General features: G+C 36.9%; 9 protein-coding genes, 4 non-coding genes and 2 pseudogenes across 26 annotated transcripts; 7 read left to right on the top strand and 8 right to left on the bottom strand.

Annotated features, from left to right (window-relative positions):
• Positions 1-36,506: 36,506 nt before the first annotated feature.
• LOC131949621 (glutathione S-transferase 1-like) lies at positions 36,507-37,124 on the bottom strand. Its single transcript, XM_059311466.1, has one exon. The coding sequence runs from the start codon at positions 37,122-37,124 to the stop codon at positions 36,507-36,509; it is 618 nt and encodes a 205-aa protein (XP_059167449.1).
• A 28,204-nt stretch (positions 37,125-65,328) lies between these two features.
• On the bottom strand, positions 65,329-65,425 carry LOC131949634 (uncharacterized; annotated as a pseudogene).
• Positions 65,426-98,237: 32,812 nt separating this feature from the next.
• On the top strand, positions 98,238-98,309 carry Trnah-gug (transfer RNA histidin (anticodon GUG)). Its single transcript has one exon. It is a non-coding gene; the product is annotated as a tRNA-His (tRNA).
• Positions 98,310-122,879: 24,570 nt separating this feature from the next.
• Positions 122,880-124,243, bottom strand: LOC131949630 (methionine aminopeptidase 2-like; annotated as a pseudogene).
• A 2,290-nt stretch (positions 124,244-126,533) lies between these two features.
• LOC131949629 (sodium-dependent phosphate transport protein 2B-like) lies at positions 126,534-157,896 on the bottom strand. Of its 2 annotated transcripts, none has more exons than XM_059311482.1 (11): positions 157,730-157,896; positions 142,179-142,259; positions 136,779-136,917; positions 136,246-136,374; positions 134,984-135,127; positions 133,767-133,958; positions 132,353-132,471; positions 131,525-131,710; positions 130,893-131,052; positions 129,892-130,071; positions 126,534-128,412 (listed from the first exon to the last, which is right to left on the bottom strand). In XM_059311482.1, the coding sequence occupies exons 2-11, from the start codon at positions 142,248-142,250 to the stop codon at positions 127,529-127,531; spliced, it is 2,205 nt and encodes a 734-aa protein (XP_059167465.1). In that variant the 5' UTR covers positions 142,251-142,259; positions 157,730-157,896; the 3' UTR covers positions 126,534-127,528. The 2 variants fall into 2 exon arrangements, with proteins under 2 accessions (XP_059167465.1, XP_059167466.1); XM_059311483.1 differs by lacking the exon at positions 157,730-157,896 and adding an exon at positions 142,698-142,781.
• On the top strand, positions 131,810-131,882 carry Trnar-ucu (transfer RNA arginine (anticodon UCU)). The gene has a single exon. It is a non-coding gene; the product is annotated as a tRNA-Arg (tRNA).
• On the top strand, positions 136,411-136,483 carry Trnar-ucu (transfer RNA arginine (anticodon UCU)). Its single transcript has one exon. It is a non-coding gene; the product is annotated as a tRNA-Arg (tRNA).
• Trnas-cga (transfer RNA serine (anticodon CGA)) lies at positions 150,715-150,796 on the top strand. Its single transcript has one exon. It is a non-coding gene; the product is annotated as a tRNA-Ser (tRNA).
• A 6,012-nt stretch (positions 157,897-163,908) lies between the features above and the next one.
• On the bottom strand, positions 163,909-173,894 carry LOC131949612 (5'-3' exonuclease PLD3-like). The gene is made up of 10 exons (XM_059311458.1): positions 173,695-173,894; positions 172,686-172,869; positions 171,923-172,028; positions 170,937-171,070; positions 170,711-170,779; positions 169,273-169,410; positions 168,054-168,193; positions 166,248-166,416; positions 165,268-165,367; positions 163,909-164,438 (listed from the first exon to the last, which is right to left on the bottom strand). The coding sequence occupies exons 1-10, from the start codon at positions 173,820-173,822 to the stop codon at positions 164,275-164,277; spliced, it is 1,332 nt and encodes a 443-aa protein (XP_059167441.1). The 5' UTR covers positions 173,823-173,894; the 3' UTR covers positions 163,909-164,274.
• A 1,321-nt stretch (positions 173,895-175,215) lies between these two features.
• On the bottom strand, positions 175,216-188,778 carry LOC131949623 (5'-3' exonuclease PLD3). 4 transcript variants are annotated; one of them, XM_059311469.1, is made up of 11 exons: positions 188,676-188,778; positions 186,585-186,719; positions 185,530-185,713; positions 184,947-185,052; positions 182,740-182,873; positions 181,904-181,972; positions 179,301-179,429; positions 178,639-178,778; positions 177,543-177,711; positions 176,588-176,690; positions 175,216-175,949 (listed from the first exon to the last, which is right to left on the bottom strand). In XM_059311469.1, the coding sequence occupies exons 2-11, from the start codon at positions 186,710-186,712 to the stop codon at positions 175,786-175,788; spliced, it is 1,326 nt and encodes a 441-aa protein (XP_059167452.1). In that variant the 5' UTR covers positions 186,713-186,719; positions 188,676-188,778; the 3' UTR covers positions 175,216-175,785. The 4 variants fall into 4 exon arrangements, with proteins under 4 accessions (XP_059167452.1, XP_059167451.1, XP_059167450.1 ...); XM_059311468.1 differs by having other exon boundaries at positions 188,694-188,769; XM_059311467.1 differs by having other exon boundaries at positions 188,688-188,765.
• Positions 188,779-188,856: 78 nt separating this feature from the next.
• LOC131949627 (uncharacterized) lies at positions 188,857-190,869 on the top strand. Its single transcript, XM_059311476.1, has 4 exons — positions 188,857-189,208; positions 190,164-190,348; positions 190,612-190,676; positions 190,802-190,869. Exons 1-4 carry the CDS (start codon positions 189,032-189,034, stop codon positions 190,864-190,866), a joined length of 492 nt encoding a protein of 163 aa, XP_059167459.1. The 5' UTR covers positions 188,857-189,031; the 3' UTR covers positions 190,867-190,869.
• Positions 190,870-190,950: 81 nt separating this feature from the next.
• LOC131949624 (BRISC and BRCA1-A complex member 2) lies at positions 190,951-200,474 on the bottom strand. Of its 5 annotated transcripts, none has more exons than XM_059311475.1 (12): positions 200,441-200,474; positions 198,150-198,292; positions 197,198-197,280; positions 196,320-196,417; positions 195,960-196,142; positions 195,435-195,509; positions 194,728-194,828; positions 194,328-194,427; positions 193,633-193,703; positions 192,928-193,010; positions 192,566-192,716; positions 190,951-192,331 (listed from the first exon to the last, which is right to left on the bottom strand). In XM_059311475.1, the coding sequence occupies exons 2-12, from the start codon at positions 198,284-198,286 to the stop codon at positions 192,268-192,270; spliced, it is 1,146 nt and encodes a 381-aa protein (XP_059167458.1). In that variant the 5' UTR covers positions 198,287-198,292; positions 200,441-200,474; the 3' UTR covers positions 190,951-192,267. The 5 variants fall into 5 exon arrangements, with proteins under 5 accessions (XP_059167458.1, XP_059167455.1, XP_059167454.1 ...); XM_059311472.1 differs by lacking the exon at positions 200,441-200,474 and adding an exon at positions 200,292-200,428 and having other exon boundaries at positions 190,951-192,317; XM_059311471.1 differs by lacking the exon at positions 200,441-200,474 and adding an exon at positions 200,292-200,424.
• Positions 200,475-200,564: 90 nt separating this feature from the next.
• Positions 200,565-211,322, top strand: LOC131949611 (centrosomal protein kizuna). The gene is made up of 17 exons (XM_059311457.1): positions 200,565-200,667; positions 200,774-200,852; positions 201,335-201,397; positions 202,196-202,358; positions 202,574-202,702; positions 203,100-203,427; positions 203,534-203,758; positions 204,719-204,863; positions 205,313-205,453; positions 206,510-206,674; positions 207,296-207,443; positions 207,801-207,936; positions 208,346-208,444; positions 209,088-209,214; positions 209,941-210,060; positions 210,683-210,714; positions 211,119-211,322. Exons 2-17 carry the CDS (start codon positions 200,788-200,790, stop codon positions 211,217-211,219), a joined length of 2,187 nt encoding a protein of 728 aa, XP_059167440.1. The 5' UTR covers positions 200,565-200,667; positions 200,774-200,787; the 3' UTR covers positions 211,220-211,322.
• A 678-nt stretch (positions 211,323-212,000) lies between these two features.
• On the bottom strand, positions 212,001-229,576 carry LOC131949628 (two pore calcium channel protein 1). 4 transcript variants are annotated; one of them, XM_059311481.1, is made up of 20 exons: positions 229,555-229,576; positions 227,716-228,096; positions 227,276-227,358; positions 226,788-226,908; positions 225,948-226,076; positions 225,396-225,518; positions 224,815-224,933; positions 224,310-224,411; positions 223,425-223,551; positions 222,297-222,498; positions 221,845-221,989; positions 221,000-221,164; positions 220,360-220,424; positions 219,672-219,753; positions 218,772-218,841; positions 218,319-218,541; positions 215,204-215,294; positions 214,858-214,974; positions 214,150-214,328; positions 212,001-213,654 (listed from the first exon to the last, which is right to left on the bottom strand). In XM_059311481.1, exons 2-20 carry the CDS (start codon positions 227,923-227,925, stop codon positions 213,518-213,520), a joined length of 2,490 nt encoding a protein of 829 aa, XP_059167464.1. In that variant the 5' UTR covers positions 227,926-228,096; positions 229,555-229,576; the 3' UTR covers positions 212,001-213,517. The 4 variants fall into 4 exon arrangements, with proteins under 4 accessions (XP_059167464.1, XP_059167461.1, XP_059167463.1 ...); XM_059311478.1 differs by lacking the exon at positions 229,555-229,576 and adding an exon at positions 229,371-229,520; XM_059311480.1 differs by lacking the exon at positions 229,555-229,576 and adding an exon at positions 228,991-229,149 and having other exon boundaries at positions 227,716-228,088.
• An 85-nt stretch (positions 229,577-229,661) lies between these two features.
• LOC131949631 (ribosome-releasing factor 2, mitochondrial-like) lies at positions 229,662-240,721 on the top strand. Of its 3 annotated transcripts, none has more exons than XM_059311486.1 (11): positions 229,662-229,696; positions 231,144-231,605; positions 232,080-232,208; positions 232,616-232,696; positions 232,956-233,761; positions 234,968-235,091; positions 235,624-235,799; positions 236,157-236,313; positions 236,438-236,632; positions 238,115-238,281; positions 239,678-240,721. In XM_059311486.1, exons 2-11 carry the CDS (start codon positions 231,368-231,370, stop codon positions 239,951-239,953), a joined length of 2,349 nt encoding a protein of 782 aa, XP_059167469.1. In that variant the 5' UTR covers positions 229,662-229,696; positions 231,144-231,367; the 3' UTR covers positions 239,954-240,721. The 3 variants fall into 3 exon arrangements, with proteins under 3 accessions (XP_059167469.1, XP_059167468.1, XP_059167467.1); XM_059311485.1 differs by lacking the exon at positions 229,662-229,696 and adding an exon at positions 229,729-229,825; XM_059311484.1 differs by lacking the exon at positions 229,662-229,696 and adding an exon at positions 230,050-230,116.
• The last annotated feature ends 44,037 nt before the right edge of the window (positions 240,722-284,758 follow it).

Raw genomic sequence — 284,758 nt, forward strand, 5'->3', positions numbered from 1 at the left:
TGTAGTTATTAACCTTTACCCCCACTTAAATACCCAACTAACAATACTAATTATAACCCCAACTAACACATTTTCAGCAATTAAGGTCTCTTATTGTTGACTACAAATTGCTAAAGTTTTCTTTTGTCGCTACTTAACCTTTTCTCGATAACTAACATGTTTGTTCTAATATTTTAACTAATTTTCACTTATTTCAACTTACTTTGTTGGCTACAAATTGCTAAGGTTTTCTTTTGTCGCCACTTAACCTATTTTCGATAACTAACATGTTTTCTAAGACTTTAACTAATTTAAAACTCATTCATTTCATGTGATATCTCGGTAAATTTAAGCTTAACGGCGTGGTCATAGTAGGGGAGACAACCAAATAAATACTGCACATGTTTAGGTAACTTGAGTTGCGTACCCTTTTCTACAACTCACTAATTTAACTAAATCACAAGTAAGGGAGATAACTTATTTAATATTACAGATTCTAAGGAAATAGAGTTATTTACCTTGATATCACTTTCGTTTACTAATGCTATAAATATGTTGCAATGTTATTTAATTTCATCACATACACCTTATTTACATGTTTAATTAACTTCTAATTTTATTTGAATTGATACTTGTTCAAATTTTGAATACTGTTAATAAATTAAACAAACAAAACTATAAAAAAAAAAAAAAAAAAAAATGATAACCCTATTAAGTAAAGAAGACTGTTGGCAGATGATAGGTACAAATGCAAAGTGTGAATGTTTTTAATTACCTAATGTATATAATAATTGTAATTCATGTATATATCTTGTATAAATGACAGCTTTCTCTTCTTCCCTCTTTAGGAAACCTATACCAACTTTCGAAGCCAATTTCGACATTACGGAATTCTACCAAACTCTTATTATCATATCCAAATTTCATACATTTCATGAATTTTCACCTTTTCAGAACTAGCAAGATCTCATGCTCCTGGAAACCAACCTCTCGATCCCCCCTTTTCCTTCCAATTTTTATCATTATATACTTGTACATAATATGTAAATAACAGAATGAATGACTAAGTACGAAAATTTTAGATTAGTTAAAACTTTGTAAATCTGCGACAGTCTTCAAAGTCGAATGATGAAGTAGAATAATCAGCCAGTGCCACCACACATTGGCTGGGCAAGCTGAAAATGCAAATCTACAAACTGAGACTTAAAAAAAAAAAAAAAAAAAAAAAAAAAAAAAAAAAAAAAAAAAAAAAAAAAAAAAAAAAAGTGTGTGTTCTTATAATTATCCAGCGTTTGCACACCTTATTTTAGTTAGTCTAGCTCTTATGCTATTTTATTTTCTCCATTTGATTATTATATATGCAATTGATGTTCATGTCTTTGATGCTGTGTAAAATCTATCAAATAAATAATTATTACTGATTTAAAGGTTTAAAACAATTGAATTAATAAAACAAAAAAAAAATAAAAAGGAAAAAAAAACTAATTGAGGACTGTATAGATATAGATGTTTGAAAGGGAAGAGTGTTTGCTTTTACGTGTCTCATTGTAATAACATAACCTTTCCGATTGCTTAAAATTTGTGTCATTTTAATTCTCTGTAATCCCAAATTCATTTCAGCTCTACTTTAAAAAAAACAAATTCCCCCTCCCCCCCCCCCGTCCCCTCAGCCCACCACGCCGAGAAAAAAATCCCTTGAATCATCATTTAATTTTAATTACACATTCGCGTTTTCAGTTTCAGGTTGGTTTTTAATTTTTAATTTTTTTTTATATTTAGACGTTTTGTATTACATCTATGTATATGTAAGCCATCTTAAATGAATGAAAGCAGGCTACAAGTAAGAAAGAAATATTACTATTGTAATATATTGTAATATATTGTATAACTATTTCGTTTTCATTTGATGTTCGAAATTATGTAAGAATTTGATGTTGATGTACTTGTTTTAAATTGCAAATAAAAGTATTTTAAAAAAAAATAAAAAAAAATTCATGTTGATTCCTCCCTCATTGCCAAGGGTCAATTTTATGTCATGGAAAGTTTTGGAATGATAGATCAGTATGTGTACTGCAGAGACACTTCCCCCACGGTCGTTTCTATTTCTGTCCATGGGTGGACTTTTGTGAACTTTTGACTCCTCAGCTACGGACTGAGCACAGTAAACTAAGCAGTCAAGAGAAACCTAGTTTGAACACCTTATTTTAATCTAGTTCTTATGCCATTTTATTTTTTCCCTTTGATTATTATATATGCAATTGATGTTCATTGTTCATGTCTTTGATGCTGTGTAAAATCTATCAAATATATTATTATTACTGATTTAAATGTTTAAAACAATTGAATTAATTAAAAAAAAAATCTACCCCCTCCTCTCTCCCCCTCTATCCACTTTACCCTCAGACATGATAACTCCACAATCCCTTTAACTTTTCCAACGACCCCACCACCAACCGCAACATCAATATCCAGAACTTATTTAAAGTTCTAAATCTTGTCTCTTTCCCCTCATCTTTCATACTGCAACCTTTTGAAAACTCAATTTGACCACTACAACACCCTTTCAACTAGTCAACTTAAGTTGTTTCCCTACATAGAAAATGCTTCACTGTCCCATTGACCCTTTCTGAAAAATTTCCTTTCCTCTCCCCACCCAGACTTCTGACACTTTCATTTGACCTCCACCCCCATTACTGTCATCCTTTGCAATTTTTTTTTATAATCAAATACATGACATCATGTAAATATTCATTATGTACATTTGCAAAACCTTTCGTTTTCATTTGATGTTCAAAATTATGTTAAAAAATTTGATGTTGATGTACTTGTGTTAATTGCAAATAAAAGTATTAAAAAAAAAAAAAAAAAAAAAAATTCATGTGAGTATCACCCAAACAAACCACTTGTATATGGTCTTAACTAACCACAAAACATGTCACATGATCAATGTGGGTAATAAAATTTTACATCCTTGACAAACAGTCAGCCACAACATTATCAGTTCCCTTAATATGGGAAATTTCCAGATTAAAGTTTTGGAAATATAAACACCAAAAAAAAAAAAAAAAAAAAAAATTATCCAGCCCTACCCACCCCATCCCAAACACTGACACAAAATGTCACGCAACATCGCTCCTGATGTCTAGCCTACTGTACCCAACCAAACCTACCCCCCTTCAACCCATGCCGCTATGACCCCGCCCACCCCACACATACAGTGCAACATTCGAACAGTATAACACAGTTGAAATTTTCTTGTAATGGTATCATTGTATAAACAATTATGTCAGGTTCCTTTTCTTCATACAACAGTTGTATATATACGTATCACCTTTATTTATTCATTCTTTATTACTTAGTTTATTGTACAAGAAGGGATGAAATCCATGTAAACCAATTTAGTTTTTTGGAATAACCTCCCATATGTAACACCTTGACTCACTTTTAATAGCAAAATGTTCCAAACCAGCCTCTGTCCAATTGTTGAACCAAAATGCTTTAAACCCAATATATTTTATATACTTATTCACCAAATTAGCAATTTGTTTACTATTCCCTGAACATTAATGTAACCACCTTGTAAATACCCACCAAACGTTGGGGGATGACACTATATTTGTTTTAAAATTGAAAATAAAAGTAATAAATAAATATATATATATATATATATATATATATATATATATATTTATATATATATATATATATATATATTTATATATATATATATATCTGCGTATTTACTAAAGTCTCACTTTATATGTTAGCGCAGGGTCGGCAACTTGCGGATCGCGAGCCGCATGCGGCCTTTGATGTCATGGTGCGGCTCTCCAGTTCCATGCACAATGATTAATAATTATTTAGTTTCATTTACAAAACTCATAAAAATATTATACTGTAAAGAAAAACAACTTTAATATGATTAAAAAAACTCATCAGAGAACAGTGAGAATAGGTAAGGTAGAAAGTATACGGACAGCCGCTTAGGCACCAGGCCCAGCCCCACAGCCGCTGTAGCCAGCACTCAACTTTTTCACAGGAAACCCAATCACACGTAGATTTATTTATAGTAGATTTATTTATATACACACAAAAACTCAAATAACTTCCTTTGTCTACACTACAACACAATATACTCCCACACCTAATTCTCCCACACAAAATTGTCCCGCACTAAATTCTCCCACTCAACTCCCCCTCACTAGATTCCATCACACACTCCCCCCCATTCCACATGGAATAAACGCTGACACAGAATATTAGTGTTAGTCACGAGAGTACACCATGGTGTAACAGTTAACAGCGGTTTGCCCCTCGTTTTTTGTTTGAGTCAAAATATCTCACGCGTGGAACTTTTTTTGTTAAGGGAGAAAACAAATATTGAGTTATTTTCAAGGGAGGTAATTATGAAATTAAATGATAATATGAAATGGAAAAAAAATAATATATTTTTAAGCAAAAACAAGTAAACAAACATTAGTATAAATTATAAAAAATTAAAATATAAAAAAGGTATTTAAAATCTTTGGTGATTAATAACAAAATGTTAACTACAACTCCTAGTAATTGTTAGTTGTTAATCGAATAATTAGAAGTTACTTATATCAACCAGCTTTAATATTAATACCGAGAAAACTCTTCAAGTATTGTTTCGTGCTCATTTGACGTTCATGGTTCATGTCTTTGATGCTGTGTAAAATCTATCAAATATAATATCATTACTGATTTAAATGTTTAAAACTATTGAATTAATAAAAAATAAAAACAATCTACCCCCTCCTCTCTCCCCCTCTACCCTCAGACATGATAACCCCACAATCCCTTTAACTGTTCCAACGACCCCACCACACACCGCAACATCAATATCCAGAACTTATTTAAAGTTCTAAATATTGTCTCTTTCCCCTCATCTTTCACACTGCAACCTTTTGAAAACTCAATGCGACCACTACAAAACCCTTTCAACTAGTCAACTTAAGTTGTTTCCCTACATAGAAAATGCTTCACTGTCCCATTGACCCTCTCTGAAAAAATTCCTTTCCTCTCCCCACCCAGACTTCTGACACTTTCATTTGACCTTCACCCCTTTTACTGTCATCCTTTGCAATTTTTTTATAATCAAATACATGACATCATGTAAATATTCATTATGTACATTTGCAAAAACCTTTCGTTTTCATTTGGTGTTCAAAATTATGTTAAAAAATTTGATGTTGATGTACTTGTTTTAATTGCAAATAAAAGTATTATGTACTAATGTAAATGTAATCTGTGTAAAACAACACATTTTGTGTGTGTGACTACTCTACTGGTTATTCATATTTCTTTGGTATTTACTATGTTTATTGTACAGAATGGGATGAAATCCATGCAAACTAAAAAAAAAAAATACAAATTATCAGTTTTTAAAGAGCCACTAACAAAATTTTTTTTTCCAATATTTTGCTATTTGATAAGGATTAGGTAAATGCAATTGACTTTGATTTGAAATAAATAGCACTAACTATGAACTTATTATTTCATTTAAAAAGAAAAAAAATTTCGCACAAAAACTGTTTTAGCTAGATCTGCTATGATAAAAGTAGAAATCAAATAATATAACTATAGGACTATCCCAATCCACTTTAGAAGCCAATAACTTTTTGTTTCTTTCTTTACGGACACCACTGGTTCAGTAGGTATTTTTCATAGCCAGGCAGGCCTCAGCACGGCAAGCTCCGACTAACTGGCTTTGATATCGGTTTGATTACTGTATCGGTCGCTTCTGTCTTTCGGTTCTCATAAGGCTTATCTTTCACCCCACGCGAACCCAGAGTCCAGTACCTTATAGCTCAACCGTAGGAAACTAATAACTGACATACTTCGTCACTCAGGTAAAATTAATTCATACTGACAGGTAGAGGAATACATTCTGAATAAAATAACATTCCCCATGTAACGACAATTGAAAAAGGCGGCCCTTGGGCAGTGGCAGGCATGGAATGGTGGCCATGATGCTGCTTACAGTAGGGCTGTGGGGTTGGGCCTGGTGCCAAGGCGGCTGTCAGCTGTCCATTTACTTTCTACCTCACCTATTTTCACTGTTCTCTGATGACTTTTTAAATCCTATTTAAAGTTGTTTTTCTTTACAGTATAATAGTTTTAAGAGTTTTGTAAATGAAACTAAATAATTATTAATCATCGTACATGGAACTAGAGAGCCGCACCATGGCATCGGAGGAGCCGCATGCGGCTCGCGAGCCGTGACGAGCCGAAGGTTGCCGACTCTGCCTTAACACAGGGGTCGGCAACCTGCGGCTCGCGAGCCGCATGCGGCTCTTTTGATATCAAGATGCGGCTCTCCAGCTCCTTGAACAAATACTAATAATCTTAATAAAAAAATAAAATATTTCAAATAAAAAAAATTTTAGTGGCTCTTTAAAACCAGGGAAATTTTCAAAATTGTAATTTTTGGCTCTTCCGCTTCAAAAGGTTGCCGACCCCTGTCGTAAGGCATGCGGCTCTTTTGATGTCAAGTTGCGGCTATTAAGCTCCATGCACAAATATTAAAAATTAATTTACTTTATTTTCAAAACTCAAAGTAGTATTAGTCTGCAACAGTCGGTAATGAACGATATAATAATAAATATAAACAATAAACACTATATTCTATTAGAATATTTAGATACTCCCTATTTCAATGTACCTACACGTTTTCTTTTTTTCCCTTGTTAATCCCTAGCTCGGATTAATCATCGATTGTCGTATTGTAGGGTGCTTCTAAAGATATGCGCTTAGTGCTCGCGAGATAGCCCTGTGCACCCTGCAGAGACACATGATGCGCCTGATTCGATTTAGTGAGCGACTATAGCAACTCATTGTATCCATAGCCTATCGGGCTGTTTAAAATGAACGTATTGTTGCCCATCGTGTCTATAGTGTATAGCGTTTTATAAAAAAAAAAAAACGTAGGCGCCATAGTGCTCGCAGGTGAGCACGGGACGCTTCGGGTCGCGCAATGGACGAGGCGCCGGCGGTTGTGCTTGTTGCAGTTTTGCCGCTGAATATAGTAGTACCCCTTACCCGCTATGCAGGACGCCCGATTAACGGATGCCAAGTACTAACATAGCCGCTCTGGAACTCAGGACAAAAAAATGCACCACCCGGGCGCCGCCCATTAGAAATTTTTTTTCGCAGAAATTTTTTCAGGAGTATTTTCATTTACTCCCCAAAGTTTCATGGCACTCGGATAAACTTTTTCTGATTGTATCCGACTTTTTTTTTACAGTATATAGAGAAAAATCGAAATTTCCCGGGGCACCTCGCTTGCGAAATTTAAAAAGATGATTTTTTTGCACAAACCTCCCCTGGAGTGTTTTAATCAACTCCTTTAAGTTCCATGACGATCGGAGGAAGAGCGACAATCCAAAATCGACTTCTATTTTTTATATGCCGTATATAGAGGAAAAACAAGCCGCGCCATGCCTGGGCGCCACGCCTGCCAATTTGAAATTTTTTTTCGCAGAAACCTCTCCAGGAAAATTTGTAACAACTTCCCAAAGTTTCATGGCGATCGGATGAATGATGTAGTAAAGCGTAAAAGAAAAATTGACACACATTATATGTATATATATATATATATATATATATATATATATATATATATATATATATATATATATATATATATATATATATATATATATATACATATATATATATATATATATATATATATATATATATATATATATATATATATATATATATATATATATATATACCTAATATTGAAATTAAAATGTTGGCGGCTCTTTAAAAACTTGAAATTCGTGTAAATTGTAACTTTTGGCTCTTCAGTCACAAAAGGTTGCCGACCCCTGCCTTAACATATTAAGTGAGACTTAAGTAATGCAGACATACATGAACACGCACTAACGCAGACAAATAATCGCTTAATAAATCTTCTTGGTATTAATATTATAGATGGTTGATACTAGTCTTTACTAATTACAGTATTAACATCTAACAATTACTAGGAGTTATAATTAACATCTTGTTATTAATTACCAAACGTATTAGATATTTTTCTTTAAGTATAATTTTTCATAATTAATTTTAACGTTTGTTTACTTGTTTTTGTTTCAATGTATATTACTATTTTTTTTCTTTTCTTTATATTGTTTAATTTTATAATTACCTCCCTTAAAAAAAAAAATATGTTTGCTTTTTTCCCCTGACAAAAAAAGTTCTACGCACGAGATATTATGACAGAAACAGAAGACGACAGCAAACCGCTGTGAAGTGTGTGACACCTTGGGTGTGATGGTTTTGAGGTGCAGGTTCCTGGAGGTGTCTATTGTGTCTGTTAGAGCGTATTTCCTACGCCATTGAATTCTGTTGTATAATGGGGTTGAGAGTTTTGCACTAACTTTTTGTAAATGTTTTGTGTTTTTTTGTGAACAAGTTTTTCGCTGTTTTTTAATATTTGTAAGCATTCTGTGTAAAAGGGACTGTGTTTTCCTCCTATGTATTGTGGAGTTGTATTATTGATTTTTGTAAGTTTGTTGAGCTGAATGTCTATATAGTAGTGAGCTAGAGGGTGAAAGTTTGGTTGGCTAATTATTCTGCTAATGTGTGTTAGTCTGAATGTATTAATTTTGGTCTGTATATCGTGCAGGTTTATTCCTCCATGAAGTTAATTTTGTGCTAGCGTGTTGTGGCTAATGTTTGTAATTGTGGTCTGAAATATGTACTCTCTAATGATTTTATTCAGATGTTTAATTGTTGGTTTTGGGATTGTTTTAACCGTGGCTATATACAGTGTTTCTTCCAGACTTTTTTCTCAGGGGGAGGGGGGCACTTGAAATTTTGGGAATGGAGCGGTAGACTTTCTTCCGGGGGGGGGGGGGCGGACACTGTTAAATGTATATATTTTCTATATAAATTCCATTTCGTTCTGGGTGGGGGCGGTGGGCTTTTTTCGGGGGGGGGGGGGGGGGAGGGGCGGTGCGGGGCTCATTAGCAAAATTGGGTGTGGGCTGATGGGTTGGCGGATGATGTGTCCACGTAGATTGGCATGACCGTTTGCTTGAATTACCACCTGCATGACTGTACTTGGTGTTGGTTGAGTCAAGAAAAGATCAGGACTTTCTTCTGCAGGCAATTCAATTGTGAGGGTTGTTGACTTCGCTGAATCTGGGGGGGGGGTATGATCGGGGATTTCATTGGGCTCATCTCCGGGTCTCTCGACTTAGGGGGAGCGGGAATGGGCGCGGCCCCATTTTTGATTTTGGTGATGGCTGCGTAGTACATGGCGGTAGGGACTCATGGGTAAGGGATTGGGGTCTTTAGTAAAGGGCGAAGGATTTGTTCAGCTTTATAAATGAACTCAAAAGTATGTTTGTCGTGGACTTTTTTTTTTTAAAACAAGTACATTAACATCAGCAAATTTTACATAGTTGAGTTTATACATATACAAAATAAAACGATAGTTTTTAAGTCCATTTTTGACAGGTCTTTTACTATAGGAGGGGTACATTTGCAACAACATCAGCATATTTTACATTTTTCTAAATGTTCTTAAAAAAAAAAACATATCAAGATGAATTTACAAATGTATACACCTTTTATACTAAATTTTATCATCTAATGAAACCATTTTGTCCGGATGAGCGTATTAATAATAAGTATGTACATGGTTATCATATTTGTTTTATATATGTTGTTATACACAATTTTAAGGGATAATCAGTAAAAGGGGTTAAAGTAAAATGATAGTGTTGGAATCCGGATGAGGAGGGATTGACAAAACTTGTTTAAGTGGTGAGTACAGCGTGTCATATTTGAAGAGTTGTCCTTCTCGCTGTTTATGTTCTGTCGTCTGCATATATGTAAGAAATGGATCTGTCTGGGTTGAGTATGTAGAATATTTGATTGTGGCAGGGGTCGTTGTCGGGGTTCTGGTCGTTGAGGTGTTTTTCTATGTCGTATTTGGTGTATAGACTTGTTAGGCAGTATCCACACTGGAAGACAGCGGTGCCTGGGTGTTTTAGTACGTGGTGCTTTATTGCTCCTCTGCTTTTGATCAGATTGTTGCAATGCGGGCATTTACTCGTATCAGGATGGGAAGTTTTTGAATGTGTTTTACACTCGCTGGCAGTACTGAAACTGTGAAAGCAATAACCGCAGCTCTTGTCTTTTCCAGGAGTTAAAGGTTTGGGAATTTGATTTGGTTCAGTGGTAGTTTCTTGTTGCGGCTGGGTTTCTAAGGTGTTTGTCAGGCGATCGAAGATTTGATTCGCGAGTTTTTTTGTTAATTTTCCTTGTTCTGTGGGGCTGATTTCATTTTTTCTTTTCATTGACGTGGTGTTATCTATTTCTGAATCTGGGCTTTGTGTTGCATCAGTGTTTTTGATTTTTGTTGACGTAATTGGTGACTTCGGTGCAGACGTACTTGGGATCGCTTTTTGGTTCGACAGGTTCGGGGTTACCAATGTTAGCTACGGTGTGGGTGGTGCTCTGGGTGGTTCTGTTAAAATTGTCTGTGAGGATGGTTGTTGAGTTGGTTCCTGTATTGTTGACAGATGAACATTGGGTGTTGACTTTGGTGTTGATGATTGGCAGAATATTGGTGTTAGTTCCGAGAGTGCACCAAGTTGTAACACAGTACACAGCGGTGTGCTGTCGTTTTCTGTTTCTATCAAATTATCTCGCGCGTAGAACTTTTTTGTCAGGGGAAATAACAATAAATATTTTTTTAATGGGAAGTAATTATAAAATTAAACGATAAAAAGAAAAGGAAAATGTATTAATATACATTGAAACAGAAACAAGTAAACAAACGTTAAAATTAATTATAAAAAATTAAATTACAAGAAAAATATCTAAATAATGTGGGGATTAATAACAAAATGTTAATTACAACTCCAAGTAATTGTTAGATGTTTATCCTATAATTAGTAAACACTAGTATCAACCAGTTATAATATTAATACCAAGAAGATTTAAAAAGCGCTAGTATAACCATTTGTTTTTTTTTCCAACAAATCCAACTCATCTCGCAACAAAAGCAGCCGAACCAACAAGTTGAACCAGCCGCAAAACCCAACGACCAACCTACATCACAGGACACAGCAACACCTGCACCACAACCCTCGACACCAAGCAACCTACAAGAACCTCCAACATCGGTGGCAACAAACGTAACCTCAGAAATGGAAACCAGCTCGTCAAAGAAAAGAAAAAAACCAAACCAGCCCCACTGAACTAGGGAAAACAACTAAAGAAAAAAAACACGCAAAGCAAACCAAAAACCCCCTCACATGCAGCTACTGCCTTAACTCGCACCAAACACTCGAGGAACTAATGTGTCACGAAGCTACAGAACACCGGGAATTCAAGCAATGCCCCCACTGCAACGATGGAATAATCCACGATGTTATTTCTAAACACTACATAGAAAAGCATAAAGAATCTATCTTCAGATGTGCGTTCTGTGATGAAATCCTCCCAACACACAGCATCTACTACCACATGTCAGCACACCATTTAGACATCATGGATGAGGAACAAAAAAACCGATTAAGGGAAAACCTAAAAGAAGTCTCTGAAGGTAAAATAAATAAAACAAAACAATAGGGAAACTATAAGACACTGCTACACTAGTATTGTTAAACGTTTTGTATTAGTCACAATTAAATTGGCATATTATGCATTAATGTAATACTATGTATTACATCCCTTTTAACATGCAACCTATCCACTTGTGGAAGGAAGAATATTAAATTAAAAAAAAAAAAAAAAAAAAATACTTCGCTCTGTCCTGAAGATAATACGGACACCACGCAAACAACCAGCTGGCCTGTGTCAACACCCGTAACAGATACATATTCAAATGAAACTGTAAATGTTCTTAAAAGTGGGAGAAAAACCGGAGATGTGTCACAAAAGGAGAGACCTGTACCTGTAAGTACACTCCCAAAAAAAATTACGCTTTCGGAGACCGCACCTGGGCGGCAATCCAAAAACACGCTACGTGTGTTGATAAAAGGAAAAAAAGAACGTCGAATCCACGAATTCATATTAGAGGACCTATTTACGTGTAAACTGAATGTAAATCGTTCTCAAATTCTTAATGTCTACAACTTGGGGAAACCAAGCGAATGATTTATCTCTTTCAAATCTGATGAAATTTACAACTCTCTACATTTGGCAGTGATATGCGAACATTCGGATTATTGTAGCAGCATTTTGCTGATGCATGTGTACAAAAACGGTCAGAGGGGTAACCCAAAATGGTTACCCCCTACCATTACCCAGAATATGATCAACAAAATTATGATTGAAATATCAGAACCAGACACAATAGTTTCAGCTCTTAAGATCGGGAAAAGTGATAAGTGGGCAGTCGATTTCTGCCCAAACGCTCCTTTAAAGGATTTACCCCATTACATTGATCTTGAGATCGGTGGGGAAACTTACACCATGTTACTACAACTTAACGGTAGGAGATCTATATGCCCCCTATGTGGCACAACCAAACACGGACCGGCCGCCTGTCGAAGCTCGTATGTAAGTGAAAGGGACAATATATCCATAGATAATGATGGGAACTTTTTCGACAATGTTTAGTATTATAGCTTGAAAAGTGTACTCTTACTTTTGTAATTTAGCGCTTGTGAAAGGTCGTTAATATATAGGTTATAAAACATGCTTTTTCCCTACTATTTAGTCTTAGATGAAGAAATAACCAAAGCATCGTTATACAAATGACGCAATCCGTCACATTGTCACATGATCCGAGGTCGATTAAACCACACCCAGAAGGACAACTCCCCCACCCCCACTAATCTAAACACCCCCACTTAACTTATTCACAGTAAACGTAGATATACAAGTACATTAACATCAAATTTTTTAACATAATTTTGAACACCAAATGAAAACGAAAGGTTTTGCAAATGTACATAATGAATATTTACATGCGGTCATGTATTTGAATATAAAAAATTGCAAAGGATAACAGTATACTAGTCTCAGTTGTAGATTTGCATTTTCAGCTTGCCCAGCCAATGTGTGGTGGCACTGGCTGATTATTCTACTTCATCATCCGACTTTGAAGACTGTCGCAGATTTACAAAGTTTTAACTATTCTGAAATTTTCGTACTTAGTCATTCATTCTGTTATTTACATATTATGTACAAAAATATAATGATAGTAATTGGAAAGAAAAGAGGGGAGGGAGAAGTTGGTTTCCAGGAGCATGAGGTCTTGCTAGTTCTGAAAAGGTGAAAATTTATGAATTATATGAAATTTGGATATGATAATAAGCGTGGAGGACTTTGGTAAAAATTCCGTAATGTCGAAATTGGCTTCAAAAGTTGGTATGAGTTTCCTAAAGAGGGAGAGGAGAAAGCTGTCATTTATTCAAGATATATACATGAATTACAATTATTATATACATTGGGTAGTTAAAATCATTCACACTTTGCATTTGTACCTATCATCTGCAAACAGTCTTCTTTGCTTTTTCTTTTTATTGTTTTTTTTTTTTTTTTTTTTTTTTTTGTAGTTTTATTTGTTTAATTTATTAACAGTATTCAAAATTTGGAAAAGTATCAATTCAAATAAAATTAGAAGTTAATTAAACATGTAAATAAAGTGTAGGTGATGAAATTAAATAACATTGCAACGTATTTATAGCATTAGTAAACGAAAGTGATATCAAGGTAAATGACTCCATTTCCTTAGAACCTGTAGTATTAAATAATTTATCTCCTTTACTTTTGATTTAGATAAATTAGTGAGTTGTAGAAAAGGGTACGCAACTCAAGTTACCTAACATGTACAGTATTTATTTGGTTGTCTCCCCTACTAAGACCACGCCGCTATGCTTAATAAAATTTACCGAGATATCACATGAAATGAATAAGTTTTAAATTAGTTAAAGTATTAGAAAACATGTTAGTTATCGAAAATAGGTTAAGTAGCGACAAAAGAAATCCTTGGCAATTTGTAGTCAACAAAGTAAGTTGAAATAAGTGGAAATTAGTCAAAATATTAGAAAAACATGTTAGTTATCGAAAAAAGGTTAAGTAGCGACAAAAGAAAACTTTGGCCATTTGTAGTCAACAATAAAAGACCCTAATTGCTGAAAATGTGTTAGTTGGGGTTATAATTAGTACGAGCCGGCCCGCGGCATAACATACGCCGCTATTTAATTGTTTCTAATTTTCAATAATTCATAATTTGTGAATTCGACAGTACCAACGCTGACACTGAAAATATTTCTTTAAAACACTATAAGTAGCTCGTTAAGGACCATAACCCCCCCCCCTTCCTTCCCTCCCCCCTCCTCCTCCCCCCCCCCCTACGTTTAAAATCGTTGGCTCTGCTTGTAAACATTTAGAGTGAACACAGCTCACTAAAACCATGTAAGGGTGGGGAGGTAGGGAGAGCGTTTGCAGCTTGTTAACACGTTTTTATTAACTCAGCTTCGCGTGTGTTTGTTGTTAAAATTGACATCGAAAATTAACCCACTTCTGATTGCTCAATAGATCTGAAATTTGGCATGTAGGCTACTTTCGCCTAACAATTTCAGATGCAATCATAAAAACTAGCAATTAGAGACGGTAATTAGCTTAATTTAATTACGCCCCAAGGACCATAAAATTGAGGACATGATTTCTAAAGATACCGACAAGACTGGAGGCTTATAGACACAGTTACTTCGGCCCCAATCGATGTGAGCGCGCTGGCCGTGATCGTATAGTGGTTAGTACTTCGCGTTGTGGCCGCGACAACCCAGGTTCGAATCCTGGTCGCTCAAGATTTTTTTAGTCCGTGTATTTATAAACACTTAGTCAATTCATACTTAATCAAGTCATTAGATAAAGTAGAAAATAAACTATATAAAAAACTTTTTTAAAAACCACGTTTTTCATGTGTAGCAACGGACTAAAAAGGAGAAAATAAAATACTTAAAAAAAACTTTTTAAAAAACCACGTTTTTCTTGTGGACTAAAAAGTAGAAAATAACTATTTACATACATTTGATGACAAAAAACGTGGGTCGGGCAGATGGGTCGGGAAATTTGATGGTGAACGTACCCACGTTTTTTGTCATCAAATGTATGTAAATAGTTATTTTCTACTTTTTAGTCCACAAGAAAAACGTGGTTTTTTAAAAAGTTTTTTTTAAGTATTTTATTTTCTAACGGCTCGAAGAAGAGAATTATATATATAGATTGTTAGTTGGGTGTATAAGTGAGGATAAATGTTAATAACTACATGCAGATTAAATAACTCAATGTAAACTTGTTTAATTCCCCTGTAGATGGAGAAATAGTGAAAAACCAATTAGATGTGTGTGGGTTTCCCCGTTTCAGAGAGAAAGTAACTGACTGTGTGTACAAGTAAGAGACAAAAGGGAGAAAACATAATTAAAATAAAATGTGAACATAATCGATAAAAGCTATTGACAAATCATTTCCTGTGTCCCCGACTCAAACCTAAACATTAAAGGAATGAGATTAGTGTAGAAAGGGGGCAGATACTTAGGTTGTAATTATGTTACCGAGTCTTTTGGTAACTACTGCTCGAAATATGGCATCTATGTCCGTGTCGCTGTACGTCTTTGATTCAAATTTACTTTTGTTTCTCGTGGTCCATACTGTCTGTCTAAAAATAGCTGTAGCGGTAATTTTATTGTCATTGTCTATTTTATTGTTTGATTTCTGTATGTAATTTAGGGTGATTGCTTTGTTTAAGGTATCTGTATTGGGGGTTTCTAGGATTTATCCTAGGGTTTGTCTGGCTTTTAGTAAGGTTGGGCATTCTAGGTATAAGTGTTTTTCTGTTTCTTGCTTAGGTTGTTTACATATTTGACAGGTTATTTTAGTGTTTGTGTTTGCTTTGGTGTTTCTGGAAATGGGTGTAGTGTTGTAAATGAGCCTGTATCCTATTTCTTTTTCTTTGTGAGTGTTATTTCTGTTGTGCAGGTTTCTGAAGGTGTCACTAATGTCTACTGCGTTGAATTCTTTGGCCCATTTAATTCTATTCTGCAGGGGTTGAAGTTGTCGCTCGACTAAAGTACTGTAGGTTTTCTTGGTTTTCTCCCCTATTATATGTTTGTTGTATTTGAATAGTTTTAAAACCTCTTTGTAGAAGCTGCCTATTTCTATTCCTCCATAGTGTGGTGTCGTATTACTTGTCTTTAGAATCGTGTTGATTCTGTGACCAATGTAATACTGCGCTAAGGGGTGATAGTGTGGTTCAATTCTGATTCTATCTAGATGTTTGATTCTGAAGGCGTTAATTTTTGTGTTAATGTCGTGCAGGCCTATTCCTCCATTTAATTTGTTCTGTATTAGTGTTTGGTGGTTATTGTTCCTAAAGCACGGGTTCCCAACCTGGGGGTCGCGACCCCCCTGGGGGTCGCGAAGGGCTCTCTGGGGGGTCGCCAACTGGTATACTAAACTTTAGTAATTTGAAACAAAACATAAATATTTAGAAGAATGTTTGAAATTCGGCTTTCCTAACATCACTGGAAAGCTGAATAGAGAAGAAGCAAAGCGTACTGTACAACGTTTTTCTCATTCACTAGTTTATGAAATCTTCAAAACTAAAACGTCATTTGAGACGAGTCATTCGAAACACACCAAAAAAGATATGGAGTTCTTTCGTCGGTATGAAGCTAGTTGCAAACGTCAGAGACTTGATCGAACAGGAAGTTTTCACCAAGGAAACACAGCATTAATTCAAGCATCACATGAAGTCGCGACAGATAATGCAAAGCAAAAAAAAAAAAAAAAACACAATAGGAGAAAATCTCATCAAACGCTGCATGTTGAAGATGGTGAAGTTAATTCTTACATGTCAGCAGATGTTAAATAACACATTTTTATTGAAATTAAGCTTTCACCATTGTTTGCTTTTCAAGTTGATAAATCAACAGACGTGAGTTCGTGTTCGCAGTTGCTGGTCTTTGTCTATAGTCATTCAGATGATAGAATAGAAGAGTTGCTCTTTTGTGAAGATAGCATGGAGACAATAAATACGTTTTTTTAAATTGGATGATTAAAATGGGTTAAAACGGCTGTGAGGGTTTGTACGGATGGTGCACCATCTATGTTTAGGTCAAAATCGAACTTTCAGAAAGCAGAAAAGATTTAGCTCCCTAACCTCTGCCCTCACCAATCGCCATCAAGACTCCATTGCTAGTATAAGTGGTAAATTATATAAAATCTGGAGCCTTCAAAGAACTGAGCAAAGACCTGAATAAAGATCACGAGGTTCTGCTCTTCTACACTACAGTGCGCTGGCTATCAAACGAATTGTTGTGAATCGTCTTTTTGAATTGAAATCTGAAATCAAATTGTTCTTGGAAATGCAAAGGAAACCAGACCTTTTGGTATACTTAAAACGACATAGAGTGATTGGAGAGAGTATCATACCTAGTAGATGTGTTCGAACATCAACATAAGCATAACCTGAAGCTTCAGGGAAAATGAACGAATATTATCACTTTCCATGATTATCTCGGGGCAATTTTATCAAAGCTGTAAAATCGGCGAAGAAAATAAATCTTGGAAATATTGTAAATTTGAGAAACTGCAGTGTGGTAGATGAATCTAATTGTGAGATAATTAAAATTTTGAAAGAAGAAATTTCTGGGCATCTTGAATCAAGTGAAAACGAACTGCAGCGCTATTTCTCTGAGCTGAAAAAAAAAGAATCTGCATTGACGCATTATCCATTCTCTTCTTCCCTCGATGTTGCCAGCATTCACGACGAATTACACGATGAATTCTATGATTTGCAGAATGATTCCGCGTAAGATAAAAAACTGCACACTCAATTTTGGTGTAGTATTCACCATTCATACTCAAACGTAAAATTGATTGACTTTTCGAGAATAGATTTTTAACACTATTTTTCGATTAAAAACAAAATTAAGATAATGATAATGACATAGGTTGGCGTTAACAAAAAAAATGCTTTAAAAAAAATAACCACGAATGTTTAGTGAATAGTATGCAATTTTACTCATGGTATTAAAACAGTTATCAAGAGTAGTTTATATTGAAAGTCTACTAGAAAATGTTATTTTAGTGCTTATTAATTTCCATACTAATTTCAGCTTTTTAATTCTATGAGGGTCGCGGGTCACTTAATTTTTATAAAAGGGGGTCGCCACTCGAAAAAGGTTGGGAACCACTGTCCTAAAGGATAACAGTATAGAGTATTTATGAATCGAAGGACTTCCATAGGATAAATATAATTTTCAAATTTTCTTGTTATTAATATTACAGCGGGTTGATTCTTGTGAATTGCAGTTGTTAAATTAATACCTAAAAATTGCTAGTAGCTGCTATTAAAACTTTGCAATAAATCATCAATATTTTAATATCTATTTGAAATAAATAAAATATTTATAATTAATGCTAATGTTTGTTTACTTGTTGTTGTTTCCAATTGTTAACTTTTTTTCTTCAATTCTTATACTGTTTAATTTTATAATTATTTCCCTTGGAAACAACTAATTGTTGGTTTTTTTTCCCCTAGCAAAACTTTATCGCGAGATATTTTGACTCAAACAAAAGACGAGATCAAACCGCTGTGAACTGTGTTACACCTTGGTGCACTCTTGGGACTAACACTAATATTCTGTGTCAATGTGAGGTGGGAGGGGGGGGGGGGGATTTTATGGAATCTAGTATGGGGGTGTTGAATGTTTGGGTGATTTTGGTGGAGACTATTTTGTATCGAGTTTAGATTTGGGAGATTTTGGGAGATTTTTAGTTTTGGGAGAATTTAGTGCGGGACAATTAAGTATACGTGCCAACTGGTTACGCGCCATACGATACTGCATCACGATACGATACTGCATCACGATACGATACTGCACTGCGTTACGATATTGTATCACGATACGATACTGCACCACGATACGATACTGTATCACGATACGATACTACATTTTCTACTGGTGAAATGGGAAAGTCAGGATCGTTTAAATTTAAAGGAATCCAGGTTGAATTCAGTTCACAGACAGTGTGCTGTCTTCATAGGTCGCGAGAAAAAACAGAAAGACAGATATTGTCTTCGTGCAAGCTGCTGTCCTCAATGTATGTCCTGTTATCTAACTGTTGTCCTTTGTGACTGCTGAGCTAAACTTATGTCCTTAATGTGTGTCCTACTAACTAGCTGCTGTCCTCAATGCATGTCCTGTTACCTAACTGTTGTCCTCAATTCATGTCCTGTTATCTAACTGTTGTCCTTTGTGACTGCTGAGCTAAACGAATGTCCTTAATGTGTGTCCTACTAGCTAGCTGCTGTCCTCAATGCATGTCCTGTTATCTAACTGTTGTAGTTTGTGACTGCTGAGCTAAGATTATGTCCTTTTTATGTCCTTAATTTGTGTCCTACTAAATAGCTGCTGTCCTCAATTCATGTCCTACTATTTGACTGCTGAGCTAAGCTTATGTCCTTTTTATGTCCTCTATTTCTATCCTACTAACTAGCTTTTGTCCTCAATTCATGTCCTACTATTTGACTGTTGTGCAAAGTTTATGTCCTTTTTGATGTCCTCGATATGTCTTACTAACTAGCTAATGTCCTCAATTCATGTCCTACTATATGACACCAGAACTAAATGTATGTCCCACTGATGTCCTGAAATAATGTCCTGCCATCTAACTGATGTCCTCAACCACTGTACTACAATGTAACTGCTGTTCATTATAGTTATTGCTTTAAGAAGGGGAGGCGCCGGTGAAAACATTTTTAAAACTCGTTAGATATTAATTATTTCTCTATAGCTTTTTTAATGTACATCTACATATGCGTTTCCTTTAAAAAAAATGATGGGAAAATCTTGGTAACTATGACAACGGCGGTCATCTTGACATATTAACCTATTCTTAGGATTTCCAGCATTTATAAAGTAGTATATCTTAAGCCCATAAAAAATGCATTCACAATCTTCTACCATATTTTGGGGCACTCAGCTAAAATATTTAAATGCAGATTTTAAAACTAATTTATTATGAATTTTCAAATTTTGGGTTCTGGTAAAAACACTAAATTTTGTGGAATTTGGGGTGTTAAATTTAGTATTTTGAACGGACCAATAGTGTACCTTTAAAAAGCTGTACAGAAAAAAGTTTTTTGATATCTAGTATTAAAAAGATTTTTTTAACCGGAGCCTACCCCCTTAATTCCATGTCTCTAATGAAGTCCTCCTACTCCGTGTAATTGCTGTCCGTCCACAGATGATACAATCAAGTAAAACGAGAATAAACTTTCTGACGGAAACTTGACAACACATTTGTCCACTTATAAACTTAAACAATGGCTTTATGTATTTCAGTATAGACGTTTTTTCTATAATCTTAGAAATGATTGAATCAAACTTTGAGTAATTTTTTTTTAATATTTCATGTCAAAATATTTCGTTTAAAAATGAAAATTCGGAGCTTAGACGCATTTTCCAGTGTTAAATTTCAATGGAATAAAAAACGTGTCTTATCGTTCAAACATACTTTAAATCAATAGGATGAAGAAAAATATTATTCAGCTAGGTCGGGTGGCTTATATTTTATTTGGAGCTTTTTTTGACGATGGGTTGAAATCAAAGTGAGAGAAAAATCTACTTGTATTGTCTACATAATAAACTGGACTGAATAATATCGAGAATTATGTCATTTTTTTTTACCCTAGTTGATTTTTAAATGACTTAACTAATGAATGGAGATTTTTGTGACGTCACCGCTCTGTGTTTGGAATAGGTGAGTAAATATGACGTCATCGCGTTGTGTTTAGAATAGGTGAGTAAATATGACGTCATCGCAACAGTTTTTAACCGGTCGAGCCTACATGACATTCATCAACACAAACATCATCAGCATTTCCCGTTCGTGGCCGATATGTCCAGCCGCCTTTGCTTCCCTAAAGTTGATACCCAACAGAGTTTGGTAGACTCAGGGACATTCTTGAACCTGGATTCGAATTCGATCAGGTTTCGAACTCGAGACTCTTGGGTTTACAGATTAACAGTCTAGCTCTCTACCGCTCTGCCACGCCCTCTCATACACGAAATTCGTCACCTATTAACTAAAAACCCTACTCCAACCAAACTTAGTTTTTATCACGTCACGTACAGTGGATTTCTTCAAGTTTTTCTAAGTTTGGATTTTTTAATATCAACTTTTTCTACACTGCGTGGGAAGAAATCCAACAAATTATTTACATGTAAATATATACAACATCACTCCACGAAACATCCTCATTATTTACTTCTTGGTATAAACTAGTTACCGAGTTCTAAAAGCAAAGTTAAGCTCCCTCAAATTTTAAAACGTCGATTTTAAAGACGTGTAAAGACGCCAGCCTCGTCCCTCTGTGTTTAATGTTTCCAGATCAAGTCTTCAATATCTGGAATTACAACGTCACTTTCTCCCATTTAGAAAAGCCCACTTAGCCTATTCCGTGGCGTGATGACAAGGGGCTTTTGGACATAATTTCTCCATCAGGTAGAAAACAGCCACGGGGCGTTTGTCGGATTCGGTTTTAATAGTTTGCCCTCGGTTTGACTTAATTAGGGCGCAGTGTAGTGGACGAGTTCTCGATTTGTGGGGAATTTGTCTGCCCTTGTGGCGGTAGAGTTGTCGGCCTTTATTGTGAGAAAATTGTCGCCCCTTGTTTCTGGTTTATAGCAAAGCTGTTTTCATTCTTGGTTTATAACTCAATTGTGTTTTGTGTGAATAAGCCGCAAAAGCTGAATTTTTTTTTGTTTCGTTTGTTTTTCAAAAAAAAAAAAAAAAAAAAAAAAAAAAAAGCTTTGGTGTTTTAAAGTTTTGGGATTAAAGTTGTCAAAGCGACATTCTTAAAAAGTTACTTTTTAAAAATATCTGTGGATTTATTTTTTCATTGTTGTTTGATGACGAAGATTTTGTCGAAATCATTTGTCACCTTTTTGCTCTCAAGGAGTCACGTGTCAATAACTGTTTATTACAAATTTGTCAGAACTAAAAAAATACATTTTTACAAAAAGCGGTTATATTTTTTTAACGAAACAAAAACGTATCGTATTTTAAAAAGCAAAGAAATTTGGGATTTAAAAAAAAGATAAGTACGAGACTGTATAGCTTTACAATTATAATCTGACCCATTTTAGAATCTTGAATAAAAATCACTTAACAAGTAAGTTAAGAATGGCGTACCACGAAAGACGGCAAGTTAAGCATGTAGATCAATGATCAGTCCGATGCCTCAAAACTCTGTATTACACAAGATTTCATTTACCCCTAAAGTACTTTACCCCTGAACTACGCTTAACCCCAACTTCCCTTTACTCATAAATTCCGTTTACCCATAAACTCTACGACCACCCTGATCCTCATTACAAGTAGATGGCGGAATGCTGGGTAACTATTTTAAGCTGATTTATTTGCTCATGTATTCAATTTCTGCTTTTCCATTTAAGGCCATCTTTTTGACAGGGATAATTTTTTTCAAAAAATATTCACATCAACAACTCCTGGTGTGCGGACCTTTGACCACAGGTGCTTTGACCATAGGCCTTTGACCATAGGTGGTTTGACAACAGGTGTTTTCTCGGCAGAGGGTCTTTGATCACAAGTGGTTTGTCAACGGTTGTTTGATCACGAGCGCTGTGTCCGCCTTTGACCATAGGTTGTTCGTCCAATGCTGGCGTTTAATAAAACAGGCGCTTTGTCCATAAATTGTAAGGATTAACTTTAAAAGTTGTGTAATTATATTTTAAATTGCGGCAGGATGTAATAATATGTTAATTCAGCATGTAAAGACAAGGCATCTAAACCATACAAATATTACTTCTTTGACTATACTGTTGGCATGTTTTTTACTTTCTCGTATATACGTAGTATAGAGAAAGTATTGTAATCGTGCAAAAAAAAAAAAATCGAGATTTTTACAAATCTCGACGTTTTACACCTCACTGATACGGAAAAACATAATTTTGCAATCTTGTCCGTATGTCTGTGTGTGTGTGTGTCTGTCTGTCTGTCTGTCTGTCCGTGTGTAAACACGATAACTTGAGTACCGTTACAGCTAGGTTGATGAAATTTCATATATAAGTATTTTATCAAAATCGTAGATCCGTATCAACCTTTGAGCGATTTCCGATAACCGGAAGTGGTACTTTTCCTACTTTGAATTTTTCAAAAGCCTATAACTTGAGTACTATTTCAGATAGATAAATGAAATTTCACATGTAAGTAAAAGATCTAATTCTCTACCTTCTGTTAAATTTTGAGTAATTTCCGTTGACTGGAAGTAGTAATTTACGCTACTTCCGATTTCTCAAAAAACTAATGTAAATTTTTAAAGTACTAATAATATTGCGCACTATTATACGCGTTTTTATTCGGCGTTTGCTTGGTGCGCAATGTTTTTTTTATGAGATTCTATTCTATTTTTAAAAGTTTAAGTATTTAAAATGGATTAAAAATCATAACTATATCCCCAGTTACCACCCCCTGTTGTTTTATATAAGAATATTCGAGAAAGTTTAGGGGAGATCACTACCGGTTTATTTATCCTTCGTTATCCTTTATATTTATGTATTTTCAAATAGGCCTATATCTACATTATTTATTTCTGAAGCTTGTTATATGTCATTTTATTTGTGTTCCATTTATATTTAAAATAAATTTATGAGGCCTAGCACCAGTCTATGTGGAGACTAAAACATCGTTCTTGAAATTTTTTAGTACATATTAATTTCTATTAATGGAGTCTCGTGAAACATGTATAAAATCGTATTAATTGTATCATAAATTTAAATCAAATAACAATTAATAATTTTTATTTTAAAATCTATATATTATGGTTAACCCCCCTCTGTGGTCAAAGCACCTAGGACCACTTGGTGTAGGAATAGCATTTTATATGTCATCAATAAGCAACAAGTCTTTTTTGCAGCTTAATGCTTCTTCATTAGCAAATAATTAATGGGTAAAGATAATTACCTCAACACAGCAAGAGATGATCGTCACGAAATACATAAAGTTTACGAGCGTGGTTGGCGTTTAAATTTTAAATAATTTGTCGGTGGTTCACTTTACAACACTGAACAGGTTAAACAAACAGAGTTGGTCATTTCACAGTTTGTCTGACTGAGTTGGTCATTTAACAGTTTGTCTGAGTTGGTCATTTAACAATTAGTCTGAGTTGGTCATTTAACAGTTTGTCAATGCTTCAAACACAATAAAACAAGTCGGATTGAATAGTTGTGTATGGGTTGTTTACTTTTACCTATTTGAACCGCATCCCATACTTATTTTTCCAATGCTTCTAATACATGTTACTAAGTGTTGATTTTAACATTGGAGGTGGGTGGGTGTATTTAAGGGTGGTGGGTGGGTGGGGGGGGGGGGGGGGGGGGGTAGCGTAGAAGAGGTGAGGTTTAGTTAGATGGTGAAGTAAGTGGCATGATGTAGTTACCGTAAAATGACTTTACCGTAAAATTAATGAAGTTTCCGTAAAATAAATAGAAAATACCGTAAAATGAATGTAGTTACCGTAAAATGAATGTAGTTATCGTAAAAATGAATGTTAACGTACACTGAATGTGTTTACCGTAAATGAAATGTAGGCACAGTAAATTTACAAACCCCAAGTGTAAGACAAAATTTGACCTACGATTACAATTTTATTGCAACAATTCACGATTGTTTTTTTTTTAAATTATTTAGCAATTTTTAAATCAGCCAATCAGAGCGTTGAATTAGACAATATTCACTCACAACAAAACTTAACCAACCAATCAGGATGGATTTTTTTTTTAAATTACCAATCAGATGCAGGGACAACCTAATTTACCAACTTTCATTCTGCCTGATGTTGATTGTATTAAAGTTCTAGCTTTAGGATTTTCTTAACCAAAAGGTCGACAACAAAATGTATTTTTAGAATATTACGTAAATTCAAAATGGATTTCGCTTATATTCATTTAAGTAGGAAAGGCTAGGACAATGCAACAAGGTACTCACGCGTGAATGGAAATAAACGCACATCTTCTCTACCAACACATGAGCGACACAAATTTACTGCCACATATCTAAGTTGGACCATGCTAGGAAATAAATATATTTAAAATGCCTATCCTAATTTGGTAAATAAAAGTAAATTTATACTGAAATATAAAAAGTGTGAACATTCTACGCACGAGTGCCGTGATTTCCTCAACGTTTCATTGAATGGAGATCTAACAAGTGTAAAAAAAAAATCTTTTCATGAAATCATGATTTATTCATCTATTTTAAAGGATTAGCTTCCGTCTCCGGAAGATTAATTTGATATGAAATTATATTAAAAATATAGTTGCCTTGTAACTGTAAGTAAGTAGTAAAGTACCCTTTCAAACCTGACGGTCTCTGTTGTAGGTGAATTAGAGTTATCTTATTTCATTGACCTCGGCGTAGAAAAGATAGTATGGTCGGCATTATGCCTAGCTGCCTTTACTTTTCCTCAAAGATATTCAGGTAACAGTCATAGCTGGGTGGACTCAGAGACGTTATATGTACACTAACACGGGATTTGAACTCGAGACTTTCGGGTTAGTCGTATGCTCTTTCATCCGACCAATACCTTATCTCTCAAGATGCATTTATCTTTACCTTTTGAAAGAAACCGCTCAAATATACATGGAAAATGGCTACGTTATAATATTGGACAACAAATCGAATTACTGAATAACTGATTAACTGACAGATATATATTGTGATTACACTAAAATCTAGTACACAATAAAATAGACTACATTATCGCGATATAAAAACGGGACTGGACGACTTCTCTATATGCACTCTATGTGAAGATTAAAAAACAGATTCAAAATCGAACCAGCATCAATTCCAAATAGCTCAAAGTTAATCTCATTTGTTCTTGTGTTCAGAAGATCTACTATGAACTTGCATTTCTTTAGAATTGCTAAAATCTCTCCGTGAACTCATCTTTCATTTTGTTTAATGTTGTTTTTATTACGACATTTTTTTTTTCAAATTTTTCGAAATAAAGTAATTTACCGCTCTCTGTGTCTGAATTTTTTTTTCGAAACAAACTTCTTCAAGCAAGGCATATGCTGGGGTTTGCTTTCTTTGCAGTTTTACATTTAGCTCGTTTAGTTTCTTTGTGATATCCATCTATGAAGTCGAATGTTTCAATTTGGGATAGACAAGTTAATAGGAAGTACATTAAAATAGGGAGTTACTGAATATTCTAATAGAATAGCGAGTGCTTATTGTTTATTATTATATCGTTCATTACCGAGTGTTGAAGAACAATATTTTTATGAGTTTTGAAAATAAAATAAAATAATTATAAACATTTGTGGATGGCGTTGAAGAGCCACATCTCGACACCAAGGGAGCCGCATGCGGATCGCGAGCCGCAGGTTGCCGACCGCTGGGTTATGTTATTACAACGCCACACATCAACGCAAACATTCTTCCCTTTCAACCATCTATATCTATACAGTCCTCAAACAGTTTTTCTTTTTTTTTAACTGTTTTTTTTTTCTTTCTCTTTTTTTGGCCTCAGACATGTAATTTACAGCGTCAGTTGTGTGTGTTCGCTTTAGTATTACAGTTTTCATCATCGGCTTGTGAGGACTGATACAGATTCACAAATAGTATTATTTCCTTCTTACTTGTAGCCTACTTTGATTCATTTAAGATAGTTTACTTATAGATAGATCTAATACAAAACGTCTAAATATAAAAAAAAAAAATAATAAAAAAAATAAAAGTCAACCTGAAAATGCAAAGGCGACTGCGCTAACTTAGTTTTCTTGGTATTAATAGTACAGCTGGTAGATACTTTTGACAACTTATTGTTGAATTAGCAACTAACAATTACTAGGAGTTGTGATTAAAATTTTGTTATTAATCACTAAAAGTTTTAAATACTTTCCTTGTAATTTAATTTTTTTATAATTAATACTGACGTTTGTTTACTTGTTTTTGTTTCATTATATATTAATTCTTTTTCTTTTCTTTTTATCGTTTAATTATATAATTACCTCCCTTTAAAAAAACATTGTTTGTTATTTCCCCTGACAAAAAGTTCTACGCGCGAGATATTTTGACAGAAACAGAAGACGACAGCAAACCGCTGTGAACTGTGTTACACCTTGGTGCACTCTCGAGACTAACACTAATAATCTGTGGGTATTTCACCCCCACTTCACCCCACCCCCGCCTCTCCCTAATTCTTCAGCAGGTCTTAACACACAAAAATTACCAATCGCTCTCTAGAGGGTATCGCACGGGCACACGGATTAGCGCGGCGTGAGTATACCCCAGTAGCACGTGCATCAATCATTGACCAGCCGGGTGAGAAACACAATCAGCGCGGTGGTAACAAGGTCGGTAACCGGATCTGTTTGACACGTGGTAAGATAGCCGGACCCGGTAGCGGAATACTTAGCCGGACCTGTTAGCCGGAACACTTAGTCGGAACACTTGGTGAATCGGATCACGGAGCTAACCGGAACACTTAGTTAGCCGCACCACTAGGTTAGCCGGAACACTAGGTTAGCAGGAACACTAGGTTAGCCGGAACACTAGGTTAGCCGGAACACTTAGTAAACCTAATAACGGACATAGCCTGTTCACTTATTTTACCGGACCACTAAGTTAGTCGGAATACTGTGTTAGCCGGACCCGTAAGCCGGACCAAGAATTTAGCCGGACGACAGATTTTTAGCCGGAATACTGAGCTAGCCGGACCAATGAGTTAGCCAGATCAATAAGTTAACCGGAACTCTATCGGACCAATGAATTAGCCGGGCCCGTAAGTAAGATCACTGATTTAGCCGGACCGCTGCGTTGGCCGGAATACTGAGTTAGCCGGACCGCTAAGCTAACCGCGCCACTAATTTAACCGGACCCTTGAAAACTAGACCATAATTAGCCCACTAGTAAACCGGACCACGGAACGAAATAACTTTTCTCTTAGCAGCCGTCACGTGATACCCGTCTCGCAGCATCAATCATGCATGTGTTCATAAGCCGTGGGCGCCATGTTTCTTGTCGTGACGTCACAAATCATGGAGGTAACCTCTGATCAAAATCCCCCCCCCCCCCCTACCCGAACAAGAGAGTAGAGATGGCTTACAGTAATGTTATATAGGGATTATGGCCGAGCCTGAGGGAATGATCTGTTTTAGCTGTCTCTTGTAGCTTTCTATAATTCATGATATTGTGGTTCTGTCAATAAAACAGCAACATGGGATCTATAAATAGCCTGATCTAGATCGTGTACAGTGAAAGAATCGACATACTTTAATGCTGTTTGTTTCTTTGTTTTTAGAAATATTAGAGGGGGGGGGGAGGGATTTGCATATATAGATTTGTCGTTATCTCTTCTTAATCTTAATATTTGTTCTTAAATGTAACACTCAATAGTTGAACACACTAGACGAACTGCATTCGTGTATAATTGAGTAAGATTGTATTACTGTAGTAAGTAAGGAACTACTAGAAACTTAGCAAAGTTTAAGATTTCAATAAAATTACCTTTCCATTCAGGAAGTATTTTTATCAACTAACCAAAGTTTCACGGCGACTAGATGAAAGGTGCAGCCATACACAAAGGGCACACACACACAGACACAGACACACACAGACACACACACAGACACACACACACACACAAACCCACATACTTTAATTTTTATGTGTATAGACGACTCGACCGGAAACCCCGTTTTTGCTAATTAAGTCGAGATGTCTGACGAAGTCTAATTTAGCTAATTAATTAGCTACTCGACATTAGACAATTATGGTCGCGATCCATACAATTTACTCCCGTCAAGTCAGTCGTTGGTAGAGCTCTTGATCCAAAGTCAACTAGTTTTTGACCAGATTTTTGTCGCGTGGTGTCCTAGGTCACCTAAGTGATGACATGTCACACAATATGATGACATGTCACACAATATGATGACGTTTTTCACACGAGTCTCGCGTGCACGGAATCACGTGATAATCTCGCGGTTTATTTGTCTGACGTCACGTAATGGAACTCACTTAGATCAACTAATATAGGAAAACATTCAAACTTAATTTGAATTTAGTGTGAACATATTTAATGTGATTTTCACAAATGTTTTTACTTTCTTCTTCGGTTGTTTACATGCTGTAAAACCCGACTAACAAAATAGACTCGTAGGCAGGGGCGGAACTACAGTGCCGCCAGACCCCGCAATGCGGGGTGGCCCAGGCCGTTTAGGGGCCCAAAGCCGACCGTAATCAATTTTTTTATAGTTAAAAAAAATAATTTTCTACATTAGTGGTGTTCTACAGTAGCTAACAAACGCTGTTTCGTTTTAATTAAAAATAAAACATTTTCGAATTTCGAACAAGGCTGTATTGAGTATTCCATGAACGTATTTGATATACATATTATTATATATATATATATATATATATATATATATATATATATATATATATATATATATATATATATATATATATATATATATATATATATGGGGCCCAAAAATATTTTTTGCGGGGTGGCCCTTTTTTTCTAGTTCCGCCACTGCCCGTAGGCCTAAGTATTAGCGATATCGATACTACCTTTCTCCGCTTTTGTATTCCATTATATTTGTATTATATTATTAGGCCATTAGGCCTATTTAAAATATAAAAAAATATATATCTAAGCTGTCTTAAACATTATAAGCCAAAGGTGGATATTATTAATTGAACAGTGGTTGATTAAATTCACCAAGTAGACTGTGCGGGATCCAAAATGTTATTATGATAAGAAATATTAGCTAAAAACACAACATTTTACGAGTGTGTTCATTCTATTGTAACAAGCTGAATGTGTACACTGATAGTCTTCATTTATTTCAAATCCCATTAGTTTATCTTGCTAAAGAATAAAACATACCCTTGTAAACAAAGGTATATATTTATTTGTTTGATACCCACACACACAAATATAACTAATGTATAAGGAGATTGGGGGGGGGGGGGGGGGGTGAGAATTTCTGAGTTAAAGACCTTTGACTCGGTTGCGAATTAAGTTGCTTCTTTTGGCATGTTAGTGTGATTGATTTTTTCGAATACTACATCTAAAAATGAAGTTCAAAATATGTAAAGTATGGTTGATAAGTTAGCTATGTAGACCTAGGGTACGTTTTGCTTTTCTAAACGTGGTACGGAATTGAATCTGCCCTTCATCGTCCACAAATAAAGTCCCTCTTTTTTGCACACATTCCCTTCCCCCATCCACAGCTTATCCTCATTGTTGTCAGACGTTTTTTTCCAGACCCCGTATCCCCAAGATTTGTTAAATGTTATCACAACTGGACAGTGTGGTCTAGTATGTAGTACGCCCGCTAACTAAACTCATAGATCGGTACACGGCCTGGTATCGGAGAAAACATCAAAAGCAGATAAAGTTAATGAAGGTGACAACGAGTCAGCACCCGCCAACCCGTTTTAGCGCTTGTAAAAGCTCGTTAACATAAAGGGTATAAGACATGTTTTTCCTGTTACTATTTAGTTTTAGATATAGGGCTAACTAAAGCACCGTTATACAAGTAATGTAATAAGTAACACGAGCCGACCCGCGGCGTATCATATACCGCTATTTATTTGTTTTATTTTCTACTTTTCAGTAATTCATAATTTGTGAATTCGTCACTACCCGCCCCCGTGAAAGCAGCTGTCAGAGACAACAGTTTACAGTCTACAATAAAAAAGATAAAGCAGAACTTGTTATTACCTCCTCTTAGTTTCAGAAATAAAATGACCCGCCTCAACGAATGTAAACATTTAGCGTGAACCACACCTCACCAGACTGGTAGATGTGGTAGCTATATGTCTAGAGAGCGGGGGAGTAACGGCGTGCGTTTACGTGGTGTCTCGCATGGTCCACAAGAAGAGAATCTATATATATCATTCTCTTCTGGGGGACGTTAGAAAACAAGCAGCAAGCGCGCCTTGCAGTCCCCTCTCTTCCTCTCTATCGCTACCACCCCCCTCACATGGCCTGGTGAGCTTTGGTTCACACTAAATGTTTACAGTCGTAGAGCCGAGTTTGGTGACGGCTATTAGGGGCAGATAATTTAGTTTGAAACTATTTTAAATTTAGAGGAGGTAACTAAGAGGAGGCAGCTTACACGGTGGGTGGGGGGGGGGGGGAAAGGGGGGGGGGGGTTAGTGTTTTAAAGCAAATATTTTCAGTGGCAGCATTGGTACTGTTGAATTCACAAATTATGAATTACTGAAAAGTAGAAAAAACAACAACTAAATTCATTGAGGAGTGGTGTCTACAAGTTATGTATCCCAGAGTGTTGGAGTAGTGTCTAGGGGGTTCTGACATTAATTGAATGTAGACAAATGTAGGTTTGTCATACATCCTTTGTCTCTTTAGTGTAATAGGTATAGTGTGGGTAGTGTTACGGTCTGTTTATCTATCGGTTGGTATTGAGCTTAGGGATGGGAGAAGGGGGAAGGGGTTGCGGACAAAGGGAAGGGGAAGGGTGAATAGTGATAAAAATAACTCACCTAGCCCCTTAATCAATCAAAATTATTGTCTGAAATCTGCCAAAATAAAGCATTTTAATAAATTTTTATTACAATTTATTAAAACAGTTTTCTAAAACGCGAAATGACGTCTAAATTCGTTTTCTAACATTTCTTTTTTATAATGCAAAAGTGTGACGTCGCACCATCTGAACCCCCTCCCCTCCCCCCCCCCCCCCCCTCATCACACATCGTCACAAAATTACCGAATCCCCTCTGCCCCTTACGAGTGTGACTTCATTTATGGACGACCCCCAGTGAAATCTGACATTAAGCGTAAATACAATTGGTTTCTTTTTCAAAGTGTGAAGAGAGTTATCTACTCACCGATCCATTACAAAACCTGCGATTTTTGTTGGTAAAAAGCTCCCCACCCCCTCCCCTCTCCACCGTCTTGGACAAAGTTGGTAAAGCGCATTATAATCGTCACTTTTTGTTAATGTTACATAATCGTAAAATACGCCTTAGGACAATGGCTTTCTACTCTCTAATCAAGTATAAATTTCTCCGATTTTAGTCTTTGAAAAAGCGCCCCCCTCCCCCATTAGGAAAAGCTGGAAAGTGTTTTTTTCCGGTTACTGTTTCTAAAGGGTATATGTTTTATAGTTAAACTATCAGGTAGAGAAGAATTAAATCAGCGCGAATAGGCTTTTAGCAATTACATTTCTTAACTTAGACTGTTTATACTTCAAAACTGCAACTTAAAATGAGCTTTTAAATTTTTTTCTACCGCTTTTGGCGCCCCCATAGGGTGGGCGCCCGGAGGGGGGGGGGGCGCCCTCTACGCCCACCCCCCCTTGTCTACGCTTCTGACCCAAAGTAAACCCCATCACACCCACCGTAGATGTATGTATACATATACACACACACACACAAATATTTACCTTGCCTACACTACAACACCACACAATCATTTCTACCACACTAAATTCTCCCACATTAAATTCCTCCACACTAAATTCTCCCGCACTAAGTTCTCCAACACTAAATTCTCCCCCACTAAATTCTCCCTCAATAAATTCTCCAAAACTAAAAATCTTCCAAATCTAAACACGATACAAAAATAGTTTCCAACAAAATCACCCAAACATTCAACTCCCCCTTACTAGATTCCATCACTAAATTTACGCACACTAAATTCTCCCAGTCTAAATTTTCCCACACTAAATTCTCCCACACTAAATTCTCCGACACTAAATTTTCCCACACTAAATACTCCCACACTAAACTCTCCCACACTAAAAATCTCCCAAATCTAAACTCGATACAAAAATAGTCTCCACCAAAATCACCCAAACATTCAACTCCCCCTTACTAGATTACATCAAACACTCCTCCCCCCCCCCCCCCAGAATATTAGTGTTAGTCCCGAGAGTGCACCAAGGTGTAACACAGTTCACAGCGGTTTGTTCTCGTCTTTAAAGTTTGAGTCAAAATATCACGCGCGTGGAACTTTTCTGTTAGGGGAGAAAATAAACATTGTTTTTCTTTAAAGGGAAGTAATTATAAAATTAAACGATAAATGGATATGGAAATAACTATAATATATTTTAAAGCAAAAACAAGTTTATAAACGTAAGTATAATTTAAAGAAAATTAAATTACAAAAAAATGTTTTAAAACATTGGATGATTAATAACCAAATGTTAATTACCACACCTATTAATTAGTAGTTGTTAATCGAATAATTAGAAGTTACTTATATCAACCATCTTTATTATTAATACCAAGAAAATCCCCTTATATTCGCTCCGTTGAAATTGAAAACACCTAGACTAGTTGAGGGATCTTTGTTGGTCAAAAATATTTTTTGTCAAAACGAAATCCGGACTTAATCTAGTGCAGGGGTCGGCAACCTGCGGCTCGCGAGCCGCATGCGGCTCTCTTGATGTCAAGATGTGGCTCTTCAGCTCCATGCACAAATGTTAATAAATATTATTTTAAAAATTTTTTAAAACTCATAAAAAAATTAGTCTGCAACACTCGGTAAAGAACGATATAATAATACATATAACCAGTGGATAAACACTTGCTATTCTATTAAAATATTTAGTTACTCCCTATTTCAGTATACTTCCTTGTTTTCTAAAATTGATTTCTTGTGTATCTAAATGAAAAAAATGCCTGCGCTTGGATCATATTTATCGGTTTAACTACACTACCGCCCAGTACGCTATTGGGCGTGCTATATAAAAGCCTTGAGTGTACGATAATTACTCAACGGAATATTACTGTTAATCACTCTCCGCTTAAGTGTCGGAAACGGAAGTTCGAATTTCGTGTGCCGAATTCATTATTGTAGGGTGCTTATTAAAACTAACATAGGCGTGTAGTACTCGCGGGATGGCCTGGACGCCAAATTGCACCCTGCAGGGACACCGGAGGACGCGCCTGATTCGAATAAATGAGCGACTTTAGCAACCTAGTGTATCCATAGCCTATCGCGCTGTTTCAAATGAACGTAGCCGCCATGTTCCTCACGGGCACGCCAGGTGTCAATCCGCAATCGTAGAATCGCGCCCTGCCGGGGAGCCAACCGAATTGGCCTTTTTTTTCGCAGATACCTCTCAAGAACTTCCTTAAGTTTTATGAAAGGCGCAATCAGTGGCGTCGCTAGGTCGGGTGTCACCCATTGCGGAAACTCAGGGTGTCACCCCCCCCCCCACTTTTTGGGGATCGTCATTATGTAATTAAAATACTTTTTCTTTCTAATTAACCATTTCTTGAACTGGCAAAAAATATTTATTCTACATATCTGCATTTTTTTTGTCTGGGTGTCACCCCCCTATATGGTGTCACCCACGGCCCCTGCCTTGCGACGCTTCTGGGTGTAATAATAAATATAAAACAGACACATACACACATGCTATATATATATATATATATATATATATATATATATATATATATATATATATATATATATATATATATATATATACCTAATACTAATCAAAAATCATAATATTGATTTCAATAAAATTAAATTCCCATTCAGGAAGTATTTTTATCAACTAACCAAAGTTTCACGGCGACTAGATGAAAGGTGTAGCCATACACAAAGGGCACACACAAACAGACACACACACATAGGCAAACACTCAGACACACACAAAAATCAACATACTTTCATTTTATTGTATTTAGCCGACGCGACCAAAAACCCTATTTTGCTAATTAAGTCGAGATGTCTGACGAAGTCTAATTTACCTAATTGACTAGTTACTCGACATTAGACAATTCTCGTCCAGAACCATACAGTTCACTTCCGTTCGCGCATGCGCCAAGATGGCCGTGAGTCGTTGGTAAAGCTCTTCATTCAAAGTCAACAAGTTTTTGACCAGATTTTTGTCGCGTGGTGTCCTAGGTCACCTGCGTGATGACGTGTCACACAATATGATGACGTGTCACGCAATATGATGACGTTTCTCACACGAAGATCGTGTGCACGGAATCACGTGAGAATCTCGCGTTTGATTTGTCTGACGTCACGTAACGGAACTTATAAGGTACCGAAAGAAATTTCGCTCGTACACACACACACACAATTATTTAATCTTCATGACCGGCGAGTGTGTTTTCGATATACCTGCATATTATAGCATTTCTATTTATGCCTTGCTTGTTCAAACCTCAAATCATTGTTTTGTGTCGTATGGGTGGCATTTCCGTTTTTAAAAAAAATCAAATGGTTTGTTTTATTTATCAGGATAAATGGACTTGTACAGCACAGTTTAAGAAGAGAAACTTGAGAAGTTTTTTTCAATTGTTTTAAACTTTAAACATTTAAATCAGTAATAGTAATTTGATGGTTTTACACAGCATCAAAGACACGAACATCAATTGCATATATAGTAATCAAATGGAGAAAATTAAATGGAATTAGTTTTTTTTATCTTTTTTTTTCTTTATTTTTTTGCCTCAGACATGTAATTCACAGCGTCAGTTGTGTGTGTTCGCTTTCGTATTACAGTTTTCATCATCGGCTTGTGAGGACTGATACAGATTTACAATAGTAATTTTTTTTTTTACTTGTACCTTACTTTCTTTCATTTAAAATGGTTTACTTATACATAGATCTAATACAAAACGGGAAAAAAAAAAGTACCGCCCCCCCCCCCCTCCAAACGAAATTAAATTTATATAATTGATATAGAAAATATATACTTTTAATAGTGTCCACCCCCCCCCCCCCACCCCGAAGAAAGTCTACCGCCCCCCCCGAAAATTTCAAGTGCCCCCCCCCCCGGAGAAAAAAGTCTGGAAGAAACACTTTCCTCGGCGTGGTGGGTGAGGGGGGGGGACGGGGTGGAATTTGGGTTTTTAAGTAGAGCTGAAATTTATTTGTGATTACAGTGAATTAAAATGAAACGAATTTTAAGCAACCGGAAAAGTTATGTTATTACAACATGACACATCAAAGCAAACATTCTTCCCTTTCAAACATCTATGAGACTTCAGTGATTTTTTCTTTTTTTTCTCTACAAGATATTTATTTACATTTTACATTAATTTAAAGTTACATCAAATATGGATTGCTATTATTTACATAGACAGCCAATGTCAAGTTTGATTCAATAAACTTACTTCCATTAGCTGAATTTCACAACAATAAACCAATTAAGTGAATGAAATCAAATGTTGTATAAAATATTTATGCTACAATATACAATTGGAAAGTTTGTCAAATGTGATATTTTCAAATATTACCGCTGTGGAAATTTTCATTTTAAACATTATTAGCATCTTTAGACAGTTAAATTTAGTACAGATTTTTAAAATTGTATTTTTTTTTATCTTAATTAAAAAAGATTACTTCTGTCAATTACATACAATTGTTTTAATAATGTGGCAAAATGTTAAGATGCCGATATTGTTGTTTTTTGTGTTACAAAGCCTTAATTTTTTATAATGGACAGGTAATTTAAAAATCTTGAGGTTTCTATTCTGTATTAAAAATCAGTCTTCTTTCTGTTTGCCAAATATGTATTTACATTAGCATTACTTTCAATTTTCTTAACTAACCCATCCACTAATGGATGTTTAGAAGTGCTGAGTACTCCTCTGTCTATCGTCACAGAGATTATATCATAGATGAAGAAGTCTGCAAGAGTTAACGTTGTACCAACAAAATATCCTGTTCCAGATTCTTTCAAAAGTTTTTCAAAAAAGTCTAAGTACTTGGGCACTTCTACTTCCTTGAGCTCTTTCTCAAGCTCACTCTTTTTAGCTTCATCTTTGTGAAACAAAGCTGTCATTGCTACTGTTTGAAAGTCACCTCCCAGCTGAATTACTTGATCCACTTTTAACCCATCAAGATAACTTTTAGGATAAAATCCTGCTTCCTTGGCAATGTAAGCTGCTATTGCAAGGCTCTGTCGAAACATTTTGCCATCTATATTTAATACCGGTAGTTGCCCAAAAGGCGTTTTTGACTTCTCGGCGGGCCATCTCTGAAAAATGTATCTGATGTCCTCGTTCTTGACGTCTGCTGCTGCCAGCATTAACCGTGTCACCTCAGCACGACCTCTGCCATCGAAGTAGATAAGCTTGATACTTTCTAGTGTCATTTTGATTTATATCAACCCTATTCGAGATAGTCAATTTGCGATCAGACACCAGCCATCTTAAGAAAAAGGCTTCACGCATATAAAAATAAACAAGTTACATTTATCATTTTAAGCTATGCTTAACGAATTTTCTTGGTATTAATATTAAAGATGGTTGATATAAGTGATTTCTAAATATTCGATTAATAACTAACAATTACCAGGAGTTGTAATTAACATTTTGTTATTAATCACCAAAGGTTTTGAATATTTTTTTTTGTAGTTTAATTTTCTATCATTTACACTAACGTTTGTTTACTTGTTTCTGCTTTAAATATATATTATTATTTTTATTATATTAATTATTAATATATTATTATTTTTTTTTCATTTCTTTCTATCGTTTAATTTTAAAATTACCTCCCTTTAAAAATACAATGTTTGTTTTCTCCCCTAACAAAAAAGTTCCACGCGGGAGATATTTTGACTCAAACAAAAGACGAGAGCAAACCGTAGTGAACTGTGTTACACATTGGTGTACTCTTGTGACTAACACTAATATTCCGTGTCAGTTTTTCACAAAAATGCGTCCACTAATCCCAGCACACACAAAACGCGTCCACTAATCCCACTACACACACAATGCGTCCACTAATCCCACCTTACACAACATGCGTCCACTAATCCCACCACACACAAAATGCGTCCACTAATCCCACCTCACACAAAATGCGTCCACTAATCCCACCACACACAACATGCGTCCACTAATCCCACCACACAAAATACGTCCACTTATCCCACCACACACAACATGCGTCCAGTAATCCCACCACACACAAAATACGTCCACTAATCCCACCACACACAAAATGCGTCCAGTAATCCCACCACACACAAAATACGTCCACTAATACCACCACACACAACATGCGTCCACAAATCCAACCACACACAACATGCGTCCACTAATCCCAGCACACACAACATGCGTCGACTAATCCCACCACACATAGAATGCGTCCACTAATCCCACCACACACAAAATGCATCCACTAATCCCACAACACACAACATGCGTCCACTAATCCCACCCACCACACACAACATGCGTCGACTAATCCCACCACACACAACATACGTCCACTAATCCCACCACACACAACATGCGTCCACTAATCCCACCACACTAAATTCTCACACACTAAATACTCCACACTATATTCTCCCACACTTAATTCTCCCACACTAAATTCTCCCACACTAAATTATCCCACATTAAATTCTCCCACACTAAACTCTCCCACACCAACAATCTCCCAAATCTAAAGTCGATAAAAAATAGTCTCCACCAAAATCACCAAAACATTCAACTCCCCCATATTAGATTCCATCACACACCTCCCCCCCCCCCCCCCCACCCCACAAGGAACTAAAGACTGGCACAGAATATTAGTGTTAGTCACGAGAGTGCACCAAGGTGTAACACACTTCAAAGCGGTTTGATCTCGTCTTGTGTTTGAGTCAAAATACCTCGCGCGTTGAACTATTTTGTTAGGGGAGAAAACAAAGATTGTTTTTCTTTAAAGGGAGGTAATTATAAAATTAAACGATGAAAAGAAATGTATAAAACAAAAATATATTTTAAGCAAAATCAAGTAAACAAATATTAGTATTAATTGTAGAAAATTAAACTAAAAAAAAGTATTTAAAACCATGGATAATTAATAACAAAATGTTAATTACAACACCTATTAATTGATAGTTGTTAATCGAATAACTAGAAGTTACTTATATCGACCAGCTTTAATATTTATACGAAGAAAATTCCTTACAATTGTTCCGATCGAATCTCGTGAGGCTTCGTTGTATTTATATAAAGCACTACAGCCTTACAGCAACAAACAACCAATCATAAACACAATTCCTCACACCAATAACCGCAACTTTTCCATATACACTGACAATCCAGCAACCATCCCCCACTACATACAAATAAACTACAAAAACAAATCACTCAACATTCTAATAGCCATCAAAGACAGAAAGCAAGCCTGCCAAACCTGCGCATCTACATCGCATTGGACCAATCAATGCCATGTCCTCAACCCAGAGACAATGCACAGGAATCAACCATCAACACAAACAGCGGCACCACCTACTCCACAACCTCCCATGCCAAGCAGCCACCAAAATTCTCCCATCAAGGACATACCATCAAACCCCAAAACACCGCCCAAAAAACAGCCACCAGCACAAAAACCAGCGCCACTCGCCCAGACAGCACCAATACCTAGCAGCCAACAAGCAAACACAGCCATCGAACCAACAACCCCAAGGACAAACACAACGGATCCAACAACCATCAAATCAACTACATCAAAAATACTCTTACCAGATTTTGCATCACCACTCGCGCTGAGCCAGAACACTTTTACGTTCACAACGACGCCAAACTCTACCAACCCCAATCAAAATGTAAATATGAGTGACAGCACAAGCTCAAAAAGGAAAAAGAAAGTTAGCCCCACAGAAGAAAAGAAAATAACAAAAAGTAAAAAATTATTTCATGACTTCAAACACTGCAGGTTCTGCTTAGAACAATGTAGATCATCCAGGGAAAGGGAAAAGCACGTACGAGAAATCCACTACAGATGCTTACAGTGTGGTCTTTGTGCAGACAAAGGGTACTACCCAGACATATACACAAACTTTGCAGAAAACCATCAAGAAGAAACGATGTATGACTGTAGAGATTGTAACTTATCCCTCCCACTAGAGAGCATGAGGGCACATACAAGTGTACACCATAAGAAAAAATAGGTATCTTAGACGTTTTGTAAACGCTTATGTATGAATGCAATGCCATGTATTGAACTATTTTAATATTTCATGTATGTACATAACCATGCAACCTACTCTTGCTGCCCCCTGTGCGAACAGGGTGGACAGTAAGTGAGGAAATCTATTAAACCTTTAAAAAAAAAAAAAAAAAAAAAATAAAAAAAATTATATAAAATTATTCCCCCTTTTAAAAGTTTCTTCAAGACGTCACAGACAAACCAACCAAAATCAACTCACAGCACAACCCCCTCCCCCCCACAACCCCTCCCCCCTATACTATAAACGGTTGACGGACGAAGCCTAGCGGACCTTGACACACCAAGCTAGAAAAGTACTGAAACGTTACGATAAGGGAGGACAAACGAAGGACATAGCACAGTGGACGTGACAAAACTCAACAGTAGGCTAGACAGACCCGGGCAAACGTGAACGACGGCGACCGACCTGTACTAGTGACTTACAGAGGACATGACCTTAGGAACCACGCGGTAACTGTTAGAAGACTGGTCAAAGGGACAGAACAATTAAATTACACACATTAGACAATAGGAAAAGTTACACCCCTTAGTTTCCTCTGCAAGTAATCAACGCATTAGATATAAATCCTCACCCAACCAAACACCTCAACCAACATAGCCTTCTCCCCCCCCCCCCCCCCCCCCCCCCACACCACCACGTCTCCTGTGGAGAAATTATCTTCTAATTAAGCAAACTAATTTTGTTGAAATCTCTTTTCAGCACAAGAAGCTCTCTGGCATACTGGAACTCCGGTCTTTGATGTTGTTATCATTTAAAAGTTTAAAATCTAAGAGGTTTATTAAAAATGTAATAATGTTCCCAATTGAATCCTAGTATACAACATTGGAAAGAACATGCTGTCCTATTTTATTCATTTTAATGATTATGTTGAGGTTAACCTCGCCCTTCTAAAGAAACTATCCTTCGAAGGGGTAAACTTATCTTGCTGTGGTCCTTTTCAGGGCAAGAAGCTTTCAGCATACCGGAACCCAGGCGTTGACTATGTTTACATTTTAAAATTAAAAGGTCTAATAAAAATGTAATAAGTTTCCTAAATTTTCTCTAGCGGATAGCACTGGGAATTGTGGTGTCCCATCTTTAGTTAGTGTAGCACGATTTATGCTTTGGTTGTTTTGTTCTTTTTTTGCAAATCAAATAAAACAATTTAACAAAAAAAAAAAAAAAAAAAAAAAAAAGGGAGGAGGACTGTTGTAGGTACTAGGAGTAAATGAGTAGAGTGAGTGCTATCTTTTACAATATATATAATAACCAATAACTAATGCCCTACACATCTACATTTTATGTTCTATTTCAGGGAAACCCCTTACGACACTGAAATCCAATCGCTTACGGAGACTTCCTATTGTATTCCCCTTTTTTTGTTGCTCCCTCACTGATTGTTTTATGGGCCACAAACCAACCCCTTTTTCTTCTGTTTTCAGGTTGTACTACCCCCCCCACACCCCCCCCCCCCCCCAATCACTAAAACACTTTCAGTTGCAAGACGTACTGGTACTAAATTGTATATATTTGTATATTTATATGTACATTTAGGTATGAATGGCAATAAGATAGATGGAAATTGTAAACTTACAACAGCCCTCGTATGTCAAATGATGAAAATGTAATAGAACAGCGGAAGCCTTAGGGACAACGCAAAGGCTCGCTGAGAAGGAATTACAAATCTGAGACACAAAAGAAAAAATATTTCTGTTACCAAAGGTAGTTGTACTTTGGTAACAGATATAAATTCAAGACTTTACTCAACTGATAGAAGCATTACTTAATCTTCAGTTTTCTTGGTATTAATATTACAGCTGGTTGATACTATTGGCAACTTATTATTTGATTAGCAACTAACAATTACTGGGATTTGTGATTAACAATTTGTTATTAATCACCAAAAGTTCTAAATACTTTCCTTGTAATTTAATTTTTTATAATTAATACTAACGTTTGTTTACTTGTTTTTTTTTTTTTTTTCAATATGTATTAATTCTTTTTTCTTTTCTTTTTATGGTTTAATTATATAATTACCTCCTTTTAGAGAAAACATTGTTATTTCCCCTGACAAAAAAGTTCTACGCGCGTGATACTTTGACAGAAACAGGAGATGACAGCAAACCGCTGAGAATTGTGTTACACCTTGGTGCACTCTCGGGACTAACACTATTAATATGTGGGCATTTCACCCCCACTCCCACCCCCGCCTCTCCTTAATTCTTCAGCAGGTCTTGAGTACACCCCAGTAGCACGTGCATCAATCATTGACCAGCCGGGTGAGAAACACAATCAGCGCTGTGGTAACAAGGTCGGTAACCGGATCTGCTTGACACGTGGTAAGATAGCCGGACCCGGTAGTCGGAACACTTAGCCGGACCTGTTAGCCGGAACACTTAGTTAGCCGGAACATTTAGTGAACCGGATCACGGGGCTAGCCGGACCACTGAGTTAGCCGGACCAACGATTTAACCGGACCACATAGTTAGTTGGAATACTGGATTAGCCGGACCCATAAGCCGGACCACTGGGATAGCCAGAATACTAAATTAGCCGGACCACTAAGGTAGCCGGAACACCAAGTAAACAGAAGCATTGAGATAGTCGGTTCACTTATTTTGCCGGACCGCTGAGTTAGCCGGACCACTAAGGTAGCCGGAACACCGAGTAAACCGAAGCATTGAGATAGTCGGTTCACTTATTTTGCCGGATCACTGACTTAGCCGGACCACTGAGTTAGCCGGACCACTGAGTTAGCCGGAACACCAAGTAAACCGAATCATGGAGAAAGCCGGTTCACTGTTATTTTTCCGGATCACTGAGTTAACCGGACCACTGAGTTTGCCTGACCACTAATGTAGCCGGACAACTGGGATAGCCGGAGTACTAAGTTAGCCGGACGACTGAGTTAGCCGGATTAATAAGTTAACTAGAACACTGAGTATCGGACCACTGATTTAACCGGACCCGTAAGCCAGATCACTGATTTTTGCCGGACCACTGATTTTGCCAGACCACTGCGTTAGCCGGAATACTGACTTAGCTGGATCGCTAAGCTAACGGCGCCACTGATTTAACCGGAACCTTGAAAACTAGACCATGATTAGCCCACTAGTAATCCGGGCCACGGATTGAAATATCTGTTCTCTTAGCATGCGGAGTCGTTGTCGTCTGAAGTTTCGGTTCTTGTAGGCTCGATGACTAGATGATGGTTGCCATCCTCGTCCACATGTATGTTGTCTCGATTGCGTACAAATTGGCTTTTGCAAGCCGAGGGTCCGTAAAGAGTGGTATTACACAGTCTGCAGACCGTTTTCCTTCCGTTTAGTTGAAGTAGTAGTTGGTGGATTTCTCCACCGATTTCCACATCCAGATAGTGGGGGAGATCTTCCAGAGGAGCGTTGGGGTGGAAATCGATGGCCCACTTGTCACCTTTCCCCATTCGGAGAGTTGTGACGTTCGTGTCAGCTACGGCCAGTGTTCTCACGATCTGGTTGATTGTGTTTTCGGTGATTGTAGGGGGCATTCATTTTAGATGGCCCCTTGTCCGTTCTTTTCTGCGTAGAGTAGAAGCAGGCTCTTGCAATAATCGGAATGTTCGAGGAGCTCGTACATATATAAATAAATATATATTTTTTAAAAAGTTTAATAGTCTTCCTTCCACACAGTTCACTCCTGTATAGCCAGGAGCTAGCTGTGTGGATAGGTTGCATGAACATGATAAAATAGATACAATACATAGCATTGCATAAAATGAAAAATGTACAATGTAATTTTCTTGATTTTCCTTCTGTTTTCTTGGTTCCATTTTTCCATGTTCCTTGATTTCATTTTCCCATGTTCTTCTGATTTCTTGTTTTTCATTTCCGGATTCTTAACATATAACATAGAGTACAGGACAATGCATGATCGCTTCTCGTAGTTCTTGGCCTTTGTTCTTGCGCGTATAACTATCTTGATTAGGTTGTGGTTGAATCTTGGTTGGTAGAAGTAGTTCGAGATTATCATTGAGGGATGTTCCGTTGTTGAAGGGATGAGTTTGGTGTCGTGGCGTTGATGGTAGAGTTGAATCGATTAGGTATGATGCGTTGGTGAAAGGGCGAGTCTCGTGTGTTGTCGTTGATAGTAGAGTTGTTCGATGGAGTGGAGCTTGGAGAGAGTAGTTGAGTTGGGGGGTCCTTTTGTTGAGAGAGATCGTTCGACGTAAGTTGCTTTGGATTATTGTTCATTGTGGTTTTGAAGAAAAGTGAAGTTGAGTCGTAGTCGAGTAATTGAGGTGGGCGAAGTGGCATTGAAGAGTGAAGTTTTCCTGATATTGCTGAGTCGAGGGTTGTAGATGTGAAGAATTTGAGCTTGGTCAAATAGTTGAAATAGGCAAAGCGAAGCTGTTGACGAGTGCATATTTTAGGAAGGTTGAGTAGTTGATTTGCTGGGATTTGACGGAAGCCTCCCACCTAAGATTTCTCATAGGTTTGTGTCGTCAGAGTGGTAGTTGTGTTAGCGAAACTTTTTTTTTTTTTTTTTTTTTTTTTTTTTAAGTCTCAGTGTTGTAGATTTTACTTTCAGCGAGCCCAGCCAATGAGTGGTGGCAGTAGCTGATTTTTACTACGTTCATCATGCGACATAAGAAGACTGGTGCAGATTTACAATATAAACTATTCCTGAAACTTTCATTCTCAAAATTTTTTACATGTTATTTACAGAATAAAATATGTATTTTATATGGAGGGGGGGGGGGGGGGTTATTTCTTGGGTCAAAGCAATTTGCTATTTCTGAAAATTAAAGTTATAATTGGGGCAATATTTGGCTATAATAAATAACAGTGCTGAGTTATGGTAAACTTTATATTTAACAAAATTTGGCTTCGAAGGTTGGTCTAGGCTTCCTAAAGGGGGGGGGGGGGGGGTACAAATAGTTATATATGAAGTATACAGGAAAACATGATATGTTATGTACAATAGGTAGTTGCTATTTCTAAATAATAAAGTTGAAAAGGGGACAATATTTGTCTATGATAAATAAAAGTGATGAGTTGTAGTAAACTTTATATTAACAACATTGGCTTCAGAGGTTTGTCTAGGCTTCCTAAAAGAGGGGAGAAGTACCTAAAAGAGGGGAGAAGTACACATAGTTATGTCTGAAGTATACAAAAAAAACATGATATATTATGTACAATAGGTAGTCATTTGCATTCACACTTTCCATTTGTGCCTATTATCTGCAAACAGTCTTCATTTTTTTTTTTTTTTTTTTTTAATCAAAATTTTAAAATAATTAAACTTCAAAACAAACTTATTAATTAATTTGAGTAGGTAATGTACAGAGATGATCGTTAAATCAAATATGTTGAACGTATTTGAATTACATAAAAGGACAAATTTATAAGAGGGGAGCGGTGGTGGGTCAGTGAGGGGGGGGGGGGGGGTGGGTGGTGGGTGGGGGTTGGTTGGGTAAGGCGACCTAGATAGCGTGATCGTTTTTGCTACGCTGAGTAAACAAAAATCGTTCACTGGGAAGTTTGGTTGGGGGTGGGGGGAGGGGGTTGGTTGGCTGTGGCAGGCCAGGCGCTGGGAGCGTTGTTGCGTGAAATGAACGCTGTGGTGTTACATTTATAGCGTCATGTTGCGTGACATGACTGCTACAAGGGGAGATAAAATCTCCCAGTCTCACGATAAGAGTGTAAAACTAGTAACATCTTACTTAAACTTTCACAGTGAAACATTACCAGTGGGGTGGATTTCCATGTATGGCAAAGTAAAAGGGTAGTATAGTTACAAAGATTTCAAGTAACAGATTTTTACTCTTGCTAAGTGGTTGGGGTAAAGAGGGGTTGCAAAGATTATTTATAAGTAAAGTAACCAATAATTTATTCAAGGGTAGGTTTGAGTGAGGGGAGGGGGAAGTTGGTTGGGTGTGGCGGGCCATGTACTGGGAGCGGTGTTGCGTGACCTAACGGCTGTGGTATCATATTTATAGTGTGTGTGTTCGTGTGTTTTCCCTGTCAAGTCGTCTGTTAAAAATCAAGTCCAAAGTCTGTCTGTTAAACTCTGTCTCGTTGTATTTTGCCCTATTTCTGCAGTTCCAAATTATTTGTCTGTATATTGCTACTGTTCTTATTTTTTTTCCAGTATAGTCCCATCTTGTTGTTTTGGTACTTTGTTAAGCGTTATTCCTATATCAACATTGAAGGTCTCGTTCTTATTTCTTATTTTGGTTTCTAACGTTTTCTTCATGGTCTGGATGGTTGGGCAGTCTAGGTAGATGTGTGTTTCTGTTTCTGGAGTGTCTTGTTTGTATAGATAACATAGGGATTTTTGTTTGCGTGTCGCTAGTGGTGTGTTAGTCTTGTTTTGGTGTCCGTGTCTCAGTGGTGTTGTGTTGTAAATCAGTCTGTATGTTATTTCCCTTTCCTTAGGTGTTATTGTTTTGAAATGAAGGTTTTTAAAAGTGTCCGTCGTGTCTGTTAAAGCGAATGTCCTGCACCAGGATATTCTATTGTAAAGAGGGGTGGCAAGCTTCTGTACTAATTTCCTATAAATCTGTTGAGATTTCTTTTTTAAAAGGTTTTCGTTAGTTTTAAAGATTTGTATACATTCTGTATAGAAGTTGTTTAATTTTTGTCCTATGAAATGTGGGGAGTTATTGTTAATTTTGATATGTTTATTTAGATTAATCCCTATGTAATAATGTGCTAATGGGTGGTGTTGTGGTTCGCTAATTATTCTGTTTACATGTGTTAGCCTGAATGTGTTTATTTTAGTTTGTATGTCGTGTAGATTTATTCCCCCGTGTATTTTGCTTTGGACTAGTGTGTTGTGACTGATGTTGCCTATAGTGTGTTGGAAGATATATCTCCTAATGAGCTTGTTTATTTCTTTGATTGTTGGTTTTGGGACTGTTTGGGCTGTGGCGATGTATGTTATTTGGGGTATAATGTATCTGTTTGTGATTGCGGCTCTTGTAAAAATTGTTGTCGTGCTGTACTTGTAGAAGTCTATAGTTTTCTTAATTTTGTTTATAATTTCTTTCCATCTTTTGTTATTTTCCAGCGAGGGATTGTTCTGGTGTGTTATGCCGTATATGTGTAATTCGTTTTTAGCTGTCATGTTTAGTGGATATGTTTGTCTGTTTTTCCAACGTCCTAGTCCCATAATTTCTGTCTTGTCTAAGTTAATTTTTGTTCCACTAGCCTGTCCATAGTCAATGAATTTTCCTACCACTAATTTTATTGAGTTTTCCGTCTGCAAAGTAAAGGCGGTGTCGTCGGCATATGCTAATATCTTTTTATTCGTCAAGTTCGGTATGTCTATTCCTTTAATGTCTGCGTCCCGTCTGATATTTTCTAATAAAGGTTCTAGGGTTAAAATATATAATATGGGTGATAGGGGGCATCCTTGTCTAACTGATTTGTCTATACTGAACGGTCTGGTTATGTTACTGTTTATAAGGAGGTGGCTTTTAGCATTTGTGTAAATTATTTTGATCCAAGTGTTGAAATAACTGCCTAAATTATATGTCTTGAGTGCTTTGTGTAGGTATTTATGTGAGACTCTGTCAAATGCTTTTTCTTGGTCTAATGTTAAAATGCAGGCTTGTGTGTTTTTCTCGTGTGTGTATTGTATAATGTCCCTAATTAGATGGTTGTGGTTCTGTATGTTTCTGCCTGTGACGCTGCATTGTTGGTCTGTATGTATTAGTTTTGGTAGGTGTGGTTCTAATTTGGCTACGAGTGCTTTGGTTAGTATTTTGTTGTCTGTATTTAGGAGTGATATGGGTCTATAATTTTTGGTTAGTTTAGGGTCTGTTTTTGGTTTATGGATGAGTGTTATGTATGATGTATTAAAGTTTTCGTGGCATTGTTCTAGCATATATATTTCTTTGAATGTATCTAGTAGGAGGGGGCTTAAGTCTGCTATGAAAGTTTTGTAGAATTCACTTGTCAGGCCGTCGGGTCCGGGGGATTTATTGTCGTTAAGTTTTTGAATGGCTTTCCTGATGTCGTCTAAGTTAAAGGGCGTATCTATTATGTTTTTGTCGTTGTCGTCTAGTGGTTTGATGTAGCTTGGGTATTCGTCTTGTTTCTCGTTGTGTGTCGCTTCTCGTTTGTAAAGTCGTGCGTAATAGTCTATAAATAAGGATTGTATCTTTTCAGGGTCTGTCGTTTCTTGGTTGTTTTCGTCCACAATTTGTTTGATTTGTTTGGATCTTTGTATGCTTTGTTCTAGTATGAGTGTGTGGTGTGTAGGGTTTTCTGATCCTATCCTGTCTATTTTGCTTCTTATTTGTGCTCCTCTGTATTTGTATTCTTGTATTTCTGTCAATTGGTTTTCTAGTGTGTCGATGTCTTCCCTACTGCCATTTGTTTTCTTAAGTGTTTTTAGTTGGTCTTCTATTCTTTTTTCCCTATCTTGTCTGATTATGTTGATGCTTTTGGCTATTTGTATAGTTGTTTGTTTGATATCTGCTTTGAAGTCTTCCCAATGTTGTATTTTATCTATCCTAGGCGCTGATTGTATGTAAAATTGGATAGTGTCTTTGATTCTAGATCTGTATCTTTCGTCCAAGAGTAGTGAGTTATTTAGTTTCCACGGTGTGTTTCTTTTGAGTTTTGGTTCGAAGTTGTTTAGTGTTGTTATTACTGCACTGTGGTCGCTAAATTTTAGGGTGTGTGTAAGGTGTTCCACTCTGTTTATTTTCATGTCCTGTGGGGCATATATCCTGTCTAGCCTAGCTAGGTTACCTTGTGATTTGTTACCGCGGGTGAATTGTAGTGAGTGGGGGTATAATGTTCTGAACGTGTCCACTAGGTTGAAGTGTGTTGTAATGTTTTGGATCAGTTTTACCTGAGGTCTGTCTCGTTCTATACGACTATTTTTCTTTTCCGTCGTTCCAGATATGTCTATCGTTCTTTCAACACAATTAAAGTCTCCTAATAGTATGATTTTATGTTGTTTATACCTTGTTGTCAGCAGTTTATTTAGGTCATTATAATAGTTTGTGTTTCGTTTTTCCGTCTGTCCGTGTACGTTAACTATTGCTAGTGTCCCTGTTTGTCCTTGTACAGTCGCTATTAGCAGTTTTCCGTTTATGTCGTTATACGTGTCTTTTACCTTGTAATGGTTGGAGGTGTTGAATATGGATGTGCCGCTGCCTGTTGTAAGCTTACTTAGGCTGTGATATGCTTGGGTGAGTCCTAGGCTACGTGTGAATCTGTCCGCTGTGTGTTTGTCCTTGAAGTTAGTTTCTTGTATTGCTATAAAGTCTGGTGTGTACGTGTGTATTAATTGCCTTAGGTACTTATCTTTATGTCTGATGCCTTGGATGTTGAGGGTGATGATTGTGAGGCTATCTATGTTGTCTCCCATACATGGCCTGCCTTGGTCGATTTGGGGCTTGGGGGGCTGATGAATTCCCCTGGTGGTCTCTTGTTTGTCCTGTCCGGTTTGTTGGCTAAGACGCCAGCGTATGTAGTGGTTGGGCTAGCTATTTGCTCAATCATGTCTGTTCGTTCTGCTTTGTTAATTCTGCTGTTGTTCTTGGCTCGTTGATGTCTGTATGCTGTCTTCTTTTTCCTATTTACAGTGTGCCATTCATTCTGTTGTTCCTCTTGGTCGCCTGCTTCCCATCGGGTCGTAGTCTCGTCATCTGTCGTCGATAGTTCTTCGTCTTCTCGGTCCACTATGTATTGTCCCTCCCTGTCCAGGTGTATGTTGTCTCTTTCCCTGATGTACTGGTTTCTGCATGCCATTGGCCCGTGCCTGGTTGTTTTGCACAGAGGACACACCGTCCTCCGTCCCTCGAGCTGGAGCAACAAGGTGTGTTTCTCCTCTCCTGCCTCAACTTCGATGTAGTGGGGCAGCTCTTCTGTGGGTACCATAGGGCAGAAGTCCACGGCCCACTTATCGCTTTTCCCGATCTGCACTGCTGTTTTGGATTCATTGGGCATTGCAAGGTTGTCAAGGATGGTGTTAACTGTTTCTTTGGTAAATGTTGGGGGTACCCATTTCAGTACTCCTCTCTGTCCGTTTCTCTCTACATCGAGCAGCAGTATGCTCGAGCAGATGCTGCTGTTCTTAGCGATCTCCCTCATGTGGAGGCTTTTAAAAAGTTCCTCCGACAGAATGGTGACAAACCATTCATTGGGCTTTCCGAGGTTGTACAGTTTTTGTATCTGGCGCTGTGGGATTCCTAGTTCTTGCATTATAATGTCTTCTAGAATGATTTCATCAAATTTTGATGTTTTCTTCCCTTTGATAACTAGTCTTAGGGTATTCTTTAAGTGAGTACCGATAGGTCCTCCGATCAAGGTAATGCGTTTAATTAGTGAAGTTTCTGTACTTACAATTGCTTTTGTATTTTCCTTCGCCAAGGTCAAAATTTTTTCCACTTGAGGGGATATTCCAAGACCACCTTTGCCTCGACCAGACATATTGAATTTTTTTTCTTTGTTGATGAACGAGTGTTCGAAAAACGCCGTCTGCAGAGAAACTCGCTCCTTATATACGGTCCTGGGCTCGAGACAACTGGTATCTCAACTGGATGATAGTCAGTTTAAGTTTTGTTTTCTATGAGACTTGTTCAGTAGCAGAAATAAAAATACGAGCTGGCAAACGCCCTAGTCAACTAATGATAAAAAATCTTCTTGATATTTATATTACTGCTCGTTGATACTAGTGTCAACTAATTATTGGATTAACCATTAACATTTACTAGGAGCTGTAATTAACATTTTGTTATTAATCACCAAATGTTTTAAGTAATTGTCTTGTAGTTTAATTTTCTATAATTAATGTTAACGTTTGTTTACTTGTTTTTGTTTCAGTTTATATTAATACTTTTTTCTTTTCTTTTTATTGTTTAATTTTATAATTACCTCCCTTTAAACAAAAACATCGTTTGTTATTTCCTCTGACAAAAAATGTCTACGCGCGAGAGGTTTTGACAGAAACAGAAGACGACAGCAAACCACTGTAAAGTGTGTGACACCTTGGGTGTGATGGTTTTGAGGTGTAGGTTCCTAAAGGTGTCTGTTGTGTCTGTTAGAGCGTATTTCCACGCCATTGAATTCTGTTGTATAATGGGGTTGAGAGTTTTTGCACTAACTTTTTGTAAATATTTTGTGATTTTTCGTGTACAAGTTTTTCGTTATTTTATATATTTGTAAGCATTCTGCGTAAAAGGGACTGTGTTTTCCTCCTATGTAATGTGGAGTTGTATTATTGATTTGTGTAAGTTTGTTGAGCTGAATGCCTATATGGTGGCAGGACAAATGATCTCAGGACAAATGATCTCAGACAAAATATCTCAGACAAAATATCTCACGGACAAATGATCTCAGGACAAATGATCTCAAGGACAAATGATTTCACGGACAAAGGATACCAGGACAGAATATATCAGGACAAATGATACCATGGACAAATGATCTCAGACAAAATATCTCAGACAAAATATCTCACAGCAAAATTTTAATAGTGTGTGGGATGATTTTAGTTATTTTTTTTTTTATTGACGGTCATATGTTTTGTTTATTTTATTTAATGTTGTTTATAGGCCCATATAATAATTGTAAGAATTGTTTGTCGCATCATTTTGTCATATTCTATTTAACTTTTAAAAATTAAGATTACTAACATAGTATGCGAAGATTAAAGAAATTGTGCTATAGATAGCGTAGGTGAGCTTGCCAAACATGAGTTAATCCTACCATGTCAGGTGGACGAAACTATATCAAAGGGAATGAAATAGCAATAAGGTCACACCTTCGTATCAAGGTGGCCGCACGCTTTAATTGCAGAGACATGCCTTTAGGGAAAGGCAACCGTCCTCCATGGACAATACAACTAGTCAATAGTTATGAGTCGGTCACATATCCTTATTTAAACGACAGCGGTCATCGCGGAGTCAAGTTCGCCATTGTGTGTATGCAAGCAAAGCAGTATTAGTAGTGGCCTACATCGCAGAAAGGAACTTAGTTTCTAGTGAATTTATGTCGAGCAAGAGTTCACACAATAGTACGTAATCACATAATATTAGAGGTGTGATCACAGCCATACTCTTGTGTAGTAATCAGTAAACGCAAATAAACAAAACGAGGCTGTCAACGTTCGATGTACTATGAACAGAGTATCTAAGGAATTTTCTGGGTATAAATATTAAAGCTGGTTGATATAAGTGACATCTAGTTATTCGATTAACAACTACCAATTACTAGGTGTTATAATTAACATTTTATTATTAATCATCAAATTTTTAAAATATTTTTGTTGTAATTTAATTTTTTTATAATTTATGCTTACGTTTGTTTACTTGTTTTTGCTTCAAAATATATTATTATTTTTTTCATTTCTTTTTATCACTTAATATTATAATTATCCCCCTTTAAACAAAAACAATGTTTTCTCCCCTAACAAAATAGTTCCACGCGTGAGATATTTTGACGAGATCAAACCGCTGTGAACTGTGTTACACCATGGTGCACTCTCGGGACTAACATTAATATTCTGTGTCAGTCTTTAGTTCCATGAGGGGTTGGGGGGAGGAGTTGTGTGATGGAATCTAATATGGGGGAGTTACATGTTTTGGTAATTTTAGTGGAGACTATTTTTTAACGAGTTTAGATTTGAGAGATTGTTGGTGTGGGAGAGTTTAGTTTGCGAGAATATAGTGTGGGAGAATTTAGTGTGGGAGAATATAGTGTGGGAGAATTTAGTGTGGAAGAATATAGTGTGGGAGAATATAGTGTAGGAGAATATAGTGTGGGAGAATTTAGTGTGGGAGAATTTAGTGTGGGATAATATAGTGTAGGAGAATTTAGTTTGGGATAATTTAGTGTGGGAGAATTTAGTGTGGTGTGATTAGTGGACGCAATTTGTGTGTGGTGGGATTAGTGGACGCATTTTGTGTGTGGTGGGATAAGTGGAAGCATTTTGTGTGTGGTGGGATAAGTGGAAGCATTTTGTGTGTGGTGGGATTAGTGGACGCATTTTGTGTGTGGTGGGATTAGTGGACGCATTTTGTGTGTGGTGGGATAAGTGGAAGCATTTTGTGTGTGGTGGGATTAGTGGAAACATTTCAGATTTCCTTCACATAGTTTTATTTAATACGTTACGTATAGTGTATTGCCAATTCAAAGTATAATAACGCGAAATTTGCGTTTAATTTTTGTAAAAAAAATAAACCGGGAGTGATCTACCCAAAAATTACTCGAATATTCTTATATAACTTGGAATATAGACATGATTTTTAATTACTTAAACTTTTAAAAATAGAATAGAATCTCATAGAAAAAAGAATTGCGCACCAAGCGAACGCCAAAAGAAAATGTGCATAATAGTGCGCAATATTATTAGTACACACAGACATACGGACAAGATTGCAAAATTATTATTTTCCGTATCAGTGAGGTGTAAAACGTCGAGATTTGTAAAAATCTCGATTTTTTTTGTGCACGTTTACAAGACTTTCTCTATACTTCGTACATACGAGAAAGTAAAAATAATCAAATTACAGGCTAAAATCTAGTTATTTCCCTTTAATGTATTAGTTTGTCTCCCTTTCTGTTCCATGTTATTATTCGTAGGAACGACGCCCATCACTTGACCTCATTTCTAGGAAAATGTCTTTAATTAGAAAAAAAAACACATTATTTTTTTTTTCCGTCTGTTCACACCGTATTGGCTTTTAGCGTGCTCTCGCTTCGTGTTACGTTTGACTTACTACATCACTTTAAAGTGGTTTTCCCCAGAGGCGTAGCGAGAAGGGGGGGGGGGGGGGGGGGGGCGGGGGGACATATGTTCCGGGCGCCGACCTTAGGGGGGGGGGGGGACGCCAAATCGAAAGTTTGAGGAGGGGGGGGTGCAAATGAAAAGTTCGAGAGGGGGTGCTAATCAAAAGTGTGTACCCGGGCGCCGGTAAGGGTCGCTAAGCCTCTGGTTTTCCTTAAATATGTTTTTTTTACGTGATCTTATTTTAGGTTACGTTTATCTTATTTTAAGTCGTTCAGTGACACTGACATGACATTTTCTTAACGTGATCCGATGTTAAATACTACGACGTCACTTTAAAGTTAATGTGGCGTATATACAAGGTGCGGCGTGAGACTACATTTAACCATATGTATAACTGACGTGATCCTTAAGTGGTTATCAAGTGATAAGAAATGGCCAAAAAAAATTGGCCATTGTCCTCTTTTCTATAACCTGCATCATAAAAAAGCTATAATTTAATGTATTGATATCGCACTAATTGAGACACCTTGAAAGTTGTGGTCCCTGGTTGTTTGCCCGTGTGCTGGTTCCCCATCAGTGGAGTCACGACACCTGGTGACGCCTTGTTCTGTAACTCTGTGTGTCACCCCCCCCCCCCCCCCCACATATATATATATATATATATACCTGTCTTGGAACGAGAGTATTTAAAGTAAACACAGTCATTTTATGACCATCCCATCCCGTATATTGTCAGCTGATTCTGAAAGACGTAATGCAAGTTATAATAAATCGTTTAAAGTTGACTTGTAAAGGAAGATTTTTTTTTTCTTTCTAATTCTGTAAAGTGAAATCTTTCGTTTGGTGTCATTCTATTGGATTTTTTCTACTCCCCCACTATATCTCCTCCCCCCCCCCCCCCTTTGAATGGGTACGCAACCACCCGCCCCGGTATGACTCTACTTATTTCCTTATTGATTCCAACTACCATTGACAATCAAGTCACTGAATAAACTGTAAAAAAAAAAACTGTCGATAGCAATCTAGCTTTTTCACAGAACAAAAAACCTCAGCAGGATATATTTTTTATTGTCCTGCATAGCTGATAGTGCTTATTGCGTCTTTTTGTGAGGAAAAAAGCAAAATGTTCTTTTGACTTCAGTCAGTAAGAGGGAAAAAAAGGCTTGTTGCTTAGTTTATTTACTGGCAGACGAAACAAGCACTATCTGCTTAACCAAACCGGAACTGTATTCGTGAACGCAGAGTTGTTTATTTATTTTATAATTATTTCCCTTGTCAACAACTAATTGTTGGTTTTTTCCCCTAGCAAAAAATTTATCGCGAGATATTTTGACTCAAACAAAAGACGAGATCAAACCGCTGTGAACTGTGTTACACCTTGGTGCACTCTTGGGACTAACACTAATATTCTGTGTCAATGTGAGGTGGGAGGGGGGGGGAGGATTTTATGGAATCTAGTATGGGGGTGTTGAATGTTTGGGTGATTTTGGTGGAGACTATTTTGTATCGAGTTTAGATTTGGGAGATTTTTAGTTTGTGTGAGAATTTAGCGCGGGACAATTAAGTATACGTGCTAACTGGTTATGCGCCATACGATACTCCGTCATGATACGATACTGTATCACGATTCGAGGCTGTACCATGATACGTTTATGCACCACGGTACGATACTGCATCACGATACGATACTGCACCACGATACGATACTGCACCACGATACGTTACTGCATCACGATACGATACTGTCTCACGATACGATACTGCACCACGATACGATACTACATTACCTACTGACATACAAGCACTAAACATTTCAGCCCGCTGGTGAAATGGGAAAGTCAGGATCGTTTAAATTTAAAGGAACAAAAGTTGAATTCTGTTCACAGACAGTACGTTGTCTTCATTGGTTGCGAGAAAAACAGAAAGTCAAATAGATATTGTCTTCGTGCTAAATGCTGTCCTCAATGCATGTCCTGTTATCTAACTGCTGTAGTTTGTGACTGCTGAGCTAAGATTATGTCCTTTTTTATGTCCTTAATTTGTGTCCTACTAACTAGCTGCTGTCCTCAATGCATGTCCTGTTATCTAACTGTTGTAGTTTGTGACTGCTGAGCTAAGATTATGTCCTTTTTTATGTCCTTAATTTGTGTCCTACTAACAAGCTGCTGTCCTCAATGCATGTTCTGTTATCTAACTGTTGTCCTTTGTGACTGCTGAGCTAAGCGTATGTCCTTTTTATGTCCTTAATTTGTGTCCTACTAACTCGCTTTTGTCCTCAATTCATGTCCTACTATTTGACTGCTGAGCTAAGTTTATTTCCATTTTGATGTCCTCAATATGTCTTACTAACTAGCTAATGTCCTCAATTCATGTCCTACTATTTGACACCAGATCTAAATTTATGTCCCACTGATGTCCTAAAATAATGTCCTGTCAACTAACTGATGTCCTCAACCAATAAATAATATTTTTGGGGAAAGTAAAGGCAGCTGGGTATATCGCCGACCATTTTATCCTTTGTATGCCGAGGTCAATGAAATAAGAGAACTCTACTTCACCTGCAACAGAGACCGTCAGGATCGAAATACGTACATACAGTTACAAGGCAACTGTATGATTTTTAAATATAATTTGATATCAAAGACGGAAGCTAATCCCAATAGATGAATAAATCATGATTTCATCAACAGATATGTTTTTGTATTTCTGTCACGTGTTAAATATCCACTCGACGAAACGGCAACGAAAATACGACCTCCATGTCTAGAATGTTCACACTTTTTATTTCATAATAAATTTACTTTTATTTACCAAATTAGGATAGTGATTTTTAGATTAATTTTTTTCCTAGCATGGTCCAACTAAGAAAATAATGCATAAATTTGTGTCGCTCATGTGTTGGTAGAGAAGAAAACCGTTATTTCAATTCGTGCGTGAGTAGCTTGTTGCATTGCCCAAACCTTTCCTGCTCATATAAATGAAGGCGAAGTCCGTTTGAATTCACTTAATATTCTAAAAATACATTTTGTTGTCAACCTTTTGTTTAACAAAAATCTCGAGCTAGATCTTTAATACAATCAATATTGGGCAGAAGTAAAGTTTGTAAATTAGGTTTTCCCTGAATCTGATTGGTTGGTGTTCCCGTACATTTAAAAAAGAATCCATCCTGATTGGTTGGTTAAGTTTTGTTGTGAGTAAATATAGTCTTATTCAGCTGTCTGATTAGCTGATTTAAAAATTTAAAATTTTATTTAAAAAAAAAAAAAACAATCGTGAAGTGTTGCAATCAAATTGTAATCGTAGGTCAAATTTTGTCCTCCATTTGGGGTTTGTAAATTTACTGTGTCTATATTTCATTTACGGTAAATAAATTCAGTTTACGTTTCAAACATTAATTTTACGGTAACTTCATTATGCCACCTACGTCACGATCTAACCACCAGTCACCTCTTCCACACAACTCCTCCACCCCCACCCCCACACCCTTAAACATCCCCCCCCCCCCCCACGTCCCACATTTAATGTTCAAATGAACACTTAGTAACATGTATTAAAAGCATTGGAAAAAATAAGTATTGGGGTGTTCAAATAGGGAAAAGTTAACAACCCGTATACAACTGTTCAATCCGACTTGTTTTTTTGTATTTGAAGCATTGATAAACTGTGAAATGACCAACTCAATTCATACTACGTGTTTTGTCTTGTATTTGAACAATGACAAACCGTAAAATGACCAACTCAGCCCGAAATACTCTAAAATGACCAACTCAGTTCAACAAACTGTTAAATGACCAACTCATTTCGTTCAACTTGTTCAGTCTTGTAAATTGAACCACCGACAAATGGTTAAAAATTTAAACGCCTCCCACTACTCGAAAACTTTATGTATATCGTGACAATCATCTCTTGCTGTGTTGTGGTAATTATCTTTACCCGTTAATTACTTGCTAATGAAGAAACATTAAGCTGGAAAAAGACGTGTTGCTGATTGATGACATAACCAATGCTATTCATACTCCACGGATTGCTATAATGCTAGAGTTAATATAATAAAAAAATGTGTATATTATAAAGCTTTATATTATACTTTTTATATGTTATAAATCATATAGCGAAGGCTTGTTTATATATTTTTTTAAAATTTATCCCTGCCAAACAAGATATTCTTTAAATGGACAAACATAAATTTAATACATGAGCAAATAACTCAGCTTAAAATTGGTACCCAACATTTCGCCATGTACTTGTAGTGAGGATCAGCATGGTCGCGGTGTTTAGGGGTAAAGGGAAGTTAGGGCTAAGCGTAGTTTAGGGGTAAAGTACTTTAAGGGTAAACAAAATCTCTTGTTATTACTGTTATACAGAATTTTGACGCTCTACATGCTTAACTTGCCATCTTTCGTGGTACGCCGTTCTTAAACTTACTTCTTAAGTGATTTTTATTCAAGATTCTAAAAGTGGTCAGATTATAATTGTAAAGCCATACAGTCTCGTACTTAATTTTTTTTTTATCTCAAATTTCTTTGCTTTTTAAAATACGATACGTTTTTGTTTCATAAAAAAAAAAAATTTAAAAAAGTAAAAAAAAAAAATTATAAACTTTTTTTATTAAAATGTCATTTCTTTTTTTTAGTTCTGACAAATTTGTAATAAACAGTTATTGACACGTGACTCTAAGACCTGAGAGCAAAAAGGTGACAAACGATTTCGACAAAATCTTCGTCATCAAACAATAACGGAAAAAATACAACCACGGATATTTTTAAAAAATAACCTTCCAAGAATGTCGCTGACAACTTTAATCCCAAAACTTTAAAAATGAAGCTTTTTTTTTTGAAAAACAAACGAAAAAAAACAACCTCAAAGTCAGCTTTCGCGGCTTTCTAAACAAAAAAAAAATTGAGTTATACACCAAGAATGAAAACAGCTTTGCTATAAACCAGGGGTCTCCAAACTACGGCCCGCGGGCCGGATGCGGCCCGCGAGGTCATTTTATCCGGCCCGCGACGATCTTTTTGTCCACTGAATAAATGTTTGCTGGAGCTGGCTGAGGAACTTTGACCAGAAAATTCAAAACTATTTGAAAATGTGGCTTCGTGTTGCATATATTGGTGAAAACATAGTGACTGTTATAACTGGGATTAGCATATGATAGAAAACTGGAATAGAATATCGTTTAAATCATAATAGTATTTATGTCCACACTATTATATTGTTTAATTGTAGATTAGATAGATCATAATAGCTGTATTAGGAATAGCCCTTAGTGTATTTGATTGAACGTCCCCTTACTAGATACAAGTCTGAATAGCCTGTAGTTGTCCCAGTCGTAAAAAGTTCGAGTTAATGCATGCACAGGTCAGGCGCCCCGCCCCTCGCGGGACTGCTGGGGTTAGGTAGGGGTTGGGTTACCTTAGGGTGAAGTTGGGGCCGCGTGAATGAATTAAGTTAGTTGAATGCTAGACTTGTTATCGTGTGGAAGTGTGTGTCTTGTGCTCCGTGGCAGAACTCTGTGCTAGTTTCTTTCGTGTATTAAAAGTCTTAATATCGTTCGTGTGTTGGGGTTATTAAATCAGGGCTTAAACTGTTACCTCAACCCTCACTGCAGTCATCACCACCATCAAAACAAAGCACACAGATGACTTCATAACAGTGACCTCCAGCTGCAGTTTCAGTAGCGGTTTTCTTACTTGGATTCATAGGCAGAAGAATTGAGACTGTTTCAAAGCCCATTTGAAGCAAATGTGGCCAGTTGCAAAGATTAACTGCAGATGGAGGTCATTGAAGTGCAAGAAAATGACTTCCTTAGAGACACGTTCAAAGAAGGTCAGATGGGTTTTCATACGTTTTTGCACAAGGAAGACTGTCCTAACATTAAAACTTTTACATCAAAGTACCTTTCAAATTTTCGAACAACATACCTGGGTGGGGGGGGGGGGGGGTGGACACTTGAAATGTGTATATATTTCTATATAAATTATATTTCGTTGGGGGGGAGGGGGCAGTAGACGTTCTTCGGGGGGGGGGGGGCTCCACGACCCTGAAGAGATGCCTTAAAGAAACTCTGGCCCCCGAACTGATATTTGATAGTTAATGCGGCCCTCGGGCTAAAAAGTTTGGAGACCCCTGCTATAAACTATAGATAAAAAGCCAACCTTTCGATAACCGTAGCACTGGAGTCGACAACCTTTAGAAACGGAAGAGCCAAAAGTTACAATTTACAAATTATCCCAGTTTTTAAATAGCCACTAACATTATTTTTTTCAATATTTTGGTATTTGATAAGGATTAGGTAAATACATTTGACTTTGATTTGAAATAAATATCGCTAAATATGAACTTATTATTTCATATAAAAACAAACAAATGTTTCGCAAAAAAAACTTTGTAGCTAGATCTGCTATGATAAAAATTAGAAATCACATAATATAACTATAGGACTATCCCAACAGTGGCGGAACTAGAAAAAAGGGCCACCCCGCAAAAAAAATTCTGGGCCCCCCATATATATATATATATATATATATATATATATATATATATATATATATATATATATATTTATATATACATATATATATATATATATATATATATATATATATATATATATATACATATATATATATATATATATACATATATATATATATATATATATATATATATATATATATATATATATATATATATATATATATATATATATATATATATATATATATATATATATATATATATATATATATATACACAGAATACAAACACTGGATAGTCAATTCTGGCCTGATCGGGTTTTGAAAAAAAAAATTCAATTTAAACAAATTACAACATGTCATCATTGTCATGTGTGTGAGTGCATTAGTCTGTTTTGAATGTTTGTGTTTATTGAATATGTTTGCTGTATACTGCCTAATCGCTAGTCTTTAGCCGGTCAAAAGAATATAAAGCGTGAAAGCTTTGTATGTGTAATGGTTTCTCATGTTATGTTTATGTTTATGTTTTTTTTTGTATTTGTATTATTTGTTTTAAATATATTTCCTTTTTATGCTATGTCAATCTTTAGTATGTAATTTTTTTTTAAAAGTAATTAAGAGAAGTAATTGTTTTTTAAATTTGTTTAGTACAAATATAAAAGGAGCTTATGAGCACCCCTGTTTAAAAAAGGGAAATAAGTCATGGAAGTTTATTGAACGTTTGCCTATCTTTCACACTACAGCTCAGGCATATTTTTTTTTACACAACAGCTACTGTATAACATCACTATTGTAGTAGATCCGTTTGTTATTTACAAAAGCTTTTAACGTCAAGTCAAAAATGCAAGAAAATTAATTTTTTTAACTATAAAAAATTTATTATGGTCGACAATGGGCCCCTAAATGGCGTGCCCCCCCCCCCCCCCCGGGGTCTGGCGGCACTGTAGTTCCGCCCCTATATCCCAATCCACTTTCTTTCTTTACGGACACCACTGGTTCAGTAGGTATCTTTCATAGCCAGGCAGGCCTCAGCACGGCAAACTACGACTAACTGGTTTGGATATCGGTTTGATTACTGTATCGGTCGCTTCTGTCTTTCGGTTCTCACAAGGCTTATCTTTCACCCCACACGAACCCAGAGTCCAGTACCTTATAGCTCAACCGTAGGAAACTAATAACTAACATATTTCGTCACTCAGGTAAAATTAATGCATACTGACAGGTAGAGGAATGCATTCTGAATAAAATAACATTCCCCATGTAGAGACAATCGAAAAAGGCGACCCTTGGGCAGTGGCAAGCAAGGAATGTTCTCCACGGGGCTGGCTACAGCGCGGCTGTGGGGTTGGGCCTGGTGCCCAAGCGGCTGCCCTTATACCTTCAACCTCACCTGTTCTCACTGTTCTCTGATGAGTTTTTTTAATCCTATTTAAAGTTATTTTTCTTTACAGTATACTATTTTTATGAGTTTTGAAAATGAAACTATACAATTATTAATCATTGTGCATGGAACTGGAGAGCCGCACCATGACAGCGCTAACATATTAAGTGAGACTTCAGTAAATCAGATATAAGAGCACGCAGTGGCATAGGAAAAGCCGAACATCGTTTACTAATCTTCTTGGTATTAATATTATAGAAGGTTGATACTAGTGTTTACCTATTATAGTATTAACATCTAAAAATTACTAGGAAATGTAATTAACATCTTGTTATTAATCATCAAATTTGTTAGATATTTTTCTTTTAATTTATGTTTTATAAATAATTTTAACTTTTGTTTACTTGTTTTTGTTTAAATATATATTATTTTTTTTTTCTTTTCTTTTTATCGTTTAATTTTATAATTACCTCCTTTTATAAAAATTGATGTTTGTAATTTCCCCTGACAAAAAAGTTCTACGCGCGAGAAATTTTGACAGAAAAAGAAGACGACAGCAAACCGCTGTGAACTGTGTTACACCTTGGTGCACTCTCGGGACTAACACTTATATTCTGTGTCAATGTTTAGTTTCACGTGGGGTGGGGAGGGGGGAAGTGTGTGATCGAATCTAGTATGGGGGAATTGAATGTTTGGGCGATTTTGGTGGAGACTATTTTTGTATCGTGTTTAGATTTGGGAGATTGTTGGTGTGGGCGAGTTAAGTGTGGGAAATTTTGTGTGGGAGCATTGAGTGTGGGAGAATTTAGTGTGGGAGAATGTAGTGTGCGAGGAGTTAGTGTCAGAAAATTTACTGTGGGATAATTAAATGTGGGAGAATTTAGTGGAGAATTTGGTGCGGCGGATTTAATGTGGAAGAATTCATTGTGGGAGAATTTAGTGCGGGAAAATTTAGTTTGGAAGAATTTAGTGTGAGATAATTTAGTGTGGAAGAATTTATTGTAGGATAATTTAGTGTGGGATATTCATTGTGGGAGAATTTAGTGCGGGATAATTTAGTGTCGGAGAATTCTGTTGAACTGTAGTGTAGGTAAGGCAAATGATTTGCATTGGTGTGTTTACAATTATATCTAATGTTGGTGTGAGGGGTTTTTTTTGTGGGTATGTTAGTTGAGTGGGGGTGTTTGGCATCAGTAGGTGTGTGTTTGTTTTTGCGGGGGGGGGGGGGAGATCGGGATTAATGGACGCATGTTGTGTGTATGTGGGGCTAGTAGACGCATTTTGTGTGTGGTGGGATTAGTGGACGTATGTTGTGTGTGGTGGGATTAGTGGACGCATTTTGTGTGTGGGTGGGATTAGTGGACGCATTTTGTGTGTGGGTGGGATTAGTGGACGCATTTTGCGTGTGGTGGGATAAGTGGACGCATGTTGTGTGTGGGTGGGATTAGTGGACGTATGTTGTGTGTGGTGGGATTAGTGGACGCATTTTGTGTGTGGGTGGGATTATTGGACGCATTTTGCGTGTGGTGGGATTAGTGGACGCATTTTGTGTGTGGGTGGGATTAGTGGACGCATGTTGTGTGTGGTGGGATTAGTAAACGCATGTTTTGTGTGTGGTGGGATTATTGGACGTATGTTGTGTGTGGTTGGATTTGGGGGTGCATTTTATGTGTGGTGGAATTATTGGACGCATTTTGTGTGTGGTGGGATTAGGGGGCGCATTTTGTGTGTGGGTGGATTAGTGGACGCATGTTGTGTGTGGGTGGGATTAGTTGACGCATGTTGTGTGTGTTCGGATTAGTGGACGCATGTTGTGTGTGTGGTGGGATTAGTGGACGCATGTTGTGTGTGGTGGGATTAGTGGACGCATGTTGTGTGTGGGTGGGATTAGTGGACGTATGTTGTGTGTGGTGGGATTAGTGGACGCATGTTATATGTGGTGGGATTAGTGGACGCATGTTGTGTGTGGGTGGTCGGGATTAATTCAGGTGTGGGGATCAGAGTTCCTTCTAAGATCCCCCCCCACCTTCGCCTAACATGAACGAAATATAATTTATATAGAAAGTATATACTTTTACCAGTTACCCCTCCCCCCCCCTCCCCACCCACCCCGAGAGAAAAAGTCTGAAATAAACACAGTATGATTGACTCTGTTATATTACACAAGAGGAAAAAGAAAGCGCATTTCTTCTGTCCAAACATCCAGTGTACATTTCTTCTGTCCAGACATCCAGTGTACATTTCTTCTGTCCAGACATCCAGTGTACATTTCTTCAATCTTTCTCGTGGGTCAGAGTTGTTGTCCTTCAGGGTGTGGTCTATAATTAACCTTCGGATCATGTGACTTATTACGTAGCTTGTGTAACGGTGCTTTTGTTAGCCCTATATCTAAGACTAAATAGTAAGGGGAAAAACATGTATAAAACCCTTTATGTTAACGAGCTTCTACAAGCGCTAAAACGGGGTGGTGGGTGCTGACTCGTTGTCACCTTCATTAACTTTAGCTGCTTTTGATGTTTTCTCCGGTTCTGAGCTGTCCTCTTTCTTCCTCTTGGTTGTTGATGTTTCCACGATTGTTTGTTGTTGATGTTTCCACGATTGTTTGTGGTTGATGTTTCCACGATTGTTTGTTGTTGATGTTTCCACGATTGTTTGTGGTTGATGTTTCCACAATTGTTTGTTGTTGATGTTTCCACGATTGTTTGCTGTGGTGAGATTTGAGGACTGGATGTTTCTTTCTCTGGTGTCGAGATCTGGGTGGTGACGGCATACATGCTTGTTACTGGCTGTTGTGCTGCTTCGCCATGGTCAGTTGTTGGCGTCTTCAAGACCGTTGATTCAGATGTTGGTGTCTTCAAGACCGTTGATTCTGATGTTGGCGTCTTCAAGACCGTTGATTCTGATGTGTCAAATGTTGGCGTCTTCAAGACCGTTGATTCAGATGTGTCCATGACTGGGCTTTGGGGCACGGAATGGACTGGCTGTATTGCGATCCCTGTTGTAATCGGCGTTGTTGATTTTACAGTTGATCGATGTGCTGGTTTTAGGGTTGTCGGCTGCGTTGTTTTTGCTGGAGCTGTTGATTGTGCTGTTGGGTTTTCCTGCAGTGGTGTGTCTGAAGGCGTTTGTTGGCAATGGTTCGTCCAGTGTAGGGTGGGGGAACAGATTTGACACGCTTGTCTTCTCCCGGCGATAGAGATTAGGATAGTGAGTGATTATTTTTTGTAGTTTATTCGGGTGTAGTGTGGGATAGTAAGTGGGTTGTCGGTGTAGACAGAGAGGCTGCGATTATTAGTGTGTTAGATTGTGTTTATGGATGGCTCTTTGTCACTATATGGGCCTAGTGCTTGTATGAGTGTAGCGTGGTTGAGTGTAGGGAGTGCCCATCTAATGGTCCCGTTAATTTTGTCGTTTACATGAAGTGAGAACTGCAGGGTATATGGACCGTGTGTTCTGCATGTGTTGTGCATTGTGGTGACGTCAGGGGCTTGTGAGAAGAAGTACTAGGTGTCAGCTCAGCCATAATTGAGTAAAAGAATTTGATGATTGCTGATGAACTGTCTTATTATATAGCCTCGAAGGTTTGGTTGGCCTCTTGGGGTAATGAGTGCTTTCACGGTGGGTGTTTCAACTGGATGGGGGTCTGGGCATTCTTCCTGTGGTAGACAGGATGTTGCGGTTGTTGACTTAGCTGCAGTGGGAGCAACACGAGCCGTGGTCAGGATTTGTCGTGGACTTAGCAAATTTAAGAACAGATACTTTTTTTTTTTTTTATTTATTTTCTTTACCAAAAATCAGTTTAATATCGTAGTGACTCAATGAGCCACATATCAGATATTAAGCTGATAAGAACAGATACTTTTTTTTTAGATACTTTTTTTATTATACATATAATACAAGTTACGTTTGTAATACACAATGTCTAAAAGTTATAGTTACTTAACAACAGCATATCTGCTTAAGTTTCCTAATACAAAACGTCTAAAGTTTTCTTTTAAGGTTTTATGAAGGGCGATCTTTTGACTTCCGGATGATGCTCTCTCGTGTGTACTTTCATCCCCTTGAGAGGGAGGCATGTTTTGCAAATGTGGCAGGTATACGTGAGTTCATACGGATGACATCTCCTATAGTGCTGGGTTATATTCGAGTGTATGATCTTGTTGTCGCACAAGTGACACACCAAGAGCTCCTTGTGTGTCGAGGACTCGTGTTTTTCAGAGTCTGCAGGTGTTTTAAACTTCTGGGTGCAAAACCTGCATCTGTTGTTGCTGTGATCCAGTTTATAGTATTTTAGGTTTTTTTTTGTTCCTGATTTACTTCCGTTGGGCTGTGTTTCCTTTTTGTGCTGTCGCTCAATTCTGAGTCTGGGCTGGAGATATTGATAGTGGAGTTTGGTTTTGCTTCAAATGTGAATGTGCCTTTGTTCACCTTGGATGGTGACACAAAGTCTGGTATGTGGATTGTTAATGCTTTTGGTTTGCCGTTTGGTGATTTTATTATACTCTTATTTGAGGTTGTTGGCTTGCTTGCTATTTTGGGCGGGCTGGCTGCTTCCGTGAGTGATGTTTCCGCTTCCATTGGTTTTGGTAGCTGTGGTGCCTGGGCGGCTGTCAGCTGCCCGTATACTTTCTACTTCACCTATTCTCACTGTTCTCTGGTGAGTTTTTTAATCCTATTTAAAGTTGTTTTTCTTTACAGTATAATATTTTATGAGTTTTGTTAAGAAACTATAAAATTATTAATCATTGTACATGGAACTGGAGAGCCGCACCATGACATTAAAGGAGCCGCAAGTTACCGACCCCTGCGCTAACATATTATGTGAGACTTAAGTAAATACGCAGATATAAGCACACTCAGCGGAAAAGATTATCGATCGTAACATAGTATATCTTCTTGGTATTAATATTATAGCTGGTTGATACTAGTGTTTACAAATTATTGGATTAACAACTAATAATTACTAGGAGTTGTAATTAAGAGTTTGTTATTAATCACCAAATTTTTTAGTAATTTTTCTTGTCATTTAATTTTTTATAATTAATTTTAACATTTGTTTACTTGTTTCGGTTTCAATAAATATTAAAACTTTTTTCTTTTCATTTTATCGTTTAATTTTATGATTATCTCCCTTTAAAAATGTATTGATTGTTATTTCCCCTGACAAAAAAAGTTCTACGCGCGAGATAATTTGACAGAAACAGAAGACGACAGAAAACCGCTGTGAACTGTGTTACAACTTGGTGCACTCTAGGGACTAGCACTAATATTCTGTGTCAATGTTTAGTTTCACGTGGGGTGGGGGGGGGGGGGAGTGTGTGATGGAATCTAGTAAGGGGGAGTTTTGTATCGAGTTTAGATTTGGGAGATTTTTAGTTTTGGAGAATTTATTGTGGGAGAATTTAGTTGGTGATAATTTAAAGTGGGAGATTTTAGTGTGGAAGAATTTAGTGTGGGAGAATATAGTGTGGGAGAATTTAGTGAGGGGGAATTTAGTGTGGGGGAATTTAGTGTGGGAAAATGATTATGTCAATGTGGTGTTGTAGTGTAGGCAAAGGAAATGAATTGAGTGTTTGTGTGTATCTATACATATAATTCTTTTCATGGAGACCATAGAAAACACCAAGCAGCTTGGCCACCACCGCCATCCCCAAACTGTCAGGTGAGCTGTGGTTCACCCCGAATGTTTACAATCGTAAAGCCGGGTTAGTGAAGGCTATTAGGGGAAGATAATTTAGTATAAAACAATTCAAAACGAAGGGGAAGTAACAATTTCTGATTGACCTTTTCTTTGCCTGTAAACGGCAGCTTTCACTGGGCGGGAGAGGTAGTCACTGTGTATATAATTGTGTAACAAAGCTAGAATTTCGATTAACTTATCAATTTAGGTTTTAAAAAAGTAAAGTTAAACTTTAAAACACGACCTGTCAATTGGATAGATGGAGAAGAGTTCACTTGTTTATGAGACGACGACATAAACGACTTGGTTATGTTGTTTTTACTGTCCCGAAACTTCAGTAAGGTACGCGACATTTTAATTAAAAATATTTATGTAGATATTAATTTGAATATTAAATTTGAATATTTAATCGTTGTTCTATAGTTAAATGTGAGGGTGTGGCCTAATTAGGGAAAAGTGTGTGTGGGATGAAAGTACATTATATTGTCGCTTGTATTTTCATTTGACGGTTATACAGGGTGTCTGGTTATATCTCAATCCACTGACATTCTTTAAAAAAAAATCAAGGCTATAAATGCAGCCGCCAATTTAAAGATATTAAATTTTAACTCAATGTTTCAGGCTTAATTTTTTATTTTTATTTTATTGCAAATCTCGCTTATTCTCGTGATTTAATCGAGAAAGCTTTTATTAAATGCTATAATACTAGCAATAAATAAGAACGCTTTAATTAGAAGATATAATACTAGCAATAAATATTATGAAAGCCTTATTAGACGCTATAATACTAACAATAAACAAGAGCGTTTTTATAAGACCCTATAATACTATCAATATATAAGATAGTTTTTATATAGTTTTTATATATAATTCTCTAGGTCGCCAAACCATGCGGGACACCACTTACGCACATCAACTCTCTAGTCCTCCTCCCTCCCCCTTTTTCGCTCTCCAGGCATGCGCAACAGTGTGTATCCACCCACCCCAATAGGACAGGGGTCGGTAACCTGCGGCTCGCAAGCCGCATGCGGCTCTTTTAATGTCAATATACGGCTCTCCAGTTCCATAATAATTATATTATTTTATTTTCAAAAATGGAAAAACAATTATACTGTAAAAGTAAAACAATTTAAACCAAGTAAAAAACAATGATAATAGGTGGAGCAGTGTATATGGACAGACCCACACCTGTGATGTGGCCAGCCCCGTGGCAATGGTTTTTCCACTATGCTTTCCACTACCGAAGTGCACATAAAAATGTTTGTGGCTCTTTAAAAATCTGGAAATTTTGTAGATTGTAACTTGTGGCTCTTATGTCTCAAAAGGTTGCCGACTCCTGCAATAGGACAACGTGTCTTTCAGGAAGTCTTCACCCATCACTAAATAGCGGAGTATGCTACGTCGAGAGTCGACTCCTTTCCTATAAAATACATAGTACTAGTAGTTTGGTGCTTTTATTTTATCTTTTAAAAATATTTCTTAATGTAGGATCAGTTGCTATAGAGTATAGAGTGAGAGTTGATGGTAGGCGAGGGTAAGCGTGTGTCAGCGGCCTGTCCAGCTGAGTTCTTTTCGCTTCGGTTGGTGTGGTTGGTGTGGTTGGTGTGGTTGGTGTGGTTGGTGTGGCTGGTGTGGTTGGTGTGGTTGGTGTGGTTGGTGTGGTTGGTGTGGTTGGTGTGGTTGGTGTGGTTGGTGTGGTTGGTGTGGCTGGTGTGGTTGCTGTGGTTGCTGTGGTTGCTGTGGTTACTGTGGTTGCTGTGGTTGCTGTGGTTGCTGTGGTTGGTGTGGTTGGTGTGGTTGATGTGGTTGATGTGGTTGATGTGGTTGCTGTGTTGTTGGGTTCTGAATCATAAACAGTTGGGTGTTGACATTAAGAGTAGCGAACTGAAAGACATCTATTAAATGGGTCATCAACCTTTTGAGACGAGAGAGCCAAAAGTTACAACTTACACAATTTCTCAATCTTTAAAGAGCCAAAACATTTTTATTTCAATATTATGATACTAGCCATCGGTACCCGTTTCACGTAAATTATAGGCCTATATATTTTAAAATGTACTTGTATGAGAAAAATGATGAAATAGTTATTGGTCAAAACGCAATGTGCTTTACTACACGCTGAACGATATTAGCGACCAAGCAAAAATAATAACTAATTAATAAAAATCCGACACATTTGACATAACACGGGCACACGCTGATTAAGTGACTTAAATGATTCCGTTAAAAATCTGGCTATTCAATAGTCGTTACGTTGTTTTTAAGTAATTTGTATTAGTTTGACCGATAAAACTGTATTTATTTCATAGCGTACGTCCATAGATCTAGATCTAAATCAAATTTGAATGAAGTAGTTCCTTTCTTTATAGTCTAAAATCGGAAGATTCACTATAAAAAAAGAAAAAAGGTTTACTTGGTGTGTCTCGATCGCGCACCATCTGCGTGGTGTTAAGTACACTATCATCTCAGCTATTTATGCACCTTATATAAGACGGAGAATGAAAGAGGTATATATGAAAAAAAAACTTAACTTACGTGAATATGCCAATTCTATTAAATTAATTTTTGTAACCCAAATTAGCCAGTTCCATAGCTAAACAAACAAAGATTTCTATAACACAATTAAGGCCTAAAATAGTTTGAAAGATAATTATATTTTTGGAATAGATTCTGGAGAAGATAGAGTCTAAATCTTGATCTTAGCGACTTAGCGTCTACGTCTAGTTTTTGCGTAGATTAAGATCTAGTCTAGAACCATGTGTCTCCACTTCCGTAGTTCATTAGCAAACTTTGGTGTGGGCTGATGAGTTGGCGGATGATGTGTCCACGTAGATTAGCACGCCCATTTGCTTGAATGACTACCTGCATGACTGCACTTGGTGTTGGTTGAGTCGAGAAAAGATCAGGGCTTTCTTCATCATGCAGTTCAATTATGAGGGTTGTTGATTGATCGGTTGACTTCGCTGTATCTGAAAGGGATTGGCCCCGTGGTTTCATTAAGCCACCTGAACCGTAGTCCGGGTGGCTCCTCCTCCGGTCTCTCGACCTAGGGGGAACATCCAAGGGCCCAACCTCTTTGCTGGCGGTGACAATTTTTTCAAATATCGTCTTTGAGGATGAAATTGGTGAAAATGAGTTGAGATGTATGTATGTTTGTTTGTAATCGAGGATTACAAAGAAATGTTTAGAGCTTCACGCAAATAATTTTTTTTTTAAATGCTTTTATTTTCAATAAAACAATTGACAAAATATTTAACCATCACAGGGGTTAAATTAATAATAATAAATTACATTTTAGATGATTAATATATGAGAAAAAAGGATGTATGACATAAAAATAAAAGGAGCGTGTCGTATTTGACAATCTCAAGGTTTGTACAATGACATATGTGAATACAAGAGCAAATAAACCTAGAAAAACCAAACAGAAAAACCCACACAGATACTGTTTCGTACTGACGGAACGTCTCGGTGTATCGGTGGGGTTGTTGATACGTGACATTGCTGCTAAAAGGGGAGGTAGCTTTCCCAGTCTCATATGGAGAGAATAATATGGAAAAATGAACAAACAAAAAAAAACTGTCTAATATCTTATTTACCATACAGAGGAGATCAGTTAGTGGTAATATATTACACGAATGAAAGACATATGTTTGAAATATAAAGCTTGTAGTATTTGACAGTCTCAGAGTTGGTGTATTAACACATATAAAAAAGGAAATGTTTTACATCTTTATGGTGATATATCTTGCTGCTAGCAGTAAGAGGATTGTCCTGTATGGATACGCCAATGATAGTACACTTTCACTGCTTTCAAAAGCCAAGGTTTAACAACATGCTATATTCTGTCTCAAAATTACATGGATGAACAACTTTACCATAAAATAAAAAAAACAACAACAGTGCAGTAATGGGGCGGGGCGAGATGGGTGTGAGTTGGTTGGGTAAGGCAGGCCAGGCAGCGCGATCATTGTTGCGTGACATGACTGCTAGAAGGGGAGATAAGTCTTCAAATTTTTTGTGATACAGTGTTAGGTGTATCCAGCATTGGTGACAAGGGGGGGGGGGGGTGGGGGTGGGGGGGAGGGGGAATCTCGTATGCATTGCTTTTTTTTTTTGGGGGGGGGGTGATACACGCTTGAACAACAGATATTTAAAACTGTATGACAGTGTAAAAAAAAGGCAATTACAAAAGTTTTCAAATAAAATTCCTTAACAGCCACAATATGTCTAAGAGTTGCATGAATAAACTAGATTTAAGGGAAGAACATTGATGAGGCGGGGAGGTGGAGGTGAAGGTAAAGGTTGGTTGGGTAAAATGGGCCAGGCAGCGAGATCATTGTTGCGTGACATGACTGCTGAGGGTAAGGGGCGGGTCGCTATGGTTGACGGGACAATGAGTGTGTGAGTTTAAGGCGAGCCAGGCGTAAGAGACTGTGTTGTGTGTGAACTGACTACTGGGGTGTTACTATTTATAGTTTGTGTGTTGATGTGCTATATTTGTCCAGTCGTCTGCTAAAAATTAAATCTAAAATCTGTCCCGTAAACTGTGAATTTTCGAATTTAGCTCTGTTTCTACTAGTCCAAATGGTTTGTCTATAAATGGCTACAGTCCTTGCTTTGTCTTCTAAGTCTGTCCTGTCTTTTTGCTTAGGTAGTTTGTTTAGCGTTATGGCTATATAAACATTATATGGGTCTTTTTTACTAGTTATTTTGGCCCTAAGGTTGTTTTTCATTATCTGTATAGTAGGGCAGTCTAAAAGGATGGTGTGATTCTGTTTCTGTTGTATTTTGTCTGCATAAGGGGCAGTAGGCGGTCTGATTTCGGCCTAAATGTGTTGTGTTTAAATGAGTCTATATGTTATTTCCCTAACTTTACGTGTAATGCTTTTCAGGTGTAGGTTCCGAAGGGTGTCTGTTGTATCTGTTATGGCAAATTTGGAGCACCATTTAATTAGGTTAAAAGGGAGAGTTGAAGTAAAAAAAAAATGAGCAGACATGGTATCTTCCAGTAGAATCAGCAATCGCAACATAAAACTTCCTGGTATAAATACTACAGCTGGTTGATACTAGTTACATTTTATTATTGGATTAACATTAAAAAATACTGGGAGTAATAATTAACATTGTGTGATAAATCACCACATGTTTTAAATAAGTTTTTAAATTTATTTTTCTATAATTAATACCGAAGTCAGTTTACTTGTTTTTGTTTCAAAATTTATTACTACATTTTTCACTTCCTTTTATCTTTCAATTTTATAATTACCTCCCTTGAAAAAAAAAACGTTGTTTGTTTTCTCCCCTGACAAAAAAGTCCCACGAGCGAGTTACTTTCCAACAAACAAAAGACGACAGCAAACCGCTGTGAACTGTGTTACACTAGGTAGTCCAAACTGGCGAAAAAGTGCGTTTTAGGGTCAGTTTTTGCGGTTTTAAAAAAAAAATAAAAAAATTCACTACTTCTAGTTGTCCTATAAGAATAAAAATTATATGTCAATAAATTTTAAGTCTTTATCTGTCGTAATCTGGTATTTTTATATATCTGTAACACATGTTTGAATGTGTTTTATATTTGTTTGAAAAGTATCAGTACGTCAACAAATTTCACCGTTTTTCGAGTACCGATCGACCCCACACTGTTTTATTTGGTTGCGGCTTCGCGACGAAGCATCGTCGTAGAAACATAATCTTAATGTCATTTTAAAGATCGAATTCTATGCTATCGTTTGATGTATAAATTGAAATAATAACTAGTTTATTTCATTTAAAAAATACAGATTTTAAACTTTAAATGACGATATATTCACGGAAACAAACTAATTCTGTTTCAATTTTTACACCGATGTAAAGTTCAATTTTAAACTACTTTGTGTTGTAAATTCAAGTATTTCTGATTTACCGTCGCGAAGCCGTACCCTCAATAAACATATAACCCTCGAGTCGACGTTCAGCCCCGAGTGAGTTGCTCGCCGAACGGTTTTAAAGGTTGACGACCGATGATGCTAAACGGATTTTACCCTTGCTAGAGCCTTCAAACCAGTGGCGTAGCGAGGTCGGGTGTCACCCGGTGCGGCACTTAATGGTGTCACCCCCCCAGAGGCATATAGACCCTTCCCAGGGACAAACTTTCAAATTTTTTTTCGATTTGCACCCCCCCCCCCCCTCAAACTTTCTATTTGCACCCCCCCCCCCGAGTTTTCGATTTGCACCCCCCCCCCTCAAACTTTCGATTTGCACCCCCCCCTCGAGTTTTTCTCTATATATTTTGCTATTTTTTGCCTTGGTGTCACCCCCCTAAATGGTGTCACCCGGTGCGGTCCGCACCCCCCGCCCCCCCCTCGCTACGCCCCTGCTTCAAACAAGTTGTAAGTACCATTTTTAAAGTTCCATTTCCATTTTAATAAATGAATTTTAAGTTTGAATGTCAGTTTGGTTTAATTAGTACACGTTATTAATGTAAATTTGAACTCTACTAGTCCACGGTTTTAGCGTGTGAACTACGCTTGTACACAGGGTGTGTTTAGACGTGAAGCTATTTAATTCAGGACATCCTAGGGACTTAAAATATGGATGCACTTAACTATTAGATGCTAGTGTTTACTAATTCTTTAAAATCTATCGAACGGGATTAATGATAGGGTCGTATTACTACAGTTTATTTGGACTATCACGTCAAAGTTATGAATCGACAAATTCAAAATGGCCACCAGACAATCCTGGTAACTATGTGGACGAACTCAATTATTTACAGGGAACGAAGGTTAAATACTTATAAAATATTAATGAAACACAAAAGAAATGTATAATTATAATAACTATACATTTTAATAGTAATAATAATAATAATAGTAATAGTAATAGTAATAATAATAATAATAATAAAGATGTCAAATTCCTTTTATGTGTAATATAAAAATTTGAGAATATTCCATGTTACAAACAGAACAGAATGCCGGGTTACAGTTTTTGCTTTTGGATTACCTAAAAGGGGAGATGACTCCTCCAGTCTCACATGTTAAATTATTAGGAACAACAGGCTTAGTGATTTACATTTTAGATGCCTAGCATTCATAAAGGGTGATGAGTATATATACAAAGGATGTGTACAATAAATAGGATTGTCACTACTGGCAGCCTTAATGTAAGAATGCAGTTACAGAAAGCAGTAATATTATGCCCAAGTATCATCAATAATATTATTTATATTAAGGTTTGTAAATATTCCATGTTTCAAACAAAAGAGTATGGGGTTACAGTTATTAGTTTTGGGTTACCTAAAAGGGAAGATGACTCTTCCAGTCTCACATAACCGAGAGATTTTATTTACTACTAGATCTAGGTCTATTATTTGGATCTAGATTCTAGATTAGATCTAGAATCTAGATTCTAGAGCTAGATTTCTAGAATCTAGTAAAATCTGACTACTAGTCTACTACTAAGGTTAAAATGATAATAATGGAGAGATTTTACATCACTGAGACTTGCTGAAAATGGAAAACCATACATTTTGGGGCAGATTAATATCAAAGCTGAGACAAAGGACTTCTAGTGCCTTCTACAGTTTTGAGCCCAATACTCAAAGCCAACACTCAAGATCTAACCAAAGATTTTTGCAGAGAACAAAATCAACACCAGTTTGTGAAACTGGAGAAACTAATTATCCAAAATATCGATCCACTAATGAAAGCTTCATACCAAAATGTCTTACAGGGATAAATGTTCAGAATGTACTGATTGGTCATGGCTCAATTGAGAATTTTTCTCTTAACTGTTGGCTTGAAAATAATCTCCATAGGTTTGGGAGATTAACAGATGAACCAGAACATGATACAGTAAATGATTCACTTAACAATCCACTGCCACCAGACTCATTCATATCATCAGTTCGAGCCATTGTGATGAGCAATCAAATAAACACTTTAAACCAAGCACTATCTAGCAGCAGTGAGAGCATTATCTCTTCACTGGCTTCCAGCACAATATCAGATGTGACAAACTTTTACCACAATTTAAATCTATCAGGTTATGCTTTTGATCCTGAAGCAATACCTCAAGACCCTCCTCCCTATTCTGAACTCTCTGATGATCCTCCACCACCTTATACAGATTCTTCTTTCACTGCGATAAATGATAGAAGCCAATCAAATCAGTTACATAGTGCAAGTTTTCAGGTTTTTGCCGATGATGCATGCTTGTATTGACTGTTTTGTCTGCTCACACTTTTTAAAACTCTAATATTAAGTAAAACATTAAAATTCTGTGATAAGGAGTAAAAAAATTGGAGTATTTAAATGTTCTTTCAGTTATACAACTTTATGCTTGCATATTGTTGATAGCTTAATGTGTTTGGGATCTGATTATATTCAAAGCATAATCATATTATAAATGAATCTTTTTGTAAGTAACTATTAAATTCAAATTATTAAAATTGGTAACTGAAGGGTTTACATATCAATTATCACATACCTAAAGAGTACCAGAAATACCCCCCCCCCTCTTAATTCCTTTAGGACATTTTAAAGGCCTACATGCAGAGAAATTTTTAAATCTTAAATTATATACCTCAATATACTGGTGACCATGCAGATGTGCCTTATTTTTAATCTTGCAATTTTTACTTAAAATTAAAATGTATCAAATTACTGTCTATAATTGCATATGCTGTTGAAAAATGGTACATTTCCTGTAAATGTTTCTTTTTTTGTAATATTTCCTTAATTAAGACAGTCTTCCAATATGTATTTGATTGTGAATTGTTAAATAACTGTTTATACTGTTTGTGACTTTAATATTTCATAAGCACACTAAAATTTTTATATTTTGTGATAAAATAATAAAGACTGGATTTATTTCAATAGTTTAATTGACAAAATTAAACAGTATATAACAGTTAAAAAAAAAAAAAAAAAAAAAAAAAAAAAAAAAAAAAAAAAAAAAAAAAAAAAAAAAAAAAAAACGAATATTGGGAAAACATTCATAAAGAGTGATGAGTATATAAAAGGAAATTGTATACAATAATAGTATTGTCACTACTGGCAGAATCAATGTAAAATAAATCGGGATTGATCTCCCCTAAACTTTCTTGAATATTCTTATATAACTCGGAATATAGACATGATTTTTAATTACTTAATCTTTTAAAAATAGAATAGAATCTCGTAGAAAAAAAAGAGTTGCACGCCAAGCGAACGCCAACACAAAATGTGCATAATAGTGCGGAATATTATTAGTGCTTTATAAATTTATATGCGTTTTTGAGAAATTGGAAATGGCGTAAATTACTACTTCCGGTCAACGGAAATTACTCAAAATTTGACAGAAGGTAGAGAATTAGATGTTATACTAACATGTGAAATTTCATTTATATATCTGAAATAGTACTCAAGTTATAGGCTTTTGAAAAATTCAAAGTAGAAAAAGTACCTTTTCCGGTTATCGGAAATCGCTCAAAAGTTGATCAGGATCTAAAATTTTGATAACATACTTATATATGAAATTTCATCAACCTAGCTGTAACGGTACTCAAAATCGTGTTTACACACACACACACACACACACACACACACACACACACACACACACACACACACACACACACAGACAGACAGACACACACATAGACATACGGACAAGATTGCAAAATTATGTTTTTCCGTATCAGTGAGGTGTAAAACGTCGAGATTTTTTTTTTTGCACGATTACAAGGTTTTCTCTATACTTCGTATATACGAGAAAGTAAAAAGGGAACTTTTTTTAAAATTTACAATACAGTGGTATGTGTATTGATATTCATTTTACTCGTTACAAGATACACATTTGAAACTAATAAAAACATAGGAAGTGTATCACTGCGCATGTCTAAACACTACTCCATCCAGGAGCACCGTGCCATTTCTATTGTATTAGGTTACATTATTATTAATGCAAAAGAAAATTAATTGTAATCGCGTCGTATTTCTGTCAAACAGTAATTTCTTAGACAAGTTTTACCAGTGTAATATAAATCCAGCTTTAGATGACTGATTGCTTTTCCTAACCAAGATACCTTATAGTAGAAAACATCACAGACGCCGGTAGATAGCAAAACTATGTTAGTAGATAGCAAAACTACGTTAGCAGCTAGCTGAACTACGTTGGTAGCTAGCAAAACTATGCTAGTAGATAGCAAAACTACTTTAGTAGCCAGCAATACGCTGGTAGCTAGCTCAGTTATGTGGGTTGCTAGCTAATTTATGTGGGTAGCCAGCTAATTTATGTGAGTAGCCAGCTAATTTATATGGGTAGCCAGCTAATTTATGTGAGTAGCCAGCTAATTTATGTTGGTAGCTACCTAATGTATGTGGGTAGCCAGCTAATTTATATGGGTAGCCAGCTAATTTATGTTGGTAGCTACCTAATGTATGTGGGTAGCCAGCTAAGTTATGTGGATGGCTAGCTAAGTTACAATGGTAGCCAGCTAAGTTATGTGGATGGCTAGCTAAGTTACAATGGTAGCCAGCTAAGTTATGTGGATGGCTAGCTAATTTACAATGGTAGCCAGCTAAGTTATGTGGATGGCTAGCTAAGTTACAATGGTAGCCAGCTAAGTTACGTTGGTAGCCAGCAAGGCTACATTGGTAGCCAGTAACCCTAGCAAGTCGTTTGCTTTGTTGTGGTGTGCTGGCCTCCACTAATTGCTGGAGATGTTTTTTCGCGTGACGGCCTTAGAACGCTGGCGAAGGAGGGTCGGGTAATTTAAAGCAACCGTAATGGGATCGAGTGTGGGGGGGGGGGGGGGGGGGGGTGTCATCACGTAAATAAAAATATTTCAAAAAAACCAACATAGGTCAAAAGTATACATGATTAGTTTTCTCGGTATTAATAATAAAGTTGGTTGATATAAGTAATTTCTAATTATTCGCATAACATCTAACAATTACTAGGAATTTTAATAAAAAATTTGTTATTAATCAACAAAGGTTTTAAAACACTTTTTTTTTGTATTTTAATTTTCTATAATTTACACTAATATTTGTTAACTTGTTCTTGCTTAAAATTATATTATTATTTATTCCATTTCTTTATATCATTTAATTTTATAATTATCTCCCTTGAAAAGAACTCAATATTTGTTTTCTCCCTTAACAAAAAAGTTCCACGCGCGAGATATTTTAACTCAAACAAAAGACGAGAGCAAACTGCTGTGAACTGTGTTACACCTTGGTGCACTCTCGGGACTAATACTAATATTCTGGGGGGGGGGGGGGGAGTGGGGGAGGAATTGTGTGATGGAATCTAGTAAGTGAGAATTGAATGTTTGAGTGATTTTGGTAGAGACTATTTTTCTATCTAGTTTAGCTTTGGGAGATTTTTAGTGTGGGAGAGTTTAGTGTGGGAAAATTTAGTGTGGGTGAATTTTGTGTGCGAGAATTTAGTGTGTGGGAATTTAGCGTGGGGGAGTTTAGTGTGGGATAATTTAGTGTTGGAGAATTGAGTGTGGGAGAATTTTGTGTGGAAGAATTAGGTGTGTGAGAAATGAGTATATTGTGTTGTAGTGTAGACAAAGGAAATTATTTGAGTGTTTGTGTGTATATAAATAAATCTACGTGTGATTGGGTTTACAGTGGGTAAGTTGAGTGGGGGTGTTTAGATTAGTGGGGGTGGAGGGGGGGGGGAGTTGTCCTTTTGGGTGTGGTTTAATCGACCTCCGGATCATGTGACAATGTGACGGATTGCGTCATTTGTATAACGGTGCTTTATTTATTTATTTATCTAAGACTAAATAGTAGGGAAAAAACACGTCAAATACCCTATACATAAACGAGCTTTCACAAGCGCTAAATTACAAAAGTAAGAGTATACTTTTTAAGCTATAATACTAAACACAAAGCTTTCTACTGCTAGTCCGAATGTCTTGAGTTCCGGGCTCAGTTCTGTTGGGCTCCGTGAGTTCACCCAGCGCTGATGGGTACCTGGCGCACCTTAGGTAACTAAGGCGGATAGGCTTGGTGCTGACCACATTATCTCCCTGTATGTCGAGGTCATTGAAACACGATTTTTAATTTATCTGCCATTTGTGTATTGAGCACGAAGTTGAAAAGATTATGAAGATAAGTTAAATAAAAAGCGGTGGTCGATTTTAAAATCGTTCTTGGGTCAGTCGTTTCTTGGTTGTTTTCGTCCATTATTTATTTGATTTCTTTTGATCTTTGTATGCTTTGTTCTAGTATGAGGGTGTGGTGTGTTTGGTTTTCCGAGCCTATCTGCTCTATTTTGCTTCTGATTTGTGTCGCTCTATTTTTATATTCTTGTATTTTTGAAAGTTCCGTTTCTGTTAAGTCTATTTAATTTTGTTCTTTGTTATTTTTTTCCCTTAAGCATACTTAGTTGTTTTTTTCTAGTTTAGTTTTTTCTAGTTTTTTTTCTATGTGGGCCCTAACGCTATTAATGCTAAATGCATATTGAATAGATACCCGCTTAATGTCTTGTTTTAAATCTTCCCAATGTTGGATTTTGTTACATTTTGGTGATGACTGTGTGTAAAATTGTATTATGTATTTTATAGTTTTGATGTAGCGCCCGTCTAGTAATAGTGAATTATTGAGTTTCCAGTATGTGTTATGTTTTTGTTTGCTTTGTGGTTGTTCGTTGTTTAAAGTTGTCAGAACTGCTGTATGGTCGCTAAACTGTAGTGTTTAGAATAGGTGTTCTACTTTGTTGATTTTCATGTTCACTGGGGCGTAAATTCTGTCTAGACGGAATCTATTCCCAAAAGTGCTACTTCCGTGGGTGGTTTGTATGGTGTGTGGAATTGTGCTCTCTATGTGTCGACTAGTTTGAAATATGTTTTAATGTTGTTGATTGAGTCGGCGTATTCAGTTTAGATTATTTTTATTTTGTGTTTAATAGTGGTCCTCTCTTGCTGCTTCCCCAATCGAGCAAGGGTAGGCAGCAAGAGCAGTTTTACATGACATTGTATACATATAGTTTCATCGTTATGAGCTTTGTAGTAGGACCAAAATATGTCAGTATGCACTTTTTTATCTTTGCAGATGGTGCATTGTTTGAATTTTGTGTGTACTGTGTCCTCATGTTTTCCCGCTTCTTTAGGTGATCTGAATTGGGGGGGGTGCAGAAATTACATGGCGTGTGATCGTAGGTTAAATCTGAGCGTTTTTGTTCTTTGGTTATTTTTTCTTGTTCTGTGGGGCTGAGCTAACTTTTTGTTGATAAGGTGGTATCTATCTCTGAGTTTGAGGTTCTGGTTGAAGTTGGTACAACTCTGAGACGGTACGCGAATAAAAAAATTAACGGAGCAAAAACTGCCTTGAAATCAATTATATATCCATTTTCTAGGTATTAATATTAAAACTGGTTGATATAAGTGACTTCTAATTATTCGATTAACATTTAAAAATTACTAGGTGTTGTGAATAACATTTTCTTAATAATTACCATAGGTTTTAATTTTTTTTTTTTGTAATTAAATTTTCTATAATTTATACTAACGTTTGTTTACTTGTTTTTGCTCTCAAACATATTATTATTTTTTTCCTCTTCATTTTATCGTTAAAATTTATAATTACCGCCCTTTAAAAAAAACAATGTTTGTTTTCTCCCCTAACAAAATAGTTCCACGAGCGAGATGTTTAGACTAAAACAAAAGACGAAAGCAAACCGCTGTGAACTGTGTTACACCTTGGTGCACTCTCGGGACTAACATTAATATTCTGTGTCAGTCTTTAGTTCCAATGTGGGGTGGGGTGGGGGGGGGGGGAGTGTGTGATGGAAACTAATATAGGGGAGTTGAATGTTTGTGTGATTTTGGTGGATAATTAGTGTGGGATAATTTTGTGTGGGAAAATTTTGTGTAGGAGCATTTAACATGCGATAATTCAGTGTGAGAAAATTTAATGTGGGAGAATTTAGTGTGCGAGAATTTAGTGTGAGAAAATTTAGTGCGGGAGAATTTAATGTGAGAGAATTTAGTTTGAAGGAATTTAGTGTAAGATAATTTAGTGTGGGAAAATTAAATGTGGGAGAATTTAGTGAAGAATTTAGTGCGGAGGAATTTAGTGTGGGAGAATTCATTCTGGGAGAATTTAGTGCGGGAGAATTTGGTGTGGAAGAATTTACTTACTTAATCATCATAACTCCCTGTGGAGTATAGGGTAGCAACAAATCTCCGCCATTCCACTCTGTCTTGGGCGAGCCACTTTAATTCATGCCAGGTCTTGCCAGTAGCCTGTACTTCTTCTTTGATCCCTCTCCGCCATGTTTCCAGTGGTCTTCCTCTATTTCGCTTTCCAGGCGGGTTCCATTTCAGCGCCATGTTGGGGAGTCTTCTTTTACTCATACGTAGGACATGGCCCAGCCATCTCCATCTCCTCGTTCTAACTTCTGAAACAATGTCGTTTAATCCTGTCCTTCGCCATATTTCCTTGTTCGGGACTTTGTCGTCCCACTTTATTCTGAGAATACGTTGGAGGGATCTTCTTTCAAAGCCGCTGAGTCGGCTCTCTCCTTTCTTGTTTAGTTTCCATGACTCTGCAGCATAGAGGAGTACAGAACGTACATTAGACTTGTAGATCCTTATTTTAGTTCTCTGCTGCAGTGAGGATGATTTCCAGAAGAATTTAATGAGCGATAATTTAGTGTCGGAGAATTTAGTTTGGCAGAATTTAGTGTCGGCGAAATCATTGTGTTGCGTTGTGGTGTATGCAAGGCAAATGATTTGCATTGGTGTGTTTACAATTATATCTACTGTTGGTGTGAGGGGGTTTACTGTGGATATGTTAGCTGAGTGAGGGTTTTAGGTAACAGTAGGGTTGGGTTTGGTTTGGGGGGAAAGGGGGATTAATGGACGCATGTTGTGTGTAGGGTGGGATTAGTGGACGCATTTTGTGTGAGTGTGGGATTAGTGGACGCATTTTGGGAGAAGGGAAAGCAGCAAGAGAGGAACAATAAATTAAATATATAAAAAAAAAAAAAAGTCATCTGCTTCTCTTTTGGCTAAGATCAAAGTGTAGTATCTGTTATGGATCTACACGGTTCTTAGTCATTTGGTTGGTCAGCCCTTTTTAGGGCTGGCTACCGGGGTCGAGAGGCGGTCAAACCTACTACTCTAACTCACGCAAATCTCGCCAACGACCGCTGTGCGGTTGCTCCCACACATCCCTCGAAGTGCACATGCCCTCGAGATGAGTCACCCAGTACTTGTATTGGGTGGCTTCAATATACGAGCGGAAGAATTTAGTGAGCGAAATGATTGTGTTGTGTTGTAGTGTTGGCAAGGGAAATAATTTGCATTGGTGTGTGTACAATTATATCTACTGTTGGTGTGAATGGGTTTACTGTGGGTATGTTAGTTGAGTTGAGGGTGTTAGGTATCAGTAGGGGTGTGTTTGTTTTGTATTGGGGGAGGGGGGAATAGTGGACGCATGTTGTGTGTGTGGGTGGGATTAGTGGACGCATTTTGTGTGTGGTGGGATAAGAGGGCGCATTTTGTGTGTGGTGGGATTAGTGGACGCATTTTGTGTGTGGTGGGATTAGTGGACGCATTTTGTGTGTGGTGGGATTAGTGGACGCATGTTGTGTGTTGGGGTACCCCCTACACTTGACAATGCTACACTCAAACAAGCACTATGCCTATTCAGTAACAAAGAGCCACCCATAAACACAATCCCACACACTAATTATCGTACACCCTCTGTCTACACTGATAAACCCTCAACCATCCCTCACTACATCACAATAAACTACAGAAACAAATCACTCACTATCCTAATCTCTATCGCAGGGAGAAGACAAGCTTGTCAAATCTGTTCCCCCACCCTACACTGGACGAACCATCGCCAACAAACGCCTTCAGACACACCACTGTCTAATTTTTAATTGAATCAGTTGTCGATCGAAACTTTTTTTCTCGATAATTTTTGGTTGATTTTTTGTTTTGGGGATACGGAATAGTTGGAAGTGTAATGGATGATTGAGGATTAGAAATGATTGGGCTGTAAAGGTCAAGGAAGCGTGACGGTTAAAATAGCGTGAAGATCAAGGGAAACACAAGAAATCAAGATAAATCGCATGCAAAGATCAATATAATTAAAGTTTAAAAATAAAATAAATAAACGATAAGGTTAACGGGCTTAAACGTAACTACCTTTAGTTAGTTGGGTGGTGGAGGGGGGGGGGAGGTGTTACTTTTATTAAAATCGTTTTTTTTTCTACATTTTACAAATCTCAGTTTTAATTAAATACACATTAACATACTTTACATTCACGTCAAAAGAATAAGTCATGCCAACATCACATTAGATGTTTTAATGAGGTTATTATTTAATTGATCAAAAACTAAAGTCAATTAGTTCATCAGATAAGTTCTCCAACATTTCTTATATATATATATATATATATATATATATATATATATATATATATATATATATATATATATATATATATCTTCGCCCTTACAAACATAGCCCACGTGACAACGCCCAACACAAAACACCCACCACACTACACCCACCACACAACACCCACCACACAACACCCACCACACCAACTCCGCTATGATCAAATCACCCATCTTCCTCTTACCAAAACAATGCGAAACAAAAAAAATAAAACCACTAGTAAATACTTCACCGACCGTTTCCGCCATTGCGGAACGATACTTTTTATCTATGCGGGCTTCTTAGATGAGAGATTCTGGCTGTAAAGGATAAAAAGTACCGGCGATTTATCCGGAAAACGCATTAATATTTTATCCCGCGCGTGTATGCGTACTGATCATGCGGATTGAGAAAACATTTTTTTGGCGATTCGCTTCGTTTTCGCGTTTCAACTGAATTTTATGGAGCAGATTCATGAGCCTAGTAAAAATCTTATAATTTATTCAGTATGTTAAACGATATGAAAGGTATTTTTACATTGAAGTCGGTCGTTCGGTGGGTTACTTTAAATTGAAACATATAAAAATAATTAGAAGAAATGTTCATAGCTGATGATACTAAATTATTTCACGTCTTAGCCTCGTATGTACTTTACATGTCTATCTAAAGAGTTGCAGAAACAGTTTTTTTATTAAAATTATTAGTTTTTTTATTTCAAACGCTTCGCTAACAAGGATATAACTCCTATTACTTGTGCTGTTTATTATATGCTAGACTGCTAGCTAGAAGGTCTCAAGTTCGGATCTCATTTCCGACTGTCCCTGAGTCCACCCAGCTCTAATGCGTACCCAGCTCATGTTAGAGAAAGTAAAGCCGGCTAGTCATAATGCTGACAACACCACCCCTTCATTGACCGTCTTCAAGACACATATGAACCCTACTTCATCCACCCAACGGATCATCAGGTTTGAAAGGTAAACATTACTTTTAAATTTAATTAAACGAACTCTAACTATAAATATATCAAGCGTATTTTGATCTTTATCAATTAATCAGTTGGCCAATTAATTCCAAATTAAAATTTATATTTACAGGCCAAGTTGAAGAAAGTACGTATTTTGATTAATTAACGGATTAATTTATATTTGAAAAAAATATAACGATTAATAATTAATAACTGTAAACTTTCTATGAAAACGAAATCTATACAAAACGGTATAAATATTTCATTGATATCAAATAATTAATATTTCAAATTTAAAAAAACCAGGTGAAAAAAATAATTTAACATAAAAATATCATAGAAAGCTAAACGAAAATATGAAATTATTTTTAACGTTCTATTCACATAAATCAAAACTTAATGTAAAAAGGTGGCCGCTGAGATATTTATGCTATTCGGAGTCCTACTTGACCGAGTAGAATTTTTTATTTACATAAAAATAAAACTATGTGGAGTTTAAAATCTAGAAGTTTCGATGAGAAAAGTCTAGGCGGATTTGTCAAGATGACCAGGATTTCGTCGTTAACTTGACAGACAAAGGCCGTCCCCTGGGGGTATACATCAAAGACAACGCCATTAAAGTTTTAGCCAAAGTCTTTCGAAAGGGAAAAATTAACGCGGAGTTTGACACGAATTAAAAATATTTAAATTTGGCTCTCTTGTAATTTTGTCAATAAAACAATAGGACACTGAACTTGACGATTTGTGGATTTCGTCATTAAAACAACTCAGGAAACTTGACGATTCCTTAATTTAAGCACCAAAACAACTCAGGAAACTTGACGATTCCTTAATTTAAGCACCAAAACAACTCAGGAAACTTGACGATTCCTTAATTTAAGCACCAAAACAACTCAGAAAACTTGACAATTCCTTAATTTTGGCACTAATACAACTCAGGAAACTTGACGATTCCTTAATTTTGGCACTAATACAACTCAGAAAACTTGACAATTCCTTAATTTAAGCACCAAAACAACTCAGGAAACTTGACGATTCCTTAATTTTGGCACTAAAACAACTCAGAAAACTTGACAATTCCTTAATTTAGGCACTAAAACAACCCAGGAAACTTGACGATTCCTTAATTTTAGCACAAAAACAACTCAGAAAACGACGATTCCTTAATTTTGGCACTAAAACAACTCATCACAGGAATCTTGACGGTTTCTTAATCTCAGCACTAAAACAACTCAGATCAGGAAATTTGAGCGGTTTATTTATCTCGTCAATAAAACAACTCAAGAAACGTGACGATGTCTTAATCTTGTCATTAAATCAACTCAAAACTCTGTAGGCCTACTTTGTGTGTGTAAATGTTGTTGACGGACGGCATTAACAGTACCATAGGTTGTTGCAAATAACTTTAAGTGTGTAAAGCTGACTGCTAGCCCGAAAGTCTCAAGTTCGAATCCCGGTTAAAGGCAGCAGAATTTCCCTGAGTCCACCCAGCTCTAATAGGTAGCCTACCTAACTCATGTTAGTGAAAAAAATGCTGCTGGGCATAGTGCTGATTACACTCTGAAACAGATGAACTCTACTTCATCTGGCCCATGCGTCTTGGGCTCGAACGGAAAAAAGATGATGATAAATAAAACTGTTTTTGTTTAATATTTTACTTTAAATATATCCACTAAAGTGCATGCATAAATTGTCTGGCCAATTAATTACCAACTGCCGGAAGTCATTATCCGTCAGAGCTGCGTGGCCACAGGGGACTAGCACGGGATTCGAACTCTGACCGCTTGCTATCTATAATTGATAAATATAGATCTGTTTTTGACACAAATAGTAACCTGATATCAGGATTTCGCGCTAGTATAAAAAAACATTATAGAATAATATGGTTTTGTTGTTTTAGTTAGGGTTTTGGTATAATATCCAAATGTTGTTTAAAAGTGTGAAAAAAGGGGGTATGAGGATGGGGCGGACAAATGAGGTAAGCCCAACCATTTGTTGCCAAACTCAAGTTTAAAATCAGCTCACTAGACTTCACAACGTGCTGTATTGTACAGACAAAATGGTCTGATATTGATAAAAATAAAACATCACATGGCAATATATAGCGCAAAATCTACCCTAAATCTATCTAGAATCTAACCTAAATTAATCTAGAATCTACCCTAAATCAATCTAGAATCTACCCTAAATCAATCTAGAAACTACCCTAAATCAATCTAGAATCTACCCTAAATCAATCTAGAATCTACCCTAAATCAATCTAGAATATACCCTAAATCAATCTAGAAACTACCCTAAATCAATCTAGAATCTACCCTAAATCAATCTAGAAACTACCCTCATTCCATCATGAAACACCCGTCAAGTAGAACTTGTAAATAAAAATGTCTTTCTTACTTCAACAGCTGTGATAAATTTAGGCATACACAGCGAGGCTTTCTAAAGGCATCATCTCCAACTTTTTTTAATATCGTAAAATAATTTTAATTTGTTATCTTAAACAGTGATGAAAATTTACGTTCGATGTTTAATAAAATGCACACACAATTTTAAAACAAGTAGGCCGACACACGACGATTAATTTCATAAAACATAATTTAAAATTGCAAACATTTAATATTTATCGAATCAATTAACTTAAAGTTTGTTAGATGATTCAATGAAAATAATATTACTCCAATTATACGAAACATACGTATAATTATTATGAAATAAACAAACTACATCTAATCGATTTCACGGCGTATATGTGAAATCCATTCTTTAATGAAAATTAAATTAAAACAAATAATTACGATGGTTTCAGAAAGATTTCAAAAGTGACCATCTATTTGTAAAAACTCATCTTCATTATAATGTCCGTTTCGTGCCCAATACACATAGGGTAGATGAAGTAGAGTTCGTGTTTCAATGACCTCGACATACAGGGAGATAATGTGGTCAGTACTAAGCCGATCCGCCTTAGTTACCTAAGGTGCGCCAGGTACCCTTCAGAGCTGGGTGAACTCACGGAGCCCAACAGAACTGAGCCCGGAACTCGAGGCATTCGGACTAGCAGTAGAAAGCTTTGTGTTTAGTATTATAGCTTAGAAAGTGTACACTTACTTTTGTAATTTAGCGCTTGTGAAAGCTCGTTAATATATAGGGTATTTGACGTGTTTTCCCCCTACTATTTAGTCTTAGATGAAGAAATAAATAAAGCACCGGTATACAAAATCATTAAAATATGACGATTCTTTCCATGTACATGATCTAGATCTGGCTATTTATAGATCCCATGTTGCTGTTTTATTGACAGAACCACAATATCATGAATTATAGAAAGCTACAAGAGACAGCTGAAACAGATCATTCCCTCAGGCTCGGCCAAAATCCCTATATAACATTACTGTAAGCCATCTCTACTCTCTTGTTCGGGTGGGGAGGTGGGGGGGGGGGGATTTTGATCAGAGGTTACCTACTGTGTGACGTCACGACCAAGAAACATGGCGCCCACGGCTTATGAACACATGCATGATTGATGCTGGGAGACGGGCATCACGTGACAGCTGCTAAGAGAAAAGTTCTTTCGTTCCGTGGTCCGGTTTACTAGTGGGCTAATTATGGTCTAGTTTTCAAGGTCCCGGTTAAATCAGTGGCGCGGTTAACTTAGCGGTCCGGCTAAGTCAGTATTCCGGCCAACGCAGAGGTCCGGCAAAATCAGTGATCTGGCTTACGGGCCCGGCTAATTCAGTGGTCCGATAGAGTTCCGGTTAACTTATTCAATTGGCTAACTCCGTGGTCCGGCTAACTCAGTGGTCCGGTAAAATAAGTGAACCGGCTAGGTCCGTGATTAGGTTTACTAAGTGTTCCGGCTAACTCAGTGTTCCGGCTAGCTCCATGATCCGGTTTACTAAGTGTTCTGGCTAACAGGTTCGGCTAAGTGATCCACTACCGGGTCCGGCTATCTTACCACGTGTCAAACAGATCCGGTTACCGATCTTGTTACCACGGCGCTGATTGTGTTTCTCACCCAGCTGGTCAATGATTGATGCACGTGCTACTGGGGTGTACTCACGCCACGCTGATCCGTGTGCCCGTGCGAATGTCCTCTAGAGAGCGTTTGGTGTTTTTGTGGGTGTTAAGACCTGCTGAAGAATTAGGGAGAGGCGGGGGTGGGTTGAAGTGGGGATGAAATGCCCACAGATTAGTGGTGTTGGTCCCGAGAGTGCACCAAGGTGTAACACAGTTCACAGCGGTTTGTGTCGTCTTCTGTTTCTGTCAAAGTATCTCGAGCGTAGAAATTTTTAATAGGGGAAATAACGAACAATAATTTAATTAAGGGGAGGTAATTATATAATTATACTATAGAAAGAAAAGAAAAAAGAATGAATACATATTGAAACAAAAACAAGTAAACAAACGTTAGTATTAATTATAAAAAAATAAATTACAAGGAAATTATTTAAAACTTTTGGTGATTAGTAACAAAATGCTAATCACAACTCCTAGTAGTTGTTTTTTGCTAATCCAATAATAAGTAGTCAATAGTATCAATCAGCTGTACTATTAATACCAAGAAAACAACTGTGCAGCGATAAGTGTAACAGTAAATTTGAGTATTTATGTCTGTTTCCCAGTACTTGTATTGGGCGGCTTCAAATGTACGAGTGGACAGGAGTCGGCAACCCGCGGCTCGCCGTATGCGGCCCCTTGATGTCAAAATGCGGCTCTCCAACTCTTTGTACAAATATTAACAACGAGCCGACCCCCTGCGTATCATACGCCGCTATTTAGTTGTTTTTTAACACGTTTTTCTTAACTCAGCTTCGCATTTATTTGTTTGTTTGTTTGTTTGGTTGTTTGGATGTTTGTTGTTAAAATTGACATCGAAAATTAGCTCACTTCTGATTGCTCTAGAGATCTGAAATTTGGAATGCAGGCTATTTTCGCCTAACAATTTCAGATGCAATCATAAAAACTAGCAATTAGAGACCTAAATTAGCTTAATTAAATTACGCCCCAATGACCATAAAATTGAGGACATGATTTCTAAAGATACCGACAAGACTGGAGGCCTATTGACACAGTTACTTCGGCCCCAATCGATGTGAGCGCTGGTCGTGATCGTATAGTGGTTAGTACTTCGCGTTGTGGCCGCGACAACCCAGGTTCGAATCCTGGTCACGGCATTTGATGACAAAAAACGTGGGTACGTTCACCATCAAATTTCCAAAATTCGTGTCATCAAATGTCATCGCCTAACAATTTCAGATGCAATCATAAAAAACTAGCAATTAGAGACCTAAAATAGCTTAATTAAATTACGCCCCTTCTCTGTTTAAAGCGTATCGCTCAAGATTTTTAGTCCGTGTATTTAAAAACACTTAGTCAAATCATACTTAATCAAGTCATTAGATAAAGTAGAAAATAAACTATATAAAAAACTTTTTAAAAACAAGTTTTTCATGTGTAGCAACGGACTAAAAAGGAGAAAATAAAATACTTAAAAAAAACTTTTTAAAAAACCACGTTTTTCTTGTGGACTAAAAAGTAGAAAATAAATTTTGTGCTTCCTCGAGCTGTGCAGGTTCTTGTGATTACTGCTCATACATTTGATGACAAAAAACGTGGGTCGGGCAGATGGGTCGGGAAATTTGATGGTGAACGTACCCATATTTTTCATATTTGTCAAGTTTTACAAAACGTCTAATATATGTTATACGAGAAAAATGGCCCGTTGAGAAAGGATACACCGGGCGCTAGGTTGATAGTGCTGTCTCTTTTCTCTAAACTAAAACCAACCCACCCCCCCACACACACACACCACCCCCCACCCCCCACCCCACACCCACCCCACACACCAGCCCCCCCCCCCCCACCCCACCCACCGCCACCCACCCCCACCCCACCCCCACCCCCCAAAAAACATGTCTACCGTCCCATTCAACGAAATATAATTATATACTTTTTCCAGTGTCCGCCCCTCCCCGAAAATTTTACCCCCGCCCCCGAAAATTTCAAATACCCCCACCGCTCTCCGGGGAGGAAAAAGTCTGAAAGAAACACTGGTGTCGCGCTTAGCCACTACGCGAAGAATTGCATTAAAGAAATTGCGAGAAAACCACTTTTTAGATTAGACACATTAATTAGGCGGTAATTTTATTATAGAGTATCGATGAGGAAACCACCGCCCCACCCACCCCCCCACTCACACCTCCCCCCCACCCCCCCCCCCCCACTCCCCACCCCCCACCCCCCCCCCCCCCCACTCCCAAAAAAAACATGTCTACCGTCCCATTCAACGAAATATAATTATATACTTTTTCCAGTGTCCGCCCCCCCTCCCCAAAAATTCTAACCCCGCCCTCGAAAATTTCAATTACCCCCACCCCTCTCCGGGGAGGAAAAAGTCTGAAAGAAACACTGGTGTCGCGCTTAGCCACTACCCGAAGAATTGCATTAAAGAAATTGCAAGAAAACCACTTTTTAGATTAGACACATTAATTAGGCGGTAATTTTATTATAGAATATCGATGAAGAAATTTCTTTTGAGTTGGGGAGGGGGGGGGGGCTCAGACGTTCTTACGCGGGGGGTGGGGCTTCGCCCCTACCCGAAGAATTGTATGCAAGAAACTCTTCACGCAAACCATTAAGATTAGACAACATTTCCTTTTTACAAGCTTTTATTTAACTCACTTCCTCTGTCTGTCGACAGTCTGTCGTCAGTCTAGACGGAAACGCAGGAGTGAAAATTCGGACAGTTCTACTTGACCGATACGATTCACAGTTGGCACGTGGGTCAAGACATGAAGACAATGCAATCTGAATCTAAATTTGACTTAATTGGATGCCTAATTAATTTTTTATGAATTAATTAAAATTTGGACCGAATTAGTAGGCATGTCTAGCCAACCACACCACACGCGTCATCAATAGCTGCGCCATCACGACCACGTAATGGCTGCGTTCAAAAACCATTGCGCGCCTACTGAACGTGATATTCAGTAGGCGCGCAATGGTTTTTAGTCATGTAACTCTATTGTAGATAAAACATGTAAAGTACTGAAAAAAAATTCATAAAAAACGTTTTAATAACAAGCTTTTATGTAATGATGCACTAAAAAGTAGAAAATAAATTATAGACTACTATTTAAATAACTATAAAGAAAAGCGTGGGTGTCTTCCTTAACATTAGTAAAGGTATCCAATAGATACTAAAGTGACCCACGCTTTTCTTTATAGTTATTTAAATAGTAGTCTATAATTTATTTTCTACTTTTTAGTGCATCATTACATAAAAGCTTGTTATTAAAACGTTTTTTATGAATTTTTTTATTCAATGTTAACGCGAAAATCAATGACGTCATATAACTGTGAGCACTCTCTGGGTTTGAGATTATTTTCTACTCTGTGCTAAATGTGTCGACGTCATACTTCGTTTTTCGAATTACTGTGCATGTTTTTAAATTGCTTGTCTTTTCTCTAGAGCGTTCTTGTCAGACAGATAGATAGATAGATAGATAGAGAGACAGCGAAACTATTATTATAGACGAGAAAAATGGCCCGTTGAGGAAGGATACACCGGGCGCTAGGTTGATAGTGCTGTCTCTTTTCTCTAAACTAAAACCAACCCACCCCCCCCACACACACCACCCCCCACCCCCACCCCTCCCACCCCCACCCACCCCACACACCACCCCCCCCACCCCCACCCACCCCCACCCCACCCCCCACCCCCACCCCCCAAAAAAACATGTCTACCGTCCCATTCAACGAAATATAATTATATACTTTTTCCAGTGTCCGCCCCCTCCCCGAAAATTCTACCCCCGCCCCCGAAAATTTCAAGTACCCCCACCCCTCTCCGGGGAGGAAAAAGTCTGAAAGAAACACTGGTGTCGCGCTTAGCCACTACGCGAAGAATTGCATTAAAGAAATTGCGAGAAAACCACTTTTTAGATTAGACACATTAATTAGGCGGTAATTTTATTATAGAGTATCGATGAGGAAACCACCCCACCCCACCCCCCCACACACACACACCACCCCCCCCCCCTCCCACCCCCTACCCCCCACCCCCCACTCCCAAAAAAATCATGTCTACCGTCCCATTCAACGAAATAATTATATACTTTTTCCAGTGTCCGCCCCCCTTCCCGAAAATTCTACCCCCGCCCCCGAAAATTTCAATTACCCCCACCCCTCTCCGGGGAGGAAAAAGTCTGAAAGAAACACTGGTGTCGCGCTTAGCCACTACCCGAAGAATTGCATTAAAGAAATTGCAAGAAAACCACTTTTTAGATTAGACACATTAATTAGGCGGTAATTTTATTATAGAGTATCGATGAAGAAATTTCTTTTGAGTTGGGGGGGGGGGGGGAGGGGCTCAGACGTTCTTACGCGTGGGTTGGGGCTTCGCCCCTACCCGAAGAATTGTATGCAAGAAACTCTTCACGCAAACCACTTAGATTAGACAACATTTCCTCTTTATTCAATGTTTACGCCAGAATCAATGACGTCATTATATTACTGTGAGATTATTTTCAACTCTATGCTAAATGTGTCGACGTCATACTTCGTTTTTCGAATTACTATGCATGTTTTTAAATTGCTTGTCTTTTCTCTAGAGCGTTCTTGTCAGACAGATAGATAGATAGATAGATAGATAGATAGATAGATAGATAGATAGATAGATAGATAGATAGATAGATAGATAGATAGATAGATAGATAGATAGATAGATAGATAGATAGATAGATAGATAGATAGATAGATAGATAGATAGATAGATAGATAGATAGATAGATAGATAGATAGATAGATAGATAGATAGATAGATAGATAGATAGATAGATAGATAGATAGATAGATAGATAGATAGATAGATAGATAGATAGATAGATAGATAGATAGATAGATAGATAGATAGATAGATAGATAGATAGATAGATAGATAGATAGATAGACAGACAGCGAAACTATTATTATAGATTCAATATTCCTAGATTAATCATGACAAGTTTTACACTAAACAAAACGTCTAATATTGTCTCTATTTAAGACATCGGGTGATGGTACGCCATGTGCGACTTCATGCCCTCTTCGGGGAGGTACACTTCGCATTCGCTACAGTGAAGGATGTGTTGGTTCCCTGAACGGTATTTCCGCTTCCATCGGTTCTGGGGGCTGCGGTGAAGTTGTTACTGGTTCTTGTGTTGCTGGTAGTTGTACACTGGGGGTGTTTGCACTCGTTTGTTGGTCCGTCTGATTAGTGGGCGCTGTTGGCTGTTGCAGTGGAGGTGTAGCTTTAGGTGGTACTGTTATAGTTGTCGGTGAGGATGGTTGTTGTTCCCACTCTTGATCTCTCTGGTGGCATTGACTTGTCCAATGTTGTGTTGAACCACATGATTGGCAGGCTTGTCGTCTTCCAGGTATGGACACAAGGATGTTGATGGACTTGTTCTTATAGTTAAACTTGATGTAATGTGGTATAGTAGCCGGAGTGTCGGAGAAAATGGTGAAGCTGCGGTTATCTGTGTATGGGATATTGTTTACTGTTGGTTCTTTTTTGCTTATTATTCTGAGAGCCTTTAGCAGGGCGTCGTTCTCTAGGCCTGGTGGGACCCACCTAAGTGTGCCATTGATTCTGTCTTTGTGATAGATTGAAAAATGCAGTGTGTAGGGCCCATACTGTTTGCTTCTATTATCCATCGTCGCTACGTTAAAAGCGTCTGATGATAAGAACCACGTGTCACTTCGGCCGTAATTCATCAGCAGAATCTGTTGTGGGCTAATCAATTTTCGGATAATGTGCCCTCGAAGATTTGGATGACCATTCGTTTGAATTATGACTTGCATGGTTGTGTTTGGTATTGGTTGGCTGGGGAACAGATCTGGGCTCTCTTCTTCGGGCATCTCGATTGTTAGGGTAGTTGAGTTCGTTGTAGTTGAAAAGGGTTGGGCCCAGGATTTCATTAAACCACCCGAACCGTAGTCCGGGTGGCTCCTCCCCAAGTCTCTCGACCCAGGGGGAACATCCAAGGGCGCAACCCCTTTGTTGACGTTGATAATAGCTGCATAGGTCATTCTTTTGGGAGATGACATGAATGGCAGTCGACTATATATATATATATATATCTAATATATAAAGCTCAATTCTGTACGCCTCGGTAAAACCTCATTGGCTATGGTACCTTTTTTTTTTTTTTTTTTGTGTTTAATAAAATTCCTTCCTTACTGTCTACCCTGTTTGCACAGGGAGGCAGCAAGAGAAGGTTGCATGATTATACATATTATACAGGTTGCATTACTAATACAAAACGTCTAAAATTATCTTGAGCCGTTTAAGTTGTTAAAAGTGTTTTTTTGGTTTTGTATCTTGGGCGTTCGGATGAAGGTTTTTTGTGTGCTCCTGTATTCCCTCTAATGGGAGGGTTACTGTGCATATGTTACAATCGTACATTTGTATGCTGGAGTGGTTTTCTTCGAAGTGTTGAAGTATGTCCGAGTATGGTTGTTTGTATCCACAAAGTTTGCACAGCTTGAATCGTTCGTGTTTTAAGTTTTCGTGCTTCTCCAGATCATATTCTGATTCGAAGCGTTTAGTGCAGAATTTACACTGTGTTTTGTCGTGAGTTATCCTTGTGGGTTTAAGGCTTTTTGTTATTTGTTTAGTTTCTGTGGGACTATCTTCTTTTTTCCTTTTGGAGCCTGAGCATGTGTCCATTTCTGGCTCTGTACTGAGTTTGTTTGGTTTGCTGGCCATGCTTGGGGATGTAAGTATTACCCCTTTAGGGCTTGGTTGCGGCGTGGTTATTGAGGCAAAGTTAGGTATGACGATTGGTGGTGTAGTAGGTTTGATGAATGGTGGTTTCGTTGCTTTTGCACCGGGGCTAGTTGGCCTACTTGGTATTGCTGCTGGTTGGGCGGGTGGCGTTGGTTTCTGAGCTGGAGGCTGTTGTTTGGGCGGCGTTTTTGGGTTAGGTGGTGCGATTTCGATTGATGGGTGTTGCTGAGTGCTTGGCATGGGGTCTTGTAGAGCGGATGGCACTGTAGATTCAGTTGGTGTTTGATCGCTAGGCGTTGCTTCTAGGTTGAGAGTGTGGCATTGGTTAGTCCAGTGTGCTGTTGATGAGCAGTGTTGGCAAGCTTGTTTTCTGTTGTTTATGGCTATTAGGATGTTGAGTGATTTGTTTTTGTAGTTTATTTGGATGTAGTGTGGGATGGTAGATGGGTTGTCTGTATATATGGAAAATCTGCGGTTTGTGGTGTGAGGGATTGTGTTTATGGATGGTTCTTTGTTGCTGTAGGGTTGTAGTGCTTGTATGAGTGTGCGATCCTTGAGTGTGGGTGGGACCCATCTAAGGGTGCCGTTAATCTTGTCCTTTTCGTGTAAGGTGAAGTAGAGTGTGTAGGGGCCGTGTGATTTGTGAGTATTGTGTAGGGTAGTGACGTCGAAGGCAGTGGATGTGAAAAACCAGGTATCAGCTCGTCCGTAGTTAAGGAGGAATATCTGTTGATCGCTGATTAGTTGGCGGAGAATGTGACCTCTTAGATTGGGTTGACCTCTTGAGTTAATTATGACTTGAATGGTAGGTGAGTCGTTCGGGAAGAGCTCAGGGCAGTCTTCATCAGGTAGATCAAGGATGGCGGTGGTAGCTGAAAAGGGTTGGGCCCTGGATTTCATTAAACCCCCCGGACCACGACCGTAGTCCGGGAGGTTCCTCCCCAAGCCTCTCGGCTCAGGGGGAACATCCAAGGGCGCAACCCCTTTGTTGACGTTGATTATTTTTGCGTAGGTCATCAGGCTAGGAGATGACATGTTTGGAGGTTTGAGAAAAGGTTACCGCTTGATCTTGGACAAAAGAATATATAGAAGCTTCACGCAAATAAAAACATTCAAGGAATTTTCTTGATATTTACATTAAAGTTGGTTGATAAGAGTAATTTCTAATTAATCGATTAACAATTAACAATTCTTAGGTGTTGTAATTAACATTTTTTATTAATCACCAAAAGTTTTAAATACCTTTTTGTATTTTAATTTTTTATAATTTATAGTTATGTTTGTTTACTTGTATTTGCTTCAAAAATATATTATTATTTTTTCCATTTTTTTTTATCTTTTAATTATCTTATTACCTCCCTTCATATGAACTCAATATTTGTTTTCTCCCTTAACAAAAAAGTTCCACGCGCTAGATATTTTGACTCCAACAAAAGACGAGAGCAAACCGCTGTGAACTCTGTTACACCTTGGTGCACTCTCGGGACACTAATATTCTGGGGGAGGGGGGAGAGGAGTGTGTGATGGAATCTAGTAAGGGGAAATTGAATCTTTCGGTGATTTTGCTAGAGACTTATTTTGTATCGAGTTTAGCTTTGGGAGATTTTTAGTGTGGGAGAGTTTAGTGATGCAGAATTTAGTGTGGCAGAATTTAGTGTGGGGGAATTTAATGTGGGAGAATTTTGTGCGTGAAATTTTTTTGTGGGGGAGTTTAGAGTGGGAGAATTTAGTGCGGGACAATTTTGTGTATGATAATTAGGTGTGTGAGAAATGAGTATATTGTGTTGTAGTGTAGATAAAGGAAATTATTTGAGTGTTTGTGTGTATAGAAATAAATCTACGTGTGATTGGGTTTACTGTGAATAAGTTGAGTGGGGGTGTTTGGATTAGTGGGGGTGGGTGAGTTGTCCTTCTGGGTGTGGTTTAATCGACCTCCGGATCATGTGACAATGTGACGGATTGCGTCATTTGTATAACGGAGCTTTATTTATTTCTTCATCTAAGACTAAATAGTAGGGAAAAAGCATGTCTTATACCCTATATATTAACGAGCTTTCACGAGCTCTAAATTACAAAAGTAAGAGTACACTTTTTAAGCTATAATGCTAAACACAAAGCTTTCTACTGCTAGTCCGAATGTCTCGAGTTCCGGGCTCCGTTGGGCTCCGTGAGTTCACCCAGCTCTAATGGGTACCTGAAGCGCCTTAGGTAACTAAGGCGGATCGGCCCAGTGCTGACCACATTATCTCCCTGTATGTCGAGGTGATTGAAACACGATCTTTACTTTATCTGCCATTTGTGTTTTGGGCACGAAGGGGAAAAGATTATGTAGATAAATTAAATAAAAAGCGCGGGTTGATTTTAAAATCGTTCTTGGGCCAGTCGTTTCTTGGTTGTTTTCGTCCATCATTTGTTTGATTTGTTTTGATCTTTGTATGCTTTGTTCTAGTATTGGAGTGTGTTGTGTTTGGTTTTCCGAGCCTATCTGCTCTATTTTGCTTCTGATTTGGGCCCCTCGATATATGTATATTTTTGTATTTTCGAAAGTTCCGTTTCTATTGAGTCTATTTGTTCTTTGTTATTATTTTTTCCCCATAAGCATACTTAGTTGTTTTTTTAACACGTTTTTCTTAACTCAGCTTCGCGTTTGTTTGTTGTTAAAATTGACATCGAAAATTAGCCCACTTCTGATTGCTCTAGAGATCTGAAATTTGGAATGCAGGCTATTTTCGCCTAACAATTTCGGATGCAATCATAAAAACTAGCAATGAGAGACCTAAATTAGCATAATTAAATTACGCCCCAAGGACCATAAAATCGAGGACATGATTTCTAAAGATACCGACAAGACTGGAGGCCTATTGACACAGTTACTTCGGCCCCAATCGATGTGGCCGTGATCGTATAGTGGTTAGTACTTCGCGTTGTGGCCGCGACAACCCAGGTTCGAATCCTGGTCACGGCATTTGATGACAAAAAACGTGGGTACGTTCACCATCAAATTTCCAAAATTCGTGTCATCGCCTAACAATTTCAGATGCAATCATAAAAAACTAGCAATTAGAGACCTAAATTAGCTTAATTAAATTACGCCCCTTGTCTGTTTAAAGCGTATCGGTCGCTCAAGATTTTTAGTCCGTGTATTTAAAAACACTTAGTCAAGTCATACTTAATCAAGTCATTAGATAAAGTAGAAAATAAACTATATAAAAAACTTTTTAAAAACCACGTTTTTCTTGTGGACTAAAAAGTAGAAAATAAATTTTTCTTCCGACCCTAGGAGATCTACCAATGACTGCTCGTAGATTTTGTGCTTCCTCGAGCTGTGCAGGTTCTTGTGATGACTGTTCATACATTTGATGACAAAAAACGTGGGTCGGGCAGATTTATGATTAAAGCGAAAAGCACACGACACACGAATTTTTGAAAATTTGATGGTGAACGTACCCACGTTTTTTGTCATCAAATGTATGAACAGTCATCACAAGAACCTGCACAGCTCGAGGAAGCACAAAATCTACGAGCAGTCATTGGTAGATCTCCTAGGGTCGGAAGAAAAATTTATTTTCTACTTTTTAGTCCACAAGAAAAACGTGGTTTTTTAAAAAGTTTTTTTAAAGTATTTTATTATTTCTTCAGATGTAACCGACGCATCAGAGTCAAAAGACACTCGTCTTCTTTTCTTAGGCACATGAGGCTGTGTGAAATTTGTCTTCTCTCTGGTAGAAGATGTGGGGTATATTTCTGTCGCAGTCGGAAGCTCGGGCGAGGCAGGAATGTCAGATTCACACGAAATTTCAATTGGTTCTGTTTTGACGAAATCATCACATGAAACAGAATTTACACTGTCGTTTGCCACAGTACTGCTGCACATGTTAAAATGTGGCCGCATGGACTCCATCTGATCTGTCAATTTCCATTTGGTCTGACCATTTTTATAAAAACTTTGACCCTAACCCTAACCCTAACCTAACCCTTACCCATTTGGTCTGATCATTTTTATAAAAACTTTGACCCTAACCCTAACCCTAACCCTAACCCTAACCCATTTGGTCTGAACATTTTTATAAAAACTCTGACCCCTTATGCTTCTCGTGAAGCATCTTTTAGGTTGCGCCACTTTCATTTTACATCTTCACCGCTTTCACCCAGAATGTTTCCTATCTCTTCATAAATTGGATCTTTCTTTTTTTAAAAATCAGGATGCGACGCATGATACAGCATTGGGTAACTTTGGATCATTTGTATTAACTCCTCAATGTTATTCATTTTTAGCTGCAATTTTTGTTAATTTAAAAATAAAAAACTCGCCGACATACGATCATATCAAGAAGTTTGATTACAAATGCTGGTTAAGAAACTTCTTGGTATTAATATTACAGCTGGTTGAAACAAGTTACATTTGATTATTGGATAAACATAAAAAATTACTGGTAGTTGTAATTAACATTGTGAAATAAATCACCAAATGTTTTAATGAAATTTTTTATATTTATTTTTTTATAATTAATACCAAAGTCAGTATACTTGATTTTGTTTCAAAATTTATTACTTTCTTTTTCACTTCTTTTAATCTTTTAATTTTATAATTACCTCCCTTGAAAAAAAAAAGTTGTTTGTTTTCTCCCCTGACAAAAAAGTCTCACACGCGAGATACTTTCCAACAAACAAAAGACGACAGCAAACCGCTGTGAACTGTGTTACACATTGGTGCACTCTCGGGACTAACACTAATATTATGTGGGGGGGGGGGGGATTGTTTGATGGAATCTAGCATGGGGGAGTTAAATGTTTGGGTGATTTTGGTGGAGACTATTTTTGTATCGAGTTTAGCTTTGGGAGATTGTTGGTGTGGGAGAGTTTAGTTTGCGAGAACATAGTGTGGGAGAATTTAGTGTAGTAGAATTTAGTGTAGGAGAATTTAGTGTGGGAGAATATAGTGCGGGAGAATTTAGTGTGCGAGAATTTAGTGTGTGAGAATTTAGTATGAGAAAATCTAATGTGGGAGAATTTAGTGTGCGAAAATTTAGTTTGGGAGAATTTAGTGTGGGAGAATTTAGTGTAGTGCTAATTCAACGTGTTTAACTAATTCAAAGTATAATAACGTGAAATTTGCGTTTAATTTTTGTAAAAAAAAAAAATAAAATAAAAGGCTAAAATCTAGTTATTTCCCTTTAATTTATCAGTTTGTCTCCCTTTCTTTTTCACGTCATTCTTCGTAGGAACGACGCCCATCACTTGACCTAATTTCTAGGAAAATGTCTTTAATTAGAAAAAAACAATTTTTTGGGTGTCTGTAATCTTTACATTTAATTGGCTTTTAGAGTGCTCAAGCTTCGTGTGATGTTCGACTTACTACATCACTTTAACGTGATCTTGCTTAAACATTTTTTCCACGTGATCCTACTTTAGGTTAAGTTTATCTTATTTTAGGTCGTAACGTGACACTGACATGACATTATTTTAACGTGATCCGATGTTAAATACTACTACGTCACTTTAAAGTAAATGTGGCGTATATACAAGGTACGGCGTGAGACTACATTTAACCTGATATAACTGACGTGATCCTTTTCGCGGTGATTATGTGATAAATAATTTGAGGCTCAAAAATTAAATATAATTCTCAAATAGAATATAAGTTTGTCATACACTCGATAGGGGTCTGCGTGGTCGAAACGTCTACAGTTCGAACCCTCGGGCAGATGAGGCTCGTTAGCTGGGGACAGCCACTCTTCTAGGAGAGACAACTCTAAAATCAAACAACTGCTGTCTTGTAGTTTGTTCTTGGTTAGACACAGGCTATGGAAGCAAATCCAAAAAAGAAAAATGGGCTGAAATCGGAATCAACGGCCTCAATGGCGCTTAACTAGTTGACACGTATACTTAATAGTGTTGGAGGGGATCCTTTCCCACACTAAAATTAAGAACGAAGAAGAAGAGAAGATACACACGATAAACTGATCACCACAAGGACCTTTTTTCATAGTAAAATAAACATAACAAAACTTCAAACTAACATAATACTAAAATAAACCTAACAAAACTTCAACCTAACATAATACTAAAATAAACCTAACAAAACTTCAACCTAACATAATACTAAAATAAACCTAACAAAACTTCAACCTAACATAATACTAAAATAAACCTAACAAAACTTCAACCTAACATAATACTAAAATAAACCTAACAAAACTTCAACCTAACATAATACTAAAATAAACCTAACAAAACTTCAACCTAACATAATACTAACATGAACCTACTATAAACTAACATAAACCTATCTTGAAGCTAGCATGTGGCTAATATGAAATTATAATCTAAGTTCATAACATGAAACTGATTTGAACAAAATTTGAACCTATAATGAACCTACCAATGACCTGAAAGCGGAGTTAACATGAACCTAACATGAACTTGTTATGAACTTACCAGTGCTAGCAAGTTGCTTTATTTTACACCTTTATTGAACCAGTGGCGGAACTAGAAAATAAAGGCTCCCCAGCAAAAAAAAATTTTTTGGGCCCCCCTATATGTAAGTATATAAATATATATATATATATATATATATATATATATATATATATATATATATATATATATATATATATATATATATATATATATATATAAGTAGCCTGCTTCTCTAATTTTTAAATAGTCTATTACCTGCGTATTTTATTCTATTTTATTGCAATGTATAACCACTCTGAGATAACGAACCAGACAAAAATATGTCCGAACTCATTCCGGGCCCGCAATAATCGTGTTTTATAAATGTTTGTATTACATTTTCAGGTAATCTATCGCTTTAGGTACGTAAACCCTGGCTAGTAATATACGAAAAAGTTACCTCATTGTCAAGGCTTTAATAGAAGTATATTGTGATATATTTGTGTCATATAATATAGATAAATGAATAATAAACCTAAATCAATGGCTAAATATATCAATATTGGCAAGAAATTAACTTTAAACAGCAGTGTTTGCGATCAGGATTTGCTATATAAAAAGCGCCCTTCTGTAAGTTAGAGTGGCTTCCCCTGAATTTTGCGCTATAAGTTTACAATTAAAAAAATAAACAAGATGGCTGTTATAGTAAATGATCATGGTTGCATCTGTAGGAAACATCGCTAGTCTTCATTTATTACTGAAAAGTTTTAATTCAATTGTTTAAAAACAGGTACATAAATGAAACAAGGAAACATGTTTGTATTTTTCAAAACATAAATCATCCTCAAAATGTGAAATAATTATTAAAATTTAAGAAGTCACCTGTTTTTCACATTACTAGGCGCGGGCGATTTTACGTACATAAAACGATAGATTACCCATTTTCATGTTTACTGAAAATTGTCTCGAAAAAGGAAAAAAAGCTGGTCAAAATTATATAAGTACGTAAGCTTGATTTGTGCAATGGTTTCTCGCGTTATTTTTATTTTTATGATTTTTTTTTGTATTTATGTTATTAGTTTTGAATGCATTCATTTGTATAGCTATAGGATTCTTTAGTATGCCTTATTTAGATAATAATTAAGAGAATAAATTGCTTTTTAATTTACTTAGTACAAAACTATTTAAATAAGCTTTATGGGCACCCGTGTTTTAATGAAGAGCAGTAAGTCATGGAAGTAGTCTGAAAGTTTGCCTATTTTTTGAAGTACAGTTCTTGTAGATTTTATATGTTTCTACGCAACAGTGTGTGTTAGTTACTGTAGAACAATCACTGCCATAGTAGACATGTTTTTTTTCTTACAAAATCACTATCAAGGTGAACGAAAACATTATTTATGAAAAGAAAATTCATTGTTTTTTTTTTGGTCGGAATTGGGCCCCTAAACGTCGTGCCCCCCCCCCCCCCCCAGCGGGGTCTGGCGGCACTGTAGTTCCGCCCCTGAATTGAACGTAACACGAATTACTAAATTGCACTCGATATTAAAGTAACAAGAACCTTAATCGAATTAATCGTAAACCTAGCATGAACCTAACACAAACCTAACATAAACCTAACGTGAACCCTACATAAACTTATGAACATAGCATAGATCTATAAACCTTATATAAACATATGCACCTAACATAAACCTATAAATCTAACATAAGCCTATGAACATAACATAAACCAAACATAAACCTAACATAAACCTATAAACCTAACATGAACCTAACATAAACCTATAAACCTTACATAAACCTTCTATGAGCCTAACATGAATCTAACATGAACCTAACATGAACCTGACATAAACCTATCATAAACCTATCTCGAACCTATCATGAACCTAACATATATCTTTGAACTTAACATAAACCTTTAAACCTATCATGAACCTAACATATACCTTTGAACCTAACATAAACCTATCAACCTAACATAAACCTATCAACCTGACATAAGCCTAACATAAACCTATGAACATAACATAAACCTATGAACCTAACATGAACCTGACATAAACTTATCATAAACATATCATGAACCTAACATAAACCTATCAACCTAACATAAACCTATCAACCTGACATAAGCCTAACATAAACCTATAAACATAACATAAACCTATGAACCCAACATGAACCTGACATAAACTTATCATAAACCTATCATGAACCTAACATAAACCTATCATGAACCTAACATAAACCTATGAACCTAACATAAACCTATAAACCTAACATGCACCTACTGTACTCCCACATCCACCTCTATTTCCCCACAGAATGCTTACATACTTACATCACGATTATCACCACAAGTTATACTGCTTGTGTAAACAAACTCAAAACAGTCAGCCATCATAAATCGCGTGACCTCGCTCGACGTCATTGGGTTCTGTAAGGTCCATTGGTCCATCTTAGACCTAAATGGTCTCAAGGGTAAGTGACTTCTGTACACCCGCCCGCCATGAACTGTCTTAAAAAAACAAAAAACGTATACCGTTGTTCTGTTTATTTATATTTAAATAAGAAGTTTTTTGCAGTTGTTCTTAAATGGGCTGTTTGTTTTCTTTTTCGCTTTCTGTTTACTTCAGGTTGCCGTTGCATGTTGTCATACAACATCGTTGTCGTTGTATTTTATCAACGGCTGAAGCTTTGGTCTAGTCTTGGCTTATTAAAGAGTGGCGTCGCTGGGTCGAGTGTCATTCAGTGCGACACTTCGTGGTATCACCCCCCACCACCGCCCCTAGATAACAAAGTATATATATATATATATATATATATATATATATATATATATATATATATATATATATATATATATATATATATATATGTGTGTGTGTGTGTGTGTGCATAGGCCTATATAAGCGTATGATTTAAATATACGCCTCATACGCGTACATGTATATTTATAAGCTTTAATCACTGCAGACTTAATGGTAACAATGTGTATCTATAGTCTGTTAATAATACAGTTGGATGTAGCATTAATTTCTCTACAGTTAACAGTTTTACGCCATTTGTACGTAAAATATTTAATTAACTTTAATTAATCTTTAATGTAATTGGCAAATAGCATTTTTCTTCTGTACATCTTGCAATTTTTTGGCCTTGGTGTCACCCCTCCCCCGAACTCTGTCACCCGGTGCGGCCCGCACCCATCGCCCGTCCTCGCTATGCCTCTGTTATTAAATAATATATATTATCATTAGCTTGTGCGCTCCTTGGTTTTATTTTATCATCAAGATTTAATTACTGTTCACCTATGTTTTAACATGCAAATGACGAGTCGATTGTTTACTTTTTATTATATTCATGTAAGAACACGCTGGCATGCATGAATATGTTGACCCGAAGATCGTCAGCACTCCAGATATCAACTTCTTCACCTCATTTTACTATCCTGGGAGACTATTCCATGCGTCACATATTAGTGCATCAACTCGCGGCAATTCTAGTATTCCGGCTAACTCAGTGGTCCGGCTAACTTAGTTTTCCGACTAACTCAGTGGTCCGGCTAGTTCTGTGATCCGGTTTACTAAGTGTTCCGGCTAAGAGGTTCCGCTAAGTGTGCCGGCTTCCAGGTCCGGCTATTCTGCCACGTGTCAAACAGATCCGGTTACCAACCTTGTTACCACCGCGCTGATTGATGCACGTGCTACTGGGGTGAACTCACGCCGCGCTGATCCGTGTACCCGTGCGATACCCTCTAGAGAGCGATTGGTAATTTTTTGTGTTAAGACCTGCTGAAGATTTAGGGAGAGGCGGGGGTGGAGTTAAGTGTGGGTGAAATGCCCACAGATTATTAGTGTTAGTCCCAAGAGTGCACCAAGGTGTAACACAGTTCACGGCGGTTTGCTGTCTTCTTCTATTTCTGTCAAAATATCTCGCGCGTAGAACTTTTTTGTCAGGGGAAATAACAAACAATTTTCATCTTTAAGTGAGGTAATTATAAAACTAAATAATAAAAAGAAAAGAAAAAAGTTTTAATATATATTGAAACAAAAACAAGTAAACAAACGTTAGTATTAATTATTGAAAATTAAATTAAACTAAATATTTCTAATTTTTTATGGGGATTAATAATAAGTAATTAATTACAACTCTTAGTAATTGCTACTGTTAATTTAATAATCAGTAGACACTAGTATCAACCATCTGTACTATAATTACCAAGACGATTCTTTATATACTTCCTAATGTCAAGGCAAGTCTTGCTGTACTTATATAAAAATCTTGTATTTGCTTTAGGCCCACGTAATAGAGCCGCATGAGGTTCCTTCGATGTCAAGATGCGGCTCGTCAGCTCAATACACACATTTTAATTCTTATTTTAGGTGCAAAACTAAGAAAAAATAATTATTCTGCAAGACTCGCCAATAAACGATACAATAATAAACAATAAACTCACTCTATTCTATTAGAATATTTAGTTACTTCAATGTACTTCCTATTAACTTGTCCATCCCCAATTGAAACATTCAAGCTCACTATGGATATTACAAAAAAACTAAACAAGCTAAATGTAAAACTGCAAGGAAATAAAAACCAGTGTTTCTTTCAGACTTTTTTCTCCTATGCCTTTGCTGGAAGAAGTGGATTGTTTCGAAATTATTATTTTTGTTGTTGTTGTTGAAGACACGGAGAGCGATAAATTAATTAAGGTCCATAAATATGAAGACAATTTCATGATGAAACCAATGCTACTATTAACAGGAATTACTTCAGCATTACAATAAATAAAATAAAGGATAGATAGAATTGAGAGATTTGAGCAATTCAAAACAAATGCAAGTTCTATGGTTTTCATAGTAGATTCTCTCAACACAAAAACAAATGAAATCAACATTGAGCCATTTAGAATTGACACTGGCTCGCTTCAAATGAAATTGCTGGATTTGAAAACCAAACATTTGTGGAGTGGTAAGTTCGCGGAAATCACGGACAAGTTAGGAGAGTTGGAGGTCCAGTAAAACATGCACGTTACGCTGCACAAAAGGACGACTCTAAAAGAAATGCTGCGAGTTGAGGCACTAATATGGGAGGCATGGAATAGTCTTGCAGGATGCTACAGTGATGTGAAGAGGTTGTTATCTGGAGTGCTGACGATCTTCGGGTCAACATATTCATACAAGCCAGCGTTTTCTTGCATGAATATAATAAACAGTAAAGAAGCCGGGACATCCAGGGCGTCAAGCGTGCGTTCTGCCGCTAGACCACACCACTCCACTGATTAGCGTTAGGCAAAGTAACATCGGCTGGAAATAATGCTGAGCACACTACCCCCCCCCCCTCCTTTATATCCCGAGATAATTTAAATTAATTGACTCTATTTTGTATGTCTCATGTATCTGGGATGCGAACTGGAGATGATTTATACAAGTTTTTGTTATAACAAAGCTGTTTTCTATAATCGTTATTACTTTATAATTGGCTTTTTACGTCTGTCCGTCTCTCTGTGACTTGATACATGAAGTAAAACTACAACGTATGGGTTTTATTGTGTGCTTTTTACATTTGAATATGTCATACATTTTTATATATCTTATCTCTTACATCATCTTGAAATAAATTTATTAATCTTACCGTTTAGTTAGTAGACGTTTTTTTATATAAATATCTTATTTTTCAAATGCTACATGTGTTTCAGAAGTGCTGCTAAATGATATTTAGCATATCTTTAACTCTAAGATGGACTACAAAAGAAACACCGAACACAGAACCGTGAATGTAATAAAATGAATTTGAAACAAGGCTGTTCAAACTGAAAGAAGTCGCTTTAACGTACTTTTTTGTTTTCTAGAAATGTATCCTTCATAAATGTCTCTTACTAATAAAAATGTCACAAAAAAATAAAAATTATATATATATATATATATATATATATATATATATATATATATATATATATATATATATATATATATATATATATATATAAGATAGTTTACTAAGCAAAGAAAATGAACACATTTTTCAAACTGATACTATCCAGAGACATACGCGGCCAACCCTAACACGACTTTAATTTCGTGGCAGACAAATTAGACATTGTAGAACCAAAAGACATTCGAAACCGCTTAACCGCAGACAAACCACACGCCGACTAAATCATCAACATTAAAACATCCTTCAAACTAGTCGACACATACAGAGCGCAATATCCACACACAATATAAAACCACCCACGGAAATAACACATCTGGAAATAGATTCCGTCTAGACAGAATTTACGCCCCAGTGAACATGAAAAGCAACAACATAGAACATCTATTCTCAACACTACAGTTTAGCGACCATACAGCAGTTCTGACAACTTTAAACAACGATCAAACACAAAGCAAACAAAAACATAACACATACATGAAATTACAAAATTCACTATTACTAGTCGAGCGCTACACAAAAGCATAAAAGATATAATACAATTTTACACACAGTCATCACCAAAATGTAACAAAATCCAACATTGAGACGATTTTAAATAAGAATTTAAGCTGATATCAATTTAATATGCTTGTATCATTAATAGCATTAATAGGCTCGGAAAACCAAACACACCACCCTCACATACTAGAACAAAGCATACAAAGATAAAAACAAATCAAACAAATAATGGACGAAAACAACCAAGAAACGACTGACCCTAGAACGATTTTAAAATCGACCCGCGCTTTTTATTTAACTTATCTTCATAATCTTTTCCCCTTCGTGCCCAATACACAAGTGGCAGATAAAGTAAAGATCGTGTTTCAATTACCTCGACATACAGGGAGATAATGTGGTCAGTACTAAGCCTATCCATCTTAGTTACCTAAGGTGCGTCAGGTACACATCAGAGCTGGGTGAACTCACGGAGCCCAACAGAACTGAGCCTGGAACTCGAGACATTCGGACTAGCAGTAGAAAGCTTTGTGTTTAGTATTATAGCTTAAAAAGTGTACTCTTACTTTTGAAATTTAGAGCTTGTGAAAGCTCGTTAATATATAGGGTATAAGACATGCTTTTTCCCTACTATTTAGTCTTAGATGAAGAAATAAATAAAGCACCGTTATACAAATGACGCAATCCGTCACATTGTCACATGATCCGGAGGTCGATTAAACCACACCCAGAAGGACAACTCCCCCACCCCCACTAATGCAAACACCCCCACCCAACTTACCCACAGTAAACCCAATCACACGTCGATTTATTTATATACACACAAACACTCAAATAATTTCCTTAACCTACACTACAACACCACATAATCATTTCTCCCACATTCTAAATTCGGCCAAACTAAATTCCCCCACACTAAAATCTCCCACACTAAATTATCCCACACTAAATTCTCCCGCACTAAATTCTCCCGTACTAAATTTCCACATACTAAATTTTCCCACACTAAATTCTCCCATACACTAAATTCTCCCTCACTAAATTCTCCCGCACTAAATTCTCCCACACTAAATTTTCCCACACTAAATTCTCGCAAACTTAAATCTCCCACACCAACCATCTCCCAAATCTAAACTCGATACAAAAAGTCTCCACCAAATTCACCCAAACATTCAACTTCCCCATATTAGATTCCATCACACACCTCCGCCCCCCCCCCCCCCACACCACATGGAACTAAACACTGACACAGAATATTAGTTTCAGTCCCGATAGTGCACCAAGGTGTAACACAGTTCACAGCGGTTTGCTCTCGTCTTTTGTTTGAGTCAAAATATCTCACTCGTTGAACTAGTTTGTTAGGGGAGAAAACAAACATTGTTGTTTTTTTAAGGGAGGTAAGTATAAAATTAAACTATAAAAAGAAATGGAAAAAATAATAATATATTTAAGAAAAGGCAATTAAACAAACGTTAGTATAAACTATAGAAAATTAAATTACGTAAAAAGTTTTTAAAACCCTTAATGATTACTAATAAAATGTTATTTACAACACCTAGTAATTGATAATTGTTAACCGAACAATTAAATGTCACTAATATCAATCAGCTATACTATTAATACCAAGAAAATTTTCTTAAAATGATCTGACTCGTAATTCATTGCCACCTTTTGAATTTGCTATTTGCCCAAACGCTCCACTAGGGTCGGCAATCTGCGGCTCGCGAGCCGCACGCGGCTTTTTTAATGTCAAGTGGCTTGAGTTCCATGTACAAAAATTAGAAATCATTCTATCATTTTATTTTCAAAACCTATAACAAGAAACTCAACTTTAAACTTAAAAAAACACTAATCAGCAAACAATGAGAATTGGTGGGATTATAGAGTATTCGGACAGCTGACAGCCACTTGGGCACCAAACCCAGCCCCTCAGCCGTGCAATGCTTGCCACTTCCCTAGTGCCGACTTTTTCCAATATCCTTGAATGGAGAATGTTATTTTATTCACAATGCATTTCCCTATGTGTCAGTAATCATTAATTTGACCTGTGTGACGTAGTTTTTTAGTCATTACCTTCATATGGTTGAGCCGGGTACAGGACGGCGGGCTACGAGTTTACCCTGCGTTCAGTGGGGTGGAGGATAAGCCTGGTGAGAACCAAAGGACAGAAGCGACCGATACATGGTAATCAAACCGACGTCCAAGCCAGATAGTTAGAGTTTGCCGTGTTGAGGCCTGCCTGGCTAATGGGAGACACCTCCTGAGCCGGTGATGTCTGTAAAGAAAAAAAATGTTAGAGTTTCTAAAGTGGATTGGGATAGTCGTGTAATAATATATTTGATAACTAAGTTTATCATAGCAGAGCTAGCTAAACATAATTTAAACTTGTTTTGTGCAAAACATCTGTATGTTTTTATATGAATACATATTATTTATATTTAAAGCTATTTATTTTAAAAAAATATTATACTTAATTACCTAATCCTAATCAAATACCAAATATTGAAATAAAAATGTTAGTGGCTCTTTAAGAACTGGAAAATTTTGTAATTTGTAATTTTTGGCTCTTCCGTCTCAAAAGGTTGAAGACCACTGACCTACCGTCCTACCCCAGGGGTCGGCAACCTTTTGAGACAGAAGAGCCAAAAGTTACCATTTACCAAATTTCTAAGTTTTTAAAGAGCCGCCAACATGTTTATACTATTATTATTAATATTATGATCTTCAATTAGGATTTTATATATATATATATATATATATATATATATATATATATATATATATATATATATATATATATATATATATATATATATATATATATATATATATATATATATATATATGTAACGAGACTATTTGCCTGTAGTGCCAAATGTTAACGAGTTCTGCTCGACAACGCCAAATGTTACCGAGTCTAACCACTCATTCTACACAACATCGACCACAGTATAGATACTCGAAGATGCAGGTTCGCTATTGATCCTTTTATTACATGAATCAAAGAAATGCTTCACAATAATATAATGAATCAAAAGGAATGCTTCACAATAATAGTCTGAATCAACTGACCCCCAACAGTCCTCACTAGTCTTCACATAACTGAATGCACATGTCTATCGTCCTTCTTAACACAATACGGCTAACCCGTTCAATAACCAACTTGATACTGATCCTGTCACTGTCTCTGATACTCCTCTTACTGACTGACTGATCCCCCGATCTCCTACTCCTCTACAGTTCGGCTTCCCCTTCTCAACTCTCGCCTTCCTATATATCCCTTGTATTCGTAATCGTATTCGGTTCTATCATAGTTATGTTCAATCCGAATATCTCGCCTTCCGATTACTACGCAGTTGTCTCATCAGTCCGATTAATAGAACACCTGCACTGTTTCGTCAGCCAAGTCGTGTCAAAGTTGACAGCGGCTTGTCGTATCTTTCCCAAAATACGCCGTGGCTTTATGATCGTTATCAGTTGCATCAGACTGTAATACGTTGTTAACCATAGTATGGTAACTACCCTAGTTACATCCACCCCCGCCTTTTTTTTGTGTGTTTTCAACCACAAACAACGCTTGGCAGGTGCACTCCTTCAAAGTCAAAAGCACCGCCGTAAAAAAAATTTATTGTTCCACTCACTGTCAATGTCGTCACATTCGTAAAAGATTGACAGTTATCACTATTTCACATATCAAATGTGTCTACATCATATTCCTCAGACACAAAGCAGTTCTAGAATTCACATCCACCTTTTATCGTTTGGTGCCTTCACCAGTTCACTTTTATAACTTTTTGAACAGTCTGTTCTCATACCAGCGCGACCATGAAAGAATTGATGGTTGCTGACGAAAAATTTCGTATTCTTTCTGTTTCTCACACTTCTCCGCGGACCACTTATCTGATGGTCTACTGTCTCTCTGCTTCTGGGAGGAACGGGATCCTCTTTGTTGCCGTTATCCTCCACTTGTGTATCGCTGTTGTGCTGTTGATGGTGACATGGTTCCGGGATGGGTATGTGAATTTCCGTTATAGTTTCCGGTTCCCTAATTGTCTTGGGTTTCCTTGTGTGTAACTGCTCTTCTTGACTATGCCAATATTTCTTTAATTGAGCAATATTCGCCCACCGATCCGGTTTGGTGTGATTGATGGGTCTTATCTTAAAGGGGCCACCTGCTACTTTAGGCATCTCCACGACTTGCCATATCTCCTGTCCCCAGAGGTCGTGGATTTTGTTTCTGCCTAACGGGTGGCTACGCAGTAATACCCTGTCGTTCAGTTTGATTGGCGGGTCCTTTGTCTGTACCGGCGGTTCCCTTCGCCGTGCTTCATGTTCTAGTCTTTCCTGTACTACCCTGTACATTTCTCTAATTCGTCTCATATGTTCATTCACATATTCTAGTGCGGTGTATGAGCCAGTCATACTCTCCTTTTTTCCTAGGAACAAGTCAAGAGGGAGTCGAGCCTCCCGTCCGAACAGTAACATGTGTGGCGAAAAGCCGGTTGTGGCATGGGGGGTGCAGTTGTATAGATATACCAACTCTGGGAGAAAATCAGGCCAACGTTTTTTCTGTTCAGGTTCTAGAGTACGCAGCAAATCATGCATGCTGCGGTTGAACCGCTCGCACTGTCCGTTTCCTTTCGGATTAAATGTGGTTGTTCTAGATTTGTTGATCCCGTAGTGGCTGCACAGTTGGTTAATTACTTCTGACTCGAAGGCCCTTCCTTGATCAGAGTGTAATTGTCTTGGTATGCCATATTTGATGAACCAATGTTCTATTAAGACCTTTGCCACTGTTTTGGCAGTCTGATCTCGTGTGGGCACCGCCACAGTCCATTTGGTGAATACATCAGTCATTACCAACACATGTTCCGTCCCATCCGATGATTGCTCCAACGACGTAAAGTCCATAGCCACAATCTCTAGTGGTTTTGTCGCTAGTAGGTGTCCTGATGGCTGTCTCATTTTGACAACTGGCATTTTCGCATGCTGACACCTCACACAAGCCTCACAATGGCGTTTGACCTCCATTTCCATATTGGGCCAGTAACACCTCCGTCGTAATATTTTGTGCGTCCTGTCCTGACCCTGGTGTCCTGCCCTGTCATGTGCCAACCTTAGCACTTCTTCTCGTAATTGTCCAGGCACCACCACCTGGTGTATTGTCCCATCAATTTGGTCATGAATTCTCCGCATGAGAACACCATCCTTTATACTGAGACGGTCCCACTGACTCAGTATTTTCTTTGTTTCTCGACCAAATTGTTCTCTTTCCCTTCTTCCTGGGAATTTTTGTTCCTGGACGTGTTTCAACAGCGGCTGTAAGCCATTATCCGTTCTCTGGGCATCTCTTATCTCTTTGTGATTAAGGCAATTAAAATCACTGATGTCCATATTTCGGGGCTCTGTGGATATGTGCTCCACCACAGTCTGCCCTTTTTGCATCACTTGCACCCCATGAGGGATATCTGTTGACGCTCTGACCTCACATATTCCTGTCAGCGTTTCTTCCTCATCGCCCGGTCTCTCGTAAGGATTCCTTGATAAAGCGTCCGCATTGCCATTGGACCGCCCCGGGCGATATTTTATCTCTAGGTCAAAGAGTGCCAATTCTGCTGCCCATCGCTGTTCGATGGATCCCAACTTTGCTGTCTTTAGGTGACTGAGGGGGTTATTGTCAGTGTATACCACACATTTAGCACCTAATAGATAGTCCCTGAATTTTTCAGTCACAGCCCATTTTAATGTCAAAAGTTCTAGTTTCATGGCGCTGTAATTTGTCATGTTCTTCTCTGATTCCTTCAGAGCTCGACTGGCATACGCAATAACCCTGAAACCTTGCTCTTGTTGTTGTGATAGCACAGCTCCCAGACCTTTAGAGCTGGCGTCAATTTCTAGCCGAAATGGTTTGTCAAAGTCCGCGTATCCTAATATCGGCGCCTCTGTCAAAGCATTTTTCAGTAGCTTAAACGAGTTCAGGCATTCCTCAGTCCATAATTCACCTATCAGTTGTGTTTTGCCTTTCTTTTTCTCCTGTGCTTTTAATTTGCATGAACTTTCCCTATCCAGTTTCATGGTTAACCTTGAGATCTCATTCTTAAGTCTACCAATTTCTTCCTTATCATCATTTTTCTTAGCCAACAAATTGTTCACTTGAAACTTTTCAACATTCAAGTTCATTTCACAGTTCATTTTTTCAATATCTGATAATTTCTCTTCGAGTCTTGTTTGAGACTCTTTCATTGTTTGTTTCCTTTTGTTTCTTACGCCATAACCTCGCCGCTCTGTAGCCCTGACCTGCCCTACAGAGGGCGATCGTTTCACCGGACAGTACCGTGCCATATGTCCGGGTTGTGAACAGGACAAGCAAATTGGTCGACCGTCAGCCGTCCACCGGAGCGATGGACCGGCAGGTCGCGGCTGTCCAACCTGTCTCTGTTTTGTCCCGTTCTTTTCCTGATTCTCAGCTGTTGACCTGCTTTCTAACCTCTCCAATCGTTGGTCAACCTTATCCAGGTGGGCCAACAGTCGAGCCATCATGGTTTCCACCGTGCCGGTCCCTGTGGGTGGGGATTGTTTCTGTTCCGGCACAGAGACTTTGTCCACCGAACAGTTCGATTGGTCCTCATCCTCGGACCTGCGGATCGCTGAGTTCCTGACCTGAAGGAAGGTCAACTGCGGGTCTTTGTGGACCTCCTCTTTCAACTCTCTCCTTAAGATCGGGGTTGCTAGCCCCTCGATGAAATGGTCCCTCAGTAGGCGTACATCAATGTCAGGTGTTTTGCCCTTTACCGAATCAAAGGCCCTGTTCATTCGGTGTGAATACTCCATCACACTCTCCGCCATTCTCTGCTTTAAGCCTACGAACCCCGATAGCAGTTGCGATCCCGACCGTCTCTCCCCAAAGGTCTCCATAATTAGATCCAGCACCTTATCTGGATCTGATTGGATGGTTTTATCGTGGCATTTGACCTCTGCCCTAACCGTCTCTCCTATACTGCCCATCAGCAGTCTTAATCTTTCCTCTGGTGACATGTGTCTCGAGGCCCAGGCCGCTTTGACCTCCTCACTGAACCTGTTGGTTAAAGCTGGATCACCGTCCCCGTAAAATTTGTTAATGTGGGACTCTCTGGGCAGGACCACAATATGGGTCTGCTTCTCGTCCAGAGTAGACATGTTATTCCTTGAGTAAAAAAAAAAGAGTTCTTTCTTACCGTGTGTGTATGAAAAATTTTCCTCGTTCCTCAATTTTCACTGTTCCTGAATGTCCGAATTCACACACACACGAAACACAGTTATGAACAAGGTTGACTATGGGTGCCTCAAGCGGCAAGTCTCGTTGAATTCATCCTGTCCGCAGCGCCAAATGTAACGAGACTATTTGCCTGTAGTGCCAAATGTTAACGAGTTCTGCTCGACAACGCCAAATGTTACCGAGTCTAACCACTCATTCTACACAACATCGACCACAGTATAGATACTCGAAGATGCAGGTTCGCTATTGATCCTTTTATTACATGAATCAAAGAAATGCTTCACAATAATATAATGAATCAAAAGGAATGCTTCACAATAATAGTCTGAATCAACTGACCCCCAACAGTCCTCACTAGTCTTCACATAACTGAATGCACATGTCTATCGTCCTTCTTAACACAATACGGCTAACCCGTTCAATAACCAACTTGATACTGATCCTGTCACTGTCTCTGATACTCCTCTTACTGACTGACTGATCCCCCGATCTCCTACTCCTCTACAGTTCGGCTTCCCCTTCTCAACTCTCGCCTTCCTATATATCCCTTGTATTCGTAATCGTATTCGGTTCTATCATAGTTATGTTCAATCCGAATATCTCGCCTTCCGATTACTACGCAGTTGTCTCATCAGTCCGATTAATAGAACACCTGCACTGTTTCGTCAGCCAAGTCGTGTCAAAGTTGACAGCGGCTTGTCGTATCTTTCCCAAAATACGCCGTGGCTTTATGATCGTTATCAGTTGCATCAGACTGTAATACGTTGTTAACCATAGTATGGTAACTACCCTAGTTACATCCACCCCCGCCTTTTTTTTTGTGTGTTTTCAACCACAAACAACGCTTGGCAGGTGCACTCCTTCAAAGTCAAAAGCACCGCCGTAAAAAAAATTTATTGTTCCACTCACTGTCAATGTCGTCACATTCGTAAAAGATTGACAGTTATCACTATTTCACATATCAAATGTGTCTACATCATATTCCTCAGACACAAAGCAGTTCTAGAATTCACATCCACCTTTTATCGTTTGGTGCCTTCACCAGTTCACTTTTATAACTTTTTGAACAGTCTGTTCTCATACCAGCGCGACCATGAAAGAATTGATGGTTGCTGACGAAAAATTTCGTATTCTTTCTGTTTCTCACACTTCTCCGCGGACCACTTATCTGATGGTCTACTGTCTCTCTGCTTCTGGGAGGAACGGGATCCTCTTTGTTGCCGTTATCCTCCACTTGTGTATCGCTGTTGTGCTGTTGATGGTGACATGGTTCCGGGATGGGTATGTGAATTTCCGTTATAGTTTCCGGTTCCCTAATTGTCTTGGGTTTCCTTGTGTGTAACTGCTCTTCTTGACTATGCCAATATTTCTTTAATTGAGCAATATTCGCCCACCGATCCGGTTTGGTGTGATTGATGGGTCTTATCTTAAAGGGGCCACCTGCTACTTTAGGCATCTCCACGACTTGCCATATCTCCTGTCCCCAGAGGTCGTGGATTTTGTTTCTGCCTAACGGGTGGCTACGCAGTAATACCCTGTCGTTCAGTTTGATTGGCGGGTCCTTTGTCTGTACCGGCGGTTCCCTTCGCCGTGCTTCATGTTCTAGTCTTTCCTGTACTACCCTGTACATTTCTCTAATTCGTCTCATATGTTCATTCACATATTCTAGTGCGGTGTATGAGCCAGTCATACTCTCCTTTTTTCCTAGGAACAAGTCAAGAGGGAGTCGAGCCTCCCGTCCGAACAGTAACATGTGTGGCGAAAAGCCGGTTGTGGCATGGGGGGTGCAGTTGTATAGATATACCAACTCTGGGAGAAAATCAGGCCAACGTTTTTTCTGTTCAGGTTCTAGAGTACGCAGCAAATCATGCATGCTGCGGTTGAACCGCTCGCACTGTCCGTTTCCTTTCGGATTAAATGTGGTTGTTCTAGATTTGTTGATCCCGTAGTGGCTGCACAGTTGGTTAATTACTTCTGACTCGAAGGCCCTTCCTTGATCAGAGTGTAATTGTCTTGGTATGCCATATTTGATGAACCAATGTTCTATTAAGACCTTTGCCACTGTTTTGGCAGTCTGATCTCGTGTGGGCACCGCCACAGTCCATTTGGTGAATACATCAGTCATTACCAACACATGTTCCGTCCCATCCGATGATTGCTCCAACGACGTAAAGTCCATAGCCACAATCTCTAGTGGTTTTGTCGCTAGTAGGTGTCCTGATGGCTGTCTCATTTTGACAACTGGCATTTTCGCATGCTGACACCTCACACAAGCCTCACAATGGCGTTTGACCTCCATTTCCATATTGGGCCAGTAACACCTCCGTCGTAATATTTTGTGCGTCCTGTCCTGACCCTGGTGTCCTGCCCTGTCATGTGCCAACCTTAGCACTTCTTCTCGTAATTGTCCAGGCACCACCACCTGGTGTATTGTCCCATCAATTTGGTCATGAATTCTCCGCATGAGAACACCATCCTTTATACTGAGACGGTCCCACTGACTCAGTATTTTCTTTGTTTCTCGACCAAATTGTTCTCTTTCCCTTCTTCCTGGGAATTTTTGTTCCTGGACGTGTTTCAACAGCGGCTGTAAGCCATTATCCGTTCTCTGGGCATCTCTTATCTCTTTGTGATTAAGGCAATTAAAATCACTGATGTCCATATTTCGGGGCTCTGTGGATATGTGCTCCACCACAGTCTGCCCTTTTTGCATCACTTGCACCCCATGAGGGATATCTGTTGACGCTCTGACCTCACATATTCCTGTCAGCGTTTCTTCCTCATCGCCCGGTCTCTCGTAAGGATTCCTTGATAAAGCGTCCGCATTGCCATTGGACCGCCCCGGGCGATATTTTATCTCTAGGTCAAAGAGTGCCAATTCTGCTGCCCATCGCTGTTCGATGGATCCCAACTTTGCTGTCTTTAGGTGACTGAGGGGGTTATTGTCAGTGTATACCACACATTTAGCACCTAATAGATAGTCCCTGAATTTTTCAGTCACAGCCCATTTTAATGTCAAAAGTTCTAGTTTCATGGCGCTGTAATTTGTCATGTTCTTCTCTGATTCCTTCAGAGCTCGACTGGCATACGCAATAACCCTGAAACCTTGCTCTTGTTGTTGTGATAGCACAGCTCCCAGACCTTTAGAGCTGGCGTCAATTTCTAGCCGAAATGGTTTGTCAAAGTCCGCGTATCCTAATATCGGCGCCTCTGTCAAAGCATTTTTCAGTAGCTTAAACGAGTTCAGGCATTCCTCAGTCCATAATTCACCTATCAGTTGTGTTTTGCCTTTCTTTTTCTCCTGTGCTTTTAATTTGCATGAACTTTCCCTATCCAGTTTCATGGTTAACCTTGAGATCTCATTCTTAAGTCTACCAATTTCTTCCTTATCATCATTTTTCTTAGCCAACAAATTGTTCACTTGAAACTTTTCAACATTCAAGTTCATTTCACAGTTCATTTTTTCAATATCTGATAATTTCTCTTCGAGTCTTGTTTGAGACTCTTTCATTGTTTGTTTCCTTTTGTTTCTTACGCCATAACCTCGCCGCTCTGTAGCCCTGACCTGCCCTACAGAGGGCGATCGTTTCACCGGACAGTACCGTGCCATATGTCCGGGTTGTGAACAGGACAAGCAAATTGGTCGACCGTCAGCCGTCCACCGGAGCGATGGACCGGCAGGTCGCGGCTGTCCAACCTGTCTCTGTTTTGTCCCGTTCTTTTCCTGATTCTCAGCTGTTGACCTGCTTTCTAACCTCTCCAATCGTTGGTCAACCTTATCCAGGTGGGCCAACAGTCGAGCCATCATGGTTTCCACCGTGCCGGTCCCTGTGGGTGGGGATTGTTTCTGTTCCGGCACAGAGACTTTGTCCACCGAACAGTTCGATTGGTCCTCATCCTCGGACCTGCGGATCGCTGAGTTCCTGACCTGAAGGAAGGTCAACTGCGGGTCTTTGTGGACCTCCTCTTTCAACTCTCTCCTTAAGATCGGGGTTGCTAGCCCCTCGATGAAATGGTCCCTCAGTAGGCGTACATCAATGTCAGGTGTTTTGCCCTTTACCGAATCAAAGGCCCTGTTCATTCGGTGTGAATACTCCATCACACTCTCCGCCATTCTCTGCTTTAAGCCTACGAACCCCGATAGCAGTTGCGATCCCGACCGTCTCTCCCCAAAGGTCTCCATAATTAGATCCAGCACCTTATCTGGATCTGATTGGATGGTTTTATCGTGGCATTTGACCTCTGCCCTAACCGTCTCTCCTATACTGCCCATCAGCAGTCTTAATCTTTCCTCTGGTGACATGTGTCTCGAGGCCCAGGCCGCTTTGACCTCCTCACTGAACCTGTTGGTTAAAGCTGGATCACCGTCCCCGTAAAATTTGTTAATGTGGGACTCTCTGGGCAGGACCACAATATGGGTCTGCTTCTCGTCCAGAGTAGACATGTTATTCCTTGAGTAAAAAAAAAAGAGTTCTTTCTTACCGTGTGTGTATGAAAAATTTTCCTCGTTCCTCAATTTTCACTGTTCCTGAATGTCCGAATTCACACACACACGAAACACAGTTATGAACAAGGTTGACTATGGGTGCCTCAAGCGGCAAGTCTCGTTGAATTCATCCTGTCCGCAGCGCCAAATGTAACGAGACTATTTGCCTGTAGTGCCAAATGTTAACGAGTTCTGCTCGACAACGCCAAATGTTACCGAGTCTAACCACTCATTCTACACAACATCGACCACAGTATAGATACTCGAAGATGCAGGTTCGCTATTGATCCTTTTATTACATGAATCAAAGAAATGCTTCACAATAATATAATGAATCAAAAGGAATGCTTCACAATAATAGTCTGAATCAACTGACCCCCAACAGTCCTCACTAGTCTTCACATAACTGAATGCACATGTCTATCGTCCTTCTTAACACAATACGGCTAACCCGTTCAATAACCAACTTGATACTGATCCTGTCACTGTCTCTGATACTCCTCTTACTGACTGACTGATCCCCCGATCTCCTACTCCTCTACAGTTCGGCTTCCCCTTCTCAACTCTCGCCTTCCTATATATCCCTTGTATTCGTAATCGTATTCGGTTCTATCATAGTTATGTTCAATCCGAATATCTCGCCTTCCGATTACTACGCAGTTGTCTCATCAGTCCGATTAATAGAACACCTGCACTGTTTCGTCAGCCAAGTCGTGTCAAAGTTGACAGCGGCTTGTCGTATCTTTCCCAAAATACGCCGTGGCTTTATGATCGTTATCAGTTGCATCAGACTGTAATACGTTGTTAACCATAGTATGGTAACTACCCTAGTTACATATATATATATATATATATATATATATATATATATACATAAAACAAATGTATGTGTGTTTATGTGTTATCTGTTTTTCTTTTATGCATTACTACACCTTTCATCCGATCGCCATGAAACTTGGAAAATTTGTTGAGAATACTCCCAGGGGGGTAGAGGTGCGAATTTTCTCTATAAACGGTAAAAAAAGTTGTATGCGGTTCGACACAGTTTATCCGAGTGCCATGAAATTTTGTAGAGTAGATAAAATACTCCCGAGAAGATTGCTGCGTAAAAAAATTAAAATTTCTTATGGGCGGCGCCCGGGTGGTGCATTTTTTGTCAATACACGTTCTGGCGCCCAGAGTTCCAGAGCGACTTTATTAGTACTTGGCATCCGTTAATCGGGCGTTCTGCATAGCGGGCAAGAGTTACTACTATATTCAGCGGCAAAACTGCAACAGTCCATTGGGCGACGCTGCGAACGCTATAGGGCCTACATTGTTTTTTTTAAAGGCTGTACACGATAGACACAATGGGCAACAATACGTTCATTTTAAACAGCGCGATAGGCTATGGATACTATAGGTTGTTATAGTCGCTCACTAAATTGAATTAGGCGCGTCCTCCGGCGTCACTGCACTAAGCGCCTACCTTAGTTTTAAGCAGCACCCTACAATACGACAATCGATAATTAAACTGAGCTAGGGGCTACGCGACGCCCCGGCGGTAGTGTTATCGGATTCACGAGAGCGCCACTTACCGTCGGTGAGTGATTAACGGTGCTATTACGGTGAGTGATTAACTTACACTCAAGGCTTTCACACAGCACGCCATGGTGGTGGGCGCTAGTGCCCCGATAAATATGATCCAAACACAGGCATTCTTTATATTTAAATAACTCAGTTTTAGGAAACAAGAAAGTAGGTCTAAGTTGAAATATCCAGTCACTAAATATTCTAATAGAATAGCGAGTGTTTACTGTTTATATTTATTATTATATCGTTCATTACTGAGTGTCGCAGACTAATACTTTTATGAGCTTTAAAAATAAAATAAAATAAGTATTTATATTTGTGCAGCGAGCTGAAGAGCCGCATCTTGACATCAAAGGAGCCGCATGCGGCTCGCGAGCCGCAGGTTGCCGACCCCTGCTATAGGACTATCCGAGGGGTCGGCAACATTTGGAAGCGGAAGAGCAAAAAGTTACAATTTTCAAAATGTCCCTGGTTTTAAAGAGCCGCTAACATTTTTTATTTCAAATATTTTATTTTTTTATTAAGATTATTAGTATTTGTTCAATGAGCTGGAGAGCCGCATCTTGATATCAAAAGAGCCGTATGCAGCTCGCGAGCCGCAGGTTGCCGACCCCCGGACTATCCCAATCCACTTTAGAAGCCAATAACTTTTGTTTCTTTCTTTACGGACACCACTGGTTCAGTAGGTATCTTCAAGCAAATAAATAGATTTTTTTTTTATTTATTTATTTTTTTTTTTTTAGTTGTCTAAAGATTTATTTAGTTTTTCAAATAAATACAGTGCACTTCAGTTTTGAAATTTCAAAATAATTTACATTTCTGTACACTGACACCAGGTATAGAATAAAAAAAAACAACCTAAGCCCTTTTATTTGACTTTGTAATAAGCAACTGAATGCTCACATTGACAATTTTTAACTAACATGAGTATTTGCCTCCACTACTCCTAAAATTATCATCATTTAACATCCATTCCAAAAAGAAAATTTTTAAGTTTACTAAAGAAATTAAAAAATTCAGTTGGATTTCTATTGTAAAATTGCCTTTTAAACATTTAGTATAAATTAGGTAAGAACAATTTATTTGTAATCAAAGCCTGGAAATTATTTGAATGAAGTATCAGTTTTTCTTCCAGGTATATCTTACATTATAAATCTTTTTTAAAAATCTGATAGGCTTTAACTCAACATTTCTTTCTCGTTCCGCAAAGACTATGTTATCAAAATTATTGGATGTTTAACTTAAATAAAGCAACTTTTAAAATGATAATGAAAAAATATGAAACCTTCAATTCTTCACCGTTTTACTTAACTATTTTACATCCTTTAATATCTATTTGACTGAGTTCTATAAAGAAAGGACAATGTAAAACTGACAATTTTTTCTGTAGTTTTTTAATAGTCTTCGCCTCTTGATACCACCTCCTTGCAGGTGGGTCTCAAAATGATAGTGTGCTCAAACTGAGCGGTATATGAGCCTTTTTGATCACAGAGAGGAGGGTAAGGATCCACAATTCCAGCATCACACAAGTTTTTCTGGGCCAATAAGTATTTGCTTTGGCCCAGCCTATCCAGCCAGCGACGACAGAAAGCCAGGGTCCCAAAGTTCTGGTTGATGACATTCAACAACTGTTTGGACTTGGCAAGCCTGAGCGGAACATGACCAACTTCAAAGTTTTTCATGTAATGAGAGACTTCCATATCATCATGTACATGGTTTTTGCCAGTACTGCCAAAGGTTTCAATAGCATAGACTTCGCCTTCCTCCATCCTGGTTGCTTCACCCCCTTTGACGATTGGCACAGTTTTTCCACCATGTATTCTGTACTGACCAATAGAGTGACCATTCAAGTTTCTAATATATTGGCTTAACTTGATAAGTTTTACCATCAAGCTCCACCTCATATGATTCCATGACTTCCTGTATCTGCTCACCAACATCACACAGCCTCACATCAATACCTGCAGCACGCACACCTGTGTTGGTTGCATCTTTCACGGCCAACAGTAGCTGATCATATTTTGGGTTGAATGTCAAAGTAAAGGCACAATCCACAAGATGACCATTTATGTGGGTTCCAAAGTCAATTTTACAAACATCATCATATCCAAGGACAGTTGTATCACCAGCATTAGGTGTGTAGTGGGCAGCACAATGGTTAAGGGAGCAGCCAGTGGGAAAAGCTAGACCAGCTTCAATCCATTCTCTTTGATTAACTTTCTAGCTCTTCACAAATATCAAACATGGTCATTCCTGGTTTAATAATTGACTTCATATATTTTCGGGTCTGTCTGTGCTAATCTCATATCTTCATACAAATGGCTGTGAGATTTATCCAACATCTTTTTCTCTTCATCTGTCATTCTGTTTTTAGCAGTACGATTATCCTGCTCTGTTGGTATTCCATGATCTCCCCAACAGGATAGTTTCCTGGGCTAAGGGGCTCTACTATTGGTATTGATGGAGGCACAGTCTGTTGTTTGTTTGCTCCTCCCCCTACATTGGCCTTCTTCTTTTTATTTCTTTTTTTCTTTTTCTTTCCATCTCCATTATCTGCATCTTCCTCCTGCTTTTCTTCTGTATCAATTTTGACTGAATTTAGATCCTTGACAATAAGTTCAATTTGAGCTGCAGAACCGTTCTCTTCCGAATTTTCATTATTTCCATTACAAACATTGTTTTTCTTCTTTTTGCGTTTCTTTTTCTTTTTTGAATCAACAGTTTCTTGCTGATCAGCTATCAATTCTAGGGGTTCTCAATTGAAAGGAAATTCTTCGGTTTTTGTCTCTTCGATAGGATCAGTTTTCACGGCGACCATGTTGGTTATAAGCAAAGCTTGAAATAAAAATATCTTAGGAATTTTTAGTGTTAGGAATGGATGCTTGAAGAGTTTTCTCGGAATTAATACTTAAGTTGGTTGATATAAGTAATTTCTAATTATTCGATTAGCAACTAACAATTACTAGGAGTTGTAATTAACATTTAGTTATTAATCACCAAAGGTTTTAAATACTATTTTGTATTTTAATTTTTTAAAATTTATACTAATGTTTATTTACTTGTTTTTGCTTAAAAATATATTATTATTTTTTTCCATTTCTTTTTATCATTTAATTTTATAATTACCTCCCTTGAAAATAACTCAATATTTGTTTTCTCCCTTAACAAAAAAGTTCCATGCGCGAGATATTTTGACTCAAGCAAAAAACGAGGGGCAAACCGCTGTTAACTGTGTAACACCATGGTGCACTCTCGTGACAAACACTAATATTCTATGCCAGCGTTTAGTTCCATGTGGGGTGGGGGGGGGGGAGTGTGTGATGGAATCTAGTGAGGGGGAATTGAATGTTTGGGTGATTTTGGTATAGACTATTTTTGTATCGAGTTTGGGAGATTTTTAGTGTGGGAGAGTTTAGTGTATGGGTATTTAGCGTGGGGGAATTTAGTGTGGGAGAATTGAGTGTGGGAGAATTTAGTGTGGGACATTTTTTGTGGGGGAGTTTAGAGTGGGAGAATTTAGCGCAGGACAATTTTGTGTAGGAGAATTAGGTGTGGGAGAAATGAGTATATTGTGTTGTAGTGTAGAAAAAGGAAGTTATTTGAGTGCTTGTGTGTATATAAATAAATCTACGTGTGATTGGGTTTACTGTGGGTAAGTTGAGTGGGGGTGTTTGGATTAGTGGGGGTGGGGGAGTTGTCCTTCTGGGTGTGGTTTAATCGACCTCCGGATCATGTGACAATGTGACGGATTGCGTCATTTGTATATTTTTTCATTTAAGACTAAATAGTAGGGAAAAAGCATCTATATATATAATTCTCTTCTGGGAGACGTTAGAAAACAAGCTGTAAGCGCGCCGAGCAGTCACCTCTTTTCCTCTCTAGGCATATCGCAACCACCCCCACACCCACATGGTCTGGTGAGCTGTAGTTCACGCTAAATATTTACATAGTAGAGCCGGGTTTAGTGACGGCTATTAGGGGCAGATAATTTAGTTTAAAACTATTTTATACTTAGGGGAAGTAACTAAGTGGAGGCTGCTTTCACGTGGGTGGGGGTGGGGGGGTAGGGGTTGGGGAAAGGAGGGTTTAAGTGTTTTAAAGCAAATATTTTCAGTGGCAGCATTAGTACTGTCGAAATCACAAATTATGAATTACTGAAAAGTAGAAAATATAACAACTAAATAGCCCCCCCCCATATAAATATATAGGCATATATATGTGTGTATGTATGTATATATATAAATATATATATATATATATATATAAATATATATATATATATATATATATATATATATATATATATATATATATATATATATATATATATATGTATATATATATGTATATATGTATATATATATGTATATATATATGTATATATGTATATATATATGTATATATATATATATATGTATGTATATATATATATATATATATATATATATATATATATATATGTATATATATATATATATATATATATATATATATATATATATATATGTATATATATATATATATATGTATGTATATATATATATATGTATGTATATATATATATATATATGTATATATATATATATATATATATATATATATATATATGTGTATATATATATATATATATATATATATATATATATATATATATATATATATATATATATATATATATATATATATATATATATATATATATATATATATATATATATATATACATACTCAAACACAAAATACGAACATAGGATACTTATTGCTGGCCTGTTCGTGTTTTGAGAAATACGTGGGTTTTTTTTTATAATTAAAACAAATTACAACATCATGTCATGTGTGTAAGTGCATTCGCCTGTTTCGTAAAATTTAGTTTTATTTTATCTCTGCTATATGATCCGTATAGACTACTGGCGGTCGAAAGAATTTAAAACATGAAAGCTTTGTATAAGTAATGGTGTCTCGTGTTATGTTTATTTTTATGGTTTTTTTTTTTAATTTATATTATTAATTTTAAATACATTTCATTTTTAAACAATGTCATTCTTTCACAGTGGTTTAAAAACAAAGGGAAAAAGAAAATACAAGAGCGTGAGGGGGTGTCTATAGAATAAAGATAATCCAACCGCAGTTACAGTGATTTTTTTACAAAACAACCATCAAGTCGAAAATGCAAGAAAATTAATTTCTTTTTAATTATATTTTTTTTTATTATTGACGGCTTTGGGCCCCTAAATGGCGTGCCCCCCCCCCCTCCGTACTGCGGGGTCTGGCGGCACTGTAGTTCCGCCCCTGCCTAGTTGGTATCTTACTCAACCGAAATCTTTTTTTTTCTGTTTCTAGATCTGTTGGTTTATTTTGTGGCAACGAATGCCTATGCTTGATTTGTCATAGATGGGCTATGCATTAGGGGCAAATATTAAAGTGGCCTTTTCATACAATTGGCCAAGGTTGACCTTACAATAAACGTCACCGAGATTGCCCTTCCATACAAATGACCAATGTTGGGTTTTCCATAAAAGTGGCCCAGGTGGCTTAAGTTGGCCTCTATTCACGTAACATCGCCTCTCGTTGAAATCACGAACACGGCAAAAGACAATACAAAGTGGTACAAAGGCAGTGATCAAATACCTAGTACGATAGTTATGCTGTTATCATAATAACTGCCTCAAGTTTGAACCAGTAAAATTATTTTGGAAATTTTAAATGACAACAATTTGATAACAATATAAAAATTAAATCAACTTTTTCGTGTTATAAAAAATGTATAAAAATTTTACAAAACTCTTATGACAAGATCACAGAGCTCAAAATTCCTAAAAAAGTAATTTTATATATTTTTTAAAAAATACCACAGAAAATCTTTTAAATAATATATTATATTAAAAATTTCTGTAAGCTATGTACATGCTATATATACATATTGAACTAAAACGAATGTAATTTATCTAATCATATACAAGTTACAAATATAAATAACATTATAGAATAAATAGGTTTTCAAAAATCGAACTTTGTTTGTAAACAATGTCACGTGGTCATACTAAAGTCGCGTGCTGGACTCTCCGTTAGCTTGTCTGTCTGACGTAGCACCAGTGTCTGTCTTCTCGGTAGAGTCTGTCTGGAACCGCTTGCAGAAGAAGACTTTCTGCATGGCGCGATCATAGGGTTCTAAAGACCGTAGCGGCTGGGGTAGGAACATCCAGTCTTGGAGCTTTCTGGGCAGGCTCTGGGGACGTTTAGCCTGCAGGCATTTGATGACGCCGATGATGATGAAAAGAAGGCAGACGGGCCCGAGGACGCCGAGGAGGACGTACCAGCCCGGGATGGAGAGAGCGAAGACTAGGGCGGGGAAGAGGAAGAACATGAGGAGGATGTAGACGATGGCGAACCAGCGGTACTCGGCCGTGCAGTTGCCTAGAAATTTGGCAAGCGGGATGGGGAAGCGGAGGTAGGGGATGGGGTAGAACAGGAGGATGCCGGTGATGTTGAAGAAGAGGTGGCAGAAGGCTGCTTGTAACGCGTTTCTGAGGCCGTCCGTGTTGGCTAAGGCTGAGAGAATCGCCGTGGTCGTGGTGCCGATGTTTGACCCCAAGGTCAAAGGGTACATCCGGTCGAGTTCGATGACCCCGATGCCGACGAGCGGGGTGAGGGTGGAGGTGAAGATGGAGGAGCTCTGGACGATGATGGTCAACCCGGCGCCGATGATGATGGCGAGGTATCCGGTGAGGTAGCCCAGCGGTCCGGGAAAGTCCGCGTTGATGAATTTTTTGATGATGAGAGCGATGGGGCCTTGGAGAAGGGAGTGAAGCAGTTTGACTATGGCGACCAGACACAGGCAGAGAATTGTAAGGGAGATAACCAGCATGATTGCTCCAATGGCTTTGTCGTTTAATGTGGAGTACATTCCCTTAAATAAAAACTCACCTAAGGGTTAAAATAAAATAAATCATAAATTACAAACAACAGAATTGCATTAAAGTATTTAATTATAGTTAACTGTGTCAAAAATATTTTAATTATATATTTTATATTCATATAAAGAAAACCGGGATTTTCGTAAAATTTAGAAAATTAGAAATATTTTAAAAACGTTAATTTCTGCTTAAAGCTTTGCTTCTACTACCTAACCACAGAGCTAAAGCTATTTTTACTTTCTCGTATATGCGATGTATAGAGAAAGTACTGTAATCGTGCAAAAGAGATCGTTTTACACCTCACTGATACGGAAAAACATAATTTTGCAATCTTGTCCGTATGTCTGTGTGTGTCTGTGTGTAAACACGATTACTTGAGCTCAGCTAGGTTGATGAAATTTCATATACAAGTATTTTATCAATATCGTAGATCCGTATCAACTTTTGCGCGATTTCCGATAACCGGAAGTGGTACTTTTTCTACTTTGAATGTTTTAAAAGCCTCTAACTTGAGTACTATTTCAGATAGATAAAAGAAATGTCACACGTAAGCAAAATATCTAATTCTCTACCTACTGTCAAATTTTGAGTAATTTCCGTGGTACGGAAGTACTAATTTACGCTATTTCCGATTTCTCAAAAAACGCATGTAAATTTATAAAGTACTAATAATATTGCGCACTATTATGCATATTTTGCTTTGGCGTTCGCTTGGAGCGCAATTCTTTTTTCTATGAGGTTCTATTCTATTTTTAAAAGTTTAAGTAATTAAAAATCATGTCTATATTCAAAGTTATAGGCTTTTTAAAAATTCAAAGTAGGAAAAGTACCACTCAAGTAATCGTGTTTACAGACAGACAGACAGACAGACAGACAGACAGACAGACAGACAGACAGACAGACAGACAGACAGACAGACAGACAGACAGACAGACAGACAGACAGACAGACAGACAGACAGACAGACAGACAGACAGACAGACAGACAGACAGACAGACAGACAGACAGACAGACAGACAGACAGACAGACAGACAGACAGACAGACAGACAGACAGACAGACAGACAGACAGACAGACAGACAGACAGACAGACAGACAGACAGACAGACAGACAGACAGACAGACAGACAGACAGACAGACAGACAGACAGACAGACAGACAGACAGACAGACAGACAGACAGACAGACAGACAGACACACACACACACACACACACACACACACACACACACACACACACACACAGACACACAGACATACGGACAAGATTGCAAAATTATGTTTTTCCGTATCAGTGAGGTGTAAAACGTCGAGATTTGTAATAATCATGATTTTTTTTTGCACGATTACAATACTTTCTTTATACTTCGTATATACGAGAAAGTAAAAAAAATTACTGCGTGGCTGATTTAAAAAAAAAATGCGTAGTCCCGTAACGTGCATCATAAAGACACCATAGCAGTCGGGCCTTGCTCCCAGTACTCACATTCCTTGAAGCACGTCATCTTCTCCACGTCCCTCGTGTACAGCGTGCACGAGAAGTCCTCACCCACAAGCTCGTCCATGACGCTGACGTTGCTCACGGCGCAGCTGGAGAGGGAGAAGTTGTGGGAGCTGGAGCTGAAACAGCTGCTGACGCCGGAGCAGTCCAGGGCCTGGTTGTGGTCTGGTGGATATGGTGGAGTGGATAGGTGGATATAGATACGTGGATACGGACTTGCAATATGATGGAGTGGATAGGTCTAGGAATATATAGGCGGGTGGGTGGTTATGGATAAGTGCATATGGATGTGTGGATAGGTCTGAGATGCTATGGATATGGATGTGCGGATAGGTCTGAGATGATACGGGTGGGTGGATATGGAGGAGTGGATAGGTGGATGTAGCTACGTGGATATGGACTGGCAATATGATGGAGTGGATAGCTCTGGGTATGGATGACTGGATAGATGGATGTAGAGACGTAAATATGGAAAGTAAATATAGAAGAGTGAATGGGTTGGTGAATAAATGGGTGGGTGGGTATGGATGTGTGGATAGGTGGATATAGAGATGTGGATATGGACAGTCAATATAGATGAGTGGATAGGCCTCAGATGTTATGAGTTTGTGGGTATGGATAAATAGATGGAAATAAATGAATATGGACCTTGACGAGGATGGTAACCTACCCTTAACCTAACTCAGATAACCTTGACCCCGAGGCTTACTTGTATTTAACCTACCTCAGACGGCCTTGACCATGAGGAATACCCACCCTACATCAGACGACCTTGACCCCGAGGCTTACCTATCTTTAACCTACCTCAGACGGCCTTGACCATGAGGAATACCCATCCTACATCAGACGACCTTGACCCCTAGACTTACTCAACCTACCTCAGATGACCTTGACTCAGATACGTATCCACCCTACATCAGACAACCTTGAACCCGAGGCTTACTTATCTTTAACATATATCAGACGACCTTGACCCCTAGGCTTACCTATCCTCGCCCTACAACAGTCGACCTCTGACCTCGTGCCCTGGAAAGCGTCACAGTCGACCTGTGTGACGAACCTCTGGATGCTCCAAGTCTTGTTACTCCAGGGCGTGCTCGTGCAGTCTTGGTGCCATGTCTGGTTCCGGCCCACGCATGCGCTAAGCTGCGGACGGAAGTGTAAACTTTGGTCATGTGAGCTGTTTACAATATATGTACCTCACGGTTCATGGGGCAAGAGAAGTAGAGTTCACCAGTTTCTGTGACCTCGGCATACGAAAGTATAGTGTGGTCAGCACCTGGCCGATTTATTTCCCTAAAGTGAGTTGGGTATTACACCTGAACTGGGTGGGTTCCAAGAATTTCTATTTTCTTGAACACGGATTCGAACAAAGGCGGCTGGACATAGTGTTAAAGCAGATGAAATCTACTTCATCTCTCCCATGCGTTTGGGCACGAACAGTAAAAGACGAAGATGATGTTGATGTTGTTGTTGATGATGATGATGATGATGATGATGATGTTGATGATGATGCTGATGTTTATTATGATGATGATGATGAAAATGATGATGATGATGATGATGATGATGATGATGATGACAATGACGATGATGAATAACCTCCTGCTGATCGTACCTCCTGACAGAAACCAGTCTTCTGCGCATGCGTGTAGTTGGCCGCAGTCTTGAAGACCTTCGACTTTTTGGTCTCACAGCACTGTGCAGGTGTCTTCTTGTCGCAGCACACCTTCATGATGGCGCGGTCGTAGTCGAAGTCGGGATCCGTGCCGTCTGCAATCTTGTTGATGGCGTTCTTGTCGATCTGAGAGTGGGGTGGAACATATTGGCACTGTTAGATTACGTAACTTAGAACACAATAGTAGACGGCACAAGGTTTACGTAAACACATAAAGGCCAACACGTCCCCGTAGCGCAGGGGATAGCGCGCTGGACTTCTAATCCAGAGGTCGCGGGTTCGAATCCCGCCGGGGATGATTTTTTTTTTATGTTGTGTAGGGGACGAGTTAGTTTGCCTCCACACGTTTAAAGGTTAATGGAGGAGGAGGGGGATCTACAGTTGTTATTTGACCCATGAAGAGCCATCTTTATTTATCTCACGTAATAAAAACCGACTTTTCTTTAAGTTGTCTCCCACAAAAATTATTTTTCATTAAAATTGTTTCCCTTATAATTAACTAAATTCAAAAAACCAATTCTAAAATGGTGGCCATAAAAATAGTCACTCCTAAAAAGGTGTACATTAAAATTATTTCAACTAATATTTCCTTCTTATAATAAAAGAAAATTTATTCAGGATAATGAGTCAAGCATTGCTACTGTTATTGTAAGGGCAGGGTGAGGGCGCTTCTTCAATGCATCGACAGTGATTTACAGTACATTTATAACATATCCTCAGTGCATTTAACTCTAAAGTGCATCTTTAGTGCATCAACAGTGCACCAACCTGGATAATCAGCTTGGTGAAGGGCTCTGTTATGACCTTGAGAATGTCCTTGTCAGCACCTTTGTCTGCGACCAGGGGCAGCGAGTCCACGATGGCATTGGTCAGGTGATACAGGTAACCTGTGGGTCAGTTTTAGAATTTGGTCTCACGTGTCATTGCAGAAAAAATTAATTAAAATAAATTCTATATAATAGTTTCGCTGTCTGTCTATGTAAGTATCTATCTATCTATCTATGTATCTGACAAGAACGCTCTAGAGAAAACACAAGCAAAATAAAAACATGCACAGTAAGACGGAAACGAAATATGACGTCACATTCAGCATATAGTAGAAAATAATCTCAAGCCGGAGAGTGCACATTGTAATATGACGTCATTGATTCTCGAGTAAACATTGAATTAAAAAGCCAATTTTGTCTAATCTTTAAAGTGGTTTTGCCTGAATAGTTTCTTTGATACAATTCTTTGGGTAGGGGCGAAGCCATCCCCCACGTAAGAACGTCTAAGCCGACCCCCCCCCCCCCCCCAACTCAAAAGAAATGTCGTCATCGATACTCTATAATAAAATTACAGCCTGATTCATGTGTTTAATCTAAAAAGTAGTTTGCGTGCAGAGTTCCTTCATGCAATTCTTCGGGTAATGGCTAAGCGCGAGACCAGTGTTTCTTTCAGACTTTTTCCTCCCCGGAGGGGGGAACTTTTTCTTATCTAAAAAGTGTTTAGCGTGCAGTTTTTTTCATGCATCTCTTCCGGGTGGGGCGAAGCCCCGCCCAGGTTCTTCCTTTAGTTTGTATGATCTACAAATGCGACCAGTGTTTCTTTCATACTTTTTCCTCCCCGGAGAGGGGTGGGGGTACTTGAAATTTTCGGGGGCGGGGGTAGAATTTTCTGGGAGGGGGCGGACACTGGAAAAAGTATATAATTATATTTCGTTGAATGGGACGGTAGACATGTTTTGGGGTGTGTGTGGGGGGGGGGGGGATTGGTTTTAGTTTAGAGAAAATAGACAGCACTATCAACCTAGCGCCCGTTGTATCCTTCCTCAACGGGCCATTTTTCTCGTAATGGAAATATTATCAGGAAACAGTTTCTTTGTTTTTTTGTTTGAAGGAAATAAATGAAATTTGAGAAAGATTAATTAGAGCATAGATAAATGTTTTGTGTTTTTTTTTTTAATAAAAAGAATTGCTTTATAAAAGAAAACCCGGAAATATTGGTTTTAAAATATAACAGGAAAGTAATAAAATTAAGAAAGAATAATTTAAGGAAGTAATTTGTAATATTGTAAAAACTACATCTAAAACAATAAAATAGAGTATATTTAAGGGACAAAATAAAATAAGAAAAAGGAAATAATTTATAATAAAAATAGATAAACAATTCTATGCTGTTTTAATTGTGATTGATGCTATACCTGTTATGACTTCCAATGGTAAAAGAACGATAACTGTTAGCCAGTTGAACATGTCATGGACTGTCGCCCCTGCGAACGCTCGCCGAAACTCGCCCTTGTCCGTGATCTGACCAATGGCGACGATTGTGTTGGTCACCGAGGTGCCGACGTTAGCTCCCATGATGATCGGGATGGCTGTCTGGATGTCCATCACTGCAAGAATAGGTTACTTCCCCTGATTAATGGTGGTGAGAGATGGTAGACATACAGGCCTAATCTTTACGTGTGTTTCTATCCAAAGCTACAAGCGTTAATATTATCTCATGAACTCTAGTCCTTACCTTTAACTGAAGAAACGAAAAAACTATTAACTTTTACTACAACCATTAAGTTTAATCCTTACCTTTAACTTAAGAAACGATTATACTATTAACTTTTAATGTAAACATTAAGGCTGATACATACCTTTAACCTAATTCTTTAGGTTCTACGCCTAAACACTAGCTTAAGCCGCACGCAGATTATTTACTCAAACTTTAACTAGTGCTGAAAATTAGATTACTTACATACAGTACTGAATCCCTACCATTACTTACATACAGTACTGACCCCATATAACTTACATCCACTATTGAACACCCTCCCTTACTCACATCCAGTGACCCCCATTACTTACATAGAGTGCTAATCACCCCCGCCCCACTACTTACAACCACTGACCCCCCCCCCCCACCCCCCACTACTTACATCCCGTGCTGACCCCCCACTACTTACATCCAGTGCTGACCCCCCACTACTTACATCCAGTGCTGACCCCCCACTACTTACATCCAGTACTGACCCCCCCACTACTTACATCCAGTGCTGACCCCCCACTACTTACATCAATTGCTGACCACCCCACTACTTACATCCAGTGTTGACCCCCCCCCCCCACTACTTACATCCAGTACTGCCCCCCCCCACTACTTACATCCAGTGCTGACCCCCAACCCCCACTACTTACATCCATTGCTGACCCCCCCCCCCCCACTACTTACATCCACTAATCCCCCCCCACTACTTACATCCAGTGCTGACCCCCCCACTACTTACATCCACTAATCCCCCCCCCACTACTTACATCCAGTGCTGACCCCCCCACTACTTACATCCACTAATCCCCCCCCCACTACTTACATCCAGTACTGACCCCCCACTGCTTACATCCAGTACTGCCCCCCCCCCCCATTACTTACATCCAGTGCTGACCATACTGACGACGATGCTAGTCGAGGTCGATGAACTCTGCACCAACACAGTGACCAGCACCCCAATCATCAGCCCGGCCACGGGGTTCTTCATGATGTCACTCTGACGGAACACCTTGCCCGCCGCCTCCCCTGTGGGAGTCACGTGATCACGTCAGGTTAGGGTTAGGTGGAAGTGTCTGAGCTCTAGTGTATACGTCATTGGGTATTTTTAGTTTTAAGGTCATAAAATATTAGTTTTAAGGTTATAAGGTATTATTAGTTTTTAAGGTCATAAGGTATTATTAGTTTTTAGTTCATAAAGTATTTTTAGTTTTTATTGTCATAAGTTATTTTTAGTTTTTTAGGTCATAGGGTATTATTAGTTTTTAAGGTCATAATGTATTATTAGTTTTAATATCATAATGTATTATTAGTTTTTAAGGTCATAAGGTATTATTTGTTTTAAGGTCATAAGGTATTTTTTTTGTTTTATTATTAGTTATTAGTAATTTTTTTGTTTACTGTTTTCGAGACAGGGTAGGGGTCGCATGGGGGACGAAGTGGTTAACGGTAGAGTGCTAGACTGCTAAACAGTGTTTTTTTCAGACTTCTTTCTCCGGGGGGGGGGGCACTTGGAATTTTCGGGGGGAGGGGGGGGGGCGCGTGGGGGGCGGTAGACTTTCCTCGAAGAGATGCCTGAAAGAAACTCTGCTGCTAAACCGTAAGTCTCTAGTTATAATCCGGGTTCAAGTCAGTAGACCGTCCCCGAGTCCACCCAACTCTGATGGGTATCTAACTCACGTTAGGGAAAGTAAAGGCGGCTGGGCATAGTGCTGACCACACTATCTCTTCATATGCCGAGGTCACAGAAACAAGTGAACTCTACTACTTGTCCCATAGACCGTCAGGTTTATGAAGAACTTTACTTAAGGGGTCGCATATATATGATGGCGTACTCCAGGGATTGGAAGCGAAGGGAAAACTGGAGGGGGGGGGGGCATTTGCGATGAATGTGACGTGTGGAAGATGAGTGAGGATTTACGTACCATATTGTGAATTTGTTCAATTTATATTTTTTGTAAATACGGCTATTGGGTCATTTGTAATATTTTGTGACCATATGTGACGATGAGTAGATGAGGTGACATTAAGAATCAAGAAAACAAAAATGGTGTCGTCATTGATGGATGGCAAATGATATATACGTAACTAATATTAATCATGTGACTAATCACGTGACCTGTCCTGACCACGTGACCAGCTCTCACCTCCCAGGAGTCTGAAAGCCGAGCTGAGAAAATCCAGCGAGCAGATGAACATGTAGAGACAGCCGATGACCAGCAGAACCTTGATGAACACACTGACGCCTCGCACGGTCTTCTGTCTGCGGCTCAGCTCTGTACAGAACAAAAAATAAACAACAGAGCATGTGAGTCCCCGTAGCGCAGTGGATAGCGCGCTGGACTTCTAATCCAGAGGTCGCGGGTTCGAATCCCGCCGGGGATGAACATTTTTTTTTAAATTCTATGTTATTATTTAAATAACAAAATGCGTCCTATTTTTTTTTTACTTATTGCCTACCATATAAATGTTTTCTTACCCACATGTTCATTAAACATATATAAGAAATTAAAGATAACTTTTGCGTATTGGTACAAAGAGGTTATTGCATGTTTCATCACAGTGGTCTAGATCTACTAAGTGTATTGATGTGCTGTGTAATTACAGCTAAATGTAGGATAACATCCGCTCCACACACACACATACATACACACATAAACCCGGTATAAAAATGACCAACCGTTCCATGGCGTATAATCCTGTTTGATGCTTGTCACCTTCCAAGGATCTTCCTCTTGCGATTCCAGGCCCTTCTCGTAGGAGTAGCTGGAGCCGTTAGCTTTGGTGCCATTGTACAGCACAAAGTCATCCTTGTCGTCCTAAATTCAAACGACACAGTGATTTAACTTCAAACTATTTGGATGTAAAGGGAGACAAAATGACTAGGTTCTACTATATGCGTATATAATGGGAGACAACAATATGAGATTTTACTCAGTGTGGGTATGATGGGAGACAACAATATGAGATTTTACTCAGTGCGGGTATGATGGGAGACAACAATATGAGATTTTACTCAGTGTGGGTATAATGGGAGACAACTATATGACGTTTTACTCAGTGTGGGTAAAATGGGAGACAACAATACAAAATTAGCTCTATGTGTGTAATATTAGAGACAACAATACAAGGTGTTCATCTATGCGTTTGTTTTGAGATACAACACAGACTTACAGAAAAATTCAGTAAGGATAATATTTTTAAGATTTTCATGAATTTGTTACGAATGTTCAAATTTTTCGACAAAACTGGTTTTATAATAATATTATTTCGTATGCTATTGTACCATAAAAAAATATGTTTAGAGTTTAGATTTTCATATCTTTTAATTCGAAAAAGAAAATTCGGCCTAATGTCAACATAGTTGAACAAGGACGTTTGGGAAGGAATTTATAGAAATCTCAGTTAAGCCTTTGAGTTTTTTAGTCAACAAGGACAGATGATCGCTTGTGGTGCAAAGCAGTGGCGTAGGCAGGGGGGAGGAGGGTTTAGGGGGTCATAACCCTCCCCCCATAGACCCCTCGGTATATATATTAAGTATGAGGGGGGGGTACAAATCGAAAGTTTGAGGGGGGGTGCAAATCGAAAGTTTGAGGGTGGGGGTGCAAATCGAAAGTTTGTTACGCCACTGGTGCAAAGTTTTGGAGTGATATTTTTTTTAAAGCTTGATTTTCAAAGACTGTCCTTTCAGTTTGTTGAGAAATAAAACAGCAAATAAAACTATTTAATGCGATAATCCGGTTTATAGTGAGCTATAAGAACACCATGAATAACGTTTTGTATTGATACAGAATTAATGGTTCTCGATTGTTATAGAAGTGTTTTTTGTTATGCTGAAGATCGGGTTAGTCTGTGTGTTTGTTATAGAAGTGTTTTTTGTTATGCTGAAGATCGGGTTAGTCTGTGTGTTTGTTTTTTTTGTCACGAAAGTGTATTTATAGATCTCGTCATTGTGCTCAGGTACAAAGACCCGTATCATATATCAGGTCAGTGTTTTGAAGTACAAAGGCCTATGTCAAAGATCACGTCATTGTGTTAAGTTGCGTAGGCCTGTGTTATAGATCATTTCCAGAGTTTCTTCCAGGCATCTCTTCGGGGGGCGAAGCCCCCCCCCCCCGAAAAAAAATTTTTACCGCCCCCCCCCCCCCCCCCGAAAATTTCAAGTGCCCCCCCCCCCCCCGAAGAAAAAAGTCTGGAAGAAACACTGATCATGTCAGTATGTTATTAATCACGTCAGTGTGCTATATAGATCACGTCAATGTGCGATAGAGGTCACGTCAGTGTGCAATATATCACGTCAGTGTACTATAAAGATCACGTCAGTGTGCTATATAGATCACGTCAATGTGCGACAGAGGTCACGTCAGTGTGCTATATATCAAGTCAGTGTGCTATAAAGATCGCGTCACTGTGCTGTAGATCACGTCAGTGTGCTATAGAGATCACGTCAGTGGTATAGATCACGTCAGTGTGCTATAGAGATAACGTCAGTGTGTTATAGATCACGTCAGTGTGGTATAGAGATCACGTCAGTGTTATAGATCACGTCAGTGTGGTATAGAGATAACGTCAGTGTGCTATAGATCACGTCAGTGTGTTTAGAGATCACGTAAGTTTTATAGATCACGGCAGTGTGCCATAGATCACGTCAGTGTGCTATAGATCAAGTCAGTGTGCTATAGATCAGGTCAGTGTGCTATAGATCACGTCAGTGTGGTATAGAGATCACGTCAGTGTTATAGATCACGTCAGTGTGCTATAGAGATCACGTCAGTGTTATAGATCACGTCAGTGTGCTATAGAAATCACGTCAGTGTGGTATAGAGATCACGTCAGTGTTATAGATCACGTGAGTGTGGTATAGCGATCACGTCAGTGTGCTATAGAACACGTCAGTGTGGTATAGAGATCACGTCAGTGTGCTATAGATCACTTCAGTGTGTTATAGATCACGTCAGTGTGCTATAGAGATCACGTCAGTGTGGTATAGAGATCACGTCAGTGTGTTATAGAGATCACGTCAGTGCTATAGATCACGTCAGTGTGCTATAGATCACGTCAGTGTGGTATAGAGATCACTTCAGTGTTATAGATCACGTCAGTGTGCTATAGATAACGTCAGTGTGCTATAGATCACGTCAGTGTGGTATAGAGATCACTTCAGTGTTATAGATCACGTCAGTGTGTTATAGAGATCACGTCAGTGTTATAGATCACGTTAGTGTGCTATAGAGATCACGTCAGTGTGCTATAGATCATGTCAGTGTGCTATAGATCACGTCAGTGTGGTATATAGATCACTTCAGTGTTATAGATCACGTCAGTGTTGTATAGAGATCACGTCAGTGGTATAGATCACGTCAGTGTGTTATAGAGATCACGTCACTGCTATATATCACGTCAGTGTGCTATAGATCACGTCAGTGTGGTATAGAGATCACTTCAGTGTTATAGATCACGTCAGTGTGCTATAGATCACGTCAGTGTGCTATAGATCACGTCAGTGTGGTATAGAGATCACTTCAGTGTTATAGATCACGTCAGTGTGTTATAGAGATCACGTCAGTGCTATAGATCACGTCAGTGTGCTATAGATCACGTCAGTGTGGTATAGAAATCACGTCAGTGTTATAGATCACGTCAGTGTGCTATAGAGATCACGTCAGTGTGCTATAGATCACGTCAGTGTGGTATAGAGATCACTTCAGTGTTATAGATCACGTCAGTGTGCTATAGATCACGTCAGTGTGGTATAGAGATCACGTCAGTGTTATAGATCACGTCAGTGAATGATAAATCACGTCAGTGTGTTATAGATCACGTCAATGTGTTATAGATCACGTCAATATGCTATAGATCACGTCAGTGTGCTGTAGATCACGTCAGTGTGCTATATAGAGATCACGTCAGTGTGCTGTAGATCACGTCAGTGTGTTATAGATCACGTCAGTGTGCTATAGAGATCACGTAAGTGTGCTATAGAGATCACTTCAGTGTGCTATGTTACACAGGCCTGTGTTCAGCTTTAACCAACCAACCCCCCCCCCCCAGTTCGACATCTGTCAATGCCGTACCGTGTGACAGACAGTGTCACATTACTGTCAGTCTGTCACAGTGACAAGCACCGCAAACCGGAAGTAAACTAACGCTGAAGAAATTTTCACATGGCTATAAATAGATCGGTCGCTGATCTACGAGAAATTAAAATAAAAAAACCCGGGCAAAGGGAGACAAGAGTAATGTCAACAAAGGGGAGAGAACTTAACATTCAATAACAACAAAAAAGGAAAATAAGTAATTCTTGTTTTTATGAGTTGTTTATTTAATTAACTTTACATTCAGATTTCTTAGGTTTGGGCTAGAGCTTGAGTTAGATTTGACAAAACAATTTGTATACAATGGTAAAAATAAAATTTGAGATTTACTGTGATAACAAGATATGAAAACTATTACACACAAAATAAACGCGCTGTCTGCTCAAATGTTAAATTTAAATTAACCAAGCAGAAGTAAATGCCAACGTATAGCGAGATACCCTGGCAGAAATAAGACTTAGGACCGACGTAAAAAAACTAAATACCGACGAAGAGCGAGTTATCCCAGGAGAACTAAGATCAGGACCAACGTAATATGAGTCTTCTTACAGAACTACGACTTATAATTGACGTAAATCGAGTCATTCTTGCATAAGACAGGACTGACGTAAAAACAAGTCATCGTACAGAAGTACGACTTAGGACCGACGTAATACGAGCCATCCCTGCAGAAGATAGAATTGCGACCGACGTAAAACGAATCACGACGTAAAACCAGTCATCCTAGCAGGAGCAAGACTAAATACCGATGTATAGAGAATTATCCTAGCAGAAGTAAGACTAGGGAACGACGTAAAATGAGTCATTCTTGAAAAAGTAAGACTAAGGCAGACGTAAAACTACTAAATACCGACGTATAGCGAGTTATCCTAGCAAAAATAAGACTAAGGACCGACGTAAAATGAGTCACAACAAAAAACCAGTCATCCTAGCAGGAGCAAGACTAAATACCGACGTATAGCGAGTTATCATTACAGAAGTAGGACCGACGTAAAACGAATCCTCATTTCAGAATTAAAACTTAGGACCAACGTATATCGAATCATCCTTGCAGAAGTTATACTTAAGAACGACGTATAACGAGTCACTCTACAACCAGGTCCTGTCCGTCTCCTTGACACGCCACATCAATGAACGAAACGGTGTCGTTAACCTTTTGTTTTCGTCACGTTGTCATTAATCAGGGATGGGGATCAAGGGGTCAGGGGTCAGGCGAGGGTCATGTTTACCTCCCCCTTGTGCAGGGTTAAAGCACACACGTACGTCACGACCTGCAGATGATTGGGTGGGACGTGACCTTGACCGAGGGTATCTTGTCGTGACTATGCGGTGACTTAAAGATGGGTTGTTGTTTTTTTTTTTATGGAAAACATCAGCTATGACGTCAGAAAGGTTAAAGGTGAAAGTTTAACCGTTGTGACTGTATATTTAAAGATAAAGGGCGGTTTGATATTTTTTTTTAAAACTGTGTGAACGGAACTCCACAATATGTTCAGTAAACATTCATAATAAAGTATATAATTTTCGCTTCATTATACCGAGATCTACTACCAAATCTTAATTACTTAATTACACCAATATCATATGAAATTAACGATTACATTTACTGTTTGCTTCTAACGCAAAACAATTTTTTTTTCTGAATATATAACTGTCTAGAGAAAGCTGTATATATTTCATGATGTCAACAAAGACTGTCCATATAAGTTGTCCGTATCTACAACTATATATATATATATATATATATATATATATATATATATATATATATATATATATATATATATATATATATTCACACTTGTTCAGAATTAAATATGTCCATATACACCTATCTTTATTTCAACATGTCTCAATAAAAATTACCAAAATTAATGGTGTCTATATAAAACTGTCCATATTTAACCTGTCTCTTTAAATCTGTCCATATTTAAAGTTGTCTATATAAAACTGTACATACATAAAGCTGTCTATAAACCACCCACCTTCTTGCCTTTTGAACCTACATCAACATTGATGTATCTGCCCTGCTCGTCAAAGAAAGCTTGGTTGTCCATCGTGGAATTCTGCAACAAACACAAGTCACATAATTTTTTATAATTGCTAAACAAGCGCCAGATAAAAACAAAAGCCACATGCTATCTAAAAGAGCTAAACAAGCGTCAGATAAAAATAAAAGCCACAGAGCTATCTAAAAGAGCTAAATAAACATCAGATCAAAATAAAAGCCACAGAGCTATCTAAAAGAGCTAAACAAACCTCAGATCAAAATAAAAGCCACAGAGCTATCTAAAAGAGCTAAACAAGCGTCAGATAAAAATAAAAGCCACAGAGCTATCTAAAAGAGCTAAACAAACGTCAGATAGAAATAAAAGCAACAGTGCTATCTAAAAGAGCTAAACAAACCTCAGATCAAAATAAAAGCCACAGAGTTATCTAAAAGAGCTTAATAAACCTCAAATAAAAATAAAAGACACAGAGCTATCTAAAAACGTTCAACAAACCTCAGATAAAATAAGTCTTACAATTAATTTTACAATGTTAAAGAACTTTCAAGTTAAATTAAAATCCCAAACTGAAGACTTATTTTTCTTCGCCATAGAAAAAAAATATGTTTTCGACCTGACTGAATGCAAACAGGATATGTAAAACAAATTGTAACCCTGCTCTCACGGATTATTTAGCTCCGTTACATGATCCTGTCATCTGACCAGGGTTAACAATACCCTCACTCTACCCCCCACACCCTCCCTCACACACCTCAAAGGATAGCCTCCCCCCACACCATCACACACCACAAGGGATAGCCTCTCCCCATCCTCACACACAAGGATAGCCTCCCCCCACCCTCACACACCACAAAGGATAGCCTCCCCCCACTCTCACATAAAGGATAGCCTCCCCCCCACCCTCACACACCACAAGGGATAGCCTCTCCCCATCCTCACACACCACAAGGGATAGTCCCCCCCACACCATCACACACCACAAGGGATAGCCTTCCCCCCACCCTCACACACACACAAGGATAGCCTCCTCCCACCCTCACACAAGGATAGCCTCCCCCACCCCCTCACACACAAGGCTAGCCTATCTCCCTTCGTTACGCGACAACCTGTTTGTCGGGTATTTAAATTAAAATATCATCAACAGCCGTTAGAAATGGCTGACATTATGAGATTATAAGAAATAAATACGACTCTAAACTAGGTAAATATTGAGGTGTATGTGAATAGACCACTCATGTACTTTATGGTCCACGGGTTCTTAAGTTTTGAACATATGATAGCATACTATGAGGAACGTCGATATCGTATTATATTAAGGTTTCTTTTTTAACAATTTGAAATCTTGAGTGTGCGCCCTCCTAAAAGGTGAAGTTTCTTCTATTCACTTTCTTATGTAATACTAGAGTACCCGTCGCGCGCGTTGCTGCTGTCTAGTCCAGGGGTCGGCTACCTGCGGCTCGCGAGCCGCATGCGGCTCTTTTGATATCAAAATGCGGCTCTCCAGCTCCTTGCACACATACTAATAATCTTAATCAAAAAATAAAATATTTGAAATAAAAAAAATGTTAGTGGCTCTTTAAAACCAGGGAAATTTTGAAAATTGTAACTTTTGGCTCTTCCGCTTCAAAAGGTTGCCGACCCCTGGTCTAGTCCTACGAGACATGGTGGTGAACATTTTATAAGTGTTTCATCAACACATCACCAATAGTGTATTTTTAGACGAGTTACTTTGCTTTCTCAAATAGTTGTTGAAATGTAAACAGTTTCAGTGCTATATTTTTTGGAATGTACTTGGTTTGGGCGCGGGTTTATTCACACATCCGCCCAGATTCCCACAAAACGTGCTGTATGAAAACTTGAGTGTACGTTATTCACTTTCCATAATAGTACGGCAGAGCACACGTCGACAACCGCCCGGGTGCTAGAGGCGTCGAGGTTCGCCCTCGGGTGCCACCACTACACTACCGAAGGGGCGCTGTGTGCGACTCCTGGTTAATAATAATAATTTTAAAATAAATACAAAATAAACAAAATAAAAAAAGTAAAATTTAAATCCTTGTAAATAAGGTAGAAAACTGTTGTATTTCAGTGTAAACGTTATAGTTTCAACATTTCAGCCTAAAGGCTGACATCAAGTGGTAATATGGTATTACATTATTTTTTTATTGTATACTTCCGGGTTATAAATTAAACTCTTTGTCGTTTTAATTTTAGTCTTCCAGGTAGCATTATGTAAAATAAACGAATTTTTTTTTTCGCTTTTATTGTCATTTTGATAGAGTATTGGTATCTACGTTAATATTAACATTTATCTTTAGGTGTCAATGAGGGAAACGGGGACAAGTGTTTCTTTAAGATTTTTTACTCAGTGGGGTTGGGGGTGGGTGTGGGGGTATGCACTTAAAACTTTCGGGGGGTGGGGCGAAATAAATTTTCCAGTGGGGCGGACACTAGTAAAAGTATATATGTCTATGTAAATTATACTCTGTTTAAGGGAGGGAGTGGGGGTAGGGGTGTGGCGGAAGGACCAGGAAGAAAATCGAATGGGACGTTGTGGTCGAAAGTAGAGCTTCCGACTGCTAACCCAGAACTCTCGAGTTCGGATCCCGGGCTTGAGACACTACATCACACTACATCACTGAGTCCACCTTGGTCTAGTGAGTACCTAGCTCACGTTAGGGTAAGTAAAGGCTGGTGGGCATGGTGCCGAACACAGTATCCCTTCATTAGCAGATGAACTCTGCTTCACCTGCCACATGGACCGTAACATTCGAAAGGGTACTTTACTCTTTTTTTTTTAATCGATGAGCAAAAATCGATCAAGCTAATGGGGCTCAGACAATAGTATTAAATTTTAGGCAATTAGCCACTCATATCATGATACCAGCGAGGTTATGTAATGGTACGCTTACACATGTTCAACCAACTGGCCTTTTTTAAATTACCGCACACCGTCACTACTGAGCTTAATACGATGTACCTAATCAATCGAATTATCTAAATAAATCAACACAATGGCTATAATGACCAAACAAAACCGACTACACCATCACTATCATGATCGCTTTGATTATATGTAATGACTACTTTCCATTAATAAAATGACCATTTTCCATAACTCTGACCATTCCCCATTAATAAAATGACCACTTCCTATTACTAAAATAGGGGACGGCGTGGTCTAACGGTAGAGAGCTAGCATGCTAACCCAATTTAATTGGAGTTCGAATCTGGGTTCAAGTCAGTAGAATCTCTCTCCACAATGGGTACGCAACTCAAGATTGTGAAAGTAAAGGTGACCACATTATCTCGTGATATGCTGAGATCTCTGAAACAGATGAACTCTACTTCACCTGCCCAAAGTGTCTTAGGCACGTACTGGAAAAAATGAAGATTAATATTATGTCTAATTTACAATCACTGAAAATGATCACTTATCAATACTAAATTGACCACGTTAAATTACTGTAACAATCACTTTCAGTTATTAAAATGAGCACTTTCCAATACTAAAATGATCAATTTCCATTATAAAAATCACCACTGTCTATTACTAAACATCACCACTTAACGTTATTACAATGTTTACATCCAATTATTAAACATGACCAATTTGCATTATGAAAATGACTATTCGACAACTTTTTATTACTAAAAAGACCACTTTTTATTACGAAAACAACCACTTTTTAATTACTAAAAAGACCTCTATGAATTATTAAAAAGACAACTTTGCATTACTAAACTGACCATTTTCCATAACTAAAACGACCACTTACAATCACTAAATAAACACAGTCATATCTAAAACTAATCATGTACCAGTATAGTGTAATCATTCCCACTTACCTACTAATTGTAACTCAATGTTTACCTTACTAATAATACTCTCCACGCCTCAGTAATGGTGTAACAATAATCTTTAATTCAGCTTTTATTTATAAGGCCCACTAGTGCTCTCTCCCGTTCAAAAAGACGGGATACACTACCATAATATTGTTTTACCCCAATTGCCGCTTGCACGAAAAGGCTAACTTAAAAATGCATGGACAACAATGTCATGCTTATTATTTTTTTTTCATTTAAAAGACACTGTGCTGTTTTTTAAACTACCTCCACCCCTTCCCCCCCCCCACCCCCTTCCCGCCCCCCCCCCCCCCCCTCAACTCTTGTGTCACCTATATGGCGCAAGGTATCGCAGCTTACCTGGTAAAACCAGCATGTAGACAGTCTAAGGAAAGACGAAGCGAGTTGGCGTTTTGTTTGTGTTAAAGTGCGCTGTTGTAAGCTTGCATTGAGCGCTTAGGCTGGGAGGTTATAAATTAATTTCAGGGACGTTAGGGGTGGGGGGTGAGGGGAGGGGGCGGAGGGTATATTTTTAAGGGCTGTCCAACTTGATTGTTTTACATTACAAGACCTCTGTGATGAGTTTTTTAGTTGATGTGTATGTTAAGGCTAAGACTTTAAGACAGTGTTCATTCTGTTAGAATGCGTTTTCTTTAAAAAAAAATTCAAAATAAAACGAGTAAAGCCTACAGCATAACAAGATTTTTAAAGGCACAAACATAAATGTCTTTGTTTACTACAAGCGTTAGTAGCTTCTGTTTTAAAATGCTGATAGCATACAAAAATTTTACGCAAATTTGAACTGAATCGTGACATTAGCCATTTGGATAAAAATTGAGTTTTAAAAAATGTACATATGTGTGAGTGTGTGTTGTGCGTGCGTACGTGTGCGTACGTGTATATGCGTGCGTGTGTACGAACGTGGGTGCGTACGTGTATGTGAGCACGTACGAGTAGGTGCGTGTGTGAGTGCGTGTTTATGTGTGTTTGTGTGTGTGTGTGAATGTGTGTATGTGAGAGAGAGAGAGAGAGAGAGAGAGAGAGAGAGAGAGAGAGAGAGAGAATGTAAGTGTTAAATGAAAAACATTAAGTAAACAAACACTAGTGGAAAAACGCAAGTATTCCAAAACAGGAAATAAATGTCAACTGAAGACGGTTTAGCAAAAGAATTTATACACGCTAGAGTTTGCATTAAGTGACTCTCTCAGAATGACCTAAGCGATTGAAGATTGGTTATCCGAATAAACACGTGTAAAATTAACGAGTCTAATTCCATCAGGAAATGAAGAAAGGACTAGATGTATGTGTGGCACATGTGATTAAAACAGACGAAAAAAATAACTTTTAGAAAAGTCCTTTGCAGAGGCGTAGCGACCCTTCCCGGCGCCCGGGGACAAACTTTCGATTTGCATCCCCCCTCTCGAATTTTTCATTTACAACCCCCCCCCCCCTCAAACTTTCGATTTGCACACCCCCCCCTCGAACTTTTCATTTACACCCCCTCAAACTTTCAATTTGGCGCCTCCCCCCCCCCCCCCAAGGTCGGCGCCCCGGGACATATGTCCCCCCCCCAACTACGCCTCTGGTTCTTTGGTCGTTGACAGAATATAAAAGAAAACAAAGAATATATCAAATCACCCTACGTGGAACAGTCATGAATTTATATATATATATATATATATATATATATAAACCAACAATTAAGCAGAACATTTGGGGGCTCATAGAATCGGGGACCCCCGGCTGCAGCCCTCTCAGTCGCCCCCCCCCCCCCTTTATCCGCTATTGACATTACTGTCACAATATCCATCGCCATTGACCTTATAGCTTTAAGTTAAACAGGTCGCAACCTCACTTCCTTCAAGCCCATAGCTGTGACTCCAAATAGTCGTTGACCTTTATGGTGTCCATGACCTTTCCCTAAGGGTCATGGACTTCACCATACTGATCTGGCGTAAGGGGATTGAACAAATTGATCAGAACCGTTGACTTAGTCACAAAGGGTACGTCAGAGCAGAGGCGTCGCAAGGCGGGGGCTGGGGGTGCGGACATCACCGGGTGACGTCAATTGGGGGGGGGGGGTGACACCAACATAAAAAAAATTCTAAATTATGTACAATAAAAATGCTTTTTGCCAGTTCAGTTAATGGATAAATAGTGTTGAAAAGTCTTTTGAATTTTAAATTGACGATCCAGACAGAGGGGATGGGGGAGGGTTGGGAGTTCACAATGCGACTATCGAGAAAACCATGCAATGTTGCTTTTTTCCTTTTAAATTAAAATAATGTGTTCCCAACTTCGAGCAATTTGGCAAAATGGGAGGGGGGGAGGTGACACCAAGTATACATATATATATATATATATATATATATATATATATATATATATATATATATATATATATATATATATATATATAGCCTATAATTTTTTTTTATTTGTGTGGGGGTGACACCACAGTAGCGTAGCGAGGGGGGGGGGGGCGGGGGCCGGGAAGGGTCGCTACGCCTCTGTATTAAGCTCAGTATGTCCCCGGGCGCCGACCTTAGGGGGTGCCAAAATGGGTTGGATAAATAAATTGAAAGGTCGAGGGGGGTGCAAATCGAAAGTTTGAGGGGGGGGGGGGGTGAAAATCAAAATCTTGAGGGGTGACACCCGACCTAGCGACGCCAATGCGTCACAGTAATAGAAATGAGTGGACAGTCTTCAAGTCCTCGACTCAATATTCACGGCAACAGAGTATACTAAAACAAACCGCCAACTCAAGTTGAGGATTCGATATATCGGCCATGGTACCTTACCTCTATGTCAATGTCAGATTCGTGGAGGTTTTTATTTTTTCAAGTTGAAAATAGAGCTACTACGTCTTGGGCTAGCCTCGTTTACTTTGTACTGCACTAGGCCCAGCTACCTGACTGGTTACTAATGTGTTTACTTAATAGGAAAAATAAAGAATAAAGAAGCTTATCAAGAAGAGTAATGCACTACTTCATTTAATTTTAAAAACAATTAAACCTTGAATTTTTAAACTATTCTTTCAGAGAGTATTTACGGAAAACAGTGATCCTTAAAAAATATTTTAAGTATCATTCTAGGTGAAGTAGAGTACCTCTTATTATATATATATATATATACATATATATATATATATATATATATATATATATATACATATATATATATATATATATATATATATATATATATATATATATATATATATTCCAGGCCAGGCCCTGCACCGGCCTCTGTGATATATATATATATATATATATATATATATATATATATATATATATATATATACATATATATATATATATATATATATATATATATATATATATATATATATATATATATATAATACATATGAATGTAGGATATTTCTCTTTACTGTTGACAGAAGAAAGACACGCCTTACATAATGGATGGAGCATCGTGTATAAACTCTATTGAAACCATTATAAAAACGTGTGTCTCCCATGAAAATATACAGTGTATGTCATTATTAAAGTGCCGTGTGTCTGGACATAACAATACCGTGTGTCTCACTTTTGCAATGTCGTATGTCTCTCATTAAAAGACCGTGCATCTCATTATAGATTGTCTCACCATTACAGTACCGTGTCTCACCATTGCTTTACTATGTGTCACCTATTGGTGTACCGGCTATCTCCCATTTTATTATGTGTCTCAACATTGAAATATCGTGTGTCTCACTATTAAAGTACCGTGTGTCACCATTACAATATTTTGTGTGTCACCTTTAACCTGTCGTGTGTCTCACCATTTAAGAGTCGTGTGTCTCACCGTTATAGTACCGTGTGTCATCATTACAATATTGTGTGTCACCATTAAAGTATCGTGTGTCTCACCATTAAAGTATCATGTGTCTCACCATTACAATATTGTGTGTCACCATTAAAGTACCGTGTGTCACCATTACAATATTGGGTGTCACCATTAAAGTATTGTGTGTCTCACCATTACATAATTGTGTCTCACCATTAAAGTATTGTGTGTCTCACCATTACAATATTGTGTGTCACCATTAAAGTACCGCGTGTCTCACCTTTGACAATACAGTCTTTACACAGTATGATGTGTACAGGTTGAATGCCTTTCCCCCCTTTAAATTCTACACTTAAATTCACTGAATAAATTGATTTAAAACACTGAATAATCACTATGGAGAGCAAATAAGGTCAAATGTAATCATGGGCAGTAAATAATTAGGTCAGTTGTGATCAAGTAATGCAGCTATTTATAATGGACAATAACAACTTAAGTTGCACAACTCTGAAACACTGGACTGCCGGAGTGATCGCCCCTGCTATCAATACGTAGTTTACTACACACATCAACCAACAACACAGTAAAGCAATTGTTTTGTTGTTGTTTTTATTTTTTGTTTTTTTAATCTCAGTTGTTGATTGTGTCTCCCCTTGACGAAATTAATTTCAGCTTATCCAGATAATTAAAATCACACTTTTTTGTGTGAATTTAAGTTAGGATGATTGATTAGGGCTGAGAAAGGCGTTATCGGGTATACAATTTTAGATAAGGAACAACAAGCTGTTTAGTGATTGATGACAAATATAGATGTCGTTTACTGCGATAAACGAAATGTGATTCTAGGCATTAGAAAAGATAATAAAATTGTGTCGCGATGGCCGAGTGGTTAAGGCGTTGGACTCGAAATCCAATGGGAACTTCCTGCGCAGGTTCGAATCCTGCTCGCGACGACATTATAGTTTTGAACGACTAATAGCTTTAGGGGTGATATTATTTGTTATACTCAGCCTTTTTTTAATTAGCATTCACAAAGACTTGCAAAGCACCAATATGAATTATAGTGTAGGTCACAAATATTCGGTAGTAATGACGAAAAGGGAACTTTGCCTTTAATGGTTGTATATGTTTTTAATTTGTGCTTATGGAAAAAAAATGCGAGGTTTGTGTTGTAATTTTATTAAGACTTAATGAATGTTTTTAGTATTTTTGTTAACCAAACATAATTTGAACTTTGGAGTAAAAAAAAACGCATGTTGAATTGAAACAACCGCCAAATGTTTTAGCATACAACGTTTGTTTTACTAAAATAAAATTTCACAATAAATTGCCGTGTTAATGTTGTAAAATTGAAATATAGCCTTTAAGACTAATAAAATATATATTTGCATTTGTAAATTTTACAACATTGATTTTTAAAAATTAAATTTCTTTTTTTTTCAGCTTTAAGTTGTTGTTTTTTTTTATTTATATATTTGAAGAAGAAAAAACATACTTATAGCTGAGAAAAAAAGTTTAAGTATTTTTACAGCCTCTATGAAAGCAAAGGCTTGTATAACAGACTTGTTTTCCATGTCAATTATAATGATAGAGTAAGTCTTATTTCACACGGGGTATGCAACTAGCAAAATATTACTCGAATTTTAAAATGAATTAGTTTTACGAGTTCATTGGACAGCAAGATAGAGCATTCAACTGCTAACACGAAAGTCTTGAGTTCAAATCCGGGTTCAAAACTTTAGAACGTTCCTGAGTCCACCCAGCTCTGCATAGTACATGATCCTTCATATACCAAGATCACCGAATCAGGTGAACTCTACTTCACTTGTCTCATGGACTGACAGGTTCGAAAAGGGAACTTAAGGGAAATTAATTAAATTATTGACTGATTAGAAATATTAAATCCACATACCAAGATGTATAGTAACATGAATATGAATAAGTGTAAAGGTCTAGTACTGAAGAATGCGAGCCACGTTTGTTTATATAAACATCACGTGATGTATGAGGTGGTGACACCTTTATGCAGAAAGACAACAACATATGTGTTTCCCATACCTTGAATCTACCTGCACTAATGAAGGTGGGGAATGGTAAATGGTGCTGAAACAATACACGGGGTGATGGATGGGTTTGCTGTCTTGTCAAGGTTATGTGTGGTGTATTTGAATTTTAATTGTATTTAACAGCGTGAATTTTGTTTTTTTAAAGTAAAACATTTGTTTGGATTTAGGTTTATTAAAGTAAGTTTATTAATTCCATTTTTACTTTGATTTTCTTAGTCACTACCATAACCATCCATTTGATCATTATACTAGCCGCCTATTTAGTCAGAAAAATGACCATATATTTAGCCTATGTCATGGCCGTCCATTTAGTCACTACAATAGCCGTCTATTTAGTCACTACAATGGCCGTCTATTTAGTCACTACAATGGCCGTCCATTTAGTCACTACAATGGCCTTTCATTTAGTCACTAAACTGGCCGTCCAGTTAGTCACTACAATGACCGTCCATTTATTCACTACAATGGCCGTCCATTTAGTCACTAAACTGGCCGTCCAGTTAGTCACTACAATGACCGTTCATTTAGTCACTACAATGGCCGTCCATTTAGTCACTACAATGGCCGTCCAGTTAGTCACTACAATGACCGTTCATTTAGTCACTACAATGGCCGTCCATTTAGTCACTACAATGGCCGTCCATTTAGTCACTACATTGGCCGTCCATTTAGTCACTACAATGGCCGTCCAGTTAGTCACTACAATGACCGTCCATTTAGTCACTACAATGGCCGTCCATTTAGTCACTACATTGGCCGTCCATTTAGTCACTACAATGGCCGTCCAGTTAGTCACTACAATGACCGTCCATTTAGTCACTACAATGGCCGTCCATTTAGTCACTACAATGGCCGTCCAGTTAGTCACTACAATGACCGTCCATTTAGTCACTACAATGGCCGTCCATTTAGTCACTACAATGGCCATCCAGTTAGTGACTACAATGACCGTCTATTTAGTCACATCCAAAACGATCTGTGTAGTATGTGTCATGAACTTTTATTTTAATCATTACCATAACCGTCAATTCTAGTCACTATTTTAGCCGTCAGTTTAGTTACAACCATGACCATTAATTTAGTCACAACCATGATCATCTATTTAACCTGTATCATTACCGTCCATTTAGTCACTACCATGACCATCTATTTAACCTGTATCATGACCGTCTATTTAGTCACAACCATGACCATCTATTTAACCTGTATCATGACCGTCCATTTAGTCACAACCATGACCATCTATTTAACCTGTATCATGACCGTCCATTTAGTCACAACCATGACCATCTATTTAACCTGTATCATGACCGTCCATTTAGTCACAACCATGACCATCTATTTAACCTGTATCATGACCGTCCATTTAGTCACAACCATGACCATCTATTTAACCTGATCATGACCGTCCATTTAGTCACTACCATGACCATTTATTTAGCCTGTGTCATGACCGTCCATTTAGTCACTACGATGAAATGTACTCACCCGTCCACAAATCAACCACAGTGAACATGCACGAATGCCACATCAGACCACGACACTATAAGCCATGACGTCACTAACCGTAAATTCGAACACTGCCATCTGTCAGGACACTGCCAACTGTCAGGACACTGTCAAATGTCAGGACACTGACACCTGTCAGTACAGTGACACCTGTCATGACAACCGGCGTCCTATGTTAGACCATGTATACGTCCCGTCTATTGTTTTACTTTACCACATGTAAACATCGACCAGACAAGGAACAGGCCAATCTATTAATAGTTTTGTTTTTTAAACATTTATGTTTTTAAATATATTATTTTTTTATTAATTAGATTTTAGGAAATGTCGTATTTTGTTGAAGAAGGCAACACATAATATGAACATGAAAAAAGTAGGCAACATATAATATGAACATAATGAATAAGTAGGCAACATAGTATGAACATGATGAATTAGTGGGCAACACATTTTATGAACATTATGAATAATTAGACAACAAACATATAGTATGAATATGAAAGAAGTAGGCAACATATAGTATGAACATGAAAACAGTAGGCAACATATAGTATGAACATAAAAAAGTTGGCAACATATAGTATGAACATGAAAAAGTAGGCAACATATAGTGTGAACACGAAAAAAGTAGGCAACATATAGTATGAACATGAAAAAAGTAGACAACATATAGTTTGAACATGAAAAATGTAGGCAACATATAGTATGAACATAAAAATAGTAGGCAACATAAAATGAACACGAAAAAAGTAGGCAACATGTATGAACATGAAAAAGAAGACAAGATATATTATGAACATGAAAAAAGTAGGCAACATATAGTATAAATATGAAAAACGTAGACATCATATTATATGAATATGATGTATTTATATCGAAACCAGTACAGTGACTAAGACGTGTTTGTGTAATGAGTGGGCACATACAAATTATTCTTATACTGAAATGGCGGTTGATGCAGAGGGAGTTTTGACCTCGAATTCTTTACGTGCATCATCAACTCCGAACGAGATCCGAACTCGAGACCTACGGGTAAGTAGTCAAGCGCTACAACACCGGACCACGCCGCTCCGATGAAAAATACAGCAGAAATCTATAACAAAGTGGATGGACTTTGTTAAACTTCTCTAGAAGAAGATCACAGGATTCGCTTAACTTTTTGAACTAGTCTTAAACGAAGGCAAAAGCTTTTTTTAACTATTTTGAACTTGAACCGTAGCGAAACATTCAAAACGTTCTAATATTTTATTACGTGTTCGTATGTTTGTGTTGATGTGTCCGTGTCTAATTAGCGTTTATTAACGATTTCATGCCCTACGAAAGTAGATAGGTATTTCCGGCTAATTAATAATTAATAACCCATGTCTCTCGCTTCCATAGAAGGACCCGTGCTTCACTCGTGGGACTGGGGTCATAAAGGGGTCAATTCGATGTCTTGGACAATGTCATAATGACGGCCTAAGTCAGAGGCGTAGCGACCCTTCCCGGCGCCCGTGAACAAACTTTTCGATTTGCACCCCCCTCAAGATTTCGATTTGCAGCCCCCCCCCCCCTCAAACTTTCGATTTGCACCCCCCTCAACCTTTCAGGGGACATATGTCCCCCCCCCACCCCTCGCTACGCTACTGACCTAAGTTATGAATTGTGAATTGAGGTGCCGCTTACGTTATGATTCATTAGCGGTTGGTTATTTAATTAGCGTGTAAGTCACTTCACTAATGATTGTTTTAGGGATGTCTAAAAATAGATCAAGATAGGCATAATGACGACCTTAGTTATGAATTGTGAATTCAGGTGCCGCTTACGTTATGATTAATTAGCGGTTGGTTATTTAATTAGCGTGTAAGTCATGTCACTAATGATTGTCACTAAGGAATGTCTAAAAATAGATCAAGATAGGCGGTGTTGTCAAAACGCTATCATGAGTGTAATCATTACAGGCTGTGTTATTGTCTAGAATCTTCTTCTTCTTTGTTCTCAATGGCACTATTGGATGGGATCCCCTCCAATGCAATTAAGTGTTGCGTGAGTTCGTGGGATGGTGAGGTAGAGCATACGACAGCTAACACGAAAGTCTTGAGTTTGAATCCGGGTTCAAGACTTTAGCATGTCCCTGAGTCAACCCAACTCTGCGTGGTACTTGATCCTCATATGCCGAGGTCACAGAAACAGGTGAACTCTACTTCACTTGCACAATTGGACCACATCTCCAATAGGTGTTACGTGTTATGCGCAACATAGCCCGTTGACACCGATTTCAGCCTGCTTTTTTTTGGGTGTGCTTCAATAGTATTTGTCTATACTAGAACAATCTAGAATGCAGTTTTTTTATTATTAAGTTAACACGGCTGTCCCCAGTCTCATCTGTCCGGGTCCCCAGTTAGAGAGCCTCATCTGTCCGGGTCCCCAGTTAGAGAGCCTCAATTTTCCCGCCCGCCTACACCGTCCTAGACTGCTAACCCGATAGTTTCGAGTTCGAATCCGGGTTCAACTCAGTAAAATGTCCCTGAGTCCCCCCAACTCTGATGGATACCTGGCTCACGTTTGGGAATGTAAATGCTGTATCTTGACCTATGCACTATGCCCAGACGCCTTTACTTTCCCTAAAATGAGTTAGGTACCCATCAGGGCTGGGTGGAATCAGGGACATTTTACTGACTCGAACCCGGATTCGAACTCGAGACTTTATAGGTTGACATTCTAGCGATCAACCGCTAGACCAAGCCGTCCCATTACTACAACCCTAAATGCTACAAAAGTTCAGGCTATAAAAAGATGGGCTACAAACACATCTGCTACAAACAGGTGCTACAACAAAAATAGAGGAGCTACAAACAGAGTTGCTACAAACAAAGGTGCTACAAACAGAGGTGCTACAAACACAGGTGCTACAAACAGAGGTGCTACAAACAGAGGTGCTACAAACACAGGTGCTACAAACAGAGGTGCTACAAACAGAGGTGCTACAAACACAGGTGCTACAGACAGAGGTGCTACAAACAGGTGCTACAAACACAGGTGCTACAAACAGGTGCTACAACAAAAACAGAGGTGCTACATACAGAGGTGATACATACAGAGGTGCTACAGCAAAAACAGAGGTGCTACATACAGAGGTGCTACATACAGAGGTGCTACAAACAGAAGTGCTACAAACAGAGGTGCTACAGCAAAAACAGAGGTGCTACATACAGAGGTGCTACAACTATATGTACAATTGCTAAAGAAGTATGTATCGATGTTTCCAAATAGTTTCTTGTACCAGTGGATATTTGCGTTGATAAAAAATTGTTTGAAAAAAAAAATAATCAGGCTATTTTTTTCAATAGGAATTTTCGCACTTCTTCCGGTCATTTCTCGGGTGCCGGAAATAGCAACAAAGAAATATATAACTAACGGTGCTAGTTAAACCTAACGCAATCCTAACTACGGCAAAGGGAACTAACAAATGCAAGCAGTCATTGTGACTAAATTGTAGGACGATCTTATTCCTAGAGAGATTTAGGCGATTCGAGAAGATTCCTAAAGGGTGCGTAAAACAGATGCACGGAAGGGATTCCGAAATGGTGTGGCTACTAAGGAGTATGTCGTTGCAATTCCTAGAAGGCGCAAAGAGATTCCAAGAAAGTGCAAAGAGATTCCAAGAAAGTGCAAAGAGGGGAACATGGCGGACTAAAGCACGGTTTAGGGCAGGCTAAAAATAAATTGCGGCAAGTATTCTAGTTGACGAGACTGGAGCTCTTTATTATTTGTCCCGATGTTAGATGGCGTCTTGGCCATTACACCATTACACCATTACACAATTACTCAGAAGTGTTGAAGGCAGGATTTCTTTCAGACATGTTTCTCCAGGTCGCTCTTGAAAACGGCGGGGAGCGGACACTGGTTAAAATATATAGCTACTGTATTACTTTATTCGGTTTCTACCCCCACCCCACCCCCACCCCCCACCCCCAATAAATTTCAAGTCCCCCATCCCCGAAGTAAAACGTCTCAAAGAAACCCTACCTAACACTAGTCCTAACGCAAACTCGAATTCTTATCTTAACCGCACCATCCCCCCCCCCACCCCCAAGCCTCATGCTCCTTTGCAAGGACAGGGGGGTCTTATTAAAATTAAAATCGCATAAACAACCCCCCCCCCTCCTCGCATAGACGCTTTGGGGGAATTATCTTCGGCCTGATATTTTCTTAAGTCATGTAAGCCGTTTATCCAATTCAATACAACAAGCGCTCAAGCCAATGTTAAGAAAGGCAAGATTATTTTTTTCGTATCTAAAAATATCACTTTAAGCAAAGAATAATACAAACCTTAAATGACGTATCCAAATATATAAATCACTTTTTAAAAAGTCGGAATAGCAAATTATGAGCTTCCGTATTTTCACCGTCCATCAACGAAACAAATCTTTGACCAAACCGAAAAACAAAACAAAACTGTATCCTATGCCGTAGGTGTAAGTTATTTACAGTCAAATGTTCACGCTGTCCTCTTCGCTGATTGGCTGGCTGTTGTCACGTGGTGTTTACATGTAGAGGACAAGCTACGGTGACAGACGCATGTTGATATGTGAGACTGACATGCTAATGGTTGTTTACCTGTAAGTGTAAGAGTAGATGTAAGGGAATGTGTAAATGTAATGTGTAAGTGTAATGAGATATTTAAATGTAAGGTAATCTCAAAAGAGTTTGGGGTGAACAAAAGAATATTATGTAAGAATTTGGAAGTATATAGGTGTAAGGGAATACATAGGTGTAAGGGAATATGTAAGTGTATGAAATATGTCAGGCAGTGGCGTAGCGAGCTCGGATGTTACCCGGTGCGGCACTTAATGGTGTCGCCCCCCCAGAGGTGCAGGGGCCCAACCCGGGGGCAAACTTTCAATTTTCGATTTGCAACCCCCCTCAAACTTACAATTTGCACCCCTCCCCCCTCCCCCCTCAAACTTCCGGTTTGCACCCTCCCCCCCCCCTCAAACTTTCAATTTGCACCTCTTAAAACACTATTTAACACTCGAATTAATCACTTAATTAAGTGGAATTATCATTTTTCTCTATATATTTTGCTATTTTTTGCCTTGTGTCCCCCCTAAATGATGTCACCCGGTGCGGTCCACACCCCCTCCCCCCGCTCGCTACGCCTCTGGTGTCAGGGAATATAGAAGTGTAAAGGAATGAGTGTAAGGGACTGTGTAAGTGATAAGTAAATGGTAAGTGTAAGAGACTATGTAAGTGTATAAAAATGTGCAGGTTTAATATTATATGTAAGTAAAATGTAACAGAGGGGGATTATGTAAGTGTAAAGTAATATGTAAGCATAACATAATATGTAAATGTAAGGGACAATTTAAAATTAATGTAATATGTAAGTGTATGTGTAGCTTCAAGCACCTTCAGTACGCATGTAAAAAACTTAATTTGTTATGGTTTGTCCTTCTATGGCGTCACTAACATCAGGGTCGAAGAGGGGGGGTGTGTAAAACGTGTATGCAGTGGCGTAGCGAGGTCAGGTGTCACCCGGTGCGGCACTTAATGGTGTCACACCCCCCCCCCCCCCCCATAGGCGGCGTAGCGACTCTTCCCGGGGACAAACTTTCAATTTTCGATTTGCACCCCCCCCCCCCCTCAAATTTTTCTCTATATATTTTACTATTTTTTGCCTTGGTGTCACCCCCCTAAATGGTATTACCCGGTGCGGTCCGCACCCCCCCCCCCCCCCTATGTATGATGATGTCAAAGATGGGGAAGAGGGGAAGTTTTAAAAATGTAAAATCTCATCTATTATTTTTCATATTTTAAGAACGAAAACAACGAAAAACCTGTCACACTACGTGTTGTTTTTTTTTTTACTTTTCCTGACGGCTATTGACAATAGCTTTATATTTTTTTATGGACGAACTCTTTTACATATTGATAACAATCAGGCTTTTTAATTTTGCAAATGTTGACTGGTAATCCAGCTTATCGGCCAATCTTGATTTTTGTGGTAAAGGGGTTGGGGGGGGGGCTGTCTATAAATGACGCCACGCATTGTCTGCTCATATTTCACTCCATTTAACGATTTGTTTTAAGGGGGCATAACCAAGCTTGGTTTATTTAGCCGAAAGTATTAACATAGTAGTTTCCCTTTGCTTAGAAAGGAACTGAGGGATGTAGGCCTATAAGTATTCTTTGTTAATAATACAGACTGGTTACGAAGCCTAATTAAGCTGATTTATTATTTGGCCGAATAAACTACCATTCGCCATTTAATACTTTAAATTTTTTGAAAGTCCCGGTCAATAATAATTCAATATATCATTTGTGACCAATTTGCATAATAATTTACAAAACAGAAGAACTTGTGTGTGCCGTGTGTTTACCTTCAGTGTTTCTGTAGGTTATGTCCTACACATCCGCCCAAAAAAGTATCGTAACTGTTTGGCCTTAGTGGCGTGGCTACAAGGGCGACCGCCCTGGGCGCCGACGCTAAAGGGGGCGCCAAAAGGGGTAGAAAAATTAACTGAAAAGCTAATTATTAGCTGAGGTATTGAATTTATACACATTCATAGTTACGAAAATAATTAACGACTTCAAGGCATTGGGGTCATCCATAAATGACGTCACACTCGTAGGGGGGAGGGGGGTCCGTAATTTTGTGACGATGTGTGATGAGGGGGAGGGGGGGGGGGGGGTTCAGATGTTGCGACGTTACATTTTTGCATTATAAAAAAGTAATGTTAGAAAACGAATTTTAGACGTTATTTCGCGTTTTAGAGGGGGGTTGTGGATGACCACTTTTTTACACGCTGAGTTAAAAATTTTGTGACTCAAAAAAATAGAAAATGTTACGGGATAGTAACTGGTAAGAAGCGCCACAAACCTTTTCAACCTGGGGGGGGGTTTTCACAGACAGAAATAACTGTATTTAGAAGTGGGAGGGAGGGGGAGCAAAATTGATAGTCGGCCCCGGGCGCTGGAATAGGTTGCTTTGGCCTCTGTTTGGCCTCATTGATTCACCACCCGTTCAAAGTTGCTAATTTATGTTTGTATTGTATTTTTACTGCAATTTCTTCCAAAGTAGTTTCTAAAATATTTACCGGACTCATTTAACTTTAAGTAAGCCCACTTTGACCAATATTAATGTTAAATTTACAACTTCAGTAAGTCTTACAAAAGCACGAAATAACGCCACAAAACCTTATTTCAACTGTCGTGTGTTAGCGTTTTTAATAATTAGTTATGGTAAATAGAGGAATATCACATCCGGTTTCGTTTCTAAGTCATTCGGCTTGGTTAGAGTATGCCGAGTATGCCCTTGTCTTACATAACGAAAAACAGTGACAATCACTGAATATTGTCTTTTTATCTAGATCTAGGACTCGATTAAGTGGTAGACTACTTGATATAGAAACTAGATTTAGGTCCTAGGATTGTTAGGCCTAATAATATTTAGTTTATTTAGATAGGCCTAAAAATTATTTTAAGTATTTTTAATTTTTTAAGACTTGAGACAAGTCTCAGACTCGCTGAGTGTTGCCAGGCTGTTGGGGACTGTTGAGTGTAGATCTAGATCTAGTACTAGACTCTAGATCTAGAGATCTAGTAGTTGTTAGTGTAGTGTAAGTCTAGTTGTAGTAGTTGTACACACTTTTACCCGACTGTTCACTCACTGTCACACACAGTGTTTCTTCCAGACTTTTTTCTCCGGGGGGGGGGGGGGGGGCACTTGAAATCTTCGGGGGGCGGGGGGGGGGGGGGGGGGGGGGGCGGTAAACTTTTTTCGGGGGGGCGGACACTGTTAAAAGTATATATTTTCTATATAAATTATATAAATTTCATTTCGTTCGGGGGGGCGGTAAAAATTTTTTCGGGGGGGCTTTGCCCCCCCCCCCCCCCGAAGAGATGCCTGGAAGAAACTCTGGTCACACAGTGTCAATGCAGTACAGTAGTGTAGCATGCACAGTACAGTGTTACATGTACAGACAGTACTTACAGTCCTTTTATGTTTTGTTAGATCTTTCATAGAGTATTCCTAGTGATTCTAGATCTATCTCAAATGACAACAAATGTGATGTTATTTATCATGCTGTGTACAGTCACAGTGTGTACAGATTTAGAAGTATGAATTTACTGCCCAAAAATATTTTGTGACACTATTAGGCATTAGACTATTGATGCATGTGACCCAGAGGCGTAGCAACCCTTCCCGGCACCCAGGGAGAAACTTTCAATTTCCCTCCCCCCCCCCCCCCCCCCCCCCATTGCTATGCCTCTGATGTGTGAGCGATTTAGTACGTTAGCTCACCTCTGTATATGCTTGGAAAGAGGGAGGCTTGCTATGCAAATGTCCACGGAAATGAACTCCATAATGAATAACTTAATACATCAATAGTATTTTTAGTCCCTAATTCTATTAATTATTCATTAGCCTATATAATGGCATGTAAGCCTTTATGATACTGTCATATTCATATGTTATTAATATTTACCAACTTTTTAACCAATATTTCTAAATTTATCTTTTCAGGCTCTCAAGTATGGTATGATAATAAATTGAATATAGTAAAATAAACTGCTGTGAAGGAAAATGCATCTAGTTAGGTCTGAGATAAAAGTCTGAAACTTTTGCGTCATTACTAGTCTCAATCCAGCGTCACAATGTGGAACTTAATATTTGCTGTAGCCAGGAACTATGCACCTTACATCACACTGCCCATAGCTGCAGTTATAGGTGTCATTGGCTATAACTTGGAATGGACAATACGTAGTGAAAAAAATACACCTTTTAAGGCACAAAGTATACAAGAAGAAAGAAGTGAAAGGAAGTTGCGAGAGTTTGAGGAAGTTGATCCAACACATGTGGAATCCTTGAAGGCCAAGAAGGATATTCCAAAGACTATATTCATGAATCAGGCTAAATCATGAGCAGCACTACACTATAGTGGTTGATGTAGAGAAAATAATTTGAAATTGATGTTATACACTTTCTACTGTATAAGGATGAATTTAAATTTTAACGTATAATTTGCAAAGAATTATATTTCTAACTTTAATGAAATTTTTATTCTCAATTTTATACTCAGTTAATTAATGAATTTAAAATGTGTTTTTACACATGTTTTGGTTAAAGCATATCATGTATTACTTACTATATTGTAAAGGTTAAATCTTAATAAACTTAATTACTACTTTTTTTATAATTTAATGATTTTGGTGTTTGCTGATAAACCATAAATAGCAATACATGTAGTTATAACTAATAGCAGAATTTAAAAACTACCCCATAGCCTAGCAATAAAGTGGCCTTGACATAAAGGTCAGTGCAGCATTATTTTTTTTGGGGTTTCTGGCAAAGCAAGTTTGTGGGTACTACTAATTCATGAGAATAAATCTTATATTTAGCATTGAAAACAGTTTGAAAAATGATGTTGCTGTTGTTTAAATATATGGTTGATGAAGATGTGTTAGATATGAAAAAAGATGTGTGTAGTGATGAAGGATGAAACTGTGTTGGACTTGAAAAAAGATGTTTATTATGTGTGTTTGATATGAAAAAAATTATGTTTATTTTTTTTTTGTGTTGGTGTTTAAAAAAAAAGATGTTTATTATGTGTGTTTGTTATGAAAAAAGATAATGTTTATTTTTTATATTTATTATGAAAAAGTTGTTTATTTTTTGTGTTTGTTATGAAAAGATATGATTTTTATTTTGTGTGTTTGTTATGAAAAAAGATGTTTTATTTTGTGTGTTTATTATGAAAAAAGATGTTTTATTTTGTGGTTATTGAATTCATCTGAGCTATCATTTTAAGAATTACTGACATTACTTACTTACATTGTAATGAAATTATTTTATGAAAAAATATTAAAAATATATTTCAGTGTATCTGGCTTATTCATTACAAATTGTAAACCATTTGGAGGTTATTAATTTAATTTAATATGCTTTTGAAGAAATGAACATTTAGTTAATAACAGGTTTTTTTGCCTGTTATCAACACACAAGACATGGTATTTTTATCAAAGCAAAGTGACCTGAAATACATTATATTGCATTGAACCTATCATACTAACAACCTGTGCTGGTATATAGCCAGTCTATGTTAAGATACAATTTCAATTTTAGACATACATTTTGGTGGATAAAGATTTTGAACCATTAGGTTTTATAGGTTTTGTTTTACCAGGTTGCATTACATCTGGTGTTGTATTGCTGATTAGAGACAGTTTCTTCATTCACTTTATTAAATTCTTAGACTACCCAGCTGTCTGTTAATGCACATATTTTTAAAATTCCCAGTACCTTTCTTATTTTGAATAATCATTACTAGAAGTATCTATTTGCTATCTAATTGAAAAGCAAATCAAACTTAATTTTTAACATCATATAGCATATAAACTTTAGATTCAAACTTATATCATTTTAAATCTGTAAAGAAACACGCCTTATCACAAATATCACTTGAAATACAAGTGTTTTACACTTGATGAATTTCCTATACAAATAAAGTAGAATACATTCAATATTTTTAGATTTTTATTTCTTGTGCATACTGATGCCACTGACTCAAGATATTAGTAGTTAACTTTATATATAAACACTCCATGTACACCTAAATATTGTCTGTTCTTTAATTATGCTTGTGATTTAATAAATATAGGTTCATAAATTAATATTTTTTATCTTATAAACTAAATTGCAGTGTGACTATAGATTTAGCTTATGAAATAGTGTTAAGTTCTTAGGGTTCTGCTTGTGACTTAATAAATATAGGTTCATAAATTAAGCTTTTTTATTTTATAAACTTAATTGCCGTGTGCATATAGATTTAGCTTATGAAATAGTGTTAAGTTTATAGGGTTCTGCTTCTGACTCAATACACATATTCTGTGTAAGTGGAGTTCCAGTCCCTGAGAAAAACATCCACCAGCTGTTCCCTGACGTTGCTGCCATCCAAGACCCCATCGTCTGGTTCCTCCAGAGTGAAGCCGACGCCTCCTGTGTTGACGAAGTAGTCTCCGGACCAGTTGGAAGTACCTGGGAGGGGACAAAGGTCAGAGCTAATTAAAATGATGAAAGTTGTTTGGTTCAACTCAGGAAACGATTCGTGACAATCTTCAATACTTTTATTTGGACTCAATTCTTGACATTACAGAGTAGCCCTCGCCCTAACCGCGACCAACTAACCCCTTACAACCATTCACTCCAACTTTTATACCGCATTCGACCCTGGGATAACAATACATAAACACACCGGAGTTAACAATACTCTAGGGTAAACTCAACTCACACACGCACTCTCCCCTAATTCTAGATTATTCTAACCTATTTCTATCTAACCTACAGCTGACCCGTAACACAAGTGGTACTGGGCGTAGTTAGAGAAGAGACCATCCAGTTGCTAACTCCAGAGGTTCCAAGATCGGACCCCCTAGAAGACGAGGCTCGTTAGCTGGGAACAACAACCCATTTAGGAGTTAAAAACTCCAAAATCAGACAAAGACTGCCTTGTAGATTGTTCTTGGGTAGCAAATCCATAAAGAAAAAGATCCTAAAGTCGGAGTCCAAATGCCATGGCACATGATACTTAATTGTGTTGGAGGAAATCTCCAATATAACAATTAAGAACCAAGAAAAACTACACAGTAAGGGTTGGTGGAGTAGAGAAGGTGATAGTGATTTAGTTGACTTATTGAACATATCTCTTTAAAAAAAAACAAGAATTGATTAAGAGAATATTAGGGCCTTTAACTACTTTAGTCCATGCAGATATTTTTCATTGAAGTTATATCAACTTCAGTAGACAGGTATGTTTTTTACAGTAATATTACCTAGTGTAAGTAGATAAAGTAATAACTTGTATTACCTATGTAGGCATGGTTTTCAGTGACCATGAATTTGTTGTGGTTGACGCGTGCAAATGGGATTTGTTTCTGTTCAGGGGTGGAGGGTACAGTAAACAATTTCTGAAAAAAATTTGTAATGTCATTAATTGATCTGATATTTACATACACTACAGGCCTATAGTGTGTATATAGATAGATATATAGATAGATAGATAGATAGATAGATAGATAGATAGATAGATAGATAGATAGATAGATAGATAGATAGATAGATAGATAGATAGATAGATAGATAGATAGATTGATTGATTGATAGATAGATTGATATATTGATAGATTGATAGATAGATAGATAGATAGATAGATAGATAGATAGATAGATAGATAGATAGATAGATAGATAGATAGATAGATAGATAGATAGATAGATAGATAGATAGATAGATAGATAGATAGATAGATAGATAGATAGATAGATAGATAGATAGATAGATAGATAGATAGATAGATAGATAGATAGATAGATAGATAGATAGATAAATGTATAGACAGATAATGTACACATAAAGTATGCACAATCTGAAATTTTTAAAAGTGCACTATTTGAAATAATTGTTTTTTGAAAGTATTTCATATTGACAAAAAGGTTTTTTCTTTTTTTCAGTATTAACAGTCAACATCATCATTTCTAGCTGACTTAAAGTGAAGTCAATACTTGTGACCAGTGGCGTAGCGATGTCGGGTGTCACCCGGTGCGGCACTTAATGGTGTCACCACCCCAGAGGCGTAGCGACCCTTCCGAGAACAAACTTTCAACTTTCGATTTGCACCTTTTAAAATACTATTTAATGCTCAAATTAATCACTTAATTAAGTGGAATTAGCATTTTTCTCTATAAATTTGCCATTTTTTTGCCTTGGTGTCACCCCCCCTAAATGGTGTCACCCGGTCCGGTCCGCACCCCCCGCCCCTCCTCGCTACGCCTCTGCTTGTGACTTACCACCTGGATGTCTATTCTGTGAACTTTAGCCCTCTTCAAGTCGTAGAGTGACATGAGAAAGGCGTACATGTCCACTTTGGTGTGGGGCCATTTGCTGGCCATCAGGTACACAGAGACATGACGCTCGTAGGCCGCTTTCCTCAGCTCGTTGTCAATCACCGGCCAAAACCTGCAGTCAGGGAGAACAACATGCGTTACAATACCCCGTGCTTTTATCTGGCATCAGGTTGGGAGGGGGGGGGGGGGAAACTGCCATACACCCCCCCCCCCCACGGCTCCATCTTCTTTCAGGCAGACACTTCACGCCTCCCCCCCCCCCCAAATCACGTCCACCACCACCCTACCTTCCCCCCCCCCCCACTAACAGTTGAATTATTGTCCGTACTCTTCACCCCCCCCCCCCCATATCAAAGAAACCAGTCTTCTTTAGGAATCTCGGGGTGGGGGTAGAACTTCTCTCATGGAGCAAGTCCTTTCTGGACTTAATAGATAAGTATTATATTAGGCCTATATATAGAAACATTATATATTCCCCCCCCCCCTTCTGGAAATATTAAGTGACTCCCTATATTGGAGCTGGAGAAAAAGTCAGAACGAAACCCTGGTTGCAACTTTTTAGATCCAAACATTTGAGATAAGTGCATTGCTAAGTATTGCCACATTCCCAATATTACAAAGACGTTTATAAATAGCTACGATGAAAGTGCAGGCACCAATAATTGACAATATCAATGACTTTTTTACTTAGCCCCCCCCCCCCCCTCCAAGAAAAATGCTACCTGTTGCCTAGGCAACGCGGATTCTTTGAGTTCTTACCCCGAGGAACGCGCATGTCCATTATTATAGGACACAGGCATTGTTATTTGGTGTCAGGGTTAAGGTTTGCGTAGTACCAACTGAATAAAATATTAATTGAGTTGTTTCCCTTTAACAAGAGGGATAACTGCTAGGAAAGTAGATTTGGTTTTCGCTTTTCAAAGTTCCCTAATCTCTATCTAGTAATGAACGTTTTATTAGCCCTGTGCCAAGATTTGAACCATTACTCAATTTTTGGATCTTGTCCAGCGAAGTCTTGTCAAAAAGTTATTCCCGCCAGAGTTTCTTCCAGGCACCTCTGGGGGGGGGGGGGGTGTTACCACCCTCCCCCCGAAGATAGTCTACCGCCCACCCCCCTCCCGAACAAAATGGAATTTATATAGAAAACTTATACTTTTACCAGTGTCCGCCTGCCCGTAAATTGTCCGCCAATCCCCCAAAAACATCAAGTGCCCCCCCCCCCCCCCGCGGAGAAAAAAAGTCTCGAAGAAACACTTTTCCCCGCCACCCAAAAAAAAAAAGTTACAAAAAAAGAGGATAAGTAGGCTATTACATTGAATCAGGCCAAAAATGGCGGGGCTATATTTTAGGCCCGTGCACTGTGGCACTGGACCAAATGCGATTTTTTTTTTCAATTTTTTTGTAAACTCTAAAATATATCTTTTAAAAAGCGAAGTGAATGCCAATAATTCAGTCCAATGTTCCCTCTAAGCTGCGCAGTCATTTTGAAAAAAATACACAAGGGGTCATCCATAAATGACGTCACGGGGGTGCGTAATTTTGTGACGATGTGTGATGAGGGGGAGGGGGGGGGGGGGAGGTTCAGATGTTGCGACGTCACACTTTTAGGTTGTAGGTTGAGGTGTGACGTGATTTTAGGGGTCTACAAATGTAGACCATGTATTATTTTATACATTTAAAATAAAACCGCCATAAATTTTAAAACTGAAGAAACTGAGCTATACATTTATAAATCAAATATAAACCAACTGTTCTGGTCTTGTATAAATGACCAAGGGCAGGTAATCCATAACTGAGATGTAGATAAATTTATTGGCTGCCTGGATCACATGAATGATGGCGTCAATATCCTGCAGGCGACCGCTTGGACAAAATGGTGGAGGGGAACTCTGAAAAAAATTTACAAAGTTTATGAAAATTATGAAGGCTCGCATCCTAAATAATGCCATATCTTCTTAAATATCAGGGTTTTGTGTCTTTTACCTTAAAGAAAATAAAATAGTTAGTAAGCTTTATATTAAAAATCGATTGGAGATAAGGTGTAGTCCAAAAATGTCGAAAATGATGTCATAATCCTAAGAGGCAGAGCTTCTTCTAGTCATCTCCTCGAGGGGCAGAGGCCCCCCCCCCCCCCCCAAATGAAAGTCTCCCCCCCCCCCCCCGTACGAAATGCGAAATTGAATTTATATAGAAAATATATACTTTTAACAGTGTCCGTCGCCTCCTCCCCCCCCCCCCCCCGAAGACAACAGACTGGAAGAAACAATGTTAGGGGAGAGGGACTAGAAAGTGACGATAAAACTTTACATACTTTTTTTTAATTCAGAAATTTAATTTTAGCACTATTTTGAAAAGACTCTAAAATTGAACGAGTCAGATTGATATTTTAGAAAGTAATAGTTTTTTTTTTAAAGTAGCAATTTTTGAGGAATTAGTAGAAGCTATTTAAATAGGAGAGGTTTTTTTTGGCTGTTGTTTTAATGGTGGGGTTGGGGGGGGGGGGGGGGAGTTTAAAAGGCAAGGGGGAAGATGGGTTTATCAGGCTGTAGTAAAATGGGGGGGGGGAGCACAGATATTTAGGAATCCTAAAAAATGCCTCAAGTAACAAGTGCCCGCGTGTCGCGTGTCCTGCACATGTAACAACTGAGTTTAAATCACCTCACAATTTAGAATACGAGTGTATTGTCATCTATGTCAGAGGCGTAGCGACCCTTCCCGGCGCCGGGGACATACTTCCAATTTGGCGCCCCCTCGAGAGCAAATTTTTCGATTTGCACCCCCCCCCTCGAACTTTTCATTTGCACCCCCCCCCCCTCAAACTTTCAATTTGGCGCCCCCTAAGGTCGGCGCCCGGGGACATATGTCCCCCCCCCCCGCCCCCCCCCTCGCTACGCTACTGATCTATGTACAACCCCTTTCACTCTGATTATTAAAAAAAACTAATTACGAAATTAAAAACACCAATTACTGATAATGCCACTCGTCCTTGGGTCTCATTGTAGTAGACAAGTGGCATGGGAGACTGGTAGGTGGTTTCAGGAGTCAAATCGTCAGGCAGTTGAGCAGGAACTGTTGGTATTGTTTCGTTACTCAGGTACCAATATATCTGTGTAGATATAGTTTTTAACAGCATAACATTAACAACAACTTAGGTTAGTTTATAGTTGTAATTATTGATTGAAAGGCTGCCCGCCTCAGAACTAATCAGAGAGGAAGGGAATTGAGGTGGATGGCGAAGAATTATGAAGTCAGATATAGTGCCCCAACGACCAAAATAAGGGTTAAACGATGATGAAGATGAATTATTGATTATTTTCGTCGTTGAAGGTGTGGTCAGTACTTTGCCCAGCCGCCTTAACCCTTATAAGATGAATTATTGATTCATCATCACGCTTAACTCTTATTTTGGTCGTTAGAGGGAAGGTGTGGTCAGCACTTTGCCCATCCGCCTTAATCCTTACAAGATGAATTACTGATTAGCATGGCCTATATGTTGAGAGCTAGACTGCTAACTTCCTGATGGGTACCCAACTTACGTTAGGGGGAAAAAATGCGGCTGGGCATAGTGCTGACCACACCACACTATTCCTTCATAAGCCGATGTCTCTGAAGCAGATGAACTCTACTTCATTTGCTCCAGAGGCGTAGCGACCCTTCCCGGCGCCCGGGGACAAACTTTTCGATTGCACCCCCCCTCGAGATTTTGATTTGCACCCCCCCCCCCTCAAACTTTCGATTTGCACCCCCCTCAACCTTTCTATTTACTTTTTCCAACCCATTTTGGCGCCCCCTAAGGTCGGCGCCCGGGGACATATGTCCCCCCCCCCCCTCGCTACGCTACTGATTTGCCCTTGTGTCTTGGGAACGAACGGGGAAAAGATGACGAAATAATAGGCTTATTGTGATATGGGCCGATAAATCGAAAAACAAAACCATCCAATGTTTTAACAAATCCAAATTATTAAAAGCTTTTGTATTAAAAGGGGGACAGCGTAGTCGGGCTGGAGGGAGCATGAATGCCAACTCCAAACGTCCCGAGTTCGAGCCCTCGAGCAAATAAGGCTCGTTAGCTGGGCATAACAATTACATTGAGAAGATAAAACCCCAAAATTGATTAATTGCTGCTTTGTAGATTGTTTTGGGTTGAGCAAAAGCCATGGAAGCGAATCTAGAAAGAATAGCAGGCCATATGCTGCATAACATGTTGCCACGTAATACTTTATTGTATTGGAGGAAATCCCCTTTAACATCGGAGTTAAGAACGAAGAAGAAAAGAATAATAAGTATTAGACTATTCAGATAGATATAGGGCTGGTATGGCTCATGCAGGTTTTATTGAGCCGTAGAACTGATTGGTGACCTACTTACCAGCCCTATAGTGGCCTATAGGTATTCTACACACTTACATCAAAAATATTTTTCGCATCTTTAACTAATGTTGGGCAGTTTTCAATCAGGATGCCGATCTCTTTCACCTGGTGGTACAAAAGTGGGGAAAATATTTTATTTCTGTAAATAGTTGTAAGAAAATATTTTACTTCTGTAAAAGGTTGTGAAAAAAATAGTTTAAAAAAAAAAACAGATCTTAAAATAATGACTAAACGAAAATGAAATATTATGTTGCTGCCGTACTTGTGTGTAGGAGCGCCAATCAAAGTTGGCGCTACCGATGTAGGCATGTTGGTCATCGACGATCCACATTTTCGTATGCAGCACTCCCGCGTTTAGAAGTTTAGGAAAGTTTATTGTTCTGACACGTGCCCCGCCTGAAATAAAAAGTATAAAAATGCATACCATGCGAAAACGTATAGTATAATAATCAGTGGCGTAGCTAGGATTTTTGGGCCCCTATGCAAAAAGTGTTACTGGACCCCTCAGAGGCGTAGCGACCCTTCCCGGCGACCGGGGACAAACTACCGATTTGCACCTCCCTCCCCCCTCAGACTTTCGATTTGCACCCCCCTCCCCCCTCAGACTTTTGATTTGCACCCCCACCCCTCAAACTTTCGAAAAAGGGCCTCTATTTGCCTTGGGCCCCTATGCCATGCTTACGCTAGCTTTCGGTTTTCGACCTTACTACATGTCGGCCGTATGTCTTTGTCGGCCTTGTATCCAGTCGGCTTTTTGAAATGTCAGCCTTATGACCAATCGGCGTTACATCCTTATCGTGCATATGTCCCATCGTTTTCGAGATGGCTGTGTTTTCTATTGTCAACCTTATAATATATCGACCTTTTCTACGGATCCCATTTCAATGATACCAATGTTTATATCTTAAGATAGAGGTGTTTGGGTTCGAACCAGAGTTTCTTCCAGGCATCTCTTCGCCCCCCCCCCCCTCCCCCCCTTCCGAAATTTTTTTACCGCCCCCTCCCCCCCCCCCGAACGAAATGAAAGTTATATATTTATATATAGAAAATATATACTTTTAACAGTGTCCGCCCCCCCCCCCCCAAAGAAAGTCTACCCCCCCCCCCGGAAAAAAAGTCTGGAAGAAACACTGGTTCGAACACCACAAGACAGAACCTTCTGACACCCCTATCTACTATACCACCAGTCCCTTCAATACTGCTAGAATACGAGGGTTGTAGCATAAAATTGAGGGAAGATTAATTTACTGGCAGCCAGTTCGTCTGTCTCGTTGCTGGTACTGTTCTGTACAATGTTCACGTCCATCTCGCCACCTTTCACAATGTCCGACAGTTTTTGGAAAATGTCTTCCCCCTGTAGATAGAAGTAAGTTTCAACTACTATTACAAAAACTATGCTATTATGTGGTTCTAAACCAGACCAACAGACATTTCCCTGAATTTTTTTAAAGGAGTAAAACTTAAACTATTATGGATATAATTTGACTAGTGTTTCTATCAGACTTTTTTCTCTTGTAGGCGGGGGGGGGGGGGGGGGGGGGGTTGACACTTGAAACTTCCAGTTGGGAGAGGCTAGGCACTGGTTAAAGTATATATTTTATAGGTAAATAACATATTTTTTAATTTTTCTCAAGGGGGCATTGGACGTGATGGGAGAGGGAGGAGGGTAAAGTAAAGAATCCTCAATAGACCTAGCGATCCTTTGGGCAGATGAAGTAGAGTTCATATGTTTCTTGACCTCGGCATATGAAATGAAGGTGTGGTCAGCACTCTGCCCAGCCGCCTTTACTTTCCCTAACATGAGTTAGGTACTCATCAGAGCTGGGTAGACTCAGTGACGCTATACTGACTTATAACCGGATTCGAACTCGAAACTTTCGGGTTTGCAGCCTAGCGCTCTTCAGCTCAGTCCACTCCGTGTGTGTGTGGGGGGGGGGGCATAATGCCAAATAGATGCCTGAAAGAAACTCTGGTCTTGAGGCAAGAATTAACATTGAGGTAAAAAGTTGACCTGAACAGAGCTGTAGTCGTGGACTTCCGTATCCGAGCCCCTCAGAGTCCAGTAGAAAGATGCAAGATGGATGCTACTGTTGGCCCTGTCCAGTAGCCTCATGTGGGCGTCATATGTGGACATGAGCCGTCTGTCGTTGGCGGAGTACGTCATGTTCTCTGGGATGCTTTCTACCAGCGTGAATCTGTGCAAAGGGGTCATCCATAAATGACGTCACGCTTTTTTTGGACGATTCTTACCTCCCCTCCTCCCCGCCGTCACACATCGTCACAAAAAGCCAGACCCCCCCCCAGAGGCGTAGCGACCCTTCCCGGCGCCCGGGGACAAACTTTCGATTTGCATCCCCCCCTCGAACTTTTCATTTGCACCCCCTTAAACTTTCGATTTGCACCCCCCTCCCCCTCGAACTTTTCATTTGCACCCCCCTCAAACTTTCAATTTGGCGACCCCCCTAAGGTCGGTGCCCGGGGACATATTCCCCCCCCCCCCCCCACCTCGCTACGCCTCTGCCCCCCCCCTAAAATGCCGTCACACCTCAGCTTACAACTCCTCTCAAAATTGCAGTTGAATTTTTTTTTTAAATATCAATATTTTTCCAAAATCTTGTCTGAACTCTGTCAACATAGAGTATTTTAATCAATTCCTATTACAGTTTATTATAATAGGCGAAATAACGTCTAAAATTAGTTTTCTAACATTGTTTTTTTAATAATGCAAAAGTGTGACGTCGCACCATCTGAACCCCCCCCCCCTACAAAATTACGGCCCCCCCCCCTTCCTGTGAGTGTGACGTCGTTTATAGACGACCCTACAGAGTTGCAGAGCTCGGAACTAAAACTGCTGGAAATGTACTAGTGTTTCTTTCAGACATTATTCTCATACCTATTTATTCAGTGAAATGTCTTTTACTGCATAAAAGCTTGTAAAAAAAACCATTTTTATTGAATTTTCATGAATTTAAGAATCCGACATCAAAATGTGTATGATTTATTCTAAGTTCAATACTTACATACATGGCGGATTCGTTGGCTCCTCGCCTGACCCAATATGGTGGATCTGTGAGACGGCCAATGCAACAAACAGACACAAACAACAAACTACTGTTTGTGAAAACACAGTAGCTGCTCTAAAAGCCATTTACTACAAATTATTTTCCAGATAGTTTTTCTACAAAATGACTATTTTGTAAGTGCTAAATAGTGATTACAACAGAATTGTTTAGTTGACTGAAAAAAAAGAGAGGTTAGTTTTCAAAACTTCGTTTAAATAGGGCACCTGTAGCTGTTATCTCACTTATGACACTATGTAAACAATTTTATTCGCACCGTTTGTATTTATTATTGTATAACCATGGATACAAAGAATAAGTTCGCATTGTTACTAAAAAATCCTCTTACCTCCCTTTAGTTGAGTACTTTGACCTTTATCTCAAATACTACTTTACAAGTCTAAGTACCATAAGGCCATTACAGATAAAGAAATGTTCTTCTAAGACTGGACTTCAAGCTGTCCTATGTAAAGTGCTAGGTAAATTCTTTGAGAGTTAACTTAAGCATATGTAATCTGTATGATTATAAACTTTTTGTTGTATTAGGATTATCTTTACTGTATTAGACACATTGTAGCTAGTGATAGCCTATCATGCACCATTTTTGTTTCAGAAACAGTAGTTATTAAAATTAGTGATAGCCTACCATATATAAAGTAGGGCTATATACACATTATACAGTCATAGTAGTGTTTTATCAAGTGTGTAAGAAATGTTACTAAAACATGTTTAATAACTATAAAAGTTGCCTATAACAAGGCATTTAATATCCTTTACAGACAATGTAAATCAGTCAATGTAAATGTCAGATGTTTACTCAAATCATATCATAAGGTTAAATTAAATCTTAAGTTTTGGCAAAACTATTTAAAATAATGTTTTCAAATAAGTTATCAAATATAAAAGGGGAAACACTTATCTTTAAATATGTAGTGTTAAATTATAACACTTTGTTAATCTAAGTTAATTTAATAGCATTCATTTCTATTTTAAATGAAAATATTCCAATCTATAAGAAAAACCTGAACCTCTGTCTAACTAAGCCCCTACTCTATTTTTAAACAATTTTTAAAAAGGATAGAACATCAAATGTAATGATGTAAAACATTGAAAAATATGTTATTTTGTAAAAATCCAATATAGACTAGTAGTAATAACAAAACCATTGTAAATTTTTTTTTTTATTATGAACATAGCAAAAACATGCATGAATTATGTGCAAGCTTAACAAATTTTGATTTGAAATCAACACTCAAGCCACTAGCACATGATATGATACACATAATGCTGTTCATTACAGATCTGGTAACCAGAGTTTCTAAAAGCCCCCCAGAAAATTTTTTACTGCCCCCCCCCCCCCCCCCGAACGGAATGAAATTTATATAATTTATATAGAAAATATATACTTTTAACAGTGTCCGCCCCCCCCCCCCCCGAAGAAAGTTTACCGCCCCCCCCCCCCCCCCCCCCCCCCCGGGAGAAAAAAGTCTGGAAGAAACACTGCTGGTAACACAATGCAGAAATGATTAGAGTGAAAAGTCATTTTATTATAATGACAGACTGAAATAGAAAGACTTTAAGACTAGAGACAGAACTAATGTGAGGATTGTTTTGTTAATGACAGATATCATAGAGTATACCCTGATTGTCAAAAGTTTCCTATAACATCTAAATCAAATTGATAATATAGATGACTAAATCCAGTTTGTCTTTTTTCTTTGGCTAAGTCATACAAGGTAAAGTGTGACCAAATTGTCTTTGAACAATAACAAGTGAATAGAGTAGCTGCCCTTGGAAAGTGGAAGTTAAACATGTGAATCACAAAAAGGAATTCAATAAAATGAAAAACAGACGGGTTTACAAGTTAGAAATTATTCAGGTGTACTGTGGAGATTAAAGTCGTTACAATCTTAATTAATTATGCCAATTACACCTCAGTAGTAAACCTTCATAGTTTGGAACTTTTATCCAATAGGATTATAGGCCTTTATAAAAAATAAATAGACTAGATCAGCCTATTTATATAAACTTCATAAATCTGTCCATTCGTAGTTAACCAAAGACAGGCTTGGTATAGTTGGACTGCCAATCTCTGACGAACACATCTTGTAACTGTTGCCTCAAGCTGCCGGGGGTTCCAGAACAATCTTCATCCTTCAGGACAAAAGCCACACCCCCTGTGTACTTGAAGTAGTCACCTGACCAGTTGGATGTACCTGAGAGAAGTAAAAAGTGAAAAAAAAATATCTGATGAAAATGACTACATGGCAAATATCTCATAACAGGAGGTCTTTTTTTCTGTCACCTTTAAAGCATTTGCTTTCTTATATCTATGCTTACTGGAATATATATATATATATATATATATATATATATATATATATATATATATATATATATATATATATATATATATATATATATATATATATACATATATATATACATATATATATATATATATATATATATATATATATATATACAAATCCTAATTTAGTAATTTAAACAATTTCATTGCAAAGTATATTGTCAGCCAACAACCCACACATATTTTGGGCCTGAAGTAATTGAGTTTTAAACAAATAAAAAAAAATATATATTTATATATAATATATATATATATATATATATATATATATATATATATATATATATATATATATATATTATATATAAATATATATATATATATATATAAGTGGTAATTAAGTATTTTTGTTTAAATTAAAAGATTTCAATTTAATTTATATACCTATCTAATATAATGGCAACATTATTATTTATGGGCACCTACACTTTTTAAAAATATTTTTTTATATCTACCCTGAAATTGAAAATAAATCCAACCTACCAATGTATGCATGCTTGTCTGTGACCATGTATTTACTGTGGCTGACCCGAGCAAAAGGAATTTGTTCCTGAATGTCTGTGTAAGCAGGTACAGTGAATAGTTTCTGGAAATGTAAAAAAACATTTCTAAATTTAAGTGTTCATTTTTAATTAGGGTGCATTAGCATGGCAGCTTTCGTCATTGATAGATTCAAGTGAGAGATTATGATTTGATAGATTAATAAGTTAAAAAAAGGGTTTATACACAGAGAAATATTAGTAATATTTACTGTTCAAGTGTTATATAGATCAGTAAAAATACATGTTGTAATCTCTTAAGAAATATAAGGCAACAACTGCACTCCACTGGTTAAAAAATTTACAACTAATATTGTAAATTGATTTTGTCGAAGTCTCTAAAAGCATACAGATATTTGAAAAACATAAACAGCTTCTTTGTAAATGTATGTATAGACAAGGATTACAAACAACATATAGTTCTACGTAGTTCTTTGAGTAAGTCTGTATGGGATCATATATCACATAGACTTTTGTGGTGGGTTAGTATTGGAATACAAACCATATATAGTTTTACATTAAAATTCTTTGCATGTATGAGTATAGACAGGAATTAAATACGACATATAGGTTGTTTGTGTGGGTTAATATGGGAATACAAGCCACATATAGTTTTACGTTAAGATTCTATGCATGGATGAATATAGATAGCGATTACATACCACGTATAGTTTTGTGAAGGTTGTTTGTGTGGGTCAGTATAGACATGGATTACGTACCACATATAGTTTTATGTTAAGGTTCTTTGTGTGGGTCAAAATGGGCATGGTGGATTACGTACCATGTATATTTTTATGTTAAGATTCTTTGTGGGGGTCAGTATAGACATGGATTACGTACCACGTATAGTTTTACGTGAAGATTCTTTGCTTGGGTCAGTATAGATATGGATTACGTACCACGTATAGTTTTATGTTAAGATTCCTTGCGTGGCTCAAAATGGACAAGGATGACAGAAACGTGTACATCTCTGGGCTGGTGTGTCTCCAGTGGCTGGCCAATAGACGAACTTCGACCTTTCTGTCAATGGCAGCTCTCTTCAGCTCATTGTCTATCACAGGCCAGTAGCTAAAGTGTAAAAACAATAAATCAGTGATACGAAACAAACTTTTAGTTTAAAATGTAAAAACAATACAGTAGTGATATGAAACAAACTTTTAGTTTAAAATGTAAAAACAATACAGTAATGATATGAAACAATCTTTTAGTTCTAAGTCTAAAAACATTACAATAGTAATATGAAACAATCTTTTAGTTTATAGTTTTTGAAGTGTACATTTATTAGTAAAAAAAACCTAGAACCATTTCAGTCTTTCAAGTTATTTCATCTACTCTTGATCCAAACCAGTGGTTCTTAACCTGGGTTCGATTGAACCCTGGGGGTTCGGTGAGTCAGTCTCAGGGGTTTGGCAGAGGTCAAGACACACACCTAACTCATACGATCGGACTTTTGTCATCACGGACGATAAAACTATTATGAAGGGTTCGGAGAATGGGTATATGAAACTTGTGGGGTTTAGTACATCCAAAATGGTAAAGAACCACAGATCTAGATTGTAATTAAGTATGAATTGTAAATTTTAATCTCACTTTCCATAATTTTAATAATGGACCATAAAAAATATGGTTGCTCATTGTTACGATCAACCTTTCATCCAACAAACATGTTTATAGGCAATTTTCAACCTTTATTGTGCTTGTCCTCTTTATCTTTACACAACACGCCCTCTAGCCTAGCGGCTACCAACTAACCCAGTTAACAATCATTCACTCCAGCTTTTATACCCGCATTCAACCTTGGGATAACAATACAAAAACACACCAGGGTTAACAACACAGTAGGGTAAAATCAACTCACACACGCACTCTCCCCTCAGTTCTAGACTATTTCTATCTAACCTACAAAATACCTGTAACACTCATAAATGAATTTACAACTATCTTTAATATGATATAAATAAAAACAATTAGGCGCTTTGTTAAAAATAAACTTACATTTCTGGGTTTAAATAGACAAACAAAGGTAGGTAATCCATGACAGAAATATAAATAAACTTCTTAGCAGATCTGATGACATTGATGATGCCGTCAATGTCATATGTGCGGCCTACTGGGCAAAATGGTGGTGGTGAGCTCTGAGAAAAAAGAACATGGTTAATTAAGCCAATTAATTATTGTGTAAGACTTGAAAATGTACAATTTCTTGAATAGAGCAAAAAAAAAAAAAGCTAATCAGGTTATTCATAAATTGAAAACAAGAAATTTTAAGTAGTGTTACCACATCTTAATGTTATTAAAATTTAACGTAATGTATAATAAAAATAGTAAGTAGTAATTAAAGTTTCCTTTTTGAACCTGAAGGTCCATGGACTTCTACATATGAAGGGATAGTGTGGTCAGCATTATGCCCAGCCTCCTTTGCTTTCCCTAACGTGAGTCAGGAACCCATCGTAGCTAGGTTGACTCAGAAATGTTCAACTGCCTTCAACCCAGATTCAAAACTCGAGGCTTTTAGGTTAGCAGTCTAGCACTCTCCTGCTAGGCCGCACCATCCCTTGTATAATACCAATAGTTGTTTGAAAAGTTAACATAATTAATGTTAAGTTTTATGATAAAAAGCTGTTTAATGTAAAATTTAGAATTTATTTAGAACTTACGGTGATATAGACGCCACCTTTGCTTGAATTATAGTTGACCTCCAGCGGGGTCGTCATGTTGATTTTGGTCAAAAAATTATCTGGCCAAGGGTAGGGAATCACTTTAAGTGTTCCCAGCATCCAGTAAACCTGAGGTAGAAATTTGTTTTAAGTTTAGATCAGTTTAGGTGTTCCCAGCATCCAGTAGACCTGAGATAGAAATTTGTTAAAGTTTAGATCAGTTTAGGTGTTCCCAGCATCCAGTACACCTGAGGTAGAAGTTTGTTTTAAGTTTAGATCAGTTTAGGTGTTCCCAGCATCCAGTAGACCTGAGGTAGAAGTTTGTTTTAAGTTTAGATCAGTTTAGGTGTTCCCAGCATCCAGTACACCTGTGGTAGAAATTTGTTTTAAGTTTAGATCAGTTTAGGTGTTCCCAGCATCCAGTACACCTGAGGTAGAAATTTGTTTTAAGTTTAGATCAGTTTAGGTGTTCCCAGCATCCAGTAGACCTGAGGTAGAAATTTGTTTTAAGTTTAGATCAGTTTAGGTGTTCCCAGCATCCAGTACACCTGAGGTAGAAATTTGTTTTAAGTTTAGATCAGTTTAGGTGTTCCCAGCATCCAGTACACCTGAGGTAGAAGTTTTAAGTTTAGATCAGTTTAGGTGTTCCCAGCATCCAGTACACCTGAGGTAGAAGTTTTAAGTTTAGATCAGTTTAGGTGTTCCCAGCATCCAGTACACCTGAGGTAGAAATTTGTTTTAAGTTTAGATCAGCTTAGGTGTTCCCAGCATCCAGTACACCTGAGATAGAAATTTGTTAAAGTTTAGATCAGTTTAGGTGTTCCCAGCATCCAGTACACCTGAGGTAGAAATTTGTTTTAAGTTTAGATCAGTTTAGGTGTTCCCAGCATCCAGTACACCTGAGGTAGAAGTTTTAAGTTTAGATCAGTTTAGGTGTTCCCAGCATCCAGTACACCTGAGGTAGAAGTTTTAAGTTTAGATCAGTTTAGGTGTTCCCAGCATCCAGTACACCTGAGGTAGAAATTTGTTTTAAGTTTAGATCAGCTTAGGTGTTCCCAGCATCCAGTACACCTGAGATAGGAATTTGTTAAAGTTTAGATCAGTTTAGGTGTTCCCAGCATCCAGTACACCTGAGGTAGAAATTTGTTTTAAGTTTAGATCAGTTTAGGTGTTCCCAGCATCCAGTACACCTGAGGTAGAAGTTTTAAGTTTAGATCAGTTTAGGTGTTCCCAGCATCCAGTACACCTGAGGTAGAAGTTTGTTTTAAGTTTAGATCAGTTTAGGTGTTCCCAGCATCCAGTACACCTGAGGTAGAAATTTGTTTTAAGTTTAGATCAGTTTAGGTGTTCCCAGCATCCAGTACACCTGAGGTAGAAATTTGTTTTAAGTTTAGATCAGTTTAGGTGTTCCCAGCATCCAGTACACCTGAGGTAGAAATTTGTTTTAAGTTTAGATCAGTTTAGGTGTTCCCAGCATCCAGTACACCTGAGGTAGAAATTTGTTTTAAGTTTAGATTTTTTTAAAAATCATAGTTGGTCCTGTAAAAATTAAAACATGGCTGTTCATGGAACAGGTGAAGTAGAGTTCTATGCTCGGCCAGCTTTACTTTCCCTAATGTGAGTCAGGTATCTATCAGTGCTGGTTAGACTCAGGCCTGGGGTCGAACTCAAGAGTTTCAGGTTAACACTCATGTGCTCTACTACCAGACCACTGTCCAATAAGGTGATCTTTTTTTTTTTAGAAAGACAGTTATTAATAAACCGGGAGTGATCTCCCCTAAACTTTCTCGAATATTCTTATATAACTTGAAATATAGACATGATTTTTAATTACTTAAACTTTTAAAAATAGAATAGAATCTCATAGAAAAAAGAATTGCGCACCAAGCAAACGCCAAAACAAAATGTGCATAATAGTGCGCAATATTATTAGTACTTTATAAATTTACATGCCTTTTTTGAGAAATCGAAAATTAGTACTTCCGGTCAACGGAAATTACTCAAAATTAGATCTTTTACTAACATGTGAAATTTCATTTATCTATCTGAAATAGTACTCAAGCTATAGGCTTTTGAAAAATTCAAAGTAGAAAAAGTACCACTTCCGGTTATCGGAAATCGCTCAAAAGTTGATCAGGATCTACGATTTTGATAAAATACTTAAATATAAAATTTCATCAACCTAGCTGTAACGGTACTCAAGTTATCGTGTGTATACACAGACAGACAAGATTGCAAAATTATGTTTTTCCGTATCAGTGAGGTGTAAAACGTCGAGATTTGTAAAATCTTGATTTTTTTTTTTGCACGATTACAAGACTTTCTCTATACGAGAAAGTAAAAAGGCAAGTTTACTGGAGAGTAATACTAGCACTTTATATGTTTGGCACATATTATCAAAACATCACATCTACTGCTTGAGAACCCATATTAACAGGTTGAGCTGCAGTTTAGCTAAATAATTTTTAACTGCTGGAACTGTTGCTTGTAAATCTTTTACAAGACAGTACACTTTTCTTAGCAGACCAGACCACAACACAATGCAGTTTGTAAAATTGTGAACTGTGAACATAATACAAAAAATATCAGATGTGGACTTTCACCTGAAAAATTTTATCAGCATCCTCTCCTAGCTCTGGGCAGTCCTCTATTAACACGCCTGTCTCTTTTGTCTAGGAGTAAACAGATTTTTTTTTTATCATGATATGCAAAGCATTCATCTTTAAAATTATGATACAATGAATACTTTAAACTAACTTAAGTTATGCATGGAACTGAGTGTTCATCCCTTTTCCTGGCGACTGGGTGTAATCCACCCGTAGACACTATATTTTTGCTCATATCTCATCCAATTTTATAAATTTTTATCAGCATCATTAGGGTAATTGGAATGAGCACATTTGAGGGTGAAAATTCAAACACAAGTGTGAGTATTTATTTAAATATGAATGTGTTTGTTTATTTAAACATGAACCTTCGTGTGTATTTAATTACAGTGGTGTTTATTTAATGAGAAATATCAGTGTTTACTTAATTACAAAACTGAGTGCTCATTTAATTATAAACACGTTTTTTTTTACTTAACAAGCTGAGTACTAATTTAATTATAAAAAAATTGTGGTTTATTTAATTACAAAACCTAGTTCTCATTTAAATATAAACACGTGTATATTTAAATATTAACGCACAAAGGTTTATTTTATTACAAAATCTAGTTCTCATTTAAATATAAACACGTGTTTATTTAAATATAAACACAAGTGTTTATTTTATTACAAAACCTAATTCTCTTTTAAATATAAACACAAGTGTTTATTTAAATATAAACACGTGTATATTTAAATATAAACACAAAGGTTTATTTAATTACAAAACTGACATCTCATTTAAATAAAAACACAAGCATATTCCAAGCACTGGTGTTTATCTAAAGACAAACCTGAGTGTAGGAACGCCAATCAAAGTTGCCACTGCCAATGTACACGTGTTGCTGGTCAACAATCCACATCTTGGTGTGTAGGACACCAGCGCCAACCAGGGCAGTGAAGTTCAAGGTCCTGACTTCTGCTCCAACTGTTCAATGGTAAACTTGTGTAAACATCGCATTGTAACATAAATGTGACACTAATGTAAACATCACATTGTAAAGCTAATGTAAACATCACATTGTAACACTAATGTAAACATCACATTGTAACACTAACATTGTAACACTAATGTAAACATAACATTGTAACACTAACATTGTAACACTAATGTAAACATAACATTGTAACACTAACATTGTAACACTAATGTAAACATCACATTGTAACACTAATGTAAACATATTGTAACACTAATGTAAACATCACATTGTAACACTAATGTAAACATATTGTAACACTAATGTAAACATCACATTGTAACACTAATGTAAACATATTGTAACACTAATGTAAACATCACATGGTAACACTAATGTAAACATATTGTAACACTAACATTGTAACACTAATGTAAACATCACATGGTAACACTAATGTAAACATATTGTAACACTAACATTGTAACACTAATGTAAACATCACATTGTAACACTAATGTAAACATCACATTGTAACATTAATGTAAACATTATCACATTGTAACACTAATGTAAACATCACATTGTAACACTAATGTACACATCACATTGTAACACTAATGTAAACATCACATTGTAACACTAATGTAAACATCACATTGTAACACTAATGTAAACATCACATTGTAATACTAATGTAAACATCACATTGTAACACTAATGTAAACATCACATTGTAACACTAATGTAAACATCACATTGTAACACTAATGTAAACATCACATTGTAACACTAATGTAAACATTATCACATTGTAACACTAATGTAAACATCACATTGTAACACTAATGTACACATCACAGTTTAACACTAATGTAAACATCACATTGTAACACTAATGTAAACATCACATTGTAACACTAATGTAAACATCACATTGTAACACTAATGTAAACATTATCACATTGTAACACTAATGTAAACATCACATTGTAACACTAATGTACACATCACAGTTTAACACTAATGTAAACATCACATTGTAACACTAATGTACACATCACATTGTAACACTAATGTAAACATCACATTGTAATACTAATGTAAACATCACATTGTAACACTAATGTAAACATCACATTGTAACACTAATGTAAACATCACATTGTAACACTAATGTAAACATCACATTGTAACACTAATGTAAACATTATCACATTGTAACACTAATGTAAACATCACATTGTAACACTAATGTACACATCACAGTTTAACACTAATGTAAACATCACATTGTGACACTAATGTAAACATCACATTGTAACGCTTATGTAAACATCACATTATAACACTAATGCAAACATAACATTGCAACACTACCATTGTAACACTTATGTAAACATAACATAGTAAAACTAATGTAAACAGCACATTGTAACACTAAACATCATCACATTGTAACACTAGTGTAAACATCACAGTATATTTGTTATAGAACGATAATTTCAACATGACGATGTAATACTTATGCTAGCATACAAATGTACCCAGTTTTAAATAACACTAAATGTAATTAACAGTGGAGTGAAAAGAAGACTGAGATTGATAGACTTTATGTTGAGGAAATTTAGCAACAAGTATTACCTGGCATGGCACGGTACAGCGCTTGACTGCCAAGCTGAAAGTCTCAAGTTCGAACCCAGATTTAGGTCAGTAGAACGTTTTTGAGTCCACCCAACTCTGAAGGGAACCTAACTCACTTTAAGGGAAAGTAAAGGTGGTTGGGCATAATTCTGACCACACTTCCTTCATATGCCAAGGTCAAAGAAAAAGTGAACTCTACTTGACTTGCCTATGGACTGTCAAGTTTGAAAAGGGAGCTTAACTTTTACAAAAAGCAAGAAAAATAGAGAGACCCAAAAACATACAGGCATTGAAAAAGATATAGAAATTATTGGAGAGAAATAAAAACAATTTCAAGGGAGAGAAAGTATGTTGTAAATGGCTTATGCTTCAATGAGATTTTAAAAAGTTGAAGAAGAAAAGTAATAAATGTAAAACTCAATGAAGAAAGTTTTTACAAGCAGCAAGATTATCAGTGTCTGCATTGGTGTTGTTTTGCGCTATTTTCACTTTCACAATTTGGCCTTTCACAATGTCAGTCAAGATCCTGTAGATATCTTCACCCTGCCATAAAAAAACAAGTTTTTAAGATATTTTTTTTTCAGGGGACAGATAGAGGGGCAGTGGTTTGAATGTTTACAAAATATTTTTTAAAAATACATTTTGTTTTGTGTAACTTCATCCTTGTTTTTGAAAACATACTATTTCAAAATATCAGTTTTGATGATAAGTAAGTTTGAAGTACGTTTCAAACAATATTGTTTATTTCAAAAATTATTTTGTCATGAATATTTTGGATGATCTAAAATATATTAGGCTTAAGATTAAATCATATTAAACAAAATGTACAATATTAAAATAAAATAAAATAATTAAAAACTGTATTGATTTAAAATTCATGTTGTCTAAATTACCATTTACTTTTTAATTTTTTAAAAGACATTTCACATACAATGCATATTTTCCCCAAGTCATAGAATCTTAGCAAAAGTAAATCTAACTGAAAGCATTTTCCTACAATATGAACACACCAAAATCTACCTGACTACTACTGTTATCATAGACACTTGTATCGTTTGACAGCAGAGTCCAGTAAAATGTAGACAGGTGAATACTTTTCTTTGCCTTCAGAAGTAGCCTCTTGTGGGCTTCATATGTTGACATGAGTATAGGGTCACTTGGTGCATAGGTCAGATTCTCTGGTATGCTTTCCACAAGAGTGAATCTAAATGTAAAAATCAACAATCTTGTAGTGTTTTTTTTTGTGCAAAAAATATCATAAATTAACTATTGTGATCAATTGTAATACACTTTTATTTAGAAATCAGGAAAAAGTATTTTTAGCCCAGGTTAGTTGAATATATAGTCCATAATGGCATAAATGATACCACAAGTTTTTAACCTATTTTAACCACGCACATATCAGTATGCAGTCTTGCTAAAAACTGGGACACACCTTCTTAAAATTATAGTCACACTTTTCTAAGCCCCTTCCCAACTTCAATAACCATAAGTCTAATGATAATTAAAATATTTTGGATACTTTTTGTTATGAATTGCATGCAAAAAAAATTATAATTCAACCTCTCCCTCACATATCTAACACGATGTCACCAGTTTGAATTCCCCCCCCCCCCCCCAACACCATGCCCTTGCCTACTGTATGACAGCAGTTATGAACCACCCAAAATAAAATATCAGTATTGTTACAAATAGCAGCATCACACATGCTAAATCAACTTAAATGAGTCAGCTAGATGCTCTAGATAAGAATCAGGAGACTGATTCTAAAAAACACTAAAAAGAACAAAAGATCATGCTATAAATACAATACTCTTGACCGCTAACCCAAAAGTATTGAGTTCAAATCTAGGTTCAAGTCAGCAGAACGTCAATGAGTCCACCCAGCTCTTATAAGTACCTAACTTATGTTAGGGAAAATAAAAGCGGCTAGGCATAGTGCTGAAAACACTCTCTTTATATGCAGAGGTCACAGAAACTCTACCTCACCTGCCCCCTTGGCCTGTCTGGTTAAAAAAGGGAACTTTCATTTTTTAACATGTTATGTACTAATAGCAATTAAAATTTTAACCCACTTGCAAGTGGTTGAAGATGGGTCTTTGTCATCAACTCTGCATACTTCAGTCACATCAACATACTTGAGGCAAATAATTAGAATAGCCAGCAGAAACCTTTTGTGAATTTGGAATCTTGTTGAAGCCATTTTCCACCTGTCAGAGATATTAATAATGACAACATTAATTCTATGCAAGTCAAGATTTTAGCAATATAAAACAAACAAAAAAATATGCATGAATAACAACATAGATGGATATTAATAGACGAGAAAAATGGCCCGTTGAGGAAGGGTACAACGGGCGCTAGGCTGATAGTGCTGTCTCTTTTCTCTAAACTAAAACCAACCCACCCCCCCACACACCACCCCCACCCCCACCCCCCACCACACACCACCCCCACCCCTCACACCACCCCCTCCACACCCCCAAAAAAAACATGTCTACCGTCCCATTCAACGAAATATAATTATATACTTTTTCCAGTGTCCGCCCCCTCCCAGAAAATTCTCCCCCCGCCCCCGAAAATTTCAAGTACCCCCCACCCCTCTCCGGGGAGGAAAAAGTCTGAAAGAAACACTGAAACCAACCCACCCCCCCACACACCACCCCCCCACCCCCACACACCCCCCACCCCTCCACCCCCCCCCCCCCCCCCAAAAAAAACATGTCTACCGTCCCATTGCAAGAAAACCACTTTTTAGATTAGACACATTAATTAGGCGGTAATTTTATTATAGAGTATCGATGAGGAAATTTCTTTTGAGTTGGGGAGGGGGAGGGGGGGGCTCAGACGTTCTTACGGGGGGGGTGGGGCTTCGCCCCTACCCGAAGAATTGTATGCAAGAAACTCTTCATGCAAACCATTTAGATTAGACAAAATTTCCTTTTTATTCAATGTTTACGCGATAATCAATGACGTCATTATATTACTGTGTGCACTTTCCGCCTTGAGATTATTTTCAACTCTATGCTAAATGTGTCGACGTCATACTGCGTTTTTTTAAATACTATGCATGTTTTTAATTTCCTTGTGTTTTCTCTAGAGCGTTCTTGTCAGACAGAGCGTTCTTGTCAGACAGAGCGTTCTTGTCAGACAGACAGCGAAACTATTATTATAGATAAGCAGTATGAAAAGTGACTTGTGGCAATCATTGTAGAACGGCACTACATGCCTTAATGGGCTTAATTAGTATAATTACGTTTATTAACCTATTTGTAGTTTTCTATTTAACATTAATTGATCTTTATTTCACTGGTATATAAATATATAGTTATTTACCAATTGTCTACAGTCTACACTCTCTAGCATCAATCTAATAAGCAAATTTTAAACATTCTAAATAATTAGGCCTATATGTTTAATTAACAACAACGTTATAGTACAAACCCAAAGAGTTGCACTAAATATTTTGCAACTTTACATGAACATAGTACAATAAGTAGATCTACATACTAGATCTAGTCTAGTACATACAGATCTAGAAAACTAGATATCAAATCTATATCCTCTAATTATAAATTAAATGTACTAGGCCACCTATTTAAATTTTATCATTCTGTGTTAAATAAATATTAAATAGAAACATGTTTTATTTGTTTACCAAAAATTTTGGCAAAATGCCTATTAATTATCTAGATCTAGATCTATTATTATAAATATATTATAATAATTTTAATTAGTCACTTAGTCACTGACTTAATCCTAAGTGAAAGTGTAACACTTTACTACTCAAGTTTACTAATACTAGTCTTCTTCACTTGTGTCTTAACTTCCCTATGCCTATGGTATGGCCTTTGTCTATTACTAGATCTATACTAATTACTATACTATAGCCTAGTAGTTAAGTATAGTATTACTAGTATTACTAGATCTAGTATAGTCTATGTCTATGCTATGACTATGTCACTATGATAGTATGATGACTCGTGAATGAGCCCATGTATTAGGCATTGGGCGTGTGGTGTTTACTTAATGACATTAACTACTTCTTAAGTCTTAACGTAGATTTAGTTCGTAGATTAAAATCTAATTCTAAACCTAGAATCTACATATTAACTAAATCTAGATCTAGTTAGACTTTACAACACTGACAAAGTTCATAGAATTACAATGTAAATTACAAATACATGGACTTTGGCAGGAGCACAAAGAGTGAAGATGACACTTAAATTAGATTTTTTTTTTATTATACAAATAGTAATTGGCTAAAAAATACAAAAAGGCGAATTATGTTTGTGTGAGGTTTATTTTGGTTTCGTAAATCATAAAAAACTCAAATTGTAATATAAGCGAAACGCGAAACTTTTTTCAGACCTAAATAATCTCAATCATCTTGATTAAGTTAATAAGTTCAGGAATAATAATAATAATATAGATCTAGATCTAGTCCTATTAATATTAATCTAAAATTGTATGATAGTAGAGATCTAAATATACTAGATGATCAAGATCTAGATTAAATAAAATGAATCAATTTCGATCTTGGATATTAGGAAAAAGTCCAGTTGGCGAATTCGATCAACATGCAACCTTTCCGAACTACGACCCAAAGGAGAGTAAAAGTCTTCAAAGCCAAATCAATAAAACTGACTACCCCCCAAGTGTTCATTTAGATCTCATCTCCTCTAGGAATGTTTCGAAGGTCAATTAATAGATCTACATACATCGATTTTTTTTTCAAACATAGGGGCCTACATATTTACATGCTGTTGATTCCCTGTCCATGCAACAAAATTAATAATTAATACAATATAGGCCTATAATATATAATTTATATATTGTTATATTATGATATTACAATAATTATATATTACTATATTTATAAATTAATAATAGGCCTAGATCTATCCTAGTAAATATTGTATTGTTATAATTACAGGCTTAATTATTAATATATAGCCTATAGTTGGCCTATATATATATATATATATATATATATATATATGAATTATGTTATATATTGTAATAATAATATTATTAATATGCATACTAGCCTAATTGATTTATTATGTGATATTAGGTAGGCCTAATAATATTTTAATATTGATTAATTAGGTCCAATGGTGTTATTTAAATTGAATCCCTAGCAGAACGTAATTCATGCCCAAGCCTCCACCAACAGAAGTGCTTGTTGCATTGAGTAAATATTCTAAACACAAAATGTGGGATGGCTGGCATGGTCAAATGGGTAAGCATTTGTCTGCAAACCCACAAGTTTTAAATTCAGATCCCTGGCTAGAGTTGTAGCATGCCCCTCCGAGTCCACCCAGCTTACGTTAGGGAATACAGAGGTGTAGCGACCCTTCCTGGTGCCCAGGGACATACTTTCAATTTGGCGCCCCCCTCGGGAGCAAATTTTCGATTTGCACCCCCCCCCTTCGGCGCCCGGGGACATATGTCCCCCCCCTCCCCTCGCTACGCCTCTGAGGGAATATAAAGGTGGCAGGGCATAGTGGGTACCACAATATCCCTTCATATGCAAGGGTCAAATAATCAGTTGAACTCTACTTCACCTGCCCAGTGGGTCCGAGGGGAACTTTACTTATGAACTTGGTACCTAACGAAATCACAAATTCATTTATATTATGATTTCACAGGATGGCAGCAACCAACTAGGCCTTCAACAATCACAAGAAAAAACGAATTCATATTTATGGAATTCATTCTCAAAGATAGTACCACTAGCTCCCGGAGATTGCCTTGAATGTAAAATTGTTGGCATTGGTGTGATGATGTTAAGTGGATTCATAATACTTGCCTCAGCTGCAACATCAAGAAAACGGTATTTATTCCAAATAATGATCTTTGTTTCTTCATTTTCATTCCTGTCATTTCATAAATATTATGTTTGTAATTTGATGTTATAATAAAAAAATCTGTAGTGTTATAACATTCATTGGTGCCAGTATTCAGTGTCCAAACCACATTTCAATTAGTGGATTATGATAAAATATTTTATTCTAAGTATAGTAAAGTAAAGCAAGAGCATTTACTTTTTTTATGTTCAAAATTTAGATTTTAATGCAATTTTATTATATTCCTCAGCAATCTTTATACAAGGGGAGCAAATAAAATCATTTACTATACACTTTGTGGTAGTTTATTTCTTGGTGAGAGCTAATTCAAATATATATTTGTTTCTAACATGTTAAATGGATATTCCAAATGTACATTATTTTCTCTTATTATAATTAATCCTGTACGTAAATGTAAAGGTTTTTGCATTATTTTTCAGGTTTTGAAACTATAGCAGCATGCAGGTTATTTGACTGGGGTCCTTTTAATAAAAAAAATACATAAACAGTTTTATTTTTATTTTATGTAATCATGTTTGTGTGAATTCAGGTTATAAAAATATTCAGCCCCTCTAAAAAAAGATTTTAAAAATTAGCATTTTTAAACAAATTGTGGTGAAATACACAAGCAGTGTTGACATTGCATGCTAAAATTTAGCAGCTATAATAAGTGCATAGCTTTTCTTTATTGAAAATATACAGAAAACTCTTCAAAAGGATCAGTTTTAGATGGTATACTACTAACTTTCAAAACAAAATTTCAAGCAGACAATATGTTTATTCTCATAGCTCACTAGATATAAAACAAGCACCTTTTGTTTTGAATATTATTTAATAATAAAACTTGTAATATTTAAAAGAAGCAACAAATGAATACATTTAATATAAAAGTTCTATGCAAAACCTGTTAATTGCACCATTGGCTTTAAACAGTCTTACATTTGATAACAAAATTAGTTCTGTTATACAATAACATCTTAATTATTCTAATTGATAATGGTTAACATTGTGTGAAAGTGAAAAAATATTGCACATAATAAAAATGCTGAGAATGAATAGATATTGATATATTTCATTTAATATACAAAACAACAAAAACAATCACCACTTTAAGCTATTTTTTTGTGAAACTACTGTTGTGAGCTGAAACTATGTGTCACAGATTGCATCTCCCATGGTGCAAGCCATTGTACATATGCAAGATGTTTACCTGTGAAGATTTGTCCCCAACAAAATAATGAAATCTCATTTATTTATCAATCTAATTATCAGGATTAGAGTATTATAAATATTATAAGTACATGGACATTCTGAAAAGGTAACTATTGTGTTAGGAATGTAGTACACTCTAGTATATTAAATTCAGGTTTTTTAACATCTTCACCAAAGGTTGTTGGAAATCGGTTGTAGGATGCTACAGTCAAATGTCTTTTAAGTACAAATAAAAATGTAACAGTAGAATATAAATTGCTAAAGCACATAATCTTAAAAGAAATAAAAATTTGTTTCCACCAAAACTTTTGAATAAAAATGAAAATCAACTTAAAATTATAATTCAACAGAATAACAATGGAAATGGTACAATTCGAATTATGTTCACTGTGTAATCAGGTAGACTACACAATGGTTACCAAGAATACCTCATACAAATTTCCTATTTAACATTTTCATGAGGAGAAAAAACAATAAATAGCAAATTGAAATATCATAGGCAATTTTCATTTCTTAAATCTACAAAAGGATTTTAAATTTAATGTGGAATGCTTCTCTTTATGGGTGCCAAAATTTTACTGACACAAAAACAGATGAAAAGCTAAATCTGGCATCCTAACCACCTAGAAGTCAGCACTGTGCTGATAACTGTATCACTGAGATTGTTTGTCACAGGTCGAAGACTATTCTGCTATCATCTATCTGAGTTATTGACTGAGGATTTTTGAAAGTCTTTGATGACATCTAAAATATAAGAACTGAAATAGAGCAATAAAAAAAAAAATGTTTTATTAAAAATCATTCATGCCTGATTTAAAAAATAATGATTCAATGCTTTGAATATTTCTTTGTAAAATCCAATTTTTAAAAAATCTCTCACAATGATCACAAGTAAAATATTCTCAGCAGATAATGGAAATTATTTTTAAATGATGTTTAATTCAATCACAAAAAGACTGTCAGCCGAATGATAGAAATTTTAAAAATCTAACCCTGCTCTTTTGGCCATTTCAGTGCCTGGCCATCTTGGGCTGTATGGAAAGTCTTTGTGTTTTTCTACATAAGGTTTTCTGTTCTGGTTGTGGTACACAGATTTAAATAAAAATGTAGGATGTTCCATTGGAAAATACAGCGGCAGCTCAACTATAAAAACGAAAAAAAATATATATATAAATTTAAAATATATTTACAAATTAATTGATCTGAGTAAAATATTGTATAAAAGAAATATTGAAACTTAAGCTTTGGTAAATTATTTAACAAAAAAAATTTAAAAAAAAAAAAGGCAAAATTTGAAAAGGTGACAAAAATATCTAAAATACCAAGAGAATGATTAAAGAATAAAATGACAAACCAGTGAAGGTAAAGAAGAAATCATTCCACTCCAAGAGAAGCACAACTTTGGTGAATGTCTTTACATCATACTCTAAAACTGCTCTATGGAAGAATATAAAAGCAGGTGTCATAGGTTAAACAGCTTAGCAGTTTAATAATAAAAATAACACTAATCCCATAAACAAAATACTACTTCTAATATTATTTCTATAAAAAATATACTTTATATGCTAAAAAAAATTCAACTTTGTCACTGGAGCTACTTTTTTTTCAATAGTTACATTATAAATAAGGCCCAAAAAGTAGGAAATAAAAAGTACATTTATTCAAAGTATGATACAACATATTTAGTTTAAATGTGACTTCACATTTTTTAAAATCTGTATTGGACTGTTATCATAAACAATGGCTGTATCTATTCTATGCTACCTCTATCTTAAAGTTTGTGAAAAAAAAACTTATATGAAAGAAAAGATATAAATAACCTCATGAACCTTATCAAACAGTATTAAAAAATGGGTAGTGTTAATATCCTAACAAATTAAAGACAATTACAAGCACAATGGACATTTCGACCCAATGACTTCATCAGCACATAACAGTATGGTTATGACTAGACAAAGAAGACAAACAGTAATACAGTTTTGGACTTAGCTTGACATTGAGCCTTACCAACAATACAAGGAATATTCACATGGTATAATTTTTAAGAGAAATTACTTACTTTCCAAAGTAACTAACAAAAGCTGAAATATAGTCTTTTCTCTTGTCGAATCCATCAGATATAAGCTGTACCTAGTAATGAATAAGGCTTTTATCAACATCTGTACGTTATAAGAAATAAAGTCCTTAAAAATATATATACCTAATGGCTAATAAGGCGTCTATATCTGTAGCATATATTTTCATTAAGCATACCAAAGCAGTAATTAACTATAAAATGTTTCACCATTTATCTTGCAGAGGCCGGGTAATAAAGATTATGTTTATTAATGATGGAATTTTTTCTCATTGCTTTTTATCTTATTTGAACACAGACTGCTGTAAAAACTTCATTATTTGTGATACATTAACAGCCTTTAACTTCAAGTGATTGTAACTCAAACAGTGGTTAGAATACAGCTTAGTGGGTCCCACAGCCAACCCAGCTCTAGTGGGTACCTATCATTAGTTGGAGAAGTAACTGGTATCAAGGTAAAGTGTTTAGAGTCACTATCACTCCTCGTGGCTTAATAAACAGATAATCTCACCATTTTTTACCAGAATTTTTTAAAATTTTGGTTTTGCTCAATTTTTGCGATCATGATGAATGAGAGATTGATAAAAACCTAACCAAAACATAAGAATTATGAAAAATTTACATAAATTATAAAAAAAAAAACACACTCTTTAACAATTAAAAGGTGTATACTACTATACCTGTCTTTTTAAAAGCTGTGTTATCATTACAAAATATTCTCCTAACAAAATCCCTGGTTGAAATATAGGCACTTGTAGTTTACTTGACCCTCCAAATGCCCTGAAATTTAGAATTGAAGCTATTTTCTTTTTTCCTCCATTCATAGCAAGTTATATGATTTAATCTCCACTTCTAATGATAAAGGTAAATATAAATAATGTAGAGAAACTGGAGACATCTCCATTCTCACAATTGGTTTATTATTTTTAAAATTTTAATTTCCTTCTTTTTATTTACTTCTTTAAAATATTTTTTTCTGAAGTCACAGTGCAGTACAGATGCAGACGCCTCTACAACAGGGGACAAAAAACATGAAAACACAGGATTTTAAAATATTATTTCTAAAGTCACAATACATACGCCTCAACAGCAGGGGACAAAAAGAGTTGCACTCTAGCGCTGACACTGTCAGGATAGGGGAACTGGGCATGAAGGACTGCAGAGTCTTGGCCTGGGTTACCCTGAGTGTAATAAAAACAAACTCAGATTTGAATGAACAAAACATGTATCCTAACATCAACTGCATTTTATACTGATGGTAAAGAGTACAAAGCTAGACCATGAGTGGGCTTTATTGATGTGTTCTATTTTCAGGTTTGTTGTTTCATCACATTGGAGAAATCAAATTTGTATTATTGTTATGAGTATACTATTGCTGTTGTTATATTGTAAACTTTGTAGTGTATCTAGCTCACTTTGTAGCTGGGCTTAGTTGCGGACCTTTACAGAAACAAGTGAACTCTAATTCACTTACTCCATAGACAGGGTCAAAAGAGGAAATTTACTACTTTGTTCTGTTATACTGTAAGATTTGTTGTTCTGTTATAATGTAAAATTTTTTGTACTGTATGTAAGATTTGTTGTGCTGCTGGATTGAAAGTAAGCTTTGTTTTTCTTACATTATATAAGAGAGATAAAATATATTGATAAAATACCCTATTCTATACCGTCATCAACAAACTTTCAACAACATCAAACAACAAAACAAATTATATTCAAAAGTAAACAACTTGAATCTTGTACCCAAACATGTATTTGAATAATAAAACTAGAGAATGATTCATTACCTGTTGAAGGTATGCTGGAAGACTGGAGTAATTTAACACTACTTTTACTAGTATATTGGTGACACCAAGACCTCGCTGTGGATCACATTTGATGTGAAGTTAGTGAAGAGTTTTTAAAATTCAGTGACACAATGTAAAAACGACAAATGTAAACTTAAAATATGCTACCGTAAAGTAAAAAAAAAAGGTAAAAATTCTTTTTTGGTCCTAGCCATCCATTGGGCAGAAGAAGTAAAGTTCATTTGTTTCTTGGCTCGGCATATGAAGGTATTATGTGGTCAACACTATGCCCAACCATCTTCACTTTCCCTAACATCACTTAGGTACCCATCAGAGCCGGGTGGACTCAGTGATGTTCTACTGACTTGAACTTGAACCCAGATTCAAGCTCGAGACTTTCAGGTTAGCAGTCTAGCGCTCTACTGCCAGGCCATGCTGTCCCATATATACTACTACCATGAAGGTTATTATACACAACAAGTGACGAGTGAATGAATGAAAAATAAAAAAGATTCTACTTAGTACCTCTGTTCTGTTGATGATTATTTGCATGTCTTTAGGGCTCTCAGCAAGCAGAGACCTCAGGTGCCTCTGTAGGTTAATGTTAGTGCTAGCCCTCTCCAGCTGATACTCTTTGTACAGCTCCAGCAGCTCAGCTACAATCTCAGCCAAACCCTCCTTCCTGCTCCAATCCCAGTTTACAATACTCTGATACAACAACAACACAGAACATAGTTTAAAAATATATTGAATCTACATTATATATGTTTTTTAAGGTAAAAGCTCTAAAGGCTGTACTTATAAAACATGGCACATTTGGTATAAAATAAAAATAAAAATTCAGCAGCAATTAAATACAAGCTTTTGATTGGATGTAAAATTTACTTTTATATTCTCCAATGGTGGATAAAAGTCATCGTCCTCTGCATTAAATATAAAATCAGGGGGTTCTCTCCAGTGTCCAGGGTCAAACAGAACTTCCCCTAAACACAAGTTACACAATTTAGAAAAATCAGTAAACAGTCTTTAAATTTTGTATCTGTTATATAGTATTTAAAACATTTTGATGTTAGTAAATTGTAGGTTTATAAAACAAATATGGAAAGGACGTATTATAGAGTTCTCAAACACAATATAATTTTTTCTCTCTACGATACGAAAAGCTAGTAAATATAGTTAATACATGTTTAAATATTTACATGCAATGCAAATATTTGTGGTCTTAGATGCTAGTTATAGTGATTTATTTCAGCAAAAGCTATATATATTATTTCGTTTTGTAAAAAAAACATAATAAGTCTAAGTTTGTGAGGTGACAGAACAAATGATCTCATGAGCATATTACATAACAGGACAAACAGTCCTAGACAACAGGTCTCCAGGACACAATATTTCAGGACAAATAATCTCAGGACAAACAATCTTAGATAAAAGATCTCATCGACACAATACCTCAGGACATATGATCTCAGGACAAATAATTTAGACAAATGATCTCATTGACACCATACCTCAGGACAAACAATTTTAGACAAAAGATCTCAGGACAAACAATTTTAGACAAAAGATCTCATTGACACAAATGATCACACAAACAAAAGATCTCAGACTAAACATCTCTGGACAAACATTATAATTCTATTTCTGAATTAACACCTGCATCAATTTCCTAACAACTTCTTCCAAGTATTCCAAGTCACTGTTATTTCAAACATAATTTAAATATGTTTATTTCTAATGAAGTAGATCAGATCTAAGCTTACAGAGCAGATATTGTTCAGCATATGGAATTTTCAGCTTGAATCTGTCAACCTTGAGAGTATCATGCAATCCTGTTGGGAAACGCCTGAAGAAATCAAACACAACCGGCATTAATTTTTTTAAGATGATATTTTATACAGAAAACAAAAAACAAAACAAAGATGATAGATAAACTGATTCCCACCATCCAAGGTAAACAAGAATAGACAGACTCTATTGTCTAATATGCATTTAAATGGCATTAATATTGATTATGGTGTTTACAAGAATATGTGGGAATAAAATGCTTATAACAAATAAATTTAAGGTAGCTAAGATTTTATTATTTTTTCTTAAGTGGCACTAAGTATGAGATTTGTACAGAAATATGGCATCAATTGATGAAATAAATTAAAAATGATAGGCCTACTTTTAAATAATGGTCGTTTTGGTAATTAAAATAAATTTAAATAAAACAACTTAACAATCAAATAATTATTCCTTGAATGTGATGAATCATTTAGGCTTAACTAAATTTGAAATCTTCTTCTTCTTCTTCGTTCTTAATTATTAGTGTTGAAGGGGATCGAGATTTATCTGCCAGTGGGTTTCAACTCGAGACTTTGTTCGAATTTATCAACCATGAGCTTTTTGCAGACTCGACCACGCCTCCAACACAATTAAGGATACGTGTCAACTGGTTATGCGCCATTGAGGCCATTGACTCCGATTTCAGCCTGCTTTTCTTTTTGGATTTGCTTCCATAGCCTTTGTCCGACCAAGAACAAACCACAAGGCAGCAGTTGTTTAATTTTGGAGTTGTCTCTCCTAGAAGAGTGGCTGTCCCCAGCTAACGAGCCTCATCTGCCCGAGGGTTCGAACTTGAGACTTTTGCGGTTTAGCAACCATGAGCTTTACCGACTCGACCACGTCGAACCCCTTAAATTTGAAATAAAAGCTAACATCGTATATTACCCTGAACAGGGATCCAATATTTGAAGAGGCTCATTCTTCCAAGTGATCTCCTTTTGCCTCTCTAACAAGAGGTATTTAACATATGGTTGAAATCGAGAGTCAAAAGACTGGAGCAAGTACGATGTTCTCATATCCATTGCTAGCTGCACAGAAAATAGGCTAAATAGAATCTATTACGCTTAACAATTGAGAGTAAAATTAAAAACATGCAGAAAAGTAGCAACAATTACTTCAATTAGGCCTAGACCTAGATTAGGCTGTGATCTCTTTAGTGAGTTATTCAACTGACAAGTTTTTCTTTAGTGGACCCAGTGCACCTATTATTTTATTTTTAATATTAGGCTATTATTAGGCCTACTAGATCTAGATAGGTAGTAGCCTAAAAAATGAATTTTTGAGTATTTTATCCCAAAATCATATGTTAGAGAAATGATTAAGAATTCCATTGGCATTGGTACCAAATTTACATTTCTAGCTATAATAGGAGAGGAGATTTTTTTTCTTTCTATGTATAATGTATATATATATAAGCTCAGTTAAGTTGAAGCAAGTGGGAAACAAAAATGAAAATTTTATAAAATATGTTTGCAAAAATTTTTAGAATTCTAATGATAAATTTTGAAACAGGGGTGGTTTTTTTAAGTGTTTCTGTTTGGTGGTATGCTTTATTTTTAAAAATTTACATTTTTACTATGAAAAAACAACATGGCAGATGAAGGTCTGAATCTTAAAAAATTCTTACAAAATGAGTTTGTAAAATTAAATCACAATTTCTTTATAAAATAAGAACCACAAGTGGTTTATTTAACTCATTTTGTATAGTTTATCTGGTAATCTCACGATATAGCGTAAGAAATTATCCGGCGATGTTTGCTGAGTTTCGTTAACATTCATTACTGTAAAACATAGTTTAAATGCCAGTTGAAACAAAAATCAAGTGAAGTGCATTAAATTAATGTTTTAACTTAATTTAAAGTTTGATTGACATAAAATTAGTAACAATTAATAGATCTAAATATTATTAATACAGTATTGTTTAGTAATTTATGTTTTTTTAAGAAACACAGAAAAAAACTTGCAGAAGATTTAGGACATCTAGATCTAGTAAAATAAGCAGATTAGATTTACTTAAAAGTAGTAAGAATAACTAGAACAATGTTTACTACCAGCAATAATTAGCATATACACTTAAAATAATTAGAAGTACAAAATAATTAGCAAAACAGTATTTAAAATGCAACTAAAATCAATCTATGCACATTTTTAAACATTATGCAGGCCTGTTAAAAATAATATGGCGCCATATAAATGCTGGTTTACAGTATTTCCGAAACGGAGTGCCAAACTACGCCATGGTTTTACTGTTTTTTACTGCTGTACCATTCCGAAATAATAACCTAGACTATATGATATATTATGATTTTACCGTTTATCTAGGCCTATAATCTATAATATCTATATCTATAAAAGTATATGAATTTGTCAATTAGGCCTAAAAAATAAAAATGTAGCCCTATTAAAATATTAATATTATACTAGGCCCAACTTTGTAGGACAGTAGGAGGCCTACCTAAAATATAAACGAGTACTAGATCTCTAGTATTTAAGTATTAGTACTATTATTACTAGATTATTATGTAGATTATTAGGTACGTAAACTTGAAATTTTCGGGGGGCGGTCAACATTTTTCGGGGGGGGGGGGGGGGGGAGCAGACACTAGTAAAAGTGTATGTTTACTATATAAAATCCATCTCATTCGGGGGCGGTAGACTTTCTTCGGGGGGGGGGGGGGCTCTGCCCGCCCGAAGAGATGCCTGGCTGGAAGAAACTCTGGTACATAAATGAAACAAGGAAACATTTTTGTATTTTTCAAAACATATATCCTACTCAAAAGTGAAATAGTTATAAAATTTAAGGAGTCACCTGTTTTTCACATTACTAGTCGCGGGCGATTTTAGTAAATTTTACGTACCTAAAACGATATATTACCGATTAGTCACTTGATTAGTGGTACTACTACTACTACTACTACTACTAAAGGTATAGATCTAGTTATAATAATTATAATTATTTTAATTAATGATATTAAAAAAAGTAGTCACCTAGTGATTTTGTTATTGAACTTATTGATAGTCACCTACTGTGAGTGAATGTAAAAGTTCATCTATAATCTTATTTCTATAACCATATGCCATATACTATATTAACTATATAGTATATAGATCTAGGCCTATTGATTATTAAGATAAATAATGTGATGAAGGCTAATCAAAGTAGATCTATGCTAAACTGGTCCAGTCGTTAGATTTTCGCAGCTGTTTTCGAAAAGCGAAAATAGGAAGTAACATTTTTAGCCTACCGAGAAAAAGCTGGATCAAACCAATAAATAAAGATGTCTAGATTAAGTCATTAGAATTTTAGATTTCTAGATCTATCTATATTTTATTATTTTAAATATTGAATATTATTAACAAATATTTTGGAATTTCTAAAACTCTTCTATTTTGCTGTCAATAAGTAATTTCTTTAAATATTAGGCCTATTTTTTAACTATGATTATAATTATATAAAATGCAATATCTGATGAATCTTATTTTCTTAACCATGTTATTTTTGTAACTAGCGACTTGTTTAAACATGGCGTCGTCCAATGTAAAGTTTTACGAAAGACAGAAAGAATTACAGGATACTATTTCCAACTGGTGAATTCGTTTATCTTTTTATCTTTAAATAAACTTGACTTGATAGCTTCTTTGCTAGAACTCGATCTTTTATATAGATCTAGCTCTTAGACTATACATTTTGAGATTGGTACTTGATGGAGCATAGTAAATTTTTAAAATTATTTTTTTTTTTACAACTGAACTCTACACTTACACATAGACAGTACACAACAACTGCAATCTTATACACACCATACATAAGTTAACACAGTACCTAGAATGTAAAATTGATACCGCACACTGTAGGCCTACTGTTTACGTTTTCTATAGGCCTTAATAAGTTAATTCACCTGATAGATTTTTTTATCTTACTCTTCAGAGTTTGGTATCAACTAATTACTAAGGTTAATAAATGACTACTTAATTAGAAACTTATCACTTTTATTCTCTTATCATATCTAAAAATTGTATTTAAATGCATAACAATACAAGTATTAAGTATAACATTTTGCTTAACTTAGTGAACAGCAAAGACTAACCCTTGAACACCAGTTCAGAAGATCTCTTCAAGCAGACCAAACATCGTAAGTATAGAAATATATGTTTAATTAGATTAACATATAGGCTTATAAAAGATACTTCTCAGTAATACAGTATTTCTTTCTACCCTGTTCAGTGTATTGCACAAATGAAGGAGAATTCATTTGTGTCAATGGCCTTATTATTATAATGAGATAATTTTGCCAGTCTCTGCCTACCCACCTTTACTCTACTTTCCTTAACATAAGTCAAATACTCATCAGAGTAGGGCCATCCTTTGGATGTGAGTTAGCTCTTCAGCCTCAGAACTTAAGATTACTAGTCATGCAATCAATCACAAAGCCATACTGTCTGATCCTCTGTATGCTATAAAACCCCTCACTACTCTTTTGACAAGTCTTACTCTGGTGGGTGGGGAAGTGAGGGTAGAGGACAATAAAACCTAGTAAAGAATCCTTTTTATACCTATGGATCCATTGGGCAGGTGAAGTAGAGTTCTGCATATAAGGGATGGTGTGGTCACCTTTTTGTCCAGCTGCCTTTACTTTCCACATTAGTTAGGTACTCGTCAGAGCTGGGTGGACTCAGGGACGTTCTACTGATTGGGACCCGGATTTGAACTCGAGACTTTTGGGTTAACAGCCTCAGGATAAAACCTAGAAAACTGTTATTATTAAATTTCTGATGTTTTGTTTGTTTCCAATTGGGATCAACTTAAACTTATTTAATCAGAACTTACTTATCATTTGAATAAGATATAAATTTTTAATTGATTAATAATTTGTATGGCTAATGCCATTTTACATATCACTTTAATTTTATGTATTTAAAAAATGAGCCAGGACTAAAATGAAAGCTTCCAGGCTATACACCTACTGGAGAAAAGTTTGTGAAGATGAACGGAAAGCCAAACAAAGGAATGAAATGTTGTTAAGAGATTTCCAAAGAATAGACAGCCACATGTCAGAACTGAATGCCAGAACTCAGAGACTAGCTTTGATGAAGGTGCATTGAAAATTCTATTATTTCTGTCTGTTGTATGTAATTTAGTATGAATTTTGTTACATTGATCAATATCTATTTTTATTCAAATTGTTGTTAAAGATGGAACTCATACTTAATATGATCTTATATACTAATTTTAAAAATCTGCATTCTTTATTCCATTCATGATCATGATTATAGTGAAACTTTTTTTCTATTTGAATGCCGGCCTGTAGAAACAGTATGAGGATTATATTGCGAGTACTTATCCGCAATGGAACACACTAATGTCTGGCTCTTCCCAGAATGTACAAAAAACTTTATCAGATGATCTTCTCAAACCTGAAGTACAAAAGCAAATGCAGGCATGTAAAAGTTTCTTGTTTCTTCTAGGTGCTAAAGCAATATAAATAAACCTTATATTTAGATCTATTAGTCAGCCATCTGAATAGGCCAATTTTTCAGGGACTATTTTAAAAAAAAATTCTTTTTGAAGCCTTTGGTTTAGCATCCTGTTTTAGATGACTATTTAAAAATATTTTAGTCTCTTTAAAGACTGGGAAGTTACAAAAGCTTTTGTCTCAAGTCCATGATAATTTTCTATATAAAGCTTTCAGTATTTAAGACGTAAAATAACATACTAGATGTCTTTTATGTTGTAGCAAAAATTCATTTCTTCCCCTATATCAAAGTTAATTAACTTGTGCATCTATTAATTTAAATGAACTAAATAATCATCTTTGTTTTTTTTATTCTGCTCAGCCTATGCCCGAGAAGACCAATAGCCCACCCCCACCATCACCAATACGCCCACAGGCAGGTTCTAACCATATAAAATCTGGCGTCGAAACTAGACAGCCTGGAACTCCTGAACATCACATCAAGAAGTCAACTATTTCTCACCCACAGAATCAAGGGTCTTCTCATCCACAAAATGAGGGGTCCTCTCACCCTCAAAATCAAGGGTCAACAAAATCCCACCCCCAAAGTCAGGGGTCTATTAAATCTCAACCCCAAAGTCAGGGGTCTACTAGTTCTCAACCCCAAATTCAGAAGTCATCAGAGCCACAACAAACAGGGCAGAAATTCTGTAAGTTTGATAAGTTTGATAAATGTATGATTTAACAATGAAATGATTTAAGGAACCAAGCATCCATCGAAGTTTTTTATTTTATTATTAAATGTTACTTTCTTAGCGCAACACACAGCAGAAGATGTGATGATCAAGAGTGAACGTAAAGTGCAAGCGAAAGAAATAATCTATGCTAATCTACCCAGTGCTACAAAGGATTCTGTTGTGCACCATGACACAGTGGAGCAGAAACCACATTCACCAACCCACCATATTACTTCAGCACAGTCTCAGCCAATCAAAAATTTAGATGTAAAATATTCTGGCCAAATGGTGCCGCCTGAAGAAAGTAAGTCGTTTTTGTGTTATGACCAAATCTGACATTTCTCTTCCAGACTTTTTAATTCTTATCAATTTGTAACTCATTTATTAAAGTGTACGAGCCGACCCGCGGCATATCATACGCCGCTATTTAGTTTTTGTTTTTTCTACTTTTCAGTTATTCATAATTTGTGAATTCGACACTACCAACGCTGCCACTGAAAATATATTTCTTTAAAACACTATAAGTAGCTCGGTAAGGACGATAAACCCGTCCCCCCTCCTTCACCCCCACCCCTCCGTTAAAGTAAACTCCACTTAGTTACCCCCCCCCCCCCTCCTTACGTTTAAAATCGTTTCAAACTAAATTATCTGCCCCTAATAGTCGTCACTAAACCCGGCTGCGTTTGTAATGTTTGTAAACATAAAGAGTGAACCACAACTCACCAGACCATATAGGGGTGGGGACGGTAGGGAGCTCGTTTGCAGCTTGTTTTCTAGCGGCTCCCAGAAGAGAATTATATATATAGATGGGCTATCATCGTGGTAAGGCTAATTTACATTCATAACCATCAACATTCCTGTGGACCCTTATGGAGTACAGGGACACAACCACACCTCTCCTTTGTACTCAGTTCTGGGCAATTTTTCCAAATTGGGCCCATGACATTCTTATGTCTTCTGATCAGTGTTTCTTCCAGACTTTTATCTCCGGGGGGGGGGGGGGGGTAGACTTTATTTGGGGGGGGGGGCGGACATTGTTAAAAGTATATATTTTCTACATAAATTTCATTTCGTTTGGGGGGGGGGGGGGTAGAATTTTTTCGGGGGGGTACCCCCCGAAGAGATGCCTGGAAGTAACTCTGCTTCTGATTCACTTACACCAGACCTTTTCTGAATTTGTATTGCCTATATTCATAATACCTCCATGTTTTTAAGAATGTATATAGATTTTATTTAATTCTACAAATTGAATGGAAATTTCCAGACCTAGCTGAACAAGATGAAGAAGACAGCATGGAATTTATGACTGAGAGTGACCTCCCCATGGCATTGTCCTTAGGCAACACTCAAGTTAAAGCTGACCCACAGAGTGAAGAGCAGAGTAGCTTTAAAAAGTTTGAATTATCCAGGTGATCCTAAATTTTAGTTTACATACATCAGTAATTAATTTTAAAATTTGTGTAAAAAAATTGACTTTTGCTGACCTTGTGGACTTTTAAAAGGGAATTAAGTGGACAGGGGTCCAAAATCCAACAACTTTGTGGGCATCATAAATGGATGACCCTTAATAGATTTAAAATAAAAATATTACAATGTTTTAAATATTTTAAATGTAAAATAGGTTATAATTTTAAAGTTCAGTTCATAGTTAAAAATGTATTACATTATAATACAAACATGAAGAAAACATTGAACTCTTTTAAAAATTATGCAAATTGAAATAAAAGCCCTTTAAAATAATTACTTTGTTTTTAAAATCCACAAAATGATAAACGTAATTTTGTTTTTCAATGTATTAATGACGTAGAATACTTATGTGAGTAAAAATTGAAAGTCTTGATCTAATGTTCTACTTCAGCACCATAAAACCAGAACTCACAGTTAGGGGACTACTAGGCCTGTTGAAACTGATGGAGGCTGATTTAGAGGATGCGTTTTCTCTTGAGGGCTACTACAGGTCCTCCTGGCCTGATACAGCCCAGAAAAATGACATTATCAGGTACTGTAGGTCTTTCAACTGGTATTGTAGGTCTTTCAACTGGTATTGTAGGTCTTTCAACTGGTATTGTAGGTCTTTCAACTATCAGGTATTGTAGGTCTTTCAACTGGTATTGTAGGTCTTTCAACTGGTATTGTAGGTCTTTCAACTGGTATTGTAGGTCTTTCAACTATCAGGTATTGTAGGTCTTTCAACTGGTATTGTAGGTCTTTCAACTGGTATTTGAGGTCTTTCAACTGGTATTGTAGGTCTTTCAACTGGTATTGTAGGTCTTTCAACTGGTATTGTAGGTCTTTCAACTGGTATTGTAGGTCTTTCAACTGGTATTTTAGGTCTTTCAACTGGTATTGTAGGTCTTTCAACTGGTATTTTAGGTCTTTCAACTGGTATTGTAGGTCTTTCAACTGGTATTGTAGGTCTTTCAACTGGTATTGTAGGTCTTTCAACTGGTATTGTAGGTCTTTTAACTGGTATTTTAGGTCTTTCAACTGGTATTCTAGGTCTTTCAACTGGTATTGTAGGTCTTTCAACTGTCAGGTTGTGAGGTCTTTAAACAGGTATTGTAGGTTTTTAAGCTGTGAAGTATTGTAGATCTTTCAAACTAGCAGATACTGTAGGTTCTTAAAGTGTGAGGTATTGTAGGTCTTTTAACAGCTAGTGTAGGTCCTTATACTGTGAGGTATTGTAAGTCTTTAAACAGGAAGTTTAGCCTTAGGTCTTTAAACTGTGAGATACTGTAGGTCCTTAAACAGGTATTATAGGTCTTTAAGCTGTCAGGTATTGTGGGTCTTAAAACTGTAGAGCATTTAGTTGAGCAGATACATTGTATGGCTATAGGAATTCTGTATGACTCAGTGCATAGTGTAAGTCTACACATCATCATCTTATGACATCAAGCCTATTTAGTTGCTCTATTGTTAACATTATTTTTACTTGAATATTCTATAGGTCATATTTCTAAATAAAAAAAATATTTCTAGGCTTAATGTAACACAAAAAAAGGACATTCTGGTTTTTGTTTATCATATTTAACTGCTTTAACTTGAATGATTGCAGGAAAGCAAATGCTGGCCAGGATCTGAGTCGAGTTGATGCCAATCTAATTAGTATGGTCATACTGGAACAGCTGACTCTAATTGCCAGAAACCTCAAAGACAAATGTGTGCTGACAGAGAGTATGTTAGCAGGAAATCTGACTGATCTTTCTCCTTCTAAACTAAGGTGTGTATGGAACACTATTTTATCAGTTTTTAATTTTTGAAAATTTACAGAGGTTTTTCCTTTTAAACGTAGGTGTGTATGGAACTCTGTTATACCATTGTTTGTAATTTTTAATATGTACAGCTCTTTCTCCATAGTTGTATTTGTATTGAATATATTTTAACCATTTAGTTTCTTCTTTAAAAAATGTACTTGATTTCTATTCATAAATTTTAATTTTTAGATTTATTATAAAGGGATAAGCTCTATAATTTGTATTTAATTAACAGTTTGTTTCATTAAGATAAAAAAGTTTTACTCTCTGCTTTGGAAATAATGTATAGAGTTCATGGCCCATTGGAAGATTTATTATTTATGTAACTTTTTTTTTCTAGTTTTTAAATTTATTGTTAATCCAAGCAAAAGCAGGAAAGTAATTTATGTAAAAGTAAATACACTTTGGATTTTCTTGCTTAACCATACCCATATACTTGTATTACTTGTAATAGGCTATACTTTGTTAGGATTAGGGTTATAGGCAGTGTTAAGGGTTATGATAGTGTTAGATGTTGCTTTTGATTTAGAGGTAACCACAAGTACCACATCTGAATTCACTAGTTTTGATGTTTATTGTGCATGTAGGCAGCAGCTGGCTGCTGATGCTGTGGTGGTATGGGATGCTGTGTTTCACCACTTCACACAGCTGGTCAAAGCTCAAGCCCTCAGGCCCAATGAGCTCTCTGCCATTTTCACCCCATGTTTGGTGTCTGATGGAGGTTCTCAAGATAAGGTCAGAGGATACAAATACATGTACACACCAACCACTCTATCCACCAACCACACCATCTAGCACTCAGTCCATCCATTAACTATTCCATACAGCAACCACTTCATCCACCCAACCACTCTATCCACCAACCTCTCCGTCTAGCACTCAGTCCATCCATTAACTATTCCATACAGCAACCACTTCATCCACAACAATCTACCCACTAGACACCCCATCCACCAACCCCTCCATCCACCAACCACCCCATAAACCAATAACCCCATCCATCAACCACTCCATCCACCAACCACCCCATCCATCAACTAGCCCACCCACCAACCACCCCATCCACCAACCACTCCACTTTTTTCTCTCCAGGCTCATCACCTCCTGTGTCACCTACTAGGAGAGATCAATACTTTGCCAGAAAACCCTGTCACCCCTCGCTGGAGCCAGTCCATGATCTCTGGACAAGCATTGGAAGAGTCCAACAGCTTTATGGAGGATGGCAGAGGTAAAATGGATCTTTTTTTTTAAAAAAAAGTTATTTAGGTTTTGGAAAATCTGTGTCGTCAGAGGTATTTATGATTCTGTAATAAAAGGAAGTTGTTATGAAAAATTTTTCTTTTAAATGTCATGCAGTGATTTGTTTATGAAAGTATTTCTACCCATAAAATAGTATTTATAATGTTGTAATGTTATCCCATTAGGTTGGTAGATTCTAATAGTTTTGTAATTTTTTCTGTACCCCCTCCCTCTTATATTGCTAGATTATAATGTAATAGTTTTTAATTTTTTTTAGTGATTCCCCCTCTTCAGTTTCTAGATTATAAATATAATGTAGTATTTTGTTCTTTTTTATTGTGTCGCCCCCCCCCCCCCCCCCCCCACTAGATAGTCATGTAAGCTTTTAATGTTTTCAGTGCCCCCTCTCAAGTTTGGCAGCTTGTTAGATAAACCATTCAGTGATGATGAGTCTAGTTACATGACTAGCCTGCCTAGAGATAGTGTACCATTAAACGGTTGGTTTTTTTTAAAATTTATCCCGTTTTAAAACATAATTATCCATTATTTTTATTTTTAAATTTTTTTATTTTACCCAGACCTGTGATTTACAACCTCAGTTAGCTTGTTTCTTTGTTGTACGCTTTAGTAGTTTTCCATTATTGGCTGATAGGACTGATACAGATTTACAATAATAATTGTACTTCTTTCTGACAAAAATTGACACTGGTTTATTTAAGTCATAATATGCTGCGCTATTAACATTTTAGATTTGTATCATCTGAGATCATGTTCCTGGTGTCAAACTATGTTTAATGTAATAGAAAACATTTGAGAATGCTCGAGGACATTTTTTTCTGAGATCTTGTCAGCAAAAAATAAATGTCCATGGTTATATAATTATAGATAGAAAAAGTTATATGTCATTTTCTTATCTTTACCAAACTTAGGCTACAATGAGCCATTCTACAAACTGCAGTAGAAAAAAAAAATTATAACAGACAATGTATGATTTTGCAGAAACTGCCGCATAGAAAAGTTAAAACATACAAAGTACAATTTAGTAGAAACGGCAGAATCCAAAAGTTAAAACATACAATGTATGATTTAGCAGAGACTGCCACATACAAAAGTTAAAAAATACAATGTATGATTTTGCAGAGACAGCAGCGTACAAAAGCATGGTCTCAGGTCACGCAGCAAACCAGCCTCGCCACCAGAACTCTCTACAGGAAGATACGGATGACGATGTTGAGAAGCAAATCAAAGCAACTCTTACAAAAAAAGTGTAAGTCTCTTACAAAAGAGTTAGTTTAGGTCACATCAGCATTACAAAATAGTATAGATTAAACCACATCAACTCTTCCAAAAAGTGTAAATTTAGACAACATGGCTCATACAAAAAGTGTAAATTTAGACAATGTGGCTCATACAAAAAGTGTAAATTTAGACAACATGGCTTATACAAAAAGTGTAAATTTAGACAACATGGCTCATACAAAAAGTGTAAATTTAGACAACATGGCTCGTACAAAAAGTGTAAATTTAGACAACATAGCTCTTACAAATAGTGCAAATTTAGACAACATAGCTCTTACAAATAGTGCAAATTTAGACAACATGTAGAGGGTGTGGAAGCAGGCGTTGTAACTGAAATAGCAATATAAACATAAAGTGATATTTTCCACACAACTATATTCTGTACCTTTGTCTACCCTTGGCGTTGAAAATATCACATTATGTTTATATTGCTATTTCAAATTTAGACAACATAGCTTGTGCAAAAAAGTAAAAATTTCGACCAAATAGCTCTTACAAAACAGCATACACTTTGTCCACAAAAGCTCAGTTAAAAAAAGTATGAGTGTATTGTGGATCACATTTTAAAAACATTATTTGCTTATTAACTGGTATTATGATAACTCACTAGGCATGGCATAACTCTTTTGTAATTGTTACTGGGCATGTATACTTGGTTATTTCCTCTTATAAGTAAGACTAGAACAATTTCTAGTTCCCAGCCCCAGCAGCAGAAGACAGTGGTGGAGATGGACGACTTCTCAGAGACCAGTTCTCAGACAACCACACAGCAGACCACGCCCCATCTCTATATCCCTACAGCCATGACACCTAGGTTGGTTGAGAACAGTTGTTTCCCCTTAGTTTATAGTTGGTTATGAATAGTTGTGTCCCATTATTCTGTTAATGAATGATAAAAATCTTAACAATTTATTGAACCATGTTGTATCATGTTAATGTTTGTGTGAATGTGGAGGATAAACTGGTGCTAGAAATGATAGTTATATATCTTCAGGAGGGTGGGTAGGGTTGTTATATATATATATATATATATATATATATATATATATATATATATATATATATATATATATATATATATATATATAGGTAGTGACATTGGTAAATTAAACATGTCCTATTTTTGTTGTATAAAATATATACCATGGACCCTTCCTTAAAATCCTAATAAACTTTAAAAAAATGTGATATCATATAAAGAATCAATAAACATAACAAATGCATAATGGATTTTAAATCTGAATGGCCTTACATTATTAATTTTTTTTATTTTTAAGGTCTATAACCAAATAGTTTAAATATAGCCCATCAACATTTTATTCCCCAATGTGTATCAGGGACTCAATAATTAGGCTGCTTGCTTTGACTTGATATTAAGTTCTGTTGCACTAGGTCTTAAGCTTTAAATAATAATATAATTATCATTTATATTTCAGGTCAGCGACAAAACAGAATCTTTCTAGATTTGGTAAGTCTTATCTTAATATTATTTACTTCACTTAGTTAATTCATAGAAAATTCATTTTTAAATGATAAAACAACAATAAAACAAATTACTTTTAAAAAAAATTTAAAATAGTAAAAACTTATTAAATCTTATTAAAACTAATTAAATTATTAAAACTAATTAAACCTTATTAAAACTAATTAAATCTTATTAAAACTAATTAAATCTTATTAAAACTAATTAAATCTTATTAAAACTAATTTAATCTTATTTAAACCAATTAAATCTTATTAAAACTTAAATCTTATAAAACTAAATCTTATTAAAACTTAAATCTTATAAAACTAATTAAATCTTATTAAAACTTAAATCTTATTAAAACTGATTATATCTTATTAAACTAATTAAAACCTTCATGTTTACAGGTGTTAGAATTAGCTCAGACCTTGACACAGATACTGAAGTGGACATTGCTAACTTAGGCAGCAATAAAAAGGAGGAAGATGATTTTGATTTTTATGACTAAGCTCTTAAATTAAATTGGCATTTTTAAATAACCGAATAGTAGGCCTATTACAAAAATTGTATCAGTTATGTATTAAAAAGATAATATTAAAGTAGCCTGATCATTTGAGTTTATGTGTTGTTTTTGAAGATTTATGCACGAGTTGCTTGCCGATGGGAGTTATTGTCCTTGAAACAAGTGCATTACATCTAATGGTCATTTGTTTTTCTTTCCCTGAGATCTATTTCAACACTTAAACTATACTTTTTAAAAATAAATATTCACTGCTAGGAAGGAAAACATTCATATTTTTTTTTACTATGCTATTAAAATCTTAACACACCTATTTTAGGATGAGTCCACAGTTGACACAGTTGTAAAAACTGGAAGAGGGAGGGGGGTGGGGGGAGAGATTTAGAGCCCCATACAACAGCTGTCTAGTGATAATTTTTCAGCTGTTGAAGGACTGTGCCTCACTTTTACCACTAGCTATTGCATTATTTTGAAGTCATGAAATAATTTACCATTCTTAATTTAAATTTGTTATGAAACAGACACACATTTATATATATATATATATATATATATATATATATATATATATATATATATATATATATATATATATATATATATATATATATATATATATATCTTTCTGATCCCTCCTTCCATCCATTTGCATCAAATTACTGCCTAGAACTGAAAAGAAATACTGAAAAAAAAACAACTTAAATTATATAACACTCAACCTTTTCATACAAACACATAGATAAAATCAATGTAATTTTTTTTTAATGGCACACTTCATAAATTTATAACAATCACAATGCATGTGCTCCGCATAAAGTACAGAATCGTAAGTTATAAAGTATTGCTCATGCTTGATTATAACAGTGTATTGAAAACTATCATTGTTATATATAAAATATAATTTAATTACACTTTTTTATAAATCACATAAAAATTGAGCATTACTCATAAAATTGCAACAGAATAAATAGTATTTCATGTATAGGTTAAAAGGAAGACACTTTTTAATTTAAAAATAATGTTAAAACAAAAAAAAAACACAATTTGTGAAGTTGCATAAAAAGAAATTGAGTGAATATGTTATATAAATCACACATGTATAAACAACCAAAAAAAGGCACTCTGTGTTAATTGATTATCATCAAATTTCAGAAATTATTAGACACAGAAGCTTAGCTACTCACTAAAATTACAGCTTGCCATTGCCAAACTTATGGAATGCCATTTTTTATACCCCTTGCCAAACCTATGGAATGCCATTTTTGCCACCTCTTTCCAAACCTATGGAATGTCATTTTTTTATACCCCTTGCCAAACCTATGGAATGCCATTTTTGCCACCTCTTTCCAAACCTATGGAATGTCATTTTTGTCACCCACTTAAGAGCTGTTTTAGTTAGAACACAATTTATACATAATTTAAACATTTCTCATTCATTAAAATAGGGTAATAATTATTTCATTTTTAATGTTTTATATATCAATTTAGTTGTTACATATCCCTAATCATACAATTTGCATTTGAAAACAGTTATTAAATGCCAATAAGATTTAATGAATTGCCTTGTGACAGTGCCATGTAGATTTGGCAGTAAAAAAATTTGAGTCAATGTATACATTTGTTAAATGCTCTTTATATCCTGTTCACTTTGAAAGTCTTAGCTTACAGTGTTGACTTCAACATGAATCAATTATTTACAAACAATTACATCAAAACAATAGGCTTGACTGCTAATTACAAATGAGTGTTAATAATTAAACTTTAGTTGTAAAATACTTTCAAAATAAATACTTTGAGTATTAATAGTTATATGAATCTTTTGGTTTAAAAACTGCAATTTTTTTGTCTTTACATAAAATTAGACTAGATTTCCACAATTTTTAAAACAGAAAAAAAGTTCTGATTAATATAAAAATATTAAAAAATTAATACTGGATTGCAAAAAGTTATGGAAGTATTATTTTGATAACCTTTGCATTAAAAAGAAAGGTTTGTTTTTATAATTATTTTACCACATTCAATGGTAAATTTACACAAAAAATATTGCAGAACATTAAAAAATTGGAAACAAATTAAATTTTTATTAGAGTAGTTTGATCCTTAAATTGTTTAAAGCTAAAAATCCAAAACAAATATTTAAAAAATCTGGCAACATATCTTTGGGATCATTTGATAACAAATGTTTACAATGATTTTCAAATTATGATACCATAAAATTACATTTAAATTCATAAAAACTAAAGCTATACGTACAATTTTAATACACTAGTCACACTTTGTATTATTTTACGTGACCTCTTCAAGGGTTAGTTTCCTTTTCTTCTTATAGTTTTCAATGTCTGAATTATTTGGTGGGCCTTCGTCATCATCACCCAACTCACCCTGGAACATCTGCTGTAGCAGAACCTCAACTTTCTTGCGACCTGAAACAGAAGAGCTACAGTTAGCACAACCAGTAAACACTAGGATTTAGTTTTTGTACAATGCAGGTTCTAAATTTAAAAAAAATGAGTTATTTGGGTGGACATTCTTAATGCTACTCTGATTCTAACCCTGGCCCTAACCTATGCCACATAAAAACATTTTAATAGCCATGTTGTATAAGCACCACAACCCTATCTACACAATCTTTTTTTACAGGTTCTATTGAACATAACTGCCAGTAATTTTAAATAAAAATATTATTAGTTTGAAGTTAGAAATTATTAATTATTAGAATTTAGTTAGAAATTAACATTTTTATTTTATCCATAGTTTAATAGTCTCTGGTAATAAAAAACAGACTACTATCCTAAACAACATTAATTTATTTTTGTATTTACTATTCTATTTTAAATTGAACTTTAATGGTCACAACTAATAAAAAACAGACTATATTCCTAAAAAAAAACAGCACTATATTTTATTTTTCTACTTACTATTCTTTTTCAAATGGAATTTTAGGCCTTTCTCTTTGGAAAGATCTGGCAAGCTGTCTGTGTCTGAGTCTCCATCATCTGGCTTGCCATCTGGTTCATCTGGTTCTGGCTGGATTTCTTCTTCTACCAGCTCAATCTGGTCACCAGATGGGCCTTGTATTGTTTTCTTTTTTGTTTTCCTGGCAATGAGAATTTTACTTTAGCTTTTCTAGCAATGATAATTGCATTTATATATTTTTTAGTTTTCTTATCAATTATTTTATTTTAGCTTTCCCAGCCATGATAATTTTTTAAAGTTATCATAGCAATTATAATTTTACATTAGCTTTCCAGGCTATAATAAATTTATTTTGGTTTTAATGGCAATAATTATTGTATAACTATTAGGCTAAATTTTTTAAAATGCTTAATAATTTATGTAAAAATGTGTATACGCATTTTGGTATCTGGGGACAATATGGAATAAAACGACATTTTACAAGCTTTTATATAGTAGAATATTATAATATGTTTAAAGAAAATCATTTATTTTCTCCTTTTTAGTGCATTATTACATAACAGCTTGTTATTAAAATGTTTTTTGTTAATTTTTTATAAATGCATTTTTTCCCTTATTACATGAAACAGCAGGTCTATACTCAAGATAATTTAAATTTTAATTAAATTTTAATTTACCACAAAAACGTCTAATAAAAGATTATTGCTTACATGCCAATACCAAGACCTAGTTCTTTGATTTTAGCCTCAACCACTGACTCAAGTTTGGGGACAGTTTGCAGTGTGTATTCAAGTATAAAAGCCTCCAGGATAAATGCAGTGAAAATACTGAAATACAGGGGGTTTAATAATAACAGAAACATTCTTTCAAATTTTGTTTTAAAAGTGAGGGAATGTATTAGGCCAACCAATGGATAAATAATAAATTAAATAATTATAGTAAACAGAAAGTATAAATGTAATTACATCTGAATATCTGAAAGCAGCAACTTATAATTAAGAACTAACTAAGCAAGTTAATAATCACATGGTGATGAAATATCAACTCTATACTCACTTGAGAACAATGACTACACAGCAAAGATGAAAGGAGAAGAAGTAAAGCCGGGCTGCCTTGCTTGTAACTGCCACAAAGCCAGATGTGATAAGTACACTCTATGTTAAGGAAGGCCAAGAGGTCATTTTAATTATGTATGTACTTGATATTAAATTCTTTATTGCCCACATCATTTAAAATAAAAAAGTATTTGATGGAGAATCATCATTATTTTTTCCCATTGGTGCACAAGGCACCTGGGGTACTACTTTTTCAATGTGTTAGTATAAAAAATAAAAAACAAAAGCTGAAGGAAATTTCATAATGCTTCAATGGGACAGCTTGGTCGAATGGCAGAGCATTCAGTTGCCAGCCCAAAGGCCCAGAGTTCAAATCTCAGTAAGTACTTGAGGCTGCAGGATGCTCCGGAGTCCACCCGGCTTTAATGGGTAAATGATTCATGTTGGGGAAAATAAAGGCAACTGGGCATAGTGTTGAAGACACAATAACATCATCTACCAAGGTCAAAAACATATGATCTCTACTTCATTTGCCTTATGGATCATTATGTACTCAATGAAAATCATATGATCCCTACCAATGTTCCCTCTAAGGACCAAGAGTGTGTGTGCAAAAAATATGTAGTGTGCGCGGTGCTAAAAATGACTTGGGCAAGTTAATATGTATTTTTAGTCTTGCAATTAAGCATAATAATGAAGGCATGCATTTTGATAAATTAATAGAATAATGTGTGTGACTAATGAAACGTATGCAATTAAATGGAGATACGAATACCATCAAAATAAAAAAAAACCAATAAAAACTTTTAGTTATACTTAGACAACAAGTTATATGGTCGACTTACTATGTTAAAGTAAGACAGTCTTATGGTTATAATGCTAATACGATAACGGTAATACAAACACAATAGTTTAACATATGCAACATTTAATAAAGCTGACTTAAAAACAAATATTAGCTAACATTTCAGGGGCATTTATTGCAATTTCTCGCGTCTAACCTTGCATTGCTTCCACACCTTATATGCTTTGTTTAAATCCACATCCTCTCCAGCATTTAGATATAATTTAATTTGCATTAGATTCTCCAAATGTGTGGCTTCAAGTCTATTTCGTGCTTGCACTTTTATTATGTTAATAAGGCTAAAACCTTGTTCGTAATCAGCACTGCATGCTTGGAAGGTACAATAATGTCACTTAACTTTGCCAGTGAGCTAAATTGTTCTTTGTTTTGACAAATCTTGCATATTCAGACATATAATTTGCAGACACAGATCTGAGTTTTTCACTTTATCGAAATTTGAAGTCGTTGTATTGGGTGGTAATTAACTGATGATTTGTTTATCGTAACCCGTCTTTGTACTTTACGCACAGTTCTTTGATATCTTTGACGCCAAACTCAAATGCACATTTTTTTTAAACCTGTAGAATAAAAAAAGATGACCAAAACTGCAGTTCATCTCCTGGACACCTAACATTTAAATGGTCACAGACTGATTGTATGTACTGTGTTGTTTGCCTTGTGTCGATTCTTTCGTTTAACTCTCACTTTTCTTGGTTTTAATGTTCAGTGTAGTGTTGTGTTACGGCTGTCTCCAGAGCTAAGGCATCACTTACAGTAGGCTGAGTTATTCCATTAAAAACGGTTTTGTAGAATAGAGAATTGACTGGACGAAATTTAAAATAAAGGATTAGCATTTTATATACTGTTATGCCATCAACTATAAGCGTGTGGAATGATGCTGCTCGAAGTTCTGTCAGTATGTTCTTTACAACAACATCGTTGATTACTTGAACAAAGTTAAAGTCGTATTTCTTACTTCGCCAACTGTCTGGTATAGAAACATACTTCACCATGTGGTTATGAATCAGTTGTACCGACAGCATAGAGGCGTTCATCCTTATGGTAAGAAGAACATTATCCGTTAGGATTCGAACTTGATCCTCGTTTGACCGCTGGCGCTCGTTTTGCTCAATTAGTTTTCCTCGCTCAGTGTAAGTTTCAACCAGCAGACGTTTAAGACCAGTTCCATGTGAGCGGTTGTACGAAATCGCAACATTTCCTACGTAAACACGAGACAATAAATGACGTTTACAATAGTCAAGCGCCCATGATTCCCAGAGCTTTCCTGTGACCAATTCGTTGCTCTTGTTGGTTTTGTTACAAGTAGTAGCAGCACAGAACTTACACTTCAGTCCAATCTCATCTGAATATTCTAAGATTCTTTCTAATTCAACCGAAACATTCTTTGATCTGGCGTATCGGTTGTTACTTTAACTTTGAGCCATTCCAATTAAAGGAATCTATCGCTTTTTTTTGTGCCACATTGTTGTACTGCTTGTTACACACATTTTTTCCTCAACAATTTTAAATAGCACACAGTAGTGGACTTTTATTCCTGATTTACCTAAGCAGTGTGTGCATACTAAAACATTTCGATCCACATGCACGTAATAATCCCAAGAATCGGATTTATAATATATAAATCTTTAAACCAAACAGAGCAAAAACATCCACCTTAAGTAACGTAAAACTTGCATCTGACTTGGCTTAATCGTCAAAGTTTCAAGATGAGGGGGAGGGGGGGGGGGGGAAGGCAAGCGACGATTAAAAAAAACGTGCAGGGTCAGCTTCAATTCACAATACAATGCAGGTATTAGATGTCAGCTACGGGTCAGTTTTTGGGTAAACCATTAAATCAAGAAATGGGAGTGTCACACAGCCCCGCTCAGGTGAGAGTTAAGTCATAAACTAGACCTGTGCTATGACAACCGAGGTCGTCCCCCCCCCCACCCATAACCGTAGTTTCTGTTTATACCCCAAAACACAAAGACTGTTCGTTTAACAAAACAGGCACTAAAAATGTCGCTTAATTCAAGCCACTGGCCACAATTAGGCTAGCCCGACGTTCTGATAATCTGTGCGCGGGGTCTGAAAATGTCTGCGCGGCACATTTGAAAGTACTGCGCGGCCGCGCAGCCGCGCAGCTTAGAGGGAACACTGATCCCTACTACATCTGCCCCATGGGTTGTTAGGTCTGAGAAGGGAACTTTACATTTGTACTCATTGAAAAGCATAAACCATTAAAATGTAGCTATTTTTAGAAAAAGGATATCATGCCATTGGTTGACAACAGTCAGTTCAAACATGACGACCAAAGCTTTGAGAATATCATTGAAGTTGTTGTTGCAATAGTGCTCGTGGTAGAAGACAGAGTTATTCAGCTTGATGTTGCCACAGAACAGGTTTTCAGTCTTGACCTCTGAACCATAGCCATAGTAATTTATATACCCATGGAAGATTTCGATGCCAATTATGGCAAAAAAATAGTAGAAAACCTAAGGATTTAAAGATAAGTGAAAAATTTGAAATGTGAAGAACAAAGGTTCGTACATTAATAATATCATACATTTGGCCAGAATTTTGTATATAATTTTTACAACACAAAACAATAGGGTTGTTTAGAAAATGTAAAAAATGTAATTTGTTTACTGCTTGATAAAAACACAGACCTTAACATTGATGTATTATCACTTTGTGCTTGTAAAAATAAAATTTGACAACTTACAAATATAACACCTCCATATGTGACAATTGATGGTCCAATATTTATCAGAGTTTGAAGAATAACCTTAAATCTGAAATGAAAAATTAATTATAAATGAAAAAAAAATATTTGAAAAAAACCCCACAAATAAAGTATTAGTATTGTTAATGCCAAATTTAATCTAGAGCATTTATTTAATCATAGGCTAGTGGTCATATGGTTACTGCAGCTGTCTCACACGATAGAAGTGAGTTCAAATCCAGGGGATTAAAAAATATGGAGGATTTTTGTGCTACATAAAGCTCTGTATATAACTTGAGATAGGACAGTTGAAAACAAGAAGTCAAACAATTGCTTCCTAAATTCACATAAAATCTGCTTCATCTGCTGTTCGATCTCAAAAAAAGAGCATTACCATTTTTAATGCAGATGATATAGAGTAGACCTTATTTTAAAACCATCAAATAAGATAAAATGCAGATGATATAGAGAAGGCCCTTATTGTAAAACCACCAAATAAGACAAAATGCAGATGATATAGAGAAGCCTCTATTGTAAAACCACCAAATAAGATAAAATGCAGATGATATAGAGAAGCCTCTATTGTAAAACCACCAAATAAGATAAAATGCAGATGATATAGAGAAGCCTCTATTGTAAAACCACCAAATAAGATAAAATGCAGATGATATAGAGAAGCCTCTATTGTAAAACACCAACAAATAGGATAAAATGAAGATGATATAGAGAAGGCGCTATTGTAAAACAAACAAATAGGATAAAATGCAGATGATATAGAGAAGGCCTTTATGTAAAACCACCAAATAAGATAAAATGCAGATGATATAGAGAAAACCATTAAATAAGATACAATGCAGATGATATAGAGAAAACCAACAAATAAGAAAATAATTAAGAGACCTTTTCACGCTGCCAAAAATCTTGATCAGCCTCATGACTCTGAGGACAAGTAAAATATCCAGTGTGTTGACCTCTTTATCCGCTGTGGATTTAGGTTTAATTTTTTTATTAGAGGCTAGAAACATTTAGCTAAAACAGAGCAGTTCAGAAAGATAACGTAGAATGTAGATGTACCACATAATAAATAAAATATCAAACTAAGCAAAGTTAGGGATGGCTTAGAACTGGTGAAGATATATTCTAGGGTTAATGATATTAAGTCTCAGCTTTAAATAGTATAATCTTTATTTCATTCGTGCCCAAGATACATAGGGCAGATAAAGTAGAGTTCATCTGTTTCAATGACTTTGGGATACAGAGAGATGGTGTGGTCAGCACTATGCCCAGCCGTCTTTGTTTCCCTTTGTTTGGGTAGATTTAACGATGTCTTACATACTCAAGCCCGGAATCTGAACTTGAGACTTTAGGGTTAGCAGTTGCAAGTGTTATTATTTGACCATCCCATCCCCTTTAAATAGTATAGATAATATGAACCCTAAATGTATATAACACTAGTGAGGCTTTTTAATTATGCTGGTACCACCATATAAGACAGGCAATTTAAAAATTGTGAAGGATTTGAATCAAAGTATCATTGACAACTTTAATTAAACAGTTGTGATACACAACATTTGGCAGTCATACTTACTATTTCCCAGGGCTTTTTCAATAATAGTTGCTATAAATGCTGCCCCAATAACAAACACATCAAATCTGTTGTTTGAAAAGAAAATGGTTTTCAAATAATGATTAATATGCCCATTAAATTGTTTAATATTAAACTGATTATGACTGATTAATAAGTTCTACATATAAATAATCATGTTGGTTTGATGTTAATTGAAAGATGTTGATATATGAATCAGAGGCGTAGCAACCCTTCCCGGCGCCCGGGGACAAACTTTTTGATTGGCACCCCCCACCCCTCGAGATTTTGATTTGCACCCCCCCCCCCCCCCCCTCGAGATTTTGATTTGCACCCCCCTCAACAATTTATTTTTCCAAACCATTTTGGCGCCCCCTAAGGTCGGCACCCGGGGACATATGTCCCCCCCCCCACGCTACGCTACTGATATGAATGTAGTTAGTTTATATTAAATTGAATATCGAATGCAGTGTATACATCATATAAAATATAAAAACAATATGCTAATATATTTTAAAAATATAATATTGTTTAGTTTGTTGAAAAATTAAAAAAAAAAAAAAAAGATAAATCAATAAACATTTAGTTTGTCAAGATTTTACTAGCAATACATCAATTTAGTCTTTTAAAAAAAACAACTTACAGATTCCAAAGCCGTGAAATAAATTCTTTCCCTCCAAGAACATACAGTTTACAGAGGATCTCAAAGGCAAAAATGGACAGGAAGAACCAGTCAGCCACATCCAGGTCAATTGCAATAAACACAGCGTTGACAACAATCAGGAAGTCAAAGAAGTACCGGAACACTCTAGAAAAAAAATGTAAGTAACACGTTTATTCTACTTTTTTTTTTGGAAGTATTTTAAAGTTTTTTTTTTGTTTCTTTTCATTTTTTAAAATAAATAACCCAGTGAACAATGTCTCACCACCTTATCTGTGTCTCACTAATTTAACTGTGTCTCACCACTAACCACTTTAGCTGTGTCTCATCATTTAACCCATGTCTTACCACTTTACCTCTATCTCACCACTTTACCTGTCTCACCATTTAACCCATGTCTCACCACTTTACCTCTATCTCACCACTTTACCTGTCTCACCATTTAACCCATGTCTCACCACTTTACCCATATCTTACCACTTTACCTCCGTCTCACCATTTAACCCATGTCTCACCACACAACCTCTACCTCACCACTTTACCTCTGTCTCACCATTTAACCCATGTCTCACCACACAACCTCTACCTCACCACTTTACCTCTGGCTCACCATTTAACCTATGTCTGACCACTTTATCCATGTCTCCCCACTTTACCTGTGTCTCACCACTTTACCTCTGTCTCACCATTTAACCTGTCTCACCATTTAACCCATGTCTCACCACTTTACCCATGTCTCCCACCACTTTACCTCTGTCTCACCACTTTACCTGTGTCTCACCATTTAACCCATGTCTCACCATTTAACCCATGTCTCACCACTTTACCTGTGTCTCACCACGTATTTGAAATATTCACTGACGCGATGGTTGTAAACAGATGGAAAGTGTTTCTCTAGTAAAGTAAGCCGATCTTTGACCTCAGTCAATTGAACTTGAAGCAGGTCAGACAAATTCAAAAAGTCTTTTTTATCTAGAAAAAGATATTTCAAATTTCAATAGCAGAAAATTCTCTTAATAAATTAAAAAAATAATCATTTAGATAATATTTAATCAATGTTATTAATTTTAAAAACTGAATACGGGAAAAGCTGTATTTTAAATCTGATAAAAAAAATACTTGTAAGAGTTTAGGCTCTATCAATTTTAAATTTCTGTAAGCTCAGACAATGACTTCAATCAGGGAACATTTATTTCTATTTGTTTTTCCTAATAAGTGTGTGTTTATTATATAGACATATTCATCCACAAAAAAAATAATGAGAAAATATTTTCTTTACTTAGAACATTATTATTGTCCTGGTCAAGTATCTTCATTAGCAGGTCAATGAGTGTGTCAGACTTGCCAGGTAAGATTACACTGGCCAACTGCTTCCAGCGAGAGTGTGTGACAACATCTTCGCTGCCACGTTTCACCTTTATCAGGTCAAACGCTTTGGCGAGTTTTTGACGTTTCAAATATACTGCTTCTCTGATTTCATTCTGGGAATTTAAAAAAGGAAAATTCAACCAACTCTTTATAGTGAACAGTACAGTATATATTTATGTAGGTGAAAAAAGCACAAGTAGAGTAACACGCAAACACAAACTCATTATATTAATATAGTTTCATTTGGTCAAAATTCGTGGAAATATGTTTTATTATACTATATTTTACATGTGGTCATTCTTTGTTAATGTCTCTGATTTATGAAAATAAAAATAAAAATCTTGTTCATATCAATTATCCATTGTGCAATTTTCTCTTGAGCTTCTTCTGGAAACAATATATATGGCATAAATTCATAACACCCATTCAGTCTTCTTCTTTGTACTTAATTGTTATATTGAAGGGAATTTTCTCCAACATAAGGAACTAATGCTTGTCAACATGTTATGGCCCAGTGACACTGACTTAAGCCTGCTTTTTTTTCTGGATATCCAACAAAGAACAACGAGTTGCTGTCCCAGCTATTATGCCTCATTTGCAGAGATTCTGAACTCATAACTTTTGGAGTCAACATCATGCACACCTCCAGAGGCGTAGCGACCCTTCCTGGCACCCAGGGACAAACTTTGGATTTGCACCCCCCCCCCTCAAACTTTTCATTTGCACCCCCCCCCCCCCCCTCAAACTTTTGATTTGCACCTCCTCCCCTCGACCTTTTCATTTGCACCCCCCCCCCCCTCAAACTTTCAATTTGGCGCCCCCCCTAAGGTCGGCGCCCAGGGAAAATATGTCCCCCCCCCCCCCCCTTGCTACGCCTCTGCACACCTCTGCCCGACCACCCAACCCCCCACACGTTCAGTATTTTTTTTTAACATACACCCAGTGGGTCATAACAACAGACTATTTTTCAACACTCTACGAACTACTCTAGTCAAATAACAATTAGGCAAATTTAGTGTGTTAAAATTAATGAACTCACTTTGAGGTTTTTCTTGTAGTTGTTGTAGATAGTGGCCAAGACAATGCTCATAAAGATATACAAGCAAAGGATCAGGTACACAACAAAAAAGATGGCAAACCATTTGCTCTTATCGTACGCCGGCATCCTGGAATTCAACAATTTTCATTTTAAAATGATTCCAGTTCTGTTTTTTTTACACTATCAGTTAAAAAACACACTGAAATTTTCATTGCGATATAAAATATAATGTTTATTAAATAAAAGTAGGTTTGTGTGCTAATATCTTCTAAAGTTGTTGACTGACAATTGAATGTGTGTGTATATATATATATATATATATATATATATTTATATATATATATATATATATATATATATATATATATATATATATATATATATATATATATATATATATATATATATATATATATATCCTATTTGAGTTCAAACGCAGCCATTCTTAAGAACAAAAGGAAAAGCTTGATTTATTAATTCTACATTGGTATGAGATAACATATAAAACAACTGTTAGGTCTATTCAAAAACTAATTTAATTTTTACAAAGTATAAATAAAAAAACATTATTTCTTAGTAATCCAGCATTCATCATCTTTTCCCGTTCATGCCCCAGACACATGGAGCAGATTTAGTAAAGTTAATCTGTTTCAAAGACCTCAGTATACATGTGGATAGTGTTATCAGGACTATGCCAAGTCACCTTTGTTTCCTTAACGTGCGTTAGGTACTTATCAAAGCTGGTTGGACTCAGGGATGTCCTACAAACTCAAGCCCAGGATCCAATCTTGAGACGCTGAAGTTAGCAGTCTAGTGTACTATTGCTAGGCCACAAGTCCCTTAACCCAACATTAGCAATGACATGAAACAAAAGCCAACACTTACATAACATCAGGATTATTAGCTGTTGTGACAAGGACATAGAGGTCCCAAATACTGTCAAAATAATTGCTAAAATACGGTTCCCCAGATGGATAGGAGATATTCCTGTTGTGAATTAATTTGACTATTAACATGTATTCATCATTTTCTTGACAATTCCTATTTCAAAACACTTTGGCAAAATTTAGAGCAAAGAAACGCATTTTATACTTTATTAATGATTATGAATAATCTTGCTAGCTACAACTTTACTTTTTTATAATATATTGATTTGAAATATTGTATAAAATAATATTTATATTATAATATTAATAACACACAATATTTTTAATAGAGCAAACTCTGACTTCTTTTATTTTAAAATATAATGTGTTAAGATGTTTAAAAAAATTATAAGAAGGTACTTCAACCACAAAATCAAAATAAAATTTAAAAAAAAAAACAATAGTTCTATTTACATTGCTAAGATAAAGACATAAAACAATAAAAAAATAATAAGAATTCCCACCTTTTTTGAAATAGTTTCAAGGCTAACAAACCAAATAACAAAACACTAAGCAAGAAGACAACCAGCACGTTCAGTATGTCAGGCACTGTTCTCCGTATGTTTCTAAATGCTCTGCGTATCTACAAGTTTCACAGAAAAAGTTATAGTTGCAAAGTTTGTGGAGAATTATAGTTAAGTCCCTTTATTTATCATTACTTATTATAAACAAAATAGACCATTAACTATTAACATAAATATGCAGATGATTAATTTAAAATACAGTATTTAAGCTATATGATCAATTTAAAATATCTTATTTAAGCTATATGGTATGGCGTGCTAGGGTGGCAGAGCATATGACTACTAACCCAAAGATCTCGAGTTCAGATCCCTGGGTAGAATTATGTAGGATGTCCCTGAGCTCTGATTGGTACCTGATTCACTTTAGGAAACAAAGGCAACTGGGCATAGTGCTGACCAAACTATCCCGTCATATGCCATGGTAATTGAAACAGATAAACTCTACTTCATCTGCCCTATATATCGTGGGCATGAATAGGAAAAGATGATGATTATCTTAGCTTTGCTTTGTGTTGATGTACCTGCTTTCCATCAGGAAAATTGATGATAAACAAAGGTCGGAGAGCTCTAGACCATCTGACTGGATGAGAATCTGGAGCAACGTTTGTCCAAACTATGTAGCCTATCATGTCAATCAAAGTCAACTGTAATTAAATTTAAACAGTTTTTAATTTAGATAATTTTAATGAAGTGTAAACAGAAGCTTTGGAATTTTGTTTATCTAACAATATTAATCAGAGTTCTTTAAAATGACACAGTAATTTAGCTTTGATTTGTAATCTACATTATTCTTTTTACAGAGCAATATTTCTTCTAAAAGGGGAAGCACTGATGTTTTAAAAAAGTTACAGTTCTTTCAATCTAAAAAATAATCATTACTATTTTCAGATATTAATAGCAAACTATGTTTCCAGTATACATAATACATATATCTGTTAATTATTTCACACTTTAAATAAGTGTTAATTTTTTTTAAGCACCTATATAAATAAGCTAAACCATCTAATAAAACTCAGTTAAAACAGCCCAATGTTTTAAGTTAAAATGTTTTTATGTCAGCTCTCGGTACTTACTATGATAACTACTAATACAACAATATTTTTGGCATCTTTGAGGAAGACTTTGGAATATTGAAAATAGAAAGCATGAGATAACCGAAATGAAAAGAATCCTAAGCACACAAACTCCATGATCATTGTACCCTGAAAATACAAAAAAGGAAACTTTATTACTTGTATAAACAAATGAAATAGTAAGGGGTAAATATTCTATAAACTCTCTGAAATTAACTTTGAAGTTAAATATACAGGGTGACAAGGTTCAACAGTAGAGTGCACAACTCAAGATAATATTTTCCTGTTCGGGCCCAAGAGACGTGGGGTAATGAAGTAGAGTTCATCTGTTTTAATTACCTCGGCATGCAAGGGGATAGTGTGGTCAGAAATATGCCTAGCCGCCTTTGTTTCCCTAACATGAGTCAGGTACCCGTAAGAGCTGGATGGACTCAGGAACATCCTACAGACTCAGGTCTGGGATCTGAACTCAAGACTTTTGGGTTAGCAGTAATAAGCTCTACTATTCAACCACTCCATTCCCAACAAAAACTACTGCTATCCTGTAAGTATTGAGTTGGCTTTCCAGACTCAAGTCCATGGAATGTAGCGGATTCTGTCCAGCTCTGGTGAGTGCCTGAATCTTAGTTAGGGAAGGTATACCATGTCTGGTGTAGGTTTAAAGTGCAAGAACCTAGCTAACATGGCGTACAAAAGTCAGTTGAAGTATACATAAAGCTGTGCATTTTTCTAATAACAATGATTAGATTATGAAAAATAGTAAATCCTAAGCAGCTTCTCTTATTCACTTGATATATATATTTATTTTTTAAATTTACAACAAAAAAATAAAGTTCTTACCCAGTATGGAAGGGCTGCATTAGGGACAGCAGGTTTTTCAAAAATTGCCAGGATAAGGTTGAAGGCTATACAGAAGTAGAGAGTCCATCGGAGATAAAACTTATTGTACAGAAGGTAGGATCTGCAAAAAATTTATGGGTCATATTATTGTGAGTAATATAAATATTAAAACATTAATTTTGTTTTAAAACACTGAAAATATATATAAATATTTTCAATTTATTTTTGGTTTTAGAATACTGAATTTTTTTTTTTTTTACATTTAAGACTATATTTTTGTCTAATTGAAACCAGATATTTTTCACATCTATTTGAAGTTGTTTTTTTCCCAATAATTTGTGGGTTCATAAAGTTGTTTTTTTAAAGGTATCATTAAACTATTTCAGACACCATTAATATTATAGCATTCACATTAATTGGCTTCTCTTTCTTTCTGTTAAATTATAAAACATTTCATAAATAAAAATTAAACTACACATGAATGTTACCTGACATATTTTTCTCCCAAAATGTAGTCCAGATTTCTGCCAGATTTGGCATCAAGAACTAAAGTGCCAGCAATCAGTAGAGCCTAGTAGTAAACACATATATTATTGGCTACCAATAAAACAGGTCAAGGAAAAAAAGAAAGAAAAAATGTAAAAAAGATCTTTCAATTATGACAGAAATGTAAAAACAACAATTGATTTGATAATGAAAAACATTTAAAGTTAAAATTAAAAATGGAATTAAAAATTTTTCTATAATTCATAAATCTGTAAAATTTTTTTACTATTTTATATATAAGCTTAGAACAATTTCTTAGGATACAAAATATGTAAAACCTCATTTATCATTATCACAATTATTTTTTAAAAGAATACTTGCTGATATTAGCTTATGTAACTGACGTACACATAGAAAGAAATGCTTAGCCTATCATGAATACCTCTTCATCCACAGGCTTCTCCTTTACTTTATGTGTCAGGGTTTCAGGAACATCTTTGAAGCTGACGGATCCTTTCTTTCTTATTTTCTTGCTGGCATTACTTTTGCCAGATCCATCTACATTGTCCTGAGATGGTTTTTGGTCATTATCATCAGATGTCTCAGTTACCACCCCTTCTAGTGTGACAATGGCATCATTCACCTCTGCCATTGGGTTTGGTTAGCAGAAGTTGCAGCGATGAGTTTCTGATTATGTTATGATCTTAGCAGCATCCTCCAAATTTAATACAAACAGTTAAGTTAAGATTTTCTGAACTCCATTTCAACTTGTGTGTTGTTTCCGCATGTGTAGGCCTACTTTTTTTTCCTGTCAACTATAGGCCTATATAATTTAAATATATTAAAAAAATTAAACATATATATTATTATATAAGCTTTAGTAACAGTGATTTTTTAAAAAAAAAAGCCTTTACTAACTTAAAAATAATTTATATAAATTGATTTGAAAATACTGATATAGACCTATGCAGGAGAAGACCATTGTTAATAAATTAATAATTGTTGTGTATTTACAGTATTTTTTTTTATTTTATAGGCCTTAGTCTTTAACCATATCCCTTACTGTCCACATTTCTCGATAAAAATAATTAATTAAGACTTGCACACTGCTTTAGTTTAATTTTTAAATACTAATAATACTAATATTATAATAAATGCAGAAACTTACATATATATTAATTATAGTATACTAATAAAGTCTAATATACTATAGTATTACTATAGTATAGATTACTATAGTACTCATTTATTAAAACAGATCAATTAATAAATGCTTAGGTTATAAAATGTTAATTATAATTAATTAGTAGGCCTAATGACATTTATTTAATAACAGATAGACTAGTATTATTACTATTAGTATTAGCAAGTAGATCTATATAAGTATAAAAATAATAGTATAACAATATTAAATAATAAATAATTAAATATTATATATTATAATTAATTAATTAGGCTATACTATATTTAAATATGATCTAGATCTACAATGTAACAAAATGTATACATTTTTCTAAACTTTGGATTATTTATTATTTTGATTTTAGGCTTATTTTTAATTTTAATGTTTTTGAATTTCAAAAAACATTAAAAAACTTTTTGTTGAATTTCCTGTTTGAAAAACAAATTTTATTTTATTTTTTTATAGGCCTAATTAATAAACTAATAAGTTACAGTATGTGAGTATATTATTAATTAATTAATCAAAAGGAATTACCTTTACTTTGTTTTCTTCATATATCTATATCTATATTAATGTTATGAGTTTAATTATGTTGTAAAGGTTTGCTACACTTAGTCTTTGAGATTTAAAAGGGGAAATTTGTGGAGCCTGCTAGTAGAAGCAAGGGGCGTTTCTACATAGTTTAAGTTTTTACTATTTTCACGTACACAAATAAATTCCGCATTTCTTGTTTTTAAAATACATAGCAACGTGATGAATTATTTTGTAAGCTCACAGGTTCCTAGACTGTACATCATTTGTTTTTGAATAGCGTTGTATATACCATCCAGATTAAAAACTTAATGGATCGAAAAATTACCAACAAAAATAGATCTAAAGAATCTAGATCGAGTAAAAAATAAAATTTAAAAAACCCTTTGATTCTTATGTTTTCTCTTCTGTTGCAGTATTCGCTTGTTTGTTGATGTTGTTTTGGGTCAATTTTTTTTTTTAGCCAAATAGAAACACATCTTGAATTTTTATTAATGTTGAGTTAATACTGTTACTGATAAGGTAGATCTAGCTCTAGCTAGATCAAGGCCTAATTAATTAACTCACGTAGGTAGGTTCTAATCAATCTAGCAACAGCTGGGGAATGGGTTACTGTTGGGGAGGGGAAGAGAGGGGAGAAAGAGCAAGGTGAAGGGTAGGCTAAAGGTCGTGTAAATAAGCTGAAGCAAATTTGAGTGTGTAAAGCCATGTGTGTGCCTAGTGTAGTGACTAGTGTGTAGATCTGTGTCGGCGTACGACCATTAGACTAAGTCTTAGATCTAGAGTCTAGAGACTAATAGCTCGACTAGTAAACCTCTAGGCTCGCATGACATTGACAGTATAAATACTACTACTAGATCTAGACTAACTTACTAGTAACAGATTAAATAACTAGACTCTAGTTCTAGATTTCTGACTGGAGCAGTAGCTAGCTACTGGCACTACTGCTACTCCTGGGTCCTGATCTATCTAGATCTAGATATAGCTAACAACTTAAAATTAATAATTAGGGCCCTATTTTTTAAAATGAACTTTATGTTTACTTAACTTAGTGTAGTTAAGTGAAGGCCTACTTTACTACTCCACTACTCAACTAGCTAACTAGCTAGATCTAGTACTAGGAAGTTAGGTAGTTCGATCTAGATGTAGTCGAGAAATTAATGATTAAAGATGTAAAATAAATTCTAGATCTAGAAAATCTTTAATCTAGCAAGGACAATAAATCTCTGGGTCTGGTAGGCCTAATGACTATAGAGTAAAATAAAGTAATTAAAGTATTTAGTTACTAATTGCAGAATATCTCTAGTAGAGTAGTTCTACCTACTACGAGTAATATGTAGTATGAGCCGACCCGTGGCGCAGCATACTCCCCTATTTATTTAGTTGCTTTATTTTCTACTTTTCAGTAATTAATAATTTGTGAATTCGACACTGCCCTTTTACAGATGACCAGTGTTTTTCCAGACTTTTTCTCTCCTGGGGGGGGGGGGGGGGGCACTTGATATTTATGGGGGAGTGGACACTGGTACAAGTACATGTTTTCTATATTCCATTCCACACCCCCCCCCCCCCCCCCGCAGGGATACCTGGAAGAAACTGCAGACCACAATGAAAAGATCAAGCAGAACTTGTTACCTCCCCTTAGTTTCAAATAATTTAAAAGCTAAATTATCTGCCCCCAATAGCTGTCACTAATTTGACCCGGTCCTATGATTGTAAACATTCAGCGTGAACCACAGTTCACCAGACTGTTCTGTTGCGCATGCCTGGAGAGTAAGGGATTGGGCAGGAGGAGGGTTTGATAGTCTGCTGGCGACGAGGTGGTGTCAACGAAGAGAATTATATATATATATATATATATATATATATATATATATATATATATATATATATATATTGATTATTAATATTATAGTATGCCTATTCTATAGGCCAGTATACTAGATCTAGATTTATACTAAGTATACTCAGTATTGAGTATAGTATGCTATAGTCAATGCTCAACAGTTACAGTTTGGCTATAGTAGTAGTATAGTTCATTTACTTATTTGTTAAGTAGCCTACAGTTTTAGAAATAGAAGGCCTAGATCTACATCATGTTCAACATGTGTTAGCTAATTTAATATATAATGTTGCCTTTGTCTGCTTTCCTGCAGGTTTCAAGAACCTCAACTAAACCCACTAGTAGTTTAGCACATAAAAAATGTATAGGCCTATTTCAACTTCATTTAAAATTTAATAAGCCTAAATTAAATAAACGGTCTGCTATTTGTTTTAATATTAAATAAATTAAGGTTAAGAGGCCTAATGCCCTAACTGAGCTAAACTGCAGTCACTATAAAGCTATTAAAAATAAATAGGCCCTAAGCAGCAAATAAACATGAAGAGCTTAGGCCTAATGCTGAATTTCAAGAAAATGAGAGGGTCACACATGCTCAATACGTGGCACTCCTACGTAAAATGGAGGCTTCTACACACCAGTAGTCAAGCACTGACAACAAACGAGCATGAAGTTATGTCAAAGATTCGGAATATCGGAATCATGGCACATATTGATGCTGGTAAAACCACGACAACAGAAAGGATGTTGTACTATTCTGGATATTCAAATCACCTTGGTAAATAACATGTACTGATTTTAAATTTATGTGCGCACTGTTGGGTTCTAGCTCTACAGGTCATAGTATCATTGCAAATTGGGCTATATCAATGTTATCTCTTTGATCCTAATGCTGACCATAATCTTGACCTAAAACACAATTTTTTAAATTAAAACCACAGAGTAATGATTAACAAAACTTTAAAAGCACCTCATTTACAGTATCATAATCTAAGTCATAAGGTTTGTAATGTATAAATATGTATTTCTGTAGAAACTAGACATATATTGAAATAGTTAATAGTTTAAATTGTGAACGTCACACCATGTTACTATTTAATTAAAATTTAAAAATACAATTATATGCAGTTTTATCATATACATATGTAGTACATATATCTGCACTCTTTTTGCAAGCTCATAATAAAAAAATATAGTTCTATTTATTTTGAGTCTTGGCTGATATGAGTTTCATTATTTTATTTTATCAAAGGTGACGTTGATCATGGAGATACTGTGATGGACTATATGGAGCAAGAAAGAGACAGAGGAATCACGATAACCTCTGCTGCCATCACTTTTAATTGGAAAGGAAACAAAATTAATCTCATTGATACACCAGGTAGCTTTTACTGATTGATGAAGGTCATAGCTGCTGTTTTTTTTATTTTTTCATTGGAGAGCTGACACCTAGGGGAAAAACAAAAAATAGCTATTCCACTTTTTAGCACTAATAAGCCTTCTTAAATTGTGCACATCGTACTACATATTTGTTTGCTAATTTGTGATAAACAAATATTGTCATTATATAGATCTAATTAGTTATTTTACACATAGTTTTTTATAGTATTATCAGTATGGAAAATTTTTGAAATGTAATTTTTTTATTACAAGGATTAGATTTTACAATTATTTCTACTTGTCTTATAATTATTAAATCACTTTCTCAGTCACCACTTCATAGTAATTGTTTTTTTTTAAATATGTTGTATAAGCATTCACAGCAGCTTTATTTTGTCTATTGGTCAGGTCATGTTGATTTTACTGTGGAGGTGGAGAGATCTTTACGAGTTCTTGATGGAGCAGTGGCTATTTTAGATGCCTCAGCTGGTAGGTCTTCACTTGTTTTATGGTGATTTAAATTAATTATTCCTAGTTACTAGTTATTATTTTAATTATTATTATTATTAATTTATTTTCCCTTTCTTCCTTTTCTTACTTAACTTTCTCTTTTCATTCTCTAGGGCTGAAATTTAATTTTTTAGTACACTTTATTAAAAACGCAATTATGAAGCATAATAATTTTATGTAAATTTTGAAGAAGTGAAAATATATCGATTTAAATATGGTTTTATTTTCTGTTATTCAGGGGTGGAGGCGCAAACGCTAACAGTTTGGCGTCAGGCAGACAGGTACCAGATCCCTCGGCTGGTGTACCTGAACAAGATGGACAAGCCCAGGGCGTCTCTCAGTATCTGCATTGATTCACTGAGGAACAAGCTCCACGTTGACCCCCTCCTGTTGAACTTACCCATCGGCTCTGGGAAACAATTTGTTGGTGTTTATGATTTGATAAACATGGAGTCGCTGACGTGGAATGATAGCAAGTCCCATGATGGCAGCTCGTTTGAGACGCAGAAGATAAAATTGGACGGTAGTAATAAAGATGAAGCAGCCATTCTGAAAGCGAGGGCCGATTTGATAGGTAAACTGGCGGATATTGACGAGGCGGTGGCGGATCTTGTTTTGTGTGACACTCAGCTTGACCAGATCCCTACTCAAGTGCTGGTCAATGCTGTTAAAACTGCGACGTTGAATCGTAAAATCATCCCGATCTTCTGCGGGAGCTCGTTGAAAAATAAAGGTGTGCAGCCGTTACTAGACGCTATCAACTATTTTTTACCCAGCCCTATGGAGGTGAATTATGGGTTTTCTAAATACTATGGCAGTCACTTGTGTGCGTTAGCTTTCAAAGTGATTCACCATAAACAGAGAGGACCTCTTACGTTTGTGAGAATATATTCAGGGATGTTGAAGTCTGGGGCTCATGTGTTTAACATCAACCGGGCCTTGACAGAGAAAACCACGAAGTTGCTGCAGGTTTATGCTGATGAATACCATGACTTGTCCACTGCTGTAGCTGGCAATATTGTGGCAGTAGCAGGGTTAAAACAGGTAAAGTTATTAGCTTGTAGTTTAGGTTAAAGTTATTAGCCTGTAGTTTGGGTTAAAACAGGTAAAGTTTGGGCTAAAACAGGTAAAGTTATTAGCCTGTAGTTTGGGTTAAAACAGGTAAAGTTTGGGCTAAAACAGGTAAAGTTTGGGTTAAAACAGGTAAAGTTTGGGTTAAAACAGGTAAAGTTTGGGTTAAAACAGGTAAAGTTGTTAGCCTGTAGTTTAGGTTAAAACTGGTAAAGTTATTAGCCTGTAGTTTAGGTTAAAATAGGTAAAGTTATTAGCCTGTAGTTTGGGTTAAAACAGGTAAAGTTATTAGCCTGTAGTTTAGGTTAAAGCAGGTTAAGTTATTAGCCTGTAGTTTGGGTTAAAGCAGGTAAAGTTGGTAGCCTGCAGTTTGGGTTAAAGCAGGTAAAGTTTGGGCTAAAACAGGTAAAGTTATTAGCCTGTAGTTTAGGTTAAAACAGGTAAAGTTATAAGTATGTAGTTTAGATTAAAACAGGTAAAGTTATTAGCATATAGTTAAGGAAAATCAGTTAACATCATATTTTGGGTTAACAGCCAGTCATTTTGGTTAAACAGCTTATAGTTTGAGTTAAAACAGATAAATAGTACGTAGAGATTAATAAATTATTGAAAATGTATATTGATTCTATTACTGAGTAATTAACAAATTAGTGAATATAGTATCCTTTCAGCTCTGATGATACATTAAGTCCAATGATGGAGAAGAGCCAGTGTTTTTTTTTTTCTTCCAGACTTTTTTCTCCGGGGGGGGGGGGGGGGGGGATTGACTTTCTTCGGAGGGGGTGGACACTGTTAAAAGTCTATATTTTCTATATAAATTTAATTCGTTCGGGGGGGGGGGGGGGGGGTTGAAGATGCCTGGAAGAAACTGAGATTTTTTTCTTTGGCTTATAAATAGATTATATGGTCTACAATATGCCCATATGTCTTTAGTTTTATTAGAGTTAGATGCCTATTTTAAACCTGGGTAGACTCAGTGACATCCTGCTAAGTTATAGAGAGTTACAGAATGCAAGAATTATGGGTCGCTAATATTGTGCTTGAACACTCAGACACTAGGCTACAAACAAGCTTGCCAATAGTTTATTTAATAGTTTCCTTAAATATGCTTAGAAAGTAGGTTTGCAGGACTGGTACCTTGTGAAATAATTACCAGCTATTTTCCCAAAAATTGTTCAGACATACACAGGTGACACCATCACAGCAAGCAACAAGACAGCTGAAGAGGCCGCCAGGGTGTACATTCATGAGATGGGACAAAATAAACCAGAAAGTAAAATCAAGGACCTAAAAAAAGCTGAATGTAAGATATATTTTTTTGTTGCTAAATTGGAAGTGTTATGTCAAAATTTATAAGTTCTCACCCCTGAGGCTGTTGGTTATTTAAACACAAGCAACAAAATAAAAATCTGTTTTAAGGGGCAGATTACTCCTATGAGAAGTAACAAAGCTAGTTATTGGCCTTGGATTGAAAAAGTTTTTGTCTATTTTGTTTTTAATTTATTATCAAGATAATTGGCTCTGTAGGTAACTTCATAGTCTATAAGACTTTGATAATCCAATAAAAATATAATGATAAGTTTTTAAAATTAAAATACTGGCTCGTTTCTTTGTGTACTTGAGCATTTCACTTTTCTCATTTTTTTTTGCTGATGATTATTAAACCTAAAATTATAAATCTGTTTAGCTCAGTCAGATAAAAAAAAATGCTAAGGATAAAATGTCAAGTTAAATTTGTATAATGAAACAAGATAAACCACCAACTAAAAATAAATTTTGTGTTATTTCCGACACCTTCACCTTGTAGTTATGACCTTTTTTTTGACCTTGCACAGCCGCAGAAGAAGCAGAGGAAGAGGATTCACTGACCAGTGACATGGTGCCAATCCTGGCTGGACTCTCAGTGCCTGACCCTGTGTTCTTCTGTTCTGTGGAACCCTCTTCTTTGTCCGTCCAGAAAAACTTGGACATGGCGCTAGAACAGCTTCAGAAGGAAGACCCTAGTTTAAAAGTTAGTTTTTCGTAGCTGTTTTTTTTTTTAAATTCCCCATCCAGAAAAATGTGTTCATATTTTAATAGATGGATAAATATAATTGATTCTGTAGTAATTTTTCGCCTTCTCTTTATCTAGTTTAAAAGTTTGTTTTTCGTATGTTTTTTTAAAAATTCCCATCCAGAAAAATGTGTTCATATTTTAATAAATGGATAAATATAATTGATTCTGTAGTTATTTTTCACCTTCTCTTTATCTGAACCTGTTATTTGTTTATTAATTTTTTTAAAAAGTTTAAGTTTAATTATGGCAATGTACTATAATAGTAATAATAAAATTTGGATTATAAATAAATTTTTCCCTGATTTTTCCCAGGTGGAAATAAGCGCTGAGACTGGTCAAACAATTTTATCTGGCATGGGTGAGCTCCACTTGGACATTATCAAATCTCGGCTGGAGAAGGAATATGGGCTGGATGTTGATCTAGGGCCATTACAAATAGCATACAGGGAGACTATTCTAACTGATGCAGGTACTTGATTTTGTTCATTGATTAAACATTTAGAGGAACAAAGGTAGATACAAAAAGAGCTAAACAAAAAATTATTTTTTTATTTGTATCATTAAAATTTGATGAATAATTGATTGCGTTGCAGAGGTAACTCAAGTTTTGGACAAGGATTTGGGTGGGCGCCATCAGTTTGCACACATCAAATTGTCGTTACACCCTGACGTTGAAAACCGTGAATTCAAGCATGTGATCCTGGAGAAATCTGTTGACCACCCTCTTAACATTAAACACAAGGTTCTCAAGGCCATTGAGCTGGGGGTCAGGTCAGGACTTTCTCATGGTGAGTTGGCTTGCTTTTTGGTTTAAAAGTTTTATATGACTTACATTGTTAGCTATCTATTGTTTAATAGTTTTATATGATTTTTTTTTGTTATCTATTTATTGTTTTAATAGTTTTTATATGATTTACATTGTTAGCTATTTATTTTTTTAATAGTTTCATATGATTTATATTGTTAGCTTTTTATCATTTAAGTAGCTTTCATTTGATTTATTTTGTTTACTATTTATTGTTTTAATAGCTTTCATATGGTTAGCTTGTTGTTTAAATAGCTGTTGTATGAAATGTTTGCTTTGTTTATTGTTTTGTTTTCATATAGAAAGTGTGATAATGTTCATATGGTGTATTTGGTTAACTTACTTTTGTTCTAAATGTTTTCAAATGGTATATGTGATTGGTTTATGTTGTATTAATTGATTTTCATATTGAATGTATTGAATTTAATCCAAATGTAAATTTAATAACCTTTCATTTGGGAGTTTAATTTAGCTTTTATAAGTTTATTTAATTATGTTAGCATGGGAAGGAATTTGTTGCTTTGATTTTTTAGTGTGTTAATGTGTTTTTAACATTTGTTTCTCTTCTATTTTCCTTCTTTGTTCTTAATTTTAGTGTTGGAAGGGATTCCCTCAAACACAATTAAGTATACGTATCAAATGGTTATACATCATTGAGGCCATTGACTCCAATTTTAGTCTTCTTTTCTTTTTTGGATTTGATTCCATAGCCTTCGTCCAGCCAAGAACAAACTACAAGGCAGCAGTTGTTTGATTTTGGAGTTGTCTCTCCTATATGAGTTGCTAACAAGCCTCATCTGCCCAAGGGTTCGAACTCGAAGGTTTTTGGTTTAGCAACCATCAGCTTTACTGACTCGACCATGCCCACATTTGTTTCAATATCCTAGATTTTTAAAAATAGATTTTCAAGGGGTAATGTTTCTAAAAGTTGAAAAGCTCTACTAATGTGTTTATTTTATGTGTGCAGGCAGCTACCTTTTGTGTTATATTTTTTTTTATGTGTTATATTTTATACGAGTCGACCCGCGGCATATCATATGCCGCTATTTAGTTGTTTTATTTTCTACTTTTCAGTAATTCATAATTTGTGAATTCGACAGTATCAATGCTGCCACTGAAAATATTTGCTTTAAAACACTATCAGTAGGTCGTTAAGAACGATAATACCCCCACCCTCCTTTCCCCCAACCCCTACCCCCCCCCCAGGAAAGCAGCCTCCTCTTAGTTACCTCCCCATAGTTTAAGATCGTTTCAAACTAAATTATCTGCCCCTAATAGCCGTCACTAAACCCGGCTCTAAGAATGTAAACATTTAGCGTGAACCACAGCTCACCAGACCATGTAGGGGTGGGGTGGTAGGAAGCGCGCTTACAGCTTGTTTTCTAGCGTCTCCCAGAAGAGAATTATATATATAGATTTTATGTGTTATATTTTATGTGTTATATTTTATATGTTCTGTGTGCAGGCAGCCTCCTGAAGTTTCCCGTCATCCACACCAGTGTCCACCTGCATGAGTTCAACAGCCACTACCACACTACCCTCCCCATGGTCACAGCCTGCGCTGCCATGGCTGTCCAGAAGGCTCTCAAATCTGCTGACTCGGTCCTTCTGGAGCCCATGATGGCTATGGAGGTAAGCATCATGTCCGAGTATTTAATATTATCCAATTTTTTTTTTAACTTATTTTTTTTTGTACAAATGCCTTGAAGCTTAAAATGATATCTGTAGCATCATGTCAGAGTATTTAATTATATCCAAATTATTATTTTTAATTTTTTTTTGTACAAATGCCTTAAAGCTTAAAATGATATCTGTAGCATCATGTCAGAGTATTTAATTATATCCAAATTATTATTTTTAATTTTTTTTTGTACAAATGCCTTAAAGCTTAAAATGATATCTGTAGCATCATGTCAGAGTATTTAATATTATCCAAATTTTTTTTTTATTTTTTTTTTTTTTTGTACAAATGCCTTGAACTTGAAATGATATCTGTAGCATTATTTTTTGTTACTCTGATTTGCATAGTTTATTCATGTAATAATCTGTATCTTTCATGTGTTTGTGTCATCTTAAATATAAAGTTACAAACTGCTTATGTAATTCACCCAACTTATTTCCATACTAATACCTTAACCACAGTATAGTCTTCTTGGTTTGTTCTATGTTTAGTATTTCCTTGTTTGTTCTATGTTTAGTATTTCCTTGTTTGTTCTATGTTTAGTATTTCCTTGTTTGTTCTCCCCCCAAGAGTTACACACCCACTAAATTAGACCATTATAGTAGTAGATGTTAACAGTTTAATTGTTAAAAATTGTTAGAGAAAATATTTTCAAGTTACTTGTAGACAACTTTTTCCACAAAAGGTTCAAGTGTTTAAAATTAGCCTATTGTAGTAGTAGATGTTAACAGTTTAATTTGTTAAAAATTGTTAGAGAAAATATTTTCAAGTTACTTGTAGACAACTTTTTCCACAAAAGGTTCAAGTGTTTAAAATTAGCCTATTGTAGTAGTAGATGTTAACAGTTTAATTGTTAAAAATTGTTAGAGAAAATATTTTCAAGTTACTTGTAGACAACTTTTTCCACAAAAGGTTTAAGTGTTTAAAATTAGCCTATTATAGTAGTAGATTTTATTAGTACTAACAGTTTAATTTGTTAAAAATTGTTAGAGAAAATAGATTAGTGTTATCTTTAGGCAACTCTTTCTACAAAAAGTTTAGGTGTTAAAAAGGTTAAACTGTTAAAAATAACCCCAAGCCCTTAACCCCCCCCCCCCCCCGGGTGGGACAGCGTGGCCTAGCAGTAGAGCGCTAGACTGCTAACCAGAGGTGCTCAAGTTTGAATCCTGGTGAAAGTCCACCCAGCTGTGATGAATACCTAACTCATGTTAGGAAAAGTAAAAAGTAAAGGCCTGGGCCTAGTACATTATACGTTCATATGCTGAGGTGAAGAGACGTATGAACTCTACTTCACCTGCCCAATGGAGCGCTATGTCCTAATACAAATCTTTACTTTAACCCCTGCAGGTGACCACAGACAGTGAGAAACTGGACGTCGTCTTATCAGACTTGGGACGCAGGCGCAGCCACATCCTGAACGTGGAGACCAGACTGGACACTAAGGTTGTCACAGTCGTCACCCCACTGCAGGAGCTGTTGGGGTACTCTACGGCTCTCAGGAGTATCACCTCTGGCACTGCCAGCTGCACTATAGAGTTGTCGCACTACGAGAAGATGAGCGAGGAGGAGGCGCAGAAAGTTACGGAGAGGATGGTCGGATTTCACCCATCAACCATGTGCTGATGGTCGGGTTCCACCCATCAACAATGTGTTGAAGGTTTAACAGAAAGGTTGGATTCATGCTGCTACAATGTGTTGAAGGTTTTAACAGTTTATTGTTATTTCTAGACCATGGGTGAAAGCAAGGGTTCCCAGTCTATGGGTCATGACCCCCAGGGGACTGAAGGGTTTTCTAGGGGTTACCAACTTGTTGTCTAAACCAAAAAAAAATGTTTTTTAATGTATGGGGATAAATTATCATCAAGGGTCACTTGCCTTTTATTATAGAGGTCAGCATTCAAAGACATGTAGGAACCTTTGAGCTTTATGTTTAAGAGAAAGAGGGGTTACAATTACTATCTGTGCTGAAGGGTATAATTCTAAGTGAATTCCAAGTTGTGTTACCTGGAGATAAAGGATTATTTGTTACTGTAAAATCCATTATAGAGTTATTTCTTGTGAATAATGTAAAACAGTCTCTTCAGCTTATTTGGCGAGTTTGTACGCAACATAAGAAAAGTTAGTATTCTTTTGTGAGTGTGTAGCTTCTGTATGGTTGGGATATGCAAATATTTTGTTATCCTATTGTTATAGTTTTTATGTCAGCATATTTGGCAAGGTTGTAGACTGTAAGAAAAATTAGCAATCTTATATGCGTGTGTAGTTTCTGTATGGTTGGAATATGCAAATTTCATGTTATTCTATTGTTATAGGTTTTTTAAAAATGGTTAGTATGATAACAAATTTGTACATAGTTTATTTCAAAGAATAAAATTTATTTTTCTTGTAAAATTGCAGTGTTGAAGATTTTTTGTGTAATTAGATTAAATGTATTTTATTATGTAATGCTAACACTTTTGATTAAGTTTGAGAGATGGTAAACTTGTGGATTTATACAGTACAGCTGAGTCATAGTTGCATAGTCAGGTGTAGTGAAGGGCTCGTGGGGGGTGGGAGGGGGAAGACCTAGTAGTGTATTTAAGTCGGGGTGGGGGATAAGACCTAGTCTCGTAGCTATGTTGTGGTGCAGAGGGTTGGAGGCATAAATTTGACATGGGTTGGTTTATATTCATTTTGTCAATTATAATGTAAACACCGTTCCAATATAAATACCTCAACTTAACACTTTCATATGTTGTCATCCATAAGTAGGGTTTACATACTTTTACCCAACTGGCTAAAGACTTTTGTATGGTGTTATCTATAAGTAGGGTTTACATACTTTTACACAACTGGCTAAAGACTTTTGAATGGTGTTATCTATAAGTAGGGTTTACATACTTTTACACAACTGGCTAAAGACTTTTGAATGGTGTTATCTATAAGTAGGGTTTACATAGACTTTTACCCAACTGGCTAAAGACTTTTGTATGGTGTTATCTATAAGTAGGGTTTACATAGACTTTTACCCTACTGGCTAAAGACTTTTGTATGGTGTTATCTATAAGTAGGGTTCACATAGACTTTTACCCTACTGGCTAAAGACTTTTGTATGGTGTTATCTATAAGTAGGGTTTACATAGACTTTTACCCTACTGGCTAAAGACTTTTGTATGGTGTTATCTATAAGTAGGGTTCACATAGACTTTTACCCTACTGGCTAAAGACTTTTGTATGGTGTTATCTATAAGTAGGGTTCACATAGACTTTTACACAACTGGCTAAAGACTTTTGTATGATGTTATCTATAAGTAGGGTTCACATAGACTTTTACCCTACTGGCTAAAGACTTTTGTATGGTGTTATCTATAAGTAGGGTTTACATAGACTTTTACCCTACTGGCTAAAGACTTTTGTATGGTGTTATCTATAAGTAGGGTTCACATAGACTTTTACCCTACTGGCTAAAGACTTTTGTATGGTGTTATCTATAAGTAGGGTTCACATAGACTTTTACCCTACTGGCTAAAGACTTTTGTATGGTGTTATCTATAAGTAGGGTTTACATAGACTTTTACCCTACTGGCTAAAGACTTTTGTATGGTGTCACAGACTGTATTATTATGTATCTTTATTATATTGTGTTTTGCATGAATGAAGAGTACCTGGCTAGCGGAAGGACTGTCTGAGCGATCGTCATGTGTTTTTCCGTGTTTTGGGTGAGATCGCTCATTGACGTAAGGGGAGAGAAAGTGGTGAATAAAAGGGAGAGCGAAAGGTGAACGGGTGTTGTGTGCTAGGACTTGGGACTGGAACGATGGCTGTGAATGTAAGATGTCTCCATGACTTGGAGTCGTGATTATTATTTGTACCTATATCAGTTGATCTTCAAATATGGATGTACCACGGATTTATCTGTACATAGTGTAAATAAAGTTGTCATTTCAAGTTGCCACTGTTGCTCGTGTTCCTGTATGAAAGCTAACCCACAACAACAAAGAATACATGTTGTTACATATGGTGTCAGAAGTGGAGGCAATAAAGGATGTTGCTACATTGTATTACTGTTACTTATGATGTCACAAGTGGTTGAAGAATTGGTGCTACATATGTCAGAAATGGAGATATTACAGTCTGTGGTCTTCCACTGTTTACCAAGTACGTCAAGTTCTTGAAAGTCATCTATCTACACTCAAGTCAGAAGGGTTGCTGTAGTCAAGTCAGACGTTTTGTTCAAGTCAAGTCATCATCGTGATAATTTTTATCACCTTATTTCGATATTGTCTCACCAATGTCGAGTAAATATCGTCTGTGTGTTTTGTTCTGTTTGGATTTAGCTGTTCAAGTTTTTCTACTGTTTGGATTTAGCTGTTCAAGTTTTTTCTATATGGATTAGCTGTTCAAGTTTTTCTACTGTTTGGATTTAGCAGATCAAGTTTATTTTTGTAACTGTTCCTAAACTGTTCCTAAAGATGTCTTATCTAAAACTGGACAAATTTCTACTCTGTAACAGGCTACTAGAACTATTTTGAATTTTTTCAACTTTTTGGAATCAACAAAGTGAACTATTTTTGGACGTAAATATGTACTATGAACTTTTCTTGGATTACCAGATGTCTGTAATCAACTAAAACAAGCCAGAAACCAAGAAAGGGTATTGTAAATTAATTAACATTTATCTATTGTCAACTAATGAATTTATATTTTATGTCATAGAAAATATATCAAAATGTCATGTTTTGAAGAATATCTAGCACTAGCGAGGGCGCAAGGCATTAAGAAGATGAATAAGCAGATAGCCTGGGCAACCAATCGACTTGAAAAAGACATAGAAGAAGCAAAAGAAGCATGGGACGAAGAAACAGACCAACCCCGACGAGCTCATGGAAATGTATTGAGAGAACTAGATGATATGATAGAAATAGTGTGTAATAGATCAAGAGCTATTACAGACATGCATAAAGTAGAAGAAATGTCAGATGGAGATAAAGTAGAAGAGACTGTACAACCAAAAGGAAAGCGGAAAAAAAGAAACAGAAAACAGAGAGCAGATAATAGGGCTGAAACTATGGAAAAACAAGTTGGCCTACATGAACTAGCATATAAACAAGAACTATTAGAAATGAAAGCTATAACAGACACAAATGAACCAAAATTAGAAAGTGAACAGACAGAATTTAAAGCAGAACTTGAAGAAGTAAATATTGGCAACCTTTGGAATGAAGAACAGAGTAACATAGTCCAGGAAGAATTGAAACCCAAGGATAAAACAGAGGTTGAACTTAATAATGATTTAAAGGTGACAGATACATTAGAATGTCTTAAGATTGACTCTTTATTGACTCAAACGCTTGTACACGAGAATATTATTGAAAGTTGTATCGTAAGTCGATCAGAGAATGGCAGTCAAAATGATTTAATAAGCCCATCAGTGAATGGCAGTGATGATTTAATAAGTCCATCGGAGAATGGCAGGAATCATGATAAACTAATGATGATTAATGAATCAGTGAACTTTATAAGCCACAATGAAGAGAACGTACCTATTGAAGATTTACTTCGAAAATTGGAGTCAAACTATAAAGAAGATATACTAGAACTCAAGAATAAATTTAACAAAGAAATGGAGAAATTAACCCAGAAATTTATGTGTGAACTAGAATCAATAAAGAAGCACAAGGAAGTTAAGAAAGATGAAACAATATCTACAAACTACAATGTCAATAAATTACAAACTGACAGTAAAAGAAACCTATCAAACTATGTATACGGTCACCATGTTAATAAAAATGCACAGAATGAAAGTAAAAGAAATGTAGCAAACTATGAATACAGTCAACATGTTAATAAGAATGTCATTAATGTCATTAATGCACAGAATGAAAGAAAAAGAAATTTAGCAAACTATGAATACAGTCACCATGTTTATAAGAAGCCAAAATCTAGATGTTTTTACTGCGGAAAAACAGGTCATTACCAAAATCAATGTTGGCATAGGTTGGCAAATCAGAGAAGAAACAATTATGTACAAAGAAAGTCATGTGGGAAATATAGTAATTTAAGAAAGAATATATCACGTTCTAATGAAAGATACCGAAGCAAGATGTATTATGAAAGGCCAAAGCAATGCCATAATATTTATATTGAGTTGGTTGATGAACCAAACCAACATACACAAAGCAAGATAACCACTGACGTTGTTCAGAAACCAGAGGAGAATATTAAAACAAATGAAGTAACACAAGTTACACGAAATCTAGGAAATGATTATGGTAGCACAGCTAAAAGCTACAATTTGAGGGAGAGATGGCATACAGGTCATCGTCAACTGCACGAGAACGATTACTCATGCTATAGAGGATGCTAAGATAAATTATCAATTGACAGTTTATTAATATTATACAGTCTGTAACTGTAATATATAAATATCAAATAATGTGTTTGAGTAAACATAAATTGTGTACTATATCTAAAGAATGTAAACTGTATTATGTTAAACCTATTCTATACTATTAATTAACAGGGAATAATGTATAAAGTAAAAGTTAGAGACTATTTATTCCGCATAACAATAAGACGGAAGTCTCAATGATGAATTGTATCAGTCGATACCTGTGAAAGGCAAGAATGTTGTGTTGTGACCTAGATATGACTGAAATGGGTCGACTAGGGGAGACAACAAAGTATATTACTCATGCGTGGTAATAACATACCTTGATGATAAGGAAGTTTTTTTTTACCACATAGGATATAGTTATTTAAATTATGAGTTGAATTATGTCTTTGATAATTTCAACTATGTATTATGTTTGGTAATAAGGTCATGTACCAGACTAGTTTGGTAATTTATTACACTCATTTGTCTTGCTTATACTACAGTTACTGGGTAATTGAAATGTTTTTTTCTCCTATGTGAATGTATATTGATGCATTAAATATTACCTATAATGCTTGTACATTTAAAGTTTTTGTTCAAAACACTGACATATTTTAATTATCACTGATATAGTCACTACATACTGTTGTATTTGTATGCACTATAAATTTATGACTACAAGTGCTTAGTCTAAAAATGAATATATTTTACTCTACTTTGAATTGTACACAATTTTTTGTTGTCTGGCACATGATCCTGCCCTACCAATACTGTATTTATAAATTTTGTTGTCTGGCACATGATCCTGCCCTACTAATATTGTATTTATAAATTTTGTTACACAAAATTTTATTCGAAGGGGGGACGTGTCACAGACTGTATTATTATGTATCTTTATTATATTGTGTTTTGCATGAATGAAGAGTACCTGGCTAGCGGAAGGACTGTCTGAGCGATCGTCATGTGTTTTTCCGTGTTTTGGGTGAGATCGCTCATTGACGTAAGGGGAGAGAAAGTGGTGAATAAAAGGGAGAGCGAAAGGTGAACGGGTGTTGTGTGCTAGGACTTGGGACTGGAACGATGGCTGTGAATGTAAGATGTCTCCATGACTTGGAGTCGTGATTATTATTTGTACCTATATCAGTTGATCTTCAAATATGGATGTACCACGGATTTATCTGTACATAGTGTAAATAAAGTTGTCATTTCAAGTTGCCACTGTTGCTCGTGTTCCTGTATGAAAGCTAACCCACAACAACAAAGAATTCATGTTGTTACATATGGTGTTATCTATAAGTAGGGTTTACATAGACTTTTACCCTACTGGCTAAAGACTTTTGTATGGTGTTATCTATAAGTAGGGTTCACATAGACTTTTACCCTACTGGCTAAAGACTTTTGTATGGTGTTATCTATAAGTAGGGTTTACATAGACTTTTACCCTACTGGCTAAAGACTTTTGTATGGTGTTATCTATAAGTAGGGTTTACATAGACTTTTACCCTACTGGCTAAAGACTTTTGTATGGTGTTATCTATAAGTAGGGTTTACATAGACTTTTACCCTACTGGCTAAAGACTTTTGTATGGTGTTATCTATAAGTAGGGTTCACATAGACTTTTACCCTACTGGCTAAAGACTTTTGTATGGTGTTATCTATAAGTAGGGTTTACATAGACTTTTACCCTACTGGCTAAAGACTTTTGTATGGTGTTATCTATAAGTAGGGTTCACATAGACTTTTACCCTACTGGCTAAAGACTTTTGTATGGTGTTATCTATAAGTAGGGTTCACATAGACTTTTACCCTACTGGCTAAAGACTTTTGTATGGTGTTATCTATAAGTAGGGTTCACATAGACTTTTACCCTACTGGCTAAAGACTTTTGTATGGTGTTATCTATAAGTAGGGTTCACATAGACTTTTACCCTACTGGCTAAAGACTTTTGTATGGTGTTATCTATAAGTAGGGTTTACATAGACTTTTACCCTACTGGCTAAATTGTATGGTGTTATCTATAAGTAGGGTTTACATAGACTTTTACCCTACTGGCTAAAGACTTTTGTATGGTGTTATCTATAAGTAGGGTTCACATAGACTTTTACCCTACTGGCTAAAGACTTTTGTATGGTGTTATCTATAAGTAGGGTTCACATAGACTTTTACCCTACTGGCTAAAGACTTTTGTATGGTGTTATCTATAAGTAGGGTTCACATAGACTTCCAGTCAGCTAAATACTGTTCAGTTACCCCTCAGTACTTTGGTGTTCATTTATCTCTGCCTCCGTACGTTCCGGATTGTTCAAAAATATTCTTCAAAATTGAGGAATTATGGCGTGAAGGTTGCCCGCACCCCAGCAGAGGACAGAGAGTGTCCACATAATTCAAATATTAATATTTTATTGACATGGTTGAAACTATTCTTTAATATTAAGATAACATTCACTTATGTGGTTTCATATACACGTATTCATTATTATACATAGGCGCCTACACAAAAAATGTAAGTATTTTAAAGAGAGAGGTTAACACTACTTTTTTTTCACTTATTGAGAGGGGGTCATCCATAAATGACGTCACGCTTTTTTTGACGATTTTTACCTCCACTCCGTCACACATCGTCACAAAAAGCCACACACCTCCCCCCCCCCTAAAATGACGTCACACCTCGGCCTACAACCCCCTCAAAATTGCAGTTGAATTGTTCTTAAAACATCGATATTTTTTCCCAAAATCTTGTCTAAACTCTGTCAACATTTTAATCAATTCCTATTACAATTTATTAAAACTGTTTTCTAAAACGCGGGATAACGGCTAAAATTCGTTTTCTAACATTGCTTTCTTATAATGCAAAAGTGTTATGTCACACCATCTAACCCCCACCCCTTCATCACATACTGTCACAAAATTACGACCCCCCTCCCCCTACGAGTATGACGTCATTTATGGGCGACCCCTTAATCACAAAGTAGGGTTGTCTTGTTCGATTCTGAATAGTAGTTCTATCTTCTCCCTTTTCTTGCACATATTTTACTAGTACGTTTTGTCAGTCATGCGTAAATTTGATACAAATTAGAACATCCGTGTTATAAAAAAAAAAGTTTTAACATTCAGTTATTTTTACAATTAAATTATAATGCAATATCAATAATTTGATACATTAATAGTTCTGACCTCATTATATTATTTAAATAATCAACGTCATAATTATCATCGTTTTCTTCTATAAAAAGTATAGAAAAATGTTATGTTGAAAAATAGTTTGAATTGTTATACATTATACATTGATTATTATTATATGCCAGTTACTTCCCATATATAACTTCAACAAGCTAAAGGGAAAATAACTAAAACTGTTATTCAAAAAATTAAATACAAATAAAGAAATTCAACAAATATACAGAAAAGCATATTATGTTATTCGTTTTATTTGGATAAAAAAGAAATTATATACTTATTGTCCAGAGTTAATAAATATTTAGTTTTGCAATTAAAATTTTACTCCAACTTAAATGAAACACTGTTAGTTTTATTTAATTTATTCTTAAATAATAATTGTGAAGAACGCTTCAATGACGCTGTTATGTTTACATCTGTATTATGCTTATTTATGTAGACCATATTTGTTTACAAATTACTAAAAAAAAACGGGAGTGATCTCCCCTAAACTTTCTCGAATAATATATAACACTAACACTAAGGAGGATGTCAACTCGGGTTATAGTTTATAGACATGATTTTTAATCCATTTTTAATTACTTAAACTTTTAAAAATAGAATAGAATCTCGTAGAAAAAGCATTGCGCACCAAATGAACGTCAAATGATCTGTGTATAGTAATGCGGAATATTATTAGTACTTTATAAATTAACATGCGTTTTTTGAGAAATCGGAAATAGCGTAAATTACTACTTCAGGTTAACGGAAATTCCGCAATAGGCAGAGAATTAGATATTTTACTTTTTTTTTTAAAATTTCATTCATCTATCTGTAATAGTTGTCGAGTTATAGCCTTTTGAAACACCAAAAGTAGAATAAGTTACACTTCCGGTTACCGGAAATCGCTGAAAGGTTGACACAGAACTACACATTTGATATAACACTTGTATATAAAATTTCATCAACCTAGCTGTAACGGTACTCAAGATAACGTGTTTACAGACACACACAGACATACGGACAGAATTGCAAAGCACAGTTTTTCCGACGCGATTACGCATAGAACGCCAAAATTTTGATAAATCTGCATTTATTATTTTTGCCCGATTAAAATAAGACCCCTATAGGCCTACTCCGTATATGATGAAGTAATAGGTGTAAAACGATGAAAACTCATGTGATTTTTTTTTTGCACGATTACAATACTTCCTCTTTACTCTGTATACGAGAAAGTAATAAACCGGGAGTGATCTCCACTAAACTTTCTCGAATATTCTTATATAACACTACGTGGGATGGCAACTCGGAATATAGACATGATTATTAATTACTTAAACTTTAAAAAATAAAATAGAATCTCGTAGAAAAAACAGAATTGCGCACCAAGTGAACGCCAAAACAATGTGCATAATAGTGCGGAATATTATTAGTACTTTATAAATTTACATGGGATTTTTGAGAAATCGGAAATAGCGTAAATTAGTACTTCCGGTCAACGAAAATTACTCAAAATTTGATAGAAGGTAGAGAATTAGATCTTTTACTTACATGTGAATTTCATTTATCTATCTGAAATAGTACTCAAGTTATAGGCTTTTGAAAAATTCAAAGTAGAAAAAGTACCACTTCCGTTTATCGGAAATCGCTCAAAAGTTGATACGGATCTACGATTTTGATAAAATACTTATATATGAAATTTCATCAATTCTTTTGTCGACGAGATTTTATTCTATTTTTAAAACTTTAAGTATTTAAAATGGATTAAAAATCATGTCTATAGCCCGTGTTCCCATCCCCTGTTGTTTTATATAAGAATATTCGAGAAAGTTTAGGGGAGATCACTCCCGGTTTATTAAAACATAACATTGAATCGCCATTTAATTACACATTCTTTTTTTTCAGGTTTAAAGTAATAAGACGTTTTGTATTATGTATAAGTAAACTATCTTAAATGGGTACAGTCTTATCAGAAATAAGGTTAGTATTACCAGAGGTGTAGCGAGGGGGTGGGGGCGGGGGGTGCGGACCGCACCGGTTGACACCATTTAGGGGGTGACACCAAGGCAAAAAATAGCAGAATATATAGAGAAAAATGATACTTCCACTTAATTAAGTGATTAATTCGAGTGTTAAATAGTCTTTTAAGAGGTGCAAATCGAAAGTTTGAGGGAGGGGGGGGGGGGTGCAAGTTTGGGGGGAGGGGAGTGCAAATCGAAAGTTGAAAGTTTGTCCCCTTGAAGGGTCGTTACGCCTCAGGGGGTGACACCATTAAGTGCCGCACCGGGTAACACCCGACCTCGCTACGCCACTGAGTATTACTATTGTAAATGTGTATCAGTCCTCACAAGCCGATGATGAAAACTGTAATACTTAAGCGAACATGGCAAGGCAATCTGACACTGTTTATTGCATGTCTGATATAAAAATAATAATCATTAAAAAAGTTTTAAAAAACCCACGTTTTCTGATTGAACTAAAAAGTAGAAAATAAATGCTATAGGCCCTACATCACAATAATGCAAGCGATCACTCTACTATAAGCGATCAAAAACGTGGGGCGCCGAAGTAAAAGTTATATTACTATTGATTAGATAATACTATTGACTTTTATTAGGGAGCTAGGAGAGAGTCAACAGTATTAGAAACTGTAAGAAAATCACGGCGCCCCACGTTTTTGCTCGCTTATAGTAGAGTGATCGCTTGCATTATTGTGATGTAGGGCCTATAGCATTTATTTTCTACTTTTTAGTTCAATCAGAAAACGTGGGTTTTTTAAAACTTTTTTAATGATTATTATTTTCTACTTTTTAGTCTTTGTCTGTTTGTTTGCATTAAAATCTTGCTATCGATTTTATCTTTTCACTTTTTTTGGGTAAACGAAGACAACTCGTAAAAAGACAACTCGTAAAAAGACAACTCGTAAAAAGACAACTCGTAAAAAGACAACTCGTAAAAAACACGTTGTTTGAATACGTTACTGACTAGAACACATAGATTTGAACCCGTGTCGAGTGGGATAGCAATCGTGTGCCCAACCACTCGACCATATCGTCTCCCCCAAACTGGCCTACCTCCTGTAAGTTTAAACTCGGTTCAAGCTAAATTCTCTGCCCCTAAGCCTGTGGCGACATGTGATCGTTCGCTTCACTGCGCGCGAGGTACGCGTCGCTGGTTTTTTTTCTAATGGCTAGCAGAGGAGAATTATATATATAGATTATATAGCGGTCTAAAATGCTCAATAAAATGTTTCCATTGATCAATTTAGTAATAATAACAATTGAATATTCAATGGTCATCCAAAAGAAAGCTTCCCTGAAAATTTCAGCGCGCTAGCTAACTGGGAAGTGCCAGAAATTTCGATCGCAAGATTTGATTGGAAAGACAAACAAACAAACAAAGACACAGAGAAAGCAAGTTAAAGAAAACGTGGGAAAAATAATAATTCTGACGCAATTTGCAGAAGGGGAATAACTCTTTCAAAACTCACATTCTCAAAAGTATGCTACTGTGTGGGAAAAAAATAAATTGTTCTGATTCATGTTGACTCGAACAGAAATTGCTTCCCTTTGGTCTGCTGTTTTTATTTTGTTTCGTTTCACTTTTTTAAAAAAAAGGAAACGGCCAAGACTCAAAACATGAGGGACATTAAATTCCAGCATGGTGTCTGGCGTCTGCTTGATGACGTCACGGCCCGCGAGATCAGGGGTAATAGAAGCGGGAAATCACGAGATAAACTCAAGTCCCGGGGGTGGGGTCTGTCGGTACACGTTTAGGGTCGGTGAAGACAAGATGGTAGTGACGTGGAAGGTGCTAGGCTACATGTGGTAAGATGGTAGCCATTACAGGTAGGATGGTAGCCTATTTATGGTAAAAAGGTAGCCATTACAGGTAGGATGGTAGCCTATTTATGGAAAAAAAAAGAATTTAATTTTTTTTTTTAATTTTCGTGTACAAAGCAGCATGCCTTGAACATTTTATCATAGAATTTACAGTTCAGCCTCTCTTTGATTTTACTTTTTAAAGCTCTTCCTTAAGGGTTATCCATAAATGACGTCATGTTTTTTTTGACAATTTTTAACTCTCCCCTCCCCTCCGACACACCACGTCTTAAAAAGCCAGATCTCCCACTAAAATGACGTCACACCCCAGCCTACACCCCCCCTCCCTCAAAATTGCAGTTGAATTTTTCTTAAAACATCGATATATTTTCCAAAATCTTGTCTGAACTCTGTCAACTTAGTGTATTTTAATAAATTCCTATTACATTTTGTTAAAACAGTTTGCTAAAACGCGAAATAACGGCTAAAATTCGTTTTCTAACATTGCTTTTTTATAATCCAAAAGTGTGACGTCACACCATCCGAATCTCAACCCCCTCATCGCACACCGTCACAAAATTACGAACCCCCTCCCCAGTGGCGTAGCGAGGTCGGGTGTCACCCGGTGCGGCACTCAATGGTGTCACCCCCCAGAGGCGTAGCGACCCTTCCCGGGGACAAACTTTAAAATTTTCGATTTGCACACCCCCTCCCTCAAACTTCCGATTTGCCCCCCCCCCTCAAGTTTTTCTCTATATATTTTGCTTTTTTTTACCTTGGTGTCACCCCCCCCCCCCTAAATGATGCCACCCGGTATGGTCCGCACCCCCCGCTCCTTCGCTACGCCTTTGCCCCTCCCCCATACGAGTGTGGCGTCATTTATGGACCCCAGACCGGTGCTAGTCCCTATAACCGCTATAGGGCTGGTAAGTAGGTCACCAACCAGTTCTACGGCTCAATAAAACCTGCATGAGCCATAGAACTGGTTGGTGACCTACTTACCAGCCCTATAACAGAAGGATGACTGTATTATCATTTCTGTGAACGAAACCACTTCCATTGTGACGGTTTTATGTGACAGTGGGTTGTCACTAAATAATGTCACACTTTTAGAGGGGGGAGGGGCGGATTTTATTTTTAGAAATGGAGGATTTGGGGGTTTGTAAAGTGTGATTCGGATAGAATATTCAATTTTTTTTTTATAAAATATTCAATTTTGGTTCAAAAATGTGCTTTCTGGCAACAACCAAGTGGAATCACTTTGGGAACCACTTTTCCTACCTATTGTAGCTACACGAACTCATTAAAGAGAGCTTTCATCAGTAACAATAATATTCACTTCTTTTTTTTTAGCGCAATTTCCATTCTGGAGAATTGCGTTTATTAACTCGTCATTTCTGGGAATGTATGGATGGATGAATGGATGGATGTGTGTCCGCAGCTTTAAGTCGTATCTCCTCCTTAACGAAGCAATATCGAGGACTAGTTCCAAAGCAAATATGTTAAGCAAGTTACGAGGATGAACATAGGCCAAAAAAATTCCGGGTTTCTTTCATGGATTTCCCGGAAAAGCCAAAAAACCTCGAAAAAATGCAGTTTTTGGCCCATATCTCGGCAACCAGACCACTTAGCGACTTGAAACATGTACCAATCGATTCCTGCCATAATTTAGAACAATATTGCCGAAGAAAGTTTTCAAAAATATCCTTTCGTTCGGTCACAAATTTTAAAATTACATAAACACCTACAAACCGATCGTTCTTCTAGCTTGAACGCACCCCAGCGTTATACGTCAGAGCTATTTTTAGATAACATAAGGAAATTGCGCATAAATGTCACTAGACTTTTTTAATTAACTTGTTTTTGAATTAATTAAAATTTGGACCGAATTAGTAGGCATTTTATGCAACCACACCACACGCGTCATCACGTTCAATAGCTGCGCCATCACATTCAATGGCTGCGACGTCACGTTCGGTAGCTGGGCGCGCAATGGTTTTTAGTCATGTTACTCTATTGTAAATAAAACATGTAAAATACTGGAAAAAAAATTAATAAAAAACGTTTTAATAACTAACCAATGGTTTTACTAACCCTGCTCTTGATTTACGCTACGACAGAGCTATTTTTAGATAACACAAGGAAATTGCGCTAACATTGTCACTAGACTTTTTTTAAATACTTGTTAAATTTAAAATATTTTCTAACAAAAAATAAAAATAAATAAATAAATAAATAAAAATAAAAAGCAAGGACGAAATTCTGATCAACTAAACATATGACCAATCATTTTTCCGATTCATCAAAAATTTCTTCATTTTAAATTGTGTATCATCCAATTTTTACAAGGACATCTTAAAAAACAAAAAAAAAACAAAAAACAAAAAAAAAAAATATATTTTTAAGAAAACTCATCAGGGAAGAAAATTCTAACATAATTTTTTTAAAGCGTAGCCTCCCTTTCATCTTACTTGTACAACAAGGTGAAAAAAAAATTTACATAGACATGCCAAGTTTTAGCTTAGGATCTTGTCACGTGACCTTGTAGCTGGACGGCGCCATCTCCCCCCCCCCTCCTCCCCACCCCCCCTCCCTCCCTACTTCTCATCCATTCATTGATTAAGACAAACGAGCGCCCGCGATCGTCTGCCATCCAACTTAACGCCCGATTACTGCCCGCGAAAAGCTCCCTGGGATTGATTCCTTTAGCTCTACCGCCGTGTAGAAGGCTTCCCGGGAATAACGTGACCTCATTGAAAAAGGAAATGAAAAGAAAAAAAATAGAAGTGGTCTCAATCTGCTCTAAGAATAACCCTCTCTAATCCATTTTTCTTCTCAAATGATTATTTTCCAATTCCTCATACCCCCCCCCTTCCTCTCCTAGGCTTGTACGTTTAATGCCTGATTTTTAAAAAAAAATATTTAAAAAATTTTAAAAAAAGAAAGAAAAGAAAAATTTGAAAGTGAATTTCTGTGCAGCTAAGGCAATTAGAAGTAGGGCTTATTTCATGTAAGGTATCAATTTTAGTAAGGAAAAAATATAAAAATATATACAAAAAAATATAAAAGCATGAATGGAGACAGATAAAACCTCGGTTGCCATGGATATATTTACAATGCAGTGGTCACGGGGTAAAGGGGGTTAATGGAGATCAGCTTTTATTTACGGGATGGCGACTAGTATTCAGGAGCGTGACGTCACTGGTAAGATCCACAAATGCAGCAAAGGAGATCGTCAAAAACGTGTTCATTATGTAGTTAAGTAGTCGGGTAAAGGGGAGGGGGTGGAAATTTCCTAATCACGGTATATAGTTGAATAACTATTTTTTATTTATCCGTCGTAACTTACCTTTCTTCCGTTGATCAGTCTCCAAAGCATGTTACTACAATCCGAATTTTGAAAGTACCAACTGCGGAGGTTACTAACTTAAAGAGGGTGGGGGGGGGGGTTCGGTATTTTATGATGAAAAGGGGAGGTGTAGGCTCAGAACGTGTGACGACACACTTTAGCATTTTCAAAAGTAATGTTGAGAAACGACTTTTTTGACGTCAGTGTAAAACATATTATTTTGTGAATTGTAATTAATAATGGTCGTCAAACTCAATATTGACCAAGCACAGGAAATTTTTAAAAAAAGAAATCGATGTTTTAAATAAACAGCAATTCCCATTTTATTATCGGAGGTAGGCTGAAGCGTGACGTCCTTTTTTTTTGGGGGGGGGGTGTCGTCTTTTTTTGTGACGATGATGAGGTGGGGGAGGGGGGGTGGGTGAAAATCGTCAAAGAAGCGTGACATTGATTGTGGATGTACTCTAAATCAAAACGTAACTAAGTCTATTAAAGTGTCTTCTATATTTATAATCTCACAAAGTCACACTCATACGGGGAAATGGTGGGGGGGGGGGGGGTGGTGTCGGACTAAAGTGACAATTTGAATGTATAGGTAATTTTTATCATCTTACAAAAGTCCCATTTAGATCTTGAACAGTTAAAAAATGTGTTGATTCTAATAAAATTGTATTAATAAATCAAACGTTGATCTAGCCAGTGTTTCTTTCAGGCATCTCTTCGAGGCAAAGAGGGAGGGGAGGGGTATATAATTTCTTCCTACAATATATAACCAGATATAACATTGTTAATATCTATTTCCTATGGGGGTGTGGGTGCACTTATAAAATACTGGGCGATCCTAAATCTAAGTCTAAAGAAAAGTACATTCACGTTTTTTTTTGTAAACAATAAATCCCAGCAGTAAAAAACTCGGACTATCTCCCCACCATAAGACACGCAGTATCGTATGTACGCTTCACTTCCGTTCGCCTATGTCATCCCAGCTCTACTAATGGTCATATAATCTGACTCGGTTTCGAGTTCGCTGGCTAGCTGACCGGAAGTGACCGGAAAAGCCAGAGGCGATCAGACTTCGCTCTTTACTGCCGGCTTCTGATAGTGTAAGCTTTGTACTAACTTGAGAACAGTGGCGTCGCTCAGGTGATAGCAAAGGGAGGGGCGTTTAGCCCCAGGGTTTATTTAATTGAAAATAGATATCGTTGTCTCAGCCATCTGAAGAGACAACGCCTCTATTTTTATACGTTATATATATATATATATATATATATATATATATATATATATATATATATATATATATATATATATATATATATATATATATATATATATATATATATATATATATATATATATATATATATATATATATTATACGTTTTTTATATATATTATTTTTATATGTTATATATATGTTATATATATGTTATATATATATATATATATATATATATATATATATATATATATATATATATATATATATATATATATAGGGCATATGACCTTCCAGTAAAGGTCACCGGCTAGGGAACAATATTTTCTAAATAAACTTCAACGGTCACGTGTTCGAGACCAAGGCGAGCCGCAAGGATGGATGCATCCGGCTGTGGTCAGGCATGGAGAGAGGAGTGGGCGTCGCCAGTCAACAATTAGCCCTAGACACACCACTCTGTGGTGCCCCAACGACACCAACACGGGTTTAGGGATGATTTAAATTATATATACATATATATATATTATATTTAGGCCTATATATGTATGTATGTATATATATGTTACGGTCAAAGCACGAAGTGCGGCCAAAGCCCGCATTGGCCGGCCAATGCGCGCCGGGACGTAATGTCTAAAGTCCGAAGCGTATATATATATATATATATATATATATATATATATATATATATATATATGTTCCAGGTACGCTTATTCGCGAAATCTGTGCTGGTTTGTGTGGTTGATTACACCTCTGTTTCTCAGAGATATTTATCTCCCGAGGGGGCGGGTTGTGTGAAAGAGCTTCGGAGAGATGCCTGAAAGAAACGGGATCCCATGGTCCATTAGGACATCCAAGAAACCTCTTTATTTATCACTCAGCATTCCGTCTGAGAACAACATTTAATGAAAAATCCACTGTTATAGTGTGTCCTCACCTCAGCAACACCCCTGTGTAGATGGTAAAGTTTACAACCTATTACACCGATGTATATTTTAGTACTCAGGGGCGTAGCGAGGGGGGGGGGCGGGGGGTGCGGACCGCACCGGGTGACACCATTTAGGGGGGTGACACCAAGGCGAAAAATAGCAAAATATATAGAGAAAAACTTGAGGGGGGTGCAAATCGAAAGTTTGAGGGGGGGGGGGGTTGTGCAAATCGAAAATTTGAAAGTTTGTCCCCGGGAAGGGTCGCTACGCCTCTGGGGGTGACAACATTAAGTGCCGCACCGGGTGACACCCGACCTCGCTACGCCACTGTTAGTACTGTATTTGATTGACGTCTGACTGTCTGGAGAAACAGTCAACAATGATATCTTTTTCTAGAAGATTCCTATTAATTTACAGTCAGTATCCGACATTAACATATCAGTTTGGCTATGATATTAGTGCTTTGTTAGATAATTTATATGGTTTTTTTTGTTCTTACGTGTTTTATTGATGGGATAGCTTGGCTGAGTTGTAGAGTGCACGACTACTAATCCGAAAGGTTCGAGTTTGGATCCAGGGCTTGAGTCAGTAGAACGTCCTTGAGTTTACGAAACTCTGATGAGTACCTGACTCATGTTAAGGAAAGTAAAGGCGGCTGTTCTAGTTGCTGATCGCAATATCCCTTCATAATTATATGGCAGGACTATAAATAGTCAAAAACTTTTGCTGGTGAAAGTTGTTTTTTTTTTAATATAATTTATTTCTGTAAATTATTGTGTTTGTGTATTCCACTACCTTGAAGAAAAAAAATCCGTTTTCAGTTTTTAATTTTATTTTTAGTTTCACTGTTCTCTTACTAAAATGGTATTGCTATTAAAAAGTTAATCAATTTTTAAAAGAAAAAAAATCCACCTAAGTAACAACTTCACATTAAAGCTATCTATATCATTATTTTAACCTCAGCCTGTCCAAAAGAAATCCAGTAGAGCAAGATATTCGAAAAGAAGGTAGAGATGGATAGACCATAGGTTGAGGAAATCAGCAACAAGTATTACCATATTTGGCATGCCATGGAATGCACAAGGATCGAGAAAAAAATAAGAGATTGAAAAACGCTTGGCGAAGAGAAATCTAAAATCATGAAACTTGTCGGAAAGAATTGGAAAGAAATGGCAAATTATAGAAAAGCTATGAAATGAGTTGTAAATGACCCATACTCCATTACGAGTTGAAAATTGCAAAGAAGAAGAAGATCCACTTTAAAACGAAGTAATAGCCTTTAAAGTTAAAGTTCACCTTCAAAACCTGATGATATATGGGGCAGATGAAGTAGAGTTAACCTATTCTGTTACTTCGGCAAATGAAGGGATAGTGTGGTCAGCATTATGCCCAGCCGCCTTTACTTTCCCTAACATGAGTTAGCTACCCATCAGAGATGGGCGGACTTTGGAAAGGTCTACTGACTTAAACCCTGATTCGAACTCGAGAATTACGGGTTAGCAGTCTAGCGCTTTACCGCAAGGCCACTCCATCCCATAATAATAGCCAGTAGTACCTTAGTAAAATGTTTAGCCCGCAAGGATATAAAATTTACTAAACACTTTTTTAAAAATGCAATTACTTTTCCTACATGAAGTATAAATAGACGACAAACCAAACGACTGAATAAGAAATCGTTTTTTTTTTTTTAGTTTCGTGCGTTCAGTTCTGTCTAGTAAATGACGTCACTCCATCACACTCAGGGTGTCACAGTTCTTCCGCATAAGTGACGCTGGCTCCCCTAGAGCAGGAGGGAGGGGGGGGGGGGGCAATCGTGTCCTGTGTTATCTGTCACAATGACGCGTGTCGCGGCACTACGGGGGGCCCTGATGGCATGGCGTCATTGGAGTCAAAAGCTAGCAGACGACGGGAAATATAACAGCAGACGAATTCATAAAAATCAAGCAGACGATATTGAGAACCGGTTTTTTTAACGAATTTTATTTCGGCTAAACGGATCTAAATCTAAATAAATTTTTATTTAAATAATGCAGACATTCGATATTGGTCATAAAACACAGCGTTTTAATTTTATGTTATTGTTTGAACGAGGAACTTAAACTTCAATACTCCACTAGTAATATATTTGTATATCTTTTTTCTTCTTCTTCGTTCTCAATGTTAACACAATTAAGTGTACATATCAACTGGTTATGCGCCATTGAGGCCATCGACTTCGATTTCAGCCTGCTTTTCTTTTTGAATTTGCTTCCGTAGCTTTTGTCCTACCAAGAACAAACTACAAGACAGCAGTTGTTTAATTTTGGAGTTGTCTCTCCTAGAAGAGTGGCTGTCCCCAGCTAACGAGCCTTATCTGCCCGAGGGTTCGAACTCGACACTTTTAGGTTTAGCAACCATGAGCTTGCCTGAAATGACCACGCCGACCCTATTTGTACATAAGATCAGTGTTTTTTTCAGGTTTATTTTTATATCCGGGGGGGGGGGGGGGAAGGGAAACGACGAAGACGACACATGAAACTTTAGGACTGGTGGAGGGGGGGGGGGGGTCAAACTGGAAACAGGGGGAGTAAACGAGCCTCGAAGGAGGGAGAGGCAGCTCCCCCCCCCAACCCCTCGAATAAATACCTGAAAGAAACATTGGATAAGATAAAGTCGTACTAGAGGAATAGCAAGCGCTTCTTTGTTTTTATTTTCACCAAAAATGTGACTTAAATGCATATAGCACTTGGCTCCTCAATTGGTTTCAGTGTTGTTTAAACCGAGGTTGTCATTAGGGACAGAGGGGGTGGGGTGTAAGACACCAACTGCAAAATTTACAGAGAAAAATAAGGGGGGGGGGTGACACCATGAGATGCCGCATCGGGTGACACCCGACCTAGCGACGCCACTGATTAGGGATAAACTCTCACTGTCTATAAAATACTTCTTAATGACGTACATGATGTATATAAATAAAACAAGAGGAAAAAAAAAACGACTCATCATTTGTTTAGTTTACTGTAAACTACAGACATTAAAATTAAAGCAATAAATAAATAAAAAAAAAACGTTTCGTGCGTTTATTAAAAAATGTTTATACTAGTTTGTTTCTGCTTTGTGTGTTGTTTTGTTCAATAAAATTAAATACTCCATTTGTACTTTTGAATAATTTCACGGTGTTGAGTGTGTGTGTGTGTGTGTGTGTGTAGGGGGGGGGGGGGCAGATAGAGATAGTGAAGGTTGCCTGTGTTTTATTTATGGTCACTGACAGACAGCTTACGTCCATAACATGTTTTGTGTTGCTAAAAAACAATGTAGCCATTGCGATACGCAAGTCGCATATCCACGTACACATTTTCAGTCAGTCTGAATTTTCCCAACGCAGGCTTAGGAAAAACAAATGTCAAAATAAACAACGTGGCTTGAAACATTAACTAGCATCCGATTGTGTTTTAGAGAACGTGTCATCAGTGGCGTAGCGAGGTCGGGTGTCACCTGGTGCGGCACTTAATGGTGTCACCCCCCCCCCCCCCCCCAGAGGCATAGCGACACTTCCCGGGGACAAACTTTCAAATTTTCGATTTGCATCCCCCCTCAAACTTTCGATTTGCATCCCCCCCTTAAGTTTTTCTCTATATATTTTGCTATTTTTTGCCTTGGTGTCACCCCCCCCCCCCTAAATGGTGTCACCCGGTGCGGTCCGCACCCCCGCCCCCCCCCCCTCGTATTGTAAAAAACGCAACCAAGTCTTATTTAGAAAAATCGCATTAGTTCACAGTCATCAGGGGACGGGGTGGTCTAGCGTAGTGACCCCTCTCGGCGCCCGGGGACAAACTTTCATTTGCCACCCCCCATATATTTTTTATATATTTATAATTCAAATAGCAGCTAAAATGAGCTTATTTTGGCGCACCTGGGGTCGGCGCCCGGGGACATATGTACCCCCCCCCCCGTCGCCCCGTCGATACGCCTCTGCAGTCGTCAGCCATCAACGCATATTACCACGAAAACGTGATTTTACGGAACATTTTCTTATTGGATGGTCTGCTTCGTAGAACCTGGTTAATGTGTGGCGTATACAGGGAGAGGTGGACGGGCTGTGTCCAAGCGGCTCGGGAAATTTCAAAAGGGGGCCTCAAGCAGAGTTTCTTCCAGGCATCACTTCGGGGGGGGGGGGGGGGGCTTCCCTCCCCCCCCCCCCCCCTTTTTGAATGAAATGAAATTTATATAGGAAATATATACTTTTGACAGTGTCAACCCCCATCCGAAAATTTCAAGTGCCCCGCCCCCTCCCTAAAGGAGAAAAAACACTGATTAAAATTTTCTTAATGCACCCCCCCCCCCCCATAGCCTCTTGATCATCCTGAGCTTGATAAAAATTCACACGACAAATTATATTTTAAAAATCAAAGCACAAGTAGGCTTATTACCGCCTTGTTTCTGGGGGGCCACATGGATTTCTTGACAAGAGGGGGGGGGGGGGGCACCGGGATTAAGGAGGGGGGCACCGGGATTTTTACTCGGTGGCCCACCTGGGTATTTTTTCCGGGAGACCGGCGGGCCAGTCCACCCATGGGCATATATTCGTTTTTTTATGTTTGCTAGTATTCGTAGTATTAATTTGAACCCTAACCTTGAAACTAATGAAAGGAACATAGGGAAGGCTGAAGGTGATCTTTGATTTAACGGTTCTCGCTAAATCCCAAATAGTGTGAGTTGTCTAAAAATGTGTTCTCTAATAAATGTGATTATTTTAACAATAATATTTCGGTTAATTTAATTGCCACTTCCCTTAAGAAAAAAAAAATTAACTCTGTAAATCTTGTTCAAGCTTCAGTAATTTTTTTTTTTTTTGCCTCTAACAGGTTTTGTTCAAGGCCATATTAAATTTTTTTTTTCATAAAAAAACGTTTTAATAACAAGCTTTTCTGTAATAATGCACTAAAAGGAGAAAATAAATTATACACTACTATTTAAATAACTATAGAGAAAAGCGCCCTGCTTGACCTGTTCACTGTGTTTCACTTTCACGTTTTCACACAGGCTCTGGAAAGTTCTTGGTTCATACACAGACAACTGGGCCAACATTTTTCTATTCAGTGCAATATTTGACTCATACATAGACTTCATCAAAGATGAATACTGTGTTGGGCACATTCTGTAGCTATTCTATGTGATAATAGCTAATTTATTTGAGCGCGCCTTCCATTATTGCCAGTTGTTGAAAACATCAAATGTCTTTTCACTAATCTGCTTGTTAATTTATTGCAGTTTCTAACCCTAAGGGGTCGTCCATAAATGATGTCACACTCGTTGGGGGGAGGGGGGGGGTCCGTAATTTTGTGACGGTGTGTGATGACGGGGAGGGGTGGGGGGGGGGGGGGGGGTGTTCAGATGGTGCGACTTCACACTTTTGCATTATAAAAAAGAAATGTTAGAAAACGAATTTTAGACCCCATTTCGCGTTTTAGAAAACGGTTTTAATAAATTGTAATAGGACTTGATTAAAATACTCTATTTTGACAGAGTTCAGGCAAGATTTTAGAAAAATATCGATGTTTTAAAAAAAATTCAACGGCAATTTTGAGGGGGGTTGTATGCTGAGGTGTAACATCATTTTAGGGGGTTTTCGTGACGACGTGTGACGGAGGGGAGAGGGGTAGGTAAAAATTGTCCAAAAAAAAGCGTGACGTCATTTATGGATGACCCCTAGAGCGAAAACAAAAACATGAAAGCCTTCTTTATATATTCCGTTTCCATTCCTTTTCATGATAAGGCACAATTTTTTTTTTTACGCATCCAACATCTAAGCGTTGAGAAAACCATTTTGGTTTATTATTTTACTTTATTACAGCCTATTGGCGTGTTACTTGAGTGTGTAGTTTAACAAAAGCGAGTTATTTTTATTTATTATTTTTTTTTTTTTTGGTTGCCATTTTTTTAATACCTATATTTTCCAATTTAAAACAAATACAGTAACATTTCACGCCGTTTGTGTGGATATTTACAAGATAGTTACATTGGTGTACAGAGTATAGTAAATAAATAGCGAAATATGTAAATGAATACAAAAGATAAATTGAATTTAAAGCTTGTTGGTTCAAAAATTGAAAAGAGGCTGGTTTGTAACATGTTTGCCAACAAAAGTGGTGGAAGAGTATAACGTATGGAAGAACAGTCAAAAACAAAGCTAGTTTGCATGGATTTCATCTCATTGTGTACAATAAACCAAGTAAATACTAAAGAAAAATGAATAACCAGTCACACACACACAAATTTGTTGTTTTACACAGATTTCGTTTACTTTTGTACAAAAGCGAGTTAAATTTTTTTTTCAGTAATAATAATATATTTGATAGATTTTACACAGCATCAAAGACATGAACAGTGAACATCAATTGCATATATAATAATCAAAGGGAGAAAATAAAATGGCATAAGAACTAGATTAAAATAAGGTGTGCAAACTAGGTTTCTCTTCACTGCTTAGTTAAGTGTGCTGCGGAGTCAAAGGTTCACACTGTAGCCACCCATGGACAGAAATAGAAACGACCGTGGGAGAAGTGTCTCTGTAATACACGTACTGATCTATCATTCCAAAACTTTCCATGACATAAAATTGACCCTTGAAATATCCGCCAGTCCGGTTGAGTGGGGGTGGGGGAGTGTGTGTGTGCGGGGGGGGGGGAAGGTTGAGGTGAGTATCCCTTTCTACCATTCAGGTTGTGCATTTTAAAACCCGGGAAACAGCGTTAAATAAAAGGTTGTCGCAATACGAGTTGCTTCAGCAGTAATGCAGTAAACGAAGAAAAATAAATAAATAGCTTTCACTATTTTATTCTGTATTTGTTTTCAACTTTAATTTTAAGTATAAAATAAACATGTTTATACATGTAATTTGTTAAAACTTTATAACAGTACATACAATATAAATATATGTTTTTCTCTGGCTTATATTTGGTTTTTTACTTTTAAATACAATTGATATTAGACCCATTTACTCACAGAAAAACAATTTCCTTAGATTTGTCGCCCTTACAACCAAAATATTTAAATGTTTACGCGTTTAAACCTTATTAGAAGTTGTGGAATAACGGGGCATAAACATTTTATTATAGCACTTCTATAAAATCAATTATGTCTGCCTTGTCTTACTATAATACGCCAAGTTTTAAAACTGAAACTAGTAATCGAAATTTTGCTTAAGTTCATTGGGGGTTAAGTTTTTTTTTTGTTGGTCACAAAATGGATGACGCGATGTTAGTTCACACGGAAAGTGGTCATTCGCTTGTGTCGTCCGATTTGATTGGACGATGAAAAGCGTCGGACAGGAGACAATGAACGAGCGAGGGAAGCGAGTGTCACCTTCCCCCCTGGCAACTCACGTCATTGTCCAGCGTTCAGCGGGTGTCCCCGTTGGCCAGGTAAGCGCGGCCAAAAAGTTTTTGTCGGTCAAATATCTCGTGGCTAATTTTGGCGCGTGCCAACTACAGGATGCGCTGGGCATCAGGGGGGGGGGGGGGGGGGGAATGACCGTAGGGGAGTTAATTAGTTGATGAGGCTGACCGCTGCGCGAGCAAGTGGACACTTGAAGGGACAATTGGAATTAGGTCACGGTTTTTTTTTTGTATCATACGCCACGCGTAGAGGACATACAGAAGCGTCAGATTGTGTAAAGAGAAAGGTGTAAATTTTACTGAAGCGAAGCTAGCATGCGCTTGGGTATAGAGTATGGGGGTGGGGTTATATAAATGGGAAGGGGGGTGTAAAATTAGGGGAGAACTGGGTTTGTCAATTGTATCGTCATTTGGTTCAACGTCATCTCTAACTATTGTCTGTTAGGGTTAAACGGGTACCGGTAATTAAGTCCACCCCCCTCCATCTTTTATGAGGTACTTAATTATGGTCTAGGCTACCTTTGAGGCTGTGGGGTGTGTTTATCAACTCCAGTATTTAAACTGAACTTGTAGACTGCAGGTTTCATAGCCTAGTATTTGACTTGAGAGATGGATTACAAAGTGGTTACATTTTTATTTGACTTGTGAGGATTACAAAGGGACTAAATTTGTATTTGACTTGTGAGGATTACAAAGTGACTAAATTTGTATTTGACTTGTGAGGATAACAAAGTGGCTAAATTAGTATTTGACTTGTGAGGATTACAAAGTGACTAAATTTGTATTTGACTTGTGAGGATAACAAAGTGACTTAATTAGTATTTGACTTGTGAGGATTACAAAGTGACTAAATTTTTATTCGTATAATCTTCAGTTATTATTTTTTTCTTAACCTTGTTTGGTGTAAGGTTTATAGTTTATACACATCGTTTACATCAATTATGTACGGAACCGGTGCTAGCTATTACAGTTTTTGTAATGACTTCCATAGTGATTTCAATGCTTATAATTATTTGGATACTCCGTTTTTACTGACGGAGACAAATTGCCGGAGCTTTTCTTCTCCGTGGGAAACGGCACCGCAATCAGATGCAGGAAGCTCTGGTAGTAACGTGAGTCCTTTTGTCTTTCCTAACCCCTCGGGGAAAAACAGTTTTACAGTATACCAAGACTTAGAACAGCCGAAACGTAACACGCACAGTAATAGCTTTACAGTAAACCAGGACGTACAACAGTTAAAAGTTACAAAGGAAAGAAACAATGTAAAAATATACCATGATGAAGAACAAATTAAATATAATAACGTTACTTTATACAAAGATCTTGAACATCCGAAACACATTACAGGCTGTGATCAAGTTCAGCTCCTGAGCTGTAGCTCCCATCTAAGCTCAAGTCTTCGACCAGCGTCAGACAAAAACGTTTTAGAATCTCCGCACTATAACAACGAGATTTCTCGAGATGGCGATTTTTATTGCTTTGGAAATTTAAATAGCTTTGTAAGTGCATGTTCAGAGGACTCGTCACAGCAAAATTGTACACGTCATCATTATTGCCCGTCATACGTCATGAATAATGCTGAAGTTGATAATGATTCAACGGCACTGCGGTCGCTAAAAAATTATACTGCAACAGAAAAAGCACTACACAGTGATTTGAACTATTCTTGTATGCAACAAAAACAGAAATTTGATTGTCTGAAATTTGTGACAGCATCGACAGAAAATTTTAACCATTTGAATAAAAACACAGAAAATTCAACGGATTTTCAAGAATCATGCGCAAAAAGCGTAAAGCGCTCACGGAGGCATATCCCGCATGCGTTAAGACCAACAGACGCTGTTGTGCGACGTAATAACCGCGAAAAGCGCAGGATTGGAAACGTGAACGCAGCTTTTGAAGTCCTGCGCAGGAGTACACCACTGGTGAAGCTCAACAAAAAGGCGCCAAAAATCAGTATCTTACGTCACGCAGCGCAGTACATTGCTGAGTTGACCGAATATCTAGCCAATACGCCTAAAGCTGCTCTGACGTAGGTGAGTTGTTTACATATGACGTCATGGTCTAGACTACAGTTCATCTACAAATAAACGAACAACGGAGAAATAATTGCCTGTAAGCCTTCAGATAACTTCAAGCCCAACGCTACTCTTGTTCCCAGTTCTGTGATTTCGTCAATGTTATCAAACGGCTCCATAACTATTGTTTCTGTGACATCATTTCTCACACGAAAACTATAACAACAACATAGGCACTTCCGCTTCACTGCGGCCCCGCAACGCAATTCTTCTCTTACAAAGTGAAACACCGATACTCATAACAAATGTTCTCTTCAGAAATATTCTCGCAACCAATGTTCTCGCAACAAATTTTCTCGCAATTCTGCTATACCTCAAGCGCACAATAGACAACATATAACAAAAAAACCGGATTATTATCAAAGGACAACATATATCAACATTGGAACATTATCAACAAACAACGCTGAACGAGAAATTGCGTGTTCGTCTTTTTATTTATTATGATCTATTTGAACATTTGTTTAATAAATCTCTTCGTTATTGTTTCGTTTATTTTGTTTCAGTTATATTAATATTTGCTTCGTGTTTTTTATGTTGCGTGGTGTAACGTACGGCTTATCAGTTGGTTAACACTTGTAACGTTTTTTGTGTTTAGTGTTTTCTGTTGTTGTTGACATAATTATGTTGTCAATACTGATGTGTGTGTGTGTGTGTGTGTGTATGTGTTCATTGTTGTTGACATAATTATGTTGTTAATACTGGTGTGTGTGTGTGTGTGTGTATGTGTGTGTGTTCGTTGTTGTTGACATAATTATATTGTCAATACTAGTGTGTTGGGTTTTTGTGTCGTTGTTGTATCTTTATTTTGTTGTAGCGTGTTATTTCTTTTGAAATGCTAAATGTGTACTTTCTAGTACTTTCTAGTACGCAATCGGGGGTCGGGGATTCCGATACAGTCCGTATCGGGTGACACCATTTAGGGGGTGTTACCAACTATTTTTAAAAAATCGTAAAATTTACAATTTTTTTAATCTTATAAAAAAAATAGAATAGTAGAGGGAATGGGGAGGGGGAGGGCGACTCCAAATTGAAAATGCTAAATTATTGTAGGGCGTTGTGGTGCCATCCTCAGTTACGACAGTGGGTCACACCCGACCTAGTAACGCCACTTCTAGTACGTATGTTGACTGGGGAATGGTGAGTACTTCTTCGTGTTAACTGGGACAAGGTTTGGCCAGTTTGATTGTCGTGTTGAACACGATTTGACATGGTAGGACCTTATCTTATGTTTGGGTGACTGAGCCAAGTTACCCCAACCCTAGCCCTAAAGTGAAGCAAAGTTTCAAACTTGACCGATCGTAGACCAAGTGAAGTAGAGTTCACCTGTTTCTGTGACATCGGCCTATGAAGGGATAGTGTGGCCAGCACTATGCCCAGCACTGTGTACTGTCCCTAAAATGAGTTAGGTACCCTTCAGAGCTGGGTTGTCTAAGGGACGTTCCACTGACATAAACCCGGATTCGAACTCGAGACTTTCGGGATAGCCTTCTAGCGCTCTACTGCTAGGCCACGCCGTCCTGTCCAACCCATAACCCTAGGAACATATCGTGTGTTTGTGTATAGAACACCAAGTACACTAGTCCTGGGATTATAGTTTAAATCCTAAGGATGTCTGTGAGTCACGTGAGTAATCCAGTACTCAGCATTCGTCCGGGACAATGCTATACATTGTATTTCAGCATCAGTATAGATCATAAAGTGTTCATTTAGTCATTCAGCTTAATCCAGTACCTGACATTCGTAAGGGTATGAGCTATTAGTTTGCTTTTATTTCGACACCAGTGCACACCCTAATGAGCTCAGCGAGTCACTCAGATTAATCTATTACCTCACATTTGTTGGGGACAAAATTTCCTGTGGGGATTTGCTTGTATTTCAGAACCATTATAGACCCCAAAGAGCTTAGCCAGTATCTCAGCTTAATCCAGTACCCGACATTTGTTGGGGGGGGGAGATAAGCTATATGTTGTGGTGAATTGTTTTTATTTCAGAGTCTAAAGAGCTCAGCTAATAACTCAGCTTAATCCAGTACCTGGCATTCGTTGGGGGGGGGGGGGGCAAACCTATACATTATATTTCAGGACCAGTAAAGTTTCTCTTCCAAACCTGACGGTCTATAGGGCAAGTGAAGTAGAGTTCACCTGTTTCTATTACCTCGGCATATGAATGGATAGTGTGGTCAGCACTTTGCCCAGTCGATATTTGGACCTCAGTTAGTCAGTCAGCTTAATCTAGTGCTTGGCATTCAATTGGGGGGAGGGGGGGGGGGAGGCGGTGGGGTGGGTGGGACGACGACACAAGGCAATGCATTGTAGGGATTTGCTTGTATTTAAAGATCACTTAAACATCGTGTTTTATTTAAACCGCCATTTTTTTTTAAAATTAAGCCTAAAGTTCATTTGTAGCAGAGAAATTAATTTAGGCCTTGACTTTTGTTGAAAATATAACCTAGTACTTTTAATACTTCATTATTCACACTTTTTTCCCTTAACACTAAATCCACCCTATGTAAATCTACACTCAATAACGCTTAGCGTCACCACGCGTGAAAAAAATAATAATCAGTTTACGAATTTACACTAGTTGAAATTGTTAACCATATAAATAATAATTCTGACGCAATTTGCAGAAGGGGAATAACTCTTTCAAAACTCACATTCTTAAAAGTATGCTACTGTGTGGGAAAAAATAAATTGTTCTGATTCATGTTGACTCGAACAGAAATTGCTTCCCTTTAGTCTGCTGTTTTTATTTTGTTTCGTTTCACTTTAAAAAAAAAAGGAAACGGCCAAGACTCAAAACATGAGGGACATTAAATTCCAGCATGGTGTCTGGCGTCTGCTTGATGACGTCACGGCCCGCGAGATCACGGGTAATAGAAGCGGGAAATCATGAGATAAACTCAAGTCCCGGGGGTGGGTCTGTCGGTACACGTTTAGGGTCGGTGAAGACAAGATGGTGGTGACGTGGAAGGTGTTGGGCTACACGTGGTAAGATAGTAGCCATTACAGGTAGTATGGTAGCCTATACATGGTAAGATGGTAGCCATTACAGGCAGGATGGTAGCTATTACAGGTGGGATGGTAGCCTACATATGGTAAGATGGTGCCATTACAGGTAGGATGGTAGCCTACATATGGTAAGATGGTAGCAATTACAGGTAGGATGGAAGCTATTACAGGTGGGATGGTAGCCTAAATATGGTAAGATGGTAGCCACTACAGGTAGGATGGTAGCCCGTGGATTATATTAAATTAATTAAATGAATACCAATTACTATGGAATCTAGATTATAATTGAATATAGCTACTTAATAAATAAATTCTAGAATGCTCTGTTTTTGTAAGATAATCTTTGTGTTAAAAATATACCGCATCGTAGTGGGCTATTTTTATCAGCCAATCGCTGTTTTCTTTCTAGAAGAAAGGTTTACATTTCTCGTGAGCGATCGACATGTTGACAAATAGATTCATCATAAAAACATAAACAAACTCATCGATTGCGTGTGTTTGATGGGGTGTCTTGTCTTTCGGGGGTGGGGAGGGGGGAGATGGATAGTGAGAAGGGGAGGAGAGAGAGACGGAGAGGATGACTGGGAGACAGATAGAGGCGGGAGTAAAAGAGGAGGATAGGGAGACTGGGGGTGGGGGGGGGGGGTCAACATCGTCCAATGACCAAGAAAAAATTTAAAATGTTTTATTCAACGAAAGACACTTGAGAGTTGATCAAACAGCGATGTTGATGGCGCCTGCTGGTGGGTGTAGCTGGCGTCGTCTGTGGTTGGTTAGTGATGGTCACGTGTTAATTAGGAGTGAGCACACGTCAATATCTATGGGACGACGTGGTCGAATGGTAGAGCGTTTAGCTTCAATCCCGTAGGTCTCGAGTTCGGATCTCGGTTAGTCCTTGTGACTGTAGGAGATATAGTAAGATGGTTGCTATTACAAACAGAATGATAGACTATGTGGTAAGATAGTAGCTTCCCTGAATCCACCCAGCTCTGACTTACGCTGGGGAAAAAAGGCGGCTGGGTATAGTGCTGACCACATCATCCATTAATATGTCAAGAAACACATGAACTCTACTTCATCTGCCCAATGGAGCATTATTTCTTAATAGGAATCTTTACTTTAACCCCTGCAAGTGACCACAGACAACAATAAACTGGACGTTGTTTTATCCGATTTAACACTTCTAAACGATGCTTTTCTTTCAAATACATGTCAGTTATGTTGGACAAGTATATAGACAGGTAAGTTAAGTAAAGCCATTCTTTACGTGTAGTGGTCAATATAAATAGATGGACACCACATCATCTTCTACTGGCTGTAAGGATAAACCAATGGGGTATGTGTAGGAATGTGTGCGTGGATGAGAAGGGGGGGGGGGAGGTCTACAATGAGAAACTGAAATGAGTACGCCTAATTAGTAGAGCAAGGAAGGCGTGGTCAAAGGGTCGAGCGTATGACTGTCATCAAATGTTTCGAGTTCGGACCCCACGATCGAATCTGTTGAACGTCCCTGAGTCCACCCAGCTCTAATGGGTACCTGACTCAAGGCAGGGGAAATAAAAAGACGGCTGGTTCTGAGGCAGTGCTAAGCAGTAACAAGGGGAGGGTATTCAACGGGCAGAGCTCAGTCTCATAAGATGAGCAGAGCTGATCGGTAATAAATGGGACGATTTTCTGAATAATCTTGAAAATAAATAGCTTATATAATGAATTATTAAATTAACGAAGTGACTCTATAGCATTAAAAGAATGGCTTTTTAATTTATGGAAAAGTCTTTAAACTTTATGGAATGGCTTTTTTGAATTTACAGAATGAATTTTTAAAATTAATGAAATGGCCTTTTAAAATTTTTAGAATGATTTTTTTTTTAATTAATGGAATAGCTTTTTAATTTATAGAATGGCCTTTAACATTAAGAGAATGAATTTTTAAAATTTATAGAATGGCTTTTAAATTTATTGAATGCTTTTTTAATTTATAGAATCAAATTTTAAATCAACGGATTGGCTTTTTAAAATGTATAGATGGCTTTTTTTATATTTATAGAATGGCATTGTAAATTTAAATAGAAAACAGTGACGCGAGTGTCTGAGAGTTTAAAGTTTATTCCCATGTAAAATGAGGAAAGAAAAACAAAAGAGCTTATCATCTACTAAAGAAAATATACCAACTTGTAAAGATCACAGTTCAAATGACACAGTCAAATGTCACATTTAGAATGACACATTATCAGATTTCACAGCCCCAAATGACACATATAATCATAACCTGTTATATACGATTTAAATGACATACAAGTGCACATGATAAAAGTTCATTGATCAAGTGACATTATAACATAAAGTAATGTCATCGATCAAATGACATGTTTACATCGCTTAGCGTCATCAACTGTAAAACATAAACATCACTTGAGATTAAATTCTTATAGAAAACACGTAAGAGTTAAAATTTGAAGAGACCTATAAAATATAAGTAAAGTAAAATATATCAAATGTCAAGGCCGATGAACGAAACAATTTAATATGTCTACATTCAAACAAGAACATACACACAAAAAATGATAGAATAATGATTTTTTTTTTATAATCAAGCGTTAGATTGTTGCGTAGAAGAAAGCTAGATGTTACTTCAATAATCCATTCACTGTCATCAATTTAGCGATTTAGCGATAAGTCGACTTAGTTAAAATAAGAAAAGTTAAAATGCCCATTGGAAAAATGAAGTCATTAAAAATTGCAGATATTTTCTTATAGGCATTGTGAAAACCAATGATAGTATTGCAATATACTATTTAACATACCGGGAGCTCTTATGTATATATATATATATATATATATATATATATATATATATATATATATATATATATATATATATATATATATATATATATATATATATATATATATATATATATATACATACATACGTTATAAAAAAGTGAATTGATGTATGAGAATAAGTATTATGAGCACATAACAGGTCAGTTTGTTGATGTATATTAAACCATATTGGTGATTGGTATGGCGCGTCTAGTAAGAAAATGATTTCATGAAAAAAATCAGTGCATGAATTCAATATTGAAAGTATTATTTACAACAGAGAGGGATAATATAATGTATTCAACAACATGATTTCAGAACGTTTTGGTCTGATGTATTTAGTGATATTTTTGTTTTGTATTTATATGTATTTTGTTGTATATTTTTTTTGTATACATCCTATTCTGTGAAATAAATAAATTGTTTTGAGTCAAGTTGACTCGAACATAAGTTGCTTCCTTTTGAACATAAGTTGCTTCCCTTTGCTGTCAAAGACTTCTAAACATGAACGACATTGAACTCCATGCGGTTGGCATATATGTTGTGCATTATTTGTTACCCAGCGCATATTGTTTTGTTTATTTTGTATAGATGATGTATTGTAATCGTACTTTACGCTATTTCCGATTTCTCAAAAAAAAAAACAAAAAAAAAAAAAAAACGCATATGAATTTGTAAAGTAATAAATGCCGACTTTTATACACACATTGTTTGCCGTTGACATGGTGTGCAGTTTTTTTTCTACGAGATTCTATTTTATAATTTAAAAAGTTTAAGTAATTTAAAATTGATAAAAAAAATGTCTATATTCCGAATTGCATTCCCCGTAGAGTTATATAAGAATATTCGAGAAAGTTTAGGGGAGATCACTCCGGCTTTATTTTTTTTGGTATCGGTTTAGCATCAAATAACTGTTAGGGTATGAAATACATGAAGATAACTGAATTTGGTGCTTAACTTTCTTATACAACACATACGATACAAGGTCGCACATTTGAATGTTAGAATCTATTATTCTTTAACTCTGGAAACTGAGAGCCGTTCTACGTCATTGATGGATGGAGCTGTTAAATCCACTCACGCAGAAGGGAAAAACTGACCTTGACACTACACCTCCCCCTCTCCACTTAAACAAATGATAAACAAAGTACTAAAAATAAAACTTGAAGAAGGGGAGACAAGCGAGTCTGGATTCTATGGCCTCCGGTAGTGACGTGAAATGAGAACCGGAAATGACTCGCGATTAACCGGATTTTTTTTCTCTGTCTGCGGGGATAAGAGATTGTTTTAGCCGGCTGCAGTTTGCTGTCTTTACTCTGAGACAGGTTGAGAGTTAAAAGACAGGTGTCTTGTGAGACACGGTGGCGGTGTGAGTGTGGGTGTGTCTATGTCTCCTTGGCATGTTTGTCTAGAAGTTTGGGCTGTGTATGTGTGTGTAGTTCTAGATCTATATATGCGTGTTTGTCTATAAATAATTTGCGTCCTGTATGTGTGTGTTTGTTATGTGTATCTACATTTTAGTGCTTGTCTATAATTTGTGCGTTGTGTGTTTGTTTGCGTGTGTGTGTAGGGGGGGGGGTGAAAGGGGATAGTTCTAGGTGATTATCTAGAATTTGGGTGGTGTTTGTGTGTTTCTGCTAGATATGTATGATGTGTGTGTGTGGGTGGGTGACTATACAAGATTATATATATATATGTGTGTGTGTGTCGCAGTATGTACGTCTGTCTCCGGGCAAGATGCTGTTTACACTCATGAAATTTATTCATTAATCTAACACACGCATGTACACAGAAACACAAACACAAAGAAACAAACACACGGATTCTTAATTAAATACCAAACACACTGGTACTTACACCAATATTCTCACCCTATCCCTTCAACAAACACATACATATTAACCCACGCTACAACACACACATAACCCCACACACACACACACACATATACGCGCAAACACGCATGTAACGATAAACGGGTCGGCATAAGCTAATGTGCGTGTCAGATATTAAAAGCAAGCAATTATTTCAAAACAAGATTTCCTCATGAAATTATGAACACACAAATTTAAAAAAAAAAAAAATCAATGCAATAATAACTATATTGTATTAATGGCTCAGTCATTATGTAGTTATAAATCTGCATGTTGCAATCAGAGTTTTTTTTCAGGCATCTTTCCGAGGGGAAGGGGGTGGAGGAGACATATTACCCCCTCCCCCGAAGTACGTCTTCCGCCCCTCCCCTCCTGAATGAAATATAATTTATATACACAAAATATACTTCAACAAGCGTTCGCCCCCCCCCCCCCACCCCACCCCACCCCCGAAAATAGTAATCCGCCTTCCCGGAAATTTAAATCCGATTTACGGAAATTTAAGTTCGCTTTCCGGAAATGAAAGTCCGCCCCTCCCTGGAAGTTCGTCAGTCATCCGGAAATTTTAGTCCGTTAACCAGAAAATTCCGCCCCTCTTCCGATGGTTTCTAATGTTACCGGAGAAAAATGCCCGAAAGAAACACTGGTTGAAATTGTTCGGGTTCATGTTACAAGACAGAATTAAAAGCTGAAGGGGTCGAGTTAGGGGTCATACAGCACTCTTAGTTAACCTTAGTGAGGGGGGGGGCGTTTGCTTTAAATAAGAGTGCTCCTCCCTTCCCCCCATCCCCTACGCATGTTGGTTTGTAGTATTTAGTTGTATTTTTCCTTTTCCTTTTGTATTTGTATATACACCTACAATTAAGATTTTATCCTATGAAAATGCATACAATTATGGAGAAAAAATAAAATGTGATCACAGGCGCTAAAAGTAAGAATTGCAATGATTTTTTAAATAATTAAAAAAAAAATCATATTTATTAACAAACAAAATAGATTTTCTACGTATATAACAGCATTTATGTTTTTCTGAATAATAATCGTTACTATTAAGACGACTTTAAGAGCCAAAACATCTCTATTCAATCCAGTAAAAAAAATAAAAAATAAAGGATGAATCTGAACACCATACTTTTTCTATGATACTTGCAGGACCTTGCGTAAAACGGGTTTCCAATTTGCATTTTTTTTAATGGCCAGGGCCAATCAAATTTACAGCGAAGATTTGCCTGTGTAAAACATAATTGAAAAAAAAACCCACACCATCCCGCGGAAATCGATAATCTTGTGCAGGGTCACGTGGGATGCGCAGACGCCGTTTTTATGTATCAATGCGCATAATGACTTTGACGAGGATTCTTAAACAGCTGTTGTCACGAAGATTGACGTTTTTTTCTTTCTCCATTTTACGGAAGGCGCAATCAGTTTTATGAATAAAAAAAAATAGTTTGATATTTAATATGAAGTCACATTATCGAGGGTACCTGCGGGCAAATTTGAGTAAAATTGCTGCGACCATAACGTGTCAGATAAATGCAGTCAATTGGAGTAGGCGTCATTCTAGAGTCGATAGGGCGTCGCGTATGTTTTGTCAGTAATGCAAGATTTCCCCGACACTTTAATGCAGTATCGTATCGTTTTTTTGTATCGATATCAAGTTTTGAATTTGGTTCACGATTACTAAAATAGTAGGTGGGTTTGGGCTAACGTTATGAGTACGATGCCAACAAAAGCAATATCGATACTGTTCAGAGAATTTAAATGTTTATATGAGATGTTTTTTTTCGTTACGGAAAATTTTTACAAATTGTATCGATTCTTTACGATCTATGTGTAAGATCTAAATGAAGAAGTGAAATGTGTTAATATTTCTTTGTATACATTTTCAATATATGTAAATTATATATATATATATATATATATATATATATATATATATATATATATATATATATATATATATATATATTTCGACTCCACTTCCGGTTATACATACCGGTGTTTCAGACATCATTCAGACACCACCCAGACACAGTTCAGACACCACTCACAATGATATTCACCCTGGTGTTTTGTCTAAGTCTTGCCCTTGCGACAATACGATGAAAGTATTAAAAGTACTACAGAACGCGGGCCGCATCCGGCCTACATTTTAACACATTAGAGCCGAGCATTGTTAAATATTCCTACACATTTGAACAAAGGCGAAAACACGATGGAATAATGTTCATGTGGTTTGAATGACAAATTGTCAACATGTCTGTTGTTTTCATCGTTTATGTTAAAGCCAATATCAAACATAAACACACACACGTGGTGACCTTGAGGGTGAGTAAGATAAACGTCTAGCGGTAAGATGCACGAATGAAAGTCTTCAGCTCAGTTTACAGATCCTAGTTAGATGGATGTATTGAGTTCACACAGCCTTTTTCGGTACCTGGCACTAATTTTCCCAACACAGAATCAATCAATGTCAAAGAAAAACATATTGCACACCCCCCTCCTTTTCCACGGCTACAATGTGAAGCGTCGTGACCTAACGGTAGTGTGATAGACTGCTAACCCGAAAGTATCGAGTTCGAATTCAGGTTCAGAAAAACGTCCATGAGCAGTTATCGCTCTACCGCTAGTCCACGTCGTTCCATAGCTGTGATTATAGTGCAAGTAATATGTTGTTAATGGAGAATAAGCCACATCGTATGAAAGCTACACATAGTAAACAAATAGATCGATTAGAACAACTAAGGTAGGTATTTGTTAAGAAAATTGCAATAAAAAATTAGAAAAAAAAAATTCTATTTGATTTTATACTGTTTGTTGAAATCTTCTGTGGTAACGAAATGTCCAATGTTCGAGGTCTTGCTGTCATCATTGAAGGTTCGAATCTCCTCGTGAATAAGGTTCGAAGGTTCGGTTGATTCGTCTTTTTTCGAATCGGCACACGAGTTTGTCGTGCATGATGAAATGCCGATTTTCGATTGGGTAAGATCGTGCTGGGGGTTACCATAGGGCTCCCCGTGGGGGTGACCGGGAGTGAAAGACGTGGGGTGTTTAGAACCGTTGTTGTGGAGAGTCTGGTGAACGGTGGTGATGGCGTGGCCGTGGGGGGACGACTCGCGAAGATTGCAGGGGAGAGAACTGACGGGGGGAATCTGAGAGTCATGAGGGGGCGTGGCTACTAAGACGTGCGACTCTTCAGAGTCCGAGTTGTCTCCGCTACATCGACTGCTGCTTGATGACCTCAGGTCCATGTAAACGATTTCCGTTTGCCGTGAAATCGACGCGCGGTCGTTCTTAGCGGACGTGACGTCAGCGGACATCGACGTTTCCGATTTGCCATCCAACAATTTTGCATCCTGGGATAGTTCCTGTTTTCCATAAGTAGAGGGGTTTGTGTATTTTAAGGGTTCGGAGGGTTTCGTAGAAGGTGGTTCGGGACTTTCGTCTAAGAGCTCTATTTCCGTTTCCGGTGATACGCACTTTCTAGTAGAAATTTCCAATCCAGAAATAGCAGCTTCTAAGGAGTCCGTCTTTTGTTGAGCAACCGACACTTTTGTTTGAAGGGTGGTTGTAGTATTGTTCTTTATGGTGGGTGTAAAGTTGTTGTATTCCAAGTATTCGATTTCTGTATTCGGGGAGTCGATATCTCTATCATCTTTTGAAATGGAAAGTGGGCGTTTAGAATCGACGACGGTGTGTTTGTTTGGGTTTTGCTGGCTCGGCGGTTGTTTGGATGGTTTTGTCACGTGATGCCCGGGTTCAGATTCCCCTTTGATAACACGGCACGAATTAAGGGTATCGATACTTTCTGTTTCAGTGACAGGTGACGCCGAATCGATTCTTTCATTTTCAGACACGGAGGGCGAAATTTGAAAAAATCTTTCGTTGCCAAGGGGGGAGGGGTTATCGCTCCTGGGGATCGCGTTCATGAATTTTAATTTTTCAGCGCGGATGTACTCCTTGTAATCCACGCCTACGCTGACCACAGTCTGGCGAGTTGACGCCCTTTCCGTGTCGTCCTCACTTCCGCTAAGGCCTTTGTCGTCAGAGCTGGTGGGTGACGTCACGTTCTTACTCATCTCCGCGGCGGCGCAAAAGGGCGTTTGTTGACGGTAGCCATGTTTGAGGAATTCAGCAGGCGTCTCCCCGCAGTAAACCCCGCCCTCCGTGTAGAAAGAGTTCGAACTGGGCGTGGCTTCGCTGCTGCTGGGCGTGCTACCGCAGTAGACTCCGCCCTCGGCGTACAACGACGACGACGTCCCGCGTGGCGTATCCGAGTCACGTGACCCGCTCGGGGAGCCGACGCGCACGATGCAAGAGTCGGTTTCCGAGAGAAACAGTTCCGGGTCATCCGTGTCGCACTCCCCGAATTCATCCGTCAACGAAATCGGTACCGGGTAACCGTACGAGTTATCCCCCGCGCGGGGACCGGCCGCCGGGTGCGATCGGCTGTGGGTCAAGGCCAGTTTCGCCGCTGGGTCCGAAGACGCCACGTCATCCTTGTTCTCCGAGGCGCTGAAGCTCCTCTGCTTGCTTCCTTTTGACCCCAACTTTTTAAAACTCGACTGTTTTTTCGGGGATTCAAAACTTTTCCCGTCCCCATCATCATTGCTTTGGTTTTTTGACTTTTTCAACAAACTTTTCATCTTGCTTTTTGGTTTTTCCACCTGTTTCGTCGGTGACGTATTTAACGACGACTGCGACCCTAGCAACGTCTCCTGGGTAGATTTCTTTCTATATTTAGCCATCGTCGTCGTCAGCTTAGCCAGGCGATAAAATTTCGCTGACGGTTTTAAAAACTCCACTTCCGGTTTTTGATACCCTTGTTTGAGGCACCAGTCCAAGGGCGTTAATTGATGAACTTTGTCTTTAATAGTCAACGATGCTTTCCCCTTGATGGCCAGGATTTTAGCGCACTGGAGAAACCCGTTTCTGGCCGCGATGTGGAGGGCGGTGTAGCCAGCTCGGTTGAAGTGGTCGACTTGAAGTCCCAGACGTCTGAAGTTCCGGACTAGCAGTTCCAAGGCGACGTCGTTCCCAATGTTGGCGCTGTGAATCAACGCCGTGTTTCCTGTGGGGTGGAAAAAAATAAGAAAAAATTAGCGATTATTTATATTTCCCATAAAATTCATGCCCAGTATTTATATTTCCCATAAAATTCATGCCCAGTATTTATATTTCCCATAAAATTCATGCCCAGTATTTATATTTCCCATAAAATTCATGCCCAGTATTTATATTTCCCATAAAATGCATGCCCAGTATTTATATTTCCCATAAAATTCATGCCCAGTATTTATATTTCCCATAAAATTCATGCCCAGTTATTGTTTGATTAATACAATGACGCAAACATTTTATCACGAAATTATGAATTTGTCCTATTTACTAAATCGGAAAATTTTCTAAATAATATTGATACAGCATCCTTTGTATACATGGGACGGCTTGGTCTACTTCATTAATCTAATGAATCACTAGGTCTAAAGAGGATTCTTAGCTTTTACTTTATTATTTGTATACAGTACCTCGAGACTTTACATTACCTAAAACTTACCTAAAACTAATGGTTTATGTGTTATATGATTGCCTGTTCATGCTGCAATATTAGATTTGTTTAAACAAGGGGTGTTAGGTAGTTAAATAAATACAAAATTGTGACTTTACCTCATCATGCCAATACCAACCCTATCGCAAATCCAAACCCTAACCCAGTGGCGTAGCAAGGTCGGGTGTCACCCGGTGCGGCACTTAATGGTGTCACCCCCCCAGAGGCATAGAGACCCTTCCCAGGGACAAACTTTCAAATTTTCGATTTGCACCCCCCCCTCAAGTTTTCGATTTGCACCCCCCCCCCTCAAACTTTCGATTTGCACCCCCCCCCCCCTCGAGTTTTTCTCTATATATTTTGCTATTTTTTGCCTTGGTGTCACCCCCCTAAATGGTGTCACCCGGTGCGGTCCGCACCCCCCGCCCCCCCCCCCTCGCTACGCCCCTGCCCTAACCCAAACTTTAACGCGATCATGCCATAGCTCAAACCCTAATTTCTAACTATAACACTAAACCCGAGACCACTACACTACTAACAACCTAACACACCTACTTTTGGAAGAGTCTATTGTCAAACATCAGCAACAATCTCTCTACTCTAAGTGGAAAAAGCTAGTGTGCAACATGTATTTTGTGTGCGCGGTGTTCTAAACGTCTTGCACAAGGATATTTGTATTTTACAAAACGACTTCTACGGCAGGTTCAAAACTACTACGCGGCCGCGCAATCATGCAGCATAGAGTGGACATAGGACATCGGCAATACCAATACCCTAATCTCATCTTAGCAAACTTTAAGCGATTAGATTATACCAAGTCTAGTTTTCTTTTGGCAGCTTCTGCAATCAAAGCTGCACCAAAAGTATTGCGTAGCATTTATTAAGACTAAATCGGCAAAGGTTGAGAGATGTATCACAATAAAAGACAACAAATGATCTCTGCATCTAATGACATCAGGGTGGAGCTTCTCTGTGTGCAAGCATCATCTCCCGCGGCAGAACTGGATATATTTACATAGTAAGGCTTAATCATGACCGTAAACAATGGTAGGTCGTACGACTCCGAGCCCGAAAGTCTCGAGTTTGGATCCAGGGCCAGCGTTTCTTCCAGACTTTTTTCTCCGGGGGGCACTTGATATTTTCGAGAGGGACGGGGGGGGGGGGGGGGGGAAGACGTGGGACCCGGGGGGGACGGGACGGTGGGACACTAGTAAAAGTATACGTTTTTTATATAAAGTCGATTTCGTTCGGGGGAGAGGGGAAGGGGGTTAGACATTCTTCGGGGGGGGGGGGGGGGGGGGGGCGAATGCCTGGAAGAAACTCTGTCAGGTCTCGAGTCTGTAGAACATCCCCGAGTCCACCCAGCTCTGATAAGCACCTAACTCACTTTAGTGAAAGGTGGATGGGAATTGTTCTGACAACATTATACCTTCATATTCCGAGGTCACTGAAACAGGTGAAATGTACAGCACCTGCCCCATGGATCGTCAGGTTCGTAACTCTAGTATAACCGTAAACATTGCAAGTAAATAATTAATCATATGTTTTATCTTGAAATGATGCAATGGGACGACATTGTGCCTAGGGCTAAACTATATGAAGCGTAGACTGTTTGATCCGAACCCAAAACGTGCAGGATAGCAGTTGAACACTCTACCCACCGACCATGCCATCCCATATCGTGTTTTTGTTTAAGTTCTGTTTATCAGTAAACCACGCAATATTAAACACAGACTAGGGGAGACAATCCTCATTACAAACAGCTGAAGACTATTGAACAATATATTTCAAGAGTTTCACAAATTATGTTTATATAAATTACGGGTTCAGATGCATAATAATGTTGCAAGTTTCAAATTATAACTCGTAATATTGTTTTTAATTGTTGTATTTAAAATAATTAATAAAATGGAGTATAAAAACTGCTAAAAACTATAAAAATGTTACTTTAAATAATCTGCCATTTCATATACTTTATTAGGCAACGTTGTGGTTTCTCCAAGATCTGTTATTGTAAGAAAATTTATATCATTTTAATTCTCTGTCGTCACAAATGCCCTACAACCCCCCCCCCCCCCCCCTTTGGTAAAATGAAAATTCTATTTGAAAAATATGTCTTTACTACACTTTAGTGACAATAATTGTTAGTCCGTCAACTACACCATTGCAAAATAAAAATTTTTTTATAGTGCACAATGACAAACTCGAGCACAGATTCAGAAGAATACACATTGAGAAAACGTTTACCACCAAGATTTCCTCAAAGGCCTAATGATGTTTACATATCAGATAAAACTAATTTCAAAGCTCAAGAGAAAAAATGCCAAAAGCTCCTGGACTCTGGGAAGGAAGTTATATAATTCATGGTTTAGGTAAAGCTGTCAATAGAGCCATTAATTTGACACTGCAGCTCAAATCAAAAGGACTAGGCACAGTACAAGTGTGTGTTCAGACATCCACAGTTGACCTTGTAGATGATTATATTCCAGAATGTGATGACAGAGACATGAAAATTGCTACCAGAAGCAACTCAGCCATCCATATTCGTGTTTACAGGTCAGATGATATCTCTCAACTAAAGCAAGTGGAACCCCAGTTAGCAGTTCAAGACAAATTATAACTGTCCATCATGCTCATAGTATTTATTGTTTGTTAAAATGTATCTACATTGTAAAAATTAAATCTACATATCCACAAATTAAAAAAAAAATAATTTAATTCTCTGTAATCCCAAATTTATTTCAGCTCTACTTAAGAAGCCCAAATTCCACCCCCCCCCCCCCACACGTCCCCTCAGCCAACCACGCCGAGGAAAAAAATCCCTTGGATCATCATTTAATTACATATTTGCATTTTCAGGTTGGTTTTTTTTTTTTAAATTTTTATATTTAGAGGTTTTGTATTAGATCGATGTATAATTAAACCATCTTAAATGAATGAAAGTAGGCTACAAGTAAGAAAGAAATATTACTATTGTAAATCTGTATCACAAGCCGGTGATGAAAACTGTAATACTAAAGCGAACACACAACTGACGCTGTAAATTACATGTCTGAGGCCAAAAAAAAAGAGAAAAAGAAAAAAAAAAGTCATCTGCCGTGTTTAGAATAAAAAGAAATGAACTAAAAAAAAAGTAAGAAAAATTATTTCCAGTCTGAATGATTAAGTAGAGATATACACACATCAACCCCCAAAGCCAACGTACGCACATGGCCAGGGATCAGTTTTAAGTCATGTATAATCTAGAATACACGGAGCGAAATAACTGTAATACATTGTAATCAAATAGTTAATCATATGGTTTATCTTGAAATGATGCAATGGAACGACATTGTGCCTAGGGCTAAACTATATGAAGCGTAGACTGTTTGATCCGAACCCGAAACGTGCAGGATAGCAGTTGAACACTCTACCCACCGACCATGCCACCACCATTTCATGTAAGAAAGTCAAGAACATTTTTGTTAAATTCTATTTTTCAATGAACCACGCATTTAAAAACACAAACTAGGGGGGATAATCCACATCTCAAACATCAGAAGACTAGAGAACATAATATCGAAATTGTGATAAATTACATGTTTATAAAATCGCAAGTTTAAATACAAAATAATATTGCAAGTTTTAAATTATTACTCGTAATATTGATTTTTGTATTTCTATATTTAAAATAATTGATTAATGAAATATAAAAAACAGATAAAAACTATTGCCATATTAGACTTCAAGTAATATGCCCTTTCAATTACTTTAATGCATGGTTGCGGTTACTCCAAGATTTTTTAATTGTAAAAAAAAAAAAAAAAAGGTCATCACAACTATATCTTGACGAGAAAAATGACCCGATAAAGAAGGATACAACGGGCGCTAGGTTGATAGTGCTGTCTCTTTTCTCTAATCTAAAACCAACCCCCCCCCCACACACACACACTCCAAAACATGTCTACCGTCCCATTCAATGAAATTTAATTATATACTTCTTCCAGTGTCCGCCCCCCTCCCCGAAAATCCTACCCCCCGCCCCCGAAAATTTCAAGTACCCCCCACCCCTCTCCGGGGAGGAAAAAGTCTGAAAGAAACACTGGTCGCATTTGTAGATCATACAAACTAAAGGAAGAACCTGGGCGGGGCTTCGACCCTACCGGGAGAGATGCATGAAAAAAACTGCACGCTAAACACTTTTTTTAGATTAGAAAAAGTTCCTCCCTCCGGGAAGGAAAAAGTCTGAAAGAAACACTGGTTCGCGCTTAGCCACTACCCGAAAAATTGCACGAAAGAAACTCTGCACGCAAACCACCTTTTAGATTAGACACATGAATTAGGCTGTAATTTTATTATAGAGTATCGATGACGACATTTCTTTTGAGTTGGGGGGGGGGGGGGGGTCGGCTTAGACGTTCTTACGCGGGAGATGGGCTTCGCCCCTACCCGAAGAATTGTATGAAAGAAACTCATCACGCAAACCACTTAGATTAGACAAAATTGCCCTTTTATTCAATGTTTACTCGAGAACCAATGATGTCATATTACTGTGTGCACTCTCCGGCTTGATACTATTTTCTACTATATGCTAAATGTGACGTCATATTTCGTTTCCGTCTTACTGTGCATGTTTTTAAGTTGCTTGTGTTTTCTTTAGAGCGTTCTTGTCAGACAGATACATACACAGATAGATAGACAGACAGCGAAACTATTAGTATCTTGATTGATAAGAATCTTGATTCTTTATTCTAGAATGGATCTTAGCTTGATCTAGATCTGGATCTTAAATCTGGAATCTACTACTACTTTTTTGGCAGTTAGATGATGTTATTTAAATAAGTAGTCTAGGAATCTAGATTACTCCTTGTCATAATTAACGTAAAGTAAACCTAGACTGGACAG

This window comes from Physella acuta, unplaced genomic scaffold (assembly GCF_028476545.2).
Source record: "Physella acuta isolate Inbredline_101_S28 unplaced genomic scaffold, ASM2847654v3 ptg000705l, whole genome shotgun sequence".
In the NCBI taxonomy this organism is placed as follows: Eukaryota; Metazoa; Mollusca; class Gastropoda; family Physidae; genus Physella; species Physella acuta.

Bases quoted from the DNA above. Each gene is read 5' to 3' on its own strand.
- LOC131949621 (XM_059311466.1), bottom strand. From the start codon at position 37,124: ATGACACTAGAAAGTATCAAGCTTATCTACTTCGATGGCAGAGGTCGT.
- LOC131949629 (XM_059311482.1), bottom strand. From the start codon at position 142,250: ATGGACAACCAAGCTTTCTTTGACGAGCAGGGCAGATACATCAATGTT. The intron at 131,711-132,352 runs GTTGGTGCACTG...CCCCACTCTCAG, and splicing joins TCACCAAGCTGATTATCCAG to ATCGACAAGAACGCCATCAA. The intron at 130,072-130,892 runs GTAAGCCTAGGG...CATATCCACCAG, and splicing joins CTGTTGTAGGGCGAGGATAG to ACCACAACCAGGCCCTGGAC.
- LOC131949612 (XM_059311458.1), bottom strand. From the start codon at position 173,822: ATGGCTTTTAGAGCAGCTACTGTGTTTTCACAAACAGTAGTTTGTTGT. The intron at 170,780-170,936 runs GTACGGCAGCAA...TTGTACCACCAG, and splicing joins ATTGGCGCTCCTACACACAA to GTGAAAGAGATCGGCATCCT. The intron at 168,194-169,272 runs GTAATTGGTGTT...AATTTTTTTCAG, and splicing joins AAGGACGAGTGGCATTATCA to AGTTCCCCTCCACCATTTTG.
- LOC131949623 (XM_059311467.1), bottom strand. The intron at 182,874-184,946 runs GTAAAAACTTTC...ACCATTGAACAG, and splicing joins CACTGATAATCTTGCTGCTT to TTGGAGCAGAAGTCAGGACC. The intron at 179,430-181,903 runs GTGAAAGTCCAC...TTTCTACCTCAG, and splicing joins ATGCTGATAAAATTTTTCAG to GTTTACTGGATGCTGGGAAC.
- LOC131949627 (XM_059311476.1), top strand. From the start codon at position 189,032: ATGAATCAATTTCGATCTTGGATATTAGGAAAAAGTCCAGTTGGCGAA. The intron at 189,209-190,163 runs GTCAATTAATAG...ATGATTTCACAG, and splicing joins CCTCTAGGAATGTTTCGAAG to GATGGCAGCAACCAACTAGG. The intron at 190,349-190,611 runs GTATTTATTCCA...TATATTCCTCAG, and splicing joins GCTGCAACATCAAGAAAACG to CAATCTTTATACAAGGGGAG.
- LOC131949624 (XM_059311471.1), bottom strand. From the start codon at position 200,345: ATGGCATATGGTTATAGAAATAAGATTATAGATGAACTTTTACATTCA. The intron at 198,293-200,291 runs GTAGGTGACTAT...TTTTCTGTGCAG, and splicing joins AACTTTTACATTCACTCACA to CTAGCAATGGATATGAGAAC. The intron at 195,510-195,959 runs GTACTAAGTAGA...TGTGATCCACAG, and splicing joins TAATCATCAACAGAACAGAG to CGAGGTCTTGGTGTCACCAA.
- LOC131949611 (XM_059311457.1), top strand. From the start codon at position 200,788: ATGGCGTCGTCCAATGTAAAGTTTTACGAAAGACAGAAAGAATTACAG. The intron at 209,215-209,940 runs GTAAGTCTCTTA...AACAATTTCTAG, and splicing joins GCAACTCTTACAAAAAAAGT to TTCCCAGCCCCAGCAGCAGA. The intron at 210,715-211,118 runs GTAAGTCTTATC...TCATGTTTACAG, and splicing joins ACAGAATCTTTCTAGATTTG to GTGTTAGAATTAGCTCAGAC.
- LOC131949628 (XM_059311481.1), bottom strand. From the start codon at position 227,925: ATGGCAGAGGTGAATGATGCCATTGTCACACTAGAAGGGGTGGTAACT. The intron at 220,425-220,999 runs GTAAGTTGTTTT...TTCAAACAACAG, and splicing joins ATTTCACGGCTTTGGAATCT to ATTTGATGTGTTTGTTATTG. The intron at 214,975-215,203 runs GTGAGTATAGAG...CCTGTATTTCAG, and splicing joins TGTGTAGTCATTGTTCTCAA to TATTTTCACTGCATTTATCC.
- LOC131949631 (XM_059311486.1), top strand. From the start codon at position 231,368: ATGAAGAGCTTAGGCCTAATGCTGAATTTCAAGAAAATGAGAGGGTCA. The intron at 231,606-232,079 runs GTAAATAACATG...ATTTTATCAAAG, and splicing joins TGGATATTCAAATCACCTTG to GTGACGTTGATCATGGAGAT. The intron at 233,762-234,967 runs GTAAAGTTATTA...AAAATTGTTCAG, and splicing joins CAGTAGCAGGGTTAAAACAG to ACATACACAGGTGACACCAT.